This window comes from Mesoplodon mirus, assembly GCF_964341445.2.
Source record: "Mesoplodon mirus genome assembly, chromosome: 3".
Taxonomy (NCBI): domain Eukaryota; kingdom Metazoa; phylum Chordata; class Mammalia; order Artiodactyla; family Ziphiidae; genus Mesoplodon; species Mesoplodon mirus.
Window position 1 is genome coordinate 28,688,226 of NC_138978.1, and position 279,010 is coordinate 28,967,235.

At 47.3% G+C, this 279,010-nt stretch overlaps 16 protein-coding genes across 28 annotated transcripts; 10 read left to right on the forward strand and 6 right to left on the reverse strand.

Annotated features, from left to right (window-relative positions):
* The first annotated feature begins 2,140 nt into the window (after positions 1–2,140).
* On the forward strand, positions 2,141–15,451 carry TXLNA (taxilin alpha). 2 transcript variants are annotated; one of them, XM_082613056.1, is made up of 11 exons: positions 2,141–2,248; positions 2,785–2,994; positions 4,060–4,398; positions 5,702–5,793; positions 6,386–6,556; positions 7,963–8,157; positions 9,904–10,023; positions 10,259–10,333; positions 10,848–10,940; positions 11,256–11,351; positions 12,083–15,451. In XM_082613056.1, exons 2-11 carry the CDS (start codon positions 2,817–2,819, stop codon positions 12,407–12,409), a joined length of 1,686 nt encoding a protein of 561 aa, XP_082469182.1. In that variant the 5' UTR covers positions 2,141–2,248; positions 2,785–2,816; the 3' UTR covers positions 12,410–15,451. The 2 variants fall into 2 exon arrangements, with proteins under 2 accessions (XP_082469182.1, XP_082469183.1); XM_082613057.1 differs by lacking the exon at positions 2,141–2,248 and adding an exon at positions 2,484–2,547.
* A 2,795-nt stretch (positions 15,452–18,246) lies between these two features.
* Positions 18,247–22,609, forward strand: CCDC28B (coiled-coil domain containing 28B). Of its 5 annotated transcripts, none has more exons than XM_082613931.1 (6): positions 18,247–18,333; positions 19,586–19,773; positions 20,918–21,084; positions 21,203–21,399; positions 21,586–21,636; positions 22,414–22,609. In XM_082613931.1, the coding sequence occupies exons 2-5, from the start codon at positions 19,610–19,612 to the stop codon at positions 21,625–21,627; spliced, it is 570 nt and encodes a 189-aa protein (XP_082470057.1). In that variant the 5' UTR covers positions 18,247–18,333; positions 19,586–19,609; the 3' UTR covers positions 21,628–21,636; positions 22,414–22,609. The 5 variants fall into 5 exon arrangements, with proteins under 5 accessions (XP_082470057.1, XP_082470058.1, XP_082470056.1 ...); XM_082613932.1 differs by having other exon boundaries at positions 21,614–21,664; positions 22,185–22,609; XM_082613930.1 differs by having other exon boundaries at positions 21,614–21,636.
* Positions 22,610–22,881: 272 nt separating this feature from the next.
* IQCC (IQ motif containing C) lies at positions 22,882–25,571 on the forward strand. 3 transcript variants are annotated; one of them, XM_082616368.1, is made up of 5 exons: positions 22,882–22,950; positions 23,372–23,515; positions 23,902–23,996; positions 24,230–24,348; positions 24,465–25,571. In XM_082616368.1, exons 2-5 carry the CDS (start codon positions 23,427–23,429, stop codon positions 25,296–25,298), a joined length of 1,137 nt encoding a protein of 378 aa, XP_082472494.1. In that variant the 5' UTR covers positions 22,882–22,950; positions 23,372–23,426; the 3' UTR covers positions 25,299–25,571. The 3 variants fall into 3 exon arrangements, with proteins under 3 accessions (XP_082472494.1, XP_082472493.1, XP_082472492.1); XM_082616367.1 differs by having other exon boundaries at positions 22,888–22,950; positions 23,732–23,996; XM_082616366.1 differs by having other exon boundaries at positions 22,903–22,950; positions 23,294–23,515; positions 23,732–23,996.
* A 517-nt stretch (positions 25,572–26,088) lies between these two features.
* DCDC2B (doublecortin domain containing 2B) lies at positions 26,089–30,469 on the forward strand (the record flags this gene model as incomplete). Its single annotated transcript, XM_082612120.1, is given in 13 exon segments — positions 26,089–26,337; positions 26,341–26,354; positions 27,292–27,343; positions 27,785–27,802; positions 27,806–27,861; positions 28,103–28,234; positions 28,546–28,625; positions 28,628–28,681; positions 28,786–28,824; positions 29,455–29,619; positions 29,996–30,099; positions 30,375–30,431; positions 30,434–30,469. Coding segments are annotated over 13 exon segments (1,056 nt in total).
* An 816-nt stretch (positions 30,470–31,285) lies between these two features.
* TMEM234 (transmembrane protein 234) lies at positions 31,286–35,750 on the reverse strand. Of its 3 annotated transcripts, none has more exons than XM_082616371.1 (5): positions 35,702–35,750; positions 35,264–35,415; positions 34,394–34,433; positions 31,813–31,905; positions 31,286–31,529 (listed from the first exon to the last, which is right to left on the reverse strand). In XM_082616371.1, the coding sequence occupies exons 1-5, from the start codon at positions 35,715–35,717 to the stop codon at positions 31,435–31,437; spliced, it is 396 nt and encodes a 131-aa protein (XP_082472497.1). In that variant the 5' UTR covers positions 35,718–35,750; the 3' UTR covers positions 31,286–31,434. The 3 variants fall into 3 exon arrangements, with proteins under 3 accessions (XP_082472497.1, XP_082472496.1, XP_082472498.1); XM_082616370.1 differs by having other exon boundaries at positions 34,394–34,460; XM_082616372.1 differs by lacking the exon at positions 35,702–35,750 and having other exon boundaries at positions 34,394–34,460; positions 35,198–35,285.
* EIF3I (eukaryotic translation initiation factor 3 subunit I) lies at positions 35,716–43,605 on the forward strand (the record flags this gene model as incomplete). The annotated part of the gene is given in 12 exon segments (XM_082616369.1): positions 35,716–35,787; positions 35,789–35,839; positions 35,927–36,019; positions 37,290–37,377; positions 37,676–37,741; positions 38,947–39,096; positions 39,184–39,311; positions 41,827–41,937; positions 42,049–42,138; positions 42,458–42,531; positions 43,048–43,140; positions 43,270–43,605. Coding segments are annotated over 12 exon segments (1,098 nt in total). The 3' UTR covers positions 43,352–43,605.
* A 48-nt stretch (positions 43,606–43,653) lies between these two features.
* On the reverse strand, positions 43,654–49,937 carry LOC309801496 (myotubularin-related protein 9-like). The gene is made up of 10 exons (XM_082616364.1): positions 49,670–49,937; positions 49,379–49,487; positions 49,060–49,185; positions 48,771–48,944; positions 48,059–48,285; positions 46,734–46,895; positions 46,410–46,551; positions 46,109–46,329; positions 44,052–44,203; positions 43,654–43,969 (listed from the first exon to the last, which is right to left on the reverse strand). Exons 1-10 carry the CDS (start codon positions 49,852–49,854, stop codon positions 43,836–43,838), a joined length of 1,632 nt encoding a protein of 543 aa, XP_082472490.1. The 5' UTR covers positions 49,855–49,937; the 3' UTR covers positions 43,654–43,835.
* A 3,969-nt stretch (positions 49,938–53,906) lies between these two features.
* On the forward strand, positions 53,907–55,415 carry FAM167B (family with sequence similarity 167 member B). Its single transcript, XM_082615065.1, has 2 exons — positions 53,907–54,338; positions 54,963–55,415. Exons 1-2 carry the CDS (start codon positions 54,078–54,080, stop codon positions 55,191–55,193), a joined length of 492 nt encoding a protein of 163 aa, XP_082471191.1. The 5' UTR covers positions 53,907–54,077; the 3' UTR covers positions 55,194–55,415.
* A 2,107-nt stretch (positions 55,416–57,522) lies between these two features.
* On the forward strand, positions 57,523–76,695 carry LCK (LCK proto-oncogene, Src family tyrosine kinase). Its single transcript, XM_082614350.1, has 13 exons — positions 57,523–57,604; positions 68,470–68,579; positions 68,877–68,958; positions 69,148–69,238; positions 69,485–69,583; positions 69,735–69,838; positions 70,014–70,163; positions 70,429–70,581; positions 70,723–70,902; positions 73,093–73,169; positions 73,261–73,414; positions 73,496–73,627; positions 76,102–76,695. The coding sequence occupies exons 2-13, from the start codon at positions 68,475–68,477 to the stop codon at positions 76,302–76,304; spliced, it is 1,530 nt and encodes a 509-aa protein (XP_082470476.1). The 5' UTR covers positions 57,523–57,604; positions 68,470–68,474; the 3' UTR covers positions 76,305–76,695.
* A 3,187-nt stretch (positions 76,696–79,882) lies between these two features.
* Positions 79,883–127,287, forward strand: HDAC1 (histone deacetylase 1). The gene is made up of 14 exons (XM_082611899.1): positions 79,883–80,018; positions 86,629–86,741; positions 109,238–109,355; positions 119,123–119,197; positions 121,057–121,195; positions 121,657–121,798; positions 122,900–122,992; positions 124,191–124,299; positions 124,381–124,521; positions 125,071–125,179; positions 125,274–125,404; positions 125,659–125,811; positions 126,352–126,400; positions 126,683–127,287. Exons 1-14 carry the CDS (start codon positions 79,970–79,972, stop codon positions 126,708–126,710), a joined length of 1,449 nt encoding a protein of 482 aa, XP_082468025.1. The 5' UTR covers positions 79,883–79,969; the 3' UTR covers positions 126,711–127,287.
* Positions 127,288–127,484: 197 nt separating this feature from the next.
* Positions 127,485–129,853, reverse strand: MARCKSL1 (MARCKS like 1). The gene is made up of 2 exons (XM_082611915.1): positions 129,577–129,853; positions 127,485–128,756 (listed from the first exon to the last, which is right to left on the reverse strand). Exons 1-2 carry the CDS (start codon positions 129,661–129,663, stop codon positions 128,247–128,249), a joined length of 597 nt encoding a protein of 198 aa, XP_082468041.1. The 5' UTR covers positions 129,664–129,853; the 3' UTR covers positions 127,485–128,246.
* A 9,988-nt stretch (positions 129,854–139,841) lies between these two features.
* LOC309800411 (uncharacterized protein) lies at positions 139,842–144,922 on the reverse strand. The gene is made up of 5 exons (XM_082614497.1): positions 144,895–144,922; positions 143,727–143,820; positions 143,237–143,491; positions 142,870–142,954; positions 139,842–140,020 (listed from the first exon to the last, which is right to left on the reverse strand). The coding sequence occupies exons 2-4, from the start codon at positions 143,774–143,776 to the stop codon at positions 142,876–142,878; spliced, it is 384 nt and encodes a 127-aa protein (XP_082470623.1). The 5' UTR covers positions 143,777–143,820; positions 144,895–144,922; the 3' UTR covers positions 139,842–140,020; positions 142,870–142,875.
* Positions 144,923–158,261: 13,339 nt separating this feature from the next.
* FAM229A (family with sequence similarity 229 member A) lies at positions 158,262–159,516 on the reverse strand. 2 transcript variants are annotated; one of them, XM_082613938.1, is made up of 3 exons: positions 159,025–159,516; positions 158,797–158,943; positions 158,262–158,603 (listed from the first exon to the last, which is right to left on the reverse strand). In XM_082613938.1, exons 1-3 carry the CDS (start codon positions 159,159–159,161, stop codon positions 158,501–158,503), a joined length of 387 nt encoding a protein of 128 aa, XP_082470064.1. In that variant the 5' UTR covers positions 159,162–159,516; the 3' UTR covers positions 158,262–158,500. The 2 variants fall into 2 exon arrangements, with proteins under 2 accessions (XP_082470064.1, XP_082470063.1); XM_082613937.1 differs by having other exon boundaries at positions 158,262–158,654.
* A 162-nt stretch (positions 159,517–159,678) lies between these two features.
* TSSK3 (testis specific serine kinase 3) lies at positions 159,679–161,326 on the forward strand. The gene is made up of 2 exons (XM_082613939.1): positions 159,679–159,862; positions 160,628–161,326. The coding sequence occupies exons 1-2, from the start codon at positions 159,718–159,720 to the stop codon at positions 161,287–161,289; spliced, it is 807 nt and encodes a 268-aa protein (XP_082470065.1). The 5' UTR covers positions 159,679–159,717; the 3' UTR covers positions 161,290–161,326.
* A 133-nt stretch (positions 161,327–161,459) lies between these two features.
* On the reverse strand, positions 161,460–185,119 carry BSDC1 (BSD domain containing 1). 3 transcript variants are annotated; one of them, XM_082613936.1, is made up of 11 exons: positions 185,078–185,119; positions 184,751–184,811; positions 179,860–179,976; positions 177,372–177,539; positions 175,487–175,541; positions 173,437–173,552; positions 172,947–173,015; positions 172,701–172,779; positions 171,277–171,753; positions 165,155–165,258; positions 161,460–163,435 (listed from the first exon to the last, which is right to left on the reverse strand). In XM_082613936.1, the coding sequence occupies exons 1-11, from the start codon at positions 185,086–185,088 to the stop codon at positions 163,403–163,405; spliced, it is 1,290 nt and encodes a 429-aa protein (XP_082470062.1). In that variant the 5' UTR covers positions 185,089–185,119; the 3' UTR covers positions 161,460–163,402. The 3 variants fall into 3 exon arrangements, with proteins under 3 accessions (XP_082470062.1, XP_082470061.1, XP_082470060.1); XM_082613935.1 differs by lacking the exons at positions 184,751–184,811; positions 185,078–185,119 and adding an exon at positions 180,919–181,745; XM_082613934.1 differs by lacking the exon at positions 161,460–163,435 and having other exon boundaries at positions 163,567–165,258.
* A 39,550-nt stretch (positions 185,120–224,669) lies between these two features.
* On the forward strand, positions 224,670–238,566 carry ZBTB8B (zinc finger and BTB domain containing 8B; the record flags this gene model as incomplete). Its single annotated transcript, XM_082615113.1, has 3 exons — positions 224,670–225,663; positions 234,553–234,731; positions 238,249–238,566. Exons 1-3 carry the CDS (start codon positions 224,685–224,687, stop codon positions 238,564–238,566), a joined length of 1,476 nt encoding a protein of 491 aa, XP_082471239.1. The 5' UTR covers positions 224,670–224,684.
* Between the last annotated feature and the right edge of the window lie 40,444 nt (positions 238,567–279,010).

Consider the following 279,010-nt stretch of genomic DNA (forward strand, 5'->3'; position numbering starts at 1 on the left):
CTCACTTTGGTTTAGATCAGTTCCTAAAGCGGCGATTACAGACTAGCAGCCAAAAAGTTGATACAACCCAAAAGGAGGGTTTTGGCTGGCTGACAAGAGTACGTTTTAAGTTTTAATTCGTTGCCAACGTTAAAAGATGTGTCTATATTTTAAAAATATCTGGCACTTCTGGGCCTGAGTTTCTGCATGAAAACAATCTGCAAGAGCTCTGTTACCGGTCTCCATCACCACCATTCCCAACCACCACTCCCAGAGGGCTCCCTAACTGACTCTGGCAGGCGCTAATATTGTGGCCATTTACTCTTACAACAAAGAAGAAAGTAACTTTTTAACCCATGTTTCTATCAAATTTTCTTATTCCTTGCCTGTCTGTTCTTCTCATTACCAGCTGGCCCCTGGAGACCACTGTTGACCCTTCCTGGTGCACCACTCCACCTCTCACCCCATGTGTACCTTGTTATGTTATCTCTGCCTAGAACACCCTCTTCCTATGGAAATCCATCAAGGCCTGATTCATATGTTACCTCCTCTAGAGATTTCCCACATGCTTTTCTGGAAATAATGAGGGCCTTGGTTTTGAGAAACCTGAATTCCAATGCTTTCTGAGCTTGAGTTCCACCTTTATACTGTTATACCAATACTGCCTCTCAGTGTTACCTGATAGACACTGCCTAAGGGGTGAGAAGAAGCACAGCACTGAAGTCTCTTCAACTAGGGGAAATATTTAACATCTTAAGAGCCCTAAAACGATGCCCAATTTGCACAACAATTTAAAACATTCTCTGCCTTCTCAGCCCCCAGACTGTTGCTAGGCTTTAGGACTAGAGTATTTAGCCAACAGTTCTTGAATGTTCAGTGAGTTGTAAGTAAATAATTTCAACACCTCATCGCTAATGCTGTAACAGAACTCTGTCTAGACCCAGGGAGCTAGGACAGACTGCAGAGTACTGAAAAGGTTCTGAAGTGAACTTTGAGCTCAGTGGGCCTCAAAAGATTTTGTTTCACCAAGAAGGGAATTTTGGAAGGTAGAAAAGCACCTGCAAAAATCTGGGAAATCCTGGACATAGTAAAAGTAGAGATGTAACAAAAAAGGCAGAGGGATTGGGCAGGATTGGCTGGAAACAGAAGCCAAACAAACCATTTAGGCATTAAACTCCAGGCACATGGGTTGCTGGGTTTTATTCCATTATCTATAGACAAATAGATAAAGAATTATGATCTTACATTTGGAGAAAAGCTTGGCTTTTTTTCCCCTTTAGCCCCAGTGCAATTGGGACTTTGTAGAGGGTGGGCCAGTCAGAAAAGGCTCAGGAATCTGCTAAGGCCAAAGTCCCCCTTGCAGGGGGCCCCCTCAGCACCCTCCAAAGAGGGGCTCAAGCTGGTAATGAAGATGGAAAAATAAATTACTTTCCCAAGTTATTTTGATTCATCCTCAAGGAAAGCCTACGGTGGTGGTGGTTTCTTCTGAGTAAGAGACAGGGTAGTCCAGTAGTTAAGATGGGTGCCAGACTTCCTACCTTTGAATCTGCTCTAATCAGTCGATAGCGATGTGACCTTGGACAAGTTACCTCACCTTTGTCTTACAGTCCACAGCTGTAAATTGGGAATAACAAATAGTACAGTATTTACGAGGAACCGGGAAAGCTACTGTTCAAAAAACTACTATTAAAACCTTCTATTTGCATACGGAAATTGAAGCCCTGGGAGGGAAAAGAATACCATCACGTAGCAAATTAGTGATGAAGTTGAGACTGGAATACAGGTCTGATGCCCAGCCCAGTGTATTCTCTCCCTCGTCCTCAGGGTTCCTAGATAGTCATAGATGTTCACAGCAGGAGGGAAGGGGTGGTGGAGGCGTACCGGAAAAAGCAGCCAGGCGCAAGTCTCTGGGAGCTGAATCATAGCTCCTTCGAGACAGAAACGAGGCTGACGTGAGTATTTGTGCAGAATGACTGGCTCCTTTCGGACCTCCTGGCTCTGCGGCTCCGAGGACTAAAAAAACCCTATTGCATCTTGGGAGTTGGGGTCAGCCCCGGTGCATGGAGGGAAGCGTAGTCCTTTCCCTCCCCTGCCTTCCCAACTCACCCGCCCCGGAGGCCGCCTTCGCTTCATCTTTCCCAGCAAGCCCCGCGCGAGCGCCGGCTTTTGATTGGCTGCGGCGCTAGCAGGAGGCTCTGCCGGCAGCAGTTATCCAGGGTTTCCGGTACGAGGGCAGAGCGGGCGAAGCCGTCAGGGTGTCGGCGGTGAGGTGAGTACTGCGTCGGCTAGGGGTACGAAGCGAGCAGAGGGTCTGTGGTCCCAGACGCTTCTGGCCGGTGCGAGGAATCGCGCGGATTCCGTGCTAGGGCTCGGGCCGGGGGGGCAGGGCTGAGGCCTGTGCGCATGCGCGCGCGCCGCGCGCGCGGCTGGAGGGCGCGCGAGGCGTGGGTGGCTGCGCGCGGGTGGGGGGGAGCGGCACGTGGGGCATGGGGGGCGGGGAGGGACCGGCAATCCAGCGTCCCGCCACGTCAGTCCCGGGCCCTGAACCTATCCCGCGTGCGGCCTGTGGTGAGGGGGCCGTGTTGTGCCGGGAAGGGCTTCAGGAAAAAGGAGGCCTCTCCTCCCTCGCTCCTGGGCACACCAGGCGCCCGTGACGGACCAGAAACTGGGAGAACCGCTGGCTCCCTCCAGGGAAGACCGGCCGGTTTGTTTCAAGAAGCTTTGCGCGCCCGGTGTTGGGATTTCTGATCCAGGCTGCGAAGAATTTTAAAGTCTGGAAAATAGCAAGTGTGTTTGTTTCTATAGGATCTGCTCCTAACCTAACATTGCAAACCACAATGAAGAACCAAGACAAAAAGAATGGGGCTGCCAAGCAATCAGGCAACACTTCCAACCCAAAAAACACCCCGGGGCAACCGGAAGCTGGACCCGAGGGAGCCCAGGGGCGGCCCAGCCAGTCGGCTCCTGCGACAGAAGCTGAAGGCTCCACCATCCAGGCTCCAGGGAAGGCTGAGGGTGTGTGCCAGCTCTGCTTTTCCAGCGGGCAGGGGGAGGAGTTTGTGGTGCGCCGGTCCAGCTTCTGGAGTTAGAGGCCAAGGCCACTGTTTACCCAGAAGGGAGGAAATGTAGAATGAGAGGAGGACAGCGCTGAGTCTGTACAGTCCCCACCGGCTGCTGGGGAGTTGATAGAGGCTCCCACTCTAAGCACAGGGACAGAAAACTCTCTTGAGAGAAGGCTCTGACAGGAACACGTCAGGTTGGCAGTCAAATGAGACACCCAACCAGCAAATCCAGATTACAAACACGTCGTTCACCAGTGGGTAACTGCTGTTTATATTTGAGGCATTTCTGGGACTTTTTTTTTTCCCCATCAGAGAAGGAAAGATTTATTACTTGCAGCAAGTAAGGAGAACACTTGCTTTCCCAAAGCAGTGTCTCCTCTGGAACTTTTTTTTTTTTGGCGGCGCCAGTGGTTTGCGGGATCCTAGTTCCCCAACCAGGAACTCATGCCTCCTGCAGTGGAAGCATGGAGTCCTAACCACTGGACCGCCAGAGAATTCCCTGAAACTTTTTTTTTTTTTTTGCGGTAGGCGGGCCTCTCACTGTTGTGGCCTTTCCCGTTGCGGAGCACAGGCTCCGGACGCGAAGGCTCAGCGGCCATGGCTCACGGGCCCAGCCGCTGCGCGGCATGTGGGATCTTCCCAGACCAAGGCACGAACCCGTGTCCCCTGCATCAGCAGGCGGACTCTCCACCACTGCGCCGCCGGGGAAGACCCCGGAAACTTTTTTAATGGCAAGATGTGACATTGGCGGGGAGGAGAAGGGGATGGACTGGACGTAGAGTTCCTGCTACATGATGCCACCCCTGTGTGTTGGGTGGTCTACTTACTTGATTTCTTTTATACTCACAACAAGCGTGGTTGGGCATTAGTGAGAAATAGTTACATCGTTTTACAGGGAGATAAACTGAGGCTTAGAGAAGTTAGGCAACCCAAACCAGTACGTTTGGGCCTGAAAACTCCCAACCAGTGGCATAACCATCTTATTTCTCTCTCTTCCCCTCATCCTCTCCTGCTGAAGGAGCACAAGCCAAAACTGCTCAGTCTGGGGCCCTCCAGGATGTCTCTGAGGAGCTGAGCCGCCAGTTGGAAGATATCCTCAGTACATACTGTGTTGACAACAATCAGGGGGGCCCAGGCGAGGATGGGGCACAGGGTGAGCCTGCTGAACCCGAAGATGCAGAGAAGTCCCGGACCTACGCCTCGAGGAATGGGGAGCCCGAGCCAGAGACCCCAGTAGTCAATGGTGAGAAAGAGACTTCCAAGGGGGAGCCGGGCACAGACGAGAGCCGGGCAAGTGACGAGGTCGTAGACCGAGACCACCGAAGGCCACAGGAGAAGAAGAAAGCCAAGGGTCTGGGTGAGCAGAGGGCAGCTACTTGTGAGGCTGGTGAGGGGAGGGAGTTTGGACCTGACATCCTGGGCTAGCCTGCTCTGCCAGGATTCAGAGGAAACCCTACTTCCAGAACTGTCAAACTACGTCGTTTAATCAAAGCCGGGACAGTGGTGCCATAGATAAAGGTGTACAGGTTGTTCACTGCACAAGGGCTTCTGGCCTTGGGAGCAGGCAGGAACCGAAGTTCAACCTGCTCTCTTTGAGAGATGGAAAGCAGGAGTCCTGAGTAGGCAGTCCTGTGCCGGCCGGCACCATTTCTAATTTGCTGTGTGACCTTGGGCAAGACCTTTCTCCTCTCTGGTCCTTAGTTTTCACTCCTCTGCACAGTAAGAGAACTGGACTAGACCAGGGTTGAAAATTCAGATAAGCCAAGCTAGCCAGAGGGCCCCATGAGACCAAGAGAATGCCTCCTTTATCCAAAAGCTTGACTGCCACCTGGTCCCAGTGAGTTGATAGCATGTAAAAACTGTAGCTTTTTTTTTTTTTTAAGCCAGAAATCTAGAGTTACTATGTGAAATCTCTAGATTTTAATAATTAGCAACTAATACGATAGGAGCCAAACAGAACCTATCTGTGGGTTGGATTTGGCCTGTGTGCCCAGGATTTGCATTCTCTGCATTGATCTCTCAGAGCCTCCCGGGGTTGATACTTCAGGAGCCTGGCACAGTGCTATGTACGGTGGCCCTCTCTTTGACTCAGGCACAGGCATGGGGGAGTCACTTGGGTGGGGATGGAGGGTTAGTGTGTGTCAGAGAATCAGAGGTGGTATTACACTGACGTCTTAGTCGCTACTCCCCCACCCTCTACCTGTTGTCCTAATTTAAAGGGTTTTTTTTAGTTATTTTAATCTTAGGATCAAATATTGAAAGGTATATTTATTAATTGGGGAGGATAGTCATTTTAAAGTGCACTCTTGGCTGCCTCTGTTGACTGGAGTGCAGTGTTCTTAAGGAGACCTGTTCCTTTTGCATCCTTCCTCTTTCAGAAGGGCCTTCCTTGCATTGAAACAGCACTGACTTCGCAGGTGGGACACCTTTCTTTCACCTGTAGGTAGAGTAGGCAGTTTTCTTTCTCCCACTTGTGGCGCTCACCACGGGGATTTGACAGAGACTCAGTCATTCATTTAATTAGTATTTATTGAGCATGTCCTCTGTGATGGGTGCTGGAGAATAGGGGAGGGCTACCTCAAGGCAGAAAGAGTGGGCCCAGACCTGAAGGGGGGCCCCCAGAGAAGGGGGTACATGCCTTTGCTCCCTGTGCTTTGCAGGAAAGGAGATCACGTTACTGATGCAGACGTTGAACACGCTGAGTACCCCAGAGGAGAAGCTCGCGGCTCTGTGCAAGAAGTATGCTGAGCTGGTCAGTTCTCCCCCTTCTCCTCGTACCCTCCCTGCCCTGGGAGGTCAGCACATTTTTAATTGCTCTGAGTCGCATTGTATTTCTCATGTACAGTGCTGAATAGGCTCATGGGAGGGGACCTGAGCTGTGAGAGGACAGGGTCCAGGGAAGAGGTGAGGGTCTGTGAAGCCAGGGAGCCAGAAGGATTATCTGTCGATAATGAAAAGGCCACCTTGACTCTAGGAATCATGTTGAGGAGAGAAATGGTGAACCAGGGTCTGTTGCTGAGTATAAGGAAGGGGGTAGCAGGTGGGCTCATCTGAGGGCATGGGTGTCCCGAGAGTTGGGGGGATGTCATGGTCTGAGAGTCTTGCGAGCTTTGAATCTGCAGTCAAAGCTCAGAGAGAAACTGGCATCTGCTGGCTGTGCACCTCTGTTTGTCCTTAGCGTCCATTTCTGTATCCTTGAGCTGGGGCCCTTGGGGTTATTGGGGGCAGTGTGTGAAGCACCCTCATAGTGTCTGGCCTGAGCTGTGGTGGCTAGAGTCGGGTCAGCTCAGGAGACCCTGGGTCCCCATGGGGCTCTTACCTTCCGTCCCCATCCCCATCCCCAGCTGGAGGAGCACCGGAACTCCCAGAAGCAGATGAAGCTCCTGCAGAAGAAGCAGAGCCAGCTGGTGCAGGAGAAGGACCACCTGCGTGGCGAGCACAGCAAGGCTGTCCTGGCCCGCAGCAAGCTCGAGAGCCTGTGCCGAGAGCTGCAGCGCCACAACCGCTCCCTCAAGGTGGGCCAGCCGCTTTCTCTGACCTCACTTGTCTTTGGTGGCTTTCCCCCTAAAAGCAGCACAGGCTTTCGGCATAGAAAGAGATTTCCCCAATGATGCCGTACTTTAGAGAGCTACTTGTAACCACTTGACAGGCACTTGTATTAGATGAGATAAAGGCTAAGGTGCTGAAGGAACCTGGATGCAGGGCTTCAGGTTTCTCCATCCCATAGCAGTCCCAGGTGAGCAGCTGGAGGGTGGAGGGCCATCAGTCAGGAGTGCCGGGACCTTTCTCCAACCTCTGCTTCTCCTAGGGTGGGGTCAGTCTGGTTAAGGCCTGGTCATTACTGTGATCTCCAGATAGCTTTTGTATACATATCCTTTATATTTCTTTAAAAATTTGCATCAGTAAATATAAGATATTTTGCAACTTGTTTTGCTCAATTGTATTTTATTTTTTAAAACATTATAAATTTAATATAAATGTGATGTAAGAGATACAAAGGTGACAAAAGTCTAACAAATCAAAGGTAATTGTTGCCCACCCTCCTTGACCCTGGTCCCGGGCCTAGCAGAAACTAATGGGAAGTAAACCTACTTATATGTAAGTCTAAGTGTAGCCTTCTGACTTTCCTGTCTACATATAAAAGCTTACATAAAGTTGTTTTAATGAAATTATTATACATGTATTGTTTCATAGCCTATTCTATTTTCTCACTTTATACAATGCTTTATCTTTCCCTATCAGTTTATATAAGCCTATCTCATTCTTTTTAACAGCATCATTGTATGGATATACTGCATCTGATCAGTACCCTAGTTAATGTGTTTTGTGTTGTTTCCAATTTTTCACTGTCACATGTATAGAGCTACAGTGAAAATTCTTACTATATATATCCCTGGCTAATTACATGGAATTTATCCATAGGATAAATCTCAGAAGTGAAATGTCTGGGTCGAAGAATATGCAAATTTTCATAGATTTTGCCAGATCGCCTTCCCACCAACGGTGTCTGAGTGCCTAATTCTGCACAACCCTGCCAACCCTGGGAATTACTGAATTTTAACTACTTGGTCAGGGGAGGGGGTGTGGGTCAGAGATAGAAGCACATTAAACTGAGACAAATAGGTCTTCCAAATCCTATTTTGAGGCCTGGAAGAGTAGGCCTCAGGAAATCCAGATTTCTTTAGAAAGGCACTTACATGTATGCCTGCATTTTTCTAGGGAGTCTCTGGCTCGATGTCACCTGATATACAGAGGGGTCCATTAGGAGCCCCCATTGCATGACATCTTGGATCCTGGCTACTCCTCACTTGGAGAGCAGGGAGGGCTACTGGGAGAGAACATCCCTGAACTGGTGGGGGAGCCCTGTGAGTCTGGCCAGGGGACAGTGGATGATGGAGCTGGGGCTGACTTCTCTGCCCAGGAAGAAGGCGTGCAGCGGGCCCGGGAGGAGGAGGAGAAACGCAAGGAGGTGACCTCGCACTTCCAGGTGACACTGAATGACATCCAGCTGCAGATGGAACAGCACAATGAGCGCAATTCCAAGCTGCGCCAGGAGAATGTGGAGCTGGCTGAGAGGCTTAAGAAGCTGATTGAGCAGTACGAGCTACGGGAGGAGGTGAGGGGTCGCCAGGGGACTGTGGGTTCTGGGTGGATGCCAGTGCCAGGCAGCGCTTTCTAGGCTTCATCCCTTCACCCATTCTCCCTCCTTTCCTCGGGAGGGGAGTGATGTTGTACATCCTTATGTAGATGAGGGCTCAGGTGTTGAGAAGAGACTCGCCTGTGGCCACACAATGGTGGGTCCACAGCGCCTCATCCTAAATGGTAGGGCCAAGTGTCTTTTGAAGTTAGAACTGTCCACGTTTTAGACTAGAGTTATGTTCATGGACTGGGTATTCCGTAGCACCCCCAGCAGGGCCTTGTGGCAGCACCCCCAAATCAGACACGTTAACGCTTATGCAGTTAAACTTCGGAGTGTTCTCGCCTAGGTTTATAATTAACCTTACAGTGCTTATCAGCCTTACAAGTTTATCTGCTTGCTTAGGGCAATTTCAGTTTTCGGAGTATTTTAGAATTTGAGGAGCTGGAACTGTGTTCAGTGATCGACTCTAGGGGCTGTGTCCTCTGATTACTTGCTGCTCTGCTGCCCCTGCCACTTGAAAGGGCAGGATATCACTCCCTTGGCTGGTGTTGGTTGCTGCCCCAGGCACTCAGATCCCTCTCTTGGGTCCCCACACGCCAGTCACTTGGTGTTCTGGGCTTCTGTTTCTTTGTTGTGAACAGGGAGATGGGCAGCTACCTTACAGGGCTGGACCAGGCCCCTTCCTAGACCCTGGGGTGTGGTGGTGGGTGTGATGGGCAAGACCCTGCCCTCTTGGGCTCACAGTCCAGTGTAGTGGTCATGTGTGCAGGGCCTGGAGGGGCCTTCCCTGACCCACCTCTTTTCCTGTGCTTCATCCTCTGGGATGAAGGCTGGTTTGAGAGGAGTTGGTTTGGTTCTTGTCCCCCAGCACTGAGAGACATGGAGGCTTCCTGAGCCACCAGAGTGAGGCACCTACTTCAAGAAGCTGAGGCCCCTCTTCCTCTTCCCTCTCCTTTCCCCCTGGTTCTCCCTGTGGGAGTGGAGGTGCACCCCATCCCCAGTCAGATTCAGGCACTCCCATCCTGCCCCAACCGTAGATCACAGGTGACTGACATTCATCGTGTCTCAAACTAGACGTGTCTCGAAGCCACCTTCTCTTCCCCCATCCAAAAAATACATCCCATTCTCCACCTCCCTGTTTTCAGTTTCCTTGACCTTTGAAGTAGCACTCACGTTCATCACCTTCTCTCCGTCACTGTTTTCTCACCTGGTCCCAGTTCCCAGGGCTCCTCCAGCAGTCAGGAAAGCCATTCCTTGGGATCCACACATCTGATCTTCACCTACAGATACAGCAGATCTCTACCAGCTGAGCTAAGCTGTTATGTTGGTCGAGAAGTCATGTTTGCCCTTTCTTCTCATTTACAAGGGAGTTGGGCTCCAGAAGTAAGGGTTCTCAGTCCAGTGGAGTATGTAACCTTTCTTAAGGCTAGAGATTTGAGTGTATTTATTACTTGGCTTCCTGGGAGCTGATCTCATCCTTAAACCCCTGTGCTCACTCTAGAGTGACTCAATGGGAAAGACTCAAGGTGAGGTTGGGCAGTAGACCTTCCAGGGACTTGGGGCCCACATCCTATGGGACACGTGGGAGTCCAGCATGTCAGACTGAGGTGGCAGGCTGGCAGTGCCCTGGTCTCTGCACATGGGGCATCCCTGCAGCCACTGGGCCTCCCTGAGAAAGGGAGCTCCTGACAGATGGACCCCTCCCATGATGCTTTCCTGCAGCACATTGACAAAGTCTTCAAACACAAGGACCTACAGCAGCAGCTGGTGGACGCCAAGCTCCAGCAGGCCCAGGAGATGCTGAAGGAGGCAGAGGAGAGGCACCAGCGGGAGAAGGATTTTGTGAGGCTCAGGCCCCAGGGGTGGGGGTCTGGGAGGAGGCAGGTTGGGTTCTGGCTCAGCTTATAGTCAAGTTTGTACGGGAGAGGTTGCTGTCTGGTCAGACTAGGGCACTGCTTCCTCAGACACCAGTCTGAGAGCAGGAAGCCTTGATGGGTTATGGTCCGTGTGGCGAAGAAAATCCAGACGTAGCCTCTGGGGGCTTCTGATGGGATCTGGGGTCCTGTCTCGGAAATAGCTCCTCAAAGAGGCTGTGGAGTCCCAGAGGATGTGCGAGCTGATGAAGCAGCAGGAGACCCACCTGAAACAGCAGGTGAGACTGTGTAGCCTCCCCCTGTGCCTTCGTGGTCCCCACGCTGAGCCCCATCCTGTGGTGAGGGAAATAGAACCCTCATTCTAGGACCACCTTGACTCCTATGTGACCTTCCTAAGACTTTGTTCTCCCCGGACCCTCCCAGCACCTGTGTGGTGGTGACCAGGTGGCTAGGTGAGCTCGAAGTACTCCGCTCCTAGTCAGAATTGTTGTGCTGCTTTTGAGGAGGTGGGGACGGAATGGGTGATTTCAATTACATTAGTTAGACTTCATTCTGGAAGAAAAGTTTGAAAACAAACGTAAAAGAAAATACAAGTCACCCCCAGATCCTACTTTTTAGGCTTAACATTTTAGATTATATCCTTCCAAATATATGGTTTTTGTTTTGTTTGAAAGAAAACTGGTATCTCAAGAGAGTTGTTGGGTCAAAGGGCCAAGGGTGAGTCTGAGTGGGTTGACCAGAAGTGCCCTCCAGAGAAACCCAGTCTTACTTGTGGGCTTCTTTCTCACCCAGCTTGCCCTATACACGGAGAAGTTTGAAGAGTTCCAGAACACTCTTTCCAAAAGCAGTGAGGTGTTCACCACATTCAAACAGGAGATGGAAAAGGTAACAGTGGTCCAGACTGAGTGTGGCTGCAGGGGCATAAGCAGCTTCATTCAGAGTTGAACACTGGGCCTGCCTTCAGGAAACCCCCTCCCTGGAGTGCTTCACGGGGAGCTGTTTACAGTAATAGTGTGATTGAGACCATAAGTAGGGTCTGAGTGGGCTGTATTCAACTGGAGACACCCTGGGGTGGCACAGAATGCACTGACTGCGCCCAGTAACACCTTGCCCCCTTGGGATCGTTCCCCACTTTGGAGACACAGATGCACAGACAGCCTGGCCGCCTGACCATTTCCTTTTATGTGTCACATAACCCAGATGACTAAGAAGATCAAGAAGCTGGAAAAAGAAACCACCATGTACCGGTCCCGGTGGGAGAGCAGCAACAAGGCCTTGCTTGAGATGGCCGAGGAGGTGGGCTGAGTGTGACCTGCATCTGGCCTGGGGGTGTGCGGCTGTTGAGTACTGGGCCCTTTCCTGTACATTGTACCGAGAAGTGATGCAGCTGCCATGAGGTAGAGCTGGGATACACGTACATGTCCATCCAAGTCCAAAGGCACTGTCGGCTGTCTCCCCAAAGGAGGTGGTGAGCTTAGTGATAGGTCTGTAGGGGAAGCAAAGAGAACAGATGGAAGAAAAGAGGAAAGGAGCAGAAAAAACAAGGGGTGCCAGTGATGCGCATAGCTTGCATGCAGATGCAGAACCGCCCAGATATAATTTGATTTTGTGGCTTGAGATGGAGGAGGAGAAAATAACTAATTGACGGAGAGGCTGCTGTGTGCCAGACCCTGCTGAGTGTTTAGGTGTGCCAGTTCATTGAGCTCTCTTGAGATCTGTGAGGGTGACATTAGTAGTCCAGTTTGACAGATAAGGCAGTAGGCTCAAAAACCAGGTACTTTGCTAAGGCCATCTGGTGGATAAACAGAGGAATCCGTTGTCTCCAAGCCATGCCCCTTCTCTACACCACACTGCCCCCAACCGACAGCCAAGTCTCAGCATAAACCAGGGCTGTTTACTTGAAAGCGGCCAGCTTTTTTACTCTGGTCGGTGCCCAGCGTTGTTAAAGTGTGAATGTTTTCTGCCAAGTGGCAGTGTTGGGTGGGGCGTTGATGACATGGAACTGAAGGCCCTATGTCTCTCCCTAGAAAACACTCCGGGACAAAGAGCTGGAGGGCCTGCAGGTGAAAATACAGCGGCTGGAGAAGCTGTGTCGGGCACTGCAGTCAGAGCGCAATGACCTGAACAAGAGGGTGCAGGACCTAAGTGCTGGAGGCCAGGCTCCCCTCACTGACAGCGGCCCTGAGCGAAGGCCAGAGGCTGCCAATACCTCCAAGGAACAGGGTGGCGAGGGGCCCAGGGTCCAAGCACCTAGCTCCCCAAGGGTCACAGAAGCTCCTTGCTGCCCCGGAGCACCGAGCATGGAAGCATCAGGCCAAACTGGGCCCCAGGAACCTGCCTCCATCACTGCCTAGGGAGCTGGGAAGGGAGCGAGCAGCCCAGCCAGGCCCGGCCCATGTGAGGCTCCCGCCGCTGAGGCCCAGGGTGCTGTGACCTGGCTGCCATCTGACTCTTTGCAGTTTTGGATTTTGTGGGTCAGTTTTAAGTACATATGGCATATGTGCAAGGCCTCATACATTTATATCTGTAAGTGTAAAACGGGCTTGCATCGGAGGTGGGGGTGTGTACAGATGAAGTCAGTGGCTCTTCTGTGAGCTGAAGAGTCTTAGAGCGGAGTTGTCGTCTGTGGCTGCCGTCACAGTAAGCTGGCAGGAGAAGTGATGTGAGCGTTTCCCTGCCCAATTTGAGGCTCAGCCCCTCCCTCCCTGCTACCTTCAGGGCTCATGACAGGTGACACACCCAGGCCATGACTGTGTTCTCCTGTTAGCAGGACTTGGGCAGCTCTGGCTCTCCTAGCTCTCCTGGAAGCTCCTTTGCTTCTCTTAACCCGGAAAAGGGGTCGCCAGGCAGAGCATTGACAAGGCACTCAGAGCCAGCCATCACACTGCTTCCCTACCTAGGACAAGGGACCTGGAGCATGTTCTGTGCGGGATGATGTGCTGGTAGGGAGCCCCTCCCCTTACCCTGCGCTCCGGTAGTGCCAGGACCAGGCCAATGATGCTTCGCAGTAGCCTTATCATTCACAGGTGCCTCTCTAGCCTGCACAAATGATTGACAAGAGATCACCAAAAGGATTCTTTCTGAAGGTTTTTGGGTTTTGTTCTGTTTGCATTGTTTTTGTTCGGTTTTGCACATGACCATGTTTGTTTTGAGGATCTTCTGAGGAAGAAGGGGTGCTATGGTGGTGGTGCCTGGGTTCCTGGCCTCCAGTGCCCCGCCCCCTCACCACCCCACCTGGCACCTCTGCCATGTTGGTGCTCAGGTTTCCTGCTTGATGAAGTCAGATTGTTTGTTTATAGTGAGAGAAAGGAAAGGGCTTCTGATGGCTTTGTCACAAGCTTACAATCCTGGGAGGCCACTGCTGATGCCACCACCACTGTCTCCATGCAGCAGTTGCTGGGCCCCAGGTCCAACTGTCCCTTTGGCTTCATGAGTCTGTTTCTGCTTCCTGCACCCACATCACCACTGTGCATTCTTTTGAGGTTTGCCATGGTTTTGTTGCCCAAGTAGTAAGAGCTGTGATGTGTCCCCCTTGACATCCCACTTCTTCCTGTGTGGGAGCCCCCAGCTCTTGTCCGACAGCTAATGGATAAGAATGAGACTCAGCCATTGACTGAGCCCCAGAACTTCACAGAATGGCTGCAGATAGTTGTGCCTGTTTTCCTCTCTACCCCCTCTCCCACCCCTCATACATGCTACTCTATACTCTGAAAGTCCTGCTGGTGGCAAACTTGCCAGTGTATTAGTCAATCTTTGTACAGAACAATGTTCTGGAACAGCAGAATGAGTCTTGGGTCAGGAAGCAGGGCTACGCTGCGTTTGGAGTCCTATAACCCCATCTCCAGCTGGGCCTCAGCTTCAGTGTAGCTGAGGGAGCCACAGACCAAGATGGATTGGAGGGTTGAGTTTTTGCTTCTTGCTGTATTTTCTTGAAGTTAATTCATTATCTTATAAGTCCCTTCATCTTCCACAAATAGCCTGCTCTTTTCAGCCCTTAACTTAAATCCCTCAGATAATTAGGTTCATGAAGAGTGTTAAGTACTCCTGAATTGTGTTAGGACTTAGACCAGAGATGGCAAGTGAATGGCACAGCATTTCCCCTCTTCCCCCCATGGTAGGTACCACTAATCTGCTTTGGAGTATTTCCTGCTAAATCCCTGGTATATCCTCATTTCTCAAGATTCCCCCCAGCAACCAGTATGAGGTTGAGACCTATTTGCCATCCCTGGCTGAGATACTACTCTGCTGAGGAACATAAGAGCTGCCAACCCCATACGGGGTTTGCTGAGCTAAGGAAGTACAGAGAAGAGACAAGTTTCTGCCTGCCCCCTTCAAAATGAGCAGGAAGGCCTGCAGTGACCCGCATGATTGCCTACCCCACTTCAGCTACCTCTTAAAGCCCATAGTGTTGGTGGGGAGGGGACTGTTGGAGCCCAGTGTGGTGTGGGAAATTATAGCCCTCAGAAACCAAGTCTAGCTGCTGAGGATCTACAGTGAGCAAGGCGGCCCCAGCTGTGCAGGGTAGGACCTCTGCTCTCACCTCCAGCCGCCTGTCTCTAGGCATCCAGGCTAGGCTATAATTGGGGATCCCATTCTTCTGTTCATTGACCAAATCTTAACCGATCACTACAGCTGCTCTGCTTGCTCTGCTTTCCAAAGTCAGCCCAGGTTTCTGGGTGCTGCCCACACTGGCCAGGGTCCTGGGCCAGATGAAGAGGTGGCCTATCCATGAGTGAAGACCAGTTCCTTCCTCCCTGGGGCAGGTCTCATGCCCATGACCTCAGTTTTAGGACCAAGAGCTGTGTTGGTTTCTTAGATTGCTAGCTTTTCCTCCAGGGGACCACAGCAGATGAGGCTCTGCTGACAGTAACTTGTGCTCAGGGTCTTGTCCAGCTGAGAGCTTCATGTACACCAGATTCTGAGAGGTGTCAGCAGCACTTTTAAAAAAATTTGTTTTCCGTGAGGTTTTTGGACCATGGGCTGCGCTCAGGCACTTTCTATAAGAGAATGTTATGTCTGTAAAAATGGTTTTTTCCCCTCCTCCACCCCCACCCTGGTGGCCCTTCAGAGGGCTGACCAAAAGGCCAGTGGAGCTGCCCTGGTGTCTATGGGGGAGGGCCGAGGCCGGCTGAGTTGGTTCTCCAGCTGCTGCTCCAGCCCTCCCACCTTGCACAGCACAGAGGAAGTCATCCTAGGGGACATGCAGGCACCCGCCTGGGGGAAGGGTGCTGCCTTCTGTCCCTGTAACTGCTTCCCTTATGGCCCAGCCTGGCTGTCCAGATTTGTTTGAAGCTGTGCTGACAGCTTTTTTTGTCTCTGTTTGGTATTCACAACAGCCAGGGACTTGATTTTGATGTATTTTAAAACCACATTAAATAAAGAGTCTGTTGCCTTAACTTTTTTCTCTCTTGACCTTCCTGGTCATTTGCTGCTTTTGGATCCATCCAGCCACACTGATGTGTCCACATCTGCTACGAAGTCTCTGGCTCTGCCTTCCAGCAGTCACCGCAGGCTCAAGACACTAGCAAATCCACTTCAGCTGCCTGAGTGGAGCCCTTGGCAAAGTTGGTGTGATGCTCATCATATGTATATATGATTTTTCTCAATCAAAAGTTGTCCCTGTCAAAAAAAAAATTGTCCTTGTTCCCTGAGGGTTTACAGGCTAGTGACGGGGAAAGGTGCTTTTAGATACAGAAAGGTTGGTTGTGCTATGGGAGCATGGGAGAGGTCCTGTTCCCTTCAGCAAGGGGATAGAATTGGATCCTGGAAGGACCTTAGGACCCAAAGGGCAAGTGGAAGTTTGACGTTTAGTGAGGAAGTGGTTGACAATGCAGGTGCACAGGAGGGTGGTGGGAGATGAGGCAGGGGCCAAATCACGAGCCTGTGTGCCAGGTTAAGGAATTCGGGCTAGATCCAGGAGACACGGGCAACCGCCTAAGTTGTTTAAATAGGAAATCGGTCCAGTCCATGAGGAGGGCACAAAGCAAGGAGACCAGAGAGTTGGGCATAGGCCAATGGGGGCCCAAATTAAGATGAGGGGACACTGTCATCACCGCCACTGGGGGCTGTCTGCCATGCATAAGCATCCTTTTGGCACTGGCCCACCCAAGGGAATACACAGGAACCTCCAGGTTCCCTTGATTCCTTTCCTTGTCATTCCATGACAAGGCCCAAACTGCATGTAGTCCTTAAGAATGGGCTGTTTCTAACTCCTGTTCACCCACCCCAAGGCTAGGTGTAAAAGTTGAGACTCCTATAAGAGAGACATCCTACTGGTGGCCTCACCCAGCACCCTGTTCTCTGCCCTCCCTGGGCTGATCTGGCCAAAGGATTATACATGAATGCCCCCCAAATGGCAGAGACAAACTGCCTTTCCCTCCAGGCCTCCACAGGCAGATATGTCCACGCTGGCTGTGACAATCCCCACAAAACCTCTGCCCCTTCAGGCCAGGACCCTCATGGGTTGATACGTTTCTGTGCCAGCCACGTGGGTTGGTTCCAGTTAACTATCCTTTGGAGGGGGTCCGGGGAGACTGCCACAATTCTTGGAGCTCCAGATTAAAGCAGCTCTGAGAATAACTTCACCCTAGAGGTGCTCCTGGACTCTCTGCCACTTTTCTGGAGGAGCATTTGTGCCCCTCTCTAGCGGCCCTGGTAGGGGAGGAAAGGGACTTCCAGCTGTCCCCTCTGCCTACCTATGCAGACCCCTCCCTCAGACCCCTGGTTGTGGAAGTCCCAAAGTAATGTCTCCCCTTCTGGAGCAGTCTAGGTGTTGGAAGCATCTGGGAAAGAGCCCTGTTCAGGTGCCTTTGGAAAGAGTACCCAGCCCTCTGGAACTCGGGGAGGCCCGGGCCCAGGGAAGCTCTGCTCCTGCCCAGTGGGAGGGGAAGGTAGGGTCGCTGTGTGCTGGCCCCGGGGCAGTTATCTGAGACTGCAGGGCAGCCTCCTGTTGCATCAGATGCTTCTCTGGGGACCTGAGCTGGGAGCCTCTGCCAGGTCTTTTGTTAGCTGCCCCATTGGTCTGGCCTCCTGGGGCGGCACCAGCAGCGCTGGGTCAGCCTCCCATCAGGCAAGTTCCCCCCCGGGGGCTGGTGTCCAGCGCTGGGTAATCACACTGGTTTTGCTCTGACCTGATGCTCCCCACACGTGTCCCCTAGGCCTGGGTGTGGGGAGAGGGTCGGCTTGATCTTGTCATTTCATGAGTGACTGAATACAGCCCTCACCACCTACCAGCAAAGAGTGTCTGGGTGCTGTGGGGGAATGGTGTTACCTCAGAAGACTACTGTTGGGACTTCCGTGGTGGTTCAGCGACTCCCAGCGTGGGGGGCCCGGCTTTGATCTGTAATCAGGGAACTAGATCCCACGTGACACAACGAGAGTTTGCATACCGCAACTGAAAATCCCACGCGTCGCAATGAAGACCGGGTGCAGCCAAATAAGTAAATATTTTTTTTTTAAAAAGACTATTGTTGGGGGCTTCCCTGGTGGCGCAGTGGTTGAGAGTCCGCCTGCCGATGCAGGGGACACGGGTTCGTGCCCCGGTCCGGGAGGATCCCGCATGCCGCGGAGCGGCTGGGCCCGTGAGCCATGGCCGCTGGGCCTGCGCGTCCGGAGCCTCTGCTCTGCAGCGGGAGAGGCCACAGCAGTGAGAGGCCCGCGTACCGCAAAAAAAAAAAAAAAAGACTATTGTTGACTTTCAGTAAAATGACTACCTTCCTTCAGGGTTGTTATGAGGATTAAATGTACGTAAAATGCTTAATGGGGGACCGGGACTCACTTGAAAGATGGTTGTTCTTTTCTTGCAGTTTCTTCCTGCTGCTGCTGCTTCTTGTGCTTCTTATATGCCATATATGTATGTATGTGTACATATATATATATATATATATATATATATATATATATATATTCATTCTCTACCCCCCACCTCCTCCGCCCCTCCATTTCTGACAAAGCTGCCACCATTTGGTAAGGGACTGTAACTTCTCTCCAAAACTGATAGGAAAGTGAAAGAGTTTTTTTTTAGATTGCCATCACACAACCAATGTCATCACCTTAGCTCAGCTGGGGAGGTAAAGTCGAGTGAAAGGGACAGCTTGATAAATGTGGGGATGTTCCTCCCATCTTACTCCATCCCACTCTAAAAAAGGTCACTTTCTCTTTAAATGCAAATTACCTCCTGCGAGCTCAGCTTCCACCCTTTCCGTTCCCGAGTTGGAGAGAGCTGCGGAGGGCGGAGGGAACTCCCACGGAAGCATCACTCCAGGCCCCAAACCTCCAGGTCAGTTATCCACTTCGGGGGTGGGTGCAGAGGCTCAATGACGCGGGTCTGATGCTCCATTTCGGATCCTGGCTCCCGAGATGAGCGATCCATTTGGCACACGGCTTTGGAGATTGTGGGAAATAGATCCCAGCCCGCCCCCAGCCATTCCTGGGGAGCCGGGGCCCCCGCTGCAGTTTTTCTATCGAGTCCCTAACTGAACCAAGCTGCCGCTGGGCCAGGCATTTGACGCGCTTCTGTCTCCCCTCCACCACCGCCCTCCCACACCAGTGCCAGCCAGCCTCGTACCAATTTAAATGCTTATGCCCCCAGCGCCACCGCCATCCCAGAGTGCGGAGTCGGGCTTGGTGGTGGAAACTGGGAGTAAGCAGCTTGAGGAAACCCCGTAAAGGGCCTTCAGATCTCCTGGGGGGGGGCCTCCGCGGACCTGGGGCTGAAGGGGCGGGGCCGGGCGGGAGATCCAGCGGTGCCAGCCTCGGGCGCAGCCTTTGTTGGAGGCCCAGGCTGCCTGCTACGTGCCCGACCACCCGGCCCTCTCTGGCTGCAGCTGAAGCCAAGTGGGGACTTCCTGACTGGGGAGGGTGAAGCGGCTGGAAGTCTGTCCCAGGGAACTTCTGGGAGTCTCCTGGTGTTTGCCATTGGGGGTGGGGTGGAAGAGGAGGGATGCCAGTGCGGGGAAACCACACTGAGCCCTGCCAGCGTGCCACGGCTTCTGCCATTGCTGCCCATGCTCAGGGGGTTACTGCCTGACACTGGGGTCTTCCCAGGTGATCCCATCCACATCTCTGTCACCTTCCATGCTGAGGTTTGTCAGTGTGTGTCCAGGTAGTTGATAAATAGAACGGAGCCGAGTTAAGACACTCGTAATCCTCAGCCGGGCTCCTGCCAGCTCACATCCACCCTGTCTCCCCCTACATTTCCTCTGCCAGCTCCGTCCCCTCAGCTACAGGGACAGGAAATCCCAGGAGCAGCAGCAGCAGGAAAATAGTGTCTGGTCCAGCCCTCTGAGGCAGGGCCTAGGTTTTCAGGCTAAAACCGGAAGGCAAGGAGGACCTGGGGTGGGCCACAGAAGGTCCTTCAAATACACATCTGTGACGCCAGCAGTAGGTGCTGGCACCTGGCCTTGCCCATACTGGGCAGCTGAGGGGAGAGTTAGGAAGGTCTAGGGGCCATTCTTCGCAGCTCTCAGGGATTGCTGGGTGGAGGGATGGCTTTGCCCCTCACTATCTCAGTGGGACTGCCTCCCTCCCAGGGCCTGAGGCCTAGCCAGCATCCAATGGAGGACAAGAAGAAGAAAAGGAGTCCCAAGCCCTGCCTGACCCAGCCAGCCCAGCCCCCAGGCACACTACGCAGGGTCCCAGTGCCCACCAGCCACAGCGGCTCCTTGGCCCTGGGACTCCCTCATCTGCCATCCCCCAAGCAGCGGGCCAAGTTCAAGAGGTGGGTACAGAAAGGAAGAGGGCAAGGAGGGAGGGACCCTAACTCTGGGCTGAGCCCTGTGGGCAGGAAGGTAAAGGGGGCCTTAGCCTACCGTTACTAAGCAGTAATCCATGCCTTCCCTGGGGCTCCTCCCACCCCCCACCGGCCCCTGAGAACTCGGACCCAGTTCCTACTCTCAAGTGTGTTGGGAAAAGGCCAGGTGGGTCACTGGGATCACACAGTGTGATGATGCACCTCAGAGCAGGGAGTGAGCAAACTTCCAGGAAGTGAGTCAGAGAAGGCTCTTGGGCACACTGGAGAGGGAGAATGTTCTAAGCTGAGGGGCTTGCCTGGCAGAAGTATGGTAGAAAAATATTGCCTGGAAGGTTCCAGGAACCACAGGTGATTTGGTGGTCCTGGATTGTCATGGGGTAGGAAATGGTGAGGGGATACTCGGGTGAACAATTGGAATTCTCCGCTTAATTTTTTTAATGATTGAAAATTTGCCTCCTACCCTATAGTGTCTGTGTTTGTTTCCACTACCCATGCGTTCTTTCTCTGATTACTGTGTTTCCCTGTGCCTTTGGCACCACCTGCCTGAGAGGCATGTTTGGAGATGGCCAAGTGGGGGTAGCTGAAGCTCAGGGCTGGGGCAGGGATAGTAGGAGACGCAACTGGAGAGGCAGTGGGGCCAAGCTGGAAAGATCATTCAGTGTTATCCCGAGGGCAATGGAAAATTTTTTTAAAAAAGGGGTTTTACAAACAAGAGGGGCAGAAAGATATTTTTGGAAGAGGTGAGATGGCTTTCATGGTAATAAGGGAGTAACTGTCCCCAAGTTCACTGAGGACCGGTGAGGACAAGTGATTCACCCAGGGTCACAGGAAGAATGAGTGAGGTGCTCAGACTGGAACCCAGGAGCCCCATTCCAGGCATGGTTCTGGATGTATCACTGGCAGAAAAAGACTTCTTTTGACCTCTCACCCTCACCCTCCTTCACCCACTCCCTTCCCTTTACCCATCCCGGTGCCCAGAACAGGACGAAACATCCATTTACGTTGGGGGGTGGATAGAAGGGTGAATTAGTGCATAGACAGATGACACAGAAGACCTGGGCTTACCTGGCTGCCACTCACCCTGTGACCATGGCCATGCCCACCCACCCAGGGTCGGCAAGGAGAAATGCCGCCCAGTGCTGGCAGGAGGTGGGGGTGGCTCTGCAGGCACCCCCCTGCAGCACTCGTTCCTGACCGAGGTGACCGACGTCTATGAGATGGAAGGCGGGCTGCTGAACCTGCTCAATGATTTCCACTCAGGCCGGCTGCAGGCCTTCGGTGAGTCCTGGGGGCGGGGCTTAGAGGGCATGTAGGTGGGGCTGGAGGGCTGGGTCTCTGGGGCGTGGCTGGGACGAGGGTCCCAAGCTTGCTCCCAGAGCTGACAGGTGCTGTCCAGGGAAGGAATGCTCCTTTGAGCAGTTGGAACACGTGCGGGAGATGCAGGAGAAGCTGGCCCGGCTGCACTTCAGCCTGGACGTGTGTGGAGAGGAGGAGGAGGAGGAGGAGGAGGAGGAGGACGGGATCACTGAGGGGCTACCTGAGGAGCAGAAGAAGACGATGGCTGACCGCAACCTGGACCAGCTGCTTAGCAATGTGGGTCAGGGCTGGGTGCTTCAGTTCCTGGGGGCACCAGAGGGTGTGTGGAGGGGTACATGCTTCTAAGACCATTCCTGGCCCCTGGGTGAAAAGCATGGAGCCAAAAGCTCTGGGCCTCTCAACCCCCCACCAGAAGATGAACCCCAGAGCATCTGGAGTTTGACCAGGTGCCCCTCCTTACAGAAACTTCCCTTTCTCTCTCTGTTGACAGCTGGAAGATCTTAGTAATTCTATGTATCCTTTCTAGGGGACTTGACAGTGTGTAAGTGTGTGCACGCCTCCCAGAGATAAAATCAGCTTCGGCCTCCCCACCACCCTGCAGGAATCTTTACAGATAACCAACATCCTCACCCCTTTCAGTCCTACAGAATTAGCCACAAATTCCTCCTACCCAGGTAGAGGGTGCAGAAAGAATTCCCCAAATATTAGGAGAAAGAAAGGTGGTTGCAGGGAATATGTTTTACTTGCTTATCAAAATCATTGCAAGGGGCTTCCCTGGTGGCGCAGTGGTTGAGAGTCCGCCTGCCGATGCAGGGGACACAGGTTCGTGCCCCGGTCCGGGAAGATCCCACATGCCGTGGAGCGGCTGGGCCTGTGAGCCATGGCCGCTGAGCCTGTGCGTCCGGAGCCTGTGCTCCGCCACGGGAGAGGCCACACACACACACAAAGTCTTTGCAAGTACTTTAGCTGACACCAATCCATGACAAAGCTTGTCTGATGTCTTGATATTCTTTCAGCACTGAACAATTCTTTTTACTGACTTAAATTATCTCCGCATCTAGTTCTATCAGAAGTAGTGCGTGTGCACGCTCCTGCATGATCTAAACCAAAAGCGAAGGGGGTAAGGCACCTAGCAAGGACAGGTGAGGACTACAACCCCAGACCACGGAGCACTCCAGAGTCCCTGGCCCCCGCCCCTTTGCGCAGTCGGGGAAACTGAGCCTGTGCAGGTTGGGAAAATAGGGCTGCAAGGACCCGGGTCCAGAGCATCACAATCCTTGACCGGCACAGACAGAAGCTGCACCTGGCTGAGAACGCCGAGCCTGAGGAGCCGTCAGCTGTGTAGGTGTCGCACCCAGGCTCAGACTGCCCCTTCTCATTCCCTTCAAACTGTGACTTTTTACGGACTCGATTGGGTGTTCCGCGGCCCCCCCAGGTGCTATGGGGGAGGGGGGCATTGGATGGAATTAAACTATAAAGAAAGAAAGCGGCTCTGTGTCCTCCCTCCCCTCCTCGCGCCTTTACTCGGCAGGGGCGCCGGGGCCCCAGCTCTCGCGGGGACGCCCCTTTGCAACAAGCTTCTGGTTTGGGAGGTCCCGCTCGGGGGGCTGGACTCCCCTGTGCTACTCTTGGAGTGGGAGTTGGGGACAGGCGCCAGCTGCCGCCCAGCGCCGGGCAGGAGCCGAAAGCTTGCCATGGAGACGATGGGGCGGGGCCTGAGCAGGCCAGCGCGGCGCAGATTGGTGACGCACTGCGCAGGCGCCGGGCGGGTCAGTTTGCGCCCGGATGGAGCGGGAACGGTTGGATCAGAAGGTGACAGCGCTGCAGGTGCGGGGCCAGGCGGGGCGGGCGGGGGTGCGCATGATTCCTGCCCCCCACGGGATCTCGAATTGGGACCTTTGGACAAGATGAGGCTGTCACGTCTAGTAACCTGCCCGCGTGCCCACCTTTGAACCTACCGACCCAGCCCCAACGGCCTGAAGAATGCGGGGACCCCACGGACCCTCACGCGCCCCCCACTCCCACCACACACTCCTACGGGATCAGGGAAATGAAGGGAAGGGCCTTTAATCGACGAGGTGGATCCAGCCCAGCACGCTCCCTCGAACCCCCAGAGCGCCAACACACAGCGTCACCTGTCCTCTCCCCGGGGCCGGGTCCTCTCTTGCAGACCTCTCCAGGAGAATCCCCCAAGATGCCCCCATGTTGCAGTGATAAGGGTTTTCTTTCCCCTCGTGCTCCACACCAGGCCTGCGTCCGGGGCTTCTTGGTCCGACGCCAGTTCCAGAGTCTTCGAGCTGAATATGAGGCTATTGTACGAGAGATCGAGGGTGATCTGGGCACGCTTCAGTGGACTGAGGGCTGGATTCCCAGGCCCCGATTTCTCCCAAAGGTACTACACACCCTAGAGGTAGAAGCGAGGGGGAAGAGGGACCTGGGCAGGGGATTCCACCCTTCATGCTGACAAGCTATTCTCATTGGAAAAGGCAGCAGACTCAACCTCCTCACACCCCAGTCCTTAATCCTTATCAACTTGTATGCTAAATCGTGGCACCCAGACACTTGGAGGGTTTGGCCTTGGGGCTCTCATACCTTTCTGATTTCTCAGAAGGCAAAATCCCATCAGACCTGGAAAGCTGGAGAGAGGGTACCAAATCCAGAGCAGGAACTATGGAGCTGCTTCCCGTGTAAAGAGCCTGAGAAAGAGGCCATCTGGGAGGAGATGATGCTGAGGAAGTCAGGAGAGAGCTCAGCAAACTCAGGCAGTCTTCCCTGCAGAGATGATAGCCCATGGCTTCAGGATGAGCAGAGCAGGAGGACCAGGAAACCGAGCCAAGAGGAGACCAGAGACATGTCAAAGATGGAGAACCCAGGTACGTCTCTGCCTAGATCAGGGCAAGCCCCTGACCCTCTCTGGGCGTCAGCTTTCCCATCTGAAAATCGAAAGGCTTGTGCTAGATAAGCTGCATCCCTTTCCTTCTTCCCTCTGCTTGGTTGGGGGCAACTCATGGGTGGGGAGGGGGAGGGTGCCAGGGTCTAATGCTAGGCCAGTGCCCACTGTCTGCCCCCTCAAGGCTTTCTCCCTTCATTCTTCCCTCCTTCACAGAAGCTGCAGGTCCAGGACTGCCCCACAGCCAGACTGAGCTCCAGGAGCTCCAGTACCACCGCAGCCACTTGGCTATGGAGCTGCTGTGGCTACAACAGGCCATCAATAGCCGTAAGGAGGTAGGCACTAATTTGGAGCCCTCTCTGCACATTTAGGGCCAAGGGTGGGGGTTAGGGAAAAGCCTCCTGCCATGCTCAAGCAGGCCTGCCTGGTACAGTGTTCTCTTCTCCAACAGTACCTAATTCTCAAACAAACACTGAGATCCCCAGAGGCAAACCAGACCAGAGACGAGCCCAGCTTGTGCCCAGACCATGGGGGACAGGGCTATGAGGAAGCTGGGTCACGACCAGGCCCACCACTGGAAGACCAGTCGTACAGAGCTACGAGAGAGCCAGACCACATGGATGACTCCTGCTGGAGACTCAGATCACAACCCCGTAAAACCCCAGAAATACTGGCCACTACAGACAAAACCACTGCTGGGGCTAAGTACAGGGACCTGTGCTACAGACAGGCAGGACCACAGCTGCCCACACCATGGGATAATCAGGCCATAGGGAAAAGGCTCACCAAAGAGCCAGAGTGTGGAGAACAGACCTTTGGAGGGACCTGCCTGCAGCTGACAAAACTTCTAGAGGACGAGACCCACAAAGGCCTCCAATCTAGGGGCTACTGTTCTGGAAAGGCCAGGACACAGCTGCCCACAATCCGTGAGGACCCAGACATTGAAGACAACTCTCCCAGAGGGCCAGGCCAAAAAGAGCCTGATTGCCAAAGAGCTGGGCCACGAGAGTTGGGCCTCTCAGAGGACCATGTCATCTGTGATGGGACTTTGGCAGAGCATGGTGGCCTGGATTTTTGGAAGACTAAACCACCCAAGGGCCGGACTCCCAGTGATAAAAGCTCCACAGATAGAACCTCCAATGAATCTAGCCACGAAGGGTGGAAAAACCAGAGGACTGTACCATGGAGATCAAGGCCACCTGAGAAACTGTCTTCCACAGGGTCAGACCACACAGGAGAGGATCACTGGAGGGGGCGACTGTGGAAAACAGGACCACCAGGCTAGACCCTGGGGAACCAGGGAAGACCAGCTTCCAAAGGGGGATTCTATGAAAGGGCAATGAGGGAGACAGGACCTCATTGTAGCTCCCTGGTACCAGCTCTACTTCCTGCCCCTGCCCGTGGGTACTGGTGGCTAATGAGGCCAAGAGAAGCTGGAGCACAGAGCTGGCATCAGTAGAGGTAGGAAGATACTTTCATCCTCTGCCTGTGGCTCAACCCAAATTTTGGGATAGGGAGCCACCTGGGGTGAGTAAAGTTGGGGGGCTGATGGAGAATAAAGCTTTTCCTTAGATTCTGAGCCTCGTTGTATTTATCTTCTGCCTCTGGTCAGGACAGACTCTGGGCCTTCCTGTTCACTTCCTGCTGACATGGGGCATCTTCCCCAGAGCTGGCTGGGAGCCACAGCCCAGGAGCAGACTAGCCGTCCTTGGGGAACAGCCCCCAAAGCTGATCTTCCTTTAAGCTCAGCCCTTGGGCTGCAGAGTGGCAGGGAGGCTGAGAATCCCTCGCTCCACCCAGTACTGGAACATCTGTGTTTCAGTGTGATCTCTGCCACTGCCTCTCTCACTGGGCCCCAGGCTCTTTCTTCATATATAGAGATCAGACCCACCTTACTCTTGTGAGGCCCCACCAAGAGCAGATTGGATGAGACCTTGAATGCAGACAGATGCGCCTATGGAGGCTCTCCCTGCCTTTCTGGGTCAGAGGGCAGGACTCCACCTCTGATTGGCACTGCTCCCAGCCCTGCCTTAGTTGCCTGGCAACAGCTTTACGTCTCTAGCCGGGGACAGGCTATGGCAGGTGGCAGTCCAGCAGCCAAGAGGGTAGTGGTGTACCGGAATGGGGACCCCTTCTCCCCAGGCCACCAGCTGGTGGTGACTCAACACGGCTTCCCCACCCTGCAGACCTTCCTCCGTGATGTGACATCGGCTGTGCAGGCCCCACTGGCCGTGCGTGCTCTCTACACGCCTTGTCATGGCCACCCTGTCACCGACCTGGCCGACCTGCAGAACGGAGGGCAGTATGTGGCTGCTGGCTTTGAATGATTCTGCAAGCTCCCGTGAGTGGGCTGGGGCTGGTCAAAGGGCCTGGGGAGAGGGGTGATAGCAGTAGCAACAGCGTGTGCTCAGTACTTCCTACGTATCTCACGGAACACAGCAGTCCTATGAAGGGGATGGTCTTATCCCCATTCTTTGGAAGGGGAAATCAAGATAGTGAAATAACCTACCTAAGAGTACATAAATAACACGTGGAGCCACAGTGCAAGTCAAAGTCTCACACTGATGTTCATGCCCATCCAGCCAGGACCAACCAGTGGGAAGAAGAACATTCTGCTGGTTGAGCCCCTTTTTCCAAAGGCTGTTCCTATTGGGTCCTTACCACCACCATGACCATCACCACCACCACTAAATACTCTAAATCCATCCATCACTTCCTCCCTGCTGTGTTTAGGCATCCCATGCTCTCCATTAGGCTGGGATTATCCTTTACAGGGTGGGGCTATGCGTTCCAAGATGGGAGAATAAATAATTTGAGTGTCTGAGCTTCCAGCTCAGATCTGGCTTCCAGGTCCTCCTCCGCTCTCAGCTGAGGTTGCTCGCTGTAATGCTAAGGAGCCGGGAGTTGGGAGCCAGACAGACTTAGAGTCTGGGCTCTGTCACTTCCATGTTGCTTAGGTGAGTCACTTAACTTGCCCTCAGTCTCATACAAAATGAATTGAAACCGCACACCTCATGAATGAGAACATTTCTGAGCTACAGGAGGATCTCGACATTTAATCTGTGGTTTGTGTCTGAGACCCCAGACTGGATATCCAGCCTGATACATAACCTAAGGCAGGTTCAAATGTCAGCATCTGTTTCCAGACTGAGATGACAGACTATTCCAGTGGGAAGGAAGACTTGGTGAACTGGGCCCCAGCCCCACACTCTGGCAGCTGCCGGGCTGTTGAGGACCCAGGCTCCCCAAGATGACCAGTGACCTATCTGTCCTTTCAGCTCTTTACACCCTAGAGGGGAGGATCCAGGTGGGAAGAGCAGCAGACTACCAGTAAGTCCTGGGGCCGACCAGCCCCCAGCCCTCTGTTCTCCCATTCCCCTGGGGGCTGCCCCCACTTTAGTCTGGGAAGTCAGGAGCCCTGGAAGCAGTAGGATCTGCCACTCTCCACACCTACTCTGGAGCCTTCCCGGGTGCAGGATTTCAAGACACTGTTCCTTGTGCCATTCCCAAACTTTTACTTTACTTTAGCTCCAGGCTATGGTCCTCAGAGGAAAGAGGAAGCCATAAAACAGAGGGATGGGAGGGGGTTAAGAATGTGACCTAGGGGAGGTAGAAGTGCCCTTTGGTGAAAGGTGTGACCAGTCGCATCCCTCCTTGCCCCCTCTTCTGCCCCAGTCTGGTTTCTTTCCCTCACCCTACCCACCTTGGACTGACCTATCCCTGACAGAAGGCCTCAACTCGCTCCTGATCTGGGGGCCTGATGGGTTTCAGGGCCCTCCTGTGATTCAGTAGCCATGTGGTGGGGCCCTTGGACAGCGACTACCTGCAGGTCCCCCCTGCTGTATCCAGTGAGTGCCCGTGTTGGGGAACAGGGGCAGAGATTTTTGTTTCAGGGAGACCAAGGGAAAGTGGGTGGATTTGTTCCAGGAGCCCCTGGCGACTGGGATATAAAAAGTCCAACATGCTTAATGGGTGAAAAACAACGCACTGGTTCTTGGACCGTCTTCTGGCCGCTGTGCCATCCTTCTTCCTCTCACATGTAGGTGGTTCTGGGGACCCTTCCCCTTACCAGGCTGCTCTTTGTCCCAGTGTGTTCAGGAATGGGGACCTGTTAAGCCCCCCATTTAGCCTGAAGCTGTCCCAGGCTGCCAGCAAGGACTGGGAAGCAGTGTTGAAACTCCTGACTGAGAAGGTGAAATTACAGAGCGGGGCTGTGCGCAAGTGAGTTTGGGGACTGTGGAGACCTGAATGTCCCCAAGGGGAGCCTCCCTGCTGCTTTTCGCTGCCCTTGAGGATGAAAAGGCAAAAGGAAAGCATGTTTCCCCAAATGAGGCTGCTTTCTGTGCCTCAGGGAGAGGCCCCTCCAGCCCAGCCCCCGGAGCCAGGGCAGAGCCTGGGTGACTGGCCCTGGTGCCCAGAGGGCCAGCAGCCAAAGGGCACCTTGAAATAGCTGTACCCACCCCCTTGTAGTCTGCTGAATATGAAGATACATCTTGTTCACCAGCCCTTATGTACTCACCTCTGTCTCCCAGATTCTGCACCCTGGATGGGCTCCCACTGTCAGCAAGGGAGGCTCTGGTGAGTGGCTATTACTATGTGGCTGTCAGAGAGGATGGTTCAAGACCCTCCCCTATCTGGTGGCTCGTCCCTCACTGCCCAGGGCTGCTGGTATGTATGTGTGAGGTGGAAGGGTAGCAGGTTAGAGCAGAGGAAGCCACCCTGACTCCATGTCCTGCTCTGCCGCCTACAAGCCTCCTCTTTTTTCACTGCAGGCAACCCCCAGACCCAAAGTCCAGGCTCCACAGCCGGGGGTAGGTGAGGCAGGGGGTCATGGGGGGTGGGAAGCAAAAGGAGTGACTAGCTGAGTCCTCTTCCAGCTCAGCCTCTGACCTTATCTCACTGCATCCTCTCAATAATCTTGTCAAACAGAGGTTATTATTCCCGTTTTCCAGAGGAGAAGCTGAAGTTCAGAGGAGTGAAGTGATTCGTTCAGGTTAACAGTTATTGACAGGGGCCAGACCAGAAACTGGTCCGAAGCCAGCTTATCTGGGCTCTGTAAAGACCTTCAGGACTCTGAGTCGCTGGACCTAATGCCAGGTTGGATGCTTGGAGAGGGAATCGGCATATCTGGCATAACAGGGTCCAAAGATGCTTATCAACTCCCCATCTTATCCCAAGCCTGAGCCCTCCCGAGAGATGAGCCAGTGAGCATCAAGTGGGGGGTAGGGGGATGCGGCCTGGTTTCACTGGGCATCTAGAATACCAGGCACCATCTGCCGTGTCCCTGGATAAGGCAGCCTGATGGAAGAGGGAGCAGGGAGGGAGGATGCAGGCTATGAAGATGGATGGCATCTCCTCTTCCAAGCTCCCACCAGGAGCATTCAAACCTGGACTGGGAGTGGAGAAGGTAAGGCCGGCCTGCACCCACGGCTCAAGCCCAGTGTTCCCTCCGCAGGCCCATGGCCACAGAGCATGGGCAACCCAGTCCTCTCCAAAGGAAGCCAGGCAAATTGAGCCATCTGCTTTTTATGCCAGCCCCCAGCAAGCTGTTCAGCATGCTCCCCACTCTCTTGAGGGGACCCAAGAATCCAAGGCCTTCTCTGCCAGCCTCTAACAGTGACATAGGATGGTCCCTGCTATGCTGAGGGAGTTCCATGGGGGCAGAATGCCCAGGTTCAGAGCTGGTCCTGACTTCAGGATGACTGTCTCCTACTCCCCCGTGTGCATGGCCAGTCCCTTGCCTCTTCACAGGGACCTGGTTTATGAAAAGAAGCACATGGAAACTCAAAGCCATGACATTTCGGGGGTGGGATTTGGAAGGGGCGGGGGTGGGGCCAAAGGCCTGCCTCTGAGCTAACCTGCCATCCTCTGAGGTCCTGGGCGAGGGGGAGGGGAGGAGGGGAGGGGGCTGGTAGAGAGGGTCAAGGGAAAGGATGTGAGGGCTCCTCAGCCTGGGCATCGGCCTGTAACTTCCCACATCAGGAGTCAAGGGAGTGTATGGGGCTCCCCATGCAAGGACAGAGACAGCAGGGGCCCAGGGAGTAGCTCATGATGAAGCCACCTGGACAGAGGAGCCCCTGGATCAGGTGCGCTGGGGCCGGGGCCGGAAGCCGTATGTTGGGACAGGAGTGCTGAGCTGGAAAAGGGCAGCTCTGGGTCCCAGAAACGGTTCTTCTCCCTTGTGATTGTGAGCAAATCTCCTAACCTCTCAGAGCCCGACTTCCTACCTTGTTGAATGAGAGGGCAGATGCTAATTTCTGGTCCCTTCCGTTCCTGGGGTGGGCAAACCCCAGGCTGAGGACTGGAGGCTGGATGTGGGGTGCTAATGGCTCCGCTCTGTGTGGCCTTCTGCCTCCTCCAGAGGGCAGCACAGGCAGTGGAAGAGGCCCTGATCCCGGACAGCCGGCCGGAGCTGGGGCAGCTCTCTCGGCCTCGGCCCCCGCTCCGCCATCTTGAAAGCCAGCAGCTTCAGCCGGGAACTGGGGACCGCCACTCTGCGGCCACCATTTATCCTCAGCCTCCAGCGGCCGGTTCTCGAGGAGCCAGGGCCTCCCCTGGGCTCACAGGGTGCGCTGCAGCCCCTCAGTCCCTCTTCTGCCCCTAAACCCACAGCCCAGCCTCCTTTCCGCTCCGAGCAGAGCAGCCCAGCCACAGAGGCCATTTCCTTATGAGGTTCTCTGGCCAGAGAGGTGAGTAGCCAACGGAGCTTCAGGGAAAGAACACAAACTGGGGAGCGGGTCGTCCCAATAAAAGAATACTTACTAACCTCCATCTGTCTACTACACATTTATTGCAGACTATTGCTCACCTGGCATTGCTCCATACGTTGGGGTCTGGCAGTGCGGGGGCCCATAGATGTCGATCTGTTTGAGAGGGGCTGGCACCCGCCTCACGGGAGGGACAGGCAAGGCTAACAGCAAACTCCTCTCCCCAGCGTCTGCTGTTCTTATGCACCTTCCCCTCAGTTCCCTCCTCAGCCAGCCAAGGCTGAGCCCTGGAGCCCTCCTGTTTGCATTTCTGGCTCAAAGACTGTAGCTGGCTCTCTTCTTGCAGCTGGACTTCTGCGGTCCACCAACCAGCTGCTGGGATAGTCTGGGTCAGGCACAGGAACAGTGGCAGGCCTGGGGCCTGACATGACAGCAGAAAGTGTGCTGCTGGGGCAGAAAGGTTGCTGAGGGTGAGTGAGTGTGAAGTCTCTTGTGCTAAATCCGAGCAGGTGAACAGCACGTGGAAGTTACAAAACCCTTTCACTTTTGTTCTCTTATTACGATCCATGAGGTAGCTATTATCCCAAGAGATGAGGAAGCTGAGGCTGGGGGGTGGAGGTGGGTGGGAGGGCTAAGTCCGCATGCTCACTGCCTCTCCCTCATGGCCCAGGGGCTTCCTGGAGACAGCAGAGCCGGAGGGTGGCCTTGGTTCACTCAAGGCGTAGATGGTTGCCCCTGGGTCTTGGTCACTGAGCTTGTGATGCAGAGTGTAATTCCTGCCACGGTGAGCACCATGCCTGCGAATGCTCCTGGGATAATGGGCAGAAATTGAGAGGCTCTGAGACCAGCCATGCCAGTAGGAGCTGGTGCAGGGCTGAGGGAAGGGCTCAGACAGGGTTTGTCCCCAGACTACCCAGGGGAAGGAAACTTTGATGGCCACAAGGAAGCAGTGGCGCTGCAGAGGAAAGGGGCAGGATCGGGGAAGTGCCTCTCCTCACCGGGCCAAGGGAGATGGCTCTGGAAAAAACTAACTAACCCAGGGGTGTCAAAGCCCAAGTAGTGGCTCCCCAAACTTGCGGTGGCCAGACTTACGTTTTCCACCAATATCTTCTCCAAGAGCCTTCCCAACAATCAGTGTAAAGATGATGGCCAGAGAGTTACTGATGGGCACAGCTAGGGTCAGATCTGGGTGATCAGAATGAAAAGAATCTCTGAGATGCACACACAAAAAAATGCCTTTCTAGGCACAAAACACTTTCATTACATCATCAAGAGAGTCTTTTAAAAAGGGTATCTCATGACCCCATTTTCCAGATGAAGTCACAGCAAAGCTCAGGATTCAAACTCAGGTCTCCTGACTCTAAATTCAATGCTCCCTCAGGATTCCAGCATGAAGACCTGAACTATAAGGTCTGGGACCACCTTGGTTTGCTGGTAAGGATGAGATCTTTGCACTCAAGGAGAACTTCTGAGATCTCAAGGGCATCTGGACAGACAAGTACCCAAAACCCAAAGGATGCAGTAGCTATTAACACCAAACACATTTATAAGTATACATTATGTGCCGGGTGCTTTGTGCACACATCTCATTAATCTTCACAAAAACACTGCAGGAAGAGCATTAGCATCATTCTGCATAAATAAAAGAATCAAAGGCTCAAAGACATCACATAAATTGAGGCAAACTGAGGATTTAAACCAAGGTCTGCCTGACTCCAAAGCCTGTGCCCTTATTGAATCTATTTAGATGGATAAGGACAAACCAAAACTGCAGGTGAAGCATATTTTGTTTCTGTTTCAGCTCAGACTTGGGCCTTACGGAATTACAGAAGAGAAAAAATGTCAGCGGTAGGAAGCCAGGTACAGGACAGGCCCCACAAGGCTGGGCCTTAAGTATAGGTCACCACAGTCCAGGGTCTGTTCCTTAGTTTTGAAGCCCCGAGGGACTGACTTGCAAGAAACAAACTTCAAAAAGACTAATGGAGTTAAGAACACTGTTAACTTAAAATTTATTACACTTGAATTTTGTGCACCTAAAGCTTTTTAAGAAGATAGATTTTACGTTAAGTGTTCTTAAACACATACAAAAAAACAAAACAAAAAACGAAATCAGAAGCTGAGTTACTAGTTTACAAGACTCATAACTGCCAGGCAGACTGTGCATGTTGGCTTCTCAGCACACTCTTTCCCAGCCCTCCCGGGCCTCACCTGCTTCAGGTAGCGGAGGAGAGAACTGTGCAGCTCCTCATCCCCTGCGAGGCCCCACCAAGGCTGGCATTAGCCATCCAAGAAACTGACACAACTGCTACCTACTCAGAGCTCCTTCCTTAAGCTTTCACACTTTACATCAAGTGCAGTGGCTGCTAAAGTCTGGTTTGCAACAGTAGGTTGGGGAGGGAAGCAGCATGGTACAAGGGAAGAGCAAGTGCACTGGAGTGAGGCTGACCCAGGTTTCCCTATGTCGCCTTGCTTAGGTCATTCAAACACTGTGAGCCTGTGCCCTACATGAAAAACAGTGAGAGCAAGATAACAACATCACCTTACAACAGGGTTGTAAGATGAAATATGATAACGTGTGTATATCCTTGGCTGAATATATCCTTAATAAACAGAGACCACTGTTCTGATTATTAGAATGGGTGGGCGTTAAAGGATACAGAGTAGGTGGTGAGATAATAGGATCCTAAAATTCCAATTTGCTCAGAACTTGGTAAATGGCTAACTGCAGTCAGCTGACCAGAGGGCTCAGCGTTCTGGGCAGCAGGGAGTGCCAGAGGCTTTCAAACTTTCTTTTAAATGAAGTCTTATGAGAAGCCCAAAATGTAAGATGAAAGCGGAGTGACTCTAGTTGAAGCTGACGTGGCAGGTCTGGAGGTCGGCCTATCCGCTCACCCTCCTATGGCCTCTGAGGGGTTTCCCGGGGCTATCTGGGACCCAAACTCCCTTCAAGTCCCTGGGGGGCCTAGGTGAGACTCCAGGAGAGGTGAAATTCTCATAGCAAAGTTCAAGAGCATAAATTTTAGTAATATGTGGCTTCAAATCCTTCTGCACAGACATGCAGTGGGACTTAAAGAGAGATGCAATAAGTTGCCCAAAGTTCTGTAACTTCATCTCCTAGGTGGAGACAATCATGCCTACTTCATAGGGTCGAGATGAGAATTTTTAAAAATGTGTAAAACTAGAACAGTATCTGAGGCAGTAGAGGGCAGTCAACAACAGCGGGGGAAAGGCAATTTATATTTATTGAGCTCCTGGTACAGTGTGCACCAGCTACTCTGCCGAATGCTTTTCATACACTGAATTTAATGCTCTCAGTGTTATGAAGCCAGTTGTAAAAAATCAAGGTTCAAATAAGGGACTTGCTCAAGGTTAGGCAGGTAGCAAGCAGTGGAAGCAAGTGTCAAAGCCAGCCCTTGGCACAGCAAAATGAACCTTCTTTCTTCCTCTGCCACTGCATGAGACTGCCAGGCTTCAGACCAACTCTCGTGCCTGGCAGCATACTCATAACCAGCCCACTGTACCCTACTGCCCAGAGAAGAGGGTGCAACTCGGGAACCAGAGACAGTGGGCTCTCCCTCACTCATGGCAACAAGGTGTTTTAGACACCCTCCCCGCAGTGACTCTCCGGGTGGCCTCCACCACTAAGCATAGCAGTTCTAACCCAGAGACCCACCTGTTGATGCCAAGGTGAGGTAGTAGAGAAGGGAGCCACACTGGTTGAGGGAAAAGGGCATCAGGTACTGGAAACAAAAGAAAACTGCAGTCAGTGTGATTGCTTAACTGAGCAGTGCTGCCTTCTCTGAGCTTTGAGATATGCCTTTCCTTGGAGGGAGGGGTAGCTATAAGGGCCTAGGGCCTAAGCCCTCTGAAAAGAACCCTTCCAGGGCAGAGGGAACGTCACTGACTGAATTCCATGCCTTTGCCCTGAATGCCCTCCCCCTCAGCCCTGCTGGTTCCTATCCTCCCCATCCTGCAAGTCCCTGAATGCCAGTGTTACTCTCTCCAAGAAGCCCTCCCCCGGTCCCCTAGCTCCAGCCTCCCTCCTGTGAACTCACGCAGCACTTATCTGTACCTCTCTCAAAGCCCTTAGCCCTAAGAGGCGGTTGTGTGTATGTCTTGTCTTTCCCACTAGCCTAGACTGGCAGCGTTGGGGTCAGAGGTAGTTCTCCATATCCTGCCTCCCCAGGGCCAATTTGAGCCCTAAGCCCTCCCTCCGGAAAGGTCTGTTGGAGGGATCACCAATAATAAAATATTAATAATAGCAGCTGAAAACATCATAGATTTGAGCCCTAATTATGTACTAGGCCCAATGCTAAGTGCTTTATGTGCCTCACCTCACTTAATCCTCACAACTGCCCCATGAGATGGTTACATTATTCCCATTTTACAGATGAGGAAACTGGGGCTCAAGGCAGACAAGGGACTCATCCAAGAGCTTCTAGCGAGTAAGTGGTGGAGCGCAGATTCTGACCCTGACCTGTTTGACTCCAGAGACCAAATTCTTAGCGGCTACCCCCGAGAAAGGGGTCATTCACCGACGCACCTCAGTATTCAAGAAGAGGGTCTTCGTCTCCTGCAGCAACTGCCGGGCCCAGGTCCGCTCATGAACCTGCTGCAGGTGCGAGGAGGCCCGCTTCAGCAGCGGCTGTGTGCCACCCCACAGAGCGGCCACCAGCACCAGAGCCAGCACCTGCCCTGGATGGAGATGCGAGTGACACTCCCCGCCACCCGCCGCCCCACCGCACGGCCCCAGCCCTCCTCCGGCCTCCCGTCCCCAGACCGCCGCTCCCACAGCCCTTCTTTGCTCTCCAACGCCCCGGGTGTGACTGGCGGGTAGGACAGACCCCGGGAGGCCGGGGAGGTGGATCCAGGAGCCCAGGTTCGGGGTTGCAGCAGTGGTCGGGGTTAGGTGGTGGAGGTGGAGCAGAAATGAATTCCGGGTGGGAGTCTGGAAGCCTGGGGAGGGGCGGGGCCCGCCTACCCAGGGTCGCCGCCATGGCAACGCCGTTCCTCTCCAGTTCCGGGAACGAAGGGGCGGATACCCGTAATCCGGAAGTGGTGCCAAAGCCTCTTCCGGTTCTGCTCCCGTTGCGTTTTTCCTCGCGTCACCGCCGGCATGGTGAGTTCCCCTGAGTTAGAGTTGTTGCCCTAGGGGTCCGGGCCGAGGCCGATTCTGGGCGCTGACACTCCCGTCCTGTCCCCACAGAAGCCGATCCTGCTGCAGGGCCATGAGCGGTCCATTACACAGATTAAGTACAACCGAGAGGGAGACCTCCTCTTCACGGTGGCCAAGGACCCTGTGAGCGTCGGCCGGAGGGCGGGCCGCTGGGACAGTGCGGAGGGGGCCCGGGAGGGGGCGAGTTCATTCTGCCGGGGCGAAGGGTGGACAGGCCAGTTTTGCCGCGAGAGAGAACCCAAAGAGCGCCCCATTCTGAGAAGTAGGGAGAGACCATCCCGGGATTAGGAGGGCGAGAACATTAAACCTGGATAGGTGGGAAAGGACTCAGTTGTTGGTAGAAGGAAGGACTAGCCGGGGAGAAGAAAAGCAAGGCACCTTGTGGAAGGGGAAGGGGGACGAGGGTCAGCTTGCTCAGGGGGCGGAGAGACCACCATTCTGGGGAAGAACAAAACTATTCTACAAGGATAGGGTAACAGACCACCTGAAGAAAGGGAAAGTTGATCCTTGGGTGGCGAGGGACACAGAGGCCTTAATGAAGATGTCCCTGGTATCATTTCAGTCAGCCCTTTCCTGCCGCTCACTGACTACAGACAGCCCCTCACAGTACTGCCTTTTGAGGCACCTCCGTATGGAAGAGGTTAACTCGAGTGGCTAGAAGTGAGGGCTCTGAAACCAAACAGACCTGATTTGAATCCTGAGTGCTGCGTTCACTAGCAGTGTGACTTTGAGCATGTCGTTTAACCTTTATAAACTTAAAGTGTCCCTTTTTGCAAAATATGGGTAGTAATAGTGCTGCTTTCTGGGGTTGTCTTTAAGATGAATGAGATTATTCAAGTAAGGAGCTTGTGTGTGAGTGTAATGTTAGTCACCTATATTTTAAATTCCTTAGACAGTATTTTATTGGAGCTACCCTTTGAAGAAGGCGTTACTGTCCTGACCATTTTACAGATGGGAAAACTGAAGTTCAGAGGGGAGAAGCACTAATTTTGAGATAATACAGTGAGATAGTAGCAGAGCAGGGATGGGAAGCCAGGCTTTCCTACTACCAACTGCTCCCATTTGGACAGAATACCAAAGCTACTGTTTTGCTAGGCTGGCACCCGACTTGACCTTTTATTTTTCTGAGGGTTTAGGAGTCTGGGAAAGGGCCGGTATAGTGGCAAATGGAGACTTTTTGCAAGCCTCCTGACTCCCTTGCTTCTTACTTGCGGGAAGGAGGAGAATCCAGGAGTTGGTCTTTTTACCAGCAACCTGCTGTTTCCCAAGAGATGAGCAGGAGAGGGCAGAATCTGGCCTGGGTAGAGGCTGCTGGGGGCTCCTGGGGCAAAATAGGAGGCCGTTGCTCTGCCTGAGATGCCTATCATCCTGTCATTGTCATTGACACCTCCAGATCGTCAATGTATGGTACTCTGTGAATGGTGAGAGGCTGGGCACCTATATGGGCCATACCGGAGCTGTGTGGTGCGTGGACGCTGACTGTATCCTTGTCTTTGCTCTGAGTCTGTGCTCCCAGGGTCTGCCAGCAATGGAGAGGCTGCTGAGTTGGAGTTGGGAGTTTGGGTTGCTCTTGTGGGTCTAGAGAATGATGCTACCTACCTCCTTGGTCTGTTCATTGGTTGGGGGAGCATTTAGGACAAGTTCCAGTTCTGGATGAGGAGGTTAGGAGGAGAGAAGAAGGAAGGCTCTCTGGTGCTGAACAGGTAGGTGATTCAGTTGGCCTTCCAAGAGGACAAGGGCTCAGGTGAACTCTGTCATGCTTCTTAACACCCTCTTCAGGGGACACCAAGCATGTCCTCACCGGCTCAGCTGACAACAGCTGTCGTCTCTGGGACTGTGAAACAGGTAAGCCTGGATCCTTCACTTTTACAGCAAACAGTGAGGACCTACAGGTTTCCCCAGAACCTGTTCGCCTTGTTGAGGTGAACAGGTTCTGGGGAAATAGAGATAAATCCAGAGATGGTTCTTAGTCTAGGGAAAAAGAGACAGACAAGAAAATAAAGAAGACAGAGGAGAAAAGAGGCATACGGTGAGACATAATCCATGTTAGAGGAAGCAAAGAGCACTGTGGAAGGCCGGAGCGGGGCAACTGAATGCCTGGAATGGGGGTGGGAACAGCCTGGGAAGGTTTCCCAAAGTAAATGTCGTTTGAACTGGGGCTTGAAGGATGAGAAAGAGGTCATCGTTCTGGAACATGCAGGAATGAAAGCAGGACAAATATCATATCCAAGCCATCTGATCTGGCGGGAGTTCCTGCTTCTTGGGGGATGAAATAGATAGCAGTGGGGAAACTGAGGCAGGCTAGGGCCAGAACAGGCCTTGCATGCAAACTCAGGAGCGTGGCTTTGTTCTGTAGGATTTGGCATGCCGTGGAGGTCCCTGAGCAGGGAAGAGCGTGTTTAGCTTTAGCAAGCGCAGGTAGCAGTGGGGAGCGTTGGAGGAACAGACAGCAGACAGGGGAGCCTATTAAGCTGCTCCATTTAGTAAATGTTTACTGGTAATCCAGATCTCTCCCAGGTCTTTGCTGGGCACTGGGGACACACAGAGAAATTAGAGCAGGACTTTGCTGTGGAAGAGTGCGTTCTGAGGCAGGGACAGAGAGAATGCAGTCCACTGTGAGTGCCACAGTGGCAGGTGTCTGAGGAGGGACTGTGGGGAGAAGTTAAAAGACTTGAGCCAAAGCACAGCAGTGAGGAAAAAGGGCGGGGGGGGGCACTAGAGTTAGTAGTGCAGGAGAAACAGTGCAGTGTGACGATAGGCAAGTGTATTTTTTTGTTTCTTTGTTTTGCTTTTTAAAAATATTTATTTATTTATTTGGTTGCACCAGCTCCTTAGTTGCAGGACGTGGGCTCCTTAGTTGTGGCATACGAACTCTTAGTTGCAGCATGCATGTGGGATCTAGTTCCCTGACCAGGGATAGAACCCGGACCCCCTGCATTGGGAGCGTGGAGTCTTATCCACTGTGCCACGAGGGAAGTTCCAATAGGCAAGTGTAGAGAGAGTCCTCCCTGCAGTGGGCAAGGGCTAACCCACACTCTGCCTGTCTCCAGGGAAGCAGCTGGCCCTACTCAAGACCAATTCAGCAGTCCGGACCTGTGGCTTTGACTTCGGGGGCAACATCATCATGTTCTCCACGGACAAGCAGATGGGCTACCAGTGCTTCGTGAGCTTCTTCGACCTGCGGGATCCGAGCCAGATTGGTGAGCCGGTGCTGGGGCTCAGGACTAGGGTTGAGGTGAAGGGTTCGACACCAGAGCCCAGGGCCTGACATCTGCTGCCCCACACAGACACCAATGAGCCCTACATGAAGATCCCTTGCAACGACTCCAAGATCACCAGTGCCGTTTGGGGACCACTTGGCGAGTGCATCATTGCAGGCCACGAGGGCGGAGAGCTCAACCAGTATAGCGCCAAGGTAAGGGGGTGGGTGAGGCCTAAGCCCACCAGAATGATTCTCTTTGAGAGGCAGGATAAGCCCAGTGGTTAAGAGGGCTGGATTCACATACAGATTTCACCCCTTTCTCACTGTGTGATCTTGGGCATATTACATAACTTCACGGAGCCTATTTATCTGTAAGATGTTTCAAGGATCAGATGACATCAGGTGTTTGAAAAACTTGTCATAAGAGTACTCAGGATATGTTACTAATGATCACAATTAAGCATTCTCCTGCCACTACTGAGTGCCAGGCCCCATGCTAGCCTCTGAGGACAAAGAAGTGAATCAGACATGGGCCCTGCCCCGGGGGAGACAGACTGGCAAACAGCTAGCACATGGGTCAGATTGTGAGTTTTGCCACCACAGGGGTCTCAGCCAAGTACGGAAAGTGCCCTCTGTCACAGAGGAGGTGGCATGTACATTAATCTGTGAAGAATAAATGGAGCTTCAAGCTGGAAGAGAGGGACCAGGACTAGATAGTTTGCAGGTCAGGAGACAAAGGAGTTGTAATTTTCCCTTAGGCAGGAGGTAATCTTCAAATGGTTATGGATGATCAGGTTTTCTCTTTAGAAAACTCTCACAGGCTAGTTTGGAGAATGGACGTAAACTAGGCAGTAGTCATGGGGATGTGGACTACCTGACAGTCAGGAGACATTCAGAGGTGACTGATGAGATGGAGGGTTAGGGAAAGGGTAAAGTCCAGGCTGTCTCGGATTTCCGATGTGGGTGCCTGGGTTTCTGAAGAATACTGGACTATAAGACCATAAAGATTAGTCAGTCACTCAACAAGCACTGACTGTGGTCCACTAAAGTACCAGGCCTACCTGTAGGAAGGGAATGGGAACCAAGGGCAAAGACATAAATAACGCTTGATGATAGCAAACAGTGAGCTGATCTGTGCCCCCAGGTAGGCCTGACTGCAAAGCTGGTACTTGTTCCCTGAAATGTAAGAGCCAGATACGTCCCTGCCATGTGTCCAAATTAATGGAGGAGACAGAAATACATTCTTCCCTCAGAATAGGTGAAAGTAACTCAGGAAAGGAAATGACAGTCTTCTGAGGGTCTCTGTTTGAGGCCCAATGCTTGAGGCCTTTTAGTCATCTAACAAATGTTTACAGAGCACAGTCCAGGTGCCTGTCATTCAAAGTCAAGTAAGACCCAGTCCCAGTATCCTTACAGTGACCCTGAGGGCTTTTTTTTTTTTTGGCCACGCCATGCAGCTTGTGGGATCTTAGTTCCCGGACTGGCAGTGAGAATGCCAGTGAGAGGCCGAGTCCTAACCACTGGACCGCCAGGGAATTACCCCTGGGGGCTTTTTTTCTTTTAATTTATTTAATTTATTTATTTTTGGCTGCGTCGGGTCTTCGTTGCTGCGCATGGGCCTTCTCTAGCTGTGGAGAGTGGGGGCTACTCTTCGTTGTGGTGCGTGGGCTTCTCATCGCGGCGGCTTCCCTTTGTTGTGGAGCACGGGCTCTAGGCGCTTGGGCTTCAGTAGTTGTGGCTCGCAGTCTCTAGAGCGCAGGCTCAGTAGTTGTGGCGCACAAGCTTAGTTGCTCCAAGGCATGTGGGATCTTCCTGGACTAGGGCTCGAACCTGTGTCCCCTGCATTGGCAGGCAGATTCTTAACTACTGGGCCACCAGGGAAGTCCCCCCTCAGGGCTTTTAATAATCTTGTTTTCTAGATAGAGAAATTGAGACACAGAGAAGTTTTGTTTGTTTTTGGCCACGCTGCTGGGCTTGTAGGATCTTAGTTCCCTGACCAGGGATTGAACCCGGGCCCTTGGCAGTGAAAGCGCAGAATCCTAACCACTGGACTGCCAGGGAACTCCCGCAGAGAAGTACTTTTAAGGGCAGACTCTAAAACTCTGTACTACATAGTCCAGCAGGTTCTTTTAGTGGGAAGGGAAATCAGGAGATGAGACGGCCTTTTGAAAAGACCTAAGAAAAGGATGGATGAGCAGTGGTCCTCGTGAACTGTGACCAAGACCCTACGAGGGAAGGAGATGCGAGCGGATTCTGCCTCTTACTTGTTTTAGGATCTCCAGTCACACCACCTCTCTGAACCTTAGTTTCTTCCTTTTAAAATTTCTGTTAAAATACCTACTTCATAGGATTGTTGTGAGGATTAAAGGAAATAGGTGTCGCTAAGTGCTTAGCACAATGCTTGGCAAATAGTAGCCATTCAATAAATATTTGTTGGAAGGATTAAACAGAAACTTCTCTACTGTTACATGATAATTAATTAACAGGTCTGTAGACTTGTCACCATAAGTGTGTGTTTTCCTAGGTAGACTAGCAGTGTTTACAAAACCTGCACACTTGGGCCAGGTTGGGCTTGGGAGTGGGAGTAAATGCTGATTCAGGGGACACCGAGGCAGGCCCAACCCAGACCCCTCCCCTTCATGGGACAAGAAACACTCCAGAACCCTGGCTGAGCAGTGGGGTGGTGAGGATCAGGTTGGTCAGAGCCTCACTCTTCTTCCTTTTGCAGTCTGGGGAGGTATTGGTGACTATTAAGGAGCACTCCCGGCAGATCAATGACATCCAGTTATCCAGGGACATGACCATGTTTGTCACTGCATCCAAGGACAACACAGCCAAGGTGAGCCCGGGCAAGGGGTCTGGTGGGGCTGATCCCCCCCTCCAGCCTGGCTCTCGACTTCCCCCCAAGAAGGCTCCTTTCACACATTGCTCCCCTGCCTTCTCTCTCTAGCTCTTTGACTCCACAACCCTTGAACACCAGAAGACCTTCCGGACAGAACGTCCCGTCAACTCAGCTGCCCTCTCTCCCAACTATGACCATGTAAGGGACCCCACCCGAGCTTCTTGCTAAAGCCTCAGAATGTTTCCAGGATCTAGTTGTTTGTCTAGCAATTAAGAAAAGATCTCTGGGGGAAAATGGTGTCAGGCAGAGAGGAGATTCTCAGAGCAGCAACAAGGCTGAATGATTGGGAAGCCCCAGGGGACAGGGTAGGAGGTGGCTGAAGGATGTTTGTTCCTTACCCTTAATATATTCCTAGTCTGATGTGGGAGATAATTAAAAGCTTATGGGGTGGGGGGAGAAAACAGAAAATGGATTTGCCTGCTCTTTGGGCCTGTCTAGAGTTTCTTCTTCCCTTCAGGTGGTGCTGGGCGGTGGTCAGGAAGCAATGGATGTAACCACCACCTCCACCAGGATTGGCAAGTTCGAGGCCAGGTAAAGGGGGAAGGAGCTCTTCCAAACTGAAACTTCGTGAAGTGTCTTCATGATGGACACAAACCATATAACTGAAGAGACTTCCCTTAATTCACTGGCTGCTAGGAAGTGCAGCCAGATTTGTGGCCCTCCTGTGACAAGTGTATAACATAGCAGTTAAGAGCATGAACTCTTGGGCTCGCTCTGAAGCTCCGCACATCACTGTAGTCCTCTGTGCCCAATAACCCTTGACTGTATAACGAGGACAATGATAATATACTTACCTCATAAAACTGTGCAGATTAAATAAATGACTTAATAGTTGTTAAGCTCTTAGAGCACTGCCCAGCACATAGGAAGGAAGACGTTTGGGTCCAATCTTCCCCCAACTTTGTCTTGTTCTGTTCACATTCATTGCCCCTTTACCCAGTTCCCCCACTTTACAGTTTGTGTTTGGGGAGTGGTACCTCTCGACATGTTTTGGAAGGAGATGGAAAATGAATGAACTGTCACTTCCCACCCCGCTCTCTCCTCCAGGTTCTTCCACTTGGCCTTTGAAGAAGAGTTTGGAAGAATCAAGGGTCACTTTGGACCTATCAACAGTGTTGCCTTCCATCCTGATGGCAAGAGGTAGGGCCCAGTGAAGGGAGCTGAGCTCAGCCCTGGTCTGCCCGCCTCTGCCCCTTTCCCATGCCCTGCCCCCTAGGCCTGCCTCCCCGAGGGCAGGCCTCTGACCGGGCCCTGCCTGTCTCTTTCCAGCTACAGCAGCGGCGGAGAAGATGGTTATGTCCGCATCCACTACTTCGACCCACAGTACTTTGAATTTGAGTTTGAGGCTTAAGAAGCCGGATCTCTGGGAATCCCCTGGCTATCCAGTGATTAGGACTCCGAGCTTCCACTGCAGGGGGCATGGGTTCTATCCCTGTTCGGGGAACTAAGATCCCACATGCCACATGGCGTGGACACACACACCCACCCACCCCCCAACACACACACCACAAAAAGAAGCCGGATCTCCATATGGGCCAGGTTCACAGAAGGCTTTGGACTCTGAGAAATAAATTAGTTTGGAAATAAATGGTTTCTGGTCAGAAATTTCGTCAGTTTCTTCACTTTCCCTTCTCAGTGACGCCCCAGCAAAGCTCATACCAATCATGGATACCTTTATTACTTGGACCTTCTCCCTACACTTTGGACACTTCAAAGCTGGAACTTCAGTATTATGGGCTAGGCTGGGTTGCAGGCACCGTCATTCAAGGTCCAAAGGTGCTGAGGGGCCTGGAGAAGTTTCAGGAAAATCTCAACCACCATCCAAGGACCAGTACTTAGGGTTGGGGCTCAGAGGCTGAATCTGTTGACTGAGCGCCTTCTGTCTTCTCCTGATCTGTTGCTATTTGCCACACCTTCTCCCATGCTACCTCTGAAGGCTCAGGTGGATGGTTCCAGCGCAGAAACAGGCCTGAGGAAGAGGAGGAGGACAGGTAAGGAAGCTGAGCAGAGGGGAGAACTCCCCCAGGGAGGAGGAGGGAGAGGGGGGTCACCTTGCCACAGTCGCAGGCTCTGGGGCTCCACAGAGGGCCAGATGGCCAAGGGATTGGGGACGTAGAGCGGGTTCCGGAGTTTTCGTTGCTCTTTCGGCTGATTGAGCCCAGACCACAAGGAGTGTGTTCGAGTTCTCACTTCACACAGGCATCTGGAGGGGGTAAGAGAGTGAGCTTCCAGACAGCTATGCCCTCTGGGACTCTGGGTGAGGGCCCTGGGTAGTAGGGTGACAGCTCCCCCAGGGCAGTGGTACCCTCTCCCGCCGATGTTACTGTGAGTCAGATCCTGAACTGGGCACTACAGTAAAGCAGGAACAAGACAAAGTCCTAGTTCTTAAGGAGTTCTGCTTTGCTTTGAAAGGATCAGGGAAGGCTAATTAAGAGTGTGCCATTTGAGCTGGGTCTAGCAGCAGCAGTTCACCAGGTGTGCAAAAACATGGAAATACTTAGGAGGGGGAACTGCAGGAGCAAAAGCAAGACAGTGGGAAAGGGCCCAAGGTGAATATTGATAGGTCTAGACTGATGAGTTAAAAAAAAAACAGGATGAAAGTGGAGATAATAAGAGCAGAGAGGAAGCTGTTCCAGTGGTCCATGTGGAAAGGAAAGTCTGGATTAGGGTAGTAGGAGGGGCCTTGGACAGGAAAGGACTAAGCTAAGAAATTCTTAGTAGAGGGACTTCCCTGGTGGTGCAATGGTTAGGACTCCGTGCTCTCAATGCAGGGGGCCCAGGTTCGATCCCTGGTCAGGGAACTAGATCCCACATACATGCCACAACTAAGAGTTCGCATGCCACAACTAAGGAGCCGGCAAGCCGCAACTAAGACCTGGTGCAACCAAATAAATATTTTTTAAAAAAATAAATTCTTAGAAGAAAAGCTAAATATGAAGGATGGGGGAGAGGGAGGTAAAAATAAGTTTCTAACCTGGATGATAAGCAGAGTTAGTGAAAACAACATGGTGGAGAGGAGGCCACTGGGCAACAAAAGATAACTAAATATGAGCTCTATCTTCTTAGGAGTGAACCCTCCCTCCCCTCATCTCAGTCTGATGAGAGAAAGATGGCTAATGGGAGCTCATTGGCAGCGTATGCAACAAGCCAACCAAATAATAAAAATAACTACCACTCGGGCTTCCCTGGTGGCGCAGTGATTGAGAGTCCGCCTGCCAATGCAGGGGACGCGGGTTCGTGCCCCAGTCCAGGAAGATCCCACATGCTGCGGAGCAGCTAAGCCCGTGAGCCATGGCCGCTGAGCCTGCGCGTCCGGAGCCTACGCTCCGCAGCAGGAGAGGCCACAACAGTGAGAGGCCCGCGTACCGCAAAAAAACAAACAAACAAAAAAAACTACTACTCTTGTGCCCACTGTGTGCCAGGCACTGTGCTAAGCACTTTCCATGCTTTAACTCAGCTAATCCTCACACATGCCCCCACCCCGCCTCTAGGCTATTGTGACTATTATGATCCTTTGCTTGCTACTGATGAAACAGATTCAGGGGTGCTTTTGATCGCCCAGCGGGTGAGTGGTGAAGCCAGAATCTGAGCCCAAACAATTTGACTCAGCATTCAACCTCTATTGCTTCACTAGAATCAACCCTGCAAAGTGGTAGAGAGCCCCAGAAATGATTTTGGCAGCAACTTTCCCCTTCAGTCTTTGTTTTTAAGCTAGGAGTGCACTTGTTCTTTGCTATGGACAGAGGGGGGCGTAGGTCTGAAGGACTGGCCATGGACCCATTTATTTCTGGCTTTGCAGAAGTTAGGGGGAAGGGTGAGCTCTGGAAGTAGGAGAGGAGAGGACACTCCGAGTTTTTCTAAGAGAGAAGCTCGTTTGAAAAGGAAAGATGTCTTTTTTTTTTTTTGGCTGCGCCTTGCAGCTTGCAGGATCTTAGTTCCCCAACCAGGTATCGAACCGGGCCCCAGCAGTGAAAGTGCCGAGTCCTAACCACGGTCCACCAGCAAATTCCCGAAGATGTCTTCTAAGAAAGTAGGCTGCCAATGCAGCAGGTACCCGCCCCTGTCTTGTGCCTGCCCTCTGACCCACCTTGACACCCCCTTAGCTCACCTCTCCTTTTCACTGTTGCAGAGGAAGGTGCCGAAAGGGGAGGCATAGGAGTGATCAAACAGCGCCAACAGCATCCCCTCCCCAAACTCCAGCGACAGCGGGAACTGGCGGCCCAGCTGCCACACGCAGTCCAGGAAGAGGAGAAAGATGGGTGCCTCGTGCTTGGGGCGGGTGTGGGAGAAGGCCGAGTGAGCACAGCGCAGCTGGAAGGGGTGGCCGGCCTGGGGAGGGGCAGAGCGATGGGCACGAGGAAGTGGAGATTCTGGATGCAGGGCTAGGGCTGGGCTGGGCATCCACTTACCTGGATCCACTCTCGCTCTATGAGTTCCTGGAATCCAGCCATGGTTCGGCTCAGGGGGTCTAGGATGAGTTGGGCCAGTGAAGTCACTAGCAGGGTGCTGTCTGTGCCTTCGGCCCCATGTACCAGGATGCAGGCCCCTTCCCTATGGGCCCAGGGCTTATCAACAGTGGCCTGTCCTTCCCTGCCTGGGGTGGCCAGGCCAGGAATAGAAAGGGCCCATTTGAAACCTGTATTTGCTTACTGAGATGTGGTTTTGTGCCCAGACATTGAGAGCCCTGCCCACCCTGCCCTCTTCTCTGTCTTGTAGGGCGGGGGTGGCCTTACCACTCCATGCCCTGGGCTGCTAGGCAGGCTGTGCTTAGTGCCTCCTTCACATGTGACAGCCAGCGGCAGCCATCTAGTCGACTAAGCCAGCGGTCCATGCTCTGCTCCGGGTCCCCACAGGCCTCCATCAGGCGCACGAAGCTCTCCTGTAGGGGCCGCCCCCTGCACAAGTGGGAGTCTGGTCATCCCTTCTCCAGCCCAAGCTCTGGTGAGCATAGCCTAGGAACAAATGCTCCAGACCAGTGAGGGAGACATAGAGCCCTCAGAGGAGCCCATCTGACAAGAGGGACACAGGGCCCTTTGGAGAGCCCACCTAATCTGATGGAAATGTTTCCCCAATCTTGAGGAGACCCAAGACCCTTTGGGGAGACCTAGTCTGTTGGGGAAGCATAGCAATGCCTGGGGAGGGGTCACATAGCCCCCTGGAGAAACAGAATGCCCTGGGAAACCCCAATTTGATGAAGGTGTCACAGTACCCTTGATGTACCCTAGTCTGATGGGAGCAACACAGTACCCCCTGGGGAGAACCAGTCTGACAAGAGAAACACGATACTCCTGAGATTCTGGTATCTGCTCCTACTTCCCAGGAACTGTTCTGCTCTAGATCACCAGTAACCTCCTGCCAGAAAATCTAACTGAGACTTTTTCAGGCTTGTTTAAAAGCCTTCAGTGGCTCCCCACTGCCTTTAGGATAAGCTCTGAGCTCATAATCATGGCATTCAAGACCTTTGCTCTGGCCCCTGTCACCCCTTTAGCCTCTCTACCTCCATCTCTCTTTCCCTGCCTCCACCTCACACTCCTCACTCCCACCTCACTGAAGTGCTTGCAGTTCCAAAACAGAACAAATGACTAGGCTCCCTGCTCCTGCACAGCTGCAGTGCCTTCACCTGTTCTCAGGGAAGCTTTCTTAGGATGACCTATTCTAAGAGAGGGGCGCCTCTTCGGTGCTGCTACTTATCACACTGAAATCTAATTGCCTACTGGAGACAGAGGGAGCAGACAATGACTGTGCGGGTACACCCCTCAAGGGCAGGGCTGGGACGTGTGTGTGTGTGTGTGTGTGTGTGTGTGTGTGTGTTTGTGGTGAGGTTGTTCCTGGAAGAGAAATTTTAGTTCAATGTAAAGAAGTGCTTTTTCTACCCAGGCAGAGTTGGGGTGCCTAGAGTGGAATGAGCTCTGTCAGTGGGGACATGCCCACCTGGCAGGATGGCTACCAGGAAAGACCTAACAGTCCTGGAAGTTCCTAGAAGACAGCCCTCCCCCTGCCCCCATCCATGAAGAGTCCTGCACGAAAGAACCTAGGAGAGGATGGGAAGACCCCTTACCTCTCCAGGGGCCGGTGCAGCCGTTTCCAGCCCGGGTAGGCGGCCTTGGCCTCGGTGCCGCCGCCAGTCATGCGGGCCTGTTTGGCGGCCTGGGCCGAGCGCGTGTCCACAATGAAGCCCCGGGCCCCCGGGCGAGCCCCCGCCAGCACAGCTCGCAGCAGCTCCTCGTCCTCAGCGCAACGCCGCTTCTGGGGCCCGGTCAGGGGCTGGCTGGAACGTAGCAGCACCTGCGGACAGGGACTCAGCTCGGAAACTGTATCCACTCGGCCCCGGTTCAGGGACTTCGCTCAGGGGATCCCTAGGCCGGGTTTACACACTGGAGCGGGTCTAGAGCTGTATGGGGGCGTGCCGGGGGGGGGGGTGTAGCTCAGGAGCCCTGGGGGCGTCGGACCGGGTCTGGGTGGGTTGTGGCCAGAGGGGGGAGGGACCCCCTGGGTAGAACGTGGGCGGGTCATGGGTTGACAAAAGAGGGACAAGACTTCAGGGGGCCCAGACCAGCCGGAGGTGGGGCCAGAGACTGGCGAGACTCGGAAAGCAGGGAGAGGGGCGGGGTCAGAATCAATGAAGGCAGGGTTGGGCCGAGTGGGCGGGGCCAGAATAGGGCCGGAGCCCGGGCCGCAGCCGGGCAACCAACAGGCCGGCCAGAGCAGAGAAGAGCCAAGAAGGGACGCAGAGGGTCCTATAGGCGGCTCTGGGGAGGGGTGGGGCTCACGGTTCCGCTGGGAGCGTGGTAGTAGCTGAGCACAGGGAAGCGGCCTCCCTGGCGGAAGCGGGCGCTGCGCGCCAGGGCATCGTCGTCCACGGCGCGAGGCACGATCACCGCGCGGGGGTAACTGGGGCACAAGCTGAAGTCCTCGTTCGCCTCGCTCAGCCGCCACGCTCTGGTCTGCGGCACAGGGAGGGGCGAAGACCAGGTCTAGGGCACAGAGTGAGTGCCCTGTCCCCGCGCCCCTTCCAGACCCGGCTCTCCCACATCCCCAGGCCCCCACGACCGCGCCGACCTCGCGAGCTATTCGCTTGTAGTAGCGTTCGGGTGGGTGGAAGTGCCAGGCTTCGCCCAATCTCAAGCCCTTGGGACGGTAGAAGAACGGGAAGGAGGTGATGACCGATTCTAGGGAGGACAGCGCCTGGGGAACGAAGGCAAGGGATCTGGGAAAGGTCGGAATCCAGCCCTCCGCTCCGCAGCTCCCGCCTCTCCACGCACTCCAGACCACCCTGCATCCCCTTGCCATTAGCTATGCTCCGGGATAACACTGGATGCTGAGTCCCCTTGTTACGGGATAGGGTAGCTTAAGTGCCCCTGGTGCTCCCCTGGCGTACCTCAATGGACCGGGCGATGTCCAGCGTCGCTTCCACGCCCTCTATGTCCAGCTGCAGCACTCGCAGGTCCTTACAGCGCAGCGTGATGGTGCCGGCGTCACCCGCGACCCTGGGGATGGATAAACTTAGGCTTAATGTCCCCTGACCTCTACCAGAGGGGAGGAGAAAGGAGTTTCTTAGGATTGTACGTTATGCAAGGGGGGGCACCAGCTCCAACTGCGCTTGCCCTTCCCCCTCTCCCTGCGGAGCCATGCGTTCTCAGATTACGGGGATGTCCCCGCCACGTCTCACCGCTTCTCGATGGAGTCAACACTACGCAACAGCAGCAGCCACAGGTCTGGAGTCGCCTGGGGTCCTGGCGACAGCAGCAGGTGGTGGCCGGTGACGCAAAGCGTGCCGCGCAGCGGGGGCATCTCCGGGCCCCGCAGGAGCTCGGCTTGGGCCTGGCCCGTACGGATCAGCTCCGAGAACTCCATTCCTCCAGCGGTGGGCCTGGGACCCGGCAGAAGGACAGACTCTAGGAGCGTCAGGCGGGGTGAGCGCGGGCTCCGAAAGGGACAGGAACTGGCTGGGCAGCTGGCGACGCCGGTAGGACAGCTGTTAAGGAGGCCCCTTGGAGGAAGGGATCGCACAGTTTCACAGGAATTTCCCCCTCCTATTGCCAGCACTTCTTAGTGAAGACCCCGGGGCTAGAACCTGTTAAGGAAACCTCAATTTCATCATCTGTGAAATGGGGAGAATATTCTTGTTAAAGCCCTTTACCTCCTGCCTGGGTCTCAGGAGGCACTCACATTTTTGTTTTTTTTAACTGTGGGGTGCTGGCACTCTCACCGATTAAAAAAAAATAAAGAAAAATACCGTCTCTTCTCCTGTACCCTGGTGGAAGGGGTGGAAAGGGTGGGTGTGAAACTGGGAACTGTCTGCATCCTCCCCTACATCGGAGGCTGGGTGGGGGAAATCCCTTGGTCCACCTTAAATGCAAGCAGCTGTGTAGCAGGCACCCCTCCCCCACCACAGCTGGAAGTGCCTGCCTGAGGGCGCCCTCTATGGGGGCCACTTCTGGTATAGTTCTGCCCTCAGGAGCTCCATCCCTCATCACTCCATCCTTTGCCCAAACATGAATTGCCTGTACACTGAGCTGGGCCCTACACTGGGTGCTGGGACCCAAGAATGGCTGAGGAAGGTTCTGTTCACAGGGTTTTCAGTCTGGCAAGAGACACACTTAAGCTGGTAAATTACTAGAGTTTAAGCCTATTTGCTGGAGGACCCATCCATCCAAGTATTCTTTTATTTCTTAAACACTGATGCCTACACTGTGTTAAGTGCTGATTACTAAGAAAAATAAGATGTACTCCTGCCTTTAAAGAGCCTTCTGGTCTACTAGGTTCCAGGCTTCTGTGTGTGTGCAAAAGCCTTCCATCAAATAATGAAATCATAGGTGCCCCGCCCATAATATAACATAAAGTTGGAACTGCTCTATGACAGGAACCAGACATAAAAGAGTATAAATTATAAAATTCCAGTCCAGCAGCATCAGCTGGGATGGGAATTCGTTAGAAATGCAAATTATTGGGCCTTACCCCAAACATACTGAATCTGAAGCTCTGGGAATGGGGCAATCTATTTTAACAAGTTTTCTAGATGACTCTGATCCATGCTAAAGATTGAGAACTGGGACTTCCCTGGAGGCGCAGTGGTTAAGAATCCGCCTGACAACGCAGGGGACACGTGTTCGAGCCCTGGTCCGGGAAGATCCCACATGCTGTGGAGCAACTAAACCCATGCGCCACAGCTACTGAGCCTGCGCTCTAGGGCCCTCCAGCCACACCTACTGAGCCCATGTGCCACAACTACTGAAGCCCGTGCGCCTAGAGCCCATGCTCCACAACAGAGAAGCCACCGCAGTGGGAAGCCTGCGCACCGCAACAAAGAGTAGCCCCAGCTCACCGCACTAGAGAAAGCCCGCGTGCAGCAACAAAGACCCAACGCAGCCAAAAATAAATAAATAAATTAATTTTTTAAAAAATTGAGAACCACTAGAAAGTATACAAAAAGGCAAAACTAATCTATGCTGTCAAATTAGGGTAGTATTACTGAAACCAAGTCCCCCTAAAACCAAGATTCCTTACTGAGTTTATGGTTAATCTCTCTATCCAAAACTTTACTCTCTTTTATGTCCCCTCTGACTTCAATCCTGTGCTAAAAGAACACTCATCAACCAGAGTCAGGGACTTCCCTGGTGGTCCAGTGGTTAAGACTCTGTCTTTCCAGGCTTCCCTGGTGGCGCAGTGGTTAAGAATCTGCCTGCCAATTCAGGGGACACAGGTTCGAGCCCTGATCTGGGAAAATGCCACATGCTGCAGAGCAACTAAGCCTGTGCACCACAGCTGCTGAGCCTGCACTCTAGAGCCCGCGTACCACAACTACTGAAGCCCGTGTGCCTAGTGCCCATGCTCCACAACAGAGAAGCCACTGCAATGAGAAGCCTGCACACCAAAATAACTAGAGAAAGCCTGTGCGCGCAACAATGAAGACCCAACACAGCCAAAAATAAAATAAATAGAATAAAAAAAAAAAGACTCCTGGGGCTTCCCTGGTGGCGCAGTGGTTGAGAGTCCGCCTGCCGATGCAGGGGACACGGGTTCGTGCCCCGGTCCGGGAGGATCCCACACGCCGCGGAGTGGCTGGGCCCGTGAGCCATGGCCGCTGGGCCTGCGCGTCCAGAGCCTGTGCTCCACGACAGGAGAGGCCGCGACAGTGAGAGGCCCGCGTACCACAAAAAAAAAAAAAAAAAAAAAAGACTCCACACTTCCACTTTAGGAAGCACGGGTTCCATCACTGGTAGGGAACTAAAATCCCACATGCCTTGTGGCAGGGCCAAAAAAACAAAAACAAACAAACACAGAGTCAGAAGTCTAAAACTGCTGCTGTCAATAACATCATTAATGTACTAGAGCTGCTATTCTAGATATCATCATTAACATACAAATTCAAGTTGTTTCTCTAAGACAAGATGAGGTAGGTAACAGCTCATCAGCCCCTAGCTGTGGACCACCTGGCCAGATAATCATAAACCAGAGACATTCTGACTCCTGAAACTACGATTAAGAAATGTCACAGGGGCTTCCCTGATGGCACAGTGGTTGAGAGTCCACCTGCCGATGCAGGGGACACGGGTTCATGCCCCGGTCCGGGAAGATCCCACATGCCATGGAGCGGCTGGGCCCGTGAGCCATGGCCGCTGGGCCCTGCGCGTCCGGAACCTGTGCTCCGCAATGGGAAAGGCCACAACAGTGAGAGGCCCGTGTACTGCAAAAAAAAAAAAAAAAAAAAAAGAAAGAAATGTCACAGAAACGATTACAAAATGTCACAGAAACGTCACAAGATGATGACTAATCTCAGCCTCTTTGTTCTTCCCCTGTTTTTTTTGGGGGGGGGGTTTGGTCACACCACGCGGCATGCAGAACTTCCCCCACTAGGGATTGAACCTGTGCCTGCTGCAGTGGAAGCGTGGAGTCTTAACCACTGGACCACCAGGGAAGTCCGGTTCTTCCCCTTTTATATTTTTTTACTTTATTTTTTATTTATTAAAAAATTTTTTTTTCTTCCCCTTTTTTAAAAAACCCCAACATTCAAAGACCAAGTTGGAGTGGAGCTGAGGCTTGGCTCTTATTCCCCTGCTTGGCTCCCTGCAATAAACCCTTACTTTGCTGCAAACACCCTGTCAGGGCTTGGCTTTTTGCCCTGCAGGCACATGAGCGAGCCCTATGCTCGGTTACATTACCCTTAGGAGAGTTGTGATAGGCCAGGAGCACAAGAGAGGCTTCCTGGATGATAGTAATACTCCTTTGCTTGATCTAGGTACCACTTACATAAGTGTGTTCAGTTTGGGAGAATTCAGCAAGCCAAGTATTTACGACATGTAAATTTTTCTGTGTGTGTTATATTTCAATACAAAGTTTTAAAAAGGGAAGCGTTGTGGTTGAAGCCCTAGGAGGGGCAGGGAGAGGAAGGTCTAGGAGCCCATCCACAGCTGTGCCCTCACTCTGTGCACAGTCCTTGAGGGATTTCCAAGGGAACCAAAAGTTCCTTAGAATATAGCTTGAAATCATTGATCTGTCCCAACAGAGAGTCAGTGACTTGTCCAAGGTCCCACAGATCTAGCACCAGAACCCAGTTCTCCTGACTCCTGAGCCAGGGATCTGGACCCTATTCCTTTGCTGAAGGGCCAGTGTCATGAGTGAGGACAGGGGGCAGCTTGTCAGCCTCCTATCCCCTCCCCAATCCCTTAACTTGGGTCTTGGGAAGAGGGCCAAGACTCTGGTGTGGATGATGCTTTTCTTATCCTGGAGCAACTTCCTTTCTGGGAACTGGGTGTCTCCTTCTGGGCAAAGACAATAAATTTTATCCAAGGGGCCAGAGGAGCAGGGCTTCTCCTGCCCCCACCCAGACAGGCATCACGTGGCTCCCGGATTAGCAGTGCAGGAAAATCCCAGCCCTTGCACACTCAGCCTCCCATACCCATCTACCTACCCACCCTGACACATTCAAGCCTCCCTGACCCACCTTGAACATTCACCAGCGCACACTCCCTGCACATTTCTTTCATCCTCAGCTTCTGCCATCTCTTCCTGGGTGATATTGCCAGCCTTTCCCTAATCCCAGAGCTGCAGACTTGCCCTGTCCCTCATCCCCAACCATGTCCCTGGAGCCACTGAAATTCCGGGCAGTGGGTGAAGAAGATGAGGAGGATGAAGAAGAAGAGAGCCTGGACTCTGTAAAGGCGCTGACAGCCAAGCTGCAGCTGCAGACACGGCGGCCCTCATATCTGGAGTGGACGGCCCAGGTCCAGAGCCAGGCCTGGCGCAGGGCCCAAGCCAGACCCGAGCCCAGGGGACCTGGGACCATTTGCGGCTTCGACTCAATGGACTCTGCCCTTGAGTGGCTCCGACGGGAGCTGGTGAGTCTGGTGGGGAGGGCAGCCTTGCAGAGGGCCTTGAGGGCAGTCCTTAGGGCCCAAGACACTGGGTATGGGGAGGGGATGAGAATGACCCTGCCTCTAGCAAATGCCCCCTCCTGTGGCTTTGTCCCAGGGCTGAGGAGCCAGGAATGGAATTGTCCAGTGTTTTATTCAGGGAGCCTTGCTGAAGAAGGAGTCCATCCAATTTACTGACCGTGTCGTCCTGTGGCTCAGGGGACAGAGTCTGCCCTTGTGGGGCAACCAGTTATAGCTGGGGAAGGCATATGGCCTCCCATACTCTGGGAATTGCTATACCCCAAAGATACAAAGGAGGTACTGACCACGCTGTACAGGAGGCCAGTGTTGAATAGGTGGTTCAATCCAATATGTGCAAATATAAAAATGTCCAGCCTCCAAATTGGAGATTCCATTTAGTGGATCTAGGATTGGGCCCCAGGTACCTGTATTTGTTTAGCTTGGTTTTAGAGCAAGATCTATGAGATGGGATGGATAGAGCTGGGGTGTGAGGGTGTGGGGAGAACATAGCCAGGGCAGAGACCCAGGATGTTGACCGGGAGGGAAAAATGGGAGGTGCAGCAGGCTCACGCCCCCTCTCGGCCGCAGCGGGAGATGCAGGCACAGGACCGGCAGCTGGCAGGGCAGCTGCTTCGGCTGCGGGCCCAGCTGCACCGGCTGAAGGTGGACCAAGTCTGTCACCTGCACCAAGAGCTGCTGAACGAGGCCGAGCTGGAGCTGGAGCTGGAGCCGGGAGCCGGCCTGGCCCTGGCACCGCCACTGCGGCACCTGGGCCTCACGCGCATGAACATCAGCGCTCGGCGCTTCACCCTCTGCTGAGGGGCACCCGCGTGCCTGCCTCGCCGCCTGCTACCCATTCCCCAGCCCACCTGGGAAGAAGGAAAGGAGGGGCGCCCCAGAGGAGCCAGCACCTGGAGAGCGGTGGGGGGAGAGTCCAGGAGATGCTCAGAGCTCTGGGAGCTTAAAGCTCCTGCATCCTGTTGCCCCTGCTGCCCCAGATGGGGGAGGGGGGACGGTGTGGAGGAAGGGGAGGAGTTCACAGACTCCCAGGCTCCTCAATAAATCTCTGCTTCCCATCAAGGTCTCTGCAGTCATTTATTCAGGCCCAAGGTGGCTGTATGTCACTTGTTGCTGGGACCAGGGATTCTACTGCCGGAGAGAAGGCTGGCCTTGGGGGTGGAGATGGACAGATGGATCCCCATCTTCCCCACAGCTCCACTTCTGTTGCTCTATCTTTTTTTTTTTTTTTTTTTTTTTTTTTTTTTTTGTGGTACGCGGGCCTCTCACTGTTGTGGTCTCTCCCGTTACGGAGCACAGGCTCCGGACGCGCAGGCCCATTGGCCATGGCTCACGGGCCCAGCCGCTCCGCGGCATGTGGGATCCTCCCGGACCGGGGCACGAACCCGCGTCCCCTGCATTGGCAGGCGGACTCTCAACCACTGCGCCACCAGGGAAGCCCCTGTTGCTCTATCTTATCAAGATCAGAACTGGAAAAGAACTTAAAATTCTAAATCACCCCCATGGAAGGTGACTTAGGTAAATGGGCAGCTGAAGAACGCAGGATCTGGTAGACCTGTGTTCAAAGGCAGCTCCACCGCTGATTTCTATTGATATGAGACTCTGAGGAGGTCCCTTAACCCCTGCATCTGTTTCTTTGTCTTTAAAATGGAAATGCTTCTTCTCACTCTACAAGTAGTTGGATACATCCGAAGTGGGATAATGCACTGTAAGCCCTCAATAAATGTGCATTATTATGTATTATTACTAGCCCCAGTGGTGTTCTTGCTGTTGCGCTGAGGCCCAGAGATGGACTGTGAAGTGCTCAGGTTCACAGCAAGGGGAGCTGGGGCCCACAGCTGGGACTCTGGGCTCTGTGTCATTCGGTAGGTTTTTGTTTTTTTGTCTTTTGTATTTCTCGGCTTTTGTTTCTGCGTTACCCTCTTTGTCTGACTTTCCAGCTCAGGCTTCCTCTTCCCCCCACCCATTTCCTGTCTCCCCCTTCCCTCCGCAGCTGAGGTGCACACAGCCTCGCAAACCCCAACAATGCTCTGTGGGCTCCCCTCCCCCAGCCCGCTCCCCCAGGCAGGCTTAGGCGGTGGCAACATATTTATGCTTTCCGCCGGGTGGGCTGGCCTGAGAGAGGCCACCTAGAGTTCCTCATAACGCTGGTGACCTGGCCCTCAGCCTCTGACGGGTGTCACCCTCAGCCTGGCCCCTGAGGAAAGGGAGATTTTCGGCCTGCTTGCAGCTGTGACAAGGTCCCCGCCTCCTGCCTATAACAGAAGGCGCGGCCAGTCTGCTGCCTGCACCTGGGTGCCTGGGCAGGAGTGTCTGTTCTGTCTCCCACCTGTTGCAGGAGGAGGTGTCAGGCCCTGTGCCTCTGACAGGAGCTGTGGTCTCGCCTCTACCTGGTTAGAAGGGTTGCCCTACTCTCCAACTATAATTAGGGGGGGTTGTCCTGCCCTCTGCCCAGGACAGAGGCTGTCACTCTGCCCCCTTTAAAGACAAGAGGTTGTCCTGCCCGCTTTCTTAAACAGCCTGTTGTCCAGTGTTCTGTCCGTAAGAGGGGTGTTAGCCTACCCTCTGCGTATAATAAACTATTGTCCTGTGCCCTGAGATGGCATGGCTGCTGTTCCGCTGCTGTGTCTAGCAGCTGTGTGCGCCTGGTATCGATCTGACTGGAACACAGGTGTCTGCTCTCCCGTGATGTTACGGGGATGCTGTCCTCTCCTCTGACCCTGAAGTGATGTTAGTCTTGCCCTCCGACTGTAATGAGAGGGTCACCCAGCTCTCAGACTGTAACAGCAGTGCTACTTGTCCTCCACGGAAAGCTGAGTGGGCGCCTGTTTGCCTCCCGCTCAGTGGGGTTTCAAGGCTGCCCTTGAACCTCTTGTCCAGGTGCACCCTGGGAGGGCGGGGGGGAGTTCTATCAGATATCCTCCCTCACCTCCAAGTGCCACCTTCAGGGTGAGTAGGGCCTGGACTGGAGACGTATAGGACCCCTGAGGGCTGAGAGGCAGGGGGCTATGGCAGCAGGAAGCTTGGGGTGCTGGAGGCTTGTGGTTGGGCTGCTGGGGCCCTCAGGAGGTGGCAGGAAGTCAGGGTGGGACGTGGGCGCGGGGAGACACGCAGTGGCTACGACGGAGAGGGGAGCCGAAGCTGTGTCTGGGCAGCCAGGCTAGGCCAGGAAGACCATGTGAATGGGGCCAGAGGGCTCCTGGGCTGGGCAGGTAAGGAGCACTGGGAACAGGGGTCTAGGGGCTGCGGTGGGGGGCCTGATAGCAGAGGGCTGCAGCTGGGCCTGGGGCCAGGCTCCCCAGGTATGCAGCAGTCCTTCAGACTGGGGGACAGATAAACCTGGCTGGAGGTCAGGTGGAAGACAGGCAGAACAGCCGGATCGCCTCTTTCCTGCGTAGTTGTTACCTCTTGCCTCTGTCACACTGCCCGCCATCAGGCCCCACCTCACTGGAAGCATTTTTCTTGGGGTTCTGGCACATGGACTGTCAGGTACTAAAAAGGCCTTCAGAAATCCAGTCCCTCATCCCATGATGGATGAGCCTCCTGAGGCCCAGACTGGGGCAAAGCACTCCCTCCCTGCAGTCCGTCAGCAAGGCAGAGGCAGAGAGGGTGATGGCCCTGAGAGAGGGTGATGGCCTAGGGTGTGACACCCCCCCCATGGAGCAAGGTGATGGGCAGGCTTGAGTCAGGGGGTCCCAAGAATACTTCCGGTTGCTGGGGCAGACCCCAGTGACAAGACTCTCCTGAGAGAGAGAGAGGAGTCACCCAGAGCATCCAGATGGACACGTGAGAAGTGATTTTAGCCTCAGTGACCAACATTTTTTGAGAGAAGGAGGAGTGTTCCTTTGGGAACGGATGGGGATGTGAAGGGATATTTATCATCCGGCATGGGGCCTCCCGGGTGGAAGTATCTGACCGGAATCTGGGAAGTTGGGGGGTGAGAGAATGATGGGAGACGGGAAGAGGAAGGGCTATTCTTATCCCGGACAGGGGTGCAGTTGGCCTCAGGCAAGGACCGCGTGGACTTCCATCTGGAAAGTTGCCATTGTGTCCGCAGGAAGTCCTCCCCTCTTCCCTTTGCTCCCTCCCACTCTAGCCCCCCTCCCACTGCTGCTGTCTGTGTAGGGCCAGTGGGTCCTGCTGATTCCTGCTTCAAACCCCAGGAAGGTGGTGGCGGCCCAGGGAAGCAGAGTCAGCTCCCTGCCCACCCCCTCACTTTCTAGCTCTCAGCCTGCTGTTTATGGGGCAAATCCCCACCTGAGCCACACTTTGCAGGTTTCCCCTGCCTCCCTCTCCGCCTTTGGAGTTTTTCTTGAAACACAGTTTCCACTGAGTCAGCATGTCCCAGCCTTTCTTTTGTCCCCAGCTCCAAGGCCTGCAGCCTCTTGTGGGGCCTGAAAAACATGCTGGGTCTCCCTACCCTCATCCAGACTCTGGACCGGCATAAGCCGTCCCCTCTCCCACCCAACCTGTGCTGATAGATGACTCAGGGTCCCTCGCCCTCGGGGCTCAGGGACAGAGATTCTTCTCTAAGGGAAAAAGGGCCAAGTGATGGAGCAAGAGAATAGGCGGAGGGTTCAGAGGACGGGAGAAGTCTTCCCTTAGGTGATCCAGAAGGCTTCCTGGAAGAGTCAAGGCAGTTCTGAGAAGGATAAAGGCCCATTCTGCAGAGTACCTAGGACATGAAGCCAAGGTCACTGTCCCTGGGTTGTTTCTTGGGTCCCAGGAGGGCAGAGGCCTCAGGGCAAGACCCAACACAAGAGAGCCAGCGGGTTTGGTGTAGCGTGAGGGACATGCATTTCAGAGCCAGGTAGACCCAGGCACAGTTCCAGTTCTGCCATTTCCTTGAACAAATGGCTTCATTTCTCCAAGCTCCAGTTTACTTATTGGTGAAGAGGCAATAATAAATCCCTCTTTACAGAGTACCTGTGGGGAATCAAAGAGAAAATAATGGCGGTGATGTGCCCTGGGTAGTACCTGGCATGCAGTAGGTGCTTAACAGAGGTTAGGCACACCCTTCTCCTGCAAACTGTGCACCAAAGGGTGGGGGGGATGTCTGCACCAGAACTACTCCTCCTCAGCACCTTGGGCAGGCCAGTGAGCCACCCATTCCCTCACACTTGTGGTGTGGCTTTGCAAATGAGCTTGTTTCCTGTGTGTACTAGTGAGTGTGAGAACTCTAGACTGGGCCACAGGGTCTGTCTTAGAGGAGGGTCCCACACACAGCTTCACACAGACACACACATGAACCCTCCCTCCCTAGCCAAAACACCATTCATATCATCATTGGAAAATGTATGTGTGCATGTATGTTCAGAGGCAGAGGCAAGGACCGCAGATACATCACACGCTGGATCTTACAAATCCATCCACACACCCACAAGCTGATGGCTTCAAGGCCAAGCTCAACGTAGTGAAAGCGATGCTGAGGGGAGCTGAGTATGTGGGTGGGATGGGGGCAGGTGGGACAAAGATACCATCCAGGTATTGGTTTGAAAGCACCTGGAGCTGCATTTCCAATGCTTGCTCTAAAGAACGCTAGTCCCATGAGGCACCTGGAAAGAAAACGGTCTGGGGCCAAATCAGCATGGTCTAAGCTACAAAATGTCCCACATTAACTTCACCATCAGCATTAGCTTGTTGAAGCTCTGAAAGTCTCCCCAGAGAAGGTGGCTGTTTGATTTTGTCTAACCCAGTGTTTTTCAGACTTCTGTGGTCACAGAACCTTTTTTCCTGTATCCCCTATTCCATGCCTACACCTCTTGAGACAAGGAGAGGAGTGGAAGGGCAAGCTGTACAGTTGATTCTCCTCAAATGCTTGTGTCTCTTAGCAGAGTTTTTGCGTTCGTGGGGGATTTGTTGTTTTTTGTTTTTCAACTACAAAATTAGCACATGGCTGTTTTTAAAATTTTAAACAGTACAGAGACATACAAAGACATATAAGAAATACAGCTCCCTCCAGTCTCACTCCTGGGCTATGCTCATTGTGGACAATTTGGTGCACGTCCTTCCAGAGTTTCCTATGTGTGTCCACTGGAAAGCATACTGGTTAAGAGCCTAATCTCTGGAGGCAGGTAGACCGAGGTTCAGCTCGCCTCTCCACCACTTATTTGTTTGTTATGAGGCCTCAGACAAATAGCTTTACCCCATTTGGGCCTCAATTTTTGCATCTGTAAAATGGGGATAATAATAGCACTTACTTCATAGGATTATTATGAGAATTACATGAAGTCATGCAAATGAAGGCTTAGCACAGAGCCTGGCTTAAAAGAATCCCCTATATCTCCATATTTAAATGCAAATAGACTTAAACTCTACATTCTGTTCTGTAACTTGCTTGCCGTGTTATATCTGGGACGTCTTTCCATGTCAACACATGGAGATCTACCTCATCTTTTCAGCGGTTTTAGCTAAATGTCGTTAACTTGGTTAATGGGTAATGGTGGTGATTTTGAGATGCTACTTCCTGGCAAATACTGTTGTTTTGTGTTGTCAGTTTGTCAGGGTCACAGAGGTTACCGATCAGTGAGCTGAAGACAGGCCTTACTGCCTTCTGTGAAAATAGAGTGACCCGCCAGAGGGGCACCCACCTCTAACACAGCAGGCAGGGCCAAGTGGATGGGAGCCTCTCTGACTGCTCGCCTCTGTGTCCCCAGCTCTAGATCAGAGCCTGGCACATAAGACATACCCATTAAATTTTTGTCAATAGGCTGGCCAAGTAGGAAGAAAGTTATGTCTCCTCTAACTTACCAACAGAGGCCTAAGCCCAGAGTTCTGTCTCACAGTGTGACATTTCCCCAGATATGGCCTGTGCATCATTGATGCGGGTGAGTGATTTTAGGGGGGTACCGAATGAATATTTACAAATGTGAATTTAGGTATTCTAGTACGTGTTTATTTTAAAATATACAGATTACTATTTATGGCTGGTGATACTGGTTTTCCTTTTTTTTTTTTTTTAATTGAAGTATAGTTGATTTACAATGTTGTGTTCTGGTTTTCCATTTATGGTAGTGAAGTTTCCATTTGAGGTAAATATATTAAAGATGAAAAAGTGGTTTGTGGAAGTGCCAAAAGTCAGAAAGGAAAATGAATGTATTTAAGGCTGGGGTAATGAAATACCCATGCAGGCCTCAAATAACTATTTTCATTTACTTAGTCCTTACTATGTACCAAGCACCATGTTAAGTACTTTATTATATGAGATCATCTACATATCACGTATTATGTTCACAACAGCCCTAGACGCAGGTCCCTTTTTTATTCCCATTTTGAAGCTAAAGGAACTGAGGGAGGTTCAGAGAGGTGTAGTAACCTGCCCAAAGGCCCTCTGTCAGTGAGTGACTGGGAGGCCTTGGGAATGAACTTGGCTCACTATGATATGGATATGATGAGCTGAGCCTCCCTGACCTGCAGACTTCTAGAAACTTAAATAAAGTGGTGTGGATCGCCAAACTGTAAGTAAGGCTTCGTCCTGTTTACCCCCTTGATGCAAAATACAGACAGAGGTACATGAGGAAGGGGGCTCAATAAAAGAAATTACTAGGTACCTACAAGTTACTAGTTGGAGGGCCTCTACCAAAAATACCAGCTTTAGAATAATTGCTCTATAGCCCTTGTTTATGGCAATAACTAACTAGCAGAATCAGTTCTATGTTTAAACCACTCCCAGTTTTTGAGAATAAATCCATCTTGTTTGCATAAGAGAAGGCTTATCTTTTTTTATTCTCTTTTTTGTGAACTCTGTGAATTCACAGAGTTTATTCCAAAGTGGTATTATATCAAAGAGGAACACATGAAAAAGGAGGGAATTCAGGAGACATCCTTGTTTTACCCACTAGAAATTATTTACCATGCCTGTCAACCCTGATTCTCGAGTACCATGGTGAGGGTTCTGTGCAGGCATCCACAGCTAAGGCTATTCATTGAACATATGCAACTTTGCCAATAACCAAATCTTGGCCAAAGAAAAAGGCCAAGAAAATGTTTTAAATTATTCCTGACGGATTTTGCCACAGGATGGCCCAGAGTGCAACAGTGGTCTGCAGTAGAAGAGCCTGCCTGCCCTTGACATAAAGCGTTAGCCCAAGAAACCCAGGCAAGAAGCTGGCACACATTTTGGGCAGAATGTTCAATAAATGAATCGGTTTACAGTTTAGGGGAGGAAAAGTGTTACATTTTTTTTTAAGGGGACAAAACACGTTCTAGGCCCAGCCAGGCGAGACAATGTCTATGGAGTTGATAAAAGTGAACAAGTTGGCAAGAATCAGAGCTCATTGTGATATGATTCCTAAACAACCCTGGGACCAGAAACTCTAGTCCAGGAGCTTCACGCAGCCTGGGATTTTTGATCAATTCTACACAGAGTAAGAAGGGCCACTCTGTGTGTTGGGCTCTGTGCAAAGAGACAAGAGGCATGGTACCTGAAATCTAGCCCTCACTCCACTCTCCAAGTTTGAAACCCCAGGGAGGGGTGGCCCTTTATAACTGGCACAAAGTGCTCTGTGAACCATGGACAGATCTTGAGTTTGACCGAGAACATTTCAGACGCTAGTCAGAGGAGGTCTAGAATCTACAAAATTCCTCCTGTTGACCTTGAATTCCTGAGTTGGGAGAAGAGAATGTCCTGTTTCATTCACCACAGAATCTGCCTTTGTTACTGGTTCTGAGAGTCCTGGGGATTCTCTGGATCTGTTTCCTTTTTCTTTCTTCCTTCCTTCCTTCCCTCCCACCTTTCTTTCTTTCTCTCTTTCTTTTCTTTCTTTCTTTCTTTCTTTCTTTCCTTCTTTCTTTCTTCCTTCCTTTCTTTCTATGAGAAATTTACATTAAGCTTTAATTTTTTAAAATTTATTTATTTTCTTTATCTTTTTGGCTGCGTCGGGTCTTAGTTGCAGCATGTGGGATCTTTTGTTGCGGCGTGCGGGCTTCTCCAGTTGTGGTGCGTGAGCTTCTCTCTAGTTGTGGTGTGTGGGTTTTCTCTCTCCAGTTGTGGCATGCAGGTTCCAGAGCGCATGGGCTCTGTAGTTTGCAGCACGCGGGCTCTCTACTTGAGGTGCACGAGCATAGTAGTTGCGCCCACGGGCTTAGTTGCCCTGCGGAATGTGGGATCTTAGTTCCCAGACCAGGGATCCAACCCACATCCCCTGCATTGGAAGGCGGATTCTTTACCACTGGACCACCAGGGAAGCCCATAAGCTTTAATTTTGATTTTCTTTTTGCTGATCTCATTTTTTTTATTAGTTTCTGCTTTATAACAAAGTGAATCAGTCATACATATACATCTGTTCCCACATCCCTTCGATCTCATTTATTAACCTGGTTGAATCAGACTAGGATGGGACCCACATTTTGTACAAATAAATACATGCATATATGACCTCACAATTACATAGGGACACGCACAAACTATACATGCCCCTATTTTTTTGCACATCCATCTGCACACAGGGGTTCCTACATACCCACGGGTATGTACACATAAGCATGATGCTCAATGATTCACATGCCTCAATATGTGCTGACTTGTATTCACCAAGCAGGTAAATGTCCACTCAGAAACATGCATTCCAGATAGAGGGAGAATTGCCTTAGAGAGAAAGGCCTTTGTTAACGGCACAATGATCACATCTTGATGGAGAGTGGACCCCACTCTGTCAGACCTCCCTCCCTGCTCCATTGTCTGCATGACCCCTCAGGATTCCCTGCCCGCTTTAGTCTCCAGGGAGGGAAGAATAGAGCAGAGTACCTTGAAAAAGGAGGTGGGGGCTGATTGGAGTCCTGCCTCTGCCAAGAGCCCTCACGTGCTATTGGGAAAATCACTTACCTTCTCTGATTTGCCACCTTCTCCATCTTTAAAATGAGGCTGGTGACTTACATGAGTGCTTCTCAACTCTTCCCTCCAAGGACTCCTTTGCCCTTCCCCTGTTGTACTTTTCCCCTCTTCCCCCATGGATCTCATGATTTTGAGGGTTTTGCTGACTGAATGACCTCTTAGGTACTAATTTTCTTGTTTTCTAGTTCAAATTTTCATCAGAGACTTAAGTATGCATTAAAGAAACGATAATGCAATTTGTCATACTGAGAAACAAATCATAGTACCATTTCCCTTCAGATTTTTGAAATATTGAAATAACCTTCAACATTATCCTTGGGCCTCATAGGAGCATGTAGCTCTCAGTGGCTGAGAGCCACTCACCAAAATAACCTCTGGCATTGCCAGGTCTTGGGGTCTTCTGATTGCTGCCAGGCCCTATACTCCAAAACTCACACTTTTGTATAGGGCAGGGCCTGCTACCTGCAGCTGGAGGGCTCCAGGTGCACTAAGTAAGCCAGAGAGGAAACACTAGGGGTCAGATACCTGGCAGAGTTACTGAGTACCTTTTGGCTTAATTTAACACAGCTTAACTTTTTCTCTCTCCTGGCCCCAGTCTTTTTATTTATTTATTTATTTGACGTATAGTTGATTTACAATATTTTGTTAGTTTCAGGTGTAGAGCAAAGTAACTCAGTTATGCATATATACATTTTTTTCTGATTCTTTTCCATTATAGGTTATTATAAGATACTGAACATAGTTCCCTGTGCTATACAGTAAATCCTTATTGTTTATCTATTTTATATATAGTGGTGTGTATCTGTTAATCCCATACTCTTAATTTATTCCCCCCCCTTCCCCTTTGGTAGCCATAAGTTTGTTTTCTATGTCTGTGAGTCTGTTTCTGTTTTGTAAATAAGTTCATTTGTATTATTTTTTAGATTCCACATATAAGTGATATCATATAATATTTGTCCTTCTGTGTCTGGCTTACTTCACTCAGTATGATAATCTTAGGTCTATCCATGTTTCTGCAAATGGCAATATTTCTTTCTTTTATATCTGGCCCCAGTCCTTTATGGCAGGCCGAGATTTATCCAGGATATACATCCTGCCTGCATGCTCTTCTGGACCCTGGCCCAAGGCCTTGTGGCTCCTTTTCCCTCCCCATGTGACCCCAGCCTGGACAGGTACAGTTTCCAGCCCTATGAGCTTCAGCCTTCAGAAGGTTCCTTCTACCCTGTCTACCAGCCTCCCCTCACTGCTGCACCCCAGTTCATCCCATTTTCTCAACCTCAAACTCTTCTCATCTTTCTCTTACCCTTTTTCAAAGCCTCTGAGAATGTCAAGCCTGGAAGGGACCTTACTGATCTAAGTTGACACCTCATCTGATGTTGGTGTTCTCTGTGTAATATAACCAACCTGTGGTTTTCCAAGGCCTATTTGAATATCACAAACAATGGGTTGCTCAGGACCTTACTAGACAGCTCGGCTCATCTTAGGCTGGTTCCAGGTTGTTATCAGTTCTTTTCTGGAGGCTTTTGCTGCTGATCAGTTCTTAGCCATAATACAATTAGCAATCAAAAAAAAAAATAAAAAAGCCATTTGCAGCCACAGAGCCGAGCAACATTTCTCAAATGTCTCCCCAGGACTCCTAAAGTAGGGGGAAGAGTATATGCGTGTACACTTTTCCTTGAAAGTCTCTTGATTTGGCTTAAAATTCCATGTACATTTTGTATTTTCCTCTATTTGTAATAGATCTATGTCTGTTTAACTACGTGAATAAGGTTTAACTATGTGTTTAACACTCATGCTTTGGGAGGTACACACCCGTGACTTCCGGTACCCATGAAAGGTTATAAGTATCTCAGTTTAAAAAACATAAGCTTATCAACTATACTCCAATATAAAATAAAAATTAAATTAAAAAAAAAAGAGGGCTTCCCTGGTGGCGCAGTGGTTGAGAGTCCGCCTGCCGATGCAGGGGGCACGGGGTTCGTGCCCCGGTCTGGGAAGATCTCACATGCCGCGGAGCGGCTGGGCCTGTGAGCCATGGCCGCTGAGCCTGCGCGTCCGGAGCCTGTGCTCCGCAACGGGAGAGGCCACAACAGTGAGAGGCCCGCGTACCGCAAAAAAAAAAAAAGAAAAAGAAACATGAGCTTAAAGCCAAGAGGATTATTTACCAGTCCCATTCTCCCACCATCCAAAACAGGGGTTGGTAGGGCAGAACGGGCACTGGTATAAGTCTTTCTCAGCTCTAAATCAAGCCAACATTCATCTAAGCTTATGAGAAAGGGATGACGATCCCCAGTTGACAGAAAAGGCAAAGTGAGGCTGGGGAAGAATGATTTCAGCAAAGAGACACAGTAAGTTATCAGAACGAGAATTTGAACATAACTCCAGGGCCTATCCTTGAATCTTTTTTTCTTTCTTTAATTAAGATATAATTGACATAGGTCCTTAAGTCTTTTTTTTTTAAATTAATTTATTTATTTTTGGCTGCGTTGGGTCCTCGTTGCTGCGTGCGGGCTTTCTTTAGTTGTGGCGAGCGGGGGCTACCCTTCGTTGTGGTGCACAGGCTTCTCATGGTGGTGGCTTCTCTTGTTGCGGAGCACAGGCTCTAGGCACGCGGGCTTCAGTAGTTGTGGCACACGGGGCTTAGTTGCTCCGCGGCATGTGGGATCTTCATGGACCAGGGCTCAAACCCGTGTCCCCTGCATTGGCAGGTGGATTCTTAACCACTGAGCCACCAGGCAAGCCCCGGACCTTAAGTCTTTCTAACCAAAAAAACCACCACTGGTCCCCACTTCTACTTGATCCCAGCATGTATTAGCAGCTCTAGTTTTATTCTGCCCCAAACAGTTGTGTGAGTTTAAGCAGGCCTTTCTGGTCCTCTGTTTGCTCATCTAAAATCAGAGGTTAGACTTGGTTTCTAAGACCTCTGTAGATGGGAGAATCTGTGCATCAACCCTCCACATACCAGTCAACACTTATTAACAAGAATAGTTCCGGGTGCTGGGACATTCAGGCAAATAAAACACAGCTTCTGCTCTTGATAAATCCCCCATCTCATCAAGGGGGTAGAAGGGGCAGGGGGACTGACACATAAATTAGAGTAATCATGGCACTCAGTGCCTAAGTTGATGATTGTGGTCTAAGTGGAATGCTGTAGGAGCAAAGAGCATTGGGCATTGGGAAGGCTTCACAGAGAAGGTGATATCTGAGTTGAGGCTTGAAGGTTGAGTTAGAGTTCAACTGATGGGCAAAAGCATTCCAAGGCAGACGAACCACATAAACAAAGGCACGTTGTAAGAAAAGAGCGCGAGGTTTTTGGGAAGACTAGCTCAGAACACAGGCTGTGTGAATGTGTGTGTGTGTGTGTGTGTGTGTGTGTGTGTGTAGCAGAATAGACTGAGGAGGTGGATTTGATTCTGATATTAAATGTTCTTGAATGCACAGTAAATTCAGTTAAACTTTACCTGAGGACTGCTGTTTCCAAGCAGTCCTGAGGAGCAGCCCTGGGGGAGGAGGTGCTGCAGGATTCCCAGGAGCTTCAGAGTGAGGTCCCGCCACACTCTGCTTCAGGCCGAACAGCTCCACTTTTACCTGCTTTATCTATGAGGTTCGGCTTGATTTCATCTGACAAAAAGTTTCCACTGCTAAAGCAAGCAAACAAGTAAAAGGTATGGCCTAGAGGGCTGCTGAAGTGTTTTCTGCTGGGGAGAAGCAGAAAGAAGCCTCTGAAGGAGACTTTGTGGGCGGGGGAGTTGGGGGAGCAGAGACCTGATGGCTGACATTCAGGAGAAAGGGTCTCACATTCAGCTTCCCTGTCTGGAAAGGAGCATTGTAATTAGGAGGTGGGGCGCACACACCCCTCTGGTAGGGGAGGATCAAAACTTAGGTCTTCCCTAGGGCTTGGGGAAGTGTATGTGATCTCTAGTAGGTAGTCCCCCGACTTGGGGGATGGGCAGAGAGAGCGGGAGGGGGGAGAGGCAGGAAGTGGGCAACTAGACTAACAAAGGTGCCTGTGGCGGTTTGCCCAGCCCAGGTGGGAGGGCGGGGCCTAGGCCTCAGCAGGAGGGCATGTGTGACTTTACTGGGAGCTAGGACCCCATTTCAGCTTTTCTGTGGCTGATGAATGGGGGCTGGGGGGCTGACAATCTCGGGTCCTTCTGGAAGTTCCCAGGGCTAGGCCTTAGCATGTCTGATGTTGCAGGGGTAGATCTTGGGGGAGCCCTTTCAGCCCCCTCTCCATTCCCCCAGGGACCATGGGCTGTAGCTGCAGCTCAAACCCTGAAGATGACTGGATGGAAAGCATCGATGTGTGTGAGAACTGCCATTACCCCATAGTCCCACCGGATGGCAAGGCCATGGTAAGAGGCAAGACAGGGGGCTTGGTGCGGGAGTCGGGTGGGTGTACGACCCGGAAGAGAGAAACAGACCACCACTATAGGTCCTCGAGATAACAGTGAGCCCTCTCCCCTGCAACAGAAAGGAAAAGAACCCCGGAGAGGGAAAGGGGTTCTCACAAGGTCACGGAGCAAGTGTTTGGCAAATTCAGTGATAAGACCCAGCCAAGCTGAAACGAAGGAGAGCAGGGCAGTGGGGAGGCAGACCAGGGTCTGACCCAGCCTCCAGCTCTCTGACTCCACTCATCCCCCACCCCACAGCTGTCCTTCTGGAATGGCTCTGAAGTGCGGGATCCACTGGTCACCTACGAGGGCTCCAACCCCCCAGCTTCTCCACTGCAAGGTGACTTCAGCCAGCAAGGCCTGGAAGAGAAGTCCTGTGGACCCTTGGCTGTCAGCCTCCATCTCCTCACCTACTCACCACCTGTCCTTCCTCCTTCCCCCTCAGTCTTGTCGGCTACTATGTAACTCCTGAAGTCGCTCTCCCAGCCTATTCCAGGCAGGTTCTCCCTGACTCCCCCTGTCTTTACAGACAACCTGGTTATCGCCCTGCACAGCTATGAGCCTTCCCATGATGGAGACCTGGGCTTCGAGAAGGGTGAACAGCTACGTATCCTGGAGCAGTGAGTGTCCCCTTCACCCCATCCATCCTTGCCCTGCGGTAGAGTGTGAGGGAGCGGGGATCTCCGGTACCGCAGCCCCGCTGCGGCCCCTGATCTGGCTTGCAGTGGGTGCCCTTAAGACAGAATGGGAGGCTCCGGAGTGCTGAGCTGAAGGGTGGGGTGGCATGGCCTAACTGGGGGCTCTGAGGGGGGTTTCCGGCCAAGTCCAAGGCTGAGCAGACCGTGCTAACCGCCGCTGTCGCGCAGGAACGGCGAGTGGTGGAAGGCGCAGTCCGTGACCACGGGCCAGGAAGGTTACATCCCCTTCAACTTTGTGGCCAGAGCGAACAGCCTGGAGCCCGAACCGTGAGTGGGGACTCGTCGTGGGGGATGGCTGGGCGTAGATCCAGGGACCTCGGAGCAAAGGAGAAATGCTAGGGGTGGTGTGAATGCTGGAGGGTGATGGAGGAAGAACGGACCAACAGACGAAAGAAGCCCTCGCTTCTGCCTTGCTCAGCTGGTTCTTCAAGACCCTGACCCGCAAGGACGCGGAGAGGCAGCTCCTGGCGCCCGGGAACACGCACGGCTCCTTCCTGATCCGAGAGAGTGAAAGCACCACGGGTGAGCGGCTGGGCTGGCCGGGGGGGCGGGGGGCGGGGCCGCGGGCTGGGGCAGCGAGCAGAGGTCGGGGCGCGAGGGTGGTGTGGGATGGGGGGGTGGCGCGTCGGCGGAGGTGCGATTCGCTGGAGGCCACCGCCCCCCCCTTTTGCGTTCTTTCATCCTTTCTTTTTTTCAGGATCGTTTTCACTGTCCGTCCGGGACTTCGACCAGACCCAGGGAGAAGTGGTGAAACATTACAAGATCCGTAACCTGGACAAAGGCGGCTTCTACATCTCCCCCCGCATCACTTTTCCTGGCTTGCATGAGCTGGTCCGCCATTACATGAGTGAGCACGGCAGGGTTAGGGTTAGCACCTGTGGCCTATCAGCCTGCCTCCCCCAGTTCCTCTCGGGGTACCCTCCATCCATCTCTCAGTATGCTCCTTCATTCCCCCCGCAGTGGGTGAGGTGCGGTACCTTGGAGCCCCAGGGATCAGGTGACAGCTCCACACACCTCCCCTGCCAGTCCATTTCCCCAGGTGGGGACTGGGTGGGCCCCAACCCCCAGTCCCGCCTTATTGACAGCCTTACCCTCCTCCCTTGTCCTCACAGATTCTTCGGACGGGCTGTGCACGAGGTTGAGCCGCCCCTGCCAGACCCAGAAGCCCCAGAAGCCGTGGTGGGAGGATGAGTGGGAGGTCCCCAGGGAGACGCTGAAGCTGGTGGAGCGGCTGGGGGCTGGCCAGTTCGGAGAGGTGTGGATGGGTGAGTGAGGCCCTCCAGGACTGCGGGGAGGGGAGGGGTCTAAGGTCGTGAGAGTCCCACGACAGTGCCCTGTTTCGGGGCAGCTGCCTGGCTCTGGGGGCATGGGCTCCGAGTGATTCCCCCCACCCCTCCCTGCCCCAGGGTACTACAACGGGCACACGAAGGTGGCAGTGAAGAGCCTGAAGCAGGGCAGCATGTCCCCCGATGCCTTCCTGGCCGAGGCCAACCTCATGAAGCAGCTGCAACACCAGCGGCTGGTGCGGCTCTACGCGGTGGTCACCCAGGAGCCCATCTATATCATCACGGAATACATGGAGAATGGTGGGCGCCGCCGCCGTGCGCGGCCGCTGGGGGGCACTGCCATCTCCTCTGCCCCTGCTGGAGGGCGGAGGAGATAGGCCTGGCTCAGCAATGAGGTTTTTTAGAGGAATTTTCCTGAGCCCCCGAAGACTCACTTCCAGGGGCGACTATAGGGCGTGTGGAGAAGAGGGTGTGTTGTTGTTCGAGCCCCGTCTGGGAGCCCAGCTTGAGGTGGCAGGCTCTGGAAGAGCATTCACCACCACCCCCCGACCTTCTTCTCTGACCTGCAGTCAGTCCTGTTTGCCTTCTTCAAACCCCACCTTGATCTAAGGATGCTTGATCTCAGGAGATGAGCAGGTCCCTAGCCCCATCTCTTTCCCTTCTGCCCCTGAGCCTTGGGAGTGCTCCAAAGCCCTCTTTTTCAGTTCTGGGTGAGCCCCTCCCCGTCCCTTGGTCCACTGTCGGACAGATTGAGAGCCCCAGGAAGGTAAATAGGAATTTCTAGGCCCAGCTTTGGGCCAAGTCCCTGTGCCACCTCTGACGCTCAGTTCCCCCAAGAATAACAGCAGAAATCTAAGCAGGCTTATCCAGAAATAAGAGTAGTCATTAAGGGCTCTAGAGTCTGACTGCCTGGGTTAGAATCCTGGCTTCAGGACTGTGTGGCCTTGGGCTTGGTCACTTCACTTCCATCTGCCATGGTTTCCTCATCTGTAAAATGGGGATAATAATGCAATAGCAACTTTCTTACAGGGTCTTTTTTTTTTTAATTTATTTTTGGCTGTGTTGGGTCGTTGTTGCTGCTCGCAGGCTTTCTCTAGTTGCGGCGAGCGAGGACTACTCTTCGTTGTGGCGCGTGGGCTTCTCATTGCAGTGGCTTCTCTTGTTGCGGAGCACGGGCTCTAGGCGCGGGAGCTTCAGTAGCTGTGGCACACGGGCTTATTTGCTCTGCGGCATGTGGGATCTTCCCAGACCAGGGCTCGAACCCGTGTCCCCTGCATTGGCAGGTGGATTCTTAACCACAGGGAAGTCCTCTTATAGGGTTTTTGTGAGGATGAAAGTTAATGCATATAGAGCAGTTAGAACAGGGCCTGCCATATAGTAACAGCTTAGTAAGTTTGTTGTTATCTGGCTCTGATTCTTTGGGAGTATAAGATCTGTCCCTCTTTCAGGAAGGGAAAAAAGCTGTTAATTGGCTAATGGATTCTGGAAATGGCAAATAGCGGACCACCTTCAATTGGTAGTTGCTTGGAGTTCTGTGTTGAGAAGGATTCTGAGGTTCATTGGAAGTGAGTACTGGGATTGATTAGCAACATCTGCCATGGATACAATGAAGGAATGGCAGTCTATGTCCACATATTTGCTGCCTCTGGGTGAGGTCTTTGCCTTCAGTGACTAATTCAGCACTCATAGTGGAGACACTCAAGTTGTTGTCATCTTCACATAGGGTTTTAGTCTCTTGAGAAGGACCAGCGGTCACTAGCTCTGTTCCAGCCACTCCCATCCCTGGTCTTCTCCTAGTTATCCTCTGCTACCCTCTGAGGTCTCTCAGTCCTCCAGGACACCTCTTTCCATATTCTATTTACTACATTCAGCATACATTTATTGCTGCTTACTGTGGGCTGGGAACATTGATTGATTGCTGCTATCAGTTATGCACACTAGGAAAACCAGAGTTTGTGCCATAGGAAAGTTCCAGTATACCATGGGGAAGGTAGATGATGATGTAATTTATTATGCTTGGTAGGATCGAGAGAGGCTTTCTAGAGGAATAGTCTAGCTGGGCCATGAACAAAAAGAGTTTTTAGCATGAGACATGGGACAAAGAGACTTTGGGGTGAGAACCCAGGGGTCTATGTGGAAAATCTCGCCATTGTCTAGGGTGGGTGGAGTAAAAGAGGCAGGAGTGGAGGGAAGAGAAGAAACTACAGATGTGGACCATGCAGGGCTTTGGATGATTGGCTGAAGAGTTTGGGCTCCACCCCACTGGTGACAAGAAGCTTGCAGACCCCTCCAAGTAGCCCCCTAGTCCCCGGGAAAAGGGCATCACACATCCCGGGTATCCTCACTCTGAATACACACACCTCCTTTTTCAGCTTTTACTCTTCCTTTCCACACATCAGGCACTGCTTCTAGACTCCCAGTTAGGGGAGAAGGGTCTGGGGGCTTTCCCCTTGGGCAACTTGGGTCAGCAACTCTTGCTTCTGCCCACAGGGAGCCTGGTGGATTTTCTCAAGACCTCCGCAGGCATCAAGCTGACCATCAACAAACTCTTGGACATGGCAGCCCAAGTAAGGAGACTGGTGAGGGGCTGGGCATGGGCACAGGGCCGTGGGATAAGGATGTCAGGCCCAGGACTGCTGACCTGTACCTGACCTGCAGATTGCAGAGGGCATGGCATTCATTGAAGAGCGGAATTATATCCACCGTGACTTGAGGGCTGCCAACATCCTGGTGTCTGAAACCCTGAGCTGCAAGATCGCAGACTTTGGCCTAGCACGCCTCATTGAGGACAATGAGTACACAGCCAGGGAGGGTAGGTATGGGATATGAGGGACGTCTGGGACCTGCAGGGTCTGGCCAAGCAGACCCAGGTGACCTCACTTCCTCTCTCCAGGGGCCAAGTTTCCCATTAAGTGGACAGCACCAGAAGCCATTAACTATGGGACATTCACCATCAAGTCGGATGTGTGGTCTTTCGGGATCCTGCTGACGGAGATTGTCACTCATGGCCGCATCCCTTACCCAGGTCAGGGTCAAGGGCAGGAGCTGAAATGGTGATGGGGAAGGGCAGCAAATTCATGTCTTTCTACTTACTTCTTTCCAGGCTAAGAATCTGAAACTCTCTAGCTGCTTCTCCTCCATCATCTCAGGGGTGGCACTCCTACATCCCCAATTAGGTGCACATCTCCCAGGCCTGGCTTCCATCTCTGTCTCTGGATCTCTCTTCCCTCAACAATCCCAGCTCTTTTCTTTAGTTCTAACACTGGCAGCCTAATATGTAGAAGAGGATCTGGCCTGCGAGGCAAGAGGCCTGCTTCTTATTACTAGGTCTGCCACTGATGCTTTCTGCTTGGCTTTGATCAGATCATTCCTTTTTTCTCTAGTTGTAAAACGTGAGGTTAGAACAGTACCTGACCCATACGAAGCACTCAGGAGTGTTAGGTTTTATTATTAATCACTATGGGCAAGTTATTAATCACTATGGGCAAGTGACTTGGGCAGGTGACTTTACCTCTCTGAGTCTCAGTTTCATGATATGAGAAACAAGATTATTTGTGAAAGAGCTTGACTCATAGTAGGTGTTCACTAAACACTGACTTCCCGTCCCTCTGTAGCCTTCCATGTAGAGTGAGAGAGACGTGTAAACAGCTAATTCCCACCCTCTCCCATTCCTCCCTCTCTCTCCTGGACAGTGCTTTACCCCTGAATTCAGCCAAGACAGGAATGAAATTTTTTTTGGAAGGAGCTTACTCGGAAACCCTGGGGAAAGGAAATAGAATACAAAGACAGGGTAAGGAGGTCATGGAGCACAGTGGCAGGACTTGCAGAAGCTTCCCACATCCCCATCAGTGTACACAGAACTTTGCTCCTGGGAAGGTAAAGACACCTTAGAATCAGGTGAGGGTATGCAGGCCTTCCCTGCCCTGGACTTGCCCCATCACAGAGTCCAGTGGCAGCGCTAGGACTAGAAACACACTCGTTGTCCTGCCAAGAGCTCACACTGCTCCCTTAGAGAATTTTTCTTTTAGAAGAATAAAGGCAGTGAAAGCATGATGATAAATGGCAACTGACACACAGCTTCAGGGTCAGGGAAACTATTGGAAGTAATGGGGACCTGGGTGAACTTGCATCTGCTCTAGCAGATGGCTGCTATTAAGACATGGGGGCCCAAAAAACAGATCTTTGTTTTTTCAAGAGAAGCCAAAACTTGGAGTTTTAGGAAGATTTTCCATTTCCAAATATTGGTGATGATTCAGATTATTTAAAAATGCCAAAAGGGGGGACATCCCTGGTGGTCCAGCAGTTAAGATTCCATGCTCCCAATGCAGGGGGCATGGGTTCGATCCCTGGTCGGGGAACTAAGATCCCGCATGCCAAAAAAAAAAAAAAATAATAATAATAATAATATATACACACACACAATAACAACAACAAAAAAACACTATAAGGGGCCAAGCCAAAGTAGGTCTGTGGGCTGTGGGCTGTATTTAGGCTGAGTGTAGCCAATAGGTTTGTATCCTTGTTCCCTGGCCTATGTCCTTCAGTGTCCTGATTTTGAAATCTGAGTGACACATAGCTAGAGGCCCCCCAGGGGAAAGGCCTGGGGAAGAGAGGTCTCTATTGACTAGGGTCCAGTCTGAAGCTTTGTAGGAGTAAAACTTCTGTTTTGCTAGTACCCTCTAGGGGTTAGGCTCTGGGGACTGCCTGTCACAGTCTCTTCTCAGGAGAATGAAGGAGAAACCAGAGGCCATACAGGTAATTTAGAAACAGGGAGCTATATTTCTGCTGTGACCATGCAGTTCTCCAGAGCAGCTCCTCTTGGGGTCTACATGCAAAGAGCCTACTATGGGGGCCAGGATCAGCACCAAGGGAGGGAAGTGGCCCAAAGATGATTTCATCTGGATCATGGAGGGGCCCAGTGAATCTTCTCTGCCCCATGCAGGGTCTGCCTTGCTGGGGTCCAGGGTCCATCTGGATTCCTGGCAGTATCTCATGTGCCAGTTCTAAAAGCTGGAGAAGCCTCCCCATTGTCCTGGCTGTGGGCTCCCATCCTGCCCTGGGCCCTGACCACTCCATCCTTCCCTACCAAATAATCATCATTACAGGTACTCTTTTTGCTGAATCTCCTCTTCCAGGCAGCATCGTCAATGCTATATCTACACTTTCTCTTTCAATCCTGATAACACCTCAATGAGGTAGGAGCTACTGTTATCCCATTTTCCAGATGAGGAAACTGAGGCTCAGAGAGGTGCCGTGGCTCACCCAAAGTCTCACAGCCACATGTGTGCATTACTGAGTGTTTAAGCCACAGCAGACACTACAAGTGGCACAACTGACATTTAGCAGGTACCGCGAGTATAGCTTTACCATTGATGAAGACCAAGATCCCTTTGGACTGGTGCTCACACCATACCAGTTGTCAAATATCTTGACCATCACCCCTGCCTGTGGGCTTCCAAAGCCTGGAGCCTTGATGTCAGTTCTCCCATCAACCTCTAGGGATGACCAATCCTGAGGTGATTCAGAACCTGGAGCAAGGCTACCGCATGGTACGACCTGACAACTGTCCAGATGAGTTGTACCAACTTATGTTGCTGTGCTGGAAGGAGCTCCCGGAGGACCGGCCCACCTTTGACTACCTGCGCAGCGTGCTGGAGGACTTCTTCACAGCCACAGAGGGCCAGTACCAGCCGCAGCCCTGAGGAGCCTAGCTGGCTGGGGCTTGGAGCCCTCCCCATACCTAGCCAACCCGGCTCGGGGAGATGCAGTTCCTGTGTTACACCCACGTGGCCTATGCACATATGGACTCTGCATGTGAATCCCGCCCACGTGCGACACATACACTTCTCGTGTCCTGTACACGGGTTCTGTAGTTGGGTGGGCTCTGCACATGTGTCTTGTACATGTGTGGCCTGTGCATATATGTCTTGGACACTCATCCAAGTTGTCCCTTTCTGGGCCCATCCACTTCTGAGACCACCAAAGAGAGGAGAGAGGCCTGTGATTGACACCAGCTTCTCCCCACCCCCTTTTCCTTTCCCCTGGTCATCAAGAAGCTCCTTGAGGGCGGGGGCCTTATCTAATACCTCTGTGTGCTCCTCTTTGGTGCCTGGCACCCATAAGGAGTTCAATAAATGTCTGTTGGTGAAGACTGCACATCTTTCTGCTCCCCACTCCAATCTCCTTTTCCTTGGGAGTGGGGAGTGAGCGTTCAGAAGATGGAAACTGGGGCACCCTGAATTGGGGTGAAAGATGGGATGAAGGGATGTCTGAACTTTTTCCAGCCCTGCTGATGTTGGGGGCCAAGAGGAGGTCCCTATACTTTGCTGGATGGGTTCTTTGAACCCCTTCAAACCCCCACCCCAAAGGATTATGGGCAACCCCTACCCAGAACCTCCTAGAGAGTAGATGTGTCCCAAGACACTCCCCCCCTCCCATTATATAAATGCAACAGCATTTTTGAGAGCTACTGATTCAAGGACTATACTTGACCTTAGATATGTTCTGATTCACCTTCAAGGTGTTTTTAAACATTGATTTTATTCACTCACTTAACAAATATTTATTGAATATCTACTGTGTGCTAGGCATGATTCTGGGCTCATAGGATATGCAGCAGATAAAATCTCTGGAGCTTACACTCTGTAAAGGAAGATAGACAATAAGCATCACAAAGAAGTAAATGGTATGGTATGCTACAAGGTGATAGTGCTAAGGGGAAAAAAGAGCAAGGTAAGGGGAACTAGGAATGTCAAGTTTGGGGGAGGTTTGTAGTTTTAAAGAGGGTGGTCTGGGAAGGTCTCATGGAGAAGGTGAATTCTGAGCAAAGATTTGAAGGTCAGGGAGTGAGCCACGTGGTGTGCAGGATGAGCAGTCAGGCAGAGGGAACAGCCTGAGGCAGAAGCTTGCCTGGCAAGATCTGAGAGGTAAAGGTAGCCTGAGGGAGGGGGATAGATCCTATGGGGCCTGGGGCCTTGTGGCCTTTGCAGGAGCCATTTTGAGGAGCCTTTGCCGGGTGCCGAGCCATGACATGATCTGACTTACATTTTATTTATTTATTTATTTTTGCGGTACGCAGGCCTCTCACTGTTGTGGCCTCTCCCGTTGCAGAGCACAGGCTCGGGATGCGCAGGCTCAGCAGCCCTGGCTCACGGGCCTAGCCGCTCCACGGCATATGGGATCTTCCCGGACCGGGGCACGAACCCGTGTCCCCTGCATCGGCAGGCGGACTCTCAACCACTGCACCACCAGGGAAGCCCCTGACTTACATTTTAAAAGGATGGCTCTTACTGCTGTCTTGAAAGTGGACTGAGTTAGCAGTCAGTTTAAAAAACTGGGGTAGTTTTGCATAAAACTCCAGATTTCTGCCTTCTCTTGAAAAAAATAGGAAGATTTGGCTCTTTTGGGCTTACCTGTCCTCATGGAGCTAAGTGGCCAATGCCTTCAGGTGGGGTATGAGCTCTCCCATTGCCAGAGTCCCCTTCACATCCTATTGCTCCCAGACAATAAACCTGAGTGTTAGTGGTTATTTATCATCATGTTCGTGCTGTTGTTTTTATAAAAAGAGGAAAATGAAAAAATTTTTGCACCCATATTTCCATTAAAAAGTGGGAAAATTAAAGATTCCTGAAGATGGCAGTGTGTTTGAAGAAAGATGGGGAGAAGGACATATTTCTTTAGAAAGTGAAAAAGAATCCAATATTAAAAACAAGCAAAATACCTGAATCAAACCAATATAAATATAAATCCACTCATTTACATCACCTGCTGACCTCTGAAGGTTGTCTGAGTTCGTGATTCCCGCTCTGCATTTTTTTTTTTCTGGTACGCGGGCCTCTCACTGTTGCGGAGCATACGCTCCGGACGCGCAGGCTCAGCGGTCATGTCTCACGGGCCTAGCCGCTCTGCGGCATGTGGGATCTTCACAGATGGGGGCACGAACCCGTGTCCCCTGCATCGGCAGGCGGACTCTCAACCACTGCGCCACGAGGGAAGCCCTGTAGTTGTTATTTTTTTATTTTTTATTTTTTTATTTCTTTTTGCGGTACGCGGGCCTCTCACTGCTGTGGCCTCTCCCGCTGCGGAGCACAGGCTCCGGACGCGCAGGCCCAGCGGCCACGGCCCACGGGCCCAGCCGCTCCGCGGCACATGGGATCCTCCCAAACCGGGGCACGAACCCGTATCCCCTGCATCGGCAGGCGGACTCTCAACCACTGCGCCACCAGGGAGGCCCTGTAGTTGTTATTTTAATAGCCCATCACAGTGCTTTTCAGTCTGTAGCTTTCAATAATGATTAGTTGATGACTGATCTAGTGCAGTGGTTCTCAAGGGTAGGGTGGGGAGCACTTGTACACTCCCTCCAATCCCCTCCCCCTTGCCCTGGAGACATTTTGCCACGTCTGAGGACAATTTCTGTTGTCACAGCTGGGGGTGGGGGCAGGGTACTACTGGCATCTAATAAGTAGAGGCCAAGGATGCTGTTAAAAATCCTACAGTGCACAGGACGGTCCCCTACAACAAATAATTATCCAAAATATCAATAGCTTCAGTATCCTGAGAAACTCTGCTCCCAGTATAAGGGGACAATCAGTTTCCTCCCATCTAAAGGCACTCAGTTCTCCTAGGTGACTGCATCAGGGACGCAGAAGTAAGAAAGGCTGGGTTCTGCCACTTTTTAAATGTGCCTCTGGTGCATAGTAGGCATTCAAAAAATTACGATTGAAAATTGAACGTAATTACTGTGTGACTCTGAGGAAGCCACAAAGTTCCGAACTTCGTTATCTTCGTCTGTTAAATGGTGATAAAAAGCCCCCCTCCAAAGCAGTAGTGAAGAATAATGGAGATGACTGAGATAATGTCGGTAAAGCTATTGCACAGCGTTTGGCCTACAGCAGTTTCCTGTCCTTTGTCAATTTATTTCTCCTGCTCCAAACTCAGCTGAGTGACCTTGCGCAAGTCACTTTCCACCGTAGGCCTCTGTCAAATGACAAAGTTGGTCTCTGATCTCCAAGCACTCTCCCAAAGCCGAATGGGACAGCGAAGTTTGCAGTCCGGCTTTCTTCCCCCGGGACGAATGGTACGGTCCTGGGGCAGCCCCACCCCCTGTCGCGGACCTTGGTACAGGCCCAGGGGGCCCTCCGAGGCCTCGCCGGGCTGCCCTTGCCCCCCGCCGAGTTCCGGGCCGTCCCGGCGCCTCTGATTGGCTGGAGCGGTGCCCGGGCTGCGCGGCTATAGGTGAGCCCGGGCGGGGACGGGCGGAACGCGCTGGAGGCCCGCCCCCTCTCTGCTGGGTCGGACGCTGAGCGGAGCTGCCGGCTGGCGGGAGGGTGGACGGACAGACTGACGGGAGGGACGGGAGGCGAGCAAGATGGCGCAGACTCAGGGCACCAGGAGGAAAGTGTGTTACTACTACGACGGTGAGCACAGTCCTCGCACCGGGGGCGGGGGCGGGGCCGGGCTAGGCGGGATCTGGGAGAGGGAGCCGAGGAGATCTGAGGGGGGAGGCTGAGGCGCTGGGGAAAGACTGAGAGAGGAGGCTGAGAGAAGGAGGCTGAGAGAAGGAGGTCGAGGCTGAGGGCGGAGGCTGAAAAAAGGTGGTCGGGGCTGAGGGAGGAGGCTAAGAGGAAAGGAGGTGGAGCCTGAGGGAGGAGGCTGAGGGGAAGGAGGTCGAGGCTGAGAGGGGATGCTGAGGGAGGAGTCCGAGGCTGAGAGGGTCGCCTGGGGAAGCCTGAGGTCACTTTGGAGGGGACTTCTGAAGTCTGATGTGGAGTTTGCGGCGGCCTCCTAGAGGGGAGGCTGAGTCCGAGGGGGGAGGCAGAATCTGGTGGAGAAGGTTGCAGGGTTACATGTTACTGCTGAGAATCCGCAGGTCTCTCACTGCCCCTTTCCTTCCTCATCTCTTCTGGTGAGAGGCCATCAGAGCTCACCAGCATCCCTCCCCGTCTCCCAGCAGGCCCTGCAGTTGCTGCTGGGAAATGGGACCCCTGAGGTTGGAAGGAGAAGGATGCAACTTGTTACAACAAACTTTTTCGTTGAACAGAGATCTGTGGAGCAGCAGCTTCCTCTGTTCTAGGTCGCATTTAGGGGCTGGGGCCATGGGAAGACCAAAGCACTTGCCACCTTCCTCTCAGTCTGGAGGAGCAGGTAGACAATGACAGAGAATTGCTCTCCACTATCAGGCTGGGAGGAAGGACAGCTCAGAGTGTTCTGGGAGCACAGAGAAGCACCCGCCCAGCCTGAGGAGTCAGGCAAGGAGGTGCCGTCTCAGTTAGGACCTGAAGAACAGGAGTTATTAGCCAGGCCCAGGAAGGGCAAAGATAACAGCAAGTTGAGAGGTAAGAGAGGACAGCACATTTGAAAAACAGCAGGTCTATGTACAGAACGGTGGAGGCATAGATTTGAGGGCACAGTGTTAGACGGTAGAGAGCAGGGGTGAGAGAAAGGTTGCAAGTGATGAGGCTGGAGAAGTAAATGGGGACCAGATCATGAAGGGCTGGGCATACCACCCTAAGGAAGTTGGACTTTATTCTGAGGGCCCTTGTGAATCATTGAAGTTGTATGCAGGTTAGTGACATCATCAGATTTATACCTTGGAACTATCACTCTGGGACAGAAATTAAACTCATGAATGGAGAAGTAAGGAAGAAGACAAGGATCCAAAGTTTCTGGTTTGGGCAGTTTGATGCTGAGTGTTTGTAGAAGGCAGGGTCAGTTAATAACTTTGGGTTTTGTTTTATTTATTTACTTATTTGGCTGCTTTGGGTCTTCGTTGCTGTGCGCCAGCTTTCTTGAGTTGCGGTGAGTGGGGGCTACTCTGCATTCGGTGCACGGGCTTCTCACTGCAGTGGCTTCTCCTGCTGCGGGGCACGGGCTCTAGGCGCGGGCTCAGTAGTTGTGGCTCGCGGGCTCTAGAGCGCAGGCTCAGGAGTTGTGGCGCATGGGCTTGGTTGCTCCGCTGCATGTGGGATCTTCCCGGACCAGGGCTCAAGCCTGTGTCCCCTGCATTGGCAGGCGGATTCTTAACCGCTGCGCCACCGGGTAAGTTCCGGGTTTTGTTTTTTAAAGAAATATTTGTTGAGATGTCTGGGGGATATCCAAGCAGAGGTGTCCAGTAGGCAGTTGGCCATTCAGGTCTGCAGTTTAGAAGACAAACAAGAAGATAGAGATTTTTGGTGATTGTCAGAATACATACATACAGATGATAATTTTATTTATAGGAGAGGATGCAGTCACCCTCGCATCCCATGTAAGAAGTTGTATAGGGTGAAAAGAGAAGAGGGTCCAGGGCGGAATTCTAAGGAAGTGGACTGAGAAAAAGTCTAGTGTTCTTCATGCTCTGCACTCTCTTGCCATAGCATTTGTCACTGTGTATTGGAATTGCCCATTTACTTGTTCATACTTCTTAAAGACAGTAAGCTCCTTAGGGAAAGGGATCATGTTTTGTCTACCTTTGTATGCTCAGTCCCCAAAACAGTGCCTAGCTCATAGTAGGCACATATTTTCTCAAGAAATACTTGTTGATTTAATGAATAAAGATACAAAGGGAATGACCAGAGAGGTAAGTGAACCAAAAAGTGTTGGGTTACAGTAGCCAAAAGAGGGAGGGAGTGGCCAAGTGTTGGCAACAGCTGTTTCCTGTGCAGGGTTTGGAACTGAAGCTGAATTGCAGTAGAGTGAAGAATGAATGGATGGGTTAAGAGGAGACATTAGGTTGAACTTTTTTTATTTTTATTTTTTATATTATTGTTGGCAGCGCTGCGCAGCATGCGGGATCTTAGTTCCCTGACCAGGGATCGAACCCGTGCCCCCTGCAGTGGAAGCACAGAGTCCCAACCATTGGACTGCCAGGGAAGTCCCTAGGCCGATCTTTTAAAGGAAGCTTGTTGGGACAGAGAGAGAGGGTTGTTGATAAAGGGGAGATGTAGTGGCTGAGAGTTGAGTATATGCAAATTCTTATGGAAAATAGCCAGATATTGGAGAGAGGGGCTAGTAATGATGGAGATCCCTGAGAAGAGACGAGGTGAGATGGAAACCAGAGCACAGGTAGGGACACTAGTCTTGCAAGGGGAAGTTCCTCTGGGACGAGAGGTTAAGTGGCAAGGAAAAGTTCAGAGATCGATAAGTTTGAAGGGGAAATGATGGGGAGAAAGTGGAGGGAGGTTTCAAGATGAGGTAAGAGAATATTCCTTTTCCTGAGAGTGGGGGAGGGCAGTTGGTAGAATAGGAATCTTGAAGAGAGATAGCTGTTATGAAAGAGGGAGCCAGGAAAAAAAATTGGAAGGATTGCTGGACAGTGGTGTGGGCCCATTTGAGGCTGGCGTCTGTGACTTTGTAGCCTTATCAGTTTGCACAGTTTTGTGATCTCTACACTCTCAGTTTAAAAAGAGAAAAAGTGGAAAGACATCCGTCTTTAGAGAAGGGAGATTTCTTACTTTTTGAGAAACTACTTGTGAGTTTTGCAGTGAGGTCACTAGTTTGGGGCTCAGATTTGGCTCTGCCACTCAGAAGCTTTGAAGTATTGGGCAAGTCATTTTGCCTTACCGGGCCTCAGGTCACTCCCCTATAAGATTGAGAAACTATAAGAACAGTGCAAAAAGCTCTTTTTAAAAAATTTTTTAAAAATTTAAAAAAGCTGGATTGGTTCCACGACCCCAGTGCAAATATCAAAAGGATGCTCAATTCCTTACATAAAATTGCATAGTATATAGTAGGCCCTCCTTAGCCAGGGTTAGTGGATGGGGAGGGCCAATTCTATATAAAAGCATTATTTCTTTTTAAAGTCTCTCAGCAACCTGATTAAAAACTGTTAAGGAAAATGGTATCTTTGGGCCCCACCCTCAGGTACTCCCTTAGCTTTCTAGATAAGTTATCTTAGTTCCCCAGGTCTAAACCTTGGCTGGATTCTGGGTTGATAGGCCAGAGATATGGGTAAGCAGGAAGCCAGTTATATCACATAGTAATGACCTTGTGACTCCTGACTGCCCACAAATTGGGTCTGCATCTGGATGTGTCTGCCAATGCCTTGAGAACCTGTTCTACCCCCCCACCCCACCGCCCCGCACGGCTGACAAGGTTGTCTGAGGAGCCCTGGGAACAAACTTTTCTGCCTGCCTTCCCTGCTACTGTGTCTCAAAGTCTGTGTCTGTATGGGACAAGGGTCCCTCTTGAATGCCACTACATGCTGTGCTCTGGCTTGTGGCTCTGGCTGAGAGCACAGGCCTCACTAAGATTAAGAGAAGAGGATGAAAGGACATTAGGTAAAAACTAAGGAAATCTAAATAAAGTATGGACTTTTAGTTAATGATAATGTATCAATATTGCTTCATTAATTGTAACAAATACTTTTTATTTATTTATTTATTTAATTTATTTATTTTGCGGTACGCGGGCCTCTCACTCCCGTTGCGGAGCACAGGCTCCGGACGCGCAGGCTAAGCGGCCATGGCTCACGGGCCCAGCCGCTCCACGGCATGTGGGATCCTCCTGGACCGGGGCACGAACCCGTGTCCCCTGCATCAGCAGGTGGACTCTCAACCACTGCGCCACCAGGGAAGCCCCCAAATACTTTTTATTTTACTAATGTAAAATGTTAGTAGTGGGGAAATAGTAGTGTATCTAAGAATTCTGTACTTCTTTACAATTTTTCTGTAAATCTAAAATTGTTCTAAAAAATAAGCTTTATTTAAAAAGAGAGAGAAGAGGAATGAAATCCTAAATATCCAACTGTTTAGAAGTTTCCCATTATCCCAGGCCATGTCTGTGCCAAAGAGAATTGGAGTGGCTTGGATGCTGTTGGTGGCATTCCCCACAGTGCATTGCTCCCTGGAATGAAGCCTGTTTCTGGCACTACCAAATCAATGATTACGAGGTTGGGGCCTTTTTTTCACTGGTGCTGAAAGATCTGCCTCATCCTGATGGACTTCGAAGGAGAGAACTTTGGATGTGCAATTCACGTGATTTTGAAAATTGTTCCAGGAACTTTCTACCAGGTAGACTCACAGAGCCCTTTAGATTAAGTGAGAACTGAAGTAGGTACCTGGGAAACCCAATGTAGTTTTTAGCATTCCAGATTCGGAGTTAGAAGGGTTGACTCCCAGATCATTCATTAGCTGTGTGATCTTGAGCAGGCACATAACTTCTCTGAGTCTCACCTCAGTTCCTTGAATCTTTATGGAGCATCTATGATGTACAGGGCATATTTGTCCTTGCCTTCAAGGAGCTAGTCTTGTAGACATAAAATAGATATGTAAATAATTTAGATACAGGGCTTCCCTGGTGGAGCAGTGGTTAAGAGTCCGCCTGCCAGTGCAGGGGACACGGGTTCGAGCCCACGTCCAGGAAGATCCCACATGCCGCAGAGCAGCTGGGCCCGTGGGCCACGGCTACTGAGCCTGCACTCTAGAGCCCGCAAGCCACAACTACTGAGCCCACACGCCACGGCTGCTGAAGCCCATATGCCTAGAGCCTGTGTTCCGCAATGAGAAGCCACCACCATGAGAAGCCCACGCACTGCAAGAGTAGCCCCTGTTTGCCGCAACTAAAGAAAGACTGCACAGCAACAAAGACCCAACACAGCCAAAAATAAAATAAATTAAAAAAAATTTAGATACAAAACAAAATTACATGCCATGTATAAATTGCATGCAGAGGAAAAGACCATTTATTCTGATCAGGACTATGGCTGGAGCTTGAGCTGGGCTTTGTAGTATGAGGATCATCAGAGAAGGAATGACATTCCAGGTCAAAGGAACAGTCTGAACAAAGGATACTTTGGTGTGAAGGCGAATGCCATGTTCAGGAAGCTGGTAATCTAGTGCGTTTATAGCAGAGATTGGCAAACTTTCTGTAAAGGGCCAGATAGTAAATATTTTAGGCTTTGTGTACCATATGGGTGGGTCTCTGTAGTAACTATTTAACTACTCAACTCTGCCATTATAATGTGAAAGTAGTCATAGATAATATATAAACTAATGGGCATTGTTGTGTTCCATAACATCTTATTTACAAAAAACAGGCAGCTAGGGCTTCCCTGGTGGCGCAGTGGTTGAGAGTCCACCTGCCGATGCAGGGGACACAGGTTCGTGCCCCGGTCCAGGAAGATCCCACATGCTGCGGAGTGGCTGGGCGCATGAGCCATGGCCGCTGAGCCTGTGCTCCTCAACAGGAGAGGCCACAACAGTGAGAGGCCCGCGTACCGCAAAAAAAAAAAAAGAGAGAGAGAGAGAGAAAGAGTGCATATGTGTTTGTGCTGGGGCAAGGTGGTGGTGGTAGGAAGTTGGAAAAGTAGATTAAGAAACTCCTTTAATGCCAGGCTACTGAAATTGTTCTTTATTCTTTATCCTGTAGGGGATGGGGAACCATTAAGGACTTTTGAGTAGGCGAGTGATGTTATCAAAGCTGTATATTAGGAAAATAACTGGTAACAGTGTGGCAGATAGTTTGAATTGAAGGCAGAGGGACCAGTTAGAAGGTTATTGCTGTAGATGAATCAAGAGATGGTGAGTTTAGTCTTCTTATCTATAAACTGGGAATAATACTCCCTGTCCTAACTATTTTACAGGGTTTTTGTGAGAATCCAGTAGGAAAATGAATGCGAATGTACGTTGACACCATAAAGTGTCATGATGTGCAGGAGGTGAACTGTGACTTACAGTAATTCTAAGTAGTGATGGTTATTTTTCTGTTGTGGGAATGAATTCCTTGGAGATATAGTGAGGTGAGTCGCCTCACTCGCTGCTGTTCCCCAGTAGATTTGGAATGACCTCCTCACACTATCCTAGTGCCTGTAGGCTCCAGGGGAAAAAACTGGGCTAGACAGACATCCTTACATGCTCATCTCACCAAGATCCCCTGCTTTTTGTTTGTTTTTTCTTTTGGTGTTACCCTTCCTTGAGGTGGGAGAGAATCTTGGAGTCTAGGATGAACCAGAAAGAGAGTTTGCCTAGAAATTTGTTGTGAAAATTCATGGGTTCTCTTGGGAGTGTATGTCTGACTGTGTCACTGAAACCGTCACTCTTTCTTCTTCAGGGGATGTTGGAAATTACTATTACGGACAAGGCCACCCAATGAAGCCTCACCGAATCCGCATGACCCACAATTTGCTCCTTAACTATGGTCTCTACCGAAAGATGGAAATCTATGTGAGTTACTGGGAGTGTCACCCCTCCCTAACCTCGTCAGCTCTGGTTTCCCATATGTCATTCATTATCTCATTTTTTCAACTACTCATTTATCAAATGTGTTGAGTGACTGTTATGTGGCAGACACTGTAAATGATAGAGGTTCTCTGTTTTTAAGAAGCTCACTCTAGTGCTGGTGACAAACATGTACACAAATAAATTGTACAGTGTGTAAGTGCAACAATGAAAAAATGTATAAAGTGCAGAGATAATAAGGTGTGAAGGTGGAAGGGAACCTTGGAATGTTTTCTAGAGGTAATATCTGAGCAGTGTTTTAAAGATTGAATAGAATTTAGCCTGGAGTCCAGGAGGGGACTGGCATTCTAGGCTGAGGAAAGAATATATACAAAAAGGCAGAGAGGTAAGAACAATATGGTGTGTTTGGGGAAAATATAAGTAGTTCAGTGTGCAGGTATTGCTGTAGTATAAAGTTCACAGGTGTGAGAGAGGGGAGCTAGAGCTGGAGAGGTCAGCAAGGATTGGATGTACTAAGCAACTCTGTGGCACCAGGGTCAAAAAATCCAATGGCTGGAGAAAAAAAAAAAAAAAGAGTGATTGGAACTGTGTTGAACTAGATGCCAAGTCTCTAGTTACTAGAGAGTATGGACTGTCTAACATCTTGACTCAGCTCCAGCTGATGACTTTTGCCCCATCTATCAGTTTTTAAAGAGAAGCCAGAACTCTAGATTATTATGTAAAATCTCCCAGGTTTAAAATGTTGGCCCAAGTTTGTTTGTTTGTTTTAAATGTGTACAAACAAAAGCACATGAGCATATCTGTGGACCAAATTTGGTCCAAAGGTTCCCAATCTGAGCCTCTTCTGGAAGCTGTGAAGAGCAAGTGAAGTATTTTATTTATTTATTATTATTTATTTAATTTATTTATTTTTGGCTGTGTTGGGTCTTCGTTGCTGCACACGCGCTTTCTCTAGTTGCGGTGAGCGGGGGCTACTCTTCATCGTGGCGCACGGGCTTCTCATTGTAGTGGCTTCTGTTGTCGGGGAGCACGGGCTCTAGGCGCACAGGCTTCAGTAGTTGTGGCACACGGGCTCAGTAGTTGTGGCTCGCGGACTCTAGAGTGCAGGCTCAGTAGTTGTGGCGCATGGGCTTAGTTGCTCTGCAGCATGTGGGATCTTCCTGGACCAGGGCTCGAACCCGTGTCTCCTGCATTGGCAGGTGGATTCTTTTTTTTGTTTTTTTTGTTTTTTTTTTTGCATTACGCGGGCCTCTCACTGTTGTGGCCTCTCCCGTTGCGGAGCACAGGCTGCGGACGCGCAGGCTCAGCGGCCATGGCTCATGGGCCCAGCCGCTCCGCGGCATGTGGGATCTTCCCGGACCGGGGCACGAACCCGGGTCCCCTGCATCGGCAGGCGGACTCTCAACCACTGCGCCACCAGGGAAGCCCTGGCAGGTGGATTCTTAACCACTGCACCACCAAGGAAGTTCCACAAGTGAAGTATTTTATTTTTTATTTATTTATTTTTTTGCGGTACGCAGGCCTCTCACTATTGTGGCCTCTCCCGTTGCAGAGCACAGGCTCCGGACGCACACGCTCAGTGGCCATGGCTCACGGGCCCAGCCGCTCCGCGGCATGTGGGATCTTCCTGGACCGGGGCACGAACTCTCGTCCCCTGCATCGGCAGGCGGACTCTCAACCACAGCGCCAGCAGGGAAGCCCAAGTGAAGTATTCTAAATGAGAGATAGGAACAGGCATGCATTTTAGAAACAGGGAGGCCAGTTAGGAGGCTGTCACAAGGGTCCAAATGAGAAAATAAAGAGGGGCTGGAGGCCTATGTTGTCTTTTTTTTTTTTTTTTTTTTTTTTTGGCTGCGTTGGGTCTTCATTGTTGCGCGAGGGCTTTCTCTAGTTGCGGTGAGCAGGGGCTACTCTTCGTTGCAATGCATGGGCATCTCGTTGCAGTGATTTCTGTTGTTGCAGAGCACAGGCTCTAGGCGCGTGGGCTTCAGTAGTTGTGGCACACGGGCTCAGTAGTTGTGGCTCACAGGCTCTAGAGTACAGACTCAGTAGTTGTGGCACATGGGCTTAGTTGCTCCACGACATGTGGTATCTTCCTGGACCAGGGCTTGAACCCATGTCCCCTGCATTGGCAGGCAGGTTCTTAACCACTGCACCACCGGGGAAGTCCCCCAAGAAAATATTAAAAAAAAAAATTGATCCTATCTTTAAGTGAGAAGAAAAATTAATGAACATTTATTGGTGATTGCTAGGTATCAAGCCAGAGCTACTTGTTATTTCCTTAATGTTTACAGCAACCCTAATTTGGATCACTCTCCACTGTCCTCACCCCACACTCTATTTTTTTTTTTTTTTTTTTTTTTTTCTCTTTCTTTTTGCGGTATGCGGGCCTCTCACTGTTGTGGCCTCTCCCGTTGCGGAGCACAGGCTCCGGATGCGCAGGCCCAGCGGCCATGGCTCACGGGCCCAGCCGCTCCGCGGCATATGGGATCCTCCCAGACCGGGGCACGAACCCGTATCCCCTGCATCGGCAGGCGGACTCTCAACCACTGCGCCACCAGGGAGGCCCCACACTCTATTTTTTATTAAAGAGGAAAACTCGTCCTAGAAGCTTCCTAACAGATTTCCCCCTAAATCTCCTTGGGTCATTTGCTGTCCTTAGACCTTTCACCAGCAATTTGATTCTTGGGGCTGGGTACACGCAACCAAATTGAGATCTCTTAACAAGAAAGAAGGGAAAGAATGGCTCTTTGGGAAGCAACCAACAGTAGCTATCATAGGAGATAATAATAATACCTTATTGGAGATTACTTCATCTGTGTGGTATGCTTATTGTAAACTTCTAAAGCAAAACCCTAGTATAATCTCTTTCTGAAATCTCTAGACCTTGTTCTCTTTCATGTGATCTTTTTCCTTCTCTGGCTCTACCTCTTTATTGAGTATGAGTCGTTAGTCCTCTTCCCCTCATCAGTGTTTCTTTGCATTCATCCCTTCTTTCTTCTCCTTTCTCTGGGCTATGATTCTAGCATCCCTTTCCCAAAGCACAAAGAGCCATTTATTTTAGTGTCTGTCCTGAAATTAATGGCTTTTGAGAGTCAGTCTTGAAAGAAGTTCCCTAGACTGCTCATAGAAGTTTCTGTACCTGAAGGAGACACGTTGAAGTTTTTTTCACACAATTTCACCCTCTTTGGTTCCTTCTCCAATTCTGTCTCTACACGTCTAATTAATCTGTCCCAGAATCTAAATCTTCGCTTTTCATCCAGGCATCTTCCTATTTACATAATAAAAATCCTGCTCTCTTCCTTGCCTTGGATGCTAATTTTGTATAGTCCCAGTCTTCTTATTCATTGCCTTCTGTTCTTTTTTAAATGTCTTTATAAAATATTGAATAGATATGAAAGAATTTTTATAAAATATATGTAGGGTATAAAGAATCACATTATTACTAATACCACCTAGTTTAAGAAAAGGAGTATTTCCATGACTGCTAAAGCTCCTGTATGCCCTTCCCTGATCCTGTCTTCTTCTCCATAGTTAACCTCTGCCGTGAACTTGGGATTTATTATTTCCTCACTTGTCTTTATAAATTTACCATTATGTATTCTTTTTTTCTTTTTAAAATATTTATTTATTTATTTTATTTGGCTGTGCTGCGTCTTAGTTGCGTTACCCGGGGTCTTTAGTTGCGGCACTCGGGCTCTTTAGTTGCGGCATGTGGGATTTGGTAGTACGGGATCTAGTTCCCTGACCAGGGACCAAACCTGGGCCCCCTGCATTGGGAGTATGGGGTCCTAACCGCTGGACCACCAGGGAAGTCCCTACCCGTATGTATTCTTAAATAGTACATGTTTTACATGTTTGAATGTTACGTAAGTGGAGCCATACAGTGTTTATTATGTGACTTGCATTTTTTGGTCAACATGTTCCTAAGAGTCATTCATGTTAATACATGTAGCTGTATTTATTTTCACTGCATTTCACTGAAAGAGTATACTACAAGTTGTCTATTTTATTATTCGTAGTAGGCATTTGCTTTGTTTCTAGTTTTGAGCTGCTACAAACACTGCTGCTGTGAACATTCTTGAGCATGTTTCTTGGATGCATATATGCTACAGTTTCACAAGGGGATGTACTAGGAGTAGAATTGCTGGGTCAGGACATTGGTGCACAGTCACCCTTATTAAATAATGCCAAAATGGTTTCCAGCTGCCACCAGTGTAGAAGAATTACAGTTGCTCCAAGTCCTTGCCAACACTTGATTTTGTTATATTTAAATTTTTTTACCAGTTTATGTTTCGCTTGTTACTGGTGAGGTTGAGGATCTTTTTTACAGGTTTCCCCTATTGAAGTTCCTATTCAAGCCTTCTGCCCATTTTTCTTTTTGATTGTCTGGTTATTATTTTGTTTCTCTTGGATACACAGAATTGGGTTAATCATTATCCTTGGCTTATAAGCATCTAAAGAAGGTTCATGCTTGGCCTTCTTTTTTTTTTTTTTTTTTTTTTTTGCAGTACGCCGGCCTCTCACTGCTGTGGCCTCTCCCGTTGCGGAGCACAGGCTCCGGACGCGCAGGCTCAGCGGCCATGGCTCACGGGCCCAGCCACTCCGCGGCATGTGGGATCTTCCCGGACCGGGGCACGAACCCGTGTCCCCTGCATCGGCAGGCGAACTCTCAACCACTGCGCCACCAGGGAAGCCCATGCTTGGCCTTCTTTTTAAAAATTTTATTTTATTGTTTATTCATTCATTTTACTTAAATATTTTAATAATGCAGCGAACTTCCATATTCCTACAACCCAATCACTCTTCTAAATTTCATGTTTATCATGCTCTTGCTTATCATATTATTATGTTTATCATGTATGTACGTGCCTAAACAAGTTATAGTATTTATTTACTTGTTTTTGAATTATTTAAAAAAGGTATCATGCTACATGTAGTCTTTGGGGACTTGCTTATCTCTCACAATATTATAACTACTAAAATCCATCCACCTTGTTACATATAGCTATAATTCTTTAATTTTTCTCTGCTGAATAATATTTCATGATGTCAGCATACTGCAATTTATCCATTCTCCTGTGGTCTTAATTTGTATCTAGGTTTTTAATGTTAGGACCATTGTTACTATGAATATTCTTGTACGTCTGTTAGTGCATATAGGCAAAATTTTCTTATGGCTCTTTCTCTGGGAGTGGAATTGCTGGACTGTAGAATATGTGCATATTAAATGCCAAGTTGGTTTTCAGTGTGGTTGAATGAACTGGCAATATATAAGAGATACCGTGATTCACATCCTCTCCTACACTTAGAATTAGACTTTAAATTTTGCTAATCAAATGGGTGTAAAAAAACCAATATGTAATTATGGTCTTGATTTGCATTTTGCTAGTGACCAGTGAAACTAAACATCTGTTTATATGTTTATTAGCCATTTGTATGTCCTCTGCTGTGAAATGTCTTTTCATATCTTTTGCCCATTTTCCTCTTGGGTTGTTTGACTTTCTTTTTCTTAACAATTTGTATTAGTTCTTTTTCTTTTTTTTTTTATTATTATTTTTTTTATTAGTTTCTGCTTTATAACAAAGTGAATCTGTCATACATATACATCTGTTCCCACATCCCTTCCCTCATGCATCTCCCTCCCTCCCACCCTCCCCATCCCACCCCTCCTGTATTAGTTCTTTATATATTCTGGTATATATAGTTCATTGTCAGTATATTGTTGTAAGTATTTTCTACTTTGGTTTTGTTTTTTCAATCTAATGTATCTTTAATGAACAGAGATTGTTAATTTTTAAAAAAAAATTTATTCATTTATTTATTTTTGGTTGTGTTGGGTCTTCGTTGCTGCGTGGGCTTTCTCTGGTTGTGGAGAGGGGGGCTACTCTTCATTATGGTGCACAAGCTTCTCACTGAGGTTGCTACTCTTGTTGCGGAGCTCGGGCTCTAGGCCCGTGGGCTTCAGTGGTTGTGGCACGTGGGCTCAGTAGTTGTGACTCGCAGGCTCTAGAGTGCGGGCTCAGTAGTTGTGGCGCATGGGCCTAGTTGCGCTGCGGCATGTGGGATCTTCCCGGACCAGGGCTCGAACCTGTGTCCCCTGCATTGGCAGGCAGATTCTTAATCACTGCGCCACCAGGGAAGTCCCGAGATTCTTAATTTTAACATAGTCATATTTGTTGTTTCTTTTATAAGTGCTTTTTATGTCTTAATAAATCCTTCCCAACCCTTAAAGTATTATCCTATGTTAATCTTTTAAAATCTTTATAGGTTTGCCTTTCACATATAGATATGTACTGTATTTGGAATTGATTTTGTAATATGGTTTGTTATTTATCTTTTTTTTTTTGGCTGCACTGCGCGGCATGCGGGATCTTAGTTCCTCGACCAGGAGTGCCGCCTGCAGTGAAAGCATGGAGCCCTAACCACTGGACTGCCAGGGAGTTCCCTAATATGATTTGAAGTAGGGAATCCACTGAAATTTTTTCCCCCATATTGTCCCAGCTGATTGGTTGAAAAGTCTGTTTTCTCCCCGCTAAGTGCCACCACTTTTGTATCTGAAATGTCCGTATTTATTCATTTATTCCACAAATACTTATTAAGCACCTACTTAGTGCCAGGTACTATGTTTGAGTCTGTTTCTGGGCTCTCTGTTCTCTTGACTTGGTCTGTTTATTGCCCTATATGCCATTGTCACAGTGGCTTAATTATAATAGCTTTTTATGAAGTCTTGATATCTAGTATTAAGTCCTCCCACTTTGTTGTTTTTTAAAAGAAAAAAAGTTACTTGCTCCTTGTGCTTTGTACTTTTGTATAAATTTTAGAATTAACTCATCAAGTGCTACAAATAAATCTACTAGGATTTTTGTTGAAATTTCAATGACTCTGTGCCTCAGGTTAGGGAAAATGGGAAAATTGATATCTTGAGAATATTAAGTCTTTGAATCCATGAACATGGTATATCTCCATTTATTTAGGTCATTTATTTATTTATTTATTTATTTGCACCGAGTCTTAGTTGAAGCACGTGGCCTCCTTAGTTGTGGCATGTGAACTCTCAGTTGTAGCATGCATGTGGGATCTAGTTCCCCAACCAGGGATCAAACCCAGGCCCCCTGCATTGGGAGCACGGAGCCTTATCCACTGTGTCATGAGGGAAGTCCCTATTTAGTTCTTTTTAAATGTCTCACATAAAGATTTCCTTTAGCTTCTTTATTATGAAATATAACACATGCACAGAAAAGTGCATAAAACAAATATGCAGTTTAACAAATTGATATAAAGTAAACATACATGTAAACACAAACTAGTTCAATAAATAGAACATTGCCAGTACCTCAGAAACCTACATGTATCCCTTCCTGATCACAGCCTCTTCTCTTCCCCCAGAGGTAACTAGAATCCTGACTTTTCTGTTAATGCTTCCTTGCTCTTCATCATAATTTAATTACCTGATTATCCATCCCTAAATAATATAGTTTAATTTTGCTGAACTTGATATAATTGGAATTATACAATATACATTTTTGTGTGTAGCTGTAGCTTATTAATTGCTGTATACTATTTAATTGTAGAATATACTATATTTATCCATTCCACTGTTGATGGGCAGTTGAGATTTTGGCTATCAATATAAAGTTTTGTAATTTTCTCTATAAATGTGATGTACATCTTTTATTAGATTTTTCCAACTACTTCATTTCTTTAATGCTATCGTAAATTGTATCTTTTGAATTTTTTATTTTTTAATTACTTACTGGTGTATAGAAATTCAGTGCTGTTCTTTTTTATTTAAACTTATATCCAAGGTCCCTGAGGATCTGATTCTGCTATTAGTTGTTTCTGTGGGCTCTTACCTCTGGTGCTTTGTTTCCTTGTGTGTTTTGTGGTTTTTGATTGTGAGGTCATATTTCTTGGAACTTTGTGTCCTGGGATAAAGATGGGTTCTTAGGGTGAGATTTGCTTTTACTTTGTAAAAGAGGCAGTTTTTGAGATGGGCTTGGTCCTTCAGAGATTTAGGATAAGGATGAATTTCAAATAGTAGGAAGGCTTGATCATAGTCACTGTGGTGGGAAGCTCTGTAGGTCTTGTTGCGGAAGAGTTGTTTGTCTGGAGTATAATATTATGAATAAGGGTAGGGGGAGAATTAGATTGGAAAAGGAACCTTGCAAAGTTCCTTGATTACTATGTTAGTCTTTAGAATCTTTTCTTTTGTCCTTGAATGTTCTAGAGGAGGGCATTGACTTTTTCAAAGATTTCTGTGACACCGTTATGGAAGATGGATTGGAACAGGGTAAGGCTGGATATAAATGGAACCAATTAGGAAACCAAAAAATAATCCAAATGAGAGTTAATTTATTATGACAACAGATTTTTATTGAGCACCTACTAAGTGCTGGGCATCTGTGCACAAGCCGCGTGGGATCTCAGTTCCCCATCCAGGGATTGAACCCAGGCCATGGCAGTAAAAACCCAGAATCCTAACCACTAAGCCACCTGTGAACTCCCCTGTGCTATTTTCTTAGAATAAAGATAGACCTGCTCCTGGCCTCCCAGAGTAGAGCAAGCAAGCACAATTTCTGTGCAGTTTGAATGTAATGACGAGAAGTACAGGGTTCTCAGGGGAGCGCTTCAGAGAGTTACTTAACTGAGACTCTGGGGGTCAAGGACAGCTTTCTAGGGAAATTAACTTTTCAGTTGCAACTTAAAGGTTGAATAGAGGGTGTGAAGAGAACAGTATTCTAGGCCATAGCATGTGCAAAGGCCTAAAGATGGGAGAGGATTCCCTTAGAGAATTGCTAGTAAAATTGTGTTCAGTAGATTGGTACAATTAATTCATGAGATAAATTCAACCCCTCAAACATTTTTGTTTAACCCACAAAGTATTTTTTTTTAATTTACATTTATTTATTTATTTATACAGGGGGTTCTTATTAGTTATTAACATTATACATATTAGCGTATATATGTCAATCCCAATCTCCCAATTCATCCCACCACCACCACTCCCCCGTGCCCCTTTCCCCCCTTGGTGTCCATACGTTTGTTCTCTACATCTGTGTCTCTATTTCTGCCCTTCAAACCGGTTCATCTGTACCATTTTTCTAGGTTCCATACATATGCATTAATATACGATATTTGTTTTTCTTTCTGACTTAACTTCACTCTGTATGACAGTCTCTAGATCCATCCACGTCTCTACAAATGACCCAATTTTGTTCCTTTTTATGGCTGAGTAATATTCCATTGTATATATGTACCACATCTTCTTTATCCATTTGTCTGTCAATGGGCATTTAGGTTGCTTCCATGACCTGGCTGTTGCAAATAGTTCTGCAATGAACATTGGGGTGCATGTGTCTTTTTGAATTATGGTTTTCTCTGGGTATATGCCCAGTAGTGGGATCTCTGGGCCATCTGGTAATTCTATTTTTAGTTTTTTAAGGAACCTCCATACTGTTCTCCATAGTGGCTGTATCAATTTACATTCCCACCAACAGTGCAAGAAGGTTCCCTTTTCTCCACACCCTCTCCAGCATTTGCTGTTTATAGATTTTCTGATGATGCCCATTCTAACTGGTGTGAGGTGATACCTCATTGTAGTTTTTATTTGCATGTCTCTAATAATTAGTGATGCTGAGCAGCTTTTCATGTGCTTCTTCTCTCTTCTTTGGGGAAGTGTCTGTTCAGGTCTTCCGCCCATTTTTTGATTGAGTTGTTTTGTTTTTTTAATATTGAGCTGTATGAGCTGTTTATATATTTTGGAGATTAATCCTTTGTCCTTTGATTTGTTTGCAAATATTTTCTCCCATTCTGAGGGTTGTCTTTTCATCTTGTTTATAGTTTCCTTTGCTGTGCAAAAGCTTTTAAGTTTCATTAGGTCCCATTTGTTTATTTTTGTTTTTATTTCCATTTCTCTAGGACGTGGGTCAAAAAAGATCTCACTGTGATTTATGTCAAAGAGTGCTCTTCCTATGTTTTCCTCTAAGAGTTTTATAGTGTCCGGTCTTACATTTAGGTCTCCAATCCATTTTGAGTTTCTTTTTATGTGTGGTGTTAGGGAGTATTCTAGTTTCATTCTTTTACATGTAGCTGTCCAGTTTTCCCAGCACCACTTATTGAAGAGACTCTCTTTTCTCCATTGTATATCCTTGCCTCCTTTGCTATAGATTAGTTGACCATAGGTGCGTGGGTTTATCTCTGGGCTTTCTATCCTGTTCCATTGATCTATATTTCTGTTCTTGTGCCAGTACCATATTGTCTTGATTACTGTAGCTTTTTTAAAAAAATAATTTATTTAATTTATTTATTTTTGGCTGCATTGGGTCTTCGTTGCTGCACCTGGGCTTTCTCCAGTTGTGGCGAGTGGGGGCTACTCTTCGTTGCAGTGTGCGGGCTTCTCATTACAGTGGCTTCTCTTGTTGCGGAGCATGGGCTCCAGGCACGTGGGCTCAGTAGTTGTGGCTCATGGGCTCTAGAGCGCAAGCTCAGTAGTTGGGGCACACGGGCTTAGTTGCTCCGTGGCATGTGGGATTTTCCCAGACCAGGGCTTGAACCCGTGTCCCCTGCATTGGCAGGTGGATTCTTAACCACTGCACCACCAGGGAAACCCCAATTACTGTAGCTTTGCATTATAGTCTGAAGTCAGGGAGTCTGATTCCTCCAGCTCCGTTTTTTTCCCTCAAGCCTGCTTTGGCTATTCGGGGTCTTTTGTGGCTCCATACAAATTTTAAGATTTTATGTTCTAGTTCTGTAAAAAATGCTACTAGTAATTTGATAGGGATTGCATTGAATCTGTAGGTTGCTTTGGGTAGTATAGTCATCTTCACAATATTGATTCTTCTACTCCGAGAACATGGTATATCTCTCCATCTGTTTGTGTCATCTTTGATTTCTTTCATCAGTGTCTTACAGTTTTCCGCATACAGGTCTTTTGTCTCCCTAGGTAGGTTTATTCCTAGGTATCTTATTCTTTTTGTTGCAGTGGTAAATGGGAGTGGTTCCTTAATTTCTCTTTCAGATTTTTCATCATTAGTGTATAGGAATGCAAGAGATTTCTGTGCATTAATACTGTATCCTGCAACTTTGCCAAATTCATTGATTAGCTCTAGTAGTTTTCTGGTGGCATGTTTAGGGTTCTCTATGTATAATATCATGTCATCTGCAAACAGTGACAGTTTTACTTCTTCTTTTCCAATTTGGATTCCTTTTATTTCTTTTTCTTCTCTGACTGCCGTGGCTAGGACTTCCAAAACTATGTTGAATAATAGTGGCGAGAGTGGACATCCTTGTCCTTTCCTGATCTTAGAGGAAATGCTTTCAGTGTTTCACCATTGAGAATGATGTTTGCTGTGGGTTTGTCGTATATGGCCTTTATTATGTTGAGGTAGGTTCCCTCTATGCCCACTTTCTGGAGAGTTTTTATCATAAATGGGTGTTGAAATTTGTCAAAAGCTTTTCCTGCATCTATTGAGATGATCATATGGTTTTTCTTCTTCAGTTTGTTAATGTGGTGCATCACATTGGTTAATTTGCACATATTGAAGAATCCTTGTATTCCTGGGATAAATCCCACTTGATCATGATGTATGATCCTTTTAATCTGTTGTTGGATTCTGTTTGCTAGTATTTTGTTTAGGATTTTTGCATCTATATTCAACAGTGATATTAGTCTCTAATTTTCTTGTTTTGTACTATCTTTGTCTGGTTTTGGTATTAGGGTAATGGTGGCCTCATAGAATGAGTTTGGGAGTGTTCCTTCCTCTGCAATTTTTTGGAAGAGTTTGAGAAGGATGGGTGTTAGCTCTTCTCTAAATGTTTGACAGAATTCACCTGTAAAGCCATCTGGTCATGGACTTTTGTTTGTTGGAAGACTTAATCACAGTTTCAATTTCATTACTTGTGATTGGTCTGTTCATATCTTCTGTTTCTTCCTGATTCAGTCTTGGAAGCTTATACCTTTCTAAGAATTTGTCCATTTCTTCCAAGTTGTCCATTTTGTTGTCATAGAGTTGCTTGTAGTACTCTCTTAGGATGCTTTGTATTTCTGCAGTGTCTGTTGTAACTTTTCCTTTTTTATTTCTAATTTTATTGATATGAGTCCTCTCCCTCTTTTTCTTGATGAGTCTGGGTAATGGTCTATCAATTTTGCTTATCTTCTGAAATAACCAGCTTTTAGTTTTATTGATCTTTGCTATTGTTTTCTTTGTTTCTATTTCATTTATTTCTGCTCTGATCTTTATGATTTCTTTCCTTCTACTAACTGGGTTTTGTTTGTTCTTCTTTCTCTAGTTCTTTTAGGTGTAAGGTTAGATTGTTTATTTGAGATGTTTGCTTGAGGTAAACATCTTGAGGTAGGATTGTATTGCTATAAACTTCCCTCTTAAAACTGCTTTTCTGCATTCCATAGGTTTTGGATCATCATATTTTCATTGTCATTTGTTTCTAGGTGTTTTTTGATTTCCTCTTTGATTTCTTCAGTGATCTCTTGGTTATTTAGTAATGTATTGTTTAGCCTCCATCTGTTTGTGTTTTTTATGTCTTTTCCCCTTAATTGATTTCTAATCTCATAGTGTTGGGGTCAGAAAAGATGCTTGATATGATTTCAATTTTCACATTTACTGAGGCTTGATTTGTGACCCAAGATGTGATCAATCCTGGAGAATGTTCTGTGTGCACTTGAGAAGAAAGTGTAATCTGCTGGTTTTGGATGCAATGTCCTATAAATATCAATTAAATTTTATCTGGTCCATTGTGTCATTTAAAGCTCTTGTTTCCTTATTAATTTTCTGTTTGGATGATCTGTCCATTGGTGTACGTGAAGTGTTAAAGTCCCCCACTATTATTCTGTTATTGTCGATTTCCTCTTTTATAGCTGTTAGCAGTTGCCTTATGTATTGAGGTGCTCCTATGTTGGGTACATATATATTTATAATTGTTATATCTTCTTCTTGAATTGATCCCTTGATCATTATGTAGTGTCCTTCCTTGTCTCTTGTAACATTCTTTATTTTAAAGTCTATTTTATCTGATATGAGTATTGCTACTCCAGCTGTCTTTTTTAAAAAAATAAATTTATTTATTTTAATTTATTTATTTTTGACTGCATTGGGTCTTCATTGCTGCACACGGGCTTTCTCTAGTTGTGGCGAGCGGGGGCCACCCTTCATTGTGGTGCCCAGGCTTCTCATTGCGGTGGCTTCTCTTGTTACAGAGCACGGGCTCCGGGCTTACAGGCTTCAGTGGTTGTGGCACGTGGGCTCAGCAGCTGTGGCTCACGGGCTCTAAGCGCAGGCTCAGTAGTAGTGCACGGGCTAGTTGCTCCATGGCATGTGGGATCCTCCCGGACCAGGGCTTGAACCTGTGTCCCCTGCATTGGCAGGCGGATTCATAACCACTGCACCACCAGGGAAGCCCTCCAGCTTTCTTTTGATTTCTATTTGCATGGAATATCTTTTTTCCATCCCCTCACTTTCAGTCTGTATGTGTCCCTAGGTCTGAAGTGGGTTTCTTATAGACAGCATATATATGGGTCTTGCTTCTGTATCCATTCAGCGAGCCTGTTTCTTTCTTTTTATTTTATTTTATTTTATTTTTTTGCTTTATAACAAATTTAATCAGTTATACATATACATATGTTCCCATATCCCCTCCCTTTTACGTCTCCCTCCCACCCTCCCTATCCCACCCCTCCAGGTGGTCACAAAGCACCGAGCTGATCTCCCTGTGCTATGCGGCTGCTTCCCACTAGCTATCTACCTTACGTTTGGTAGTGTACATATGTCCATGCCGCTCTTTCGCTTTGTCACAGCTTACCCTTCCCCCTCCCCATATCCTCAAGTCCATTCTCTAGTAGGTCTGTGTCTTTATTCCTGTCTTACCCCTATGTTCTTCATGACATTTTTTTCTTAAATTCCATATATATGTGTCAGCCTACAGTATTTGTCTTTCTCTTTCTGACTTACTTCACTCTGTATGACAGACTCTAGGTCCATCCACCTCATTACAAATAGCTCAATTTCGTTTCTTTTTATGGCTGAGTAATATTCCATTGTATATATGTGCCACATCTTCTTTATCCATTCATCCGATGATGGACACTTAAGTTGTTTCCATCTCCGGGCTATTGTAAATAGGGCTGCTATGAACATTTTGGTACATGTCTGTTTTTGAATTATGGTTTTCTCAGGGTATATGCCCAGTAGTGGGATTGCTGGGTCATATGGTAGTTCTATTTGTAGTTTTTTAAGGAACCTCCATACCGTTCTCCATAGTGGCTGTACCAATTCACATTCCCACCAGCAGTGCAAGAGTGTTCCCTTTTTTCCACACCCTCTCCAGCATTTATTGTTTCTAGATTTTTTGATGATGGCCATTCTGACTGGTGTGAGATGATATCTCATTGTAGTTTGGACTTGCATTTCTCTAATGAGTAAAGATGTTGAGCATCCTTTCATGTGTTTGTTGGCAGTCTGTATATCTTCTTTGGAGAAATGTCTATTTAGGTCTTCTGCCCATTTTTGGATTGGGTTGTTTGTTTTTTTGTTATTGAGCTGCATGAGTTGCTTATAAATTTTGGAGATTAATCCTTTGTCAGTTGCTTCATTTGCAAATATTTTCTCCCATTCTGAGGGTTGTCTTTTGGTCTTGTTTATGGTTTCCTTTGCTGTGCAAAAGCTTTTAAGTTTCATTAGGTCCCATGTGTTTACTTTTGTCTTTATTTCCATTTCTCTAGGTGGTGGGTCAAAAAGGATCTTGCTGTGATTTATGTCATAGAGTGTTCTGCCTATGTTTTCCTCTAAGAGTTTGATAGTGTCTGGCCTTACATTTAGGTCTTTAATCCATTTTGAGCTTATTTTTGTGTATGGTGTTAGGGAGTGATCTAATCTCATACTTTTAAATGTCCCTGTCCAGTTTTCCCAGCACCACTTATTGAAGAGACTGTCCTTTCTCCACTGTACATTCCTGCCTCCTTTATCAAAGATAAGGTGACCATATGTGCGTGGGTTTATCTCTGGGCTTTCTACCCTGTTCCATTGATCTATCTTTCTGTTTTTGTGCCAGTACCATACTGTCTTGATTACTGTAGCTTTGTAGTATAGTGTGAAGTCAGGGAGCCCGATTCCTCCAGCTCCATTTTTCGTTCTCAAGATTGCTTTGGCTATTCGGGGTCTTTTGTGTTTCCATACAAATTGTGAAATTTTTTGTTCTAGTTCTGTGAAAAATGCCATTGGTAGTTTGATAGGGATTGCATTGAACCTGTAGATTGCTTTGGGTAGTAGAGTCATTTTCACAATGTTGATTCTTCCAATCCAAGAACATGGTACATCTCTCCATCTATTTGTATCATCTTTAATTTCTTTCATCAGTGTCTTATAATTTTCTGCATACAGGTCTTTTGTCTCCTTAGGTAGGTTTATTCCTAGATATTTTATTCTTTTTGTTGCAATGGTAAGTGGGAGTGTTTCCTTGATTTCACTTTCAGATTTTTCATCATTAGTATATAGGAATGCCAGAGGTTTCTGTGCATTAATTTTGTATCCTGCTACTTTACCAAATTTATTGATTAGTTCTAGTAGTTTTCTGGTAGCATCTTTAGGATTCTCTATGTATAGTATCATGTCATCTGCAAACAGTGACAGCTTTACTTCTTCTTTTCCAATTTGGATTCCTTTTATTTCCTTTCCTTCTCTGATTGCTGTGGCTAAAACTTGCAAAACTATGTTGAATAAGAGTGGTGAGAGTGGGCAACCTTGTCTTGTTCCTGATCTTAGTGGAAATGGTTTCAGTTTTTCACCATTGAGGATGATGTTGACTGTGGGTTTGTCATATATGGCCTTTATTATGTTGAGGAAATTTCCCTTTATGCCTACTTTCTGCAGGGTTTTTATCATAAATGGGTGTTGAATTTTGTCGAAAGCTTTCTCTGCATCTATTGAGATTATCATATACTTTTTCTCCTTCAATTTGTTAATATGGTGTATCACGTTGATTGATTTGCGAATATTGAAGAATCCTTGCATTCCTGGAATAAACCCCACTTGATCATGGTGTACGATCCTTTTAATGTGCTGTTGGATTCTGTTTGCTAGTATTTTGTTGAGGATTTTTGCATCTATGTTCATCAGTGATATTGGCCTGTAGTTTTCTTTCTTTGTGACATCCTTGTCTGGTTTTGGTATCAAGGTGATGGTGGCCTCGTAGAATGAGTTTGGGAGTGTTCCTCCCTCTGCTATATTTTGGAAGAGTTTGAGAAGGATAAGTGTTAGCTCTTCTCTAAATACTTGATAGAATTCGCCTGTGAAGCCATCTGGTCCTGGGCTTTTGTTTGTTGGAAGATTTTTAATCACAGTTTCAATTTCAGTGCTTGTGATTGGTCTGTTCATATTTTCTATTTCTTCCTGATTCAGTCTTGGCAGGTTGTGCATTTCTAAGAATTTGTCCATTTCTTCCAGGTTGTCCATTTTATTGGCATAGAGTTGCTTGTAGTAATCTCTCGTGATCTTTTGTATTTCTGCAGTGTCAGTTGTTACTTCTCCTTTTTCATTTCTAATTCTATTGATTTGAGTCTTCTCCCTTTTTTTCTTGATGAGTCTGGCTAATGGTTTATCAATTTTGTTTATCTTCTCAAAGAACCAGCTTTTAGTTTTATTGATCTTTGTTATTGTTTCCTTCATTTCTTTTTCATTTATTTCTGATCTGATTTTTATGATTTCTTTCCTTCTGCTAACTTTGGGATGTTTTTGTTCTTCTTTCTCTAATTGCTTTAGGTGCAAGGTTAGGTTGTTTATTCGAGATGTTTCCTTGTTTCTTCAGGTGGGATTGTATTGCTATAAACTTCCCTGTTAGAACTGCTTTTGCTGCATCCCATAGGTTTTGGGTCGTCGTGTCTCCATTGTCATTTGTTTCTAGGTATTTTTTAATTTCCTTTTTGATTTCTTCAGTGATCACTTCGTTATTAAGTAGTGTATTGTTTAGCCTCCATGTGTTTGTATTTTTTACAGCTCTTTTCCTGTAATTGATATCTAGTCTCATAGCATTGTGGTCGGAAAAGATACTTGATACAATTTCAATTTTCTTAAATTTACCAAGGCTTGATTTGTGACCCAAGATATTATCTATCCTGGAGAATGTTCCATGAGCACTTGAGAAAAATGTGTATTCTGTTGTTTTTGGATGGAATGTCTTATAAATATCAATTAAGTCCATCTTGTTTAATGTATCATTTAAAGCTTGTGTTTCCTTATTTATTTTCATTTTGGATGATCTGTCCATTGGTGAAAGTGGGGTGTTAAAGTCCCCTACTATGATTGTGTTACTGTCGATTTCTCCTTTTATGGCTGTTAGTATTTGCCTTATGTATTGAGGTGCTCCTATGTTGGGTGCATAAATATTTACAATTGTTATATCTTCTTCTTGGATCGATCCCTTGATCATTATGTAGTGTCCTTCTTTGTCTCTTCTAGTAGTCTTTATTTTAAAGTCTATCTTGTCTGATATGAGAATTGCTACTCCAGCTTTCTTTTGGTTTCCATTTGCATGGAATATCTTTTTCCATCCCCTTACTTTCAGACACATACTTTCAGTATGTGTCTCTAGGTCTGAAGTGGGTCTCTTGTAGACAGCATATATATGGGTATTGTGTGTTTTTTTTTTTTTTTTTTTTTGCGGTACGCGGGCCTCTCACTGTTGTGGCCCCTCCCGTTGCGGAGCACAGGCTCCAGACGCACAGGCTCAGCGGCCACGGCTCACGGGCCCAGCCGCTCCGCGGCATGTGGGATCCTCCTGGACCGGGGCACGAACCCATGTCCCCTGCATCGGCAGGCGGACTCTCAACCACTGCGCCACCAGGGAAGCCCTGGGTATTGTTTTTGTATCCATTTAGCGAGCCTTTTTCTTTTGGTTGGAGCATTTAATCCATGTATGTTTAAGGTAATTATTGATATGTATTTTCCTCTTACCGTTTTCTTAATTGTTATGGGTTTGTTTTTGTAGGCCCTTTTCTTCTCTTGTGTTTCCCACTTAGAGAAGTTCCTTTAGCATTTGTTGTAGAGCTGGTTTGGTGGTGCTGAATTCTCTTAGCTTTTGCTTGTCTGTAAAGTTTTTGATTTCTCTGTCGAATCTGAATGAGATCCTTGCCAGGTAATCTTGGTTGTAGGTTCTTCCTTTTCATCACTTTAAATATATCCTGCCCCTCCCTTCTGGCTTGTAGAGTTTCTGCTGAGAAATCAGCTGTTAACCTTATGGGAGTTCCCTTGTATGTCATTTGTCATTTTTCCTTTGCTGCTTTCAATAATTTTTCTTTGTTTTTAATTTTTGTCAATTTGATTACTATGTGTTTTGGCATGTTTCTCCTTGGGTTTATCCTGCCTGGGTTTATCCTGTGCTTCCTGGACTTGGGTGGCTATTTCCTTTCCCATGTTAGGGAAGTTTTCTACTATAGTCTCTTCAGATATTTTCTCGGGTCCTTTCCCTCTCTCTTCTCCTTCTAGGACCCCTAAAATGTGAATGTTGTTGCATTTAATGTTGTCCCAGAGGTCTCTTAGGCTGTCTTCATTTCTTTTCATTCTTTTTTCTTTATTCTGTTCTGCAGCAGTGAATTCCACCATTCTGTCTTTCAGGTCATTTATCCATTCTTCTGCCTCAGTTATTCTGCTATTGATTCCTTCTAGTGTATTTTTCATTTCAGTTATGGTATTGTTCATCTCTGTTTGTTTGTTCTTTAATTCTTCTAGGTCTTTGTTAAACATTTCTTGCACCTTCTCGATCTTTGCCTCCATTCTTTTTCCGAGGTGCTGGATCATCTTCACTATCCTTATTCTGAATTCTTTTTCTGGAAGGTTGCCTATCTCTACTTCATTTAGTTGTTTTTCTGGGGTTTTATCTTGTTCCTTTATCTAGTACAAAGTCCTCTGCCTTTTCATTTTGTCTATCTTTCTGTGAATATGGTTTTCCTTCCACAGGCTGCAGAATTGTAGTTCTTCTTGCTTCTGCTGTCTGCCCTCTGGTGGATGAGGCTATCCAAGAGGCTTGTGCAAGTTTCCTGATGGGAGGGACTGGTGGTGGGTAGAGCTGGGTATTGCTCTGGTGGGCAGGGCTCAGTAAAACTTCAATCTGCTTGTCTGCTGATGGGTGGGGCTGGGTTCCCTCCCTGTTGGTTGTTTGGCCTGAGGCGACCCAACACTGTGGAGCCTACCTGGCTCTTTGGTGGGACTAATGGCGGGCTCTGGGAGGTCTCACCCCAAGTAGTACTTCCCAGAGCTACTACTGCCAGTGTCCTTGTCCCCGTGGTCAACCACAGCCACCCCTCGCCTCTGCAGGAGACCCTCCAACACTAGCAGGTAGGTCTGGTTCAGTCTCCTGTGGGGTCACTGCTCCTTCTCCTGGGTCCTGATGCACATACTACTTTCTGTGCGCCCTCCAAGAGTGGAGTCTCTGTTTCCCCCAGTCCTATGGAAGTCCTGCAGTCAAATCCCGCTAGCCTTCAAAGTCTGATTCTCTAGGAATTCCTCCTCCCGTTGCTAGACCCCCAGGTTGGGAAGCCTGACGTGGCGCTCAGAACCTTTACTCCAGTGGGTGGACTTCTGTGGTATAAGTGTTCTCCAGTTTGTGAGTCACCCACCCACAAGTTATGGGATTTGATTTTATTGTGATTGCGCCCCTCCTACCATCTCATTGTGGCTTTGTCTTTGGATGTGGGGTATCTTTTTTGCTGGGTTCTAGTGTCTTCCTGTCAATGATTGTTCAGCAGTTAGTTGTGATTCCAATGCTCTCGCAAGAGGGAGTAAGCGTGTGTCCTTCTACTCCGCCATCTTGAACCAATCCCCTAACCCACAAAGTATTTTTAAGAACTTTATGTTAGTATCCAGCCTTTGAAAAAAAATGAAATTTAACCTGAAAGACTCTGGCAGTTGGGCCCAAATTCTTTCACGGCAGCAATCAGCTAGAGCTGTGTAAAAGCTTGTCCTCTGCTCATTAGTTTTTTGTTTGTTTTAAGCATCAAGTTAGCTAAACTGCCTGGCCTTTATAAGTGCTCTGAATTTGGTGTGCCCTAGGCTAGAGCATAGAATATTTAGAGGGATTCTAGAGAGGTGAGCAGAGACCCAATTATTTTGGTTTTTCAAGCCAGGCTAAAGAGTTTGGGCTTGATCTTTTGAGTAATGAAGCCACTGAAGGGTATTTAGAGGGGAGTGACATGATTCAGTTTGAATTTTAGACAGATTACTCTGGCTGTAGGATTGAGAATAGATTCACGATTGTTAAGATTGAGGGGGGCATACCAGTTAGGAGATTGTTGTCACAATCCAAGCCAAAAATGTGTGGCCTGGGGATGGAAGTGGACAGGTTTGACAGATACGTTGGCAGTAGTTTCAAGAGAAGTTGAATGTAGTAGATGAGGAAAGAGGAATCAAGGGTGATGCTCTGACTTCTGTCTTGAGCAGCAGAGTGGATGGTGGGGAGAATAGGAAACCTGGGAAAGAGGAGCATAGGAGAAATAAGGTAGTGGATACAGTCAAGATTATGGAGGTATAATGAAAGGGATTGGCAATGGACTGAAATGGAAGGCAAGCAAGGGCAGAGTTAAAGAAGACACTTATGTCTTCAGTTAGAGTGGATGTTTGTATCATTAACAAAAACAGCATAAGAGAAGCTCTGGAAGTAAAGTTAAATTTGAATGCCTCTAGGCTCTCAACAAGTTGTAATGTCCAGTTGAATTTGAAGTGCCTCTAGGATTCGTGAGTGGAGCTGGCTGAGAAGCCGTTGGAATTGTGAATCTGAAGCTCAGAACATCAAGATGGAGTGAAAGTCTGGGCAGTCACCTATCTAGAAGGGAGTAGTCAAAGTAGAGCTTTGACGACATTGCCAAGAGGGTAAAGGGCTTCGTATAGTGAAAACAACTTAGTATTGGAACCACTACTTGCTTCTTTCACTATGGGTGTTTTTGTTTTTGTTTTTTATAAATTTTATTTATTTATTTATTTATTTTTGCGGTACACGGGCCTCTCACTGCTGTGGCCTCTCCCGTTGAGGAGCACAGGCTCTGGACGCACAGGCTCAGCGGCCATGGCTTATGGGCCCAGCTGCTCCGTGGCATGTGGGATCTTCCCGGACCAGGGCATGGACCCGTGTCCCCTGCATCGGCAGGCGGACTCTCAAACACTGCGCCACCAGGGAAGCCCTATTTATTTATTTTTGGCTGCGTCGGGTCTTCATTGTTGCGCATGGGCTTTCTCTAGTTGTGGCAAGCAGGGCGTACTCTTTGTTGCCGTGCACGGGCTTCTCATTGTGGTGGCTTCCCTTGTTGCAGAGCACGGGCTCTAGGCACGCGGACTTCAGTAGTTGTGGCTCACAGGCTCAATAGTTGTGGTGCACGGGCTTCGTTGCTCCTTGGCATGTGGGATCTTCCCGGACCAGGGCTCAAACCTGTGTCCCCTGCATTGGCAGGCGGATTCTTAACCACTGCACCACCAGGGAAGCCCTCTATGGGTGTTTTTTAATAAAACAGTATCTGTCTTTCAATCTCAGTATTTCTCGTTATATTAAGTGAGGATTAAATGAGAGTCAAATAGTCCCTGGAGCCAGACCTTTTGAGTTCTTATGCCGGCTTACTAGCCATGTAACCTTGGGCAAATTATGTTTAACCCCTCTCTGCTGTAGTTTCCTTACTGCAAAGTGAAGATAATAATAGTATGAACTTTAAAATGTTGTGCCTAAAACAGTGACTGGCACAGAGTAAATAATTAATGTTAACAGTATTGAAAATGCTTTATAAACTATAAAAGTATTGGTTATTAGAAAAGAAGAGGGTTGTCTTTGAAGGAGACCCACCTTTAAGGCAGGAGAGGAAGAGAATTTTTAAAAAGAGGACAGGCTGAATCAGAATGTTGGGATAACCTGGAAATTACTCTGTCAAGGAAGTTTTTATGGGGAGGATGTGATCAGAATTGTTGGTGTGGTGATGATTCATAAAGGATTTCCCATCTATTTCAGTTATTACTAGTCACCCCTTCTTCTTGAACTCTTAGAGCCATTTGGCCCATAATTATATATTGTTATATTTAATATTAAAAAGAAAGTGATTTGTAAAACAATTTACAAAGAGATTTAACAGTCTCATCCAATTCTCACAACTTCCCTGTGAAGTAGATGTTGTTATACCTATTTGGTAAATGAGGAAATTGAGGCTTAAGAGATAGACTTGCCACCACAATTAAATACTTAAAACAATTTTTTAAATTAAAAAATGGAAAAAAAGAAAAAAAAGATAGACTTGCCTAGGCAACAGAGCTTGAGTTGCCATCTAGGTCTTGAGATACGGAATCTCTTTTGATAATCTTATTTGCTTAACTAGATTGTGAGTTTCTTGAGGCCTGAATCTAATCAGTCATTTCTTTTTATTCTGTACAGCACCTAGCTCAGTGCTGAGTGAAGACTGGCAGTAGTCAAGAATAACATGCTCTTTTCTCCCCTCTGCCCTCTAGCGCCCTCACAAAGCCAATGCTGAGGAGATGACCAAGTACCACAGTGATGACTACATTAAATTCTTGCGCTCCATCCGCCCAGATAACATGTCTGAGTACAGCAAGCAGATGCAGAGATGTAAGTCCATTCTTTTCCCTCCCTACTCTCAAGCCCCCAGTTGGATCTCCCTTCAAGTTGGAGAGACTCACCCTACCTTCCCTTGTATCCCCCGTTCAGCTGACACCTGATTTCCCCTGCTTCCTGAGGGTACCAAAGTGTTTCTTTTGTCTCAAGACTGGTTTTCTTTGTTTCCTGATTGTAAGGAATAGATTGAACTTTGTCCAGTTAGGTTCACAACATTATCCCCCCCAAACTGTAATTGTTGTAATGCAAAAAGCACTGACCTGGGTGGGGGAGACAGGCGATATAGGTCCCAGCACTGACTCTTAACTGACTGGGGCAAGTCACTTCCCCTCGGATTTTTCTTTTGTAAAATGGACTGGATGTCATCCCATGCAACTGTAGCTGCTCTCACTATGTGAGTATTAGTTAAGAACTTAGCAGCCACTTAGACTCTAGGTGATGTAATCTTTGAGTTAAGGTGATTCTGCCCCTGCCCCTTGGGACTTGAAACTCAGAACAGGTCACATCTCAGAAGCCACACTCAGCTTATAGGAATTACGGGGATTGTTTTAGCTGTGTGGAAAAATTATGTTCAAATTTGGGAAGAAACTATCATCCTGATTTCTCACTTGTGTTATTTTAGAAATTATTCCTTAGTACCTAAGATCTCATAATAAAACAACGTAACAGTATTGTCTAGAAGAAATTTTGAATAGTTTATGACAGCTTATTTTGAAATACCAGGAAATCTGTGGCACTTTTTTGTTGCTACTGGCCACAAGGTAGTCTGATTCCCAAGGCAGAAATTTATTTGTTACAATAATTGTGCACTGGTAATGATTAGAGAACCACAGAGACCTTTTTTGAAGCATTAAGCTTCTTTGCCACCCACAACTCCAGGAGCTGCTTCCCCATCTAAGTGAGGTATTTACTGTCTGAATTGACAGGGTCTTACTTCCTTCCCAGGTGAGACAGATTCATTCCTTTGCTTTAGATGGCTTTAGGGCCGTTCCATAACTTATTTAGGCTAGCGATCAGGCTCCACTCTCAGTAGAGACTGCTCTTATTAGAGAAGCAGCTTGGTATTAAAGCAAGAGAATGAGCTTTGATGTCTTGGTTTGAATCCCATAGCTCTGCCACTTAGCTCTGTGTTCTTGAGTATGTCCCCTAGCCTTTCTGAGCCTTGTTTTACCTTCTTTAAAAGGAAGACAGTAGTGCCTGTTTCATAATGGAGTTTGGGGGGATGAGTAAGATAATGTATTTATTTTAAAAATTTTTATTTATTTATTTTTGGCTGTGTTTGGTCTTCATTGCTGCATGAGGGCTTTCTCTAGTTGTGGTGAGCGGGGGCTACTCTTCATTGTGGTGTGCAGGCTTCTCGTGGTGGTGGCTTCTTTTATTGCCGAGCATGGGCTCTAGGAGTATGGGCTTCAGTAGTTGTGGCACGCGGGCTTAGTAGTTGTGGCTCACGGGCTCTAGAGCGCAGGCTCAGTAGTTGTGGTGAACGGGCTTAGTTGCTCCGCGGCATGTGGGATCTTCCTGGACCAGGGCTCGAACATGTGTCCTCTGCATTGGCAGGCGGATTCTTAACCACTGCGCCACCAGGGAAGCCCAAGATAATGTATTTAAAGCACTGACTTTCAGTGAGTAGTAGCTTTTGCTGTTATAACTTACTGCTTTTATTTTCAAATCTGTCAAGGCAGACAACATATTAGGCCCTCAGGAGTGCGCAAGTTTGGTTCTGGCTCCCAGTTTGCTCCAGTTTTCCTGAAACCAGCATTCTAAAGTTGTGCATTGAAAAATGAGGTCTGAGATTTTTTGTCATTGAAGGTGGGGGTAAAAAGGATGAGGCTCTCTACAGATTCAATGCAGTCCCTATCAAACTACCAATGGCATTTTTCACAGAACTAGAAAAAAAATTGCACACTTTGTATGGAAACACAAAAGACCCTGAATAGCCAAAGCAATTTTGAGAAAGAAAAATGGAGCTAGAGGAATCAGGCTCCTGGACTTCAGACTATACTACAAAGCTACAGTAATCAAGACAGTATGGTACTGGCACAAAAACAGAAATATAGATGAATGGAACAGGATAGAAAGTCCAGAGATAAACCTACACACATATGGTCACCGTTTTTTTTTTTTTTTTGGCGGTACGCGGGCTTCTCACTGTTGCGGCCTCTCCTGTCACGGAGCACAGGCTCCGGACGCGCAGGCTCAGCGGCCATGGCTCACGGGCCCAGCTGCTTCACGACATGTGGGATCTTCCCGGACCGGGGCACGAACCCGCGTCCCCTGCATCGGCAGGTGGACTGTCAACCACTGCACCACCAGGGAAGCCCAGTCACCTTATTTTTTTTTTTTTTTTTTTTTTAAATGTTTTGCCTTATAACAAATTTAATCAGTTATACATATACATATGTTTCCATATCCCCTCCCTTTTGCGTCTCCCTCCCACCCTCCCTATCCCACCCCTCCAGGCGGTCACAAAGCACCACAGTCACCTTATTTTTAATAAAGGAGGCAAGAATATACAATGGAGAAAAGACAGCCTCTTCATTAAGTGGTGCTGGGGAAACTGGACAGGTACATGTAAAAGAATGAAATTAGAACCATACACAAAAATAAACTCAAAATGGATTAAAGGCCTAAATGTAAGGCCAGACACTATAAAACTCTTAGAGGAAAACATAGGCAGAACACTCTATGACATAAATCACAGCAAGATACTTTTTTTTTTTTGCAAGACACTTTTTGACCCACCTCCTAGAGAAATGGAAATAAAAACAAAAATAAACAAATGGGACCTAATGAAACGTAAAAGCTTTTGCAAAGCAAAGGAAACTATAATCAAGACGAAAAGACAACCCTCAGAGTGGGAGAAAATATTTACAAATGAAACAACTGACAAAGGATTAATCTCCAAAATTTACAAGCAGCTCAATATCAAAAAAACAAACAACCCAATCCAAAAATGGGCAGAAGACCTAAATAGACATTTCTCCAAAGAAGATATACAGATTGCCAACAAACACATGAAAGGATGCTCAACATCACTAATCATTAGAGAAATGCAAATCAGAACTACAATGAGGTATCACCTCACACCAGTCAGAATGGCCACCATCAAAAAATCTACAAACAATAAATGCTGGAGAGGGTGTGGAGAAAAGGGAACCCTCTTGCACTGTTGGTGGGAATGTAAATTGATACAGCCACTATGGAGCACAGTATGGAGGTTCCTTCAAAAACTAAAAATAGAACTACCATATGACCCAGCAATCCCACTACTGGGCATATACCCTGAGAAAACCATAATTCAAAAAGAGTCATGTACTACAGTGTTCATTGCAGCTCTATTTACAATAGCCAGGACATGGAAGCAACCTAAGTGTCCATTGACAAAGAAGATGTGGCACATATAAACAATGGAATATTACTCAGCCATAAAAAGAAACTAAATTGAGTCATTTGTAGTGAGGTGGGTGGACCTAGAGTCTGTCATACAGAGTGAAGTAAGTCAGAAAGAGAAAAACAAATACCGTACACTAACACATATATATGGAATCTAAAAAAAAAAAATGGTTCTAGGGGCAGGACAGGAATAAAGAAGCAGACATAGAGAATGGACTTGAGGACATGGGGAGGGGATGGGTAAGCTGGGACGAAGTGAGAGAGTGGCATTGACATATATACACTACCAAATGTAAAATAGATAGCTAGTGTGAAGCAGCCGCATAGCACAGGGAGATCAGCTCGGTGCTTTGTGACCACCTAGAGGGGTGGGATACGGAGGATGGGAGGGAGATGCAAGAGGGAGGAGATATGGGGATACATGTATATGTATAGCTCATTCACTTTGCTCTAAAGCAGAAACTAACAACATTGTAAAGCAAATACACTCCCATAAAGATGTTTAAAAAAAAAAAAAGTTGAGGCTCTCTTGATAAACCTTTAGCCAGACACATCAAGAAAAAGAGGGAGAGGACTCAAATCAATAAAATTAGAAATGAAAAAGAAGTTAAACAGACACCACAGAAATACAAAGCACCATAAGAGACTACTACAAGCAGCTCTGTGCCAATAAAATGGACAACCTGGAAGAAATGGACAAATTCTTAGAAAGGTATAACCTTCCAAGACTGAACCAGGAAGAAATAGAAAATATGAACAGACCAATCACAACTAATAAAATTGAAACTGTGATTAAAAATCTTCCAACAGGGGCTTCCCTGGTGGCACAGTGGTTAAGAATCTGCCTGCCAATGCAGGGGACACGAGTTCGAGCCCTGGTCTGGGAAGATCCCACATGGTGCGGAGCAATGAAGCCCGAGCGCCTAGAGCCCGTGCTGCTCAACAAGAGAAGCCACTGCAATGAGAAGCCTGTGCACCATAACAAAGAACAGCCCCTGCTCGCCGCAACTAGAGAAAGTCTGCATGCAACAACGAAGACCCAACGCAGCCAAAAATAAATGAGAAAAAAACCCACAAAAGAACCACATATTAAAATATATATATATATATCTTCAACAAACAAAAGTCCATGACCAGATGACTTCACAGGTGAATTCTGTCAAACATTTAGAGAAGAGCTAACACCCATCCTTCTCAAACTCTTCCAAAAAACTGCAGAGAAAGGAACACTCTCAAACTCATTCTATGAAGCCACTATCATCCTGATAACAAAACCAGATAAAGATGTCACAAAAAAAGAAAACTACAGGCCAATATCACTGATGAATATAGATGCAAAGTCCTCAACAAAACGCTAGCAAACAGAATCCAGCAACACATGAAAAGGATCATATACCATGATCAAGTGGGATTTATCCCAGGGATGCAAGGATTCTTCAATATATGCAAATCAATTAATGTGATATATCATATTAACAAACTGAAGAAGAAAAACCATATGATCATCTCAATAGATGCAGAAAAAGCTTTTGAAAAAATTCAACACCCATTTATGATAAAAACTCTCCAGAAAGTGGGCATAGAGGGAACCTACCTCAACATAATAAAGGCCATATACGACAAACCCACAGCAAACATCATTCTCAATGGTGAAAAACTGAAAGCATTTCCTCTAAGATCAGGAAAAGGACAAGGATGTCCACTCTCGCCACTATTATTCAACATAGTTTTGGAAGTCCTAGCCACGACAATCAGAGAAGAAATAGAAATAAAAGGAATACAAATTGGAAAAGAAGAAGTAAAACTGTCACTGTTTGCAGATGACATGATACTATACATAGAGAACCCTAAACATGCCACCAGAAAACTACTAGAGCTAATCAATGAATTTGGCAAAGTTGCAGGATACAAAATTAATGCACAGAAATCCCTTGCATTCCTATACACTAATGATGAAAAATCTGAAAGAGAAATTAAGGAACCACTCCCATTTACCACTGCAACAAAAAGAATAAAATACCTAGGAATAAACCTACCTAGGGAGACAAAAGACCTGTATGCGGAAAACTGTAAGACACTGATGAAAGAAATCAAAGATGACACAAACAGATGGAGAGATATACCATGTTCTCGGAGTAGAAGAATCAATATTGTGAAGATGACTATACTACCCAAAGCAACCTACAGATTCAATGCAATCCCTATCAAATTACCAGTAGCATTTTTTACAGAACTAGAACATAAAATCTTAAAATTTGTATGGAGCCACAAAAGACCCTGAATAGCCAAAGCAGTCTTGAGGGAAAAAAACGGAGCTGGAGGAATCAGGCTCCCTGACTTCAGACTATACCGCAAAGCTACAGTAATCAAGATAATATGGTACTGGCACAAGAACAGAAATATAGATCAATGGAACAGTATAGAAAGCCCAGAGATAAACCCACACACCTATGGTCAACTAATCTATAGCAAAGGAGGCAAGGATATACAATGGAGAAAAGAGAGTCTCTTCAATAAGTGGTGCTGGGAGAAAACTGGACAGCTACATGTAAAAGAATGAAACTAGAACACTGCCTAACACCATACACAAAAATAAACTCATAATGGATTAGAGACCTAAATGTAAGACTGAACACTATAAAACTCTTAGAGGAAAACATAGGAAGAGCACTCTTTGACATAAATCACAGTGAGATCTTTTTTGACCCACGTCCTAGAGAAATGGAAATAAAAACAAAAATAAACAAATGGGACCTAATGAAACTTAAAAGCTTTTGCACAGCAAAGGAAACTATAAACAAGACGAAAAGACAACCCTCAGAATGGGAGAAAATATTTGCAAACAAATCAAAGGACAAAGGATTAATCTCCAAAATATACAAACAGCTCATGCAGCTCAATATTAAAAAAACAGAGAACTCAATCAAAAAATGGGCAGAAGACCTAAGTAGACACTTCCCCAAAGAAGAGAGAAGAAGCACATGAAAAGCTGCTCAGCATCACTAATTATTAGAGACATGCAAATAAAAACTACAATGAGGTATCACCTCACACCAGTTAGAATGGGCATCATCAGAAAATCTACAAACAGCAAATGCTGGAGAGGGTGTGGAGAAAAGGGAACCTTCTTGCACTGTTGGTGGGAATGTAAATTGATACAGCCACTATGGAGAACAGTATGGAGGTTCCTTAAAAAACTAAAAATAGAATTACCAGATGGCCCAGAGATCCCACTACTGGGCATATACCCAGAGAAAGCCATAATTCAAAAAGACACCAGTGCACCCCAATGTTCATTGCAGAACTATTTGCAACAGCCAGGTCATGGAAGCAACCTAAATGCCCATTGACAGACAAATGGATAAAGAAGATGTGGTACATATATACAATGGAATATTACTCAGCCATAAAAAGGAACGAAATTTGGCCATTTGTAGAGATGTGGATGGATCTAGAGACTGTCATACAGAGTGAAGTAAGTCAGAAAGAAAAACAAATATCGTATATTAACGCATATATGTGGAACCTAGAAAAATGGTACAGATGAACCGGTTTGCAGGGCAGAAATAGAGACACAGATGTAGAGAACAAATGTATGGACACCAAGGGGGGAAAGTGGCATGGGGGAGTGGTGGTGGTGGGATGAATTGGGAGATTGGGATTGACATATATACGCTAATATGTATAAAATAGATAACTGATAAGAACCTGCTGTATAAAATAATAAAATTAAATTTAAAAATTAAAAAAAAAGATGAGGTTCTCTAAGGACTTCAAGGCACCTTACTGACTTGATTCAGAGAGGTGTCACTAGTGCAGTGCTTTATAACCAGGGATGTCTACAGGGACAATAACAGGGATGAAGAGCTGAGCTCTTTTTTCAGTATTTACCAACACCTAACCTAGGAAGTTAATACCTGTGATAAGACCAATTAAGTCAGGTTTCCTTGCTCTTGCTAGAATGTAATTTAAATGCTTTATGGTCACTTTGAGAATCTTAAGCAGAAGTTCTGACATAATTTTTAATAATTAAAAATGGGAACATAAGTAAATGCAATTTTTATTTTTGGCAGATAGTCTATCAAAACATGAGGCTTATGGTAGAAACGTGATAAAAGGGACTTGTGCTGGTAAAATTTGGAGGCGTTTGTGTCCATTTTGTAGATGTATAAACTGAAACCCAGGGAGGTTAAATGACTTTCCCAGGGTCACACAGCAAGATAGTGGTAGAATGGAGAATGGAACTCTGGTTTCCTGATTCTGGACTATTTTAAAATATGTTGCACATAAAATATTTCAGACACACACAACAAAATATAAAAAATAATACAATGATCAAACATGTCCCTACAACCAGCCTAAGATAGAAAACATTGCCAGTACAGTTGAAGCCCCCCGGGCACCTCTCTTTGATCACATGCCCTTTCTCTTCTACTCTCCTCTCCACCCCATTCCCATCACCACCAAGGTGTAAGCACTATCCTGAAGTCAGTGTTTAATCCCATGTGTCTCTTTCTGCAGTATGCTTTTTAGTGCCTTCTTGACCTACGTCTGCTCCCCCATCTCTCACCCAGTATTGCTCCCCATCAGTCTAAAGCCAGCCTACGAATGAGAGAAGTATTTATAGTGGGAAGAGGGAAAACCCATAGAAAAGTCCTCCCTAGTCTCACAGATTAGTCCCAAGTGAGGGTCTGCTCTCCCATTTTACCCCTTTTCCATCTGTAATCACGCAGCTCCCTTGAGCTGGGAATAATGGACTGGCCATTTGAGCCACATGTTGGTTTGGGGCCTGAAGGAATATATTTTTTCTCATTTCTAAAACACCAATTTCTTGTCATGGGAGCTCCACATCTCAAATAGGAGTATAAGCAAAGCTTTGTCAACCCAGACAGGCCAAACCCACTGAAGGAGGAAGCAGCCAGAGAGGGAAATCAATTGCTGATGGATAAATAAATAGCCTGGCCTCAGGGACCAAAGTTCTTATTGACACAGCCTCCCAGTGTTTACCTGGGAAGTGGGGGAGAGAGCCACCTACTGCTTACTCCCACACACACACCACCCTTCCTCGGAGCACTGTGCTTGGCAGGGCACCAGATCAGAGCACCCTCCAAGTTTAGGGCAGTGCCAGAGGTGGTAACTCTTGTGGTTATTGCAAACCTTGAGCTTCAGCTGTGTCTCACGAGGTCACCACAGTCTAAGCTGGGCTCTCCTACCCTCCTCATCCTAGGGCTCCTACTCCTTGCTCTACTTTGGGAACCCCTGTTGATAATAGTGCATGCAATGGGAAGGCTGGGACAAGAGAACAAGGATTTAGCCCCCACCCCTGCCTCTAACTTCTGTGTATCATTGATGTCTCAGCAGTTTCCTTTTCTGTGAGAGCAGACTTGGAGCCATAAGGTTCCTCTGTAGCTCTGAGTCTACAGCCTTCAGGTGTGCTTCCCTTCCTGTCTTTTTCATTTTATTTGCATTATTGTTTGCATGTGTTTCCACATTATGTGTTAGTTTGTACTTTTACCCCTTAGGCCTGAAATAACTTTCCTCCAGTTGTCACTTGGTATAGTAGAAGAGCACTGGACTGTGGGAGTCAAGACACCTGGACTCTGGTTCTACGACTGCCTGGTTATATAACCTTGGGCGAATCACTTAACTTCTCCACATCTGTTTGTTCCTCTGCACAGTGGGGTTGATATTTGTCTCGTCCCGCTTTTATGGGGTTGTTAGGATCAAGTGAGACTGTGTATGTGAAATTACTGGGGAAGAGGCCAGAGTATATTTTCATAGGCTTTTAGGACAGGCAGACCAATCCTTGAATACCGCCTCTGCCATTTACTGACAGTGCACCTCTTTGAGCCTGTTTCTCCATTTATAAAATAGGACCAAATCCTACCTCAGGTGTGTGAGGATAAACGACACCAGGTACTTAAAGCACTGAGCATAGTGTCCGGCACGTTGTTAAGCATCCAGTGGATGACAGTATAGGTCTCTGTTCTTCACTTCCTTGTGGGCCAGCTGGAGTGAGGTCCAGAAACAAACCCAGGCTGGAATAAGAGGCTATATTTTTCTCCCTCAGGCATGAACCTACATTTTCCAAGCATTTACCTGCTAAATGCTTCCCCATATACGATTTCTATCAATCTTCTCAACAATTGGGTAAGGTGGATGTCATTATTGCTAGTTATAGATAATGAACCAAAGCTCAAGAAAGTTAAATGACTGGACCCAGTCACACAGCCAGTAAGTAGTAGAGCCTGGACAAGAACCCAAGCCTTCTGAATCCAAATTCTGCATTTTTTTCCATCAGCTCATAAATATGTAAACAAAAACTAAAGGAAATTGTGGAAACTAACCTTTTCCTATGTTTTTTCAAGTTAACGTTGGTGAGGACTGTCCGGTATTTGATGGCCTCTTTGAGTTCTGTCAGCTATCTACTGGTGGCTCTGTGGGTAAGGAATACACATCCCTCCTAAAGGCTGTGCTGGGTTGTACTAGTGAGGTCTGTCTTTTAGGCCACTATCCCAGTGAGGCTGACCCGTGACCATGTAAAATGGTCCTGTGAGTTTTTACCTTAGGTCTTGAAAATGTCCTTCTGGTTTAGTCCCAGCCCAGGTTGAATCTGACATGGTACAGACAGGTGTCCTTGGCTGTCCTCTCCTACCAAGACATCCTATATACAGGAACTCTCTGCAGACCTCATGGGCTTGTTGAGATGCTGTACATAAAAGTAACTTGTGAACTGCACAGTGCTATAAAAATGGGAAGTGTCATCATCTGTATCTTACAAAAGAGCATGGTAATTACCTTTAGAGGTCAGAAATACTCCCCACACATCTCCCACTTCCATTAGTAATGTCTAGATTACCTCCAGGATCACTCTACACTTTCTTTTTTCTTTTAAAATATAGGAAGTTTTTTGGTTTTTTTTTTTTTAATTAATTAATTTTGGCTGCACTGGGTCTTAGTTGCAGCGTGCGGGATCTTTAGTTACGGCATGCGTGCGAGATCTAGTTCCCCAACAGGGGATCGAACCTGGGCCCCCTGCATTGGGAGTGCGGAGTCTTACCCACTGGACCACCAGGGAAGTCCCACTCTACCCTTTCTTTTTTTTTTTTTTTTTTTTTTTTGCGGTATGTGGGCCTCTCACTGTTGTGGCCTCTCCCGTTGCGGAGCACAGGCTCCGGACGCGCAGGCCCAGCGGCCATGGCTCACGGGCCCAGCCGCTCCGCGGCATGTGGGATCTTCCCGGACCGGGGCACGAACCTGTTTCCCCTGCATCGGCAGGCGGACTCTTAACCACTGTGCCACCAGGGAAGCCCTCTACCCTTTCTTAACAAATGTTTATTTTTCTATGATCATTGTTTTTTCTCCTCCCCCCTCACTACCACCTCCTAATATAACCTCAGAAAACAAAGAAGTGCACAGGGAAAAAAATTGACTACAATCACACTGTCCACAGATAACTATCGTTACCATTTTGGTGTTTGTACATCCATGCTTTTTTCTGTGTGCATATATCTGGACACAACATATATATATCTGTATTTTACAAAAAATGTGTCATATATATGTATAGTTTTGTGCTTACATTTTTTACTGAGTAAATCTTTTTATTTATTTAATTTTTTAATTTATTTATTTTTGGCCACTCCATGCGGCTTAGGGGATCCTAGTTTCCTGACCAGGGATTGAACCCCGGTCCCCGGCAGTGGAAGCGTGGAGTCCTAACCACTGGACTGCCAGGGAATTCCCTCTATGTTTTTATTGCTATTAAAGTTATATTGCCACGAAGGCACTTGCACACATGGTGTGTATTTCTCTCTCACTTCTTCTTGGACCTTTTTGTACTTTAAGCCTCTACTACCTTTGATATCTTCAAAATGTTTTGACCATGAACCACATTTAGAAGTATTTACACTTGCAATCCAGGTTATGCATGCACGTGCACAACACCCTCTCTCACTCTGAAGCCAGTTTCACAAAACAGTGGTTACCTTTACTGTTATTCTGATATTTTTATTCTAGTCTGTCTCATTTAAAAATATATATACTAATCATAACCCACTAAACCAATTTTAAGGCCTACTAGTGAGTTACTACCTTCAGTTTGGAAAACAGTTTTTTTAGAGTAGCCAATATCGTGTTTATTCCTGTTGGAATAGGGTAGGGGGAGAGGACTGGCTTGTGAATTGTACAATACAGCTATTGAATAGGCAGGTCCTACCTCTCACTGGGTTCCCTTGGCTTCTTGGGGGAAAGGGAGAGAGTGGCTTGATAACAGGCTTGTGTTCTTTCTTCCCACGTCCAGCAAGTGCCGTGAAACTTAATAAGCAGCAGACGGACATCGCTGTGAATTGGGCTGGGGGCCTACACCATGCAAAGAAGTCCGAGGCATCTGGCTTCTGTTACGTCAATGATATCGTCTTGGCCATCCTGGAACTGCTAAAGTATGCCTTCCTGGCCTTGTCTCTTGGAGGAGCACCTTAGGCCAGGTTCCCATTTCCCTCTCCCCCGGGCTTGCCTCCCTAGTTTGCTTTTCCTAGCAGTGTGCTGGCTAGGATGTGTTCGGTGAGTGTCTCTGGCCATCCTCTCCTTGACGGGGTCTTGATTTGATCTGAGCCCACGGCAAGATCAGGGGCAGGTGCTGCTCAGATCCTGCCTCCAGAGTGTCCCTGTGTGGCTGGAGTTGACCCTGGCTGTAGAGTAGGAAGATCGGACTTGATCGGCTTGGTCAGGCCTCTGGAGACACCCTGCCGCTCTTCCACCTTCCTTCAGCCAGTTTCCACGTCTCTGGTGCTTAGAGATACCTGAGGGAGGCAGCCAGCCCGGTAAGCTGGGACCTGGCGCCCTTGGCGCGTCCCACTCCCAAAGAGCCCCCCAGAACCCCCTGACCCCCTTCTGATCCTAGGTATCACCAGAGGGTGCTGTATATTGACATTGATATTCACCACGGCGATGGCGTGGAAGAGGCCTTCTATACCACAGACCGAGTCATGACTGTGTCCTTTCATAAATATGGAGAGTACTTCCCAGGAACTGGGGACCTACGGGTGAGAACTCCCTTTAGGGGCCAACCAGCTCACCCTCAGCTGCCAACTCTTAACTCTCCTATCTCATGTCACCAAAAACCACTTCCTGCGTCTTCTGCCATTCAGAATACCACACCCCAGCCTGGGACACCTGCCATGGTCTCTTTCCCTCTCTTCTTCTGGAGGAAGGGAATGATGGTACATAAAGGGTTGGAAGGGATGGGGGTCTCCTGACTATTGCACTTCCCTCCTGGCCACAGCTGAGTTGCATTACACTATTCACATGTCCCAGACAGCTTGAATTTTAGGCTAGAAACATCAGGTTCTCTCCCATGGGCTAGGAATTGGGACCTTTATGGACCATCTCAAGGGTTCTTAATATTTTTAGGTTACCCTCCCCTTTGACCATCTGACTGAAAGCTACGTACTCTCTCCCCATAAGTACATGAAATTTTACATTTGATATCAAATAGTTAATAGACACCTCCTCCTGCTGAAGCCCATCCATGGACCTCAGGATAAGAATCCCTGGAAGCTGATTCATTAAATTGTTCTGCTTTGTGAGAGCATGAATGCAATGAAACCAGCCATTTTGCCATGCCAGTGGCCCCTGGGTGAAAAAGTGGCACTAATTCAGTGGTTTGCTGTGGCAAGCATTACAATAACTGAGCCTTTACAATTTTGAAGAATTCTTCCGTTTCTGCTTTCCTTCCACACCTCCGTAGAGAGGAGAGTGGTGGGTAGAGGAGTGAGCAGTAAAGCGCTCTGGAAAGGAAAGGGTTGTTGTGGGGTGGGTGTTATTTCTATGGTCCAGCCCCCAGCCACCTTTAACCCAGTCCAGAGGGAGAGGTCTCATGCTGTGTGGTAGGATATTCAGTCTCTGGTCCCATAAATGATTCTCAGCCTGGGTGCAGACTCAGTGGTGTGTCCAGAGACGTGAGCTAGACTTGTTCCACCAGTGAGGGGAATGGTGCTGACCTGCTCTGTCCCTGGCCCACCTCACGGGCCCAGCTTATCTCTCTTAGAACCACTGCTTCTTTCCTTAGCCTTCCAGCCCTCATCCTTGAACTTCCTCCTAGCTTCATCATCTTTCAGTTTTACTTTAATGTGCTTCTTGATTAGGATATTGGGGCTGGCAAAGGCAAGTATTATGCTGTCAACTACCCGCTCCGAGATGGGATTGATGACGAGTCCTATGAGGCCATTTTCAAGCCGGTAAGTGGCTTAGGCTTATCTACCACTGGGCTATAAACAGGATTGATCTAAGGGAGGGGTAGCAAAGCACTTCCAGTGTACTTCGGGATCTCTCCCCACTGAGAGGCTGGCTGGAAATGAGATGTGTTTGAACCCTGGATTGCATGCTGTATGGCCAGTTAGGGGAACAAAATTCATCCAGATATTTACTGATGCCTTCTGTGGGTCAGGCCTTCCGCTGGATACAAGAATAGCTAAGACATGATCCATGCCCTTGAAGACCTCACAGTCTGTGGTGTGGGAGGCAAGCACATCCCCGACAGCATGTGGTCAGTGCTGTTTTTGAGGGATGAACAGAGGAGCGAGAGAAACTGCTGCCTGGGCTGGGGAAAGGGTAGTCAGAGATGATTTCACAGAGGTAGTGACATTTGAGCTGGACTTTGAGAAATGAGGAGTTACCCATGTGAAGGAGGCGGGGGCTGGAGGGGAGGGGTGGCATTCAGCAGAGGGAACAGCAGCAGCAGAAGCATAGAGGTGCCGATACGTAGTATGTAGGCCAGTATGATGTGGGGGAGGAATGTTGAAGGATGTGGGAAATGTCTGTCGGGGTCAGTATTTCAGAGGGAGCCTTGACTGCCACGCTGAGGAGTTAAATCTTCACCTGTAAGCAACAAGGAACCATTACTAGAGTAGTAACCTAGTTAGGTTAGGTTAGGTAGTCGTTCAGCAAACACCAGGTGCCTACTATGTACCTTGTAGTAAGGGCAACAGAAAAGCCTAAGTTATGGTCTCTGTCCTCAGTTACATTAGAATCTAGTTGTGAGAATGAGATAAACAAAAGTGAAGTGCCTCACAGTATAAGGCTCAAAGTCTGTAGAACCAAATGCGTAGAGCAGATGCAGCTAAGGGCTGCATCAGAAGGGCTTCTTGGAGCAGCGAAAGAAGGGAAAGATCTAGGGAATTGATAAGGAGGTTGTTTTAGCCTCCTTATTAGAGCTAGAAGGCTCTTGGAGATCCTCTCAAATTGGAAAACTGAACAAATTGGGGAAATGAGAAGCCCAGGCTGGTAGTCCCTTTTCTCTACCGCTCAGCCTGAGGGAGAGTGGAAAGGTAGGAGTGAGTGATAAGGAACCGAAGAAAGTGCTGCACCCACACTTTCCAGCCTGAACCTCAAATAGCTTTTCTTGAGGCTGGTAGTGACCAGGTTGTGTCCTTTCAGGTCATGTCCAAAGTAATGGAGATGTTCCAGCCCAGTGCAGTCGTCTTACAGTGTGGCTCTGACTCCTTGTCTGGTGATCGGTTAGGTTGCTTCAATTTGACCATCAAAGGTGAGACCAGGTAGCATAGAGACGGGAGGGCAGGGTCCTGCTGGGTGCTCCTGTAACTTGGCACACCTTCTCCCATCAAAGGGCACGCCAAGTGTGTGGAATTTGTGAAGAGCTTCAACCTGCCTATGCTGATGCTGGGAGGAGGTGGCTACACCATTCGTAATGTCGCCCGGTGCTGGACATACGAAACAGCTGTGGCCCTGGACACGGAGATCCCTAATGGTAATAGCTGCAGGGCCAGATTGGGCTGGGCAGCACAGGAGCTCACGTGCCCCTTTCCCATTGGCTCTACAACCTCTCCTCTTCAGACTCTGATTCTCCTGCTATCCTCTTGTGGTTTTCAGACCGTAGCTGTCAGTTTTTTCTGAGTCCTTTAGTTGACCCTGTCCCCTGTCCCTCAGCTGCTGGTCTGGACAAAATTATCAGTGCTTATCTATAGCTTTGGAATTCATACTCTGTAGGGTAACTGGGGTAGTGAGTGAGGGAGTGCTCGCAATGAATATTGCCTAAATTTTTCTAAACCAGGGGCTTCAGCCTGCTCCATACACACACACACGTGCATATGCACACAAACACACCACTGGTGTGGACACTGGAGAGTGGCTTTAAAAAAAAATGAAATCCTATAGGTACCCAAGCCTCACCCTATCTTGGAGGCATGCTCCTCTGTTTGATAGCTGGGCTCACAGGTCCAGATAAACCTACAGATGCTTTTCTCAGGGTCCCATGGTGGCCAGGTCTCTTAACTCTCTCACCTTCTGCCCCAATTAGAGCTTCCATACAACGACTACTTCGAGTACTTTGGACCAGATTTCAAACTTCACATCAGTCCTTCCAATATGACTAACCAGAACACTAATGAGTACCTGGAAAAGATCAAGTGAGTATATCCTCCCCCACACCCCTAATTGAACATTCTAGGCTCTGGTTGGTCCCTCACCAGAGCCCAGCCACCTCTCTACCATTGGCCATAGACAGCGACTGTTTGAGAACCTGAGAATGCTGCCCCATGCGCCTGGGGTCCAAATGCAGGCCATTCCTGAGGATGCCATTCCAGAGGAGAGTGGCGATGAGGATGAAGAAGACCCTGACAAGCGCATTTCAAGTAAGACCCAGACCCAGGGGCCTCTACCTTCCCACTCTGCAGGCAGTTCTGACTTCCCTCCACTGTTCCTGGCTCCACATTCTCCCCAAGCTGTCCACCTGTTGAGAAACCCAAGTACCTGTGCCTGTAGGGATAATTTAGAGAGTCCAGGTCCCCTTCCCTTGGTGTCTTTTGGGGGAACATGCAAGAAAGCGCTGGGCAGACCCTGAGATAAAGAATCTGCTCTCCCACCCATATTTTCCATTACCTCCCAGTCTGTTCCTCGGACAAACGAATTGCCTGTGAGGAAGAGTTCTCCGACTCTGACGAGGAGGGAGAAGGCGGTCGCAAGAACTCTTCCAACTTCAAAAAAGCCAAGAGAGTCAAAACAGAAGATGAGAAAGAGAAAGACCCAGAAGAGAAGAAAGGTGGGTTTGGGTTGGGCCAGGACTTGGATCTTGAGCCCCAGGCCCTGGAGGAGGAACTTATGTAGGGCACTGGGAGGAGGGAGCTGACTCAGGCCCTGCCAGCTCCTTAGGGCTCTTCCTTAGCTACTTGGGCCTTTCACTGGTTCCCAGAAGTGGCAGGGCCCACAAAAGAATGAAACTCAATTCGTCATCTTCTGGCTGATTGAGCCCTGCCAGGCTCCAGAGCCAGGGACATGCCTGGGCTCCCCGTGGTCAGGAGCATGGCTCTCACATACCACCCAAGCCCTTTTCTCAGTGCTTCACCCCAGTTTCCCCAGGGGGCTGCCTCCACCCACCGGGTTCAGGCTCTAGCAGGCTGGGAAACCGGTCCAACCTGTTTGTCCTCTGCAGGGCTAGCTGGGAGGGCCTGGGATGGGCTTTTCTCTCTTTTGTATGTCCAGTGAGCTGTAGTGTTGGGGAAGGGGTTTCAGAGTAAGTGGAGATCCCATGGGTCTTTCCAGAGGGGCTGCCCTTGGCCATCCCTGCACTCTTATGTTCTAGAAGTCACAGAAGAGGAGAAAACCAAGGAGGAGAAGCAAGAAGCCAAAGGGTGAGGAAGGAGCTGTCTATCATCTCCCTGGCATTGGAGCACCAGCCCCTTTGTCCCACCACGCTGAGGAGGAAGGCGCAGGGACAGCTGGTCCAGCTTACAAAGGCCTCTTTCAGGGACCAGTCAGTCTGTCTGTCTCTGCAGTTCTAGGCAGAGCTAGGAAGCCCCAGCCTTTAGCAGTCACCTGGGCAGCCGGGGTCCTGTGGAAGTCATTGTACCCACACTTTTGCCTCAAAGCCTATAGGGTGGGTTATCTCATGCCAATCTCTGCTCTCTCCACAGGGTCAAGGAGGAGGTCAAGTTGGCCTGAACAGACCTCTCCAGTTCTGGCTTCTTGCCAAGTTCCCCACCTTTATCCCACAACCCCTCAGATTTTATATTTTCTATTTCTCTGTGTATTTATATAAAAATATATTAAATATAAATATCCCCAGGGACTAGACAGGAACCAGGGCCCTGAGCTCAGGGCACACGTGTTAGGTGAGCTTTTCTAGTAGCTGCCTCGCCACCCATCCCTCCCGAACTCTTAATTTTGAACCATAACGGATGCCAGGTCTGGGTGGAAGGGATACACTTAAAGCAGCCATAGGACAAAATCTTGAAGTGCCTGCTTTGAAAAGGTGCCCTCATTGAGCATTTTAGAAGGGGTGGCTGGGTCTTCAGGGACTCCCTGTTGTTCTCGGGCTCTTGTCATCAGCCATTTTTAGATTGATTCTGTTCTCATACCTTCCCACTGGCCCCCAGTGAGCCAAGAAACTCACACTGCCTGCCCTCTGTCCTCCCCCCAATTCTGCAGATGAAGATTGGTAGTCTTAGTTTCCTTTTTGAGATACTATTTTCATTTTTGTGAGAATCTTTTTAATAAAATGGTACATTTCTATACCCTCCTGAGCTTGTCTCCTAGTGGTATCCCTGGGTTCATTTCGACTCCACTTCCCTGCCCTTCTGGTGTCCATGAGGATCTGGGCAACCCCTCAAAAACAAAAGAACCCCACAAACTTACCTGTCTCAATCCTCCCTCAAGGTTTGAGGTAGACCAATCTTCTCACCCTACCCCAGAAGACCACTCATTAAAAAGCACCACTAAAGGGACGACGTTTATTCCTTTTCCAAATGTTACAGTAAAACCAGGTGGAAGAGAATGGTTTTAGCAGTTAGAAAAGAAAAAAAAATTACAAATCTGGGGTTTGGCCATTAAAAGTTATTTACAACAATGGGAGGGGAAAAAAAAAAAGACAACAAGAAGTTGTTTCACATTACATACCTCCCCCCCACCCCAAAGCTTAATACTTGCTTACCAAGTCAAAAAAAGAGACACAGTTGATTCACAAGCTGGAGGTTCGAACTTGAGTAAGACATTTAGAAAAAACTAGACAGGGGCTGTGTCCTCCCCAGCCCAGGGGCCACTAGGCCCAGCACAGGAGACTACAAACAACAGGGGAAGGTGGACGCTCAGGGCGTGGGAGTAGGCACCCCCACCTCTGGCTCAGGGATTTGGGGAGTAAACAAAGCCTACTTGGAAAAGAATTGGGGAAGAAAACCAGCAACTGCCTTCTGCACAGGTGGGGACAGGGAAGGAGGCAGGGACAGGGGCAGGAGCATTTCACATCACTAACCTAACTTGGGAAACTGCAAGGGACCATCTTCGACTGGCCTTAAGAGGAAGACCAGATGGATGATGGGAGAATCCACAGGAGGGAGAGGAGGAGAGGGAACGTGGCTAGGGGGCAACAGCCCCTTCCTTTCTGGGCACAGGAAGGCAGCCAGGGCACCAGGTCCAGGCAGTGACCTCACAAGGACAGCACAGTTTTTGCAGCTTAGAGATCACCCACCTGCCCCCACCCAGCTACTCATTCTGCTCGCTTGCTGGTGTAGGGCCACTCTCCGGCCCCGAGGGAGTGGATGGCTCTGCGGCCTGGGGCCCTGCCTCTTCTGTGTCTCCTCCCTTGGAGGCAGCGCTAGCCTCTGCCCCTTTGGCCTGGGGCTCCTGGCTCTCAGGGGTGGCGGCATCCTTCCCTTCCAGGGCAGTGCCTTCCTCGCTGCAGGCACCGATCTCCCCCTGCTCCTGCTCTTCCTCTGTGGGTGAGGAGGCAGACGAATCACCCCCTCCCTCCTTCCGATTTCTCTTGAAGGACAGGCCACTCAATTTGAAAGGCTTCTTGAAAGAGAATTTCTTCTTCTTCTTGGGGGTCTCCTTGGGGGGGACCTCCCCCTTGGCCTCAGCGCCCTGGTTAGGGGGTGCCGGCTCGATGGCATCGCCAGTGGCCCCGGCTGCCTCCTCTGTTCCGTTCACGGGGGTCGACTCCCCTTCACCTTTGGGGGATAAGTCTCCATTGCTTTTCACGTGGCCGTTCTCCTGCAGGGCAGAGGAGACAGCAATGAGGGCCGGGGCTCTTACTCCCCTCCCCCAGCCCGCCTCTGACCTCTTCCACGCAACTGGGTCCCGACTCATTCCGCCGCACCCCCAGAGCCTGGTTGTAGCCTCACCCCACAGCCGGCATCCCGTCAAACCTCTCCCTCCTGCCCCGCACAGGCGCGCAGGAGCCGCGGCCGGCAGGAGGCGCTGGGGTCCCGGGGCCCCCACCCACCTCCCCCGGGGCGCGCTCTCTATTCCGCGCAGGGCCGCCCGCGGCCGCGGATTCCGGGCTGGCGGGCGAGCCGTGCAGCCGATATTGGGCGGGAAGCCGCCCCGGGGCGCTGTTCCCCGCACCTGGACGGCCTATTTTCCCAGCCTCCTGCTTTGTGTAAACGGCCCCCACCCACCTCAGGCTCTCCCCACCTCGCGGCTCCTCCCTAAAAAAAGCCGTGGGCTATCGAGGTCGAGTCTGCGGGGGGAGTGCCCTCCCCTCCGGCCCCCGCCCCGCGGCCCCCGGGCGCCCCCTTGGCGCGGCCCAGCAGCGCCTTTGTTCCCCGCGCGGCACTCCGGGCGGCCAGGGGGCAGCGCCGGGGGCCGAGGCCGCGAACAAAGAAGGCGGCGGGGCCCGGCCGGCGCCCCCTCCCCGCCCCTCCCCTCGCTTCGCCCGCGGGGGCTGCGGCGCCGAGAACAAAGGGACCGGGCGGGGGAGGGGGCGCCGCGTGTCCCGGGCCGGACAAAGCGCGCGGCCCCGGCCCGAGGCCTTAGAGGGGACGAGGTACGAGAGGAGGGGGACGAGTCGGGCCGTGCCGAGCGCACCCACCTGTCCGTTGACCTTAGCGGGGGAAGCGCCTGCTGCCTCCTCGGCGGTCACGTCGCCCCGGGGAGCCTTGGAGCTCTGGCTGCCCATGGTGGGGGTTCTGCTGGGGGGCGCCCGGAGCCGCCCCGGGCTCGCGCCGCAGGGGATAGTTCGGTCGGGTGGGCCTGGCCGGCGGAGGGGTGGGGCTCGCGCCTGAGGGGGAGGGGTGTCGGGGGGAAACCTAGCTGCACCCCCTCTCCGCGCCGGACCCGCTAGCTGCACCCGCCGCCGCTCCGCTCCGCGCCAGAATGCCGCCCGCCGCCCGCCGAGCCGCCTATATATATGCGCCCGGAGCTTGGGGCGGGGCCGGACATTTAAATGAGCGCCCAATCAAGAGGCGGAGGCGGGCTCAAGTCGCGGGCCCCACTTGAGCGGTGGGCAACGCTCGCGGTCTGGTCCCCCCAACCCGCACGGCTCCCGGGGGCAGGTGGGGTCCAGGGTGGGAAGGGGAGAGGCGGGTCCCTGAGGCGAGCCCAGAGGCGAGCTGGGTGGAGGGGGGCTCCTAGAGGAAAGAAGACAGAGCAGTCATCCCTTCCTCTCACCGCCCACCTCTCAGGTGGACACCCCAGCTCCTGGAGAGACCCCCATAGCCTTGGTCCCGCATTGACAGCCCCTGTCAGTCTCCCCCTAGAACTCTTCGAAGGGCTCACATGCCCAGACTCGTCAGCCGGCTGGTCCCGAGTTATGCTCCAGAGAATATGGTCATGGAAGTCGCAGGGCCCTAGCTGGGTTTTGTGCCCCCTCAGGCCAGGAGACCGGTCCGAGGTCCCGCCCACGTGCCTGCCTGTCCCGGGCATTTTGGGAGGTCTGACCCACCGCAGGGTCACTCTGGTTAGACTGGTGAGGTCGTCCCTCATCCCTCCTCTCAGTCTCTTGGTGGTCCGTCACACTAAGCCCCCACAGATAAGCTCACCTTTGGTCCCTCCTGCTCTCAGCCTGGACCATGACAAAGTCCCATCTGGGGTGGTGCTGTGATCTTGAGGGGCATCTCCATCCCCATTTGAAAGCCGAGGAGCCTGAGGCTCAGAGACCTGGACATAACCTGTCTGACTTCGGTGCTCTCCCTTCACATCTGCTGCCCTACATCAGGGTTCCCCGAAGCCGGCAGAGGAGGCCCGCGGTTTGCAGGGGTGGGGGGCGCTCAACAACCCTTAAAACACTCCAGTTCCTGAGGAGGAGGAGCCTTGGATGGCCCCTTCAGGACAGCCCCCAAGCTGCCCAGTCCAGCCGTCAGCCCCGCCTGAGTAGGGGAGCCCAGGGACAGGGGCAGGGGGGAGGAGGCTGGAGACTCTCCAGCTGGAGTCTCCTGCCACTCCCCCTAGCCCAGGCCAGGGGGAATCCCAGAGTCCTGGCTGGCCTCGGCTGTGTGTCTGGCTGCCTGCCCTTGGCCCCCAGGAGGAAGGGGATGGGGGCTGGAGGAAGCAAAGTGCTGCAAAAGCAAGGCTGTGTCCTGGACAGCTCAGCACGTCCCTCCCTTGCTCCCTCCCTCCTACAAGTATGGCCTCCTGGGAGGCCTGAGGCTGTGTGGTGTGGAGACACCCCAGGGCCTGAGAAATCAGGAACTCCCACAGATCTGACAACAGAGGGGCGAGGAGGGCTGAGGTGGCTTCTACATACCAACTCACTCCTGTAGCCTCCATCCCCACCCCCACTTTGACACTACAGAATACTCTCAGCTTCATTAGCACCCCCCATTTTACAAACTAGGACACAGGTTCGGAAAGGGAAAGTGACATGTCCAAGGGCACATAGCAAATACCAGTAACTGAGGCTAAGAAAGAGTTTGGAGAGACCTGCAAAAAGGGCCTGGGGGCTGTAAGGAAAGTCCTGGAAGGAGTCTCTGTTGAGATCTGGGGCTGCCTGGTCAGCGTGGGAGGTGAGAAGAGCTAGCTTTGGGGAAAGGAAAGGGCACCATGCCCCACTGCAACTCACTGACAGGACGGTGACTTCTCTACCCACTGCCACTAAGGGATGGACCTTGTGACCCACGTCTCTGTCTCGGCCACAATAGGAAGCCCACAATGCTGCCAGGCGCGGCCCGCACCGGCTGGCAGGGCTCAGATGGAGGGTGTGTGAGTCCTGGAGGAGTTGGAGTCCGAGGTTAGGAGCAGATGCTAAGTCTCCCGATTTCCAGGCGCTGCCCCGTGGGGATGAGAGGCAAATTGCCGGGATGATTCCAGGAGGACAGAGGAGCATCAGGGCTAAGGGACCCCGTGTCCCCAGAGCCCCAGAGGGAGGCTGGTCCACAGGGGAGCCCAAGCGTCCCCCACCAGACATCGAAGGAGACTGGGGAGGGGGCACCTGGGAGCTGAATCCCTCAGCAAATCCAGGTCCCAGCCGAATCCGGCTTCTGGAAGAGGGGAGAGGCTTAGGATGCTGCGGGTGTGAGTGGGGGTGGTATAGCAGACCCCACGGCCTCCTCCATCCACACTCGGCTCCTTCCTCCCCAGCTGCTGCCCGCCCAGACAATGCACCCATTGTTCTGTATCTCCAGGGGCCTGTGTGCAACTGTGTGTGTCTGTTTTTCTCTGTGTGTGACTGTGTGACTGTGTATTGCTCGGTATCTGTGTGTGAGAGAGACTTTGTGACTCTGTGTGTGTGTGTGTGTGTGTGTGACCAGGTGTGTACTTTTGTAGTTGTGTGAGTCTGCATCTTTGTTTGGCGATGTGTATTTAGGGTGAGAGAGAGAGCCTTGGTGACTCTCGATGACTTTCTGAGTCTTTCTGGGTATGTGCCTGTCTGTCCTTGAGGTTGTGCTGGTGACTGTGTCTGGCTGTGATTGGGTGTGTAACTATGAGTTATGTGCATAAGAGAGTGGCTACTTTGTGTTTGTGTGAGTGGCCGTGTGTGCCTCAGCCAGTCAGGTCGTGATGCTCAGGACCTTTGAGATGTGAGCTTTTGCCAGGGCAGAGTGGCAGGGGAAAGAGGAGTGGGGAAGACAGGGGGACTCGAGGATGGACGGCAGAAGCTGCAGAGTCTAGACTGTTTTGCACATCCCCCATCTGTCTCAGTTCTCCAGTAAAGGCTCAGACACTGGTCCTGGCCTGAGATGCTCCTAGTCCCCATGGACAGAAGGGAATGGGACCCTGGGAGAGCGCTGGGTGGGGCTGAAGGAGGGCAGAAGAGAGCACCGCCTCATAGAGAAGGCTGTGCGGACACTTTGAGGCCTCTGAGGAGGGCCCTGTGGTGGTGATCAGGTTAGATGCGAGGTGAGGGGTGAGGGCAGTATCTTGTCAGAAATGGAGGATGGGCCTTCCTAGGGGAGGGACCAGCATATGCCAAGGCCTGGAGAGGGGAGGAGACACCAGGGGATGGCCAGGTCCCAGTGGAGGCCTCAGAAGCGGTGACTTGGCACAGCACAGTTCCCAGCCCCAGGGTCCCCATCTCCTTCCAGGGAGCATCAGCTGGACTAGGAGACCTTAGTTCTGGCCCCAGGTCCGCCCCCTGCTTTTTTTTTTTTTTTTTTTGCGGTACACGGGCCTCTCACTGTTGTAGCATCTCCCGTTGCGGAGCACAGGCTCCAGACGCGCAGGCTCAGCAGCCATGGCTCACGGGCCCAGCTGCTCCACGGCATGTGGGATCTTCCCGGACCGGGGCACGAACCCGTGTCCCCTGCATTGGCAGGCGGACTCTCAACCACAGCGCCACCAGGGAAGCCCCCCCCTCCTGCTTTAACCGTAAGCCAGTCCTCTCTCCTCTTGGCCCTCAGTTTACTCATCTGCAGAGTGACAGCTTGGTGTCTGTGATTCACACTCATGGAGACTGGAGTTCCTCCTTCTGCTCCTGCATGGCAGAGCGTCAGCTGTGAGTCACACGCAGGGCCCCTGCCCTCAGGGCTTTCCTGGCAACGCCTTACAAGGAAAAGAAAGAGCCAGAGCAGGGTCAGATGAGGGGCCTGTTGTGGGGGGTGGGGCTGGGGATGGAGGAAGGGCTTCGAGGGCACAAAGGGGAACAGCAAATGGTTTGTGCGGGGTGGGGATGAAGGTAGAGGCCTTGTCTGGAGCGAGATTTAAGGGACAGGATCCTAGGATTTGGGGACTGGCTGGTACAGGGATGGGGGTGGGGATATGGGAGTGATGATGTTGTAGCCCACATTTCTGTTTTGGGTGACACCTGCCAAAATGGATCCATGACTGAGATAGGGCATCAGAGGAAAAACAAACTTGGGAGGGAGTTGCTGAATTTAGCCTTGCTGAGTTGGAGGTGCCCAGAGAATATTTGCGGGGGACATACAGGAGGAAGTCTGCAGTCTATATGCTTCAGCACATAGACATGTGATCATGTTTCCTGAGCCAAAGGCCAGAGCCCAAAGGCTAGGGTCTGGCTGGTGACCTTAAAGGGATAACAGATAGAAGGTTTTCAGTCAGAACTGACCCCAGGAAATCTGGATCTCTGGTTGCTGCTAGTAAGAGGGTGGCTGGAGCCAAGCAGTGCATGAGGTCACCCAGGAAGTCCCCGGGCGGTGGGAGCTCTGCCACTAGTGGGGCCAGCAGCAAGAGAGGGCCCCGGGAAGGGAGCCAGCAGGGAGGAGGAGGAAAAACCCTAGAGGACAGAATCATGAGATCCTTGACCACACGGGAGAGTTTTAAAAAGGTAGGAATGGGGACTTCCCTGGTGGCGCCTGCCAGTGTAGGGGACAGTGGTTCGAGCCCTGGTCTGGGAAGATCCCACATGCCGCGGAGCAACTGAGCCCATGCACCTCAACTACTGAGCCCGTGCGCCACAACTACTGAGCCCAAGCGCCTAGAGCGCCTGTGCTCCGCAGCAAGAGAAGCCACTGCAATGAGAAGCCTCGGCTCGCTGCAACTAGAGAAAGCCAGCGCACAGCAACGAAGACCCAATGCAGCCATAAATAAATAAATGAATGAATGAATGAATGAATGAATGAATGAATGTATTTTTTTTAAAAAGGTAGGAATGACCAACGGTGATAATAATCATAGCTGCCAGCATTGATTACATGCCTATTGTACACCAAGCCCTGTGCCAACTGCTTTCCATACGTTACCTCATGACCCGGTGAGATGTGTGGCATCATTGTTCCCCCTTACAGAGGAGGACACTGAAGCCCAGGGAGGCGGAGTGTTTATGTGAGCGGAAGAGGAGGAGGTCAGGACTAAGAGAGGCGTGGCCATGCTGAGTTCAGCCGGAGGCCTCCCTCAGCAAAGGGTCCTGATGCTTCCGATTTGGGAGAAGCAGTTAGGGATGTCGGCAGGGAGACACAAGGCAGCTGCAGGGCTGGGATCCCTGGGACTTGACTCCCCAGCACCCTGGGCACGCTGGGTTCTGGCTTGTTTGTCAGCAGGACCCAGGTGTGCAGCCTTCCTGCCAGTCCTGGGCCTTGAACCTGGGTCTGGATACTGGGGCACCTCAGGGGCCCTTCACTGGGACCCACCATCCAACCAGTCACCACATCAGAGACAAGGGATTCTGGAAATTCCCTTTCAGGATTTTAGGCCACCCAGACCTTTCATTTCTCCCTTTCCCTCCCTCTTCCCCTGGTCTGTGTGTGTGTGTGTGTGTGTTGCGGGTGGCTGTGCAAACTGGACAGGACCCAGCCACTATCTAATAGAGCTGTATCTCTGGGGCTCAATTTCTCCAATAGCTAAGAGGTGTGTAATCCCAGCTTGCCTGCCTATCTCCCCCAGGCTCAGTGAGGTCACCAGAAATTCAACCCAGTTCTTCTGGGCTGCCCTCAGCCTCTCCCTTCCTCCCTCCCTCCCCTTTCCCTAACTTTCAGTTTCTTTTCAGATCCTGGGTGCCTTTGGGGGAAGAGGTGGCCAAACCAGTGGAATGTGGACTGCTAACAACTTTCCAAACAAAACCCCCCATTTAGGGGAAGTCCCTTTAAAAGGAAAACTGAAACTCTCTCCTAGTCCAGTTCCCAGTGCCACCCTTTCCTCTCCACACTGCTCAGACGTTGACCCATCACCTCTCCCATTCAGCTTCTTCCCCCAAATGATCTGGATCCAGACTACAGCTACCTTCCAGCTTTGTGACTCTGGACAAGTCCCTTCCCCTTGCTGAGCCTCGCAACGCCCACTCTGTAAAACGAGGACACCAGGCGCCACTTTGAGTTGTGGCAAAGGGTTCAGTGAGGTACTGCTGTGCGGAGGCAACTGTAGTGGTGAAGAGCTGGCTCCGTCATATCCCAGCGGTGTGGCTGTAGGCCCTATCTGAGCCTCAGTCTCCTCATCTGTAAAATAGGAATGATGATCATACCTACTGCCTCAGGGTTATTGTGAGACAAATGACCTAGTACCATGACGTAAAGCCCTGAGAACCAAGCACAGAGCACGCGGGAACATTCAACTATGTTCCTAAGTGCGATTACGTGAAATGCTGGGCAAGGGCCATTCCCTTCCCTTCTCTTCCCTTCCTGCCCTAGGGAGAGGAGGTAGGTGTCTAGGACCACCCTGGGATAACCTTGTGCCCCCTCCATCAGCTTTCTTCTGGGGCAGGTGGTGGGGCTGGTGCTGAAGTGTTCAGAAGGGAAATTTATTTGGCTCAGTCAATTCCTTAAATGGCAAAGGAATCTGCCTCTCCCCAGAACCTTGAGGATTTTCTTTCTTTCCTCTCACACCCCAGAAGTGTCCCCCGGGGACCTCCTTTAGGTGACTTTTCCCAGAAAAGACATACTCTGGACCCCCCTCCAACACACACGTCATCTGTCTGTCCCCTCCCAGCCTCTCACATTCTCCTTCCCGCCCATCTGTCTGCACAGGGAGGCCTTACATCCCAGGGACTGGCCCTCAATGCTCCATGTTGTGCCTCAGAGAGATCGGGCTCCCAGCCTCACTTCCTTCTTCTTGCTCCTTGGCCCACTGATCTTCAACTCTCCTGACTTTTTAGCTCATCAGAGCTGAGCCTCTCCCACCTCAGGGCCTTTGAACAGGCTGTTCCCTCCGCCTACATTGTCTCTCTCCACTTCTCTACTTGCTGAATTTCTACTCTTCTCTTAAATCACTCCTGAGGACTTTCCAGATTCCCCAGGAGGAAGGGATGGCTCTCCCACCACCTGCTCCACATCTTTGGGCTTAGGGTTCCCACCACTCAGTTTCCCACCACTCGGAACCTGGGCTGCATCACCAGGCCACCCCCGTCAGCAAATCTTCCCGTCTCCACCTCCATAACTGGCCCTTCTCACCTGAACCTGGGCCATTTCATCAGCTTTCTCACTTGTCTTTCTGCACAAGTCTAACCCCTTAGCTGTTTTCTGCCTCAGGGTCACTTTCCAGTAGAGGGTGCTCAATAAATATCTGTTGACGGATGGAGTAAATGAGTGAAGGAACGAATGAAAGAGTGACAGAAATGTAGAATCAAGCATATCTCCCTTGGCTTTAAACCCTTCCATGGCTCCCTACTGCCATCAGGACAAAGTCTGTGCCTTATATTTAAGGTCCTCCCTGTCTGATTCCCCATAGCGCACTCTGGGCTTTTCCCCAAGCCATACCCCATTCTCCTTCCTGCATTCATGTAGCATTGTCCTTCTTCCCTGCTATGCAGCAGGGAAACAAGATGGGTTGTTGAAATAATCCAGGCAAGTGATGATGGGAAACCTGCACTAAAGAGAGACGGGAGAGTCAGCCAACACCAACATTTCCTGAGCTAGACTCTGCCCTCAGTGCTCGGGACTGCACGTGTAGCCTTGGAGCTTAAGTTTGAGATGACTATTAGGGTTCCCGTGGAGACATCAGGCTGGCAGTTAGTCGATCTATGAGCCTGGACTTCAGAGGAGAGCTTGGAGGCCTCCCCCAATTTTTTTTAATAAATAAATAACGCTATTTATTTATCTATTTATTTTTGGCTGCATTGGGTCTTCGTTGCTGCGCGCGGGCTTTCTCTAGTTGCGGAGAGCAGGGGTTACTCTTTGTTGCAGTGAGTGGGCTTCTCATCGTGGTCGTTTCTCTTGTTGTGGAGCACGGGCTCTAGGTACAGAGGCTTCAGCAGTTGTGGCACATGGGCTCAATAGTTGTGGCTCGCAGTCTCTAGAACACAGACTCAGTAGTTGTGGCACGTGGGCTTAGTTGCTCCGCGGCATCTGGGATCTTCCCGGAACAGGGCTCGAACCCGTGTCCCCTGCATTGGCAGTCGGATTCTCAACCACTGTGACACCAGGGAAGTCCGGCCTCCCAAGTTTGAAGCCACAGGACTGGATGGGATCCACCGAGAGGAGCAGCTCAAGAAGACAGTGCCGGGGGCTCTCCAACTTTGAGACTCTGGGTGGGGAACCAGCAGGGGGATTCAGCTCGTGGGCAGAGAAAGGAAGAGAACCAGGAGCAGGGGTGTCCTGAAGGCTGAGGGAGGAAATGGCTTCCAGAGGGAATGCATGATCTGCCATGTCAAATGCTGCTGAAGGTGGAGGAAGACAGAGGGAGAGAGGTATAGGAGGGGTCCAGGGGGCAGAAGTGACAGGTCTTTGCAAAGGACTACCGATGTCGGGAGTGAGGAGGAAGGACCAAGGATGGTGCCTGAGGGTCTGGCTTGGGAAATGGGTGGAAGGAGGTGCCAAGCCATACACAGAAGGCCTAGGGAGGAGCAGCAGGGCACCGTGGAAAAGGAGAGGTCAGCTTTGGACAGGCTGAGTTGAGGTGCCTTTGGAATGTCATTAGGATCTATGCGTCTGGAATGAAATGTGTGTTGGAGAGAAAAACAGAAGATCCCCCTGTGTGTGTGTGTGTCTGTCTCTGTCACTCTCTCCTCTACCCTTTTTTTGTTTGGCTGTGCCATGTGGGATCTTAGTTCCCTGACCAGGAGTCAAACCTGTGCCCCCTGCATTGGGAGTGCGGAGTCTTAACCACTGGACCATCAGGGAAGTCCCTCTCCTCTATCCTTTTCTATGTGTATTTATGAGAGAATCTATATGCTGACCATTATGAAATCTCTATCTCCAGCCCAGGTCTCTCCAGAACTCTGGCTGCCCTTGGAGATCACCCCGGATGTCCCCCACAGGGACCTACAAGACACAGAAAAACAGGCTCGGGACACAGATTAGAAAGGATAGAGTTGGAGGCGAGATAAACCAGGGAAGAGTTGATCAGACTGGTCCAGACAATGGCAAAGGTGGCCTGAACTAAGCAAGGGCAGAGGGCGGAGGAGATGAAGTGCAGAGACATTCAGGGAGCGGAGAGCACCAGAGATGGGGGCGAGGTTCCATATGGAGGGAGAGGGGCTAGAGAAGGAAGGGAGACGGTTCTAGGGGTCCGCTGGGTGTGGAGAGTGGGGGCAACCGCCCTGCAGTCACCTGTTTATGTGACTGAGACCCGTCCCAAAAGGGCAGGGGAGGGGTCATAAGTGGGTCTTATGGAGTGGGGAGGGGGCTGCTGTTGACCACAGAGTGCATGAGTCAGGGTGGGCACCCGAAGACTCCTTCCTTTAACCATTGGCACCCTCTGCCGAACCCCTGCAGGGAGGCATGAGCGGGATCCACTCCCAGCCTCAGTCCCAGGTAGGATCTGCGAGAGTGAGTAAAGGGGAACACAGGGACAATGTGCTCAGGGCCTTGGACCTAGTTGAGGGCTAGAGACCACTTGTTGCCCACCAGAGTGGACTCTGAGACCCCGGGAGGGCTCTAGGCTTAGGGATGTCACGATGGGACCATGTTCCTCCCTTGCTTTAAACCTGTCCATGGCTCTCTACTTCCTCTTGGAGAATGTCCACCCCCTTGGCCTGGCCTTCAAGGTCTTTGAAGCTCCAGGCCCAGCTAGCTTCATCTTAGACAGAGCCCACCTGGCTGCCAGTATCACGGTTCTCTCAGCGGGATGACCGCTTTGATGATACCATTTCAGGCTGCAACTCACCAAGCCTTTCTCCATGCTGCCAGTTCTGCTTGGATTGCTACTCCCTTTGTAGGTCTACCCAGGGCCTGCCCATTTGTCAAGATTCAGCTCAAGGTACCCCTCCAAAAGGCTTTCCTGATCTTCCAGAGGAGTCACTGTGCCCCAGACAAACTAATGTCACCTTCTGTGGCATTTTACTGAGCTGGCATATGCCTCTGCCTTTCTCTTTCTATGGCCTGTGAGAGTCTGGGGAGGAGGAACAAGTCGGGTTCACCCAGTCTACCCCATGGGGGGGTGGTCACGGGTGCAGTGGGACATTCACGGGTGGCTACAGAGGCCCTCCCAGCCCTGTGGGTTCAGTCTAACTCAGTGTGTGTGGATGGGGAGAACAGAGATCATCCCCCAAAGTAGGGAGAGCCAGAGAGCAGTGAAAGCTGCTTTATTCGGGCAGTGAAGGGCGGAAACATGGAGACGCCAGGGGCGAGGGCAAAGGCGGACAATCTTCATCCACTGAGAGGGGACACAGGACTGTGCAGTGTTTCCAGGCCATCTTCCTGCTCATCCTGGCTTGGCACAAGTTAGCCTCGGGACCGTGATGAGATAAACCTGAAGCCTGTCTTCCCAAATCCCTGGAAAACAGACATCTGTGACACTCCTCTGGGACCTGGGGCACAGGTTGTGTAGCTGAGCACCCTAGACTGTCTGGGCTCTCGAACAGCTCTGCTGTGAACTCGCTGGGTGTCCTCGGGCAAGTCATTTAATGGCTCTGAGCCCTGATCAGTCTCCTTATCTGAGAATAATGGGAATAACAATGGTACCCACCTCATAGGGTTGTGATGAGGCCTGCGAAGTGTTAGCATAATAACTGGCTGAAAGTAAATGTGGAACAAATATGAGTTGTTAGGATTATAACTATTCTATCAAGAGACCTGGGTTCTGGTCCCAGTTCTGCCATGTTTTCCTCACTGGACCTGCCTGAGTTTCCATCTAAAAAATGGGATATTGGGCTTCCCTGGTGGCACAGTGGTTGAGAGTCTGCCTGACGAGGCAGGAGACACGGGTTCATGCCCCGGTCCGGGAAGATCCCACATGCCGCGGAGCGGCTAGGTCCCGTGAGCCATGGCCGCTGAGCCTGCGCGTCCGGAGCCTGTGCTCCGCAACGGGAAAGGCCCACGTACTGGGAAAAAAAAAAAAAAAGGATATTGAAGGATTAAATGAAATAATGGATGTGGCAGAGGCTCCTAAGATGAGTGATGGTCTCTTTCCCTCTGAGGTTCACCTCCCTGGGGCTGCAGAGGGGTTGTCACCTCCACTCTGTCAGGTCCTTACTGGGCTCTCTGTCCCGGCAGGATCTGCTGCCGCAGGGCCAGCCCATCTCCTCCTCTTGGCCCATGAGGCAGAATGAGAGGAAAGGGCTGCGGTTGCCCCAGCAGGGACTGTGGTTACGCAGGACGAAGGACTTCCTTCCAGACTGCAGGATGCTATCCTGGGAAGGAGCCAGAGATCGTGGGACAGAGGCTGCTGAGGGGAGGGATTGCTTCCAGGGGAATGTCCAGATTAGGCTGGTTAGGCCAGAGTGGGCCAGTGGAGTGAATGAGCTCAGCAGTGACCTCACTTCCAGAGAGCCTGGAGGGGCCCTGTTTAAACCTGCCCCATGGCTCCCAAGATCACAGAGACGACAGACAGGAACAGAGACATAGCCAAAGGGGTATTCCAGGAAAGACAGCCAGGGGCAAAGGTCCACCCACGAGACATATGCATGCTATTCCCTCCACCCAGAACACTCTTCCCAGGTCTGGAGTGGTTGATCTCTCATCCTTCAAGCCTTGATTAAGAGTTACCTCCTCAGACAGGACCACCGATTCATTCATGCAATCTTTAGTGAGCCCCAGTTATGAGTCAGGCACTGTTCTAGATCTGTGAACAAAACACAGTCCTTGCCCACTCCATATAATGTAGCACCTGGCCCACTTCGATCTTCTCAAACAGAGCACACTGTTTATCTATTTTTTCTTTTTTAAAAAAATATTTATTTATTTATTTTGGCTGCGCCGGGTCTTAGTTGCGGCACGCAGGATCTTCATTGTGGCATGCAGGATCTTCCAGTTGCGGCATAGCGTGCTCCTTAGTTGCGGCATGCACACTTCTTAGTTGCGGCATGCATGTGGGATCTAGTTCCCCGACGAGGGATCGAACCTGGGCCCCCTGCATTGGGAGCACGGAGTTTTACCTACTGGACCACCAGGGAAGTCCCCATATCTCTGACTTCTTTTGTTTGTTTGTTTGTTTGTTTGCGGTACGCGGGCCTCTCACTGTTGTGGTTTCTCCCGTAGCGGAGCACAGGCTCTGGACGCGCAGGCTCCGCGGCCATGGCTCACGGGCCCAGCAGCTCCGCAGCATGTGGGATCTTCCCGTACCGGGGCACGAACCCATATCCCCTGCATCGGCAGGCGGACTCTCAACCAGTGCACCACCAGGGAAGCCCTCTGACTTCTTTTTATTGTTGTCTTCCCAACCAGAATGTAAGTGCCATGAGGACAGGGATTTCAACTGTTCTTTTCACCAATGTGAACTCAATGACTCAGAGTATAAACCTGGCACAACCCTCTAAAATAGGCCCTTGATAAATATTTGTTGAAGAAATAAAAGGACACAGAGACCAGGGATAGACAGACACACAGAGAAAAAGAGCCATGCTCAGAGGTGATGCAAACATTCAGAGATGCCCCAAAATATCAAGCACACACAGACACACACAGGACAGTGTCCTTCAAGCAGGCCGCTTCCCCTAGGTCATTCAGTTTGGTCATCAGGCCTGGGGCTGGGGTGACTCCTGTCCTGGGACTGACCCAGTTGGTGCCCAAGGGCATGACCTATTCTGGTTCCCACACTCCCTGCGCGGGGCACCAAGTTGGCATTATGTTTGAAGAGCCCTCTTTGGAACTCTATTTTACTCCTTTAGTTGTCTTTTTTTTTTTTTTTTTTTTTTTTGCGGTATGCGGGCCTCTCACTGTTGTGGCCTCCCCCGTTGCGGAGCACAGGCTCCGGATGCGCAGGCCCAGCGGCCATGGCTCACGGGCCCAGCCGCTCCGCGGCATATGGGATCCTCCCAGACCGGGGCACGAACCCGTATCCCCTGCATCGGCAGGCGGACTCTCAACCACTGCGCCACCAGGGAGGCCCCTTTAGTTGTCTTTTGATGAACAGAAATTTTAATATAGTCGAATCTGTCAATTTTCCAAAAAAATGTTTGTGGTGGTTTGAGAAGGGCAGGGCTGAATAACGCCGAAGAAACCCACGCCCGGCCCGCGGGGCCTCTCTCACTGCGGTTCAATCCCCTCTGGGTCCTCGAGCCTGTAAGGCAGGGCGGACTAACCTCGTGCCCGGGTATCACCCTTTCCCCACCCCAACCTCCGTCAGGCCCCGCCTCTAGACCCGCCCCTCCAAGGTCGCGCCCTCTTCTGGCCCCGCTCCTCACCGGCTCTCACGGGCGCAGGGGAACTAGATGTCTCTTCCTCTTGCCCAGATATTGGTAGTTAATATTCTGCCACCGGTGCTTCCACCTGGAGGGAGGGAAAACTGGGCCGACAGGACCGGCAAGGCTCCCCCCACCCTCTGGGTCTACGCCCGCTTCGCCTAGTCCCTTCCGTGGTCAGCCGCTTCAGGCCCCGCCCTTCCTACCCAGTTCCGCCCACTCCTCCCGCTCCTAGGTACAGTCAAGCCCGGCTTATCCAACCCCTGTCCGACCCTCGCGTCTGGGGATCCGCCCCTTCCCACAGACCCCTCCCCTGCCGTAGGCACCGCCCCTCCCTCCTAGGGCTTCCGCCCCGCCCCCGCGCGCTCACATGAGGCGCGGGCGCGCGCCGTAGCAGCTGGGCCAACGCGCCGAGGGTAAGTCCGCCAGCCCAGTGGCACCCGGCAGCAGCAGTAGGTTGCGCGCCGGCCAGCGCCAGGCGGCGCCCGGCGGGCGGCGGCGCTGCGGGCTCAGCCAGTAGTCGCCCAGGCTGCGGTGGGCGGCGGGCGCCGGCATGGCCGGGCCCCGGCAGCCCCAGAAACACAACTCCTGGTCACGGCGGTGCGGGGGCGTGGCCCGGGGGCGCCTGCGGGGTAGACGGGCAGCGGTCACCCCAGGAGGCACGACAGGCGGGGAGTAGGCGGCCGCCTCGTGTCAGACGCGGCGGCGCAAGGGTCGGGGTCACTCCTGGCCCAGGTAGAGGGGTGGGGAGGGGGATTGGAGGCCCCCCTCGGGGCCTTCCCAAGGATCTGGACTCCTCCCCCCCAGCTGCCAGACCGGGGCCCTTCATCGCGCCGGCACCCTCCCCCGGGCCCCCTCACCGGGACAGAAGAAAATTCACCACGAAGTGGGCAGTCTCGGTGAATAGCATAGTGTCCAGTGCGCCTGGCCCGGCTTCGGCCTCTTTAATACCTGCTGGGACGTGGAGGGGGAGGCCTGAAAGACCATAGTCCCCCCGGGCCCCGCTGTTTTTAGCAGGAGGCGTCAGCTGGCAGAGCGGGGTGGGGCAGCGCCAGCCCCTCTGGCGGGGTCTAGTCCGTGGTCTGTCTTCAGCTGCTTCAGTGGGAGGGGGTTGGTCACCAGTGCTGGAGGATCCCCTGAGACCCTCCTCCCCCAGGATCAGGGACAGAAAGGCAAGGACAGGCAGAGGCAGCAAGAGGGGGCCCAGGATAGGAAGGTCAGCTGCCGTTTGGATAAACCCTTCCTTATTTCACCCAGGGGCCTCCAGCTTCTGCTTACACACCCCTGATGGTGTGTTCAGGAAGAAACCACACCTCAGAAGGCCTCACTGCTCCCGGGCTTAAGAGCCTCCCACCTCTGCCCCCATGGCCCTTACAAGAGCCTTTCCCTTGCTCTGGGGCACTCTTCGATATCAGAGGCAGAAGGCTTCTCAGCCACCTCTGGTTCAGCAGTTCTTATCTGGAAGCCAGGACTGAGTTCGTGGGAGCTTCAGGAGGCCCGAAACTGTTTGCAAAGTTCAAATACACATATATTTCTGGAAGGAATCTAGAAAAGGTCCCTGACACCTCCCCCAGCCCCCCCCCCCCACCAAAAATAAAATTAAAAGCCCATATGTTTTGCAGAAAGGAAAACAGGTTCAGAGAGGGGCAGAGAAAAGCCAGTAGTAGGACCCAGGCTTCCTACTACTATGCCCATCCTTACAAAGGGTGAGACAACCTCTCTGTGCCCTTGTCCTGCTCAGAGCATGGGGTTCCGGGCTCAGAGCCCTGGCTGGGCCCTGCTGCCCCACCCTCTGGGGATCCTGAGGAGCATGCTGGCCCCGCTCCCTTTCCCACACTGCCTGTTTGGGCTATTTCCCCCCAGTGACTCACACTGGCTGCTGGGGAGAGTGGGCAGCTGTTCTGAGCCCCCAGAGCCCTGTATGGCCCTGGCGTGCCCCCCTCCCAATTGTGTGGCCATATTTGGGGATTTCACCTCCTCTTTTCCCTCCTTGGGGAATTTCCCTCCTCTCATTCCTTCCTCCTTTACCTGTCTCCAAGTTCTCCCTCCCTGATGGCTCCTTCCCAGCAGCAAACAAACAGGCTCTAGTCTTTCCTATGTTTGAAAAAGAAGAAAGCCCTCCTTCGACCCCAGGTCCTTCTCCAGCTCCCCTTCACAGCCAACATTCTTGAAAGAGTTGTGAACACACGTTGTTTCCACTTCCTCACCCAACCCCTGCAGTCTGGCTTCCTCCCCCACCATTCCACAGGGGCAGCTCGTCAAGGTCACCACTGACCTCCCTGTTGCTAAATCCATGGGATGCTCGTGAGTCTTTATCTGATTTGACCCCTTAGCAGTGGCTGACTTTGACACAAACACTCCCTCCTATTTGAAACACTTTTGTGCCCTTGTTTTTCTGGACACTGTGGACTCTTGATCTTTTTGCTATTTTATTTACTTGATTTTTTTGCTATTTATTTGCAACCATGTGGTTGCCACCACATGGCAAATTTGTCATCCTTCACTCACTGGCTAATCATGGGTGTTCTTGGGCCTTCTACAGTCTGTCCCAGGGGATCTCATGGGTTCCCATGCCTTTGGTGTCCACCTGTGTCAGAGACTCACTTCTCTCTTTCAGCCCAAGCCTCTCTTCCCTGCCCAACACCTATCTCCTGGCCCCGTCCCCCTGGATGTTTCACCTCACAGCAAACATGCCCCACACCTGCCCTTCCTCCCATGTTCCCCAGCTTGGCCGTTTTCTCGGTTGCCCGAACTGGAAATCTGGGCTTCGTTCTAGACTCTTCCCTGTCCCTCCCTTTTCATATTCAAGCAGTTAGGAAATCCTGTCCTCTCCAGGATATGTCTAAAATCCAATTGCTTCTCTCCATCTCCAGTGCTACCACCTGGTCCAAGGCCCCATCGCCTTTCACCTGGGAGGCTGCAACAGCCTCCCGAATGATCTCCCCGCTGCTGCTCTCAATCTCCTATGTGGGCTGTTCTCACAGAACAGCCAGGATTGTCTTTCCAAAACATGAACGTGTCCCTCTTCACCATGTCTTCAGCACCACGTTCACTCGTGGCACAGACCAGTCCCAGGGCCAGGGATATTTCCCACCGCCATGTCCTTGTCTGGGTAACTGCTTCTCAGCTCAGTTCCAGTGTTGCTTCCTTAGGGAAGCCATCCCAGATCCCACAGCTGGCTCTGCTATTCCTTCTCCTCACGGTGCTCAGCCTCTCTGTAGACCCATCATGCAGTCATTCACTAGCCAGTCTAATCTGCAGACGTTCTACCAACTCCTGAACCCTTCCATTCTAGGCCCCGGGGTGTTAGGATGAATATGACACAGCCCCTGCCCTCCGTGAGTCCATAGTGTAATGGGGTAAACAGGCACTCCACAGGGATCAAGGAAGAGATGAGTACACAGTGGGACAAGCAGGTGCTTTGGGAGGGGAAGGACAGGTGGTCAGAGGAGGCTTCTTTGAGGACAATTGGTGGAGATCTGAGAGGTAAGGGGGATGGGAGGAGGCTATTCCAGGCAGAAGGAACAATGTGCTGAAAGGTGGGAAGAAGGTTTTGTGAAGAACTCAGGGGTGTCCACGTGGCTGGACAAGTGATGTAAAGAAGCCATTGATGAGATTTAAATAGGAGAATTACATGGCTGGGTTGTGGTCTTTATAGAATAATTCTGGGCTAGAGGAATCAAGCAGGGAAGGAAGCACAAGACCAGTTAGGGGGCTGCTGGAGTAATCAAGATGAGTAGTGATGGGGGTCTGGTTCAGGGCAGTGCGGTGGCATTGGAGCAGAGAAGACTGTGGGCACCAGGACTGGGGATTGGAGCAGAGAGAGGGAGTGAGAATGATTCCAGTGTCTTCACCCCAAGGGCAGGTGGGGAGAGGCCAGTGGGAGCTGGGACACCCATATTCCTGGGGGGTCCAACCCACTGATCTACCTGGTGTTAGGTTGCCTGCTGTCTTCCCACGGCCCTCATCCCTGCTTTTTCCTAGAGGAGCAGATGGAGTCCCGAGTGTTAGATGCCTGCTAAGGAGGCCTAGGAAGGAGGCCGGCGTGGGGAGGAAGGGGAAGTTGGGTCAGGGTCCAGATGTGATGGGGTTGCAGGGAAAGTGGCATTGGGGTTTCCTCTGAGTCTGGAAGCTCCACTGTCTCTGGCTTCACCCTGAGACCCCCCAGTTCTGAATGCTCAAACTCAGGGCCCGGTCCTTAGGAGTTCTGGGGGCCTCTTAGGGGCTTCGAGTCTATATCTGAGAAGCCACAATGCCCTGACAAGTCCCCAGGATTCTAGAGAGTCGCTAGCATCAGTGTGCACTTCCCACGAGCTGGCCCACTGCCTATTACCTGCATGATCCCCTGCAATCCTCACACTAACCCTTGGAGGCATGTAGCTTACTATCCCCGGTGTATGTACTAGACTTCCAGGGTTAAGGGACTTGCTCAAATTCAAACAGCTAAAATGATGCAGAAAGAGGATTTGAACCAAGGTTTGACTGACATCAGAGTCTGTGCTTTTAACTCCTGTGCTATATTAAGCCTGTCGACCCCTTGGTTGATTGGCTCAGTAAAGGGAGGAGGCTTTGTGGGGGATTTGCTTGTGGTTGGGGTGGCTGCCCCCTTCTCATATCAAGCGATGGGAAAGGGTAGCGCTGACGTCAATTGTTGCCATGGAGATATAGCAACCCTTTCCCTGCCATCTCCATGGTAACCTGGGGGGGTCCATCTGTACTTCGCCCCCTCCTTCTAAAAGAGGGTCCCTTAGGGAGGGGCTGTCTAATAAGGTGTCTGAGAGAGAAGTCAGGGAAGGCAGTGATTCAAGTATCCTTTCCCTGGGCCCCTCCTCATTCCTCAAGCTGAGAATGAGGCTGGGATGTGGGGGTCCTGCCTGGGGGTCTGGAGAAAGCTTTCCCCTCCAGGGTGAGGGAGGCAGTTCTGCCTTTCCCACCTGGGGATTCTCCTGGAAATGACCACCCTCCCCCCCGCCACCAAGTTCCTCAGCACCTGAGCAGGACTGCGAGGAACTTGGTAGAGGGAGGCGAGAGAGATTCCCCAACGCTCTCCAAGGCTGGGCATCACCCAGCCCCTTGGTGATGGTGACATGGCTGGCTCTCTGCTGCCCCTTGAAGCCAAAGGTAGGAGCAGCAACAGCCTCCCTTGCTCAGTGCTAGTGGTACCCGACATTCCTGCCTGGTGCTCTGTGTGCATTACTTTACCGAAAGCTTCCACCAGGTTTCATTAGCCCCATTTTACAGATTTGGAAATAGAGACTCAGAGAGGCTAAATATGTAGCCCAAGTTTGCACAGCTAGTAAATGGCAATCAGGACTCAAATCTAGGACTAGAGTTTAGGCCAGTGACTTTTCCAGGGGGAAAAAAGGAAGAAGCAACAGAGAACATGATGGAAAAGGAGAAGAAAAATAGAGTGAAGTGACCCAGGTTGGAGCCTGTCATTCTCCCTGTCACCTACAGAACAAAGTTCAAACACATGGCCTCCCTGATTCAGCTTCTCTTCTGTTAACTCATCCCTGGATCCCTTGAATTCTGAGCTCTGCAAGGGCAAGGGATCTGTCAGATAAAGGCCTGGGTTCTCCACCTCGTGTGGCCCAGGTAGGTGTTGGTAAAAGTTGATTGAACTGAGTTCCTTGAAATTGTCCTCCACTTTCCTGACTCAAGGCCTTTGTCCACAGTGTTCCACCTGGAATGCCCTTTCCCCTTGCTCATGGCCATTCTAGAGCTATGTAGCCCCAGGGTGTGGCCCACTGGCAAGGTGTTTGTCTGTATTCTTTGCATCCCTCACTAACCAAACATACGGGAGGTAGTGGTAAATCTTTTTTGTTTGTTTCTTTTTCTTTTTCCTTTTTTGGCTGCATTGGATCTTCGTTGCTGTGTGCTGGCTTTCTCTAGTTGTGGTGAGCAGGGTGCACAGGCTTCTCACTGTGGTGGCTTCTCTTGTTGCGGAGCACGGGCTCTAGGTGCGCGGGCTTCAGTAGTTGTGGCACACAGGCCCTAGAGTGCACGGGCTTCAGTAGTTATGGCGTGTGGGCTCAGTAGTTGTGGCTCACAGGCTCTAGAGCGCAGGCTCAGTAGTTGTGGCGCACAGGCTTAGTTGCTCCGCGGCATGTGAGACCTTCCCACATCAGGGATTGAACCCGTGTCCTCTGCATTGGCAGGCAGATTCTTAACCACTGTGCCACCAAGGAAGTCCCAGTAAATCTTTCTTTAAAGGAAAGGAGTGTTGAGAAGATTGGAGAAAGGAAGTGAGGGAGATAAGAGAGAAAGGAAGAATGGGAAGGATTCAGCATTTGTGGGCTGGCAAGGTCCATAGAGATCACTACTGCTTTTTTTTTTTTTTTTTTTTTAAACTAGTGAGGAAATGGGCCCAGAGGGAAGGGATTTGCCTCCCAGCAGGTCATTGCTAGGCCATGTGAGTTCCATGAGGGTCAAGGCCCATGTCTGTCAGGTCCATCGCTGAATGCCCAGTGTCCTGCACAGGCCTGGCTGGTAGACTTGTATTGAATGAAACAGGGACAAAGCCTGAAGGAGAACCCAGTCACACAGAACTCCTGGTCACACTTTCTAAGGCTCCTCATTGCCTTCAAATTGAGTTGTTACACTGGCCCCTGCCACTCTCTATCCCTTTTTTTCAGGCTTCTTTTCCTCCCAGGGGTACTTGGTCTTTACATAAGTTGTCTCTGTTCCTGGAATGTTTTTTCTCCATCATTACCCATTACTTTCTGGTGGTGCTGTCAATCACCTGGCTACGCTTGCATCTCAAGTGTAGGCTTACCTGTGGCTCAGCCTGGTCAATTGTAGTCTCCCATCTCCTTGACAGTGGTAATTGGCCCAAGGAATGTGCATGTGATTTAAGAAGGGCCAATCACTGGCCTTCCCAGGGATAGGTATACCGAGACTGGGAGAAAGCAGGTCTCCCTTCCTGGGATTAAAAAAATTTTTTTAATTTAGGCTGTGCCGGGTCTTAGTTGCAGCACATGGAATCTTTAGTTGCGGCATGCGGGATCTTTTAGTTGCAGCATGTGGACTCTTTAGTTGCGGCATGTGGCCTTCTTAGTTGTGGCATGTGGACTCTTAGTTGTGGCATGCATGTGGGATCTAGTTCCCTGACCAGGGATCGAACCTGGGCCCCCTGCATTGGGAGCACAGAGCCCTAACCACTGGCCCACCAGGGAGTTCCCCCTTCCTGGGATTTCTAAGCTGACGCAGCCATGTTGCCATGTTCCCTGCCCAGAGGAGATAATCAGGGATGAGAGGAACAAAGCAACAGTCCTGGTGGGGTCGAATCCTTGATTCCAGCCCAATGGATGCCCTGGTTCCTATAGTTCTTCCTTTAATCACTAACATATCCTTCCCAGCAACTTGAAACAATCAATTCCTTTTTTGCTTAAGCTAACATCAGTTGCTTGCAATGGAGAGACCTTATCAATACAGAGGCCGTTTTTTTTTCTCTCTAAAATTACAAGGGCCTCCTAAGGAGGGTGAGTACTGTTTACTGGCAGGGAGGCCCTTTTTCTGCAGAGCAGCAAAATGGGTTGTTAAGCGGAATAGGACCTGCTTGGAGTTTGGTGGGGATTGAAACAGCTGGATTACTTCACTTAATAGAAGAACAGAGGATTATAGGACTTCCGGGTAAGATGGCGGAAGAGTAAGACGCGGAGATCACCTTCCTCCCCACGGATACACCAGAAATACAGCTACACGTGGAACAACTCCTACAGAACACCTACTGAACGCTGGCAGAAGACCCCAGACCTCCCAAAAGGCAAGAAACTCCCCACATACCTGGGTAGGGCAAAGCGGAGAGATCCGCACACAGAGGATCGGTGCCGAGCGGCACTCACCAGCCCGAGAGGCTTGTCTGCTCGCCCGCCGGGGCGCGCAACGCTGGAAGCTGAGGCTCGGGCTTCGGTCAGAGCGCAGGGAGAGGACTGGGGCTGGCGGCGAGAACTCAGCCTGAAGGGGGCTAATGTGCCACAGCTAGCCGGGAGGGTGTCCGTGAAAACTCTGGAGCTGCCGAAGAGGCAAGAGACTTTTTCTTCCCTCTTGGTTTCCTGGTGCGCGAGGAGAGGGGATTAAGAGCGCTGCTTAAAGGGGCTCCATAGACGGGCGCGAGTCGCGACTGAAAGCGCGGAGCCCAGTGACGGGCGTGGGACGCTGGGGCTGCTGCTGCCGCCGCCAAGAAGCCTGTGTGCGAGCGCAGGTCACTGCCCACACCGCCCTTCCGGGAGCCTGTGCAGCCCGCCACTGCCGGGGTCCCGGGATCCAGGGGCGGCTTCCCTGGGAGAACGCACGGCGCGCCTCGGGCTGGTGCAACGTCACGCCGACCTCTGCCGCTGCAGGCTCGCCCCGCACTCCGTGCCCCTCCCTCCCTCCCGGCCTGAGTGAGCCAGAGTCCCCGAAGAGGCTGCTCCTTTAACCCTGTCCTATCTGAGCGAAGAACAGACGCCCTCCGGCTACCTACACGCAGAGGCGGGGCCAAATCCAAAGCTGAGACCCAGGAGCTGTGAGAACAAAGAAGAGAAAGGGAAACCTCTCCCAGCAGCCTCAGAAGCAGCGGATTAAAGCTCCACAATCAACTTGATGTATCCTGCATCTGTGGAATACATGAATAGACAACACATCATCCCAAATTGAGGAGCCCGGAGTCAGTGCTGTGCCTCTGAGGTGGGAGAGCCAACTTCAGGACACTGGTCCACAAGAGACCTCCCAGCTCCACATAATATCAAACGGCGAAAATCTTCCAGAGATCTCCATCTCAACACCAGCACCCAGCTTCACTCAACGACCAGCAGGCTACAGTGCTGGACACCCTGAGCCAAACAACTAGCAAGACAGGAACACAACGCCACCCATTAGCAGAGAGGTGGCCTAAAATCATAAAAAGTCCACAGACACCCCAAAACACACCACCAGACGTGGACCTGCCCACCAGAAAGACAAGATCCAGCCTCATCCACCAGAACACAGGCACTAGTCCCCTCCACCAGGAAGCCTACACAACCCACTAAACCAACCTTAGCCACTGGGGACAGACACCAAAAACAACAGGAACTACGAACCTGCAGCCTGCAAAAAGGAGACCCCAAACACAGTAACATAAGCAAAATGAGAAGACAGAAAAACACACAGCAGGAGAAGGAGCAAGATAAAAACCCACCAGACCTAACAAATGAAGAGGTAATAGGCACTCTACCTGAAAAAGAATTCAGAATAATGATGGTAAAGATGATCCAAGATTCTATTTCCCAGATCCAAAATCTTGGAAATAGAATAGACAAAATGCAAGAAACAGTTAACAAGGACCTAGAAGAACTAAAGATGAATCAAGCATCGATTAAAAACACAATAAATGAAATAAAAAATACTCTAGATGGGATCAATAGCAGAATAACTGAGGCAGAGGAACGGATAAGTGAGGTGGAAGATAAAATAGTGGAAATAACTGCTGCAGAGCAAAATAAAGAAAAAAGAATGAAAAGAACAGAGGACAGTCTCAGAGACCTCTGGGACAACATTAAACGCACCAACATTCGAATTATAGGGGTTCCAGAAGAAGAAGAGAAAAAGAAAGGGACTGAGAAAATATTTGAAGAGATTATAGTTGAAAACTTCCCTAATATGGGAAAGGAAATAGTTAATCAAGTCCAGGAGGCACAGAGAGTCCCATACAGAATAAATCCAAGGAGAAATACGCCAAGACACATATTAATCAAACTGTCAAAAATTAAACACAAAGAAATCATATTAAAAGCAGCAAGGCAAAAACAACAAATAACACACAAGGGAATCCCCATCAGGATAACAGCTGATCTCTCAGCAGAAACTCTACAAGCCAGAAGGGAGTGGCAGGACATACTTAAAGTGATGAAGGAGAAAAACCTGCAACCAAGATTACTCTACCCAGCAAGGATCTCATTCAGATTTGATGGAGAAATTAAAACGTTTACAGACAAGCAAAAGCTGAGAGAGTTCAGCACCACCAAACCAGCTTTACAACAAATGCTAAAGGAACTTCTCTAGGCAAGAAACACAACAGAAGGAATATACCTACAATAATGAACCCAAAACAATTAAGAAAATGGGAATAGGAACATACATATCGATAATTACCTTAAATGTAAATGGACTAAATGCTCCCACCAAAAGACACAGAGTGGCTGAATGGATACAAAAACAAGACCCATCTATATGCTGTCTACAAGAGACCCACTTCAGACCTAGAGACACATACAGACTGAAAGTAAGGGGATGGAAAAAGATATTCCATGCAAATGGAAACCAAAAGAAAGCTGGAGTAGCAATTCTCATATCAGACAAAATAGACTTTAAAATAAGGACTACTAGAAGAGACAAAGAAGGACACTACATAATGATCAAGGGATCGATCCAAGAAGAAGATATAACAATTGTAAATATTTATGCACCAAACATAGGAGCACCTCAATACATAAGGCAAATACTAACAGCCATAAAAGGAGAAATCGACAGTAACACAATCATAGTAGGGGACTTTAACACCCCACTTTCACCAATGGACAGATCATCCAAAATGAAAATAAATAAGGAAACACAAGCTTTAAATGATACATTAAACAAGATGGACTTAATTGATATTTATAGGACATTCCATCCAAAAACAACAGAATACACATTTTTCTCAAGTGCTCATGGAACATTCTCCAGGATAGATCATATCTTGGGTCACAAATCAAGCCTTGGTAAATTTAAGAAAATTGAAATTGTATCAAGTATCTTTTCCGACCACAATGCTATGAGACTAGATATCAATTACAGGAAAAGAGCTGTAAAAAATACAAACACATGGAGGCTAAACAATACACTACTTAATAACGAAGTGATCACTGAAGAAATCAAAGAGGAAATTAAAAAATACCTAGAAACAAATGACAATGGAGACACGACGACCCAAAACCTATGGGATGCAGCAAAAGCAGTTCTAAGAGGGAAGTTTATAGCAATACAATCCCACCTTAAGAAACAGGAAACATCTCGAATAAACAACCTAACCTTGCACCTAAAGCAATTAGAGAAAGAAGAACAAAAACATCCCAAAGTTAGCAGAAGGAAAGAAATCATAAAAATCAGATCAGAAATAAATGAAAAAGAAATGAAGGAAACGATAGCAAAGATCAATAAAACTAAAAGCTGGTTCTTTGAGAAGATAAACAAAATTGATAAACCATTAGCCAGACTCATCAAGAAAAAAAGGGAGAAGACTCAAATCAATAGAATTAGAAATGAAAAAGGAGAAGTAACAACTGACACTACAGAAATACAAAAGATCATGAGAGATTACTATAAGCAACTCTATGCCAATAAAATGGACAACCTGGAAGAAATGGACAAATTCTTAGAAATGCACAACCTGCCAAGACTGAATCAGGAAGAAATAGAAAATATGAACAGACCAATCACAAGCACTGAAATTGAAACTGTGATAAAAAATCTTCCAACAAACAAAAGCCCAGGACCAGATGGCTTCACAGGCGAATTCTATCAAGCATTTAGAGAAGAGCTAACACCTATCCTTCTGAAACTCTTCCAAAATATAGCAGAGGGAGGAACACTCCCAAACTCATTCTACGAGGCCACCATCACCTTGATACCAAAACCAGGCAAGGATGTCACAAAGAAAGAAAACTACAGGCCAATATCACTGATGAACATAGATGCAAAAATCCTCAACAAAATACTAGCAAACAGAATCCAACAGCACATTAAAAGGATCATACACCATGATCAAGTGGGGTTTATTCCAGGAATGCAAGGATTCTTCAATATACGCAAATCAATCAACGTGATACACCATATTAACAAATTGAAGGAGAAAAACCATATGATCATCTCAATAGATGCAGAGAAAGCTTTCGACAAAATTCAACACCCATTTATGATAAAAACCCTGCAGAAAGTAGGCATAGAGGGAACTTTCCTCAACATAATAAAGGCCATATATGACAAACCCACAGCCAGCATCGTCCTCAATGGTGAAAAACTGAAACCATTTCCACTAAGATCAGGAACTAGACAAGGTTGCCCACTTTCACCACTCTTATTCAACCTAGTTTTGGAAGTTTTAGCCACAGCAATCAGAGAAGGAAAGGAAATAAAAGGAATCCAAATCGGAAAAGAAGAAGTAAAGCTGTCACTGTTTGCAGATGACATGATACTATACATAGAGAATCCTAAAGATGCTACCAGAAAACTACTAGAGTTAATCAATGAATTTGGTAAAGTTGCAGGATACAAAATTAATGCACAGAAATCTCTGGCATTCCTATATACTGATGATGAAAAATCTGAAAGTGAAATCAAGGAAACACTCCCATTTACCATTGCAACAAAAAGAATAAAATATCTAGGAATAAACCTACCTAAGGACACAAAAGACCTGTATGCAGAAAATTATAAGACACTGATGAAAGAAATTAAAGATGATACAAATAGATGGAGAGATGTACCATGTTCTTGGATTGGAAGAATCAACATTGTGAAAATGACTCTACTACCCAAAGCAATCTACAGGTTCAATGCAATCCCTATCAAACTACCACTGGCATTTTTCACAGAACTAGAACAAAAAATTTCACAATTTGTATGGAAACACAAAAGACCCCGAATAGCCAAAGCAATCTTGAGAACGAAAAATGGAGCTGGAGGAATCAGGCTCCCTGACTTCAGACTATACTACAAAGCTACAGTAATCAAGACAGTATGGTACTGGCACAAAAACAGAAAGATAGATCAATGGAACAGGATAGAAAGCCCAGAGTTAAACCCACGGACATATGGTCACCTTATCTTTGATAAAGGAGGCAGGAATGTACAGTGGAGTAAGGACAGTCTCTTCAATAAGTGGTGCTGGGAAAACTGGATAGGGACATGTAAAAGTATGAGATTAGATCACTCCCTAACACCATACACAAAAATAAGCTCAAAATGGATTAAAGACCTAAATGTAAGGCCAGACACTATCAAACTCTTAGAGGAACACATAGGCAGAACACTCTATGACATAAATCACAGCAAGATCCTTTTAGACCCACCTCCTAGAGAAATGGAAATAAAGACAAAAATAAACACATGGGACCTAATGAAACTTAAAAGCTTTTGCACAGCAAAGGAAACCATAAACAAGACCAAAAGACAACCCTCAGAATGGGAGAAAATATTTGCAAATGAAGCAACTGACAAAGGATTAATCTCCAAAATTTACAAGCAGCTCATGCAGCTCAATAACAAAAAAACAAACAACCCAATCCAAAAATGGGCAGAAGACCTAAATAGACATTTCTCCAAAGAAGATATACAGACTGCCAACAAACACATGAAAGGATGCTCAACATCTTTACTCATTAGAGAAATGCAAATCAAAACTACAATGAGATATCACCTCACACCAGTCAGAATGGCCATCATCAAAAAATCTAGAAACAATAAATGCTGGAGAGGGTGTGGAAAAAAGGGAACACTCTTGCACTGCTGGTGGGAATGTGAATTGGTACAGCCGCTATGGAGAACGGTATGGAGTTTCCTTAAAAAACTACAAATAGAACTACCATATGACCCAGCAATCCCACTACTGGGCATATACCCTGAGAAATCCATAATTCAAAAAGAGACATGTACCAAAATGTTCATAGCAGCCCTATTTACAATAGCCCGGAGATGGAAACAACCTAAGTGTCCATCATCGGATGAATGGATAAAGAAGATGTGGCACATATATACAATGGAATATTACTCAGCCATAAAAAGAAATGAAATTGAGCTATTTGTAATGAGGTGGATAGACCTAGAGTCTGTCATACAGAGTGAAGTAAGTCAGAAAGAGAAAGACAAATACTGTATGCTAACACATATATATGGAATTTAAGAAAAAAAAAATGTCATGAAGAACATAGGGGTAAGACAGGAATAAAGACACAGACCTACTAGAGAATGGACTTGAGGATATGGGGAGGGGGAAGGGTAAGCTGTGACAAAGTGAAAGAGCGGCATGGACATATATACACTACCAAACGTGAGGTAGATAGCTAGTGGGAAGCAGCCGCATAGCACAGGGAGGTCAGCTCGGTACTTTGTGACCGCCTGGAGGGGTGGGATAGGGAGGGTGGGAGGGAGACGCAAAAGGGAGGGGTTATGGAAACATATGTATATGTATAACTGATTAAATTTGTTATAAAAAAATAAAAATAAAAAAAAAATAAACATCTCTGCAAAAAAAAAAAAAAAAAAAAATAGAAGAACAGAGAGTCCCGGTGGCCGGGCGGAGGTTGGGGGTGGTCGCCAGGAGGTAAGGGTGAAGGGGGAGAGGAGAGAGGGAGAGAGAAGCCAGCACTATGGCCTGAAGCCAGGGATTATTCTGGTAAAGGGGAAAGAAAGGCAGGGATGGGCTTTTAAGAGCCAGGATGTTAAAGGACCGGGGCACTGAATGGTCAAGTCTAAAGTCCAAGTAGATCCTTTTTGACAAACATCCTCTCTTCTTTCAATAAGCCTCCTACATCTTGGACTGCCTGGGAGGGTAGTCGTGGAAGTCGAAAAGGGTGGCCCTTTCTGGTGACCATGGGATCTGAAGTGCTCTGGGAGGCTTAGACTTCTACTGCATGTGGATTAGAGGAGAGGTGTTGAGTCAATCGTACTTAAATCTCAGGGGACAGGAGACTGAACCTGACCTTTGGGTTACATACATCTTTTTCCAATATTAAAATAATACAGGTTCATTAAAGCAAAATTGGAAAGTGGGAAATACTCATTCAGCTTCCAGGCAGCCTTCCTGTCATGGGCCCCTCCTATGCATGGATTTGGGGGCCTCAAGTCTGAGGATGCTGAGGAGTGCACTAGCATCACCTGTCATCTGGGGGACCCCAGGCACGTTGCTTAAGGCTCAGCTCCCTCACCTGTAAAAAAGAATAAGAAATCGAAGTTTTTCAAACGACGTCTTCCCCAGTCTTCTGGGCCCACCAGTCCTAGGAGAAACCAAAGCTCAAGATGGACGGGGCAGCCCCTAACCCCTTCAACAAAGCCAGAGGTGCCCAGGGTCACAAAACAGCAGGTAGCAAAACCAGACTCCATGTTGGGAGAATTAAATGGGCCTGGTGTGGGTGGCCATTCTCGTTAAGTTCTCTGTCCACCCCCTCCAGGCCCAAGCTTCTCTGGGCCCCCAGAGTCCAGCACAGTAATGCTAATTTTACTGGAGAACCAAGGAGAGTGTTGGGGAGATGGATGAGGGCAGAGCCTGAGCAGAAAGGCGGCCCTGAAAGGAATCATGACCAGCAAGAAATGGGGGAAGGGCTTGGTGTCCAGGGAGAAGAAAGCGGAGTCGGAAGGGCAGGCCCCTGGGTCTGGGTCCAAGTGAGGAGGCAGCAGAAGGGAAGATGCCTTTGGATGAGGCGGAGCAGCGGGCAGGCCCGATCCGACGGATAAACATACACGGCCAGCCCGGAGTGGAAAGAACAGTTTATGCTGTGCTTTATTAAAATGTGCATCGTTCTTTTATTTTAAAATGTGCATCATCGTCTCGTGCTCGGCGTGCGCGACCTCAGCGTGGTCGCCTGCGGCTGGCCTCGAACACGCCCGGCTCCCGCGGAGCTGCCATGCGCAGGCGCACTCAGGTGGTGCGGACCCGGGGGCTCCCGCCCAAGGCCAGGTAGACGTCGATGGGCACGTGCAGCAGCGTCAGGCAGTGGCAGCCGGGGCAGCGTCGAAGCGGCCTGGGGAAAGCGGGGCGCGACAGGGGGCGCTGAGGCGGGAGCCGGCTCATCCTGTAAGGGACGCATCGGGGAGTGCACTTGGGGTCCCCGAGGTTCGGGCGTGGATGTGAAACCTTACGTGGGGCGGGGGTGGGGCGGTCGGGTGACGGAAAGTGGGCTGGGGTGGGGCGGCGAGGAGGGGCGCCGGCCTCACCTGACCGGGTTGTGCTCCGTAGCTACCCGCTCCGGGCTGTCCTGGGACTCGAGGGGGACGGCAAGGCCAGGGGAGTCTCCGGCCTCAATGGGGAATCTCCGACCCTGCGGGGGCTCTTGGGCACTCATGTCCGGGCCCCGAGGCGCTCTGCGCGGGGAGTGGCGGTCAGGCAGCTCGCGGGCCGCCGGGCGCCCCCTCCTCGCGCCCGCCCCGTGGGCCGTCGCTTACCTGCTGGAGGCCGAGGCCGGTCCCAGTCTGGAAGTAGCTGCCCGAGACCTGGCCGCGAGAGGACGCTCCGGTCCAGGCGAAGCTGGGCAGGTGTCTGCGGCGCGTCCGGGCCCGGGCGTCGAGGGGGAGGGCTGCATTGTCACCCGGGCCGCGGCGCGCTGACCTCATAGAACCCGTTCCTCCCGCCGGGGAACCCCGCGCCGTCCCGGCACTTAGCGCGGCGCGAGCCGGTACTTGGAGGGCTCTTGCCATGGGTCGCGCAGACCCCCAGCTGCCCGATGGGGGAGCAGGAGGCTGTGTCCACGGAAAGGAGCCTGGCATCCCGGGCCGCGCGCAGACGTCCGGAGCGCCCCCCCACAGGCGGGGCTGCGACTCACTACCTGGCGCGGGGGCAGAGCGCAGCGGTGACTTAACCCGTTCTGGGTTTGGTTGTGGTGGTGAAGGCAGGCAGGGGCATTGCCCATTTTGGCCAAGTGTCACACAACACCTACATCACAATTGGGCCAGTTTTAAAATGCCTGACCCTCTCCCCCTCCACCACCCGCGGCTCGTGTGTCCAGACGGATAATGTTCTAGCGCTGGGGGCGGCTGCGGATGAAAAGGAGCAGGCCAAAGGCGATGGTGGACTAGAGCTGCCTCGCAGAGGCAGCATGAGCCGAGAGGGTGATAGGAAGGAAGGAGGTGCTAGACAGCATGGAGGACTTTCTGCTCTCCAATGGGTACCAGCTGGGCAAGACCATTGGGGAAGGGACCTACTCAAAAGTCAAAGAAGCATTTTCCAAAAAACACCAAAGAAAGGTAGCGATTAAAATTATAGACAAGATGGAAGGGCCAGAAGGTGAGCTGGGGCCCCTTTGGAGGAAGCGAGGGCTGGCTGAGGTGGGTGGGTGCTTCCTCCAGTCAGAAGGATCATTCCCTCCTCCCCTTTAGTCTGGAACCAAGGAAAGCAAGAGAGACTGTGGCTCTGGGGTAGGTCAGTGGGGAACAGAGGGATGCTGCGAGTCCAGGAAAATCACACCCTCTAAAATCCAAGATTAAAGTGGCAGGAGGTGAAGGATCCTCAGAAGCAGAGCCGGAGTCCACAAGGCCTTTCCTGTTCCAGGAGGGGAACAGAGACGGGCGAGGCCACGGCCAGGGCTAGCAGAAGGCAGGAGCTGGAGCCAACGAAGGCAGAGATGGGGAAAAGACAGGGCTCATGGAAAGAACTGTGGGTCAGGAGGCAGACGTGAGAGGAGTGGGCTCATCATGCTGTGGGCAAATCAGGCCTCGTAACTGAGATTCAATAGCCTTGTCTAAAAGTCCCTAATAGTCTAAAAGTCTAAAAGCACTTTGATATCTGTGGGCTCACAGGCTGCTCACAACAGTCCCTGAGGCTGACAGGGAGTAGTTCCTTTCAGTAATATATTAACTACAAAAACAATAGAGGTGAACATTCTTTGCAGTGTCCAAGCAGACAGACATTAAAGACTATGAAAGGAAACCAAGGCACACGACCCAGACATGGTGGGGAGATAGGCAGACAGAAGTTGCAAGGCAGCAGACAGGAGGGAGGAGTTAGGCCCTTCTGGACTTGATGCTCCATCTCTTTCCCTTGTTTCCGTAGAGTTTATCCAGAGATTCCTGCCTCGGGAGCTCCAGATTGTCCGTACCCTGGACCACAAGAACATCATCCGAGTGTATGAGACGCTGGAGTCTGCCGATGGGAAAATCTACCTGGTGATGGAGCTGGCTGAAGGAGGGGATGTCTTTGACTGTGTGCTGAATGGGGGGCCACTGCCCGAGAGCCGGGCCAAGGCCCTCTTCCATCAGATGGTCGAGGCCATCCGCTACTGCCATGGCTGTGGTGTGGCTCACCGGGACCTCAAGTGCGAGAACGCTTTGTTGCAAGGCTTCAACCTGAAGCTGACAGACTTTGGCTTCGCCAAGGTGTTGCCCAAATCGTGCCAGGAGCTGAGCCAGACCTTCTGCGGCAGCACAGCCTATGCCGCCCCAGAGGTGCTTCAGGGTATTCCCCACGATAGCAAGAAGGGTGACGTCTGGAGCATGGGCGTGGTCCTGTACGTCATGCTCTGTGCCAGCCTACCTTTTGATGACACAGACATCCCCAAGATGCTGTGGCAGCAGCAGAAGAGGGTGTCCTTCCCCACTCATCTGGGCATCTCGGCCGAATGCCAGGACTTGCTCAAGCGGCTCCTGGAACCAGACATGATCCTCCGGCCTTCAATCGAAGAAGTTAGTTGGCATCCATGGCTAGCAAGCACTTGATAAAAGCAATGGCAAGTCCTCCCCAATAAAGTAGGGGGAGAAAGCAAACCCAAAAACCCACTTCTAAAATGGTGGTATGTATTTTACACTTTATTTATCCTAAAACTTACCTACACTCTCTCCAGCCTTACTTCTCTTTCCCTTTAAAGATCTTCATGGAACCAGAGGGCCTCATTCAGACTTCCCTTTTATCACAGCTGACAAGTGATTTTCATACAGGTGTTTAACTGAAGTTAATTAAAAATAGACCCCAGAATCATACACATACAGGGGGAGGAGAGGAGAAAAATGACCAAGAGCACCTGGAACCACTGTTGTTGCAACTTCCTTTCCAAATAAAAGCAGAAGCGTTGGGAATGCAGTAACGGCCTCTTGACTCCTTGTCTTGGTGAGAGGCCTGTTGGGGGCCCTGTCCCTTTCTCATCCCAAAGGCCAAGGTGAGCCTGGGATGAGGACAAGGGACTTCCTCAGAACCCAGGCTACCTCCCATCCTAACCCCCAGGCTCCAAGCAGGAAGCCACACTGCACATAGTGTGTTTCCTGCCCTGGCTCTGGGGCAGCTGCCGTAGGGTACAAGAACAGAGCCCCAGACACCTTCCAGCTTCTGTTGAATCTCTTTAATAGCTGTTAACGGCAAGCCTGGAAAAGGTTCAGGACAAAGTTCTTTTTTCTTTCTTTTTTAATTACAAAACTAACAGCTGTTAGTGTCTTTTTTTTTTTTTTTTCCTTTTTTCTTTTCCCGGCTACAAAATACTCTGGGGAGATACATTATAATTTAAAATATATAATATTGCACAAACAACCAAAAGGTTAATTAAACTAAAGAAATAATTACAAAGAGAAAAACCCCATCCCATCAAAAAAAGATTCAGCATTCTCTCCATCCCACCCCCTCAGTGAAGGTTTGAAGTGGAAGTGACCACCACTCTCTTGGCGTCCCTGACCACAATCACTTAAATCATTGGTGAACACACCAGATTATGTACAAGAATCACCAGAGCAGCATCGTGAAGCACCAGGGTCTCCAGGGATTCCTGCAGCCCCTCATCCCCCCAAGAGAGGTGCAGCTTTTACCAGAGTGGAGGGTGAGAGTCACAAGGATTGGATCTGCCTTCAGGAAGAAGAGCTTTTGCAGAAACCTGATGACAGTCTCAAAAAGCTCACCCCCAGCACACCGCTTCAAGAAGCAGAAGGGATGAGGCGGAGAAGTTGGGCTTACCAGAGTTGTAAGGACTCAGCTTTGATCACTGCTCTGTACCGCTGGTAGCTGGCTTGTGTCCTAAGCTACAGGGGAGTCGAGGTGGGTAGCTGGTTGGACAAGGTATCCCGCCAGGCAACACACAGAAGGGCCTGAAGTGACCCCCTCCCTTCTTGGGGAGGGGAAGAAGAGCAGGAGCAGACTCTTGCAGGTGGCACAGCTGGGCTAAGGACTCGGGTGCATCTGACATGAAGAAGCCTTGGGAAAGGCGTTGGGGACATACCAGCCTGGACTGGGTAAAACGAGGGAGTTTGGTCTCTAGATTCTGAACCACAAGGAACCTTTCCAGGAATGGAAGATGCCTGGGAGGGGGAGATTCCTAAGAGAGGCAAATTTCCCAGAAATGAATGCCTCTTACCCGCTGGGATAGGAACCAAAATGTGTTCACCATCCCTGTCTAGCCAAGGGCAGGTGGCATGGCCTTCTTTGCCTGCGTATGGGTGACAGAGTGTGTTGTCTCGGCGTCCTCCAAGAGACTGGTAGCTTGGCCTCTGCCTACACAGGCAGATGGGCTAGGGCTATCCATTGGGACTTCCCAGCAAGAGTCCCCAGGAACAGTGGGTGTTCAGCAGAGAAGTGTAGGCTCTTCTGGTGAGGGGGGTAGGCTTCCTCCCACTCGGGTCATCCTATGGTTGGCACAAGTCAGAGTTCCTGGTTTGGATTTAGCAAGCCCCTTCCCAGATGTGAGCAGAGGCCCAAAGGGCCAACAAGGAACAACCCAGAATCTGCCTAGAGCTCTGGCTGACAGAGGCCATTTGGGGGACATTCTTAGTCAGTGTCTTCCAGGGCCGGGCAGAGACGAGCGAGGGAGGTGGGAAGTGCTGTGGGTAGGGGAGCAGCTTGCTCTGGCTCCCCTCATTCCCAGTCCTCCCACTCTACATCTTCCAGCTGCAAAGGGAGGGGATAATGGAGAGCACAAACACGTATTACTCCTGAGTCAAGCTGAGACCCAAGCTCCCCGGCTGCCTCCAATTCGGGACAGCCCTCCCCGCAGCCCCAGCCCCAACTCCCCCAGGCCATACCCGGCCTCCCCTCAGAGCGAACCACTCGCTTCAAGGACTGTCTGGGGAGCGGAGCTGCCCTCTGCCCAAGCGGTGGGCCTGCTGCTCTCATGGTTCCAGACTCAAAGGAAGTGCTTCTACCAACCAACACCGGGCACCACAAGGGCATGCCCTGACCACAAGAAGCCCGTCAGTCAATCCCTGAAGGAGAACTTGTCTCCTGCGGAGCAGGTGAGAACATGGCCCTGAGAGGCAGGGAACTTTACAGTGGTGCTGTGATCAGAAGCAAGCGTGGCACTGGACTACAGGTGCTCGCAGGGCCTTCACTCGGGGCTCCAGCACCCTAATCCCCAGCTGAAGTCTCCCCAGGCAACGCTCTCTTGGCCTGCTGTCAGCAGATCCCCTGATATGATGGGTTATAGAATGATTCTGTTCAGGTATATTGTATGTCGGGTTTTAAAGAGGGCTGCAAAGACACCAAAGCCATAAAGGCCACGTGGCATAAGAGGTGCCATGGCCCTTCTCTACCCTGGGTATAGTGAGGTCACAGGTATAAAATACTCTTGTGTAGGTCACTACCTCCCTCCAGGCTTCAGTCTCTCAGCATGAAAAACAAGGCCCTTCCCATTCTCTCTACTCTGTTCACCTCTTTATAGCAGGTTCCTGAGCTACACGTTGGAAGGAATCATGGGGTTCTTGTGTGACAGTGGATATAACACTGACTTGAATCAGATGTGTGGGCTGGAGCCTCAGTCCTGTCCCTTATTAGCTATGAGAGATTTTTGCCCAGACCCTCATTCAAAACGACCATCCTTGATTCTGAGAGGAAGTGAAGAATAAGAATAATGGGCCTCTGAGCTTATAACTGTTTTGTGGTGGTTTCAGGAACGTCTATTAGTGTGCCCATGTCCCCAGGCACTATGCCTAAGGTGTGCACATGCATCATCTACCACAGCACATGAAATTATAATGATCAGTGCCATGTTTTAGATGGGGAAACAGAGGCTCAGGTTAAGTGAGCACATTGCCTTTTGTCTCCAAGGCCAGAAATCTGCTCAGGTCCCACACCTGGTGACCATGAGTCAAAAGGTCTGGGGCAGGGTTTGGCATCTGTTTTTTTTTTTTTTTTTTTTTTTTTTTTGCGGTATGCGGGCCTCTCACCGCTGTTGCCTCTCCCGTTGCGGAGCACAGGCTCCGGACGCGCAGGCTCAGCAGCCATGGCTCACGGGCCCAGCCACTCCGCTGCATGTGGGATCTTCCCGGACTGGGGCGTGAACCCGTGTCCCCTGCATCGGCAGGCAGGCTCTCAACCACTGCGCCACCAGGGAAGCCCTGGCATCTGTATTTTTTAGTAGTTCCTCAGGTGATTCTGATAGGAGCTAAGGTCAAGAACTCCCCCATCCATTCCCCTGGAATTGAGGGGAAGCGGACCTTGCTAATGACTGCTGTTCAGGGCTTGAGTGGGAGGCCCTAGCTTCCTTCCCGCAGCCTGCCACCTCAGACAGGAGCGGGATCCACCTTGAGGGGGCAGTCGGGCTTGGCAGGGAGAGTCCTCAGACCTGGAATCATTGCGCTTGCCTCCCTGTGGCCAACCAGGCCCACTCACCTCACCGGAAGCATCCACTTTGGAAAGTGCCATCTGCACTTCTTCTTCAGTCATGTCCAAGTCAAAGTCCTTCTCCCAGTCCTCACTGATGTCTGTGCTTGAGCCTGGAACCATGATCCACAGTGTAAGAGACAGGAAGGGGTATGTGAAGAGGTTGTAGCTGGGGTGATGGAACTCTTTAGAAAGGCCTGACAAATGCACACCAAAGGTCTTTACATTCTGCTTTCTCTGGCTCAGTGATCCCACTTTTAGGAATCTTTTTTTTTTTTTTTGGCGGTACGCGGGCCTCTCATTGCTGTGGCCTCTCCCGTTTTGGAGCACAGGCTCCGGACGCACAGGCTCAGTGGCCATGGCTCACGGGCCCAGCCGCTCCGCGGCATCTGGGATCTTCCTAGACCGGGGCACAAACCCGTGTCCCCTGCATCGGCAAGCGGACTCTCAACCACTGCGCCACCAGGGAAGCCCTAGGAATCTATTTTAAGGAAAAATCCTGGATTCAGTAAAAAAATTTAACCAAAAGGATGTTCACTGTAGTGCTGTTACAGTGATGAAAACTTTAAAAACTACCTGAAAGCTCACTGATAGGGAATTACAAAAATAAACGGTATAGTCATACGATGGAACATTATGTGGCTTTTAAAGGCTAGGCTATAGAACATTTATATACATGGCAAAATAGTCTTAAACTATTAAGTGAGAAAAAGCAAGTTACTGAATAGTGGAGAAGTACTGTGGTCCAGAAGCTCCCTAGGGGCCATGGAAATCTTCCAGAAGAAATAAACAATGAACCTCTTCCTCCTCAATCACTCCATTCTACCTACACTAATCCTGCTACTCCTGAAACACACCAGGCACATTCCCACCTAGGGCCTTTGCAAGGACTGTTCCCTGTACCTGGAACTCTTCCTCAGATACCCACAGGCCAACTCGCTCGCTTCCTTCACACCTTTACTCAAATCTCACCATCTAAATGTGGCCTACCCAGACTGTCCTATTTTCAGTTGCACCCTGACCCCTCACTCTGCTCTGGTTATTCTTTTTTCTATTGCATTTACCACTTTCTAGTGTATTACATAATCAGATTCACTATGCTTATTGTCTAATAGTAGAGGAGCTGGAATGTGAGCTCCCGAGGATGGGGATCTTCTGTTTTCTTATGTATACCAAGTGACTAGAACAAATAGTTTGTACTCAGTAAATATTCGTGGACTCTTTCTCTAAATCAGGGGTTGGCAAACTATGGCCTGTGGACCAAATCCAGCCTACTGTCTGCTTTTGGAAATAAAATTTTGGAATACAGCCATGGCCACTTGTTGACATATTGTCTATGACTGCTTTCATGCTGAAACGACAGAGTTGGGACAGAAACTGTATGTCCCCAAAAGCCTAAAATATTTGTGACCTGGCTCTATGCAGAAAACATTTACTCCTCCCTGTTCTAGGTAATTCTGATGCCTACTAAGGTTTGACAACTACTGCTCCAAACATTCATATTTGGGTATGCTTTCTTACAGGCAATATAAAAAAAAGTACATGTGAAAGTCATTAGTAAGAAGAAAACTACAAAAATAGTTCCTGTACAAAAGAGTATATGCAGTATGATTCCATTAAAAAAAATATGCTCACAGATGCATGCACACATAGAGAATGAGCAAAATACCCACAAGAATACTAACAATAGTTATCACTAGGTGATGAGGTCATGGGGTAATATATTTTTTTAAATGAACACATATTACTTTGTAATCATTTTTTTAAAAAGCACCTTTAAAAAGAGTAAGCTCTGATCCCCCAATGGCACCACCTGTAAATACCTTGTTTCTTCCTGTCCAGCTTGTTCCTCACCATGCACCCAGGCTCTGAGACCTCCCCAAGCCTGGCCTCCGCGTTCCTTATTCGAGTTCTTGCACTGTTCTCTAGTCACCCAGCTAGCCATAAGTGGTGTGGTAACAGCGGGGTCTCTGGAGCCAAGCAAACCTGGGTGGAACCCTAACTCTTTTATCTATTGTGTAGTCTTGGGCAAGTTATTCTGGGCTTCAGTTTATTTATAAAATAAGGATAAAACCACCCTCTTTGCAAAGAACCACTGGAGGAGCTTATTAGAACGCAGATTCCTGCCTTCCCAGCCCCCTCATTCAGATTCAGCAGGTGTAGGTGGTGACCCAGAATTCTGCATTATAAACAGGTACCTAGATGATTCTGTATAGACCTTGGCCTGCAGTTGAGATACAACAGTGTTAAAATTAGCAGTATCATGTAAAGTGCCTGTAACATATATACACAGTGGATATTTCACAAATGGAGCTGTTAAAGGCCTGGCCCCAGAGTTAAGTAATTTTGCACATGGTCCCACACCCAGTCAGGGGCAGATCTGCAACCAAGACCCAGTTCTTCTGACTCCACATCTAAGGCTCCCTGTGCTTTTAGGACACTCTTGGTGGCTTGCGTCTGGCTCCCTGTCAGTGCAGGCTTCCTGTGGGTTAGAAGCTGGACTCCTGGCTGATTTCTCCCTCCAGAGCTGTGGCTGTGGTCATGACAGCTTTTCCTAACCCCAGGTTGCCCTCTAGGGATTTGAAACTCTCCTCTTCAGGCTTAAATGCTAGGGCAGACCCTTCGGGGTAAAAAAGAAAGCATCAGCTAACATTTCTGGAGCACTTTACACCCACCCTCTGGGATAGGTATTAACAGTCCCAATTTACAGGTGAGGAAACAAAGGCTTTGAGCGGCAGAGATGTGAATCTGGGCTTTCTCTGCCACCTGCCTCCTCCCACCCTCCTGTCCTGTCACACAATGAGAGTACTAAGCTCTCCTTTACACTGTGCACGTGGCAGAGAACTGATCTATGCCACAACAATTTAAGATTTCATGATGCAGTTTTACTGTTTCCTTTTGTTTGTAAGAAAGGGGAGTTTTCATGTGATTATTAACCTCATGGTGCTGTCATTCACAGCTCATTTTATTCTGTTTAATTGGCTCTTTGCTTCTCCAGAGAAGACATGGAAGCAAAAGCCACTCCCAGGTCAGTCAGTAGTGAAGTGGGGCTTTAAGCCCAGAGCTCCTTCCAGTCCGCAGGCCACAGGGCCTGCCCTAATCTCCCCTCTCTGCTCCCTGCTGAGGTAGCCTGAGCAGGGTAAGTCTAGTCTCCTTGCTCAAATGGATCTCGGCACAATATACAGGTGGGAAGCAGCTCTGCAATGACAGGCATCGCCCTGGGACCTTAGAGGTCCCTGTGGCTGGGCCACCTCCAGAGACTGCTGTATCCAGAGACCAAGCCTCCCTCATGTCATCTGGACAAAGAGGGAGAAGGAGTCACTCTGCCTCCAAGCCTCTTTTAAGATTCTTCCCCCCTTTACTCTGTCCCCACTGTCCCACCTTAGTCTAAGACCCCAGCTTCCCCCCAGTAAGTGACTACAACTACTTCTGGTGAGTCTCCTGCACTGAATCCCCAGGCCCTCCTTTTGCGAATCCCCCAGTGCATTAGAGGCAGTATAGCGCACTGTTAAGAGCTTATGCTGCATCTTCCCCATAATCTCATTTCTTCCAGTCTCTACCCACCATTCATTTTTTCTCATCACGCTCTCCAACAGCCCAATTCCCAATGGAAACAATTCTTTAACCTTCCAACTGTTTCACTGTTATTCCCTCCCTTACCCAGCTCAGATTCCATGAACCATCATTCTGATCACTTCTTGCATACACTTGGACTCTTGTCTTTTTGAGTTCACCTGGGTAAACCTGAACCCTGATTAAGTCCAACTCCCCATCTGCTCTGTGCCTGCACCTGAGCAACTGAATGTGGCTGGACAAAAGTACAACTGTGCTGACTGGTGTCTCTTAAAATTCACGACCGTTATCTCAAATGGACCCTTCGTACCATCCACCCAGCAACCCCACACCACCTACTGGGTCCATCACCTACTCTTCACTCTCCTAAAGGCAATGTCACACTTTTCTAAATACCTACTGGATGGGTGATTGATCTGTTTCCTACCAGTAAAAAAAAAAAAAAAGGGCCTCCCTGGTGGCGCAGTGGTTGAGAGTCCGCCTGCCGATGCAGGGGATGCGGGTTCGTGCCCCGGTCTGGGAGGATCCCATATGCCGCGGAGCGGCTGGGCCCGTGAGCCATGGCCGCTGGGCCTGCGCGTCTGGAGCCTGTGCTCCGCAACGGGAGAGGCCACAACAGTGAGAGGCCCGCGTACCGCAAAAAGAAAAAAAAAAAAAAAAAAAAAAGGGAAAATCTCACAGATCTCAAGATTTTTGTGAGGATTGAGTGATATGCATATCAAGTGCTTAGCACAGAGCTATACAGACATATGGAAAGCGCTCAGAGAATGGTACATCTTATTATCTGCATCATCTCCCCAAAGCAGGGCTCTACCCAAATTTCTTCCCTAACTGAGGACCTATCAGGAAATAATTACCCCCAACTTACAGAGGAGAAAACAGAGGCTTAGAGAAGATCAGTAGCTTTTCTGAAGTCACATGGCTTATGAGCAAAGTTGGGATTTGAACCCAGAACTGTCTGAACTCCAGAGCCTGAGCCCTTAGCCTCTACATGTAAAGCTTTTAGTACAGGTTGGGCATATAAGCAGCATGCCCTGCTGCTTTGTGGCACCAAGTCCAACTTTCTGAATTTGGCTTACGATTTTAAGTTCTTGTTCCTCCCTCTCCTGGGAACAATACAGAATCGTGGGCTTTGGTCACCACCTTCAATGTGCCCCATGTCCCCATGTCCTTAACACATGATCTGACATGTGGGGGACTTTGCAGGCCCCCTCAGCCTGGACTACCGCTCCCCACGCACCTGCCGCAAACTCTCCAACTCTCCTATACAATGCCTATCTCCTTGGTGAAACACCTGCTGATGCACAGAGGTTCCTTCTTTCTCTGAACTCCTCCTGTACCAAGCCTGTCTCATACTGCTTCGTGCCTCATCATAGACTGCAGCCTTTACCCCTCCCTCCTCAGTGTCTTTATAAAGAGTAGGTAGGAGCTCAATGGATGACCTCACTGAATCAGAGTCAGAAGGAAAACACTGTGTTGGAAACTGGAAATCAGCCTGTTTCCCATCCACTGCAGTAAGCCAGTCCCTCACTGCCAGTAGGCCAGTGCTCACCTGCTGGGCAAACTTTGTGGCCAACTGGTGCTGAGTGTTGGCAGACAGGATGCCTGCGTGTGAGGAGCTGAGGGGAGGCCTTGCTGACAATTGGCTATCTCTGGAGAGGTATTTTGGATGTGGCAAAACAAGCTGACACCAGAGCCATCCCTGTTCTTTAATTGCAGGAGTTAGAGAGAGGTCCCCCCTTGACATAAAGTCAAAGTGTCTACAGTCTAAAATTTCATTATGCAGATAAGCAACTAAAGCTCTATTAATTAAGCTGGGTCACTGCAAGTTCATGAGTATTCATTTTATTCTTCTTTAAGCTGTACATGTAAGTTTTGTTTATATATTTTATAATAACAATTAACACAGGCCTAGGGAAGCTAACTGACTTTCCTGAGGTCATCCATGGAAGAAGACCCTTGACAGCAATCAATGTCACAGGAGTTCCCACCCCAAAGTTGAACTGTTCAAAAGGATAGAAACTGACACAGTGTGGTAGTTAAGGGCATGGGTTTCAGGTCAGACAGAGCTGGGTCTGAATCTGGGCTTGCTACTTCCTGGCCGTGTGAATTTGAGCAAGTTACTTAACATCTCTGGGGCTCACTTTCTTCATCTGTAAAATGAGGACAGTTATATGGAGTTGTGAATTGTAAACTGGAAATTAACAAGCTCCCCTGGTAACTGAGAAATTAAATGCAATATTACATCCTTAACACATGATTTGACATAAACCTTATTTTGTGGAATCTAAAAACCCAACAACTGTAAGATGCATCCTAATTTCAGAGAATAAATGCATCTTGGAATTGATGGAATAGAGTATAATAAATACTATAGTAGCTGTCATCATCATATAGTAGCTGTCATCATCATCATCATCATCATCATCAGTAGCACAAATGAAGGCCATCTGCTCCTAAGATCCTCACATGGGACAAGGAGACAAGTCTGCCTTGTGAGGTGGCAACTCTCACCTGCCCTGCCCGCACACGCTCCCTGGGCTTTGGCCTTGGCTTACCTTTTTTTCCATTGGAGGGTGTAGACTTCCCGCTGTCTGAATTCAGCTCAAACACCCGTAAGTCTGTGAGTACCTCCTCCCTGAGAGTCTCTACTCTGGCTGGAGGCCGGGGCTCTGGACCGCTGGGGCGGCCAGCAGGGGTGTGGGGCTTGGACTGAGCTAGGGGTGGGGGTCCAGTCTCGCCCACATCCACAGCCAGGTCCTGTTCCTCCAAAGATGCCTCCAGAAGCTTTTGGGACAGGTCCTTGGGCAGCACTGGTGCCTCAGATGCAGGGGTAGGTTTGGCAATCTGGGTCACGAGGGAGATGCTCTCACTGCTCTCCGATGGAGTCACCTCTGTTGGAGCCTCAACCGGGGTCACCAGATTCTCTTCACAGGGGCTCCGGGGGCCAGGTCCTCCTTCAAGGGATGTGGAAGTTTTGGCCACAGGAACCTTGGCCTCTTTTGGAGATGTGGGTGAAATGCCCACAAGCTCCTCTGTCAAGAGAGAAAGGTAGGGAGAGTGATGTACCCTGGTTAGCCCCAAGACAACCTTGGAGCTCTCTGAAAACAGACCTCAGGTTCCCACCAAAGTTTGCTCTAACCAAAACTAGTGGGTGCCAGTTTCCTCACCTCCCTCTCCATCACAATTCTTCTGCAGATAATCCCTGTTGGTCAAAGTCTCTCCCACCCTTGAGGCATAGCACATGCCTGGTGGGCACTCAGCTTCTAGCAGTGCAGCCCAAGATAATATTATAGCTTAGAAAGCCAAGACTTTAAAGTCAGTTAGTTTGAGGTTCAGGTTGGGCTCTGCTATATCCCATGTGCATGATCTCGGGCGAGCCACTTAACTCTTCTTTGACCTACCTGCCTCATTTGCAGAAGAGGGATAATGAAGTTGTGGTAAGGACCACACACGTAAGGCTTTTAGTACAGGTTGGGCATATAACATAAGCACTTAGTAACTGTGTTAACATACCTTGCAGGTGGCTCCCACACACTGTCCTAAGCTGAGCTACCAGGTAGAGGGAGCTCAGCTCCGTCCCTAAGCCAGCAGTTCCCAAGTCTGGCTGGCCATTAACATTACCAGTGGAGCTTGTTAAAAATACAAGTTTGGCCACACGTCCACAGAGTCTTATTTAGAAGTGGAAGAAGGGAATCTGGAATTTCAGTAAGCACCCCCTACTCTGAAGTACTGGTCCACGGGCTGGCAGGGAAATCTGCTTCAACTGACACATGCGACTTCTGTACCTAAACCTGGGATCCACCAGCCTTGGTAAACAACCCCTTGTTAGCTCAGTGTATCCTTGGCATGTGCAAACACCATATTCATTCCCTCCTCTTCCCTGGGGTGCCATGTCCCTCCAGGCTTCAGAGAGAATGGCCCAGACAGTCCCCCACAGGCAGGACTTGGTACGTTCTCATCACCTCTCAATACCTCTTACCTTCTTCCTCCTCCCAGCCAGGCTCTTCAGAGATGCTCTGTTCTGCACGCTGCTTCAGGGCATCCCTCCGGGCCTGCTCCTGAATGTGGGGGAGTAGATAGCCAGGAGCAGTCAGGGAACCCTCTTTCCCAGACTCTGGTCCTGACCCCAGAACTCTTGGCACCCTCTGCCCTTCTTCCCTCAACAAAATCCAGCCCCCTTCCCCCATGGCTGAGTGGAGGACCTTCCCTGGTTAAGCCAGCATACCTGCTCTAGTTGATGGACTTTATAGAAATACCGCTGCCAGAATTCTGAATGGGAAACAGCTGCGGGCACCTGGAGGGAGGGGACAGTGGAGATGAGACTTTGGGAGTGGTTGTGTGGGGTCTATGTTCCCAGCCTCATCAGCCAGCTCCCAGCCACTCTGGATATCAGATGGGATAAGTGGCTGAGTAGTGATTCTAAGAGCACTTCCACCCCCCAGACCCACCTTCCTGGCCCAGCTTGGCCAAGGAGGGAGAAAAGAACTCCCACCAGGCTTTGCTGGCCCTTCCATTTCTCACTGTGATTGCCAGAAGCCTGGCAAATTAGTTTCCCCCACGTGGATTCTTGGCTCAGGAGCTGGCTGGCTTGGCTCCACAGGGCCTCCTGCTGCTCTCTAGGCCAGAGGACTCCACAGTGCCTCTGGACATGTCCCTCCCACCTCCCCACACCTCAGGCCGGGAGTTGGTTGAGGTCCTGCCGGCTAGGCCCTCACCATCTTGGTGTAGAGGGCCCAGATGGAGGGGCTGCCTACAAGGAGCTCTGAGATCTCCCCCTTCTTCTCCTCCAAGCAGAACTGGGAAAGCCAGGTGTCAAACAACTCCGGGGGCCCTGTAGAGGGACAGACACTGATGGTCAGTTCCGTGGGTCTGGAGAAAGAACACTGGGCCTAGAGAAATCACACCTAAGCCTGGACATGGACAATGAGGAAAGCTTAAGGTTTTTCCAAAGCCATATGGCCCAAGGTGGGGGGTCAGGCAGGGTGAAGGGGTGGGTAGGCCTAATATCAGGGCATGGCCCCTAAGTGATCACTGGGAGGGGCTGTAGTCTCCACTCTCTCCCATGCCTGCTTGCTTTTTATCCCACTGCGCTTGGCTACTGAATCCTCTCCTCTCTGAAACAGCTATCTCAGGTTACCACCAGTGACCCTATGTTGCCAAATCCAGTGGCAGATTCTCTGTCCTCCCTCATGTGACCATGCTACAGTTTCTGCCCTGGGAGCCACTACCTTCCTCTTGAAGCCCTCTTCTCTCCTGGCTTCTCATCTGTGTATTTCCTCCCACTTCTCTCATTGTTCCATCTGAGTCTTCAGTGGGCTCCTCTTTTTCCTTTCCTTACCTCTTCTTGTTTTCCATTTTCTCCCAAGATAACCTCCACTAAACCACGAGTTTCAACCTCTTCCTCCCACTGACAACTCCTCAGTGTGTCTTTGCAGCTCAGGCTGCCCTTCTGGGCTCCAGATCCAGAGGTCCAGGTGCCTGGACACATCCACCTGCACATATGCTGCAAATACAACGTGTGCTCATCTTCTTCCCTCCCCCACCTGTCCTACCCACTTACCCACTGGAGAGCTGGAGGCCCTCCCAGACTCCTCCCTTATGGAGTCACTCTGGATTCCGCTTCCTCAGCATCTCTCACACATGCATACCTTCCTCTTCATTCCACCCGCCCCTTCCCTCGTTCCGGCTTTACCTCTGACATGAGGATTCCTATCAAGCCTCCTAACTGGTCTTCCCATCTTCCGTCTCTCCCTCTCTATTTCATCCTACAAAACACTGCCTGAAGGCTCTTTTATAAAATGCAAAATCTGATCACATCAGGTCTCAAAACGCTTCAACAGTTCTCTATAGGAGGGCATTTTAGGCTATGGTCCAAAGATGGGCTTCAAAGGGTTAAAGAATTCCCATATGCATATAGAATTCTGTTGAGAGAGGGCTTGTTATTTTCAACAGATTTTTAAAGGGCTTTGTGACTTAAAAAAAGGTTAAGAACCACTATCTTGAGCCTTTTGGGACAAAATTCCAACTGTTTAGTCTGGTACCCAAAGCCTTTCCAGTCTGCTGCCCCTGGCAGCTCTCACTGCCCTCATTTCCTCACATGCGCCCTTTGTCTGGCCTTCCCAAATGCCTAGGTTTTTCGAGAACTTCAAATTCCTGTTGTCCTGCTTGAACACCCTTCCCCCACTTCTAAAAGTAAAATTAGTTTACTTCTAATTCATCGTTAAAACCTCAATTCAGGTGTCACATCCTAGGTTTCCCAGGCTGGGTTACATGCCATCTTCTGGGATCCCACTGCTCCCCTCTTTCTGTGGAAGCAGTCAAGTCACTCTATCTCTAGTATCTTTGCTTTATTCCCTGTTTCTGTCTCCTAACAGCAGGTTCCTGGAGGTCTGGACAGGGTTGATTGAGGGTTCGACTCATTTCTGGTGTCTGGTTCCCAGCCTGGGGCTTGCTGCGCAGCAGGAGCTTAGCAAACAGGCCAAAGGGAAGGCAGGCAGGGCAGCAGGGCTGGGAAGGAGCCTAAGCTAAGGATGAGGGACGAGAGGAGCAAAGCCTCTGTAGAAGGGGATGAAGACAATCTGGGTTCAGGGAGGAAGGGGGACCATCAACCCATCCCACCAGATGTAAGGGTCAAACTAGCCCCACTCTGGTCCCTCTACACAGGGGGTGCCTGGCCACTGCTACCAGAGACAAACAGGGTGCACAATCCAGACCCGCTTGGTCTCCCTGCCCAGCAAGCCTGCCCCCTCACCGCTACCCCCTCACCATCTGGTTCATTGCAGTAGGTTGCTGGGTCTGACTGCAGGCTATAAAGACGAGCCTAAAAAAAACAGAGAAAAGAACAGAAATTCTGGGGTGATGGGGATAGAAAGCAACCCCTCTCTGCCAATCAACCACAACCCAGCTTCTCCCCTGTCGGCTACCATACCCACAGGGCACCTGGCAATTAACACTGTGGGCTATGGAGTGGAGCACTGGGCTAGGAGTCCAAAACTGGGGCTCCTAGAAAAATGGCCTTTCACCCAGTATTCCACCCCTGGAAACTAAGAAAATAAAGGGTAAGGAGGCTATAAAATTATATGTATAAAATGGTTTTGAATTATGTGATATGAAAAATGTTAGTGCAAATATATTAATAAAGTCCAAAATTTATGGGCAAACTTTGAAACATTTAACTCTTCCAAATTAAAACAATTCATCAAGAATTTCTTAACTTCATAGCCAGTCTGCCAAATGAACTGCAATCTGTGTTCCCATTAGGGCCACAGGAGTGGCAAACTTTAGCTGGTAAACGGAAAGCCCCTCCTTCCTTCCTCATTTTTGCAGGAAGCATGAGCTGGCTGTATCACAACTTCAGCAAGCGATTTTGGTGATTCACTGTTGTAATTTAAAATCCTATAATTAAACGATTTTCACAATCCACTTAAATGTGTACTAAGTGGTGGTGCTAATACTAGTGCTGAAAAACATGCTTGAAAGATCACGTTTGGAATTGAAATTCAATGTGGTAGGGGCTTCCCTGGTGGCGCAGTGATTGAGAGTCCGCCTGCCGATGCAGGGGACACGGGTTCGTGCCCCGATCCCGGAAGATCCCACATGCCGCGGAGCGGCTGGGCCCGCGAGCCATGGCCGCGGAGCCTGTGTGTCCGGAGCCTGTGCTCCGCAACGGGAGAGGCCACAGCAGTGAGAGGCCCGCGTACAGCAAAAAAAAAAAAAAAAAAAAAAAAAAAAAAAAAAAAAAAAAGAAATTCAATGTGGTAAAACGCTATGAAGAACACCAAACTGCTGTGACACCACACCGTGAATCTGGGAGAAAACGCTCCACAAAATATGAGAAGTAATGGTGAGAAGATAAAATGCAATAGAAACATACTACCATTCTTGTTGATTTAATTGCTTTGAAGGTATCCTCCCCCTGTACATTTATTCCTATTGGAAATTAGTCTTAAATAACACAAATGTGGAGATCATGCCCGCAAAGATGCTGTCCAGAGCATTCCTTATTATGGATGAAAGCTGAAAGGAATCCAAATGTGCAGCACTAAGGAAATGACTGAATAAATTATGCTATACACACTTGCAAGAATTTAAAGACATTAAAAATGATGGTGAGGGCTTCCCTGGTGGCGCAGTGGTTGAGAGTCCGCCTGCCGATGCAGGGGACACGGGTTCGTGCCCCGGTCCGGGAGGATCCCACGTGCCGCGGAGCGGCTGGGCCCGTGAGCCATGGCCGCTGAGCCTGTGCGTCCGGAGCCTGCGCTCCGCAAGGGGAGAGGTCACAACAGTGAGAGGCCCGCGTAACGCAAAACAAACAAAAAAAATGATGGTGATCAGGAAAGATGCTAATAGTGAATTGCAAATTTTTTTTAAGTGGGTTACAAAATTGTATGTATAAAGTGCTTTTCCTGTTAAAAAGAAAAACCCCAAACTATCTTTACCAGTGTTTGCAAGCAAAAAGAAATGGAAGGTTATACACCAACGAAGAATCAGTGGTTCTCTTTGAGTGACGGGATTACGGGTTTAGAAACAATTATCTTCTTGCTTACTGGTATTCTCCAATTTAATTATATACATGTATTTATTTTTTATGAACATGTACTGCTTTGTGAGCTCAGGTTGGAAGCTAGAGCCCAGTGCCACTAGTGAATACCTTGGTGCCATCATAGGGCTCAGCCGTGCCAGAGGGTGTGCCCATCAGGGTGATGACATCGCAGTCGATGGTTTTGTCTGGTGAGGGTGCAAAGGTGTCGGAGATCACCCCTAGGAAGTCAGACAGCCCTTTCTTCATTTTTTCCGTTGCTCCCGAGGAGCCTTCAGTCTGCAGAGAGAAGCCAACAGAGGAAGCAAGTGGCCCAGGAGCAGGCTGCAAACTGGGGTACAGAGTATGGAGGTATGAAGCATCAGGGGTCAAAGTGTACTGTGTGTGGGGACCACGGAAATGCTCACGACCTTTCACCCTCATCTCTGGGGCAGCCAGAGTCCCCATCCCCCAGATGGGGGTGTGGAACAGGGCCACAGTAGGCCTGGGTAGGTCAGAGCAGAGCTCCTTGACTGGCTGTTTCAACAAAATTTCAAGGTCGACCAGGCTGATCACAAATTGACAGGGGAGGATCCATGTCATAGACATTCAGTGGGGAAGAGGACTTATGGGTAGAGTGATGGAAACGGTACTAGCTTTGGGGTCAGTCTTGGATCTGAATCCCAGCTCTGCTACTTGTTAGTTATGAGACCTAAACCTTCTCAGAGTCTGTTTCCTTATCTGTAAAATGCAGATAAATATACTTCCTTCAGGGGGTTACTGTGGAGATTAAGAGATAAGGTGTGTACAATGCCCAGCACATGGCAAACATTGAATAACTAGCAGTACTGTAATATTACAATCTCATCATCATCATTGCTCAGGAAGTATTTTGTATGAAAGGTTGAGGACATATGGGTAGGATGGGAATAGACAGCCTTGTCTAGAGGCAAACCTGGGACCAGCTGAAGGCCAACGTATGGACCTCCTAGAAGAGGCAAGTGGGGCACCAATCTTGAGCCACACTGGTCAGAATGCCCTTGAGCAAGAAGGGACGGGATGGGACTTCCCTGGTGGCGCAGTGGTTAAGAATCTGCCTGCCAATGCAGGGGACAGTGGTTTGAGCCCTGGTCCGGGAAGATCCCACATGCTGCAGAGCAACTAAGCCCGTGAGCCACAACTACTGAGCCTGCATGTCACAACTACTGAAGCCCACATGCCTAGAGCCCGTGCTCTGCAACAAGAGAAGCCATTGCAATGAGAAGCCCATGCACAGCAATGAAGAGCAGCCCCCACTTGCTGCAACTAGAGAAACCCACATGCAGCAACGAAGACCCAATGCAGCCATACATACATACATACATACATAAGAAGGGATGGGAGGCTGAGAGACAGGACCAGGCTCTGCAAACCTTGTAGAAAAGTGTCACATTTACTCCTGATTAGTCTGCCCAGGTATTTTAAACCTAGAGACTATCAATAGTGCCTGGCACATGTTGGCACAGGTATATAATCATATTTGTTGAATGAGAAAAGGAGTAAATAAATGAAAGAAACAAGTGGCATCTCTGCTACTGGCTGGACTTGCAGCAGTTCAGCTCGATTACTACTTGTCATTCACGCTCATCAGTAGCTGTGGTTAGCAGGCAGACAGTATTTTACAAGATTCAACGAAAGAAGCTTGGCTATAAAAACTCCATAACATGTTTTTTATAACATGGCCTCTAATTACAAGGCAACTGATTCAGCTGATGATCAAAGAAACTGAAATCTGTTCCAATACTGAAGGAGAAACTGTAATACAAAACCAGTATACTATACTTCATTGGAAATTTGAGGTTTACAGGGATATCTTTGACCATATACAATTTTCAATTCCATGCTGACTTTAGAATCTAACTCCTGTCTCACAAGAGAATTCCACTATACATCTCTGATTGATAAAACCAGGGCCAGTAAGAATATAAGTTGGCAAAACCTTTCTGGAGGGCAGTTTTACAGTAGATATTAAAAGGTCTAAAACAACTATATTCACCCTATATCCTTTCCAATACCTTATTAGGAAAAAAATATTAAGGGGAAAGATTAAGCAATCAGCATGTTCACTGTAACTCTGTTTACAATACTGGAAAAAACAAACAGGAAACTAGGAACTGGTGAAATCCACATAACAGAATACCATGCCATTTATGCATGCTGTAGAACGAGGTCTGCAATGATTAAGTCAAAAACTAGGTTATGAAACATGGTGTTCATTTGATCTCAGTTTTGAAAAAGAAAGTATACATAAGGGATATACTCCTCAAATATTAACAGTAGTTAATCTCTGGGAGAGGGACTTATGGGTATCTCTAGGTCTTTCTTTTTCTTTTATTTATCCATATTTTCTGAATTGTCTACAATGAATGACTTTGCTGATCTGCTAAAACAATACAGAAGTGGGAAAGCTTATTCTTACTTAACATATGTAGCTTGTTTGCTTGACAGACATAATTTTCAAAATGGGAGCTTATGGGAAAAAATAATCACTTAATGGTAGAAAGGTTGGGAGCTCCCACCAGGGTCCCAGGCAGGTCAGGCTATGGGGGAAAGTCACTTGGAGGGTGTAGGTGGTACTCACAGCCAGCTTCTCCTTGACCACGCTGGCAGTGGCTGCAATGGTGCAGGCTGTATCGTGCTGCACCACCTGGGTGAACTCTGTCAGGTCCCGCTTCATGAACTCCAAGGCTTCGGAGGACTAAGGGAAGACAGAGAGGGATGACAGAGCCAGCTGGTGCCACCACCCTCTGTTCCTATTCCCTGTGCTTTAGTATCAGACAGAAACATGGAAAACTCAGTGACATGGGAAGCCTGGGCTCAGAAACAATGCTTACTTGTCCCAATTCCATGACCTGGGATTACCCAACAGCAGAGAGCACAGAGGAACTTCCTGCTGCTCTGAGAATGGGGACTGAGCTCAGCCCAGACACTTATAAGCTATGTGGCCGGGAGGAACTCTCATCTAGCCCTCGGTTTTCTCCTGGGAAATGAGGGAGGTGGAAGAGATCAGTAGTTCTCATGAGCAGAATGGGGAAGGGGGCACATGCAGTCTGAAAACAAAACAGGCTTTGATGCATCACTTAGCTATGCTGTAAGTCATGACCTTTGTTTCCAATTTCAAACACAAAGAGAAGGTGTGCGTGTGTTTTTTTAATCAAAGGAAAGTGTTTTCTATTTTTACTTTTTTTGTCACGGGGAAATTCAGTTGAAACATGAGACAGTAGGTGAAATTATTTGTGTGAAAGGTTTTATAAATATGTTGTATTGGTAACAGCAATAGTTTAGAAAGCTTTTATGAGCAATTTTGGACACACCAGTGAAAAAGGTGTGTGATTTTTTACATTCAACAAAGGGGGTGTGAAAAGAAATACTGGATCGGATCCTCTCCTAGGCCGCCTTGGTTCCACCCTTCCCCAAGGTTCTGTTCATCCATAGAGCTCCTCTGGGCAGAATTGATACTTGCTTGTCGGACCAGTCTGACTCTCACTCTGCACTCAAACCCAGTGTGAGACAGCAAGCCCTCAGCTCTTGTCTAGGTCTTACCTTGTCTTGCTTCATCCTCACCCACTCTAAGACACGTTCCTGGACTATCACTGTGCTCACCTCTTCAAGCCCTTTCATTTTACACAGGGATAATCACCTGCACTTTAAAAGCATGTTTTTGAATGTTCTGGTGATTTTTTCTTTGCAGAAGAGCCTGCCTAGTTTTCATCATCCTGGGAAGTCTCTGAATGGGACAGTCTCATCTATCAGCCAGAGGCTTCTCTGCGAGTGGGAATGGCTCCATTTCAGATTCGGGACTCCTTAATTGGAATGGAAGAGTCATTTATTAATTCTCTCTCCATCCACACCGCCACCACCTTAGTCCAGGCCAATGTGCTCTTTCATCCAGACTCCTTGCCCAGGTTGCCTCAGATACCTCTATTACCTTCTCCTCGTGACACCAGTGGGAGCTTTGTAAGTCAGAGCAGACCACGATGCCCCTGCTTTACATTCTTCAGTGATTACATGGTATCCTAAAGTATAAAATCTTTACCTTCACTTACAAGGCCCATATAATCTCATCTCTGGCTGACTCTCATCCCCTCCCACGATGCCCCTCACTGAGCTCCAACTGGCCTTCCTCAAGTTTCCCAAATGTTCTACCATCTTCCCTAACTCAGGGTATCTGAACACATCATTCCCTCTCCTTGACACATAGTTCTAACTATTCAAAACAAGCGAACAAACACAATGAACAAACCCTCTCACCTGGCTATGTTTACATGTCACTTCCTTCAGGTGTAGGTTGGCTCCCCTGCTCATGGGCACGTGCACGTTCTGTTCTTTAACATTTACTGTCCTTTAGATTTATGATTACCTGTTTGTGTCTATCCTCCTGGATAAACTGTGAGCTCTGTGAACATAGAGCGTTTGTTTTTTGTTCACTGATGCTCTCCCAGTGTCTGACATAGAGCCTGGCATAAAGTAGGCACTCAAAAAATGTGTGCTTGTTAGACTGGTATGTACCAGGGCAATTTTAATTATATAACCATTTACATGATTATTTGGTGAATGGTTGTCTCCCTCACTAGACTGTGAGCTCTGAGGGGACCAATATGAACAGACATGGTGCCAGCCCTCCAGGTCACAGTCTACTGGGGAAAATGCTCACGTAACAGTGCTGATGTGCAAGGGCAGAGCAGTGACTGGTGTATTGAGGGGAGGGTGGAAAGACTTGTTGACAGGCCTGGACTGAGCCTTAAAGAATGAGCAGGAGTCACTAAGAAAGCCTGGGCGTGGTGGGGCCTGGGGTTTACTGAGGCCTACAAGCACCTCAGTCCTAATGAAAATAAAGGGTAACGCAGAAGTGGTGAGGGATAAAGCTTGAGAGGGCAACCTTGGAGGGCCAGGTCAGCCCTGTTGGTGACGGGGAACCACCAAAGTCTGAAGCAGGTGGGACATGATGAGACTCGCGTTTTTGACAGGTCACTCCAGAGACTGGCATGGACTATACATCCAAGAGTGACAAGATCAGAAATGAAGGAAGACCAGTCAGGAGGCTGTTGCAATAGCCCAGGAAAGGAAATAGAAGAAAATCAACAAGGACAGTGCTGGTCAGGATGAGAAGATGGGACTGGTTCAAGAAATACTAGGCAAAAAAGGTAGATTTGGTGATTAAATAGATGTTTTGACTCAGGACAAGAAAGAGTAGGGAAGAGCTACTGGCAACTAAACTAGGTGACTGGGTGGCTGCAGTGCTGCCAGCTGAGGAAGAAAATGATGAAGGGGGAACGGGTTTATAGAGAGGATGGTGACAATAATTTTGGTATGTAGTATCTGCAGTGACTGTGGGATATCTGGGACACCCGGCCAGCTGGAGCTCTTCTCAAATACTAAATCTCACAGAAAAGGATTAGGAGTCTCCCTAAAATGAAAGAGTTCGTTGAGTGAACAAAGCAATGTGTGAGGATACGGTTCCTCAAACACCACCTTTAGGGGGCAGGCAGAGGAAGAGGAATTCGTGAAACAGGAAAGGAAAGTCTGGAGAAGTATGTGGAGAACTGAGAGAGAATCATGCCACAAAAGCCAAGGGAGTAGGGTTTCAGGAAAGAGAGAGTGATCACTAGTGTCTAATGCAGCAGAAAGGTCCAGAAAGATAAGACCTGAAAAACACCACTGGATTTGGCAAGTGGTAGGTGAAGCTGAGTGTTTATATAGATAAGTCTATGTGTAGTGGCTTCAGGGGTGGGGAGGGAGTTAAGAGAGATCATGTTGTTGACTTCAAATTTTAAAAAGTAGGAGGTGACCTTGTCTCCTGGAAGTAAAAGAGGAAGTGGTTGGACAGGGGACTTGAGGAAGAGTTAGGTTTGGGGAAAGTTTCTGAAGGCAAGGGGAGAAGCAAATATGAGACTGAAAAAAGTTGCTGGGGCAGGGGTGGACGGTGAGGGGCCCCAGCCCAGAGAGTTTGGGGAATCTGCGGTGGGCCAAAGAGCATCGTGACTTTCCCTACTAGTGTCCGTGGGCAAGGAAACACACACACGCCCCCAGAGGAATGAAGGGGCAGAGGAAGGCAGATCACAGCACCAAGGGCTGTATTTTCTGGGGCAACATATGCTACGGGGTGCAAGAGAATTGGGGGTGCTGGGAACTGAGTGGTCCAGACGGAGCCAGCATAGGGAGGGAAGGAAGCAAGGCCAGGAAAGCACTGAAAGACCAAGAACAAAATGGAAGGAAAAACGGACTGCAGGTATTTAAGAGGTTTCCTCGTGGCTCTCAGTACTTAATAATAAAAAAAAAGCACTTATTTAGTACTTACTGTATGCTAGATATTGTTCTTAGTGCTTTACATATATTATCATTTAATCCTCACAACAATCCTAGCAGTTACGTATTATTAGTATTCCCACTTTACAGATGAGGAACTGAGGCTTTGAGAGGTTAAATATCTTGCCTAGGTTCATATAAGAGTAGGAAATTTAAGCTTTCTCTTTCCAAATGGGGAACTGTCAAAGGCAGAAACAACACCCATTCCTCTTGCTTCAAATAAGAGAACAAAGATGGAAGGCTAATCAACTACCCATTTTTCGTGAGTTATGGTAAGACCAACGTTAAGGGTAACACACAGGAGGCCCTCACACAACATCTGCTAAATGAACATCAGACTCTCCTTCCAGTAGACTGCTCAACAAAAAGCAAGCTCCTTTGGGGTCTCTTCTATTAAACCTCAGTTTGAAATTCTCTTGAGTCTTCATCAACAACATAAACAGCTCAGGTCATTCTCAGATTTTGCTGGGCTGTAGTGATGCTACACTATAAATGCTCCCAAAATAGAGGACTGATTTAACTGAAGCCAGAAGCCTCTTGGAGTCTGCCCTGAAGCAGGACTCACCCCAATTGCTTGAGCTAAACAGTAATTAACTTTTTCCAGAATTCAGTTGGGTTGGTTTTGACAAACTAGCATGGACTGAAACAGCAACACACAATGGCATTGCCCACCGGCAGAGCCAAGCCTCACTTGTCCCACAGGGATTGCTGTTTCCCCACTAGACTGTGAGTTTGGGGAGGTCCAGGATTGCACCTGCTTGGCTAACGTCGGTATCCTCAGGACCACAGAGTCAGACAGTGCTGGCTGTGGCATATACTCTAATATTTGAATGACTAGAGGAGAAAGTTTCTATCGTTAGAATCCTTTTTCTTCAAGGCCGAGATAAAATGTTCTCTCTTCTACGAAGTTGTGAATTTCCCAAGCGGACATAAACCGCTCCTTCCCACGGATTCCTACCACAGGGTCGCTGCAGCCTTTAAGACCGTATTTATTTCACTGTAGCTAGAGTCACACTGGTCCGAGTCGGGGTCTGTCTTCCCGTAGGGCCCAAGTCGGCCTCATCCCTGAGACCCGGCGCCCACACGGGTCCGGCGGGACGGCTCGGACCAGGCTGCAGTGAGGCGGCGCGGGGCCCTGCCGGAGGAAGGGCGCCGGCCCGGCTTACCTTCTCCTTGACTGCCTGGTAGCTCTGCTGCAGCCAGCTCCGCCACCATCCCACGTCCTCCCTGTGGAAGACAGACACATCTGGCGGCCCCCCAGCGCGACTCTCGCCCGCGCAAGGATCGGGTCTCAGTTCCCTCCTCAGATGTGGCCCGCGGGCCGAGACTTCGCAGGCCGCTTCCCCACCCCCTCATGCTGAGACTCCACCCCGCCCTTTCAGCTCCGTCCAGGCCCGCGTTAGCCTCTTGTTCCCCGCGGGGGACCCTGGCCCAGCACCCGAACCCTGGGAGAATTCAGGGCCCAACGCCCGAGAACTGGATGACTGGCTCACCCTTCCGCCATCTTGCCCGCATGACATCACCACTATTTACTGACCTTTGACTTCCGACACGGCACCGCCCCCTCAAGCACCGCCCCCGAGCGCGCGGCACAATCCTCGCGCCGACACCGCCCTCAGCCCAATCTCCACCCCGCTCCCTCATTAGGCTCCGCCTCCTTAAGCTAGGTCCAGTCTCGCTCGGTCCAGAGTTCGGACTTAAAACTCGGCTCCTGAACTCTCGGTCCAATCCTCACCCAGTACTGTCTTCAGGCCCCACCCCAAGTGTTAGCCCCACCCCCACCAACTTCGAACCTCTCTCGGTATCCCCTGACATCCGATATGGTGGCCGCTTTGGGTCAAGATCAGCCCTGCGACTCGGGGCTCGGATTGCTGGGAGTAGAGGGGAGGAAGGGAACGAGACGGCTTGGAGCTCGAATGTCTGCGTCCCTGAGCGCAGGGCTAGGACCGCCTCCCTTTATGAAACCCGCCACGTAGCAGCTGCCTGGGGTCTCTTCGGGCTAATTCAGCAAGCGCAGTCTGCGGAGCTCTGGGCCGGGGTTTGGAGGTGTGTGGAGGAAAATTCAGAGGTGACTTCGATGCAGCCTCTTGGGGGGGCTCTCAGGAAATGGGGGAGACACATTTAGTTACCTCAGCTCTTGGCGACCCAACTCAAAACAACGTGAGCTGGATGTGGTCTGGAGGAATCCCGAGACAGTCTGGAGGAGGGGGATTGAGTGTGTGTGTGTGTGTGTGTGTGTGTGTGTGTGTGTGTGTGTGAGAGAGAGAGAGAGAGAGAGAGAGAGAGAGAGAGAGAGACGGAGGGAGAGAGAGAGAGAGAGAGAGAGAGACCGAGGGAGAGAGAGAGGCAGAGATTTTCCGGAGGAGGACTCCGCGCCCTCATACTTTGGCCTAGATCCCATTGTCTGTCTCTCTTTTTTAAATTTTTATTGGAGTACAGTTGATTTACAATGTTATGTTAGTTTCTGCTGTACAGCAAAGTGACTCAGTTATACATACATACATATCCAGTCTTTTTTAGACTCTTTTCCCATATAGGTCATTACAGGGTATTGAGAAACGTTTCTTGTGCTCTACAGTAGGTCCTTATTAGTTATCTATCATCCCTTGTCTATGGGTGTAGCTTTAGTAATTCTCCCCCCCCCGCCATTTTGTTTTCCCTCTTTCCAGGATTATTTCTTTTCTTTTCTTTTTTTAAAAAATTTATTTATTTATTTATTTTTGGCTGCGTTGGGTCTTTGTTGCTGTGCACGGGCTTTCTCTAGTTGCGGTGAGCAGGAGCTACTCTTCATTGTGGTGCTCAGCCTACTCACTGCGGTGGCTTCTCTTGTTGCGGAGCACGGGCTCTAGGTGCGTGGGCTTCAGTAGTTGTGGCTCGCGGGCTCTAGAGCACAGGCTCAGTAGTTGTGGCGCACAGGCTTAGTTGCTCCATGGCATGTGGGATCTTCCCGGACCAGGGCTCGAACCCATGTCCCCTGTATTGGCAGGCGGATCCTTAACCACTGCGTCACCAGGGAAGCCTAGTGATTTCAGGATTATTTCTGTCATCATGCATGCTGTTATTTCTCGCATCTTAATAGCAAGCAAACAAAACCTAACCCTCTCTTAATCTGTCACTATTTCCCTACGCCCCTTTACAGCAAAACTCCTGAAAGAATTCCCTATACTCACTGTCTCCATTCTCTCTTTTTTTTTTTTAATTTAATTTAATTTTATTTTTTTGCTTTATAACAAATTTAATCAGTTATACATATACATATGTTTCCATATCCCCTCCCTTTTGCGTCTCCCTCCCACCCTCCCTATCCCACCCCTCCAGGCGGTCACAAAGTACCGAGCTGATCTCCCTGTGCTATGCGGCTGCTTCCCACTAGCTGTCTACCTCACGTTTGGTAGTGTATATATGTCCATGCCGCTCTTTCACTTTGTCACAGCTTACCCTTCCCCCTCCCCATATCCTCAAGTCCATTCTCTAGTAGGTCTGTGTCTTTATTCCTGTCTTACCCCTATGTTCTTCATGACATTTTTTTTTCTTAAATTCCATATATATGTGTTAGCATACAGTATTTGTCTTTCTCTTTCTGACTTACTTCACTCTGTATGACAGACTCTAGGTCTATCCACCTCATTACAAATAGCTCAATTTCATTTCTTTTTATGGCTGAGTAATATTCCATTGTATATATGTGCCACATCTTCTTTATCCATTCATCCGATGATGGACACTTAGGTTGTTTCCATCTCCGGGCTATTGTAAATAGGGCTGCTATGAACATTTTGGTACATGTCTCTTTTTGAATTATGGATTTCTCAGGGTATATGCCCAGTAGTGGGATTGCTGGGTCATATGGTAGTTCTATTTGTAGTTTTTTAAGGAACCTCCATACCGTTCTCCATAGCGGCTGTACCAATTCACATTCCCACCAGCAGTGCAAGAGTGTTCCCTTTTTTCCACACCCTCTCCAGCATTTATTGTTTCTAGATTTTTTGATGATGGCCATTCTGACTGGTGTGAGATGATATCTCATTGTAGTTTTGATTTGCATTTCTCTAATGAGTAAAGATGTTGAGCATCCTTTCATGTGTTTGTTGGCAGTCTGTATATCTTCTGTGGAGAAATGTCTATTTAGGTCTTCTGCCCATTTTTGGATTGGGTTGTTTGTTTTTTTGTTATTGAGCTGCATGAGCTGCTTATAAATTTTGGAGATTAATCCTTTGTCAGTTGCTTCATTTGCAAATATTTTCTCCCATTCTGAGGGTTGTCTTTTGGTCTTGTTTATGGTTTCCTTTGCTGTGCAAAAGCTTTGAAGTTTCATTAGGTCCCATGTGTTTATTTTTGTCTTTATTTCCATTTCTCTAGGAGGTGGGTCAAAAAGGATCTTGCTGTGATTTATGTCATAGAGTGTTCTGCCTATGTTTTCCTCTAAGAGTTTGATAGTGTCTGGCCTTACATTTAGGTCTTTAATCCATTTTGAGTTTATTTTTGTGTATGGTGTTAGGGAGTGATCTAATCTCATACTTTTACATGTCCCTATCCAGTTTTCCCAGCACCACTTATTGAAGAGACTGTCCTTACTCCACTGTACATTCCTGCCTCCTTTATCAAAGATAAGGTGACCATATGTCCGTGGGTTTAACTCTGGGCTTTCTATCCTGTTCCATTGATCTATCTTTCTGTTTTTGTGCCAGTACCATACTGTCTTGATTACTGTAGCTTTGTAGTATAGTCTGAAGTCAGGGAGCCTGATTCCTCCAGCTCCATTTCTCGATCTCAAGATTGCTTTGGCTATTCGGGGTCTTTTGTGTTTCCATACAAATTGTGAAATTTTTTGTTCTAGTTCTGTGAAAAATGCCATTGGTAGTTTGATAGGGATTGCATTGAACCTGTAGATTGCTTTGGGTAGTAGAGTCATTTTCACAATGTTGATTCTTCCAATCCAAGAACATGGTACATCTCTCCATCTATTTGTATCATCTTTAATTTCTTTCATCAGTGTCTTATAATTTTCTGCATACAGGTCTTTTGTCTCCTTAGGTAGGTTTATTCCTAGATATTTTATTCTTTTTGTTGCAATGGTAAATGGGAGTGTTTCCTTGATTTCACTTTCAGATTTTTCATCATTAGTATATAGGAATGCCAGAGATTTCTGTGCATTAATTTTGTATCCTGCAACTTTACCAAATTCATTGATTAACTCTAGTAGTTTTCTGGTAGCATCTTTAGGATTCTCTATGTATAGTATCATGTCATCTGCAAACAGTGACAGCTTTACTTCTTCTTTTCCAATTTGGATTCCTTTTATTTCCTTTTCTTCTCTGATTGCTGTGGCTAAAACTTCCAAAACTAGGTTGAATAAGAGTGGTGAAAGTGGGCAACCTTGTCTAGTTCCTGATCTTAGTGGAAATGGTTTCAGTTTTTCACCATTGAGGACGATGCTGGCTGTGGGTTTGTCATATATGGCCTTTATTATGTTGAGGAAAGTTCCCTCTATGCCTACTTTCTGCAGGGTTTTTATCATAAATGGGTGTTGAATTTTGTTGAAAGCTTTCTCTGCATCTATTGAGATGATCATATGGTTTTTCTCCTTCAATTTGTTAATATGGTGTATCACGTTGATTGATTTGCGTATATTGAAGAATCCTTGCATTCCTGGAATAAACCCCACTTGATCATGGTGTATGATCCTTTTAATGTGCTGTTGGATTCTGTTTGCTAGTATTTTGTTGAGGATTTTTGCATCTATGTTCATCAGTGATATTGGCCTGTAGTTTTCTTTCTTTGTGACATCCTTGCCTGGTTTTGGTATCAAGGTGATGGTGGCCTCGTAGAATGAGTTTGGGAGTGTTCCTCCCTCTGCTATATTTTGGAAGAGTTTCAGAAGGATAGGTGTTAGCTCTTCTCTAAATGCTTGATAGAATTCGCCTGTGAAGCCATCTGGTCCTGGGCTTTTGTTTGTTGGAAGATTTTTTATCACAGTTTCAATTTCAGTGCTTGTGATTGGTCTGTTCATATTTTCTATTTCTTCCGGATTCAGTCTTGGCAGGTTGTGCATTTCTAAGAATTTGTCCATTTCTTCCAGGTTGTCCATTTTATTGGCATAGAGTTGCTTATAGTAATCTCTCATGATCTTTTGTATTTCTGTAGTGTCAGTTGTTACTTCTCCTTTTTCATTTCTAATTCTATTGAGTTGAGTCTTCTCCCTTTTTTTCTTGATGAGTCTGGCTAATGGTTTATCAATTTTGTTTATCTTCTCAAAGAACCAGCTTTTAGTTTTATTGATCTTTGCTATCGTTTCCTTCATTTCTTTTTCATTTATTTCTGATCTGATTTTTATGATTTCTTTCCTTCTGCTAACTTTGGGATGTTTTTGTTCTTCTTTCTCTAATTGCTTTAGGTGCAAGGTTAGGTTGTTTATTCGAGATGTTTCCTGTTTCTTAAGGTGGGATTGTATTGCTATAAACTTCCCTCTTAGAACTGCTTTTGCTGCATCCCATAGGTTTTGGGTCGTCGTGTCTCCATTGTCATTTGTTTCTAGGTATTTTTTAATTTCCTCTTTGATTTCTTCAGTGATCACTTCATTATTAAGTAGTGTATTGTTTAGCCTCCATGTGTTTGTATTTTTTACAGATCTTTTCCTGTAATTGATATCTAGTCTCATAGCATTGTGGTCGGAAAAGATACTTGATACAATTTCAATTTTCTTAAATTTACCAAGGCTTGATTTGTGACCCAAGATATGATCTATCCTGGAGAATGTTCCATGAGCACTTGAGAAAAATGTGTATTCTGTTGTTTTTGGATGGAATGTCCTATAAATATCAATTAAGTCCATCTTGTTTAATGTATCATTTAAAGCTTGTGTTTCCTTATTTATTTTCATTTTGGATGATCTGTCCATTGGTGAAAGTGGGGTGTTAAAGTCCCCTACTATGAGTGTGTTACTGTCGATTTCTCCCTTTATGGCTGTTAGTATTTGCCTTATGTATTGAGGTGCTCCTATGTTGGGTGCATAAATATTTACAATTGTTATATCTTCTTCTTGGATCGATCCCTTGATCATTATGTAGTGTCCTTCTTTGTCTCTTCTAGTAGTCCTTATTTTAAAGTCTATTTTGTCTGATATGAGAATTGCTACTCCAGCTTTCTTTTGGTTTCCATTACTTTCAGTCTGTATGTGTCTCTAGGTCTGAAGTGGGTCTCTTGTAGACAGCATATAGATGGGTCTTGTTTTTGTATCCATTCAGCCACTCTGTGTCTTTTGGTGGGAGCATTTAGTCCATTTACATTTAAGGTAATTATCGATATGTATGTTCCTATTCCCATTTTCTTAATTGTTTTGGGTTCGTTATTGTAGGTCTTTTCCTTCTGTTGTGTTTCTTGCCTAGAGAAGTTCCTTTAGCATTTGTTGTAAAGCTGGTTTGGTGGTGCTGAACTCTCTCAGCTTTTGCTTGTCTGTAAACGTTTTAATTTCTCCATCAAATCTGAATGAGATCCTTGCTGGGTAGAGTAATCTTGGTTGCAGGTTTTTCTCCTTCATCACTTTAAGTATGTCCTGCCACTCCCTTCTGGCTTGTAGAGTTTCTGCTGAGAGATCAGCTGTTATCCTGATGGGGATTCCCTTGTGTGTTATTTGTTGTTTTTGCCTTGCTGCTTTTAATATAATTTCTTTGTGTTTAATTTTTGACAGTTTGATTAATATGTGTCTTGGCGTATTTCTCCTTGGATTTATTCTGTATGGGACTCTCTGTGCCTCCTGGACTTGATTAACTATTTCCTTTCCCATATTAGGGAAGTTTTCAACTATAATCTCTTCAAATATTTTCTCAGTCCCTTTCTTTTTCTCTTCTTCTTCTGGAACCCCTATAATTCGAATGTTGGTGCGTTTAATGTTGTCCCAGAGGTCTCTGAGACTGTCCTCTGTTCTTTTCATTCTTTTTTCTTTATTTTGCTCTGCAGCAGTTCTTTCCACTATTTTATCTTCCACCTCACTTATCCGTTCTTCTGCCTCAGTTATTCTGCTATTGATCCCATCTAGAGTATTTTTTATTTCATGTATTGTGTTTTTAATCGATGCTTGATTCATCTTTAGTTCTTCTAGGTCCTTGTTAACTGTTTCTTGCATTTTGTCTATTCTATTTCCAAGATTTTGGATCTGGGAAATAGAATCTTGGATCATCTTTACCATCATTATTCTGAATTCTTTTTCAGGTAGACTGCCTATTACCTCTTCATTTGTTAGATCTGGTGGGTTTTTATCTTGCTCCTTCTCCTGCTGTGTGTTTTTCTGTCTTCTCATTTTGCTTATGTTACTGTGTTTGGGGTCTCCTTTTTGCAGGCTGCAGGTTCGTAGTTCCTGTTGTTTTTGGTGTCTGTCCCCAGTGGCTAAGGTTGGTTTAGTGGGTTGTGTAGGCTTCCTGGTGGAGGGGACTAGTGCCTGTGTTCTGGTGGATGAGGCTGGATCTTGTCTTTCTGGTGGGCAGGTCCACGTCTGGTGGTGTGTTTTGGGGTGTCTGTGGACTTTTTATGATTTTAGGCCACCTCTCTGCTAATGGGTGGCATTGTGTTCCTGTCTTGCTAGTTGTTTGGCTTAGGGTGTCCAGCACTGTAGCCTGCTGGTCGTTGAGTGAAGCTGGGTGCTGGTGTTGAGATGGAGATCTCTGGAAGATTTTCGCCGTTTGATATTATGTGGAGCTGGGAGGTCTCTTGTGGACCAGTGTCCTGAAGTTGGCTCTCCCACCTCAGAGGCACAGCACTGACTCCGGGCTCCTCAATTTGGGATGATGTGTTGTCTATTCATGTATTCCACAGATGCAGGGTACATCAAGTTGATTGTGGAGCTTTAATCCGCTGCTTCTGAGGCTGCTGGGAGAGGTTTCCCTTTCTCTTCTTTGTTCTCACAGCTCCTGGGTCTCAGCTTTGGATTTGGCCCCGCCTCTGCGTGTAGGTCGCCGGAGGGCGTCTGTTCTTCGCTCAGACAGGACAGGGTTAAAGGAGCAGCCTCTTCGGGGACTCTGGCTCACTCAGGCCGGGAGGGAGGGAGGGGCACGGAGTGCGGGGCGAGCCTGCAGCGGCAGAGGTCGGCGTGACGTTGCACCAGCCCGAGGCGCGCCGTGCGTTCTCCCAGGGAAGCCGCCCCTGGATCCCGGGACCCCGGCAGTGGCGGGCTGCACAGGCTCCCGGAAGGGCGGTGCGGACAGTGACCTGCGCTCGCACACAGGCTTCTTGGCGGCGGCAGCAGCAGCCCCAGCGTCCCACGCCTGTCACTGGGCTCCGCGCTTTCAGTCGCGACTCGCGCCCGTCCGTGGAGCCCCTTTAAGCAGCGCTCTTAATCCCCTCTCCTCGCGCACCAGGAAACCAAGAGGGAAAAAAAAGTCTCTTGCCTCTTCGGCAGCTCCAGAGTTTTCCCGGACTCCCTCCCGGCTAGCTGTGGCACATTAGCCCCCTTCAGGCTGAGTTCTCGCCGCCAGCCCCAGTCCTCTCTCTGCGCTCTGACCGAAGCCCGAGCCTCAGCTTCCAGCGCTGCGCGCCCCGGCGGGCGAGCAGACAAGCCTCTCGGGCTGGTGAGTGCCGCTCGGCACCGATCCTCTGTGTGCGGATCTCTCCGCTTTGCCCTACCCAGGTATGTGGGGAGTTTCTTGCCTTTTGGGAGGTCTGGGGTCTTCTGCCAGCGTTCAGTAGGTGTTCTGTAGGAGTTGTTCCACGTGTAGCTGTATTTCTGGTGTATCCGTGGGGAGGAAGGTGATCTCCGCGTCTTACTCTTCCGCCATCTTACCCGGAAGTCTCTCCATTCTCTCTTGACCTCACTTCACTGAGGTTTTTGCCTCCCCACGGTCCTTTGAATCACTTTTGGTAGGGTTCCAAGAGCAATGGCCAATTTGCAATTCTTTTTTTTTTTCTTTCTGGCTGCAGTGTCCGGCTTGTGGGGATCTTAGTTCCCCAAGCAGGGATTGAACTCAGGCCCTCGGCAGTGAGAACTTGGAGTCTTGACCACTGGACCGCTAGGAAATTCCCTGCAGTTCTTATCTTACGTGAACCATCAGTATCTTATTTAACACAATTGATCACTTTCCTTCTCCTTCACACATTTTCTTCACTGGCTTCCAGGACATCTTGCTCTTCTGACTTTCCTCCTACCTCACTGGCATCTCCTTCTCAGTGTTCTTTGCTGTTTTCTTTTCACACCCACTTCTTGTCGCTAGAATGTCCTAGGGCTCAGCCCTTGACCCTCTCCTTTTTGATGTCTGTAATCATTCCCCAGATGAGGTCTCATGATTTTAAATGCCACCTATACACTGGAAACTCTCAAATCTTCTCTCCAACCCACACATCTTCTCTGAACACCAGGATCATTATCTCTATTTGGTTGTATAATAGACATATTAAACTTAACATGTCCCCAAATTCCTGATGTATCCACCTCAACTTCCTGCAAACTTCCCCAAAGCTGTAAATGGCAACCCTATCCCTCCAGTTGCTCAAACCAAAAACCTGGGAGACAATTAGATTCCTCACTTTTTTCATACTCCAAAGCTAATTCCTTGGCAAATCTAGTTGATGCTACCTTTAAAACAAAACCAGAATCCCATCGCTTCTCACCACCTCCACTGCTACTATGTAGGTCCAAGCCACCATCATCTCTCACATGGGTAACTGGTATCGCTGCGTCCCCACTCGTGCCTTTGTTAGTGTAGTCTTTTTTTTTTTTTAATTTTTTTATTTATCTATTTTTGGCTGTGTTAGATCTCCATTGCTGTGCGTGGGCTTTCTCTAGTTGTGGCGAATGGGGACTACTGTTCGTTGTGGTGCGTAGACTTCTCATTGCGGTGGCTTCTTTTGTTGCGGAGCATGGCCTCTAGGCACGCAGGCTTCAGTAGTTGCAGCACGCGGGCTCAGTAGTTGTGGAGCACGGGCTTAGTTGCTTCATGGCATGTGGGATCTTCCCAGACCAGGGATCGAACCTGTGTCCCCTGCACTGGCAGGTGGATTCTTAACCACTGTGCCACCAGGGAAGTCCCCCATTAGTCTAGTCTTAATTCATCCTGAAAGTAATCTTTTAAAAAGCATAAGACAGTGGGAATGTGAAATGGTGCTGCTGCTGTTGAAAACAGTATGGTGATTCCTCAAAAAATTAAACACAGGGCTTCCCTGGTGGCGCAGTGGTTGAGAGTCCGCCTGCTGTTGCAGGGGATGCAGGTTCGTGTCCTGGTCTGGGAAGATCCCACATGCCGCGGAGCGGCTGGGCCCGTGAGCCATGGCCGCTGAGCCTGCGCGTCCGGAGCCTGTGCTCCGCAACGGGAGAGGCCACAACAGTGAGAGGCCCGCGTACGGCAAAAAAAAAAAATTAAACACAGAACTACCATATGACCAGAAATTCCACTTCCAGGTATGTACCCAAAAGAATTGAAAGCAGAAACTCAAACAGGTATTTGTACACCCATGTTCATAGCTGCATTGTTCACAATAGCCAAGAAGTGGAAGCAACCCAAGTGTTTGTTGACAGATGAATGGATAAACAAATGTGGTATATACATATGTTGGAATATTATTTAGCCTTAAAAAGGAAGGAAATTCTGACACATGCTACAACATGTAAGAACCATGAAGACATTATACCAAGTAAAATAAGCCAGTCACAAAAGGACAAATATTGTAATATTCTACTTATATGAGATGCCTAAAATAGTCAAATTCATAGAGACAGATAATAGAATGGTGGTTACCAGGGGTTGGGGGAGATGGGAATGGGGAATTATTGTTTAATGGATTCAGAGTTTGAGTTTGGGAAGGTGAAAAATTTCTGGAGATAGATGGTGGTTATGGCTGCACAGCAATGTGAATGTACTTAATGCCACTGAACTGTACACTTAAAAATAGTTAAAGTGGTAAATTTTATGTTGTGTATATTTCACCACGATAAAAAATACATATGTAAATCAGATCACAATCTTCCTCTGCTCAGAATTCTCCAGTGTCTTCTTGTTTCACTCAGAGGAAAAGCCACTAAAGCCTCACAGTTTCCTTTAAGACCCTACATAGTTGATCTGACCTTGACCTACTAGGCCTCTCATTCCCTCTGCTTCAGCCATACTGGCCACTTCGATGTTCCTTGAAAATTCCCAGCACTCTCCTGACTCAGGGCCTTTGAGTTTGCTGTTCCCTCTGCTTAGAATGCTCTTCCCCCAGACATTCATGTGCTTCAAACCTTCACCTCCTTCAAGTCTTGATTCAGATATCATCTTCTTATCCACCCTGACACATTATTTAAAATTGCAGCTTGTACCCCCAGCATTCCCATTCCTCTCCCCTGCTTAATTTTTTTCTCCACACCATTTATCACCATCTGATGTACTACACTTTTTACTTTTTTAAAAATTGTCTGCCCCGCTACAACTAGAAATATGACCTCTGTGAAGGCAGGGATTTTTATTTATCTTGTTTACCTGTCTACCCCTAGCACCTAGAACAGTACCTGGAATAGAATATTTGTTGAGCAAGTGAAATAATGAATGTAAGGAGAGTAAGGACAAAGACAAGTCTAATTGGGAGCAAGCTGGAGTGGCTAAAATGAAAAGGGAAAAGAGAAGATGGAGGGGAGGCTGTAAAGGTCATTAACATCTAGACTCCTGAGAACCTTGGGTGAAGAACTAAAATTTCAAACTTAATCCATGGACAGAGGAGAGTCACTAGAGGTTTTTGAATAAGGAAGTGACTTGTGCTATGAAGGTGATGTGACCTAGTGACCACGCACTAATGATGCCATTTATTAATCAGGTGATCATTTTACATGGTGTACCTTGTGTAATCTTCCCAGTAGTCCTATGTGGTAGGAACTATTTCTGATCTCCGTTTGTCGTGGAAGAAGCTGAGATTCAGAGAGATTCAGAGATTCAGAGAGATGGAGTGAATGACTTTTTCCAAGGTCACACAGCTGGGAAATGGCAGAACTCTGATTTGAATCCAAGGCTTTCTGATAAAATCAAGTTTCTGCACATAGTGTGTGCCTTCACTTCGTCCAGTCTCATGTCCTGCCTCCCCACCCAGCCACAAGCTGCAGACAGACAAGGACTGCATCCTCTCCTTCTCTCTACTCACCTTGCCTCATTCCCTCACCTCCAGGCCTAGCACAGTGCTTGCCCATGAGGTCCTCAGTGTGTGTGGACTGAGTAGGACTGTAATTGTGTCTCTTTGGTCTTCCGCATCTGTTCATGCCTGCACCTTGACCCTTGGCTCCCTTCAATGGCATCAAGAAGATCTGGATTCAAATCCCAGCTCAGCCACTTCCCAGCAACCTGGCCTTGGGCAAGTTAACTTCCCCTGGCTTTAGTGTCTTCATCATTAAAATGGGGATACCACTCCTGGTTGTTGTGAGAATTAAGTAAAATAAGTAAAACACAGGGAATTCCCTGGCAGTCCAGTGGTTAGGATGCCATGCTCTCATTGCTGTAGGGCCCAGGTTCAATCCCTGGTCCGGGAACTAAGTTCCCACAAGCCACGCAATTCTGCCAAAAAGAAAAAAAGTAAAACACCCAACATATCTTATGGCATAAAGTCCTTAATGTGGTAATTATTATTGTCTTAGCCCCTTACCCCTGTCCTAGGCACTGGTAGAGGATTTATAAGCATCTGTTGAATTAAATGTTATGTTGAAAAATCACTGCATTGGGAGTCAGCAGAGGTAGATTTTAATCCTGGGTTATGGGCATTGGTCATTTTTTCTCTCTTGCACTATTTTTTCACCATCCTTAGGACCTCCAAGTTCTCTTCTATCTCTAAGCTGAAGTATGAATGCATCATTTTATCCCGTCCCTGACCCTCAGACCCTCCTTTGACCCACATCTCCTCTCCTGCATTGTTGGATCCCTCCTGGCCAACAGTTCTTTCCCCAGGATCCTTCTAGCTTTGGCTCCCAGGGAACACTAACACCCAGCTGCCACCAGATGGTGCCACGGACTCATTCAAGTGAAGCTGGCGTCTAGTCTCCAGCCGGGCTGACGGGAGCGGTCCTAGGATGCCCTTCTGGTTCCTCTAGAGAGGCTGGGCTTCCTCAGTGGAAGGCAGCCAGGCCCGGGATGATCCTAGGAGGTGAAGTTTCCAAAGCCCGCCCTGGTTCTGCAGTGGAAATTCCAGCATAGAGTTGGCAGCAGGACAAACTACATAAATTGTAGGACCCAGTGCAAAATGAAAATGCCTAAGTTGCTGGTGGAAGCAGCACAGGAAATATCTAAAAGTCAGCAGAATGGTTCTAGTTCAGCCTTCTAGAGCTGACTATTAGAACTTTGGGAATTTTATGAGCTGGTTGTTGAACACAGCCATTACAAAAACGTAAATTATAAAAAGTTACAATTAAATGAAATAAAAACAAAAGGTAATAAATACCCCAAACTCATATTTTATACATTTCACTATCATCTATGCTTTTGAAATAACTTACATTTTTTGTATCTATATGTAAGAAATACTATATAATGGTGTGTTACTGTAATCTCTTCCCAACTCTGCATTAGATGATGTCACATTGGTAGTTCAAAATCAATGAAGGTGGGAATGTTTACATCATCAAATCTACAAACACGACAAATCATGTCCCCCGCCCCCAAGCCAGTTGTTAAACTTTTCTCAGTACACACCTGGTCCTCGTTGTACTCCTAATACGCTGTGTTGTATTATCTTGGGCAGAGCCCTGTTCCTTCCAGCCTCTGATAAGTCTATGCATCACTTTATAATGTACAAAAGGGGGGCATCCTTTCTGTGAGGGGTACTCTTGTCTCATGTAACTCTTACAGCAATTCGGGAGGTAGATTATTGTGGTCCAAAGAGCAAAGGATATTTCTGCAGAAGAGCTGATGACTTTGGCTCCCAGGGTGGCTGTCACCAAGGCTCCCAGAAGGTGGCGCTGTGGGCTGACTTCAGGGAAGAAAGCCACGTTACCTTTCTGTGCCTCTTTTTTTGCGTTGGAAAATGAGAACAACACAACAACAATAATAGTAATATATTTGCAGCTGCTTCCAAGCATTGTGCTTGGAACCTGTACATCATAAGCTTGCTCCATGGCTGTATCTGAGAGCAGATAGAAGAAAGAGCTAGCCCGCTCTGCTTCTGTAGGACCTAGCAGTGGGAGGTGAGAACTAGCATTTCCTTCCTACTGTGACAACAGACAGTGAGGGTTTTTCCCAAAACGGAGACTGCGGTTGGATGCTGAAGGAGTACAGGAAATGTCAGCCCAAAATATGTTGCCTTGGTATATTGATTATTTTGCACTGAAGGCACTTGAAAAACAGCAAATTCAGGGAGAGTCTTTCTCTGAACCTCCCTCATCTGCTTGGGGACAGGTCCTCCAAAAGGAACTCAGTTATCATAAATCCCCTCCCCTGGAGTTTCGTTAACCAGGGAAGATAAACTTTTATCATAGGGAGACTAGAAGTTGATCCCACACCCAGACAAACTGTCATAAACTGTCATATCTACCATATATTCTTCTAAGGGCCCATTCATCTTTCCCCCCAAAAATCATTTACTCTCTCCCCTAAGTGCCTTACTTCTTCCCTCCCTTTTTCCTATTAAGGCAGTATATAATCTTTCAAATCTCACCACTTTTTTTGGTATTTACTTTTTTTTTCCTGCAATGTTCCATGCACATAATATTAAAAATGAATAAATTTGTATACATTTTCTCCTGTTAATCTGCTTGTTATCAGTTTATTTCATAGGCCCAGCTATGGAACCTGGGAAGTAGAGGGAAAGTCTTTCCTTCCCTGCAGTGTGGATGGCCCAAACATTAACTATGTACCACATTTGCTGCCAAACATATATACCCTGTGTCCCATACTTAGACTTGCTTCCCAATGAGTAGAAAGCGGCTATCACTCCTTTAATTAAAAATACCCTTAACCCCCCAAGAAAGGCACCCCAATGCCTTGATGTTCCCCCTGTAGCTTTCTCTGAATCCCTTCTCAAAAAGCTGTAATCTATGGCTGAATGGTGAAGATAGTCTCCACATACAACCACAAAGAGACAATAGTAGGGAAAGGAGAGAAGAAAGAGAAGAAAATGTATTTAAAATATGTTAAATATATACACGGAAGGAAGTTCAAGTAGAGGCTGTAATCTTCACCTCCTTGAATTATTCTAAAGCTGATCTTATATTTATGACTTTCCTTCTTCACTATCCCAGATTCCTTCCGCCTTCGGTCAGCAATGATGGTCAAATTCTTTTTCCATGGAAGAGCCAGATCCTCTTGTACAGAATTGCTGTAGTCTTGCAGTAACTTTGATCACAGGATTTGTAGTAGGACTATGATCCTTAGTGAATACAGGTGAGTCTATCCCTAAGCCTCCCACACCCATTGTGTGGTGACAACTTATTTCTCCTTGATAGCCAAAGTTTTGAACCCCAGAAAATACCTTGATTTCAGCAGCATGAGGTACTCAAAATGGTTGAGTGGCAGTTTCAACTTCCAGTATGGTGGAAAAATTGCATCACTTGGTGGAGGCATTCCCCCCTTGGACACTAGAAGCTTTTAACATACCTCCCCTCCCTGCAGTCATGGAGTCAAGAAGCAGATTATTTATTTATTTATTTGTTGGTTTATTTATTTGGTTGCACCAGGTCCCCTTTTTTTTTCTTTTTCTTTTTTTTTTTGGCTGGTTGGGTCTTTGTCGCTGCGTGTGGGCTTTCTCTAGTTGCGGCGAGTGGGGGCTACTCTTCATTGCGGTGTGCAGACTTCTCATTGCGGTGGCTTCTCTTGTTGTGGAGCACAGGGTCTAGGTGCGTGGGCTTCAGTAGTTGTGGTGCGTGGGCTCAGTAGTTGTGGTGCATGGGCTTAGTTGCTCTGCGGCCTGTGGGATCTTCCCAGACCAGGGCTTGAACCCATGTCCCCTGTGCGCCAGATCTTAGTTGCAGCAGGCGGGCTCCTTAGTTGTGGCTCTCGGGCTCCTTAGTTGTGGCTCACTGGCTCCTTAGTTGTGGCACGTGGGATCCTAAGATGCAGCAGATGGACTCCTTAGTTGCGGCTCGAGGGCTCCTTTAGTTGCAGCTTGCCAGCTCCTTAGTTGCAGCAAGTGGGCTCCTTAGTTGGGGCAGATGGGCTTCTTAGTTGCAGCTCACTGGCTCCTTAGTTGTGGCATGCAGCCTTCTTTGTTGTGGCATGCGAACTCTTAGCTGTGGCATGCATGTGGGATCTAGTTCCCTGACCAGGGATCAAACCCGGGCCCCCCCCCACCCCACATTGGGAGTATGGAGTCTTAACCACTGCGCCACCAGGGAAGTCCCCAAGAAGCAGATAATTTTTGAGTGAGTAAAAAAAATTGCATTGTTAGAGGAAGCCACCCCTACATTCAGCCCCTTGGTTCTTGAACTCTGTGTCTGGCTAAAGGAGAAACAGTTCAGAGCATTACTGCATCTTGCAGATGGCTCTCTATCTCCCAAAATGTTATCTAACAGCTGGTACTTTATCCAGACCTTCAATATGCCTTTCTGCCATTCTAGAAGGCTGACTAATGGAGCACATGGTAAGACCAGTGATTCCTATGGATGTCAGCTCGTTGTCTCATTTCTTTTCTTGTGAAGTGAGTTCCATGGTCAGAAACAATATTGTGTGGGATACCAAGACTGTGTACTTAGTCCACAGGTGGAGGTTCTGGCAGAGGCATATGAGGCAAGGAAAGCAAATCCAAATCCAGAATAAGTGCCTCTTCTAGTGAGACAAATTCCTGCCTCCATCATGGGGGTCCTATATAATCAATCTGCCCAAGTAGTTGGCTGGTTCCCTTAACGTGTGACACCAAATCAAGAGTCCAGGGCTGTTAGCTGCTTTGGACAAACTGGGTATCAGTCCTGGTGGTTGCCCTATTGGCCTTGGTAAGGGGATATCCCTGTTCTTGAGCCCATGCCTTATCTTCACCCCTGTCATCATGGTCCTTTGTCCATGAACCCATTGAACAAGAGCTGGACTAGCTGGGGGAAAAGGCCATCAAGTTAACATCCACAGAGCATGTTATTTGCTGGTTATTAAAAGCTTCCCCCCAGTGGAGGCCCAAGGTGAGCATTCATATGGCATATCTGCTGTCTTATGATCTAGGATCATTCTAGAAATCCATCTTTTGCAAACCTCTTTCTCATGAACTTCCAATCTTTATGACTGAGCTGCTCACATCATTAGTCACTGTCCATGACCTGGTACAGACCCTGACCTCAGGCCTTCTCTCCTTCTAGGCAAAGCGGACAATGAGATATACTGCTTACAGTTTTACCTGCTGAGGGATTTCCTTCTTCACTAGTCTTTGGGGCCACATAACCATTTCTGTAAAACCATTTCTTGCTCTTTCAGAGTCTGCCATCTGAAAACCAAGCTCTAAGAGTTTTTCCTTTACAGGGAGCCTTGGTGCAATCCTCCCATAGCTGTGAACATAATGGTCTGGGCCTATTCCAGCAGGTCTGTCCTTGTGCCTCTGTCCCCAACTTTTGTTCCCAAGCCTCTCATCTTGTTTCCTTCAGTAGCCACTTCCTGGAATTCAGTGTCGATCCTGATTTCAGGCCATCTCTCCTTCGAGACAAAGTGGAAAACCATATGCCCCGCTCCGCGTTCTGCCACCAGGACGATTTCCTTCTTCTGCTCTCCTTCAGGGTCATCTTGAGCGGGGTGCTCAAGCCACAGCAGTCTCCATTTCTGGCTGGTACCTGCACATTGTACAGAGCCATGCGTAAAGCAGTTCTACATTTTTTCCTTCGCAATCACCTGGGTCGAACTAGTCGTAACAGTGTTGCAGGAATGGACACACTGGGAGTGAGGACGACCTGCTTATTGCCTCTTCAGAGCTGTTTGGGCCAGGTTTTACATGGACCATTTCCCCTTGAGAACTGTGGGCATAGGGGTCAGAAAACATCCAGTCCATGATGGGAAGCTCAGATTACAAGGTCATCTGGAGCCCTTTGGTCAGGTGTACAATCTATCAGAGCCCATTAAAACTCCAGGAGCTAGTTCACAAAAGAAAAATACTCTCTTATGAATGAAGCATGGCTTTACCCCTAAACGTTAAGGGCCTGTCTACAGAGATCCCTCTATCAGTGCTTGCAATAGGCTCCATAGAGCATTCTAACTTACCTGGCACTCTGAGCCGTGGGTCTGTTCGGTCATCAGGGCCAAAAGGCTGAACCACTGGCACTGCGGCCTGGGCAGCTGAAGACGCCTCTCTTGCCTCCCTCTGTCTGTGCCTTGCTCAAAGCGGGTAACTGGCAGACGGGTAGGACTAGTGAACCCATCATGCTGTATTGTTTCCTCCCAAATCCAAAGAGATCCACCAAGCACTGGGACTCCTGCTATGAGGAAGGAAGTCTAAAGTGCAGCAGCCCTGTCCTTTGCTTTGGAGCTAACGTCCTGACGTGTTTCAGGCCATATGACTCTAGAATTTTAATGAAGTGTCATGATGCTCTATTTTCACTGAATTCATCTTGTACCCTTTGGTACCTGCTATTTTCTACTTTTTGTGTTCTGGCCATATGGTGCCTCCAGTGTGACTGCCTGTGGGATGAAGTGACAGATACTCGGATTGGCTCTTGACCTCTATTCCACCATCCTTCTCTTTGAGGCGTTGTAAAGCTAAAAACATTTCCCAGACTCCCTTGCAGCTAACGTTCTAGATGAGATTTAGGAAAACAGAAGTGAGGCAGAAGACATCTTTCTGCAGGAGTGGCTACTGGCAAGCACGATCTGCTTGAAATACCTGGAGTGGTTTCTGTTTCCTACATTGAACTGTCTGATCTAGATGGTGGCAGAATCAAGATTCCTGCAGGCTAAATTAGGGCATGGAACAGAGGGGTTGGCTTTTCTCTGGAGCAAGATTATAAAGCTAATTGCTTCTTATATTCTCTGTCACAATGGAAAAAATACATTTTTTTTCTGATCAAGTTTTGGGGGTTGTGCTGATACACTTCCCTCCAAAAGCCACATCTGGAACAGCATTTGCAATTAGAGCCACCGTTTGATTAAGTGTACATATTATTCTGTGTTCTTCATGACCATCTGTCTTTTCCACTGTCTGAAGAATGGATAATGATGTTACAAATTTCACCATGTCTGCATATTTACAGTTGTTAATGGTGGCATTAATCTTTGCAATGCTCTCAGGATTTTTAATTTTAATTTACATATTGGTGGGAATGAGGAACTTCAATAACATCTACTTCATTTTTCTTGCAGTAAAAGCTTTTAACCTGTGGTCTGGGAGCCAATGTAGCATTCTGTCAGTGGTTTAAGATATCTATTCCAATTATACAAATGAGCACAAAAACTAGTACATGGATTTGGGACCTAGATCTATCCTTAAGGGGACTTTGGTCAAAACTCCATTTACGGCCTGACTCCCTATACTTCATATTGTCTCTTGGTACTTAGTCTCTCATCCGTACCTTTGTCATCTCCTCTGTGCAGCCAGGGCTAGAAGCCTGCAAATCCATTTTCCAGACTCCATTGCTAGCTGGGTCCCAATTAGGTTCTGCCAATGGGAGGCCCTTGGTTATGTTTGAAGGTGGGAGGAAGGGAGAAACTCTGTTTCAGGAGGTGCCTTGTCTTTGGCAGCAGTGGGTCCTCTGGCATTGTCGGTAGTGAGTGTGGGGTTGCAGGCATCAGCCCAAGGGTAGCAGCAGCTTCCTGGGCTCTGGGGAATGCCACCCTTTACCCCTAGCTCCCAGCATTTCCACTATCTTTGTGACCAATCCCTGAATTAAATTCCTCTCTTCTTGAAATATGTAGGGTGGTCTCTGTTTTCCTAACTGGGTACTGATTCACACATTTCCATAAGCCCACACTCTTTTGCAGCACAGAGACATTGTGGGTGCCTAGGAATAAGTGTGGCCAGTGTCTGCGCATAAGTTCTTTGGACAAGGAGAAAGACTCACAGTATGGTCTTATGGTATTTTTGTTGTATCTTTCCTTAAGGATCCTTAACTTTCTTTTTTCTCAGTGGTCAGTGCACTTGTAAATTAATTTGGGTATGGGGATTGGATGAAAGATCAAATTTGTCTATTATGTCAATAGAGGCCTTTGTTCACTAGACACAGAAGTTTTTTTTTGTTGTTAGTGTTATAAAAACTAAATGGGAACTTAGTAGGCTGTTTATGATTAGTTGTTGCCAAAGACTTCTGTGGATCAAACCACTCTGATTTCATGCCCACTCTGCTCCTTATTGGTAACCCCTCCCACTTTGTATTTGGTGGGTAACTGCTACCACCCGGGCTCTACCACCCTAGAATCCTCCGATCGTCCTTGAGATGAGAGTCTATTTCAATTGTAGACCCATCTACCACCATTCCTGGCTTACAGAGGATGGTCAGGAGAGTGCTGTTTAATGATTTTGGCATATCCCTCATCAGTTGTCCTTTAGCTTTGGTAAAGGAGGTGAATTTTGGGCCTTTTCAAGGAATCTAATATTGGCTTGGTCAGCAAGATGCATATATGAATTCAATCAATCATCCTCCCTCTTGAGATCTTTGAATTTCTTCCTCTGGTTTATGCCAGGAGTTTTCTACTGTCATACAAATTAATGACGGGTCAGTATTGTATCCACGTTTGCATAAACCAACACTTCAAACTGCTACAGTAACAGCTGCAAGCTGTCAGAGGGAGCACATTGAATGCAGACTCTCCAGTAAGTACACTCAGATCAATACACTCATTTTGATCTGAGATTATATTCAGGCTTTCCTTAAATGCCCTCCAAATCCACCTCCATAAATAGTCTCCTGCGTTTTCATTATATAAAATAGCAAATTGCTGCAATTTTTTCTTTTGGTGGACCTCCTCTTCCCTATTTTTTTGTCTGTTTTTCATCCTATAAGACGTGTTAGGTTTGGACTTTGGTTCTGGCCAGAGGGCAAGAAGGGACTTAAGTTTTTTCCAGCAATGAGGGTTCAGTCTTATCAATTAAGGGAGGATAAAAACCTTCAGGCAAGGTAAGAGAGAACGCTTCCTTGTGGCTCAGTAGATAACCCTCTACACTCCTGCTAAGAAATTTAGTCCAGTCTCACAACTTGGATTAAATGTATTAGAAGAACCTCTCTTTTTTTTTTTTTAAGATTTTTTGATGCGGACCATTTTTCAAGTTTCTGTTGAATTTGTTACAATATTGCTTCTGTTTTATGTTTTGGTTTTTGGACCCGAGGCACATGGGATCTTAGCTCCTCTACCAGGGATCGAACACACGCCCCCTGCATTGGAAGGTGAAGTCTTAACTGCTGGACTGCCTGGGAAGTCCCTAGAAGAACCTCTCTTTTTTTTTTTTTTTAAACAATGTTTTTTTGTTTTTATAATTTATTTAATTTATTTATTTTTGGCTGCGTTGGGTCTTCGTTGTGGTGCGCGGACTCCTCATTGCAGTGGCTTCTCGTTGCGGAACACAGGCTCTAGGCGTGCGAGCTTCAGTAGTTGCGGCTCGTGGGCTCAGTAGTTGTGGCTCACGGGCTCTAGAGTGCAGGCTCAGTAGTTGTGGCGCACGGGCTTAGTTGCTCCGCGGCATGTGGGATCTTCCCAGACCAGGGCTTGAACCCGTGTCCCCTGCATTATCAGGTGGATTCTTAACCACTGTGCCACCAGGGAAGGCTGAAGCCGCTCTTATCTGATCTACACTTAACTGACTTGCTTGCTTAACTTATACTCTCTGTGACCAGTTGTTTTCTCCATGCTTTTAAACAAAATTGAAGTAAAATTCACATAACGAGGGCCTCCCTGGTGGCGCAGTGGTTGAGAGTCCGCCTGCCGATGCAGGGGATACGGGTTCGTGCCCCGGTCTGGGAGGATCCCATATGCCGCGGAGCGGCTGGGCCCGTGAGCCATGGCCGCTGGGCCTGCGCGTCCGGAGCCTGTGCTCCGCAACGGGAGAGTCCACAACAGTGAGAGGCCCGCATACCGCAAAAAGAAAAAAAAAAAAAAAAAAAAAAAAAATTCACATAACGTACAATTCACCGTTTAAAAATATACTATTCAGCGAGTTCCCTGGTGGTCCAGTGGATGGGACTCGGCGCTTTCATTGCCGTGGCCTGGGTTCAATCCCTGGTTGGGGAACTAAGATCCTGCAAGTCCTGCGGCACAGGCAAAAATAAAAAATAAAAAATTCAGCGGCATTTATTGATTTCACAATGTTGTACAATGACCACCTCTCTCTAGTTTCAACTTTTTCATCCCCCCGGAAAAACACCTCATATCCTTATTTTCCCCTCCCCCCATTATCTGGTAATTACTAATCTGCTTTCTGTCTCTATGTGTTTGCCTATTTTGGATATATCATATAAAAGGGAATCAAACAAAATATGACCTTTTGTGTCTGGCTTCTTTCACTTGGCATGTTTCTGAGGTTCATGCAACTTGCAACATATATTAGTACTTTGTTCCTTCTTCTGCCTGAATAATATTCCATTGTGTGTATATACCACATTTTGCTTATCCATGTATCTGCTGATAGACGTTTGTGTTGTTTTTACCTTTCAGCTATTATGAATAATGCTGCTAAAAATATCTGTGTACAAGTTTCTCTGTAGACATATGTTTTCATTTCTCTGGGTATATTCCTAAGAGTGGAATTTCTGGGTCATACAGTAATCCTATCTATAACTTTTTGAGGAACTCATCAAACTCTTTTCAAATGGTACAGTAGCTATACCATTCCCACCAGCAATGTACAAGTGTTCTATTTCTCCATATACTTGTTATCCTTGTTATTACATTATCTGTCTTTTTCATTAAAGACATATTAGTGGATGCGAAGTGGTATCTCATTGTGGTTTTTTTTTTAATAATAGATCTTTATTGGAGTATAGTTGCTTCACAATACTGTGTTAGTTTCTGTTGTACAACAAAGTGAATCAGCCATATGCATACATATATCCCCATATCCCCTCCCTCTTGAGCCTGCCTCCCACCCTCCCTATCCCACGTCTCTAGGTCATAGGTCATCGCAAAGCGCCAAGCTGATCTCCCTGTGCTATGCTGCTGCTTCCCATCTCATTGTGGTTTTGATTTTGATTTCCTTAATGACCAGTGATGTTGAGCATCTTTTCATGTGTGTGCTGGACATACATGTATATATTCTTTGAAGAAATATGTATTTAAGTCCTTTGCCCATTTCAAAATTGGGTTGTTTGTCTTTTCATTGTTGAGTTGTTAAGAGTTCTTTATATATTCTGAAAGCTTATCAGATATGTGATTTGAAAATATTTTCCCCCATTCTGTAGGTTGCTTTCACATTCTTTTTTTTTTTTTTTTTTTTGGCCATGCCATGCGGCTTGCAGGATCTTAGTTCCCTGACCAGGGATTGAACCCGGGCCAAGACAGTGAATCGCCGAGTCCTAACCATTGGACCACCAGGGAACTCCCCGCTTTCACATTCTTTTTTTTTTTTTTTTAATTTATTTATTTATTTATTTATTTATGGCTGTGTTGGGTCTTCGTTTCTGTGCGAGGGCTTTCTCTAGTTGTGGCAAGTGGGGGCCACTCCTCATCGCGGTGCACGGGCCTCTCACTATCGCAGCCTCTCTTGTTGTGGAGCACAGGCTCCAGACGCGCAGGCTCAGTAATTGTGGCTCACGGGGCTAGTTGCTCCGCGGCATGTGGGATCTTCCCAGACCAGGGCTCAAACCCATGTCCCCTGCATTGGCAGGCAGATTCTCAACCACTGCGCCACCAGGGAAGCCCTCACATTCTTAATAAAACAAAATTTTTTAATTTTTTGAAGTGCAAACTATTTTTTCTTTTGTTGTTTGAGCATTTGGTGTCAAGTCTAAGAATCCATTGCCAAATCTGAGATCACGAAGATTTTCCCCTATGTTTTTTTCTAAGGGTTTTATAGTTTTAGATCTTATATTTAGGTCATTGATCCACTTTAGTTAATGTTTGTATACAGAGTGAGGTAGGGATCCAACATCATTCTTCTGCACATGGTTGTCCAGTTGTTCCAATTACCAACTATTTGTTGAAAAGACTATTCTTTTCCTATTGGTCTTGGCCCCCTTGCTGAAGGTCAATTGGTCATAGATGTTTGGGTTTATCTCTGGACTCTCAATTCTTTTCCATTGGTCTATATGTCTATCCTTATGCCAGCACCACACTGTTTTGATTATTGTAGCTTTGTAGTAAGTTTTGAAATCACAAAGTCTGTGTTCTCCAACTTTGTTTTTCTTTGTCGATATTGTTTTGACTATTCAGAGCTCCTTGCAGTTCTGCATGAATTCGAGAATCAGCTTTTCTATTTCTGTAAAAAAGGCCATTGGAATTTTAGTAGGGATTGTGTTGAAACTGTAGACTGCTGTGGGGAGTATTGTTATTATAATAATATTAAATCTTCTAATCTGTAAACATGGAATGTCTTTTGATTTATTTAGGTCTTCTTTTTTTAAAACATACAGCCACAATATGATTTTTAAAAATTTTTTATTGGAGTAGAGTTGATTTACAATGTTGTGTTACTTTCTGCTATACTAGGTCTTCTTTAATTTCAGCAATATTTTATAGTTTTCAGGGTACAAGTTTTTCATCTTCTTGATTATATTTATTCCTAGGTATTTTATTCTTTTGGACGCTATTGTAAATGGAATTGTTTTCTTGATTTCCTTTCAGATTGTTCATTGCTGGTATATAGAATAAAAACTGATCTTTGTGGGTTGTCCATGCTTTCTTTAAACATACTTACTGATGCCCACAGCATGTGGGATGCTTGTAGCTTGTGGGCTACGCTCTAGTATCCCCTGTCAATGCTGATCCCACCAGCTGAGATGTACTTACCAATATTCATTTCCCACTTTCTTTCTTACTAACACCATCCTGAGATAGCAATATTCCCAGCTAAGAAATTATATTCTCCAGCCTCTCCTGGAGACAGGAGTGGGCATGTGACTACATTCTGGCTAACAAAATCTAAGTAGGAATTATTGGGTAGGGCTTCCAGGAAAACTCCTTTACAAGATGGGCTAGCTCAGTTAGTATATATCTTTTGCCCTTTTACATTCCCCTTCTTCCTTCCTGGAGGTTGGCTTTAATGACTGGAGCTCCAGCAGTTATCCTATGGCCTCTGAGGGAATCTTAAATATGAAAGCTGTGTGCTAGACGACAGAAGAACAGAAGGAACCTGAGTCCCTGGTGATTTTATGGAACTACACAGCCCTGGCTGCCTATCTCTGGACTTCTCTTTTCATTAGAAAAATTAAATCCAGAATTTAAGTTATAGATTTTTCAGATCTCTATTACATAACAATTCCTACTTTAATCAGAATTTCATATCTGTTGTTGCAGGAAACAGAACCTAGAGAAGGTGGAATCAGGGAGGAGGTAGGGTCTGGAGCAGTAAAGAAACAGATTTTTGCAGGCTGGAAATGGTGATTTTTTTTTTTTTTTTTTTTTTTTTGGCCGCATCGTGCGTTTGTGGGATCTTAGTTTCCCCATCAGGAATTGAACCCCGGGCCGTCAGCAGTGAAAGGGTGGAGTCCTAACCACTGGACCATCAGGGAATTCCCAAGGTGAACTTTTTAATACAGAAGTGAAATATATATATGTATAACTGAGTCATTTTGCTGTACAGAAGAAATTAACAGAACATTGTAAATCAACTATACTTCAATAAAATTTAAAAAATAATAAAGTGACAGAAGCGAAATATTTATTCCCAATGTTGCCTGTCTTATCTTGGAAAGCAGATCATAAACCAACTGAGGCAGTAGCTTTAGGGGCAGTGATAGGAAAATTCAGATTGTTGGTGTGTTTCTTTGATGGAAAGAGGAGCTCACAGTAGAGCCAGCCAGTTTGCAAGAAGAGATGATTGGAGCATAGCTTTACTAAGGAAGGAACTCTGCCTAAAGCCTGAAATCTAAATTGGCTAGAGCCCCATAATTTGGTCCCTTGCACAGCTGAAAAAGCCACCTGCTTCTGTATCCCAAATTGGACCGGCCATTGGTGGTGCCAGCAAAGTGGTTACCTTGGAAGAAGATAAGACTGTGGCTTTAAGGCCTTTTTAAAGCATCTTTCACCTGCCAGCCCTCACGAATGAGCTTATCTATTGTTTCTATGACAGTGGCCATTAAGTTAAGAGAGGGGTTGATGGGCAGAGTCAGAGGAGAGTTTTGGCTGTAGTTGTTTGTTTACATATGGAAGCAAATTTACCGGAAGCAAAGAGACTAGAAGCTACTAAGTTTTTGAGGGATTGTATTTGAGGCCATTCCTGGGTCCTGGAATCTACATCACCAGGAAGTGGGCTGTGCTGGTCTATCAGTTAGGATCCAATCTGGAGACAGAAAACATATCAGTTATTTTAAAAGAGAGCATTTAATATAAATAATGTTAAGCAGATGTTAGAGAACCAAAAAGGCAAAAAGAAACTAAAGTATCATAAAAAGAGTAACTTCAAGAAGCAGTTACCAGGACTTCCCTGCTGTTGCAGTGGTTAAGAATCCGCCTGCCAATGCAGGGGACAAGGGTTGGAGCCCTGGTCCAGGAAGATCCCACATGCAGTGGAGCAACTAAACCCGTGCGCCACAACTACTGAGCGTGAGTTCTAGAGGCTGCAAGCCACAACTACTGAGCCTGTGCACCACAACTACTGAAGCCCGCCCACCTAGAGCCTGTGCTCCGCAACAAGAGAAGCCACCACAATGAGAAACCTGCGCACCACAACGAAGAGAAGCCCCCGCTCGCCGCAACTAGAGAGAGCCCAGCCCCCATGCAGCAATGAAGACCCAACGTAACCAAAAAGAAATAAAATAGATAAATAAATTAAAAAAAAAAAAGAAGCAGTTACCACCCATACCGCTGTGGCATCACAGGGAAGAGTGTGGAATCATTTCAATTTAGAAGCTGTAACTAGGGTGGCCAGATTTTGCAAAAAAAAAACACCGAACACCAGTTAAATCTGAATTTCAAATAAACAATGAATTATTTTATATGTAAATATGTCCCAAATATCACAGGGGACATACATATACTAAAAATTATTCGTAGTTTATCAGAAATTCAAATTTCTCTGGTGTTCGGTGTTTTTCTTTGTGAAGTCTGGCAACCCTGGCTGGAACCCAGACCTCTGAGAAGAGGAGCTGCTTGCAATCACTGGTATCTCTGAGAGGGGCACAATGAAATAGATTCTTGAATGTTAGAAAAGTACAAACCCAAATCAACCGCCACTACTGGAACAAACTGCAGCTGCCAGAGTGAAAAATGATTGCTGAGGTGATGCTGGAGGGAATAAGAAGTAGACAGGAAGAAGGATACACCTTCACCCTGTTCCAGAACTGCAGTCTCCCTCTGGGATCCACTATTGGCAGCTGGCAAAAAAGAACTGTGTTTTCCAGGAGTCTCAGCTCTGGCATCATGAAGCAGAGCTTTGAGGGTGGGTTTGAAGCCAAGAGACTTCAAAAATAAAAGCTGGGCAGCTGCCAAGAAGGACATTTTCTCCAATGCCCACCTCAGATGTGGACACAGAAAACAATGGACTAAGAAGATCCTTCCAGAGAAGAGATCCAGGTGCTGGCTGGCTGATGAGCTCATCAAGAAAATTTACAATATTGACTGTGCAGGGAATCCTCACTATTCCTGCCCCAGAGCTTTCAATAAATGCCTTGGACAATTGCCATGACTTCTGGGGGTTCACAATCTCTTCTTTTTGAATGATAGTTGTTTTTTTTTTAATTGCAGGTTTCCTGTTTCTTCTCTATCATTGTATATTGGGAGTGTTGAATGACAGGCAGATCATGTTTTCTGCATCTGGACTTGATAGAGAAGACTGCACATCACACAGAGACTTTCAGTGAGATGCAGTAACTGGATGGGACTTTAGGTGGTCTGTCAGGGAGGAGATGAGCGTATTTGATGTTTGGGAAGAAGAATGAGTGTAGATGTTGGTATCTAAAGAGGTGGACTGTGCAGAGATGGAGTAATTACCATCCTACATAAGTTCTTCCAGAAAAGAGAAAAAGTGGGAACATTCTCCAAGGCATTTTATGAAGTTGACATTACCATGAAACCAAAACTGAGGATAGGACAAGAATAAAAATTAAAGATCCATCTCAATCATAAATATGAATGCAAAAATCCTAAACAAGATATTAGCAGGTCAAGGGACTTCCCTGGTGGTCCAGTGGCTAAGGTTCCACGCTCCCAATGCAGGGGTCCCAGGTTTCATCCCTGGTCAGGGAACTAGGTCCCACATGCCACAACTAAGAGTTTGCATGCCACAACTAAAGATTCCGCATGCCGCAATGAAGATTCCACACGTGGCAACGAAGATCCTGCATGCCGCAACTAAGACCCGGCGCAGACCAGTAAGTAAGTAAGTAAGTAAATAAATAAATAAATAAATAAGTTTGGTTTTTTTTTTTTTTTTTTTGCGGTACGCGGGCCTCTCACTGTTGTGGCCTCTCCCGTTGCGGAGCACAGGCTCCGGACGTGCAGGCTCAGCGGCCATGGCTCACGGGCCCAGCCACTCCGCGGCATGTGGGATCTTCCCGGACCGGGGCACGAACCCGTGTCCCCTGCATCGGCAGGCAGACTCTCAACCACTGCGCCACCAGGGAAGCCCATAAATAAATATTTTTAAAGAAAAGATTAAAAAAAAAGATACTAGCAAGTCAAGTCCAGCAAATTATGAAAAAGGAAATAAATCACGACCAAGTTAATTTTATCCCAGGAGTGCAAGATGTATTTGACAATTTAAAAAATCAATTAATATAATTCATTTAATTTGCAAATTAAACGAGAAAAATCATACATTCACCTCAATAAAGGTAGAAGAAGTGTAAAGTTCAACATCTATTCATGATTTAAAAAACAAACTGAAGAGTGGTAATAAGAGGAATTGAATTGTTGAATCAGACTCACCTAAGTCATAGCTCTTACCCTATGCTAGACTAATGATCTAAAGGATAAAAGCAATTACAAAGCATAGGCAAATTATTCTTCCCTTGGAGAAGTCCAATACTGTCAGATGCAGCTCCCCATTTAGAGAGAGTGTCCTTCCTCTCTAACAATAAGATGTGTCCTAGTTTCAGATTTAACAGGTGAGGTTTGTTCTGAGCAATGTGTAGGAAGCCATTGCTTACACAGAGGGTAGTATTTTGGTTCTGGAACATCTCTATCTTACACCTGATTAATTACACTGCTTATATTCCCCATTCTCCATGCTCCCCATAAATTCATAAATTCCAGGGTTATATACAGTAAGCAGTTTAGACAGGGCAGATATACCCTATTAAAAACATTTCATAGATAAGGATTCTCTGTTATTTTTCTGCTAGTAAGTACTATTAATGTGTTTACCAAGAGCATGAGTTATTAGCATGTTTACAAGATTTGACCAGAGACATTTCTTTCCCCCTAGATCCCAGGAGAAAGAGGGAATGGGTTGCAGGCCCTATTTCCTTCTCATTAGGGAACTTCCTTAATCCCATACAGGATATTTACAATAAATGTACTTTGTATATTAAAATTCTCCAGGAAATTCCCTGGTGGTCCAGTGGTTAGGATTCCATGCTTTAACTGCTCAGGGCCCAGGTTCAATCTCTGGTCAGAGAACTAAGATCCCACAAGCCCACGGTGCGGCCAAAAAACCCCCCAAAACAAAAAATCTCTGTAATAAAAAGTAAATAGCCTTTTTCCATCTTCCCAAAACAGAAATCAAATATAGTTAATGTATACAATGTGGTAGTTGGGTATGTCCATATGGACTCCATGGTCTTAAACATGCAGCCATGATTGTCATTCTTTATTCAGTCTGTGGAGAATATATATTGTCCTATTATGACTCTGTTCAATGATTTCATTGTACCCAAGCTCTGGGCATCAGTCTATTGGTCCCTGTACATCTCTATCCACAATGCATATGGCACCAAGTTGGGAAACTGAACTCCTTGAAATTGAACATCCATAGAGAAGGAAAGCAACTGAAAGGGACCTGGGGAAGAAGCCTGCTGGGTATCATCAAAGAATGCCACCTTTTTAGAAACCTCTTTTTCACAGCCTATGGATTGGGCCACCTAGGGTAGGAAAAGTGTTGTTTTTAGCCAGCTGATAATTCCTAACCAGGCATCACCTGAGGAATACTCACAGGTCAGAAGAGGAGGCATCACACATTTCTATCCTACTCTGTTTTTATGCAAAGCATTGACATGCATTAAAAGGGAATCTGCTCCTCACTCTACTTGGCACCCATCTGGGTAAAGCACAAGGTCCCTGGCGCTGTGCATGTATTAGTGGGAGGACTGTTGTGGTTCGGTGAAGACCGAACCTGGGTCAATGTCTACAATGTCTGATCTTGGGACATTGGGTCAAGTACTTGCCCCACTGGGTACTTGCAACTGGCTGGCATTGTGACACTGGCCCTCCATCCAGATGGAGCAAGTGCTTCCACAGGGCACCATCAGGCCAGAATATGTCCTGATGTCAGGGGTAGGAGATTTGTTTTTTTCCTTTTTTACAGAGCAAAAGTTACCTTGTGGGTCTTCACAGTTTGTCCATAACCACTAGAGGTTTTCATGAAGGTATCCTTTGCAGCACTCCAGAAAGAGTGCTTCTTGACAGAAGCAGACTTGTAACATCAGACAGTACTCAGTAACTTGTTAGCTACCAGAAAGTGGGGGGGTATACCCTGATACTTAAATCAATTGCTCTGGTGTGGCAGAAGCTAATAATCAGCAGCTCAAATTATCCTATTATATTTTTAATCAAAATGATTAAAATGGCAAGGGAAACAAATGGTGCCTGTGGCATCGGTTTTTCATGTTTCCTTGGGAAGACAGAGTTGATTTTCTGTAGGAAATAGTTTCTTGGGAGTTTTTCTCTATTTTGCTTTGTAGCTCCCAGGTTTTATAATCAGTGTCACAGTGCTGTGCCATTCATGGTGTTTGGTGTGCTGGATATTGTTGATTGGCACTCAACATCCTTTCTTACCTCCCTCCAGTGTCCCTGTGCTGCAGACACTGGAAAGCTAAAATGCCATGCCAAGATTTGGAAGGCAGAAGGGAGGTGGGGGCCATCATCCTGCTGCTTGTTGCTGATGGCAAACAAGGCAGTGGAAGTGTGAGGAGTTTCTGCAACTGGGTTCCAGGGTACCAGTCACTAGCCTTGTGGGTTGAGAGGCTGTTTTAGAGGCAGTGGTGGTACCTGGATTGCAGTGATCCCTGAATCCAGTGATCCCTGGATTGCAGTCACAGAGGTGTGTTGTTAAACTCAACAGGTACAGTGGTGGCCTCCTGACTTCTCTCATTCCTGATTTCAGCAAAGGTAGCAGCTACCCTAGTGGGATAGTTTGGAGTCATTCCTGCAGAGTCCACTTTTCTAGCCTTCTCAAGAATTGGTGTCACCTAATTTCTTATATGAACCCTTTTGTGTTTAAACTAGCCAGGGTGGTTTCTACTTCCTACAACTAAACCCTGAATGATATACTGAGGTTCAGTGTATTTAATTCTGAAGGTTTTATTGGTCTGGAGATAATGAGCTCCACAACAGACTATATCAAATCCAGGGATCATAAGAATATCTCCTATACCTCATTGCCAGTAATATCCCCTTTTCAGGCCACCCTAAAAAGCCCCTTTAAAAAAAGTTTTTTCTGAAGCATAGTTGATTTACAATGTTTCAGGTATACAGCAAAGTGATTCATATATATATATATATATATATATATATATAATATTCCTTTTCAGATTCTTTTCTTTTATAGGCTATTACAAGATATTGAATATAGTTCCCTGTGCTATACAGTAGATCCTTGTTGTTTATCCATTGTATATATAATAGTTTGCATCTGCTAATCCCAAACTCCCACCCCTTCCCTCCCCCACCTCCCCTCTTCTTGGCAACCAGAAGTCTGTTCTTTATGTCTGTGAGTCTGGTTTTTTTCCGTAGATAAGTTCATTTGTGTCATATTTTAGATTTCACATATAAGTGATATCATATGGTATTTGTCTTTTTCCTTCTGACTTACTTCATTTAGTATGATAATCTCTAGGATCATCCATGTTGCTGCAAATGGCATTACTTCATTCTTTTTTATATATGTACCACAACTTCTTTATCCATTCATCTGTCGATGGACATTTAGTTTGTTTCCATGTCTTGGCTATTGTGAATAGTGCTGCTGTGAACATAAGGGTGCATGTATCTTTTTGAATTATAGTTTTGTCTGGATATATGCCCAGGAGTGGGATCACTGGATCATATGGCAATTCTATTTTTAGTTTTTATGAGGGAGCTCCATATGGTTTTCCATAGTGGCTGCAACAATTTACATTCCCACCAAGAATGTAGGAGGGTTCCCTTTTCTCCACACCCTCTCCAGCATTTGTTATTTGTAGATTTTTTAATGATGGCCATTCTGACTGGTGTGAGGTGATACCTCATTGCAGTTCTGATTTGCATTTCTCTAATAATTAGAGGTGTTGAGTATCTTTTCATGTGCCTGTTGGCCATCTGTATGTCTTCTTTGGAGAAGTATCTATTTAGATCATCTGCCCATTTTTTGATTGGGTTGTTTGTTTTTTTGTTGTTGAGTTGTATGAGCTGTTTGTATATTTTGGATTAAGCCCTTGTCGGTCGCATAATTTTCAAATATTTTCTCCTAGTTCGTAGGTTGTCTTTTCATTTTGTTTATTGTTTCCTTTGCTGTACAAAAGCTTGTAACTTTGATTAGGTCCCATTTAAAAATTTTTGCTTTTATTTCTATTAGTAGTATGTATCTGTTAATTCCAAATTCCTAATTTATCCCTCCCCCCCTTCCCCCTTTGGTAACTGTAAGTTTGTTTTCTATGTCTGTAAGTCTCTTCCTGTTTTGTAAATGAGTTCATTTGTGTCATTTTTTTAGATTCCACATATGTGATGTCATATGATATTTGTCTTTCTCTGTCTGACTTACTTCACTTACTATGTTAATCTCTAGGTCCATCCATGTTGCTGCAAATGTCGTTGTTTCGTTCTTTATTATGGCCGAGTAATATTTCATTGTATATATACCACATCTTCTTTATACATTCAACTGTCAATGAACATTTAGGTTGCTTCCATGTCTTAAAAGCCCCTTTATTTTAGTAGCCTGGACTATTATTAACTTATCTAGCACAGGGCATATGTGTCACAGCCATAAAATTTGATACCTTAAATTTGGATACTGGATGCAGGAAATGTAGAATTACTAACACAGGGTGAGTTTCATATATGGTTGTAATTAAGGTTAAGGCACCAATTACATGACTTCCCAGGTTAGAAGATATGAGAGGCTGAGCTTGGAGATGCCTCCCTTCTGATGACTTCTCCACTGCCATGAGGATCAAGCATCCTTGGGTCCTGAGCTGGTCATTGGGAACTGGGTGACAAGGAGAGGCACCCTGAGAGTAAAGATGTAACTGCTGCTGTCCTTCTTTGGGTGTCTGCTTTTGCAAGGGATAAATAAACTGCTTTTCTCTGATGGATTGTACAATGATGTTTGGCTGACATTTTACCTCCTAAATTATCTTTATCTAAATTATCTAAGTTATTTTTAGAGTGAGCTGCAGTTTAGTCGTTGACAAGCTCTAAAATATATTCTAAACCGGCCCTCTCCATCTCTACCACCTCTACCCTAACCCCACCAATTAGCATCTTTTACCGTGACCACTACTATCAGATCATATCTCTCCCTTGCTTAAGTTCCTTCAAAGGTATCTCATCCCATGTAAAACAGACAAAAAAATCCAAACCCCTTAACTTGGCCTACAAATCCCTAGGTGATCTGGCCTCTGCTTCTCTATCCATTCACATTTCCTGTCACCTGTACTGGCTACATAATTTGTGGGGCCCAGTACAAAGTGAAAATATAGTGGTCCTTGTTCAAAAATTATTAAGAATTGCAAAAGGGCAATTAAGGCAGCAGAACGTTAAACCAAGCATGGGGCCTTTCTGAGAGTGGGGCTCCGTAGGATCGCACAGGTGGCATGCCCATTAAGCTGGTCTGCCTTTCATTCACCCCCTCACTCCAGGGGTCATCCTCTTGTTTCTGTTTTAGAGCCTTTGTACTAACTCTTCCTCTGCCTGGAATGCACTTCTGTTTCACCTTAGCATGGCTCACTTCTTCTAGTTAGGGTCTCAGCTGGAATGTTACCAACCGAGAGAGGCCATCCATGACCTTCAACCTAACCTAGCCACCGAATCATTCTTTGTTGCTTTACCACCTATTTTAACTCTTTGGCATGTACTTTACCTATTTCCTTTTTTAAGTTGTCTACTTATTTACTGGCCATCTGTCCCTGATATGGGTTGAATTGTGTCCCCTTTCACTGCCCTAATTCCTATGTTGAAATCCTAACGACCCAGTACTGCAGCATGTGACCTTATTTGGAAATACGGCTGGTACAGATGTCATTAGTTAAGATGAGGTGGTTCTGGGGTACAGTGAACTCCTAATCCAATGTGGCTGGTGTCCTTATAAAAAGGGGAAGTCTGAACACAGAAGTGTATGAACATGAAGATGGGCATCTACAAGCCAAGGAAAGAGGCCTGAAACAGATTCTTCCTTCAAAAGGAACCAACCCTGCCTACATCTGGATTTTGGATTTCTAGCCTCCAGATTAGTGAGACAATACATTTCTGTTGTTTAAGCCAGTTTGTGGTACTCTGTTACAGCAGCCCTAGCAAGCGAATACACCCTTCATTAGAACTAAACTCTCTGAGAGCAGTAACCTGGTTTGTCTATTTCACAACCGTCCCAGAACATGCCTGTACTGTTACTTGGAACATGTCAGTACTGCTGTTTAACAGTTTCACTTGTGTATATAAACCTGAAATTCTTTCAAGGGAAGACAGTATTGCGGGTGTTCAAGAAAAACCTGTTGAGTACATTAAACCATTTCACTCATTTCCAGAATTTTTGCGGAGAGCGCTGGCAGTTGTAAAATGCGTGCGGACTGACAGGTCATAGCTCTTACTCTCCAGGCTGTATTAATATGCACGACGTGCTTTTAGCTCTTCGGACAAAGAGACCGTTACTTCGCAGGTCCCTCAAGTGGGACTCAGAAGACCGAACCGAGCTCCAGCCTTTTACAAGCGCTGGTCCTTGCCCCTTTTGGCATCTTGGTACTTGTAGTTTTGTCCACTCTATCTTTGCCCGAAAAATGAACGCTGAGACCACAACTCCCATCACCCCGCGAGAACTGGAGCCTTCAGAGCGCATCCTCTGGAGGGGGCACCAGAGCCATTGACCAACCTTCTGGCCCAAGGGCCCGCCTTCCTCAGTCCAGGAGCACCCATGATTAGTCGGCTGCCCAGCCTCTCACCGGAGGGGGCGACAGGTGAATGAAAGGGGGGCGTGCCGGTGCGCGTAGCTCGGCGGCGGCGGGGCTGCAACCCGCTGGAAGGTGAGAGCTGAGAAGCGGGTTTACGCTGCCGCTTCCATTGGCTTGGGGAGGATTCGGGGCGCCGGGGAGGGGCCCGGGGTGGGCAGCGGGCAGGGATGTTCCGCCTTGGTCGGCCTCTCTCGGACTGTCCTGCCCTGGCGAATCCCCGGACCCAGCCGGGCGAACCCTCACTCGATGACCGACCCCCTCCCTCCCCTCCTTCCCTGACATTGGGTTGCCCCCTACCCCGGGCGTCGTCCAGCGGGTGGTATGGGCACACGCTCATTCTGATGGCGCCAGGGCGCTGGGGCAGTGACCGTCGCAGCGATGGTCACTTTGTCCGGGAGAGGCCATGGGAGGGGCAAGGCCTCGGTTCTCACCCTCGGGGGCCAAAGACCATGTACAGTAACGGGTTCTGGTGATTTCTGCAGGGTCGTCTGGCTCCGGATGGGGAAGGATCCCCTTGTCTTGCGATCAGTTTAGCTGGTGAATCAAAGATACAGTTGACCCAGAAATACTTTCTGTGAAAGTGGAAACTCTTCTTTCGAGTAGTTCCCCAGCACTCCGTGCGTTGGGGAAAGGAGTGAGTGAGTTCCCCAGCCCTTCTCGCGGTTTCCTGGAGGGTTTGGGAAATCAATTTGGCATAGTGGTTAAGGATGTCAACTCTGGGATTCAAACGAATCTCTGTCCCAATCCTAGCTTCAGCGTGCTATCTGTAAATCTGAACCTCAATTTCTTTCTCTGAAAAAGAGGATATAATGATTTTATCTACTGCACTGAGTTATTGTGAGATTAAAATTAATGAATGCTTGTAAAGTATTTCTTACAGTGCTTCATGAGGAGTAGCACTCAGTACATGCTAACAATTGATGAGCAGGTTTCCATGATTCTCCTGTTGGTGATACTGGAGGAGTGTTGTCAGAAAGAGTGGGTGGAATTCAAAGCTGCTTTTGGCACTGGAGTGAAGACAGTCTTGCGATCCCCTCAGGGGAATGTCGGAGTTGGTTGCAGGTACTAGTGTTGGCATCTGCCCTCTCCTGGAGGACGTGAGCTGTACTTGGTTCATTTTTCTATTCCTAGCATCTTCCTTGTGTCAGGCATTGCTTGTAGCCAGTAACTGTTGAATTGGAACCGTGGGAAGGTTGGGAGTGTCACTGCCAGAATGTGGATAAATGTGCTTCTGGGAGCAGTGTACCCTAAGAGCTTCCTTTCCAGGAGAAGTGGTGATCCTCGGCATGTGCCAGGGATGCAGAACACTGAAGGCAAGTGGGACTGATGTGAATAAACACTTCCACATTGTATGCCAAGTGCAGGATTGGAGAAAGGTTTGAAGAAAGTATGTGGATAGACGTTTGCAAAGTCAGGGGGTATTTATACGACCAGGTAGAATCTAGAATGTTTGCAGAGAGGAAGCCAGAGGAAATGGGTTTTGGGTACTATTGCTGGAAAGGAGCGTCTTCCAGTGAAAAAATGCAAGTACCTGGAAGGAAGCCCTGTAGATAAGACCATTCTACAAGTTAAGAAGTATTGGGCCTACTTAGGTATTTATCTCCCTGATTTACCAACTCCTTATCCCTCTACGCCTCCTCCTTTTTCTTCTTTGCTAAAAAGGAAAGAAAAAAAAAAAAGCAGCACACAGTGAAAGATCCTAACAGTACAGAAAGTTTATAAATGAAAAATGAAGGTCCTTCCACACACCTCTTACCCCTAGTCTCTCCTCAAGGATATCTGCTGTTAACTCTTGCTCATAAAACCTTCCAGAAAAAAATTCTTACATATACCAGCAAAAACATGTACATAGATCAGATCATACTGTACATTTTGTTTTGCATCTTGCCTTTGTCCTTAATATATCTTGGTGACTTTTTTTTTTTTTTTTTTTTTTTTTTTTTTGCTGTACGAGGGCCTCTCACTGTCGTGGCCTCTCCCGTTGCGGAGCACAGGCTCCGGATACGCAGGCTCAGCAGCCATGGCTCACGGGCCCAGGCTCCGCGGCACGTGGGATCTTTCCGGACCGGGGCACAAACCCGCGCCCCCTGCATCGGCAGGCGGACCCCCAACCACCACACCACCAGGGAAGCCCTTGGTGACTTTTTTAATATGAACACAGACAGCTCTAGCTCATTAAATGCATGGTTGCATAGTATTCCACTGTGTGAATGTACATCGTTGATTTAACTTGTCTCCTATTGGTGGACATTCAGATTGTTTCTACTTTTGCACTTGAACAAAAACCTTGTGCAATGGACATCTCTGTTCTTTTGACTTGATGTATTTTTGGGAATACATTCAAAAGGGTAAGTTTTTAGCCATGAAATTCTGGGGACAAAAGAGGTGTACATTTTAAGTTTTGATAAATATTGCCAAATTCCCCGCTAAAATGGTGTTCCAAATGACAGTTCCATCAACAGTGGATATTATTACATTGAAAAATGTGATTTTACCAGTCTGATAGGTTTTCTTTCAGTTCTGAGGAAGAACAGAATGTGGTATTTAAAGGCAGCATTCTCTTGTGTCTTGTTTTCCCCTTAATATTTTGATTGCCAAAGCCAGGAAGGTTTGGAGTGGCTGGAAGAGGTGAGAATGACAGTGAAATCTTAGTCCTGTGAAAACTTTCAGACCTGATTTATTTGGGAAGAGTAGAAATTTTCAGATATCTGACAGTTCTCTTCCTTTCTGAATGAAAATGTTAATTATAACTACTTTGGATGAAAAAAAATTCCCAAAATTATAACTTCCTTGAGTCTAAAATGAATATAAAAAGAATCATCTTGATGACTTAGTCTCATCTATTATAGCCCTGGGCTATAATTTAGTGATGTCCTTAGGCCATTTTGAATATGTAGGAGCATTTAATACCCTTAGCCAAGTGGCCTCGGGCTGATATTTTGAAAAAATTTCTACGTCTGTTTCTTATAACTTTTTTACCTTTTCCTAACTGTCAGTTCTCACTTTTAAGTTTGTCAGTTTACTTGCTTAGAGAGGCCCCTCTACTTCTTTCCCTAACTGGTTCTCTAGCTTCTAAACTTAATGCATCACTTGTTATAAATATGTGTAAAGTAGGTGTAGGTTGTTGTTGGTCTTTTATGAGTAAAGTCTGTTCAGTTAGCACATAGGCCTTGAGGGATCTATTTGGCCAGTGGAAAGAGTCTTTCTGGGGGGTGGAGGTGCCTCATTTCTGTTGGGTGAGGTAAGTGTTGTGTTCCATTTGTAGAAAGAAAGAGTGCTGAAGAGTTGTTAGCTGTGGTTGGCAGCTCTAACTAGGCCTTTTGGGATTCCGATAGAGGGAGAAGATGTAGGAACTTCTCAGAGCTCAGTGGGTCAGTAACTAAAAGGGGTAAGTTGATGGATGGCTGCGTGCTTTGTGTGATGGGAAAAGGTGGAGAGGAGAGCTCGGGGAAGGTCAGCTTCTGTCTTCCTCATTAGCAGACGGATTTTCAACTTGATTTATACTTGTTCTACTTAGCAGGTAAGAAAGGAGTATTCCTTTGTATTTAGCAAACCTACTTTGTCCAAAGCACTCTGCCAGGGGCTGTGGGGAAAATCTATGAAGTAAGACAGGGCTCATGCCTTCAAAGGGCTTATAGTCCACTGACAGAGAAGGTCCAGGACATAAAAATACAGAGGAGAGAACCAAGGGTTGTGGAGTCAATCAATTAGGAGTGTCTCTGTTGTAAGAGATAGAAAATCCAACTCAGACCAGCTAAAGCAAAAAGGGACTCAATTGGCTTCTGGCACAGCATGAGCTGGGGCTCAGATGGTGTCCCTGGGCTCCCTCTGTTGCTCCTGCTTGAGCTGGGCTGTCATCTGTGTTAGGCTGGTTCCCCTTGTGGTGTGGCAGGAGCACCCCTCACATCCCACATGCCCACAGAGTAGAGAGCGCTGTTTTTTGGAGACCCCAGCAAACATTTCATTGCTTTTCATTGGCTCTGACCAAGTCACATGGCCATCTCTGAGCCAGTCACTGTGGTCAGAGGTGTAAGATGTGTTGATGGTTTTAGCCTATGTTACCTCTTACACGTCCGGAGCCTGGGGATGGTGCCAGCGTTATGCAAAGCATGTTGGCTGTGGTTGGGGCCAAGGATGATTCCACCAAAGCCAAAAAGGGCACTAAAACCATAAGAATGGAGAATGCATGCTGGGTAGCCCAAGCATCCACTAAATGTTTCCACAAACTTATGGTGATGGGTGTGAGCTGAGACTGTACTTGTCAGTCTCTAAGTTCTGCATTGAGACACTGGAGACCTACCTGGAGACTGTAATTGTTAGATTCAGGTATCATCTATATTTTGAGCCTTGAAGAAAGTAGAATGTAATTTATAAGAGCATGAACTCTGGAGGTTTTGAGTCCTGGCTCTGTTGCAGCTGGATCATCTCCTATCCTCTCTGAGTCTCAAAAGTACAGTATTAATAAGTACAATATTGTAACGTATAATATTAGTACTTACTCGTAGGGTTTTTATAAAAATTCATTGAAAGAATCCATGTAAAATACTAAGTACTGCACCCACATATACAGTTAGGAATAGTTACTTTTCTTGTTTTCATCAGTTAACCCAGTTAGACCACCTTTGATTTTTGTTAGATCCCAAACAGCCCATATTATAAAGACATTACTCAACCAAGGTTTATGGAAGAATTAAAAGAAAAACAAAACAAAACAAACAAACAAAAAACGAACATCTTATTTGTAAGGTTGGGATTTGTGAATTAACTGAAAAAAAAAATCTTGGCAGAGATCCAGGTTACTCCAAGCGGCAGCAGCTGGTGGAGAAATGGAGCTGCAATCCTATTATGCCAAGCTCTTGGGGGAGCTGAATGAACAGCGGCAGAGGGACTTTTTCTGTGACTGCAGCATCATTGTGGAAGGGCGGATCTTCAAGGCCCACAGGAACATCTTGTTTGCCAACAGCGGCTATTTCCGAGCCCTGCTCATTCACTACATCCAGGACAGCGGGCGGCACAGCACCGCCTCCTTGGACATCGTCACCTCCGACGCCTTCTCCACCATCTTAGACTTCCTCTATTCTGGGAAGTTGGATTTGTGTGGAGAGAACGTGATTGAAGTTATGTCGGCTGCCAGCTACCTGCAGATGAACGACGTGGTGAACTTCTGCAAGACATACATCAGATCATCCCTAGACATCTGCGGAAAGATGGAGAAGGAGGCCGCTGTGGCTGCAGCGGTAGCAGCAGCGGCAGCGGCAGCGGCAGCAGCGCCTCATCGGGTGGACAGTGGAAGCCCCAGTTCATCCAGGGAAGGGACCTCCTGTGAGACCAAGAGCTTGGTCTCTCCAGCCGAGGGGGAAGAGAGTGTGGATCGGCCCAGAGAGTCCCCCCGTGGTGACTGCAGAGGCTGCCACCCTCTGGCACTGGTGGGGAAAGACAGCCAGGGCAGTGGCTCAGTGGACAGTGACTGCTCCATTCGACCCAAACAGAAGGAGCCCAAGGTGGAGTTCGATGCCGAGGAAGTGGAGGTGGAGGTGGGTGGACAGCTGCAGCAGCGTACGGCCCCGCTGAGCCTGGCCCACGGGGAGGAGGGTTTGCCCAGAGGCCAGGCGGTTGACTTGGCTTACAGTAACTACCATGTGAAGCAATTCCTGGAGGCGCTCCTGCGCCACAGTGCTGTCCAGAGCAAAGAGGACGCGGACCAGCACTTTTCTCGGAGTTTGGAGGGAAGACCAGGTGGTGCAGAAGTAGCAGCCATGAGTTCCATGATGGATGTGCAGACTGACTGGTATGGAGAGGACTCAGGTGAGCTCCATGAGCCTCCATCGTCTGCCACTCATTTAGCACACACCTGTGTGCCTTCTGGTCTCCCACTGTCATCCTCATCACTGGCATTGTCACTATTGTCATCATCATCACCACTGCCACTGTTATCACCACGTTATCACTGCCACCACCGCCAGTAGGTATTAACTGAGCACCTGCTGTGTGCAGGGCATTGCCTCTTCATGTACGTTTGTCTTTTACCTCTGCAACTAGAGTATAAGCATGTTGAGTGCAGTATGGAGACATGGAAAGAACCCATTCTCTTCCACTAACCAGCAGAGAGACTTTGGTTAAATCATGAAATTTCTTTGAACCCTTTTTGTTCAGGAGATAATCACCTCCACCTTGCCTTTCTCACGAGGTTGAGGACCAAATGAGAAGGTTTTCAGAATTTTTTCTCACATACGAGAACATGTTCTATACAGGTAGGAAATTTATCCTTCTTTGTGTCAATCATGGTGCCTGGCCCACGTAGACACTCAGTTAACATGTTGTGGTTGATGGTGTGATTTACTGGAGAATATTTTAGAGTTGAATTTGGTTTCATGTGAGTAAATTTCTTGTATCCTTTGGGAGACTTTTTAAACAGGAGAAAATCAAACAAAAATTTAATAACATGAACACACAGGAGAGACCCAGGAAAACTGAGTCTGTCTGGAGACTTTTAACTTCTTTCTTTTTTTTTCGTTTTTACAGTTTTTAATGAAAGATTACTTCATTCCTGCATCTAAATTTCATTTTTTTAAAAATCAAGAATGCTCTGTATGTCTGATTAAAACTTGACTTGAAAAACTTGAAAGTACGGTTTCTGGTCCTCAGAGACAGTGGCTTAACCAGCATGTAAAAGGTAGCGGTTGTTTTCAGTGACTACACTGTGGGAACTTGTTGAAATCTAATTTCCGTGTATATAGTAGCACTTCACAGACTGTGTCCCCCTTTCCCATCCATCAGTCCCTCATAATGTCACATGAGTTAGGTAGAAGAAGTATGGAGGAACTGAGACCCAAGAGGGTTTAGTGAGTTTCTTAAGAATGCAGAGCTGGTAAATGTCACAGCTAATACTAGCAACCCTGGCTGGCTTCATTTCACTCATAAAACAAACTGTGAAGGCAGTACAAGCAGATAGAGGATTTCAGTGCACTGTTTTTTTTCTGTCAACCCCTCTGCCTGTAAGCACAAGTATCAAGAAATAGTAATTCAGCTGTATGTCATCCTCATTCAAGTCCATCTGTCCATCTGTAGAGGCAGCTTTCCAGCTACAGGGGTCTGTGGCAAGGCAGCCATCCCAGCCGCTTGACATGCTTGTTGTCCACCAGGTGTTGATTCGGTTCACCTGGCTCTGGGCTACATTTATTGCAAGTGCCAAGGCACAGAGTAGGACTGATTTGTTTGGTTATTCCTTTATTTGCTCAAATATTTGAGCACCTTCCTTGTGAAGATACAAAGATAAGTCAGATGTGGCTCCAGCTCTCAAAGACCTGATGGTGTCTTAGAGGAGTTAAGAGGTGTGTAAATGGCACCGTGTGGTAGAAGGGTACTAGGGCTGGAAGACAGATGGAGGTGTGAATTTCACAGTAGTCCAGAAGCAGAACTGGCTTCCTACTGGTAGGTCAGAGAGGCTTTATGAGGGTGGCATCTGAGTACTCACTACTATATATAAAAGAGATAAACAACAAGGACTTACCGTATAGCACAGGGAACTATATTCAGTATCTTGTTATAACGTATAATGGAAAAGAATCTGAAAAAAATACATGTATACGTATAACAATCACTTTGCTTTACACCTGAAACTAACATAATATGGCAAACCAAACTATATTTCAATTAAAAAAAAAGTGGCATCTGAAGGTAAGAAGAGAAGACATGGGGAGAAATTGTAGTCAGATCATGGAAAAGCTTAAATGCTAAAATGTGGGTTTCTATCTGTAGGCACAGGAGAATTTTTAGTAGTTTCTGGGCTTGGGAGTGGACAGGGGAGATTAATTTGGCCTCAGCACAAGATGGTGCAGAGATGGGAGACGAGGGCAGGGAGACGGTCAGGAGGCTGTTACAGTAGTTCTGTGTTCACATTGCTCATCTCTGACACTAGCAGACACTGTCAAAGCACATGGTCCTCCTATAATCTTCTCCCCTGGACCTCCCATCCCCAGCTCCAGCACCTGCCATTGCTTCTTGAAAAGTTCATCTATATCGGCCACCTCCACTGTTTTACTTCCCAATCTTTTCTCAGCCCACTGTGCTCTGACACTACCACCAACTCCCCCTTCCCTGAAACCACTGTCCTGAGGTCAGCTATACATTTCCAGGGCGGATCCAGGGAGTGGTTTTCAGGTGTTATCTTTCTTAACTACTCTTGGTAGTTAACGCTGATCTTTCCTTGTTGAAATTCTTTCCTCCCCTGACTTCTGACACTACAGGTACCCATTGCTCTCACCTCTGCCCATTCCTTTTCAGCCTCATCATGGGGTCATTTCATGTCAGTGTGTCAGCATTCCACCATTGCCTTGCTTCTTCAACATCTTATTCCTGTTCATTCATTCATTTAACAGATATGTACTGAGCACTTCCTATATGCCAGGCACTACTCATCGCAGTGAACAGAAGACAGTCTTTGTCCTCATGGAGCTGATATTCTAGCGTAGGGAGCCGGACAATAAACCAATAAGTACGTATATAGTATGAAGAAGAACTAAAGCAGGGACAAAGTTGATAGAAAGTGAAGGGGATGCTGTTTTATTTAGTGTTGACCAGGAAGGCCTTTCTAACAGGTTGCTTTTAAGCGAGCAAACTGTAGAGATATCAGGAAGAACATTCCAGGCAGAGGGAAGAGAAAGGTGCAAAGGCCCAGGTGTAGGATCACACTTGGCAAGTGAATGAAAGGAGCAGCAAGGATGCTGGTGTGGCTGGAGTGGAGTGAACAAGGCAGAGAGTTGTGGGGGATAAGGTCAGAGAGGTTGAGTGAGGGCGGACTGGGTAGGGTGTTGAAGGCCATGAGAAGGCCTTTGAATATTGCTCTTAGAAGAAAATCCACTAGAGGGTCTTGGCAGAGAGTGACTTGAGATGACATATATTAAAAGGATCCCGGGCTTCCCTGGTGGCGCAGTGGTTGAGAGTCCGCCTGCCGATGCAGGGGACACGGGTTCGTGCCCCGGTCCGGGAAGATCCCACATGCCGTGGAGCGGCTGGGCCAGTGAGCCATGGCCGCTGAGCCTGCGTGTCTGGAGCCTGTGCTCCGCAACGGGAGAGCCCACAACAGTGAGAGGCCCGCGTACCACAAAAAAAAAAAAAGGATCCCTCTGGGTATTGTGTGCTGTCATCTCCTAAGTGGGCCTCTTGCTTCCACTCTTGCTCCCCTGTTGACTAGAGGGGAGCATAGGTGGGAGCCTCAGGACCGTTTAGGAGGTGACTGCAATAACCCAGGTGAGAGCTGTGCTCCTTCAATCAGTGTGGTAACAGTAGAGAGGTGAGATGGGGTTGGATTAGGACTATACTGTCTCTGAAAGGTAGAGCTGACCAGATTTGCTAATGGCTTATATAAGTGGTATGAGAAAAAGAGGCATTAAAGGTGACCTTAAGGTTTTTAGCTTGAGTGATTGATTTAAATGTTATGTTTGTGGTGCCTTTTGGATATCCCATTGAAGACGTGCAGTAAGTAATTACATCTATATGTTTGGAGTTCTGGGGAGAAATTGGAGCTGAGATATAAATTTGGGAGTCATTAATGGGTCCATGGAATTTAAAACCTGTATGTTCCATGAACCTATAGATCTAGAAGGAGAAGACAAGAGACCTAAGGACTGAGCCCTGACCCAACATTTAGAGGTCAGGAAAATAGGGGAACCAGCAAAGGAAACTGGGAAGGGGCAGCCAGTGAGGTAGGAGGGAATCAAAAAGACTGATAGATGCCAAGAGGAGAAAATGTTTCAAGAAAAAGGAGAAATCAGCTATGTCCAGTACTGTGTATAGGCAGATTGAGAGCTGATCATTGGGTTTAGTAATGGAGAGGTCATTGATGAGCAGTATCAATGAAGTGGTGGACAAAGGACCAAAGAGAGTAGCCTTAAAAGAGAACTCAGGGGTTCTGAGTTCTGGCTGAAAGGGCGTATGAGGTTAAGGTTTTTATTAAGGTGGAGGATCTAAAAGCATTTCTTTACTGATGAGAATGATCCAAGAGAGAGGAAGATAAATGATAATGGAAGAGTGAGGGACAATGGATAGATCGAGGAGAGATGGGGGTCCCATGTATAAGTGGAGGGATGGTCTCGCCTTGGATGGGAGGGAGAACAATTCATTCATAGTAACAGGAGTGAAAGCGGATTAGATGGGTTCATAATGGAGGTTGGGGGGTGGCTGGGACCATGTAGACATTCTCTTCTGCTTGCTCCTCCTTCTCAATGAAATAAGAAGCAAGGACAGCAGCTGACAGTGAGGAAGGGGTAGGAGGGGTGGGAGATTTGAGCAGAGGGAAGGTATGAAGTAGTCACTGAGAAGAGTGGGAGTGAATGAACCAGGGAAATACTTAGGGTTATTAGGGTTACTGGGCAGAACCAAGGGCTCTTTTTTTTTTTTTTTTTTTTTTTGCGGTACGCGGGCTTCTCACTGTTGTGGCGTCTCCCGTTGTAGGGCACAGGCTCCGGATGCGCAGGCTCAGCAGCCATGGCTCACAGGCCCAGCTGCTCCGTGGCATGTGGGATCTTCCCAGACCTGGGCACAAACCCGTGTCCCCTGCATCGGCAGGCAGACTCTCAACCACTGTGCCACCAGGGAAGCCCCCCAAGGGCTCTTTTGATATTATAGTAGTCAGATGGTGATGGTTGGATTGATTTAAAGTGAGACCGGAACAGAGTTGTGCATTTTTTTCCAGTGACGTTAACTTGCCTTGTTTTACCTACAGAATAGGCAGAGAGTTATATTGAATTAGATGAATGCAGATAGAGGGAGACAGTGGACCAAGGCAGCTGAGGGTATATGCAAAGGAGTGATTTAATTGATGGGCTCTAGGCACTCAGCTGGGGAAGGAGGGGAATGAGGACTCGAGGAGGAGAAGGGCAGTAAAATGACAGTATAGTCCATGGCTTGGACGTCCCGGTAGAGAAGGAACACCTACGGGGTGAGCTGGAAAGATATAAAGCGGTGATTGGAAAGTGGAGCGCTTGAAATGTGGGTTATGCAGTGAGTACAGTTATTGGCAATATCTAGGTATGGGACCATGATTCTCATCCCTGTCCGTACATTAGACTGGGAAGGATGCTTTAAAAATATGATGCTTGGGTCCCACCCCACCCATTAGCTTGGGATGGGGATTGGACATCAATATTTATTTTCATTTTAAGCTTCCCAGATGATTCTAATATGCAGGCAGAGTTGGGAGCTCTTTGTCTAGGATTGGGTGGCTGAGGTGGAGTGGAGGATAAGGTCTTTGGAAGAAAGGAGGTCCGGGAACAGAGAGACCAGGGTATTGCAAGGGTCATTTTCGGTATTCACACCAAGAATTATGCCAGGAGCTGAGTCTGAAGGCAATGTGATCAAATCTCCAAGGAGTGAGAGGATGATCTAGGGGCTCCTGGATGACTGTAACAAGGATGAGTAGCAGTATATCTGATGGGATGAGCTCCAAAAGATCTTAGGGTTTTTAAGGAAGGAGGGAGGGACAGTGGTCTGGAGATGACAGTGAAGCACAAGGAAGACCACCCTCCCCTGATCCAGGGTGTCAAGGCAGTGGGTTAAGGGAAGCAGGGTGCTTAGGGGAGCGCCAGACCTCAGTTAAAGCAACCACTCCAATCTGCTGAGGACTCTCAAAACTGTATGCTTCTCTTCTTTCCCTGAGCTCCAGATTTATCTGTCTAACCCAGATATTCCCCCATGGATGCTCTGAGCCTGCCTCAAACATCGTAAAACCCAAACAGACCTCCTCATCCATCCTGCACCTGCTTTTCCTCCTGTGTTCCCTGCCTCGGTTTATTCCACCGTCACCCACTAAGTCAGCTAACCCAGAATCAGTGTCATTTAGAATCTTCTCTTTCCCTGCTCTCTCCTCCCCAACGTGGTCATCGAGTGCTATTAATTTTACTTCTCAAACCTTTCTCCTTCTCTCCACCTCCACAGCCCTGGCTTTAATTCATGTCATCGCTCATCCCCTCCCACCTGGACTTCCTGGCTTTAATCTTGCCTCTCTTAAATCCTTCCCCTGCATTATCCCCAGAGGGATCCTTTAAAAGTCAAGTCTCACCTTGTACCTTCCCAGCTTAAAACCCCACCTGCTTAGAGAATAAAGTCCAAGTTCCTTAACATATCAGCTTTGCAGAGGCAGGGATTTTTGTCTTTTCTGTTCACTGCTGTATCCCCAGGGCTTAGAACACAGCCTGGCACATCATAGGTGCTCAGTATAAATTTGTTGAATAAATGCATGAATGTGACCTTCTTGACCTTTCCTTGCCCTTTCCTTGGCTTCATTCCTCATCCCTCTCCACCCCACTTAATATTTCCTATTCTCATTTACCTCTGTGCCTAAGCATGTGTTGTTCCCCTGCCTGAGATACCTTTCTCTTTCTCAACTCCCAGTGAACTCCTATTCATCCTTTAAAACCTTGCTCAAAGGTCATCTCTCCTGTGAAATCTTCTTTGAACTCCAGGAGAGAATTCATTACATTCTTTTCTACATTTCTTCATCACTTTGAATTTTACATGTGTTATATTATATTGTATGAATTTGTTTCCATGTCTTTCTCTCCTGCTAGACTTAACTTCTTGAGGGAAGAAACAGGTATCTTGGTAAAGATGCACCTTGACACAGTGCCTCGCATGTAATAGGCATTCAGGTGAACTGGTTTTTTTTTTTGGAGCAATCAGATCATAAGAGAGGAAGGAAAGTGTTGCGATAATTCATACTTTTCTGCTGGAAAAATAGTTAACAGTTGTTTTTTTCCAAGGATTAACACTGGACCCATTTTACTGAATGTTTTTATAGTCGGGAAGAAGGTGATAGTACAATGCCAGGCTGATGGGGATAAATGACAGGAAGAGTCCACAGTGCCAGAGGAGTGACCAGGAAACTGGCATCTCAGCACCAGTGTGATCAGTGAGAAATAAATAATCCAACATATATATGCAGTTTTGAGCCATGAGCTGCTGCTTTTATTCTGGGAAACAGATTTTGGAGTCACTATAGATTATGCAAAATGTTAAGCATTATCAGGATGGGAACTAGAAACTAAAGAGAATAATCTTCACCAGTACGTAGAATGATGTTGGGTTCTCACTTGACATTCAATTTGCCATACTTTGGGCAGGACCTCAGGAAAGGTAAAGCCCAATTAGGTGTCCTGAGAAGGTCCCAGAGAAAAGGAGTTACTCCCGTGTTGAGAGATACCACAGGAGCCTGGCCAGCTTAATCAGAAAAGAAACACCAAGGTGATGATGATGTGACAAAAATGGTTAATCTTTATGAGAGCTTACTATATGCCAGCTGCTGTGCTTTAGGCATTACCTCATTTCATTCTTACCACAATCCTATGAGGTGGGAACTATTATCATCCCTATGTTACAGATGAGTAAAGCACAGAGAAGTTAAGTGAGATGTGCAAGGTCACACAGCTGGTAGGTGGTAGAGCCAGGACTTGAACTCAGGTTTCTGTGCCTGGAAAGCTTGAGTTACTAGTGCCTCCACATATAATATGATGTGATCAAAGTCTGTAAAATTCTGAAGGGCATGGATAGAGGAGACAAATCTTGGAATGCTACAATAAGGGTAACTCAGGAAACTTGAAAGGAACAGTTTTTATACATGTGGGTGATAATCATGTTGTCACCTTAACCGGTGTATGAGCAAGGTGGAAAAAAAAGAGTTCTAAAAAATTTAAGTGAATTTTTAAGACGTTTGATGATTTCAGATATATAGAGTTAATATGAACTCCAAACAATGTAGGGTCTGCATCATAGCAAACCACTTCTACACATGCTTGGAAGCTATTATTAGGAGCTGCTGTCAAAGAAAGCATGAATCCTGACCCAGTGGTCTGTTCCATCATAATAGTTTTTTCAAACTTTTGGGGGTCATTAAATCAACTCAGGAGGTTTGCATTAGCCAGCTCAGGCAACCATAACAGAATACCACAGACCGAGCAGTTTAAACAACAGAAATTTATTGTCTCACAGTTTTGGAGGTGCAGAGTCCAAGATCAAGGTGCCAGCAGTGTTGGTGTCTGGTGAGAGCTCTCTTTCTGGCTTGCAGACGACTGCCTTCTTGCTGGTCCTCACATGACCTTTCCTCTGTGCAAGAGTAGGGAGAGAAAGCCATCTCTGGCATAGTTTCCTCTTCTTATAAGGACACCCATCCTGCCAGATTCGAGCTCTACCCTTACGACCTCATTTAACCTTAATTACCTCCTTAAAGGCCCTGCCTTCACATATAGTCACATTGGAGGTTATGGCTTCAATGTATGAATTTGAGGGGGATGAAATTCAGTCTAGAATAGGGTCTCAATCATTATTGTCCTAAAATGAAATCAAAGAGAATAGACATTATCAGAGTGAGTATTATTTTGGGAAGCTTTTCAAGTTGTCCACATGAAGGTATATGTGTCCTAAGGTTGTAATGTAAGCTGTGTTTTCTAACTGTGAGCCACAGAGAAGTTTCAAAGCTGAGGCCTTACAGCATTCCTTGCAATCTTATATCAGAAGCCCACCTTCTCCTCTGGCTGACTGGGAGCCAGAGTGACAATTTGCAGACAATGTTTTGCTGTTAGATGCTGGTGGAGTTGGGGCCCTTCTTCTCAACCTGGGCTGGTCGAACTCCCCTGCTCTGGATCCCATCCATCGGAGGGCGGCCAGTGTTGTTGCTGCTTACAGTACCATTTGGTTCCCCAGGTGGTGTGCTGGTGCTGCCCATCAAGCTGCACAAGTGTCCTTTCTGCCCCTACACTGCCAAACAGAAGGGCATCCTTAAGCGGCACATCCGCTCACACACGGGGGAGCGGCCCTACCCCTGTGAGACCTGCGGCAAGAGGTTCACCCGCCAGGAGCATCTGCGGGGCCACGTGCTCAGCGTAAGTGGAGGAGCTGGCGGTTCTCTCGGGACGGTGCGGTGGGAGTGGCGGTGGTTCATGACGTTCATCTAATGTGAGGGCAAGGCCAGTCTGTCTTTCTCTTCTCTGTCCACTGGGGTCTTTCCAGAGAATTTTAAACGTGTATTTCTGCTACTAAATTACACCTGGGTTGGTGGCACTTAGAGAAAGTTAAAACTTATACGGTAACAGACTAGTTTGCTTAGGAGGAAAGTTAAGAAAGTTTAGACCCTAGTCAGGGATGGTTGTCTAAAGGTAGAGAACACTGAGGCTTAGACAGGGGATTGTGGGTCTGTTCCCTGTGGTGTGATGCCAGAGGTAAGCTGCATTCTCGGTTTCCCACCCAACCTCAGCACCCCGGGGTGGGGAAGAGATATACTGCCATTTATAGGGCTACCTGTGAGCAGCAAAGAGGACTCCAGCCCAAGTGGACCTTCCCTCCCACTGGCTGCCACCTAGGATTCTGTCTCCCATGTGAGTGGGTGATTCCTACCTGCTAAAAAGCATTCAGGCCATTTAGAAAGGCATTGCATTTAAGATCGTCTTTGAGCAAGGCAATCAGTCTTTGGAAAATCCAACATAAAAATGGTTTGGATTTCAAAAGGCACTGTCAAGAATGTGAAAAGACAACCCACAGAATGGGAGAAGAATCTTTGTGAATCATTTATCTGCTAAGGATCTAATAACCAAAATATATAAAGAATTCTTGGGCTTCCCTGGTGGCGCAGTGGTTGAGAGTCCGCCTGCTGATGCAGGGGACACGGGTTCGTGCCCCTGTCTGGGAAGATCCCACATGCCGCGGAGCGGCTGGGCCTGTGAGCCATGGCCGCTGAGCCTGCGCGTCCGGAGCCTGTGCTCCGCAACGGGAGGTGCCGCAGCAGTGAGAGGCCCAGTACCGCAAAAAAAAAAAAAAAAAAAAATTATAATTCAACAATAAAAAGAAACCCAATTAAACAGTGGATGTGAATAGACGTTTCTCCAAAGAAGATAAACAAATGGCCAATAAGCACATGAAAAGATGCTCAACATGATTAGTCACTAGGAAAATATAAATCACAGCCACAATGGGATGCCACTTCACACAAACTAGGATTGCTATAATAATAATAAAAAAACCCAAAACAAATAATAACAAAGTGTTGTCAAGGATGTGGAGACACTAGAACCCTCATATACTGCTAGTGGGCACATAAAATGGTGCAGCCACTGTGGAAGAGAGTTTGGCGGTTCCTCAAAAGGTTAAGCATAAAGTTACCATTAGGACCCAGCAATTCTACATCTAGGTATATACACAAGAGAACTAAAACAGACATTCACACAAAAACTTGCATACAGATGTTCGTAGCAGCATTATTCATAATAGCCAAAAAGTAGAAACAACCCAAACGTCCATCAACTGATGAATGAATAAACAAAATGTGGCATATCTATACGATATATACATTTTATTCAGCCATAAAATGAAATGAGTTCCTGATACATGCTACAACATGGAACAACCTTGAAAGCATTATGCTATGTGAAAGAAGCCAGTCACAAAAGGCCTCCTATTAGGGCTTCCCTGGTGGCACAGCGGTTGAGAATCTGCCTGCTAATGCAGGGGACACGGGTTCGAGCCCTGGTCTGGGAGGATCCCATATGCCACGGAGCAACTAGGCCCGTGAGCCACAACTACTGAGCCTGCACGTCTGGAGCCTGTGCTCCGCAACAAGAGAGGCCGCGAGAGTGAGAGGCCCGCGCACCGCGATGAAGAGTGGCCCCCGCTTGCCACAGCTAGAGAAAGCCCTCACACAGAAACGAAGACCCAGCACAGCAAAAATAAATAAAATTAATTAATTAAAAGAAAAAAAAAAGGCCTCCTATTATGTGATCTCATTTATATGAAATATAAAAAGTGGGCAGACCTATGGAGATAGAGAGTAGATTAGTGGTTGGGGGATGGAAGAGGCATGACTGTTAATGCACACAGGCTTTCTTTATGGAGTGATGAAAATTTCTGGAATTAGATGGTGGTGATGGCTGTACAACCTTACGAGTATACTTAAAACCACTGAATTGTACACTTTAAAAGGGTGAATTTTATGGTATGTGAATTATGGTTTTGAAAGAATCCAGATTTAAGATAAGTACAAGGTTACTGACTGCCTCTGCTCTCAGTGCTGGCCCTAGCATACTTGTCTGAGAGTGGCCTTACCCCAAGGCCTTAAGTTTTTGTTTGTCTTTTTTTTTTTCTTCAAATTATATCTCCAGTCCATCTTGACAACAGTAGGTCCCTGGGTACCTTTAAGATGTTTCATTGGTTGGAATCCTCATTCCCTCTATTTTTCCACTTTGTACGAGGTCCAGTCTACTGCAGCCCAAAGAGGTGATCTTCAAAGGCTCCATCAGGTTGCAAGGGTCACATACACACTCGGGTTGGCTCAGGCATTGAGGGTTTAGCATAGGAAGCCCAGGAAACCTCAGGGGAAGCAGGGACATAGGTCAGGATGTAACGGCAACTCCAGCAACCTGGGTATCGTTGTTGACCCTTCTCCTGCATCAGCCTCTCTCTGTCACTGCCTCTTGTGTGTATCCTGCATCCAGAGCTCTCTAAAAGAGAGGCTCTGATTGATTCACAGATCCCCTATTGGCTGGAGTTCCTGAAAAGTGCATGCATTAGAAAGATAGCTCCTTATACAGAGGGGACCCCTGGGACTGCTGCCCTCACAAGGAGCTGCACGGAGTAGGAGATCAGGTTCTCTCTTCTAGTATGCAAAGCTCTTTTCATAAGTAAGGAACGCATTTATCAATGAAAAAGTCAAGGGTGAAGCACCTGCTGGCACTTTTAGAGAATACACTGTCTGGCAAATCTGCCTTCCTAATAGCTAAACAATCCAAGGTATGTAAGATGCCATGCCTAAAATCCTAATCGGTTCACTGAGTGCCCTTTATGTGCCAGGCACTAGGGATATAGTAACAAATGTGACAGAGGACAGAGAACATGAATGAGGATAGTTCGTGACCTCTTGGAGCTTAGAATCTAGTGAATTTTACCGATGATTTGTTAGGAATAAAACAAAGGGAGAAGTATAGGTGAGGCTATATAGCTGGGGGACCTAATCTGGCCTGGAGCATCAGAGAAGACTTCCTTGAAAGTCATTAGTGGGAATTCCCTGGCGGTCCAGTGATTAGGACTCTGAGCTTTCACGGCCGAGGACGCGGGTTCCATCCCTGGTTGGGGAACTAATATCCCCGTAAGCTGTGTGGCACAGCTGGTGGTGGGGGGAAAGGCATTAATAAGGAGGGAGGGGTGACAGTGGGGAGGAGGGCACACTCCACGCATGTCCGATGGCCCTGGGGTGGAAAGGACCTTGGTGAGGCTGAGACTGTGGCAGAGAGAGCAAGAGGGAGAGTGGTGAGAAATGAGACTGGAGGGTCAGCCAGGGGCCATGTCTCATGGGGCCCTGAAGGCCAAGACTCAACCTCTTTTCTGTGACATTTACTGTGCTGGTGATTTTAGGTCCATAGGTCCAACCGTTCAATTATCTGCAAGGGCTGCAGAAGAACCTTCACAAGTCACCTGTCACAGGGGCTGCGGCGCTTCGGGCTGTGTGACAGCTGCACCTGCATTACAGACACACATGATGATGATGACGGATTGATGCCCATCAACCTTAGCCTGGTGGAGGCTTCGTCCGAGAGCCAAGAAAAGAGTGACACAGACAATGACTGGCCAATCTACGTGGAGTCTGGTGAGGAAAACGCCCCCGGCGGAGAGGATTCGGATGATAGACCCCAAATTCAGCCCAGCTTATCAGATGGAGAGATGCTTACGTAGCAATAAATTAGTGGAGAAGAGGGTTTAGAATTTGTTCTTGCCAGTTCTGTGGTTGAAAGCCACCCTTTGTCCAATTTTGTGGAACCCTGAGAGGAACATTTTTTCACTGTTAATTATTTGCCTTTCTGTTAGACTACATGGTGGAGGTTGGATTCTGTGACTCAAAGGACTTTTTAGTGCCGCCCTTGATTTCTGAAAGCTTTCTGAGTGAATCAAGGTTGGCTCTGAGGCGTCCCGTTTTTCCTGCCGTGCATCCAAACTCTGGTTTGAAGGAAGATAAGAAAATCTCCATCCCTTTTTCATAGTGTCTCAATCTTTCTGCATTCCTGTGTCGTCATCCTCTTGCTCTGAAAAGGTGGGCAAGAATGTATTAAGTTTTGAGATCAATCTTACTTCTGCCAAGCCTCTCCTAATGAATTCCGTACTTTAATTTTCTGGTGAAGTATTAAGGAGAAAGTTTCCTTGATATAAGGCAGACAGGGTCATCTGGCTATATGACTGTAAAAATTACTTTCTAAATCTAAGATTGCAGTTTTAAAGGCTGGGGGTATTTATGTGCAGACAAGCACGGAAATGAGCTGAAAATTTCCTTATGGCACTGTGACTTGTCCCGTTGAATTAAATTTTAAGTTAACCCCGGGAAGGGAGCCTGAGAGCCCAGGTCTGGGTGGTTTCCCTGTCTGGCTTGGGATTTAACAATTCTGTGCACACAAATAACCTGTTTTATGATCATAAAACAAGGCATTTGGGCAAAACTCAAAATGCTCCTATGAGTTTTCCAGCCATTTCCAAGAAGCCACTGCTGTGTAACCTGGAAATGCAGCCACCACTGACGTTCCTTTACTTCGTTTATGAATAGAACTTTAATTGGAGGGAAAGGGTAAGCCAATATAAGCAAGTTATATGTCTAAATTGTTTACCTTTTAAAAGATCCTTTGGAGGGAAAGGGGAGGTTACTACAAGAACAGGTTTTTAAAACGAGTCTGCTTTTCACCCACTTTGCAGCCATGCAATTATTCTAACAAAAGAGACTGTACTTCTTTAAAAGTCTAAAGAGCAGGAAATATTAGGGATTAAAGATATTTAGGGCACTTTCATAATTTTGTCTTATGTTAAAGTATCCAAAATGAATTTTCTTCCTTTAATTTTACTATAGTTATATTTCAAAAGATGGTAAAAAAAAAACAAAACCCACTTTCCTTTCTGCTTCTTGAACAAAAAGAGATAATCAAAAAATTGTGAACTGGCTTGTAAATAAATGTTAGCATTGAAGGGTTCAGAAGGTGTTTAAACTGTACTTCTCAATAGAAGTTACAACCCTAGGATGGTGCTAGCCCCAGACAGCAGCTGAATTCTTGGATCCCAGTCCACACAGTAGGACCACACATTGGCCTGAAGTAGACTGGAAGTTTAAAAACCGGTATATTAACAGAGATAGCTGGAAAAGTATTGTTCTACATTGAAAATTTTCAAGGACCAGAAACACTTCTTACCAGAAATGAAAATATTAGCATTGTTTTAAAAGCAGGACCTTAGCAAAAGGGAAACCTAAAAGGAGGTGTAGAAGATATACTTTGCAGGGAGTTATGTTCGATATTTTCACTCTCTCCGTTCAAAGCATTTCTGATGTTTTAATATGACTTTTCTACCTCACAGTTCAACGCTCTGCCTGCTTTCTCTGGCAAAGCAGTGATCCTCTCTGGTGACCCCATAACCTATTCACATCACTGGGTGCAAAATAAAAAAATTTACATTAGAGATTACACTCTAAGACAGTGACTTTCAACTGGGGGTGATTTTGCCCCCCAGAGTACATATATCTGGCAATGTCTGGAGACATTGGCTGTTTGGAGTTTGCGTGTTGGCATTGGGAATAACTGAATTCCGTCACTGAATTCTATCACTTTTAAAGGAGATACTTCCTCTATGTGGACTATCAGATAATAAACTGTCCTCAGTTTTAAATTTATGTTCCCATTTGGTGGTCAGTATTTATAATCTGCACAGTGTCTTTGAGGTTTAATTTGTGGAGTTGGTGAAATTTTTTTTTTTTTTTTTTTGCTGTACGCGGGCCTCTCACTGTTGTGGCTTCTCCCGTTGCGGAGCACAGGCCCCGGACGCGTAGGCTCAGCGGCCATGGCTCATGGGCCCAGCCGCTCCGCGGCATGTGGGATCTTCCCAGACCGGGGCACGAACCTGTGTCCCCTGCATTGGCAGGCGGACTCTCAACCACTGCGCCACCAGGGAAGCCCGGTGATATTTTTATAAGTAAATTCACAGTTGGGCCCAACGCAGACCATTAGTGATTTCGTTTATATTTGACATCTTTCTGGCATATTCAGTCCAAGTTTGCAAAGGGATTTTTTTTTCTAATATTACATATACTGCATGGATGGGAACAGGATTTTTACTTGTAATGGGATTGAAAAGTGGCACCCTTGGGAAGTTGTTTCTTTTGGGAGAAGGGAACAGTCTTTCACAGGGGTTGGAAAGGAATATAAATAAGGCCTGGATCTGTAATACCTTTAGAAATGACATAGAGCATCATGGCTTCTGGTCATTTGGCAGAAAGATGCCAGTCTGATGTAAATATTTTGGTGGTCACTATACTTTGAATATTCCTTAAGAAAGCTATTGACCCAGTGGTCTGCAGAATGTTGTGAAATTGAGTATTCTGGAGGTTCAGAATACTACGAAGGGTTTTTTATTTTGTTGTTGTTGTTAACTGATGTTGTAATAAATCCCACGTAGACAAAGGCAACAGGCAGGGCTGCATGCACTGATTCTGAGGGCGGTGGGGAGACTGGAGTGGCCTTTGGTCACTTGAATTCTTACTGTTTCATTTGGACGTCTAGGTTTTTCTTGTGTGTCCTTTGTGCATTGACAATAGAATTATCTCTGTGAAGTGTAATGTAATAGGGTAGAGAGGGGCAAGGGGATGGGGTGGGTGAGAAGTTCCTGTTACACTCTGTTTTGAGCATTACCACTGTACTTCCTGTCACTGTTGGTCCTTTGTAACTTGCTTTGTGCTTTCATGTGTTCGTGCTATGTTTTAACCCCAAAAGGGGGGTGCTTTATTCAGTTGCTTATGATAGGCAATGTTTTCATTGATTTTTGCTCAATATTTCCACCAAATATTGCTGTGTTCCTCAAACCTTTCATTAAAGCTCTGAAAATTTGAATTCTTTTCTTCAAATAATGCTTCTGTAGAGTTAAATGAAAAGTTGTTTGTTTGGCAAGGGTAGTTTGGTTGGTTTCTAATACGTCCTAGTTTTCAAAGGTGACACTAACTTACACCATTGTGATCAGATGATATGGAAGCTTCATAACTTGAGGAGGACATTTAGCATCTGTTCTGACCCTCCAGATGGGTAATGTTACTACTGCCAATGCTTCATTGACAGCTGTGGTTTGGGGAAACAATTTTTATATCCATCATTTGATTTTTTTTTGGCCCTCTGTCAGTAGCATATTAAAAATTATTGGGGGTTAGGATTGGGATTATGTGTTCAGATGAAGAAGGTTTAGCAGTAACAAGCTTGGGGATTTTAAGGGAAGGCATCAATTGAGATATATGTCTTGATCATGTGTAATGGATATGGATTATCTGTCATGCAGACTGTGAAGGGTATGATTAGGATTTTTTTGGAAGCAGAAGAATATGCCAGACAGTTTCACTTCTTTCTATTATCCATAGTCTCTGAGGAGCTTCTCCTGCCACCAGAAAAAGCAAGCAAATAGTAATATAGTGCCCTCCAGGGGTCTACTTAGGCACAATTGAATGTTTAGAAACATTCAAACTCATAAACTACCACAGCAGATTCGCTTAGAAGGACATAGGATGGGAAGCACGGGTCACCAGCAGGGCAGAGCCAGATGTTGCTCCTCTGTCGGAGTCCCTGCATCTGTCCCTGTGGATCAGGTGCAAGGAGACAGACCCACATCTGGCAAGTATGGAAGCTATTCTGGCTTAAAAGCCTCTTGTCCCATGGGGGCAAGTATCTCTTATAACAACTCCATAGAAATAACTTCCAGGGTCCCCACAAGAGACATGTCTCTGCCAAGAGTCGCTGTGGTTTGGGAAGCCCAGAGGTGTGGCTTCCTATCAGGCATTTGTAGTTCTCCCAGTCTGGATACAGTTCACCAGTTCAGGGTCATTTCTACCATATGTAATGTTGCCTAGCAACATGGTTGATATACTACTCTTTATTAGGTTGCCAAGGGAAGGTAACCCAAGGTTAAATTCTCACACAGAAGGGGAAAAGGTTTTGTTAATCCTTTACCAAACGATATGCTGAGCAATTACACAACAGTTACTGCACCTAGTTCCTATGAAACATAGCCAGAGGAATTTCCTGTTAAAATATAGCCCACACCAACTCACTTTTCCTTGAAGAGTATTCATTCTTTGTGCTCAGCTACTCATGATTAATACACTGTAAATTTTGCTGAGGTATGTGTTAGAGTTGGATAAATGGTCCCGTCAAAATTATCCCATCAAAATGTCTTGTATCCTTTGGTGCTACTCAGAGTAGGCAGGTATAGTATAACATACTATAGGGACATCATTGAATGGAAATTTCTGGGGATCCCATCAATCACACTTTGATAGGGACCTATGTCCACCTGGCAACCACCAAACACTAGGCTCTTGATAATGGTGCCTCTTATTACTGTGTCATGTGATGCTACCCTTGCCTGCTTCTGTTGCCCCTGGAAGAGCAATAAGTGAGGACAGCCAGTTATTTATTCAACAGTTATACAATAATTATTTATGGAGTCCTTATTATGTGTCAGATACCGTACCCCTGATGTACTGTCAAGGGTACATCAGTGGACAATTCCTGTCCTTGCAGAACTTGCACTGTGTAATCGGGGGGCCAACAAACAACACAGTTTGGGGTGTGACAATAGGGGCAAGGACAGGGTGCCCTGAAAGTGCTTGGGTAGAGCAACCAGCCCAGTCTTAGAGCCTCAGAGAAGCCTTTCTTGTCTAAGCTACTGTTGTTGTGGTCCTTCCCGTCCAGTAAACTTCTTGCTTTGGGATACAATTTATAAGCAACTTAAATAGTTTCTGACATTTCCTGCCTTTTCCAAACATGGTGGCTTTGGACATTAACAGTGTTGAAATTACATGATTTATTCAGGTATATAAAAATATTACAGGGCTTCCCTGGTGGCGCAATGGTTGAGAGTCCGCCTGCCGACGCAGGGGACACGGGTTCGTGCCCAGGTCCGGGAGGGTCCCGCATGCCGTGGACCGGCTGGGCCCGTGAGCCATGGCCGCTGGGCCTGCGCGTCCGGAGCCTGTGCTCCGCAACGGGAGAGGCCACAACAGTGAGAGGCTTGCGTACCGCAAAAAAAAAAAAAAAAAAAAAAAAAAAATTACAAAAATTCAGAATATCCTAGTCGTTAGAAAATATGCATCAGATGCTGTGGGTTTTTTTTTTTTTTTTTTTTTTTTGCAGTACGCAGGCCTCTCACTGTTGTGGCCTCTCCCGTTGCGGAGCACAGGCTCCGGACGCGCAGGCCCAGCGGCCATGGCTCACGGGCCCAGCCGCTCTGCAGCATGTGGGATCCTCCAGGACCGGGGCACGAACCCGTGTCCCCTGCATCAGCAGGCAGACCCTCAACCACTGCGCCACCAGGGAAGCCCAGATGCTGTGGTTTTCTTATTCAAGAAACAACAACAACAGGGACTTCCCTGGCGATCCAGTGATTGAGAGTTCGCCTTCCAATGCAGGGGGTTCGGGTTCGATATCTGATCAGGGAGCTAAGATCACACATGCCTCACATCCAAAAAATCCAAAACATAAAAAAACCCCATAAACCCCCCCAAAAACAGAAGCAATATTGTAACAAATTCAATAAAGACTTTAAAAATGGTCCACATCAAAAAAAAAAACAACTTTAAAAAAAAGAAAAGCAACAAATAACCTACCAACAAATAACTTCTCCACCCCCTGTAATAAGTTAGAAGAAAGGTATTGTTACTGTGACAGATGTGGAGGAGCCCTATTGCATATGGATCGGGTCTTGGTTGACCATGTAAACTAGTTAATTCCCAGACCAGATAGATATGGAACAGAACCATGAAATCAAAGGATTTAAGAAATAGAAAGGACTTTGAGGATAGTCTCCTCCAGAGAGATTAAATGACTCGTTTTTAGTTCCCACACAGCTAGTTAGGATCAGAAACCAGATCCTGTCAGGCCAATGCTGATAAGAAACATGTTTGGGCAGGCAGCAAAGACCATCTGTAGACAGCATTTGTTTCCTTGGGTACCCATCACACTAAAACCACAGAAGAGGAAATGGCTATTTTAGCCTCATGTGGCTTTGTGTGATCCTGGCCTGAATTCTTGTAATGCTTAGACAGGGAGGGGGGAAATCCCATGTTGAACATGAGGGAGTTAATTTAATTTCTTTTCCTATAATACCCACACATATATATATATCTTTTTTAAATTAATTAATTAATTTTTTTATTTTTGGCTGTGTTGGGTCTTCGTTTCTGTGCGAGGTCTTTCTCTAGTTGCGACGAGCGGGGGCCACTCTTCATCGCGGTGCGTGGGCCTCTCACTGTTGTGGCCTCTCTTGTTGCGGAGCACAGGCTTCAGACGCGCAGGCTCAGTAGTTGTGACTCACGGGCCTAGTTGCTCCGCGGCATGTGGGATCTTCCCAGACTAGGGCTCGAACCTGTGTCCCCTGCATTGGCAGGCAGATTCTCAACCACTGCGCCACCAGGGAAGCCCCCACACACATATTTGAAACAGCATAAACCACCATCAACACACACACACACACACACACACACACACACACACACACGGCAAATCGAAATTTTATTGTCCACTTATCTAATACGTATCAGGTATTTGATATTAATGTATTCACTTTGTAAAAACTTTCAAATTAAAAAATTTACAGCATTATCTTGAAATTACTTTTGCCAACCTCTTTAGCTGATTTTTTGAAATATAAATTTGGTATGATTCCGGGAAGGTGACAAGGACAATCATATTTGAAACAAAAACCCACATATTTTTCAAACAGCAACCCATGTAGTATTATGGTATTGAGCGAAAATGTATTTTAGGTATTTCTTGACTCAGTGGATTTTTACAAATCTACTGCAAAAGCTAATTTTACTTAAAGTTCTAAAAGTTAAAAGTAAAAAGATTAGTGACTTGACAATCTAAAAATATGTAGAAGCAGTGGTCCTGGTTGTTAATGATCTCAAGATTGGGATTAAAATTAATGTAAATCATCTTTAATTTGGTTAAATAAACCTGAGGGTAAACAGGGAATAATCTCAAACTAAATTTTTGTTTTGATTTATAAAAAGTCAGATTAAGACACCTAGTGACAAATTTAGAATAGGAACAGCCTCCTCTGGGTTCAAGGGAAAGTCTTTTGTTCCTTTATTGCTCATTTTGTCTTCAGAAACAAATGTAATTTAACTATTTTCTGTACCTCCCAGATTTAAAATTGACCCAAATTAGATAACTGCAAGTTTTACAACGGCTAAGGTCAAAATGGTCAAAACAGTTTCTTTAGAATGAATGAAATATATTGAGGGTTGAGCCTCTCACATGAATGAGTTAATAATCCTTCATCATTTAAACTTAGTTAACTGGTTTTCTCAGGGCAATTATTTTACATGAAATTTTATGAATATAATATTAGTTAAGAAAAGCCTCCCACAAAACAATGAGAGCTATTAAATAGAGCTCTAAACAGAAGAAGCTTCCATCAGCATCCTTTCCCACCTCTGTCCCCTGGCATTAGGACCAATTACTTCCTTATATTAAACAGTTTCCGGGCAGAGTATTCCAAGCCAGGACATTTTAGATTCTGTGAAAGCAGACTGACCACCCCTTGATGAGTGGGTGATGCGGGATGCTATATAAGCAAAAGCAATGGCAGATAACACAAAAATCAGAAAAGGTGCAGCCTTTCTAAGTGCTCAGGTCTACAGGCATACACTTTCCAACAACTCTTCGAAGAAAAATAGAAACTGACTTTATCTTTGGCTGCCAAGTTACCAAGTGGATTAGTTCCTCTAACAAAGGCACTTGTCAAAACTATCAGGAAAAAAAAAAAAAAAGAGACAAAGTTGGAAGTGATCCTGACCATTAAAACAATAGCAACTGATACCTTTTTTAAGGAGTGGGAAATTTTCTGCTTTTTAGAACTGAATTGGTCTTGATGTTATAGTGGTTATGTACCAGATCTGTTTATATGATTCAATGTTGTCCCCAAGTGTGTTGTTTTGCCATTTTTACTCTTTATATATAAAGAACTAAAAATAAGACAGAATGAAGTAATAAATTGGTGCATATAATCTATATAATTTAGATGTGACTTCTCATTTCTGTTGTTTTGGCATTCCATTTTTAACATAAATCTTTAAGTTGTGTTTTAAATATTATTTCTGCTTAAACAGTTTCAAATATTTATCTTCTGAAGACAGGAAATTGGTTCAGTTTTAGCAATGTACTGATATAATTTTACATTTTAAAAAATGTTGAGGCAGGTTTATTTAAGATTGGCTGGGCTCACTGCCAGCTCTTGAGAAAAGCATTTACAGCCTATAGATTTTAAAAAGATTCCCTCATAACAATATAGAACTGCTAACACTATATACACTTTCCATCTGTTTGAAGACCCATTTTCATTTAGTAATAAGCAAAAAAATTACTGTCTAGAGCAGAGGTTGGGTCAGATCTGCTTGCTGCCTGTTTTTGGCAAATAAAGTTTTCTTAGAACACAAGCTCACCCATTCCTTTCCGTATTGTATATGCCAGCTTTTGCGCTGCAGGGGCAAAGTTGAGTGGTTGCAACAGACACCTTTCATCTACAGAGCTCAAAATATTTACTATCAGAACTTTATAGTTTGCCCACTTGTGACCTAGAATGTTGGATGGGATGTGAGATCTGTTATTCCTTATGTGGAGATGATGGAGATGAGGTAGGTTCCACCAATCTGGTGAGCATCACAAGCATTTAAACCAATCTGGGTATGTATGAACCAATCTGTGAACATCACTAGGATTTAAACATGTCTCGTATGTATGAGAGTCAGTGAAAGGGCACAGCTGATGTGTATGAAGTTTTGGGGGGAAGTCACTGGAAGGATCTGACCAGGAGAGAAGAGAGTCATTTGTCTCAGCTCCAACGAAGTACGCCTGAGCCTTCAGTGTGAGAGCTACAGGCAGAAACTCAGTGAGTATGATCCAAGATCTTGGTGAGATGCTGGGAGCTCAAACTTCACTGCTTTGAACATCTGATGCCAAAGCTTGAGACGGAGTGGGAGGGCAAGAGCACTGACTGCCCTGCACTTCTGTAACTCTGCACTTCCTTGATGTATTCTTAGCACAGCTGTGGCTCACAGGCAGTAGCAAGAGAGGTTAAATCCAGATGGACAGGGAATTCCCTGGCAGTCCAGTGGTCAGGACTCCGCACTTCCACTGCAGGGGGCACAGGCACTAAGATCCTGCAAGCTGTGTGGCGTGGCCAAATCAATCAATCAATCAATCAATCCAACTGGACAGCCTCTAATGGTGAGCACTGGAGGCAGCTGGGATGTCAGCTTTCCCAGGCACCCCTGACTTCAGCAGCAGCAGACATCCAAGTGCCCCTCTTTTTCAGGGCACTTTTGGTTTCAAGGAACAGGCACTCAAGCAAGCTTAAGACAATGGTTCTCAAAGTATGGTTCTAGGACCAGCAACATCAGCATCATCCCTAGAAGCATTCTGCTTCAAACTAAAGTTTGAAAACAGTTTTAAGAGGATTTATTTCAAGAGTAAAATGAGCGACATTATGAGTGTTCTAGGAGAGGAAGTCAGCAGATCACCCAGAATTAGAAAGTCAGGACTGAGGCTGTTATGGTCCTTGTCCGTCTCGCTGTGCCTGTGTGAGGCTCCCCAGCCATTCTCAGACTAGCATTTTTCTGCCCATTTATCAATTCTAAATGACTGCTCCAGCCCCTACCTGTCCTTCAGTTAAAATCCTCCAAAGGAAAACACCTCAGTTTCTGCCCAGCAAAGGATGGGTTCCCTTGGGTCACATGGTAACTTGGGCAGAGGAGGGCTCTGGCTGGAGATGAGGGTTGGGGGTCGAGGGGTCAGGCGATATTATTTGGATGTTACTTGGGTGGGTGATGACAGTATGAGAGGCAGAGCTCCTGAGAAGGGGCCCTAGAGAGGGCAGCTACGTTGACATATATGTCTCCTATACCAAGAAAGTCAAGTCAAGGCAGACAGGAAATTTGGGGGGAGCATGCCTCATACAGTTCTAGGAATTCCGAGAATCAATGGGAGGAAAACTGCAGATGGCTGTTGTGTTTTCCATTAGAAGGGGAGCAAAAGTCTATTTAGTTATATACCCAAAAGAATTGAATTTGAAAACAGGTGTTCGAACAAAAACTTGTACGCAAACATTCTTAGCAGATCTATTCATAATAGCCAAAAGGTGGGAACACCCAAATATCCATCAACTGATGAAAGGATAAAAACAAAATGTGTTGTATGCATACAGCAGAATATTATTCATCCATTAAAAGGAATGAAGTTCTGATACATGCTACAACATGGACAAACCTTGAAAACATTATGCTAAGTGAGAAAAGCCAGTCACAAAGGACATCGTACTGTATTATTCCGTTTATAGAAAATACTCAGAATAGGCAAATCCATAGAGACAAAAAACAGAGTAGTGGTTGCCAGCAGCTGGTTGGGGAGGGATACTCAAATGTAATGGGTGGTTTCCCTTTGAGGTGATGAAAAAGTTCCGGAACTAGATAGTGGTGATGATTGTACAACACTGTGAATATACTTGATGCCACTGAATTGTACTTTTAAATGATAAATTTTATATGCATTTTACAAAAAAAAAAAAAAAAGTCTATTTAGTGGGACTACCGTTAGGTATTCCCGGGAGGGCGTCGGGGCAGCCCCGGTACTGGCCCGCGAGCCTCGCTGCTGGCCCAGGCGCGGGCGGAGGCGCCGCGGGCTCTGGCCCCGGGCGGCTGCGGCGGCGGTGGCGGCGGGATGCGGCCCGGGTGCGGCGCCCCCCAGACGTCCCCGGGCCCCGAGAGCGGCGGGAGGCGCAGAGGCGAGCGCGCACCATTTGCAGCCTCGGGCGCAGGGGCGGCGGCGCGCCGGCTCGGAGGGGCTGGAGACGGTCACAAAGGAGACGCGGCCGTCCAGCTCCGAGGACCCGGCCTCGGGGCGGCGGCAGGGCGGGTGGTGGCTGGGCACACCGGTTCCCGGACTGCGCGGCCGCCGCGCCCTCCCGGCCCGGCCCGCCTGCACGCTTGAGAGGGTGTGCGGGACAATGGCCGCGCCCTCCCGGCCGCCCCCGCCGAGCGCCACGCCCCCCTGGCCGCTCGGCCCAGCTCGGCCGCGGCGCGGGGAAAGGCGGGAAGGCGCGCAGAGCCTCCTGGCGGCGGCGGCGGGAAGGCGGCGCGGAGCTGGTGCCGAGGACTGTAGCCGTCGGGCGCCGAGGACTCCCGGAGGGTCTGCGGCTAGCCGGGCTCAGGCTGCGTGGCGAGTGACGAGCGGCCCGTCGGATGGAGCGGCGGAGGTGGTGGCGGGTGGGAGGACAGGCCAGCTAATCTGTAGCATCTCCGTCTCTTGGTTTTGTGTGTCTTGTCTCTCGACTAGATTCAGGCTATGCGTTTAGGCAGGACTCTCACAGGACTCTCAATGCGTTCTCAAAGCGTCATATCAGTGGCCCACTTTGTCAATTTGTTTCATTACTGATGACGTTAATTTTGATCCTTGATTAAAATGATGTCTGCCGAGCTTCTCCACTGTAAAGGTACACTTTTCCCATTTGTAGCGAGATACTTTGAAACTACATACATCAACCATTTCTCATCAAACCGCTAAAATTTTATTCATTAATTTTTCCTTCCAGTTTTATTCAGATATAATTGACATACAGCACTGCATAAGTTTAAGGTGTACAGCATAATGATTTGAGTAATATACATCATGAAATGGTTATCACAATAAGTTTAATGAACATCCATCACCTCATAAGATATAAAATTAAAGAAATAGAAAAAATATTTTTCTTTGTGATGAGAATTCAGGATTTACTCTCAACAACTTTCATATATAACATACAGCAGTGTTAGTTATATTTATCATGTTGTACATTACATCCCTAGTACTTATAACTGGAAGTTTGTCTGTTTTGACTGCCTTCATCCAATTCCCACCCCCCACCCCCCCTCAAACTCCCCCTCCCCTTCCGGTAACCACAAATCTGATCACTTTTTCTGTGAGTTTGTTTGTTTGTTTGTTTTTGACGTATAATTGACCTAAAACACTATGTTAGTTCCTTTTACACAACATAGTGATTAGATATTTCCATACATTTCAAAAATGACCACCAGGATAGGTCTGGTTATGATCTCTCACCACACAAAGGCATTACATAATTATTGACTGTATTCCCCACACTGTACTTTTCATACCCGTGACTCATTTATTTTGCAACTGGAAGTTTGTACTTCTTAATCTCCCTCAACTATTTATTTTATTAAGTCATACGGACTCATGGCTTCTTGTTTATTCTTTGGGCTGTAATCTGTTGCAATCATTTATTTTAATATTCAAAGTATCCCAGATTTGGCCAGTGGAAGCCCATTGAAGCCAACTTTTGTGTCCATTTGATGTGTCCCTATAGTTATTTGAACACTTTATTCCTTTCTTACACAAGATGTTCCAGGCTCATCGTGTCCTTTTTTCCCGCCCCAGCCCCAGAATCAGATACTTCTCCAAGGAGCTTTGGTTCTTTTTAGTTGAGAACCGTTATTTAGAAACCAAAATCTGGATGCATGGTGTGTTCCTTGCTTATGAAGAGTTGCTGTTTTCAGGAAATATCAGTGGATATTTCCATAGATACACAGATAAACAGAGAGATAGATTGACATACAGACAGGTAAATCCAATTCCAGCCCAACACCACAGAATTCATTCTAATTTTCTCCCTCTTACTGATTTTTGGTGTATGTGCTGTTAAGGGGAATACTACTACATTTATCCTTTCAAAAACTTTTATTTCCATCATTAAAGTATTCCTATCAATAAAATCTGAAACTACCAAAAACTGCATGGAGGAAAATCAACCATCTTAGCATTAAAATAAAAAACAAACCCCACATTTTGTAAATTTACTTTCAGCTTTTTCTTTATGTGTAAGTCTCCTCTTTAAAGTTATAGGAAATCATACTGTGAATACAATTTTGTACCCCGCTTTTTCATTTAAGTTTGCAGGCATAGGTAAATTACAGCCCACAGGCCAAACCTGACTCACTGCCTGTATTTTTCCATGAACTAAAATTGGTTTTTAAATTTTAAGTGATTGAAACAAAATCAAAAGAGGAATACTATTTTGTGACATGTGAAAATTGGATGAAATTCAAATGTAAGTGTCCATAAATTGTTTCATTGGAGCACAGTCATGCATATTTATTTATAAATTGTCCATGGCTGCTTTTCCCTATGACAGCAGAGCTGAATCATTGTAGAAGAGCTGTGTTGCCCGCAAAGTATAAAATACTATTTGGCCCTTTACAGAAAAGTTTGCTAACCCCTGAAATGTTGTATTTTAATCACATTATTAAATTAGCTGCTAAATCTGTGCTTTGAAGCATTATTTGAGTGACAACAATAATACTTAGCACATTTTAGGTGCTTACTAAAGGAATTTCTTCCAAATAATTCAGGAAGAGAAGGGAATAGGAGGAAGAAAAGGACGAGGAATAATGGCTGTTAGACTTGTCTCTTTTCAGGTGTTTGCTGAACTTATTATTCCCAACTAGAGGAAGAGATGTCTTTTCACTGGTCATTAAAAGGAAAGATGTCTGGGCCTCCCTGGTGGCGCAGTGGTTGAGAGTCCGCCTGCCGATGCAGGGGATACGGGTTCGTGCCCCGGTCTGGGAGGATCCCATATGCCGCGGAGCGGCTGGGCCCGTGAGCCATGGCCGCTGGGCCTGCGCATCCGGAGCCTGTGCTCCGCAACGGGGGAGGCCACAGCAGTGAGAGGCCCGCATACCGCAAAAAAAAAAAAAAAAAGGAAAGATGTCTGTCATCAGTCTTTCATGACTGAAGTTATAGCTTCTTAAAGTCCTTTAAAAAAATTATTTGGGCCCCAGGTAATCTTGTTGTTACCAAATTAGTAATATGTCTAATTTTAGCTAGCTTTTCCCCTTAGTTTTGCAGCTTTGGTGAGTTGTAAAAATGTCTCTATAAGAGTCACAGATGTAGAGAACAAACTAGTGGTTACCAGCTGGGAGAGGGAAGGGAGGAGGGGCAAGATAGGGGTAGGGGGAAAAAGAAAGGTTATTATGGGATTATATGAAATCATGTGTGTGAAACTTTTGAAAATTGCAAAGCACTGTAGAATTTTTTTTTTTTTTTTTTTTTTTTTTTGCAGTACACGGGCCTCTCACTGTTGTGGCCTCTCCCGTTGCGGAGCACAGGCTCTGGACGCACAGGCTCAGCGGCCATGGCTCACGGGCCCAGCCGCTCCGCAGCATGTGGGATCTTCCCGGACTGGGGCACGAATCCGTGTCCCCTGCATCGGCAGGCGCAGGCAGACTCTCAACCACTGCGCCACCAGGGAAGCCCAGCACTGTAGAATTTAAAGAATCTTTCATTCAATTAGAAAAAATAATTAATTTGGGAGATTGGGATTGACATATACACACTACTATATATAAAATAGATAACTAATAAGGACCTACTGTAGAGCATAGGAAACTCTTCTCAATACTCTGTAATGACTTATATGGAAAAAGAATCTAAAAAAGAGTGGATATATGTATATGTATAACTGATTCACTTTGCTGTACAGCAGAAACTAACACAACACTGTAAATCAACTCTACTACAATAAAAAAAATTTTTTTAAGTCAAAAAAAGAAAATGGCTCTATAACAAACGTGGGAAGATGGTAGGGAGCTGAAGAGGCCTCTCCTACCTTGTGTCTCCCCCACCTCTAGCCATGTGATCTGAGCAGGGATAAATGCTGAGACACCTTTAATTTAGATCTCTTTAACTGAAGATCAGCCATGAGTTTATTATTTGTATTATTTATGTCTGTAGTTTGAAAGTGACATTTAATTTTTTCAATACTTATATCATTGAGAGGTGGGGTTTTTATACTCTACTCTTGAATCTGGGTGGGCTTATGACGGCTCTACCATGTCGTGTATGGCAGAAGTGATGCTCGGAGGCTAGGAAAGGCCATGTGCCTTCCACCTAGCTCTCTTGGAATGCTGGCTCTTGGGACACTCCCTCTGGGTTTGCTGCCCCATGGAAGCCAGCCACCATGCAGTGAAAAGCCAAGCCACGTGGAGAGGCCATGTACATAGCCTCTCCAGCCCAGGCTCAGCCATGTGAGTCAAGAAGCCGCTTTGGAGTGACTCCTGCAACTAACATTCTAACTCCTAGCTGTCAGCCACCAGTTGAGGCCCGGGACGGGGTGGAGCAGAGAAGAGCAGCCCCCATTGTACCCTTTCAGAATTCATAACCCACAGAATCAATATGCCCAATAAAATGGTTCTTTTGTAATTATTATTATTAGCCGTACCACATGGCTTGTGGGATCTTAGTTCCCAGATCAGGGATTGAACCCGGCCCACGGCAGTGAAAGTGCTGAGTCCTAACCACTGGACCACCAGGGAAGTCCCAAGTGGTTGTTGTTTTATACCACCAAGTTTGGGATGGATGCTGTACGGCAAAAATAACTGGAACAATACTGTCTCAATACAAGACCAGTGAAAAGCCATGGAGAGCAAAAGGATAATTAAAGCTAAATGTCGTTAGTATAACTGAATATTAAATATAGTTCTGAGTTTTCTAGCAGCCAAAAATATAAGCAGAAAGATGGCTAAATGTAATAGTTCTCATTGTATAATAATAGGAAAACAGCTATTTGTCAGGAGAAAGGAAGTTTTTCTATCACTACCCTCTAAAAGGAATTTATTAAACAGTTCCCTCTAAAAGGGATATTGAGGGACTTCCCTGGTGACACAATGGTTAAGAACCCGTCTGCCAATGCAGAGGACACAGGTTTGAGCCCTGGACTGGGAAGATCCCACATGCCGCGGAGCAACTAAGCCCTTGCGCCACAACTACTGAGCCTGCGCACCTAGAGCCCGTGCTCCGCAACAAGAGAAGACACCGCAGTGAAAAGCCCACGCACTGCAACGAAGAGTAGCCCCTGCTCACCGCAACTAGAAAAACCATGCAAGCAGCAATGAAGACCCAACGCAGCCAGAAATAAATAAATAAATAAATAATATAATAAAATAAAATAAAAATAAAAGGGATATTGAAAAAATATTATGGGCAAATTCTTTATCAGCAGTTTTATAGAATTCACAAGGGCTATTTCTAATATGGACCATCAATAAACCCCAAGTACACAACACTAAATAATAAACTCATATTGTCTAAGTGTGTAGCTTGATGCAGAGACAGAGCTCATAAAATCTAGAGGAATAAAAAGCACATTCCTTTGACTCTCTGAGCAATCATACACACCAGGCTTTTAGCAAGGGCTTGTCAGCAGCCAATCATTAAAAGATAACTTTTCTGGTGGATGTCTGGATTGCAGGAATTCTGTGATGTTGACTGAAGGTCCCTTACACGCTTTAAAACACAAGAAGACAAAGTGGCAAGGTCTGCAACACCTCAACATGAAGGCAGGACTACAGACTGGAGGCAGGGCTGAAGCTTTCTTTAAAAAATAATCTTGAAACACATCAAAACAACTCAATTTTTAAAAAATGAGCAAAAGATTTGAACTTCACCGAAGAAGATATATGGATGGCAAATAAGCACATGGAAAGATGGTCAATGGCGTTAGTCATTAGGGAAATCCAAATTAAAACCACAATGCGAAGCAAAACCACCACACACCTATTAAGAGGCTTAAAAACAAAAACAAAACCCGACAATACCAAGCACTGGCGAGGATGTAGAGCACAGGAACTCTCATATGTTGCTGGTGGGAATGAAAACAGAATACAGCTACCTTGGAAAGCAGTGTGGCCGTTTTTTATCAAGTTAAATGCACACCTAGTGTATGCCCTGGAAATCCTCCTAAGTATTTACTCCTAATAAGTAAATACTTTTACGTATTTACTCCTAATAAGTAAATACTTTTACGTATTTACCCAAGAGAAATGAAAACTTAGGTTCACACAAAAAATCCAATGTGAATGTTTATAGCAGCTTTTTTGTTTTTCATAAATGCCCCAAGCTGGAAACAATCCAAAAGTTCTTCAACTAGTGAATAGATAAATGGGTGTTACATCTGTACAATGGAATATTACTTAGCAATAAAGAAGGGAGGAACTCATGTTACATGCAACAACATGGATGAATCTCAAATAAATTATGCGAAGTGGGAGAAATCAGATTCAAAAAACTACCACTTAATGTTTAAAATGGCAAATTTTAACCATATATATCTCTATATATGGATAGATATCTATCTATATATATCTCTCTATATATAGATAGATATCTATATATCTATCTCACAATTTACAAAAAGACTGTATGCTGTAGGATTTCATTTATATGCCATTCTGGATAAAGCAAAGCTATAGGGACAGAGAACAGATCAGTGGTTGCCAGGAGATGGGGGGATGGAGGAGTGTTAACTACTAAGGTTCAGCATAAGGGAGGTTTTTTGGGAGGTGAGAGAGAATTGTTCTGCATCTTGATTGTGGTACTAGTTATGTGACTCTATGCCTTTGTCAAAACTCAGAATTGTGCACCAAAAAGGGTGAATTTTACTGTATTAATTTAAAAATTAAAATTTCTAGTGGCCACATTTAAAAAGAAAAAAGATTAAATAACATTAATGTTAAAATTATTTGTTTAATAATATATTTTGTTTAACTCATACTGAAAATATTATCATTTCAGCATGTAATCAATGTAAGAAATTACTAATGAGATATTTTATATTCTTCATACTCAGTCTCAGGAATTTGTAGCTTCCACTTACAGGATAACTCAATTTGTAAGTGCCACAGTTCTAGTGCTCAGTAGCCACCTGTGGCTAGAGACTACCATATCAGACAGTACAGGCCTAGATCATGATCTGAAAAAAAAGTAAGCATAAGAAAGTAGGATATTTCCACCAAGTAGAATATACTACTTAAAATGATCAGGCTTAGGGACTTCCCTGGACAGCGGTTAAGAATCCGCCTTCCAAGGCAGGGGATGCAGGTTCGATCCCCGGTCAGGGAATTAAGATCCCACAGGTCACAGAGCAACTAAGCCCACACCTACTGAGCACACGGGCCCCAGTGAGGAGCCAGTGCAGCACAGCCCGCATGCCGCAGCAAAGATCCCACCTACGGAAACAAGACCCGACGCAGCCAAAAATAAATAAATAAATAAGTATTTTAAAAAACTGATCAGACTTTAAAAAAAACTTAAAACAATCATAGTGAAAAATTATAAAAATATTAACTCAAGGGAGTCATATTTTGCTAATGCAGCCAAACTGGCATCATCTTCAAAGATGACATCACTCTCCCACTTGCATCATCTGCAGTACTCCCTGAAAACATCACTCCCTTTCATGTTGCTTTTGCTCTTGTTTTCTTCTGCTCTCTTATCTCTTCCTCACTCCACACACCCATATACACTTCACCCTGGTGAAAATTTACTTCTCCTTTTAGACCTAGTCCCAGTGGACTTCCTTTTCTCCCAAATTCCTGCTCCGGGAGGACAGGAACCATGCCTTGTTCTTTGCAATTCTGATACCAATTCAGATGTGTGGGGTTTCCAGCCCCATCAAGCAATTCTCCACCACCAGCTGGGTGTCCTACAATTCAATTCAATTCTGACACTACCTGGAGATAGAATCAGATCAGTCCTCCGAGATTAAATTTTTCTTGTCTTGTCATAAAATATGAATTTTATTTCACAATTTCCCCCTGTTGATCATTAATATTTTGATAGAAAGCATTAGGTGATCAAATATTAGGTCCCTTGAAGCTAGGGTGGCTGCTTGCCTGCCCCAGTGTCCATCATGTCCCTCGATGCTGGGTCCTAATAGCCCGGTTTCTCTCTTTTGGTGGTTATACTAGCAGAATGTCTGGCAAGGGCTGACAGCCAATTTTAGGTTGTCTGATAAGGGACTTAAGCCATTAAGCCAATTTTCCTTGCATGTGCATTGTGTATGCCCATTATTTTACAGAGAACTATAGAGGTGATCTGTAGTTTCAAGTTTAGACATCGTTATCCTAGTACCAGCTGATGACACGCAGCGTGAAAAGCAAGAAACTATCACCTTATAAGTTCCACAAACTGTAATTTAAATTGGTAGTAGGAGCAACAATGTCATTAGCAAGGATTTAAACCAAAATCCTCCTGAATCAAATCATTTTCCTAGATTTCCCCTAAACTGGGAAGAGGATTGTTCAGAGCAGAAATTTGACACCTTATGGGTCATAAGATGAATTAACAAATATTGTGAACAAATGGGCATACCATTGGAAAACTGATAGAAGCCAGCATGCCTGCACTAAAGACCGACTGACAGATTGGCAGGGGCTGTTTCCAAAGCTGCTTGTAAGTGAGTGACTTTGAGCGCAAGGGAAACCAACTGTGCCTCTCCCTAACCAACCTAGGGAGAGCCGAGGTCATAAACTTGTTCCATAAATCCACTGGGTCCTGTTAGAAGCTACCCAACATTCAATATCTTATAAAAAGGACTATTTATGGCCAGAACTGACATCATTAACTGGCTGGGTAAAGGGGTCTCACTTAGTAATATTGGCGGTAACATTATCTTGCAGGGTGCTACACTTTCTTTCCATGAAAATAAAATTTCTCAAGACCATTCAATTAGAGTCTTGGAGAGGTGAAATCCACCAAGGCAACCTGGGTGTACTGGACATAGGTAATTGGCCATAAATCCAGCAATTGGATTGATTTTTTTAAAGACTTTATTATTTTATTTAATTTATTATTATTATTATTTTGCCTGCATCAGGTCTTATTTGCAGCATGCGGGATCTTCGCTGAGGCGTGCAGGATCTTTCTCATTGTGGTGCATGGGCTCTTCCTTGCGGCATGCAGGCTTCTCTCTAGTTGTGGCTCGCGGGCTCCAGGGCGCATGGGCTATGTAGATGTGGCACGTGGGTTCCAGAGCGCGTGGGCTCTGTAGTTTGCAGCATGCGGTCTCTCTAGTTGAGGCGTGGGAGCTCAGTAGTTGTGGTGTACGGGCTTCGGGCTTAGTTGCTCCGTGGCATGTGGGATCTTAGTTCCCCAACCAGGGATCAAACCCTCGTCCCCTGCATTGGAAGGCGGATTCTTTACCACTGGACAACTGGGGAAGTCCCTTGGATTGATTTTTGAAGTTTGCATATGATTAAGCCCATGAAATACATTTGGCTCACTTGAAACTTGCATATGATTAAGCCCAAGAAATACACTTGACTCACAAGCAAAAGTATGAGCAACTGTCAAAGTAGTCATACATAGGCCTGGTCCAGGATCTTGGGGTAGCTGTCTACTTCAGATGTTGTCTTCTTCTCATCATAGTCTGGTAGCGCTGGTCTTAGTCGAAGTCGGGTGTCAAAAACAGAAGATGCAGTTCATTCAGGAGAGGCCTGAACATGACTGCTAAGTCCTTTATCTGATGTCTTTTGCAGTATGAATAATCTCCTGGTTGCAAGTCATGGCGAATCTGATCTTCATCCAAAGTTAGATTACTGTGATAAACTTCAGAAACAAACTTAGAGTGTCCTTTTATAATTACTAAACTTTACAAGGAGCTATCTGGGAAGTGTGTCTTAGCCAGTAAATATAGACCTCAATTAACAAGGCTAGAATTTAATGTTCACTGAAACATAATCCTTTTTGTCTCTAAAATTACCTTAATTTCTACCAAATATCTGGTTAATTGACCATATAGACTCTTTGAAGCTGTGCTGAAACTTTCCACAAAGAATCTCAGATTGAACTTTAAAAGGCCAGGAAAGCCATACCAAGGGAGTGTCATAGATTTTGGCTGTGATATCTATAGATTTGGGTGATGGATTTGGGAGAATTCCTCTCTTCTTGAGGTCCCCAAAATACCTTGAGATTCCTGCACCTGTTAGGAGGTGGCCTTCCCTATATACCTGAGAAAGCTGCTGGGAACCTGAGTTTCCAAAATCTAGAGGGATCAGGTAGAGAGAAAATATAAATGTTTCACTTCTACTTACAGGTGTAATTTAAAGGTTTCCTTATATCTAGAAAACATAGGTTAAAACCAGTGACATTTCAGATGAAAACCATAAACATTATAACCATATTCACCAGTTCACTCAGTAACCAATCCTTTTGTTAGCTTTTTATGAAACCATCAGCCATTCCCATTCGATTTTTTGAAATTTCTTATCCAGTGTGATATATACTTATCAAAAGTCCTTCCTGTGAATCTTCTTTTCTTTTTTTTATAAATTTATTTATTTTATTTATTTTATTTTTGGCTGCATTTGGTCTTTGTTGCTGCGTGGGGGCTACTCTTTTTTGCTGTGCGCAGGCTTCTCATTGCAGTGGCTTCTCTTGTTGTGGAGCACAGGCTCTAGGTGCACGGGCTTCAGTAGTTGTGGCGTGTGGGTTCTAGAGCACAGGCTCAGTAGTTGTGGTGCATGGGCTTAGTTGTTCCACGGCCTGTGGGATATTCCCAGTCCAGGGCTCGAACCCATGCCCCCTGCATTGGCAGGCAGATTCTTAACCACTGCACCACCAGGGAAGCCCTGAATCTTCTTGAAGATGAAGCATTTTGCAAAGCATCAGAGTACAAAAATAATTGTCTAAAAATGACAAAAGACTTAAAAAGTCATAGTTAAACACTTGATTACAGTGTAACCAATAAAGAAACTTGGCTACAATAACCAAAATTATGACTGGTAATATTTTATCAGGACATACCAGATTTTTAGGAATTCCATATAATTTTTAGAATACATGAATTAAAAAATTTATCCATACAGTATAACCTGAGATGGCTTATCATCATTTGACAATGCTTCCCATGTAATTTAACATAACTGAATAAGCCTAATTAGCTTAATATTCCTCTCTCTGAAATGGAGAGAAAACAATTATTTTGAGGTGTTCCAAGGACCCTTTGGAAAACTTCAAAGTTAACTAGAGGTCAAATGAACTTCATTTCAAATTTGATCTTTGGGAAATTTGTCAAATTTATCAAAGAGTTTTTTTCTTTAAGATTTTTAAAAATATGGACCATTTTTTTAAACCTTTATTGAATTTGTTACAATATTGCTTCTGTTTTATGTTTTGTTTTTTTGGCCACCAGGCATGTGGGATGTTATCTCCCTGACCAGGGATACAACCCACACTCCCTGCATTGGAAGGTGAAGTCTTAATCACTGGACCGCCAGGGAAGTCCCAAAGAGTTTAAAAATACTTGGTCAAATAGAATCACAGGTCACTCTGAAACAATACCTATTCACTCAACCAGTGATAATAATATATCCCAATGGCAAATACAGGTCACTTAAACACAAAGAAACTAACAATCTATTACCAAAAGCAGTTAAATATTTTAAGAAAACTTTGTTCTCTTAGAGAGAAAACTAAATTTGGGTTTTGTACCACTTTACCTTTAAAATTAACTTTCTTAATTAAATTCAATCTTATCTTAGCCAGTCCTGACCATGAACCAAACTCTGTGTTCTTCATCCACACCTTTCTGGATCCATATTAATCTTTCCCTCACTTTCTTTTCCATTCAGAAACAACCAGCTTTAGGATAAAACCACCTTTTTTTTTTCTTTTAACAAAATGCATTTTCATTCCTCATGCCTTTTTTGCTGAACATACATCCTACTTTCCTTGCATACTGAAATGTTTCTTTTATCATTCTTAACCTTAAAATCTTAATCTCTAGTGAAAACCAAGAAGCAAGTAATTGTAAACTATCATACCAGCGTTTCCTGATTGACAAACTTATGCTTTAGTCTTCCTCTCCTAAGACGGCAAAGGTAGGTAAACTTAGACTTTCCCAGCAATCAATGTCCCAATATTGTATCCTATTTGAAATGACCCAGATAATCAATGAGTCCTCTTCATTTAACTTAATTTAGTTGCAAGTTACAAAAATCTGGAGACTATTTTAGGTAGACATTTCCAAAACAAAATTATTCCTATAGAGTTTACCTAAAAGCTCTTATCTCATTCATATTTACTTAAAGTTTCATCATAAAGTTTTTTCCTTGCCAACACACTTGCAACAGATATAATGTCTTATTTGATCTCTAATAAACCTAGGTACAGCAGAAGTATTATACTTAACATTGATGACTCTAAAGACATGTCTATATTAAACCAACAAGCTTAAGCTAGCTTCAGTAGCAGATATTAATTCAGTACTGAATATTTCCCAGATCATGTGAACACAAAATTCATTCTGGCCAGGTTCTTTCATATTTCTGAGTATTTATATAGGCGCTTAACTTCCTTTAAGCCAATTAGAGCTCTTTTACAAGGTAATTTTGGCAATGCCACACAACTACAACATGCATATAGATATGTACAAACACAGAGACCTTATAGTTCCCATTCCAAAATTTCAGCTATGAATCAGGTCCAACAATGCAAAACCCATCAGTTACAAAAGAGGTTGGATTCAAATTGGGTTTCTGGCAGATGGGACAAATCAAGGTACCCTGTGTGGATGGCTAAACCCTTTTTACTGATATTTGTGGAAGACACTTCTATTTCTTTTTTTTTTTTAATTTCATTTAATTTAATTTATTAATTTATTTATTTGCAGGACGCGGGCCTCTCACTGTTGTGGCCTCTCCCGTTGCGGAGCATAGGCTCCGGACGTGCAGGCTCAGCAGCCATGGCTCACGGGCCCAGCCGCTCTGCGGCACGTGGGATCTTCCAGGACCGGGGCAAGAAGCCGTGTCCCCTGCATCGGCAGGCGGACTCTCAACCACTGCGCCACCAGGGAAGCCCCTTAATTTTATTTTTTATTTATTTATTTTTGGCTGCCTTGGGTCTTCGTTGCTGAGCGCGGGCTTTCTCTAGTTGAGGCGAGCAGAGGCTATTCTTCGTTGCGGTGCGTGGGCTTCTTATTGCGGTGGCTTCTCTTGTTGAGGAGCATGGGCTCTAGGTACGTGGGCTTCAGTATTTGTGGCACATGGGCTCAGTAGTTGTGGCTCCCGGGCTATAGAGCGCAGGCTCAGTAGTTGTGGCACAGGGGCTTAGTTGCTCCGCGGCATGTGGGATCTTCCTGGACCAGGGCTCAAACCAGTCCCCTGCAATGGCAGGCGGATTCCCAACCACTGTGCCACCAGGGAAGTCCCGGCACTTGTATTACTATTTGTCTTTGACAAGTCAAGTTCCAAATTACCTACCCCCTTTCCCAAAGTTTGCATTTTAAAAAGATGGCAGAGATAAATGTTCCAGGAGAAGACCAAGTATAACATTTGCATCTCAAAGGCTTGAGGAGAAAAGTAAATTCCTCCTAGGATGACTTTGTTCCCTTAAGGCCAGAAAAAAATTTTTTTTGATTTTTCCTCAATGCTTACAAAGCCTCTTAAGATAAGTAGGGGATGGGCTTCCCTGGTGGTGCAGTGGTTGAGAGTCCGCCTGCAGATTCCGGGGACACGGCTTCGTGCCCCGGTCCAGGAAGATCCCACATGCCGAGGAGCGGCTGGGTCCGTGAGCCATGGCCGCTGGGCCTGTGTGTCCGGAGCCTGTGCTCCGCAACGGGAGAGGCCACAACAGTGAGAGGCCCGCGTACAGGAGGAAAAAAAAAAAAAGATAAGTAGGGGAGGTTTGGGAGTGGTAGTGATTCACTTATAACATTTACACGTACCTATTCTTTTTCAAATTCTTTTCCCATTTAGGTTATTACATAATATCGAGCAAAGTTCCCTGTGCTATACAGTAGGTCCTTGTTGGTTATCTATTTTAAATATTGCAGAGCGTACATGTCAGGGATTGGTGGGCTTTGGATTATTTCTGGTGCCACACCTCTGGTCCTGTAAAGACTAGATTTGTAAAACATGGACACTTTTTTTTTCTCAAAGAACTGGGTGGTCACCTCAATGATGTCAAATGACTGACACACCCATTTACCTAAGTTGGTATGTTTTACTTTCCCTCATTTAGTTTAGGGGAGAAGGCCTCCCCCAAATTCCTATTAGGTTCTGAATATCAGCTACAGTCAGTTTAGTCAGACTGGAGGCCTCCCATTTTGGTAATCTATTTACAAACACTTTTGAGGATCCTCCCTGGGTTTAAGAAATTCTCTAATATGGCTGTCAGTTTGGCTTTTGATCTGAAGAGGCTTGCATACAGCCTCATGTGGTCCCGTTTCTAAAGGTAACAATTTAATAGTGCCTTCTGAGTGGAAAGGCAATTCAGAAGATTTCTAGAATGAGTACTAAAATAAAGGATAGAAGAGAGCAGCAGTTAAAACTTTAGGTGCCTTTATATCATTACTTTCATTAGCTTTCTACAACAGATCTTTCAATGAAGCTATTTTGGAATTTTGAAGCCTTTGGGGGCTTCCCCATACCAATTAAAATAGGTGCAATAGTTTAAGATGAGCGCTCTCTAAAATTTTAACAATTTAGATGTTTCCTCAATTCAAAGGATCCATGGAGCTAGCCATACAAATATTTTTCCTGCTAATATAATTTTAGAAAAGAAAAACACTTACCACTACTGTTTCCAGTAGACCTTGCAGGCACAGATGACTGCCAGCTTTAACTGCATGCTCAAAATTGTTTCAGAGTGTCGAAAGAACACCAATTCGGCCATTTCAGGGCCTGATTTCCTTTAGTTCCCAATTAAGTACTTGCAAACATACATAAACCCAGCTGGTATTCCCATAGGTGGCTGTTTGCATGGGAGTTGTTTGACCTTTGAGGCACAATTTCCCAGTATTAATTTCATAATCCAATTCAGATATGAGACATGATCTGAACAACTTTCTGAGGACAGTGTGGTGGATCGCACGTGTGTGCTGCTTCTGAGTCTAGCTTCCCAAGGAGTTACCCTTGGGTTGGTTCAATTTCTTTTCTGTGGCTTTGTTTCTCCCAATGACAGCCTAAAACCATCATGGGTGCTCAGAGCACTAGGCGATCAGCCTCTGTGGTACCCCCCGGATGAGCAGTACTTACTTCATGGTCATAGTGGAGTTCCCCTATTGGACCACTGCACATCATGAGGATTGATCCTCAGACACTTTGGCAAGGTCCTCAATCGCCTGAGGATGCCATGTGGCCAGAAGGAGCAAAATGTCCCTTTATTCTTCGGACATGAATAACTCAGTCTCTCATTTCACTAGCAAAAATTTTGTTCAGACCATCTATCAACTCTTTTTTTTTTGCAATTTAAGTCAAATTTAACAAAAACCCAGCCACCTACGTTTCCCTGAGCCTCTCGCCCAGAACCCCTAGACCCTGCCTAGGAAATGCACTGGTGCCCCTTAAGACTCCAAATCTTAAGTGAAAACCAGCTCAAATAAAGTTTTTAGGATCATCACCCAAACAATGAGATCTGAATATCAGAACTCACTGGCACACCTGAGGAGTACCGAGAAGCCGGTGGGACACAATGCACCCATGCCGGTACCAAGCACCGGTTCTGGGTAGACTCCAGGTGTCCTCTGGTGGGTGTCTCTGATTTCCTGCCTTGACTATGCCAAGTACATATCAATGAAAAATTAATCAGTCGATCTAAGAAAGAATTGGGAAATTTTATTCAAGACAAATTTGAGGATTATAACACAGGAAGAGCATCTCAGGAAGCTCTGAGAACTGTTCCACCCATTAGAAGTCAAGACATAGTTTATATAAGTTTTTTTTTTTTTTTTTTTTTTTTCTTTTTGCGGTATGCGGGCCTCTCACTGCTGTGGCCTCTCCCGTTGCGGAGCACAGGCTCCGGATGCGCAGGCCCAGCGGCCATGGCTCACGGGCCCAGCCGCTCCGCGGCATATGGGATCCTCCCAGACCGGGGCACGAACCCGTATCCCCTGCATCGGCAGGCGGACTCTCAACCACTGCGCCACCAGGGAGGCCCTATATAAGTTTTTTGAGACAGAGGGCTATATATTAAATGATGTATTATTGACAGTTTACATAATGTGGGTCATGGTGGGTCATGTGACCCTTTATAAGATCAAGAAGGAATGTTATCTTTTAAGGAGCTGTCTTGTTGATCCTGGAAGAATGTTGCTGTTTATAGTTGAGCAGGTATTCCTGCTGTTGGGGGAGGTTTGGTCAATGCATAATGCAGATACACAATGCACAGTGAGGGGAGAGGGAAGGCCAAAGGGCAAACAAGAATTTTTATGTTTAAAATTTTCTTGTCTTGCCACAAATTTGAATTTTATTTCACACCTGGAAGGTCTCCAAACCCTGTTCTTTTGGGTTTTTATGGAGGCTTCATTATGGAGGTATGATCGATTAGATCATTGGCCTTTGTCAAATGAGTCAACCTCCAGCTTATCTTCCCTCCCCTGAGGTCAGGGTGGGGTGGGACTAAAAGTTCCAACCCTCTTATCACATGGTTATTTCCCCTGGTAACCAGCCCCCACCTTTAGGTGCTTTCCAACAGTCACCTCATTAAGATAAACTCAGGTGCAGTTGAAAAGGTTTGTTATAAATATCAAGACACTTTTTAGCTCTTATCACTTAGGAAATTCCAATGGTTTTAGGGGCTCTGTGCCAGAAAGAATCACAATATAGTATGCACAATATAATGGCCCTCACCATTGTCCTTCCTTCTAATGTTTATTGAGTACCTCTAGGCGCTGGGGATACTGAAGCTGAATCTGGCCTCTGTACCATGAAACTGAATTAAATCTCAGAGACAGAGTTTTGGGTGAAGTAGAAAAGAATAGCTTTATTGCTTTGCCAGGCAAAGGTGGGCACAGCCAGCTAATGCCTTCAAAACTGTGTGTCCCAACCCCAGGTTGGGGGTGGGAGGGTGTTATGAGGAGTTTTATAGTCAAGGGCTGCTGATAAGGATCAGGGTGCGTGCAGGGCCCACATTCCTTCAATCCAGAGATCATCTGGTGCAGGTGATAATGGGTGAACTGTGACCTTCTCTGGAATGAAAAGTGCTTCATCAAATAGTTAACATCTTCAATTTAGTGGGGGTTTTAGTTCTGCAGAAGAGCTCAAAGATATTGTTATGTGTATCCTTTGAGGGGGAACCAAGACCTTGCCCCCAAGTCTGCACTATTGTTTCTTGACTGCTCCTCCCTTGTCTCTGCATCCCCTCCCTTCCCTAATTAGCAACTGTTGTAATCTGCCCTTTGGAACTCAGGGAAGGGGACACAAAAAGGCTTTTGTGCCCTGGAGCCCCACAGGGTCCTGCTTGGTTTCAATACCTGGGTGAATGAGACACAGTCCTGTCCCCAAATATCTTGTGGTTGGTGGGGGTGACCAACAAATTAAAGGAGCACTTTTGGATAGCCTCATCCACCAGAGGGCAGACAGCAGAAGCAAGAAGAACTGTAATCCTGCAGCCTGTGGAATGAAAACCACATTCACAGAAAGACAGACAAAATGAAAAGGCAGAGGACTATGTATCAGATGAAGGAACAAGATAAAACCCCAGAAAAACAATTAAATGAAGTGGAGATAAGCAACCTTCCAGAAATAGAATTCAGAATAATGATAGTGAAGATGATCCAGGACCAGGACCTCAGAAAAAGAATGGAGGCAAAGACTGAGAAGATGCAAGAAATGTTTAAGAAAGACCTAGAAGAAAGAAAGAAGAAACACCTGGAAGAATTAAAGAACAAATAAACAGAGATGAACAATACAATAACTGAAATGAAAAATGCACTAGAAGGAATCAGTAGCAGAACAACTGAGGCAGAGAAATGGATAAGCGACCTGGAAGACAGAATGGTGGAATTCACTGCCACAGAACAGAATAAAGAAAAAAGAATGAAAAGAAATGAAGAGAGCCTAAGAGACCTCTGGGACAACATTAAATGCAGCAACATTCACATTATAGGGGCCCCAGAAGGAGGAGAGAGAGAAAGGACCCAAGAAAATATTTGAAGTGATTATAGTCAAAAACTTCCCTAACATGGGAAAGGAAATAGCCACCCAAGTCCAGGAAGCACAGAGAGTCCCAGGCAGGATAAACCCTAGGAGGAACATGCCGAGACACATAGTAATCAAATTGACAAAGATTAAAGACAAAGAAAAATTATTGAAAGCAGCAAGGGAAAAATGACAAATGACATACAAGGGAACTCCCATAAGGTTAACAGCTGATTTCTCAGCAGAAATTCTACAAGCCAGAAGGGAGTGGCATGATATATTTAAAGTGATGAAAGGGAAGGACCTACAACCAAGATTATTCTACCCAGCAAGGATCTCATTCAGATTTGATGGAGAAATCAAAAGCTTTACAGACAAGCAAAAGCTAAGAGAATTCAGCACCACCAGACCAGCTCTACAACAAATGCTAAAGGAACTTCTCTAAGTGGGAAACACAAGAGAAGAAAAGGACCTACAAAAACAAACCCATAACAATTAAGAAAATGGTAATAGGAACATACATGTCAAAAATTACCTTAAATGTGAATGGATTAAATGCTCCAACCAAAAGACACAGGCTTGCTGAATGGATACAAAAACAAGACCCATCTATATGCTGTCTACAAGAGACCCACTTCAGGCCTAGGGACACATACAGACTGAAAGTGAGGGGATGGAAAAAGAATTGCATGCAAATGGAAATCAAAAGAAAGCTGGAATAGCAATACTCATATCAGATAAAATAGACTTTAAAATAAAGAATGTGGGCTTCCCTGGTGGCGCAGTGGTTGAGAGTCTGCCTGCCAATGCAGGCGATGTGGGTTTGTGCCCCAGTCTGGGAGGATCCCATATGCTGTGGAGCGGCTGGGCCCGTGGGCCATGGCCACTGACCCTGCGCGTCCGGAGCCTGTGCTCCGCAGCGGGAGAGGCCACAGCAGTGAGAGGCCCGCGTACAGCAAAAAAAACAATAATAATAAAATAAAAAATAAATAAAGAAAGAATGTTACAAGAGACAAAGAAGAACACTACATAATGATCAAGGGATCAATCTAAGAAGAAGATATAACAATTATAAATATATATGCACCCAACACAGGAGCACCTCAAAACATAAGGCAACTGCTAACAGCTATAAAAGAGGAAATCGATAGTAACACAATAATAGTGGGGAACTTTAACACCTCACTTACACCAATGGACAGGTCATCCAAACAGAAAATTAATAAGGAAACACAAGCTTTAAATGACACAATAGACCAGATAGATTTAATTGACATTTATAGGACATTCCATCCAAAAACAGCAGATTACACTTTCTTCTCAAGTGCACACAGAACATTCTCCAGGATAGATCACATCTTGGGTCACAAATCAAGCCTCAGTAAATTTAAGAAAACTGAAATCATATCAAGCATCTTTTCCAACCACAATGCTATGAAATCAGAAATAAATTACAGGGAGAAAAACGTAAAAAACACAAACACATGAAGGCTTAACAATATGTTACTAAATAACCAAGAGATCACTGAAGAAATCAGAGAGGAAATCAAAAAATTCCTAGAGACAAATGACAATGAAAACACAATGATCCAAAACCTATGGGATGCAGCAGAAGCAGGTCTAAGAGGGAAGTTTATAGCAATATAAGCCTACCTCAAGAAACAAGAGAAGTCTTAAACAATCTAACCGTACACCTAAAGGAACTAGAGAAAGAAGAACAAACAAAACCCAAAGTTAGTAGAAGGAAAGAAATCATAAAGATCAGAGCAGAAATAAATGAAATAGAAACAAAGAAAACAATAATAAAGATCAATAAAACTAAAAGCTGGTTCTTTGAGAAGATAAACAAGATTGATAAACCTTTAGCCAGAACTCATCAAGGAAAAAAATAAAAGCACTTTTTCTTTATGGCTGCACTGCGCAGCTTGTGGGATCTCAGTTCCCTGACTGGGGACAGAAACTCCATCCCCTGCATTGGAAGCCTGGAGTCCCTGTGTCCACTCAACCTCAGCCAGCCATTGGCCGAGCTGTATTTGGGGGGGACACTTAAGTGGAGGTCCCTGGGAGTGTGACCACAGATGTTAGACACCCTTCTCTCTTTTCCCCTATACCAATATTATAATGTGAGTGCCTCCACAGCAGGGAAAACTCCCCAGTAGTCTCCTCCCCTGGAAACCCCTGACTGCACCAATCTAAAGAAACAATTCTCCCACAGTAGCAATCCTGGGGCCAGGTCCAAGGGAGAACAGCCTCCTCTTGAGGCCTGAGACATCAAACGACAATGACATACACCAAAGTCAGCTGTCACAAACCCCAGGGAGTCCCAGATTTGTCATTTATAATATCTTCTGAATTTTGCTTTCAAAGTGGGAAGGGGCAAAGAGGTGAGGCTGCAAGGTTAACTGCCCATACTTTATTTCTAACATCTAAGGAAGAAAGGATGGTTCTAAAGAAGGGAGGAAGTGGTGTTGGTGACAACACTGGTGGTTGGAAAGAGTATTGATCCCACTTCTCTGCCACAGAATGATTGTGTTTAAACACGTCCTCTTTCTAAATGCAAGTATATTTGTGAAATTTAAACATCATTCTTAAATTGTCGTGAGGCATGATAGTAAAATAACCAAATTGACACACAACAGAGTTAGGGGATGAAAGTTTTAATTATGATTGGGAGGAAGAAAAGAAAATTATGGATGGGAGAAGGGCTCGAAGGAGGCAGGAGGATGGGAGAACTATAAAGACAAACTTTGTCTATTTTGTGAGTTTTATTTGAATTCTGTATCAGCTGAATAGATTGTAACTGATTTTTTAAAAAACTTTACTGTTGACTGATTGGTAGGTGACAAACAAATCTTCTCCTCAGAACAAAATAATTCTTCTCTCCTCCAATTCTCATACCTTCTCGGTCAACAATGCTTATTCAATGCCTACTATTTGCCAAATCCTGCGCTAGGTTCTAGAGCTTTTGAATCTTTTGCATTTAGCATATTTCATCTTGTATTATGGATAAGGAAAAGTTCATGCATTTAAAAAATACCCCCCAAATAGTGCTGGCTTTTCTCCTCCTGGGTGGTGAGTTCCTATCCTACCTCTGCAGGGACTGAGACTTATTTGAGAAAAGGAGCTTGCTGAAAATATTCCAGCCATCTTCATAGCACTAGTATCTAGCTCAATAACTGATATATAAGAACTGCTTAATAAATGTTTGTTGAACGACTAAAAGACCTCCATGTGCTCACCAGCACAGAGCTAAGAAGAGTGATGTGGCAGACTTGGAGAGATGTGCCTCTGAGACCTCCCTTAATGAAAGAACTTGCTGAAACCCTCCAGCTGTTAGTGCCTTTGACTGTTTCAGCTTTCCAGAAGCCCAGCCAAAATTTGGGAGTCTTCCATCCAGCAAAGTTCGCTCTGGAGATTCCCAATGGGCTGGCAGAGACTGTCACTGCTGAAGTCTTTTCTCAATCCTGCTTCTGCTCCCTTTCCTTCACAGGTGTTACTCCCCATTAATCCTTTTATACACCCAACTCTAACTCAACATCTACTTCCCAGAAAACCCAACCTGTGACAAGGGACTTTGGTCTTAAACCCACTCACTCTAGACTAGTATGAAAAGCCCACACAATTGTGGCAATAAGCCAAAGTTGATTGACTGCATAGGAGGTAATGACAATAAGGTTACTTGCTGAAATTATACACTTAAAAATGTTTTAATTTTATATTAGAGTATAGTTGATTTACAATGTATTAGTTTTAGGTGTACAGCAAAGTGATTTAGTTATACATATACAAATATCTATTCTTTTTCAGATTCTTTTCCCATGTAGGTTATTACAGAGTACTGAGTAGAGTTCCCTGTGCTATACAGTAGGTCCTTATTGATTATCTATTATATATAGTTGTGTGTAGATGTTAATTTTATTTTTAGTGTAAAAATGAATACTAAAATGGTCAGAAAAGGAAATTTACCTTATTAAGCCTTAATAAAAAAGTTATTCCACTTAAAATTAGTGTTGTAAAATATAATACAAAGCTACAGTAATCAAACCAGTATGGTATTAGTACATCAATGGATAATAGATGAATGGAACAGAATAACACATCCAGAAAAAGGCTCTTGAATATATGTAAATTTAATATCTGATAAAAGTGACTTTTTAAACCCATAAGGAAAGGATGACTTATTATATAAATACCACTGGGACAATTGGAGAGGTATACTGGGAAAAAAATTAGATCCTATACATCAAAATAAAATTTAGATGGATCAGAGTTCTAAACATAAAAAGACAAAGTTATAAAAGTAGTAAAGGAAAGTAAAGGATAATATTTTATAATCTTTATGTGAGAAAATCTTTCCTAAGGAAGAATAGAAAACCAAAAGACAATAAAAGAAAAGGATGGGGGCTTCCCTGGTGGCACAGTGGTTGACAGTCCACCTGTCGATGCAGGGGACACGGGTTTGTGCCCCGGTCTGGGAGGATCCCACATGCCGTGGAGCAGCTGGGCCCGTGAGCCATGGCTGCTGAGCCTGCACATCCGGAGCTTGTGCTCCACAACGGGAGAGGCCACAGCAGTGAGAAGCCTGTGTACCACAAAAAAAGAAAAAAAAAAAAGGATGAACAGGTTTTACTACATCAAAATATTTTGTAGAGTGAAAGATACTACAAGCAAGATTAAAAGATAAGAAAGATTGAAGTCATATATTTGCCAAACATGTAACAGAAAAAGGATTAATATCAATAATACATAAAGAACTCCTTAAGAAAAAGCCCAAATATCTCAATAGGAAAAAAGACAGGAATTTACAGAAGAAGAAAGATAATACCCAATATCATATGAAAAGATGTTCAGTCTCACTGATCAGCAAGGATGAAAATTAAAACAGTAGTTATTCTTTAATTAATTAATTAATTTATTTATTTATTTATTGGCTGCACTTTGCAGCTTGTGGGATCTTAGTTCCCCAATCAGGGATTGAACATGGGCCCTCAGCAGTGAAACCTGTAGTCCTAACCACTGGACCACTAGGGAATTTCCAATAGTTATTATTTTTAACCAATCAAATTGTCAACAATTAAAATGATTTATAATAATCCAGTTTGATGAAGTTGCAGGAGAATGAGCACCCTGATACACCATTTGTGACAGTGCAAATTGGTAGCATCTTTTGAAGGGTAATTTGTCAGTATGTCAAAATTTTAAATAGGCATACCCTTTGACCTAGCGATTCTAATTCTAGGGAAACTCTTTTGCAGAAACTCAGGAAGGCAATGTGTAAGGGAAGATGGAGGTAAGTGGGGAGATCAGAAGCAGACTGGACCCACAAGCAAGAGCTAGCACACCACAGGGATGGAATGGAACCCATGTTGGTTTTCACTGCTTCCATTCTTGCTGATGTGGGCATCCTGCAGAAGCCAGAGCCCTTTGTCACAGAGCAAAATATGTGCAACTGGCCCAGGAGTTGGAGAAGCTGAAGGAGGATTCAGGGGAAGGTAGAGAAGTAGCAGGTCCATCTGTTGCTTTACCTCTAGGGAGGTTAGTCAGCAGATCACCAACAAGGTGTATGAACTACAAAATGCCTGTTGCTTTCCTTCTGTCTTCCAAATCTCCCTTGTGGCCCACACTAAATGAAATATACAAGAGAGGAAATTCTGGGAAATGTAGTTTAGCCCAACCAAGTTGACACATTACAAATCAGACACATGAGTGGATACATGTCTGTGCATCATTGTTTGTAAGGCATATCTCATTTTATTGCACTTGGCTTTATTGTGCTTCACAGATATTGAGTTTTTTAACAAATTGAAGGTCCGTGGCAACCCTGCGTCGAACAAGTCTATTGGTATCATTTATCTAACAGCATTTGCTCACTTCATGTCTCTGTGTCACATTTTGGCGATTCTCCCAATATTTCAAACTTTTCATTATTACTATATTTGTTAGGGGGATCTTTGATCAGTGATCTTCGATGTTACTACTATGACTTGTTGAAGGCTCAGATGATGGTTAGCAATTTTTAGCAATAAAGTATTTTTAAATTAAAGTATTTCAATTAAGGTATGTACATTTTTTAGACATAATGCTATCACACACTTAGTAAACTATAGTATAGTGTAAATATAACTTTTATTTATTATTATTATTTTTTGCTATACACAGGCCTCTCACTGTTGTGGCCCCTCCCGTTGCAGAGCACAGGGTCCGGACGCGCAGGCTCAATAGCCATGGCTCACTGGCCTAGCTACTCCACGGCATGTGGGATCTTCCCGGACTGGGGCACGAACCCGTGTCCCCTGCATCGGCAGGCGGACTCTCAACCACTGCGCCACCAGGGAAGCCCCGTAAATATAAATTTTATATGCACTGGGAAATTCCAAAAATGCATGTGACTCACTTTATCACAATATCTGCTTTATTGTGGTGGTCTAGAACTTAACCCAAAATATCTCCAAGGTATGCCTGTAATAGGAAAAGTTGAAAATAACTCTAATGTCCATTGATAGGGAATAGTCAAGAAAGTTATGATATATATATACCATGCAATACTATGCAGCCCTTAAAGAGAATATCACCACAATGCTATTTCACTACACACCCACCAGAATGTCTAACATGAATAAAACTGACACCACCAAATGTTGGCATGGGTGTGCAGTAACTGGTTCTCACATACTTTGTTTTTGGAGGTGTAAAGTGGTATAGCCACTTCGGAAAAAAATGGCAGTTTTTTATAAAACTAAACAAATACCTACCCTATAAATCAGCAATTCCACTCCTCGGTTTTTTCTCAAGAGAAATGAAAACTTTTGTGCATAAAAAGACTTGTACAAGAATGTGCATAGCAGCTCTATTCATAATGGCCAAAAACCTGGAAACAGACTGGGGTCCATAAGTAGGGGAATAGATACATAAACACTTATAAGTTCATACAGTGGAGTACTACTCAATTATGTAATGAACAACAGTGAATCTCAAAAACATTATGCTGAGTGACATAACTCTTACACAAAAGAGCACGTATTTTGTAATTCCATTTATATGAAGTTCTAGAACAGGTAAAACTAAACTTTGATGAAATAAAATTGGAACAATTGTTGACATTGGGGGATTATGGGCAGAAATTGACCTAAGGGAATTTACTGGGGTGATGATAATGTTCTATGTATTTATATGGGTTTTGATTACACAGGTGTATGAATTTTTTATAACTCTGCAAAAGCAGCCTTAAGATTTGTGCATCCCATTGTATATACATTTTACCTGGAACAAAATATATATATATAAACATTATACTCTAATTAATTATATTCATACTGATTTTTTAAGGGGGAGGTGTACTGATGCCTGCAATTTACTTAGGAATGCATCAAAAGGGAAAATGAATGGAGGAATGGATAGATATAAGTCTAGTAAAATGTTAATGGAAGGGTCTAGGTGGTGAGTATATGGGTATTCATTGTAAAATTCTTTCAACTTTGCTGTATGATTGAAAATTTTCAAAATAAAATATTGGGAAAAAAGGATGAGATCAATTTTGTGTGTACTGACATGGGAAGATATCCAAAACATATTGTTAAAAACAAACCTCAGGGGAAAAGTATAGTTTGATATCATGGACATAAAACAACATAAAACACAATACTTAATACAAGTAAACCTCATTTATGTGAGTCAATTAATAGAGGATCCATATTAAACTGTTAATAATGGTAACCTTTGGGGGAAGAAAGTAGAATGAGAGCACTGGTGTCTTAGCCTAGTTCCGTAGAAAGCAAAGCCTGAGGCAAAAGCTTATGTGCTAACATTTTAGGGAATAGTGCAATCCCAGGGAAGCAGGAGTGAGGGAGAAAGGGGAGTAAAGCAGGGAAGGAATTCAATAAAAATATACATGCATTACTGAGCTGGCCACAGCTTCATAACAAGTACAGGTGATTGGTCTCCAGGGATGTCATCAGCAAGGCTGTATGAAATTACTGCATCCCCTAACTGTCCATGGTGGGGAAGAAGGGAGAAGAAGGTATCTGCTGCTTCCTGTATCTCACCAAAGTGTACCCCAAAAGGCATCAACTCCCCCACATTTCTGGAACCAGCCTAGCCAGCCAGTCTGGAAGCATGCGTGCTGAGTGGGTCTTGCAGAACGTTTTGTCTCAGCAGCAACAGATAAGCCCCAGAGGTAGTTCAGAGGCTTAAGAGTGGGTTGTGCCTGTGAGCAACTTGGGGGGCCAAGAGTAGTCCCCACAGTAGGCCCTCCTGGACAAGGTTGGAGAGCACTAAGACAGTATTACTTCTGCCTTAGGAACTTGGCAAGCCTCCCTCCTGCTGCCTAGAGGAATGTGCTTACTACCAGGCAATCCTTCTGGGGGAGTCTTCAACAGCAGTGAGAGAAAAGGGGACTGAGCAAATCTGGGTCCAGCACAATTGATCTTGATAAACAAGAACTTTCCCTTTTTGGGGCAACATTTTGTAGCCAATAGAGTAGGGAGATAAATAGAATGAATTATGGAAACGTTGGCCTAATATTACGTTAACAAATAACTTTAAATAAGATATTATTTTGGATAAAGCAATACATTTTTTTGTTTGTTTTCGGCCACACTGTGCAGCTTGTGGGATCTTAGTTCCCCGACCAAGGATTGAACCTGGGCCCTAGGCATTGAGAGCGCAGAGTCCTAACCACTTAAAGCAAAACATTAAATGAAATGAAGTGAGATTTAATTTTTATTCCCTTTGTAAATGTTTTCATGAAAATAAATTCAAAAATTGGAAAATAGTTTATTCTGATAATGTGTTTTGAACTGTGGCATGGGAATGAATTTATGGTCACTGGAATAACAAGCATACAAAGTACAAAGGTTTCTAATTCTGGGATAAGGGTAAGATAATTACATTTGTTAAAGAGCTGGTACAACTTCACAGGTATCTGGCCCATCTTGTTGTCCTCATAGTGCTTTATTATTCTCTATCTCCCTGGTCACCATGATCCTGTCTTATAGCCTATTTCCCCCTTTCCTTCCTATGAAGAGCCCCACTCCCTTCATTAAATTTAAAAATTTTCTCATTTGAATATCTCAGACAACACATGACCATCCTAATTAGTTACAGTTTTTGGTGATGAAGACATTTATTTATTTATTTATTTATTTTATTATTTATTGTTTATTATTTATTTATTCCTCAACTGTAGCAAGTTATTAATTTATTGTCACTTAGCTCTAAATCTACCCTTCTTTTTTTTAATTAATTAATTAATTTTTATTTTTGGCTGCGTTGGTTCTTTGTTGCTGCACGCAGGCTTTTCTGTAGTTGCAACAAGCAGGGGTTACTCTTCATTGCAGTGTGCAGGCTTCTCATTGGGTGGCTTCTCTCGTTGCAGAGCATGGGCTCTAGGCACATGGGCTTCAGTAGTTGTGGCACTCAGGCTCAGTAGTTGTGGCTCGCAGGCTTTAGAGCGCAGGCTCAGTAGTTGTGGCGCACAGGCTTAGTTTCTCTGCGGCATGAGGGATCTTCCCGGAGCAGGGCTTGAACCCGTGTCCCCTGCATTGGCAGGTGGATTCTTAACCACTGCACCACCAGGGAAGCCCAATCTACCCTTCTTTGCCCTGCTTCATGAAATGAGCTGGACCCTATAGACAAGTCTTCTTTGTCAGCTGGGGCAATCCTAAGCCTAGTTAATAGAGGACACTGGAGGGATATTACAAAAGTAGAGGCAGGGGTTTCTTGTCCTGGACCTAGTGGGCCTGTCTTCTTGATCCTTCATGGCAGCTGCCAGTGTAGTAGTGTTCACTTTCTAGCAAAATATACTGGCATCCTTGTGGCTGTCCTCTGATCCTCTAGTCCAGGCCTGTGGCACTTCAGTAAACTTCACCATCCAGTGGGCTGCAAATACATTCTCCACAGTTGTCTGAATCTCAGTCTTGTCAAGAGATGAAGAAGGTTGGGGAGCCTTGCAAATTTGTTCCTTCCTTCAGTACTTTCCTTCAACCCTAGAGGTGTTAGCTTCTGTTTTCTTTGCCATTTGCTACATTTGCTATTCCTGTTTTCTTTTACCCTTTTAGTAGATAACCACCTATGATGATCAATTTTATGTGTCAACTTAGAGGGTGTTTTTGGATGAGATTAACATTTAAATTGGTGAACTTTGGGTAAAGCAGATTGCCCTCCATAATGTGGGTGGGCCTTGTCCAATCAATTGAAGGCCTGAATAGAAGAAAAAGACTGGCCTCCATGAGAAACAGGGAACTCACCAGCAGACTGCCTTTGGACTGAACTGGAACATTGGGTCTCCTAGGTCTTGAGCCTTCTGGCCCACACTACAGCTTTGGACTTGCCTGGCTCCATAATTGTATAATCTTTATAATCTATCTATCTATCTGTCTATCTTGTTTACTAGTTAATAATTCTTTTTTTTTTTTTTTTTTTTTGCAGTACGCGGGCCTCTCACTGTTGTGGCCTCTCCCGTTGCGGAGCACAGGCTCCAGACGCACAGGCTCAGCGGCCATGGCTCACGGGCCCGGCCGCTCCGCGGCATGTGGGATCCTCCCAGACCGGGGCATGAACCCATGTCCCCTGCATCGGCAGGCGGACTCTCAACCACTGTGCCACCAGGGAAGCCCTAGTTAATAATTCTTTATACTAAATTCTTGGTGTGGTTTCTGTCTCCTGACCAGGCACTGATTGATATCAGCAGTATATCTAATACAGGGCATATACATGGAGATTACACAGTGAAATAAGATAAAATGCCTGCCTTCAGTAGTTGAAAGAAATGGACCAAGGAAAAGTTACGAAAACTTTTCATAAGGACAGCAATGGAGATGTTTGTTTAGGGCCACAGGGAAGCAGAGAGGAGGGAGCACTTACCTCTAGGGATTTCACAGGGTGATGTCTGAACTGAATCTTGAAGGAAATTAAGAGTTTTCAAGGCAAGTGGGGGTGGAGAGTAATAAAATCCAGATGGAGGGGAGAAAGTATGTGCAGAGGCAAGAGGAAGCACATTACATTTTGGGGATTGTAAGTGAGGTTGCTCCACAGGCTGGGGGAGAGGAGGCTGGAGGGGATGGTAAGGAATGTGAAAGATCCTGTGAGCCACTGTAAGTAGTTTGGATTTGGGGCTCTAGGACAGAGATTTTCAACCTGTTTTGCACCAAGACATCCAGGACAGCTAACGTTCATATTCATAACAGTTCCATACCTGTGCCAGGTTTTTGCTGAAACAACCCTCCACTAATTTGAGAGTGTAACACAACGTCTATAATTCAAAGTTGCTTCAACTATCAATGGAGCGTCAGTAATGGTTGCTCATTACCATCTGTAGCATAGATAAGATAGGCTGTGTGCTATACAAAATTGCTGCCT

Excerpts from the sequence above, each read along its gene's own strand:
- TXLNA (XM_082613056.1), top strand. The coding sequence starts at position 2,817 with ATGAAGAACCAAGACAAAAAGAATGGGGCTGCCAAGCAATCAGGCAAC. Across the intron at positions 10,334-10,847 it reads AGACCCACCTGAAACAGCAG|CTTGCCCTATACACGGAGAA; the intron begins GTGAGACTGTGT and ends TTTCTCACCCAG. Across the intron at positions 10,941-11,255 it reads TCAAACAGGAGATGGAAAAG|ATGACTAAGAAGATCAAGAA; the intron begins GTAACAGTGGTC and ends CACATAACCCAG.
- CCDC28B (XM_082613929.1), top strand. The coding sequence starts at position 19,541 with ATGGCTTTGCCCCTCACTATCTCAGTGGGACTGCCTCCCTCCCAGGGC. Across the intron at positions 19,774-20,917 it reads CAGCGGGCCAAGTTCAAGAG|GGTCGGCAAGGAGAAATGCC; the intron begins GTGGGTACAGAA and ends CCACCCACCCAG. Across the intron at positions 21,085-21,202 it reads AGGCCGGCTGCAGGCCTTCG|GGAAGGAATGCTCCTTTGAG; the intron begins GTGAGTCCTGGG and ends GGTGCTGTCCAG.
- IQCC (XM_082616366.1), top strand. The coding sequence starts at position 22,909 with ATGGAGCGGGAACGGTTGGATCAGAAGGTGACAGCGCTGCAG. Across the intron at positions 22,951-23,293 it reads AGAAGGTGACAGCGCTGCAG|ACCTCTCCAGGAGAATCCCC; the intron begins GTGCGGGGCCAG and ends CCTCTCTTGCAG. Across the intron at positions 24,349-24,464 it reads CCATCAATAGCCGTAAGGAG|TACCTAATTCTCAAACAAAC; the intron begins GTAGGCACTAAT and ends CTTCTCCAACAG.
- TMEM234 (XM_082616370.1), bottom strand. Across the intron at positions 34,461-35,263 it reads CCCTCTTCTTGAATACTGAG|TACCTGATGCCCTTTTCCCT; the intron begins GTGCGTCGGTGA and ends TTTTGTTTCCAG. Across the intron at positions 31,906-34,393 it reads CCTCACCTTGGCATCAACAG|ATCTGACCCTAGCTGTGCCC; the intron begins GTGGGTCTCTGG and ends CTGATCACCCAG.
- LOC309801496 (XM_082616364.1), bottom strand. The coding sequence starts at position 49,854 with ATGGAGTTCTCGGAGCTGATCCGTACGGGCCAGGCCCAAGCCGAGCTC. Across the intron at positions 46,330-46,409 it reads TAGAGCGAGAGTGGATCCAG|GCCGGCCACCCCTTCCAGCT; the intron begins GTAAGTGGATGC and ends GCCCCTCCCCAG. Across the intron at positions 43,970-44,051 it reads GAGCCTGCGACTGTGGCAAG|GCCTGTTTCTGCGCTGGAAC; the intron begins GTGACCCCCCTC and ends CCTCTTCCTCAG.
- FAM167B (XM_082615065.1), top strand. The coding sequence starts at position 54,078 with ATGTCCCTGGAGCCACTGAAATTCCGGGCAGTGGGTGAAGAAGATGAG. Across the intron at positions 54,339-54,962 it reads AGTGGCTCCGACGGGAGCTG|CGGGAGATGCAGGCACAGGA; the intron begins GTGAGTCTGGTG and ends TCTCGGCCGCAG.
- LCK (XM_082614350.1), top strand. The coding sequence starts at position 68,475 with ATGGGCTGTAGCTGCAGCTCAAACCCTGAAGATGACTGGATGGAAAGC. Across the intron at positions 68,959-69,147 it reads CCCAGCTTCTCCACTGCAAG|ACAACCTGGTTATCGCCCTG; the intron begins GTGACTTCAGCC and ends CTGTCTTTACAG. Across the intron at positions 70,164-70,428 it reads GCTGGTCCGCCATTACATGA|ATTCTTCGGACGGGCTGTGC; the intron begins GTGAGCACGGCA and ends TTGTCCTCACAG.
- HDAC1 (XM_082611899.1), top strand. The coding sequence starts at position 79,970 with ATGGCGCAGACTCAGGGCACCAGGAGGAAAGTGTGTTACTACTACGAC. Across the intron at positions 122,993-124,190 it reads ATGAGGCCATTTTCAAGCCG|GTCATGTCCAAAGTAATGGA; the intron begins GTAAGTGGCTTA and ends GTGTCCTTTCAG. Across the intron at positions 125,812-126,351 it reads AGACCCAGAAGAGAAGAAAG|AAGTCACAGAAGAGGAGAAA; the intron begins GTGGGTTTGGGT and ends CTTATGTTCTAG.
- MARCKSL1 (XM_082611915.1), bottom strand. The coding sequence starts at position 129,663 with ATGGGCAGCCAGAGCTCCAAGGCTCCCCGGGGCGACGTGACCGCCGAG. Across the intron at positions 128,757-129,576 it reads CCGCTAAGGTCAACGGACAG|GAGAACGGCCACGTGAAAAG; the intron begins GTGGGTGCGCTC and ends TCTGCCCTGCAG.
- LOC309800411 (XM_082614497.1), bottom strand. The coding sequence starts at position 143,776 with ATGCTATTCACCGAGACTGCCCACTTCGTGGTGAATTTTCTTCTGTCC. Across the intron at positions 143,492-143,726 it reads GTGAATTTTCTTCTGTCCCG|GCGCCCCCGGGCCACGCCCC; the intron begins GTGAGGGGGCCC and ends TCTACCCCGCAG. Across the intron at positions 142,955-143,236 it reads GGCGCGCGCCCGCGCCTCAT|GTGGAAGCACCGGTGGCAGA; the intron begins GTGAGCGCGCGG and ends CCCTCCCTCCAG.
- FAM229A (XM_082613937.1), bottom strand. The coding sequence starts at position 159,161 with ATGCAGCCCTCCCCCTCGACGCCCGGGCCCGGACGCGCCGCAGACACC. Across the intron at positions 158,944-159,024 it reads CCGGCCTCGGCCTCCAGCAG|AGCGCCTCGGGGCCCGGACA; the intron begins GTAAGCGACGGC and ends CTCCCCGCGCAG. Across the intron at positions 158,655-158,796 it reads ACGGAGCACAACCCGGTCAG|GATGAGCCGGCTCCCGCCTC; the intron begins GTGAGGCCGGCG and ends CGTCCCTTACAG.
- TSSK3 (XM_082613939.1), top strand. The coding sequence starts at position 159,718 with ATGGAGGACTTTCTGCTCTCCAATGGGTACCAGCTGGGCAAGACCATT. Across the intron at positions 159,863-160,627 it reads CAAGATGGAAGGGCCAGAAG|AGTTTATCCAGAGATTCCTG; the intron begins GTGAGCTGGGGC and ends TTGTTTCCGTAG.
- BSDC1 (XM_082613934.1), bottom strand. Across the intron at positions 177,540-179,859 it reads TGGTCAAGGAGAAGCTGGCT|ACTGAAGGCTCCTCGGGAGC; the intron begins GTGAGTACCACC and ends TTCTCTCTGCAG. Across the intron at positions 175,542-177,371 it reads AGCCCTATGATGGCACCAAG|GCTCGTCTTTATAGCCTGCA; the intron begins GTATTCACTAGT and ends TGTTTTTTTTAG.